Source organism: Hypanus sabinus, chromosome 2 (genome assembly GCF_030144855.1).
Source record: "Hypanus sabinus isolate sHypSab1 chromosome 2, sHypSab1.hap1, whole genome shotgun sequence".
NCBI lineage: Eukaryota > Metazoa > Chordata > Chondrichthyes > Myliobatiformes > Dasyatidae > Hypanus > Hypanus sabinus.
The window spans coordinates 87,955,432-88,243,789 of record NC_082707.1 but is presented as its reverse complement, the minus strand read 5'-3'; the positions used below and the strand labels follow the sequence as shown (position 1 = coordinate 88,243,789).

At 40.6% G+C, this 288,358-nt stretch overlaps 3 protein-coding genes, 1 long non-coding RNA gene and 3 pseudogenes across 5 annotated transcripts; 4 read left to right on the top strand and 3 right to left on the bottom strand.

The window, feature by feature from the left end:
- The first annotated feature begins 60,429 nt into the window (after window positions 1-60,429).
- LOC132403719 (alpha-1,4-N-acetylglucosaminyltransferase-like) lies at window positions 60,430-123,966 on the top strand. Its single transcript, XM_059987329.1, has 6 exons — window positions 60,430-60,617; window positions 71,807-71,982; window positions 72,694-72,855; window positions 113,780-113,863; window positions 113,981-114,249; window positions 123,364-123,966. Exons 1-6 carry the CDS (start codon window positions 60,430-60,432, stop codon window positions 123,964-123,966), a joined length of 1,482 nt encoding a protein of 493 aa, XP_059843312.1.
- A 9,260-nt stretch (window positions 123,967-133,226) lies between these two features.
- On the top strand, window positions 133,227-139,070 carry LOC132403713 (alpha-1,4-N-acetylglucosaminyltransferase-like; annotated as a pseudogene).
- A 9,452-nt stretch (window positions 139,071-148,522) lies between these two features.
- LOC132403708 (alpha-1,4-N-acetylglucosaminyltransferase-like) lies at window positions 148,523-179,630 on the top strand (annotated as a pseudogene).
- Window positions 179,631-187,588: 7,958 nt separating this feature from the next.
- Window positions 187,589-209,084, bottom strand: LOC132381040 (uncharacterized). The gene is made up of 3 exons (XR_009507903.1): window positions 209,020-209,084; window positions 208,270-208,365; window positions 187,589-188,051 (listed from the first exon to the last, which is right to left on the bottom strand). It is a non-coding gene; the product is annotated as an uncharacterized LOC132381040 (long non-coding RNA).
- Window positions 191,168-194,182, bottom strand: LOC132390614 (alpha-1,4-N-acetylglucosaminyltransferase-like; annotated as a pseudogene).
- scly (selenocysteine lyase) lies at window positions 209,049-257,363 on the top strand. The gene is made up of 13 exons (XM_059950144.1): window positions 209,049-209,178; window positions 213,679-213,812; window positions 225,105-225,214; window positions 227,661-227,761; window positions 231,354-231,540; window positions 236,733-236,860; window positions 239,479-239,640; window positions 240,756-240,862; window positions 245,954-245,990; window positions 247,246-247,329; window positions 252,667-252,769; window positions 253,286-253,361; window positions 256,330-257,363. The coding sequence occupies exons 2-13, from the start codon at window positions 213,730-213,732 to the stop codon at window positions 256,496-256,498; spliced, it is 1,347 nt and encodes a 448-aa protein (XP_059806127.1). The 5' UTR covers window positions 209,049-209,178; window positions 213,679-213,729; the 3' UTR covers window positions 256,499-257,363.
- Window positions 257,364-263,495: 6,132 nt separating this feature from the next.
- On the bottom strand, window positions 263,496-288,079 carry agxta (alanine--glyoxylate and serine--pyruvate aminotransferase a). Of its 2 annotated transcripts, none has more exons than XM_059950133.1 (11): window positions 287,984-288,079; window positions 281,445-281,637; window positions 273,683-273,747; window positions 272,778-272,878; window positions 269,693-269,763; window positions 268,633-268,717; window positions 266,766-266,861; window positions 266,256-266,325; window positions 265,342-265,437; window positions 264,681-264,809; window positions 263,496-264,261 (listed from the first exon to the last, which is right to left on the bottom strand). In XM_059950133.1, the coding sequence occupies exons 1-11, from the start codon at window positions 288,071-288,073 to the stop codon at window positions 264,160-264,162; spliced, it is 1,098 nt and encodes a 365-aa protein (XP_059806116.1). In that variant the 5' UTR covers window positions 288,074-288,079; the 3' UTR covers window positions 263,496-264,159. The 2 variants fall into 2 exon arrangements, with proteins under 2 accessions (XP_059806116.1, XP_059806106.1); XM_059950123.1 differs by lacking the exon at window positions 287,984-288,079 and adding an exon at window positions 287,262-287,785.
- Window positions 288,080-288,358: the final 279 nt, after the last annotated feature.

Below are 288,358 nucleotides of genomic sequence, written 5' to 3'. Positions count from 1 at the left end.
TTCTGAGTGAAGAGATTTCTCCTCATCTCAGTCCTGGAACTTCACCCCCTTATTTTAAGATTATGCCCCCTAGTCCTAGTTTCACCCATCATTGGGAACATTCTCCCCACATCCACCCAATCAAGCCCCTTCACAATCTTATATGTTTCAATAAGATCGCCTCTCATTCTTCGGAACTTCAACAGATTGACATTCGGAAGGAAACGGTGATGAGAAGACTGATGGGACTGAAGGCTGACAAATCCCCAGGTCCAGATGGTCTGCACCCTAGGGTACTAAAAGAGGTGGCTCAGGAAATTGAGGATGCATTGGTAGTCATCTTCCAATGTTCCTTAGATTCAGGATCAGTTCCTGAGGATTGGAGAATGGCTAATGTTATCCCACTTTTTAAGAAAGGAGGGAGGGAGAAAACAGAGAACTATCATCCTGTCAGCCTAACATCAGTAGTGGGGAAGATCCTAGAGTCCATTATTAAAGATGAAATAGTGGCATATCTAGATAGCAGTGATAGGATTGGGCCGAGCCAGCATGGATTTACCAAGGGCAAATCATGCTTGACTAATCTATTGGAGTTTTTTGAGGATGTAACCAGGAAGTTAGACAAGGGGGATCCAGTGGATGTAGTGTACCTTGAATTTCAGAAGGCATTTGATAAGGTCCCACATAGGAGATTGGTGGGTAAAATCAGAGCTCATGGCATTGAGGGCAAGATATTGACATGGATAGAAAACTGGTTGGCAGATAGAAAGCAAAGGGTAGTGGTGAGTGGGTGTTTCTCGGAATGGCAGGTGGTGACTAGTGGGGTGCCACAGGGCTCGGTATTGGGACGACAGCTGTTTACAATTTACGACAACGATTTAGATGAAGGCATTGAGAATAACATCAGCAAGTTTGCTGATGATACTAAGCTGGTTGCAGTGTGACATGTGATGAGGATGTTAGGAGAATTCAGGGTGACTTGGATAGGCTGGATGAGTGGGCAGATACGTGGCAGATGATTTTTAATGTGAATAAGTGTGAGGTTATCCACTTTGGGAGTATGACCAGGAAGGCAGATTATTATCTGGACAGTGTAGATTTAGGTAAGGGAGAAATACAAAGTGATCTAGGAGTCCTTGTTCATCAGTCACTGAGGATGAATGAGCAAGTGTAGCAAGCAGTGAAGAAGGCTAATGGAATTGAGTACAAGAGCAAGGAAATCCTTTTGCATTTGTACAGGGCCCTGGTGAGACCACACCTAGAGTATTGTGTACAGTTTTGGTCTCCACGGTTAAGGAAGGACATCCTGGCTGTAGAGGAAGTGCAGCGTAGATTCACGAGGTTAATTCCTGGGATGTCCAGACTGTCTTATGCAGAGAGGTTAGAGAGACTGGGCTTGTACACGCTGGAATTAAGGAGATTGACAGGGGATCTGATTGCAATATGTAAGATTATTAAGGGATTGTACAAGATAGAGGCAGGAAATATGTTCCAGATGCTGGGAGAGTCCAGTACCTGAGAGCATGGTTTATGAATAAGGGGTTGGTCATTTAGGACAGAGTTAAGGAAAAACTTCTTCTCCCAGAGAGTTGTGGGGGTGTGGAATGCACTGCCTCAGAAGGCAGTGGAGGCCAATTCTCTGGATGCTTTCAAGAAGGAGTTAGATAGGTATCTTATGGATAGGAGAATCAAGGGATATGGGGATAAGGCAGGAACTGGGTATTGATAGTAGATGGTCAGCCATGATCTCAGAATGGTGGTGCAGGCTCGAAGGGGCAAATGGTCTACTTCTGCACCTATTCTCTATTATCTATAAATAAATATCAAGAACATGAGATGAAGTGTCCTTGAAAATGGGTCCATATGACGTGGGACAGTTCAGTGATGGGGCGAATAAAGTTGAGTGAAGTTTTCCCATTTGTTTCAAGAAACTGATTGCTGGGGGGTAATAGCTGTTCCTGAACCTGATTGTGTGAGTACTGAGGCTCCTGTACCTTCTTCCTAAAGATAGCAGCAAGAAGAGAGCAGCTTTCTTTAACGATGCTCCATGTAGATGGGTTCCATGGTGCGGAGGGCTTTACCCGAGATGCATGGGACTGTATCCATTCCTTTTTGGAGGATTTTCCATTCAAGGCTTTTGGTGTTTCCAGACCAGGTTGTGATGCAATCAGTCAATATGGTCTCCACCACACCTTAATAGAAATTTGTCAGAGTTTTAAATGTCATGCCTGTGTTATTATGTGTGTACGTAATAAAGAACTTCATTTCCCATTGTGCAATGTGGGCTGTTCACACAGGAACTGGAAGTGACATTGGCGAGCTGGTCGCATGCACTCGTGTTAAGCTGAAATCATCACTGGAGTGTCCCGTAACTAAAATATGCATTGGTGTCTTCACCCATGCTGTTTGTTTTTATTAACAACAAATATAACATGGTGTCAGAAGTCAGATAAGTTATCTGGAACAAGCTTCCAGAAATGTGTAAAGGCAAATACAATTGCAATATTTAAAAGGTAATTGGACAGGTACTTGCTATATAAGCCCAAATGCAGGTAAATAGTATTAGTGTATCAGACAGTATGTCAGCATGAACAAGTTGAGATCAGATGGCTCTTGTGCTGTAATTTTATACAATTGCAATTTTATACAAATCTGTAATTTTATACAATTTCAGCCCTTCTGATAAGTGTTTAACAGTTTGTATTGGGTTTCTCCAGTGCAAAGCAGATTATATCATCAGAGGTATACTGAACTGCAAAAATAAAATGGAATTTCTACCTCACTTGGAAAGGTTGATTGGTTGTCTAAAGATATAAAAAGATTTAAAAATACAAGGTGTCCCACTGTGTGTGAAGAGGAAAGGCTATGATAGATGGACTGAACGTTGCACGTACTCTGTTTTGCTGAGAAGTATCTGACACCTGCTTCTCTCTATCCATTCCCACATCCTTTTTGCCTTATTTACTGGCGCATTTCCATTGCAATCCTGAACTGTTTTTCAGTAGTTCCTTCGACATAGAGGCCATTTTGCCTGACAGGGTCTGTTACCAGCTTACTGAAAAATCCTATTACCCCGAAACCTATTCTCACCACATCCCCATCAACTGTCCCAGACTCTACCACACACCAGACCCCAGGCACAATTTTCAGTGGCCAATTAATCTGCCAACCTGCGTAACTCTGGGCTCGAGGACGAAACTGGAAGGAAGACACATCAGCTGATATTGAGTGAGTTTGTTTACAGACAGGTCTTCTGTGTGTCTGTGATCACCTCCTTTATTCATGTCCTGTTTCTTCAGTTTATAAATATTGATCTCAATAAATAATGAACTAAGGTACTTAATCATCATATTGAGCTCCAGTAAACATTCTGACAAATGCAAACATCTCTAACCACTCCCTACTCGAATCTAATTTTCCAAACCTGCTGATCACAAACAATCCAGTGTTAAAGAAAAAGAAGGTAACATGTCTTAATGACAACCACTCAGCGGCTCTGAAATTTTTCAAGAGGCAGGTTGTGCTTGTGACACTTACCAGCTCCAGCCTCCCATGCAATGTCAACCCCTGTTAATCACCTATCAAATCAAATAAAATTCAGGTTTAATAATCATTCAATCATACACAAATACAGCCAAACAAAATGACATTCCTCTGGGGCCATGGTTCAAAATATACACAGCACATTCTAAATAATGAGCAAAAAAAGCCTAGTCACGTAAAGCAATTGAGGGTAAACTGTCCGCAGTGCTCATACACATGCAATCCAGCATGTCAATTCACTGATCAAACACTGGGGGTAGCACCAACAGGAGAGGCCAGCCCCCAACAGAGCATGGATGCTATGTTTCACCACCCCCGGTGACTCCTCTCCTGGACTGCAGCAACAGGCAAGCCCATGGCTTGAGGCCTAGTCCTCGCTATAGCCAAGACTACACAGCTCCCCCACTATCTGTGGCACCACCATACAAGGGAAACAGATCTGCAGCATCTTACATTATCATTGTCTAACGGGGTCTTGTGATGCAGTGAAAACATCCAAGACAATCACTAATAGTGCACGGTACACTGCCTTTGTGCATCAACTCTGATACCTTCAATGCTCTCCCGCAACTGGAAGCAACAAGGTCTGCTCCCAGTTCAGCACTCTGCCAATAAGCAGCTCACTAATGTGGTAGACATAAGAACATAAGAGATAGGAGCAGGAGTAGGCCAATCAGCCCCTCAAGCCTGCTCCGGCATTCAACAAGATCATGGCTAATCCAATCTTAACTCTAGTTTTCACCGAATCCCACAAGGCAACAGTGCCAACCAACAGGGCACCATGCCGCCCATTTTATTTTATTATTCATCCCGCCCAAACCCATGTGATCACCCAGGGGAAAAAAAACTGATTTGCCAATTGAGGAGAAAAATTCTGGAAAATTCCTCTCTGACCCATCCAGGCTATCGAAAACTGGTCCAGGGGATCACATGGCTGATCTAAACCTAGCCTCATGTCCACTTACCTGCTCGCTCACCGTATCCCCTAATGCCATTTTTATCCAGGAAAATGTCTATCTCCGTTTTGAATTTATTGAGTGTAGTAGCTTCCACAGCTCTCTGGGGCAGTAAATTCCACAGCTCCACTACCCTCTGAGTGAAGAGATTTCTCCTCATCTCAGTCCTGGAACAGCATCCCCTTATTTTAAGATTATGCCCCCTAGTCCTAGTTTCACCCATCATTGGGAACATTCTCCCCACATCCACCCAATCAAGCCCCTTCACTATCTTATATGTTTCAATAAGATCGCCTCTCATTGTTCGGAACTTCAATGAGTAGAGTCCCAATCTACTCAACCTCTCATCATACATCAACCCACCCATCCCCGGAATTAACCTAGTGAACCTTCTCTGCACTGCCTTGAGAGCCAGTATGTCCTTTCTTAAATATGGACACCAGAACTGCACGCAGTACTCCAGGTGTGGTCTCACCAATACCCGGTAAACTGCAGTAAGACCTCCCTGTTCTTATACTCCATCCCCCTAGCAATAAAAGCCAGCATTCCATTGGCCTTCTTGACCACCTGCTGCACTTGCATACTAACTTTTTGTGTTTCCTGCACCAGGACCCCCAGATCCCTTTGCACAGAAGCACTTTCCAGTTTCTCTCCATTTAGATAATAACTTGCTCTATTATTTTTCCTGCCAAAGTGCAAGACCTCACACTTGTCAGTATTATATTTCATCTGCCAAATGTCTGCCCAATCACTCAGCCTATCTGTGTCCCCTTGCAGGGTTTCAATGTCCCCATGCAGATCAGCATTGATTTGCTATTGTAAAGAGTCATGTAACAAAGAAAGAAAACATTTTTGGTTGGCTTCTGAGAGGCCATTGCATCCAAGTGTGCTGCCATCTTGCCCGAAGTCATCACTTCCATAGTGGATGCCATATCCCTGACCATATATTCATCCCTGGAACAGCAGGAGACAGGCACTTATGTCAGACTCCTATTTATTAACTATAGATCTGTCTTTAATTCTAAACAAATTAACCTTCAACCACCTACTCTAGGGTTTTGCATCTCCTCCTTCAAATGGATTCTTGACTTCCTCACCAGCAGACTACGATCAGTTAGGATAGGCAGCAAGACCTCCATGATAATTATCCTCAATACTGCTGCTGCACCAGTCTGTGTCCTCAGCCCCCAACTTCACCCACTGAACATTCTCAACACCATGACCAGATTCCCTGAGCTCTATCTCCATTTGTAAGTTTGTAGATGATAATAGTTCAGTGCACTGAATCTAAATAGCTGATAAAATATAGAAGATAGATAAAGAGCCTCGTGGCATGGTGTTCAGCCAACAACCTCTCCTTCAATGTCAACAAAATAAACAGAGTTAGTCGTTGACTTCAGAGAATAAGGCACAATACACTCTCCTGTGCTAACATGGAAATGTTTAAGAGTTTAACTTTTCCTTGATGTAAATTTTTTCCTGTCTCATGGTTGCTAAACTTACATTCTAAATAGTGGCTGTCACTTGTAAAATTTATAATTGTTTTAAGTAAACCTCTAACTAATTGCTTACTTGGTTTCTGGTCGTAAAGGGAAATCAGTACTCAGATCTTAAAGTAACTGACGAGCAGTAATCAACGTAAAGTTGCTGCTGTGTTTGATTCCTTGCTGGATTGTTTTGATTTTACCAGAACAGCCATGAAGTATGTTTGTCACTGCATACCTTGCAGAAAGACACTTCCTGTAGTACTTGCTGTTGTGTCCTGTATGCAAACATCCAAAACAGATGCTATTTGCTATTTCCCTTTTGGAAGGCAATCTCTCACTATGAGCTCTTTTCTGCAACTGACACAAATCCAATGTCTCACAGAACAGACAAACACTTCTGGCTGATGACTCTATTTCTCTTCCATTAGTTCCAGGTTCAGTTTGACCTTTATTTCTCACAGTAGTCACAGTGGTGTCAAAGATGCTGCTTTTAGCTCAGAGTTCTGTTTTGTTCACACTTTGGCTTATTCTATTGTTGTATCAATAAGCTTGTCAGTTGATTTTTCTTCTTCATAATAGTAATAATATTAATTGACATCCATTGTATAAAACAAGAGTGTTTCCATGCTGCAAGTTAATGTCCCAGTGAGCACTTTGAGCTGCTGGACATGATATAGGTTCAGAGAGCATCCTTCCTGAGAGTGAACACCTTGAGCTATCTCCAGGGAGTATAACTCAGGTTTCATAAACATTTGAGGAAAAATGCATCAACACTGAGATTGACTGTTTTTCTCTGTGCCTTATCAATTTCAGAACTTAAACCTTAGAACTGTCCTGCTAGAGCACTCGCAACACTTGAAACCCATAGCGCATTGACTTTTGCCACCTGTGCGTCAATTTATGCGTGCAACTTAAACTGCTCTTTCCTTTGCTGTAACTGTTCCTAGAGGTACAGCTCTTGCTCTTCCTGAACATATTTGTCCTTCAATACTTGCTGACTTGCAACTAATTCAGCTAAATGAACCTTGGTTTTAATGTGTGCAGACGACTACAGAAGATGTTCTACCTGCAGCAGAACTTGGAGCATTGACAAGTTCACTCATGTTACTTTCTCCTTCTTGCACCAATCGCAATTAACTCTTTGGTCACCCACAACACATATGCAGAATGCACCAGCAATATTTGATTCAATAAACGTAGTCAATAAATAAATTTTCTGTGCATCCACAGCGCTTACATCAAACTGAGCAAATAACCGTCAAATTCAAACATTGGTAACTGGAATATTTCAGCATTTCAATAAAACGAAGCAATGAACCCTCATGCAAACTGTTTCCAATGGCCCCGTGGCACTGATCATTCAAATAAGTGTTCAAACCACAAACACACAACATGAACCAATAAAAGCTCATTTACTCACCACAAGTTGCTCTGGCTTCCCAGAGTAATGATTACAATTTCACCACCAGGTCTGAGGCTGCAGGCTGGTGTTCATTTGGTATAGCCATTTATCTTGTTGAGAAAATGTAGCAGTTACTTGAAATGATCCAAAACTGCTCAGAGAATAAACACAGGAGTTGACACTGCATGATACTCTATCCACAATAACAAAGTTCCAAAGTTCAATCCTTTATTTAGAAACCAGCAAAGGTGAATAAACTTGTAGCGATAAAAATACAACATGACAAATACTGGTCCAATAATGATATGATAGTAGTCAAACATTTTTAATAGTGTAATACAGAAGGTAGCAGAACTAACTGATAGCAATCAACAAAAAGAAGTATCACCCTGGCTGCCTCTAACTCTCAACTGGACTAAATGGAACTAAAGACAAAGTGTGAATATGTCACTAATCTCATTTCCTACTATCGCACTCAAACCATGTGATAGATTACCAATAATAATCACGTAACACAAAATGCATTACAGACAGACAGAAAGTAGATACATGGTTGCCACATATTTTAGTGAGGGTACAAATGGCTATTTATATCTGATAGGGCTTTTGTTCATTTGCGTTTAGAACTTCACCATCAGCAACCCCAATAGCATCTCAAAGAATCAGCAATCACTTGTCCTGGCCCAGCTAGGTAGATACCGTGTTCACAAAAGCACACTTGCACCATTACTTCCTCACAAGGCTAACAATTTTAGCTGTGACTCTCAGAGTTTTTAATCTATCCTCCATGGAATGCATTCTGGTTGTACAACAGCTTGGTTTGTGTGGTAAGCCATGTATATCTGTCTAGACATGCCTGGACACGCCCCTCTGCTGACTGCTCCTGTGGCTCCTCCCACAGACTCCTGAATAAAAGCGATTGTGTCACTGTTCCTCCCGCTGTCCAGGACAGACATACAACATGGATGTCGATCCATTTTGTTGTTAATAAAAGCCTTTCCGTATTTACTCTACATCCACTCTTTTGGAGTAACTGATAGTGCATCAATTTTATTAACAATTTTAAGGCATGGAGCACATCCTGAGGCCCAACAAGTTGGACCTTGACCTGTAAACACCTGAGGCCAGCAACGCTTTTGAACTCTGGCTAGCCTACTTCAAATCATACCTGGAGGAGATTGAAGAGACCGAGTCTGCCGTGAAGCGCAGAGTTCTCCTCTCCAGCGTCAGTCCATGGGTCTACTCGATGATTAGAGACCAGCCGAGTTATGACGATGCGAGGAACATCCTCAGAAGACAATACCTGCGGCCTGTCAATACCGTCTATGCATGACATCGCTTAGCGACACAGCAGCAGTGGGCAGGAGAGTCGAGGGCTGAGTTTGTCTGGGCCCTACAGACACTCGTGGGGGCCTGCAATTGCCAGGGGCTAATGGCCGAACAGCATTTGGAGCTCCTAGTAAGAGATGCCTTCATCACGGGGATCAGGTCAGTGCATGTGCGCCAGTGGCTGCTGGAACACGCCAATCTTACTTTACGTTCGGCGATTGAGCTGGCCAAAACGCTGGAGGCCGCTCTGCACAACTCTGACACTCTCCAGGCACGCCATCTCCTGATTGCTTCATGGATGCCACAGACCCTGAAACCTGCCGGCGAATTGACCACGGCTGCTGCCAGTCATGGGTCCACGAAATATTACTTCTGCGGACTCGAGAAGCCCCCCAAGAAATGCTGCCTGGCTCGAGAAGCTACCTGCTCCAGCTGCGAAAAGAAGGGCCACTTCGCCAAGGCCTGTAAGTCCAAACCACGAGTGGGGTCGAGCAGCGCTGCATACAAGGCATGGGGGTCGCCATCTTGGCCATCACCCTCTTGCCTATGCAAGACAGGGGGCAACCATCTTGGTTGGCACCACCTCGAACAGCCTACCACCCACAGGTGCTTACCTGGCACCCCACTGCGCCAGACCAAGACAGCGATTTAACTCTGGCCTCCGTAACCCTTGACCAAAGCACTCCCCCCCAGCTCGCAAGGTCAATGATGGACATCCTGGTGGAGGGGCGCAGGTCAAGCTGCCTGTTTGACACGGGCAGCATGGAGAGTTTTATCCACCCGAACACGGTGCAGCGTTGCGGACTCGTCACATGGCCAGTAAGCCGGAGGGTCGTCATGGCTTCTGGGTTGCAGGTAACAGACATCTGGTGGGGGGGGGGGGGCGGGATTGTGTAGCGACGTTAGTGGTGCAGGGCACAGAGTTTCGGGTCTTTGCGCTACTGGTCATGCCTCAACTGTGCGCGCCTGTGCTATTGAACTCGACTTCCAGAGCCACCTGAAAAGTGTGACAATGGCATATGAGGGGCCCCTCCCACCAATCACTGTCAGAAATCCTCAGTTCTGTAGGAATTCGTCATATACCCCGCTACTGACCACACACGCACACCGACCCGCACATCCCACCCAACACCATGCCAACAGCCGCACTACGGACACCACTTGCGGCCTCTCCACCCTCAAGATCCCTCCCCCGCTGCTGTTCGGCAACCTGACGCCTGACTGTAAACCTGTGACAACTAAAAGCCGGAGGTACAACACGGGGGACAGAGACTTCATTCAGTCGGAGATGCAGCGGCTGCTCAGGGAGGGGATCATTGAGCCAAGCACAAGCCCTTGGAGGGCCCAGGTGGTTGTTGTTTGGAATGGGGAGAAAAATAGGATGGTCGTGGACTATAGCCAGACCATCAATAGGTTCACGCAGCTTAACGTGTACTCTCTACCCCGTATCGCGAATATGGCCAATCAGGTAGCTCAGTACAAGGTGTACTCGACAATAGACCTGAAATTCACTTACCATCAGCTCACCATCCACACGGAGGACCGCCCCTACACCGCCTTCGAGGCGGGCGGCAGGATTTATCACTTCCTGCGCGTCCCCTTCGGTGTCACGAATGGTGTCTCTGTCTTCCAGAGGGAAATGGACCGGATGGTGGACCAGTGCCAACTGAAGGCCGCATTCCCATATCTGGATAACATCACTGTCTGCGGTCACAACCAGCAAGACCACGACAACAACCTCCAAAAAATTTTCCAAGCGGCCAAAGCTTTTATCTTTACCTTTAACAAGGACAAGTGTGTGTTCAGAACCACCCGACTTGCTACCTTTGGGTGTGTCGTGGAGAAAGGAGTCATTGGCCCTGACCCCAACTGTATGCGCCCCCTGTTGGAACTCCATCTTCCCAACACCCTCAGAGCCCTCAAATGGTGCCTGGGCTTCTTTTCCTATTATGCCCAATGGGTCCCTCACTACACAGACAAGGCCCACCCCCGGCTGTCCACCGCATTTCTCCTCTCAGCCGAGGCCCGCGTGGCTTTCAGGCACATTAAAGGGGACATTGCCGAAGCAGCGATGCATGCAGTGGACAAGACCATTCCCTTCCAAGTAGAGAGTGACGCCTCCGACTTCACGTTGGCTGCTACCCTCAACCAGGCGGAAAGACCATTCTTTTCTCGTACCCTTCAAGACCCTGAAATTCAGCACTCCACGGCAGAGAAAGAAGCCCAGACCATAGTGAAAGCTATTAGGCACTGGAGGCACTATCTCGCTGGCAAAATGTTCACCCTGCTGACCGACCAGCGCTCAGTTACGTTCATGTTTAACAACCAACAGCGGGGCAAAATCAAAAATGATAAAATTTTGAAGTGGAGAATCGAACTCTCCACCTACAACTATGATATCCTGTACCGGCCTGGAAGGCTCAATGAGCCCCCTGATGCCCTATCATGGTGAGCTTGTGCTAGCGCCCAGCTTGACCAGCTATATGTCCTCCATGCAGATCTTTGCCACCCAGGGGTCACCTGGCTTTTCCAGTTCGTGAAAGCCTGGAGCCTACCTTACTCCCTTGAGGACATCAGGATGATGACCAGGGACTGCCAGTTCCGCACAGAGTGCAAACCGCACTTCTACTGTCCTGAAAAGGCACAACTAATCAAGGCCACCCGTCCCTTTGAACAACTGAGTGTCGACTTTAAGGGCCCCCTTCCCTCCACCAACCACAATGTCTACTTTCTTAACGTGATCAACGAGTACTCATGGTTCCCCTTCGCCATCTCCTGCCCCGATACCACTACTTCGTCAGTCATAAAAGCCCTGCACAAGCTCTTCACTCTGTTTGGATACCCAGGCTATATTCACAGTGACAGAGGGTCCTCGTTTATGAGTGATGAGCTGCGCCAATACCTGCTGGCTAGGGGTATTGCAACTAGTAGGACCATGAGCTATAATGCCCGGGGAATGGACAGGTGGAGAAGGAGAATGCCATGGTGTGGGAGGCCACACTCTTAGCCCTTAGGTCAAAGGGATTGCCGGTCTCTCACTGGCAGGAGGTCCTTCCGAAGGCGCTTCACTCCATCCACTCCCTGTTATGGACGTCCACCAATGCCACCCCTCACGAGCGACTCTTTTCTTTTCCCAGGAAGTCGACCACCGGGACCACCCTACCGGCTTGGCTGACGTCCCCAGGGCCAGTGCTGCTCTAGCAATAAATACTCCCCGATGGTCGAGAGAGTTCACCTACTTCATGCGAACCCCCAGTATGCCTATGTGGTCTTACCTGATGGGCGGGAGGACACGGTCTCCATCTGCGACCTGGTGCCCACAGGAGAACCAGACCCCTACCCCAAACACTCCACGGTGACTATGAACCCTTTACCCACCGATGTATATACCCACGAGACACCATGCACTCCAAGCCCTATACAGACACCACACGACACTCCGATACCGGGTGCGACGCACACACACAAAGGATTACCAACGCCCAATGTGCTGGCACTTCAAGTCAGGCCGGAGCCAGCACAACCACTGTCACCAGTGATACATAGGTCACAGCGAAGAACTAGACTGCCTGATAGACTTGACCTGTGAATATACTTGTTTTAAATATTGTCAGTCACTTCACCCCGTAGGACTCTCTTTTTGAAAAGGAGGGGTGAATGTGGTAAGCCATGTATATCTGTCTAGATGTGCCTGGACATGCCCCTCTGCTGACTGCTCCTGTGGCTCCTCCCACAAACCCCTGTATAAAGGCGATTGTGTCACTGCTCCTCCCACTGTCCAGGAGAGTCATGCAGAATGGACGTGGATCCATTTTGTTGTTAATATAAGCCTTTCCGTATTTACTCTACTTCCAGTCTTTTGGAGTAATTGATACTGCATCAGTATAGAAATGACTCTGCCCATGACTGCAAGAAATTGCAGCGAGTTAGCCCAGACTATCGTGAAAACCAACCTCCTCTCCACTGATTCTGTCTGAACTTGTCCTATTCTCCTATTGTGCCTTATTGTCTTGTTTATTATTTATTGTAATGCCTACACTGTTTTGTGCACTTTATGCAGTCCTGGGTAGGTCTAGTGTAGTTTTTTTCTGTGTTGTTTTTTTACGTAGTTCAGTCTAGTTTTTGTACTGTGTCATGTAACACCATGGTCCTGAAAAACGTTGTCTCATTTTTACTGTGTACTGTACCAGCAGTTATGGTCGAAATGACAATAACAGTGACCTGACTTGACTTGATTTCCTACTACCACAGGAAAGCATTGAGCATTACAAAGGACCCCTTCCAAACCAGTCATTCTCTCATCTCCCCTTGGGCAGGAGATACAAAAGCTCGAGAACATAATCACAGGTTCAAGGTCAGCTTCCATCCCACTATTTCATTTCATTTCATTTCAATATTGTGAAATGCAATTGATCTTGCAAGTAAGAAATCCAAACATATATAATTTACAATGGTCAGCATTTGTAACCGATAAGCCAATTCTGGATAAAAATAGCAGTTTTCTGTTCAGACTTCCGAATAGTGTGAGTGACAGGGGCCACACTGTTCTCCCTGTGCACAAGTAAATAAAAAGTGTTTAGAGTCGCAAGAGCCCGTGTGTTCTGGATTCAATTATTTTATCTTATTATCAGCGGCAACACTTACTTTGCACCTGAACTGGTGGGGGACTGATATTCCAGAAGGGAGGATTGCTAGAGTGCCTACAAGATGTCTGCAGACCAGCTCATCATTAAACCTACTAGGGGATCAGCTTTCTTTATTGGGTGTTGTGCAAAGAACCAGAATTGATTAGAGAGCTTAAGGTAAAAGATTCCTTGGGGCAGGTGGTCACAGAATGAATGAATTTACCTTGAAATTTAAAAAGGAGAAGCTAAAGTTAGGTGTATCAGTATTACAGTAGAGTTAAGGGAGTTACAGAGACGTGACAGAAGAGTTGGCCAGAATTGATTGGAAAAGAACATTAGCAGGGATAATGGTGGAGCAGCAATGGCTGGAATTTCTGAAAGTAATTCAGAAGACACAGGATATATACATCCCAAAGAGGAAGAAGTAGTCTAATGGTAGGATGACACAACCATGGCTAAGAAATGAAGTCAAGGCCAACATAAAAGCGAAAGAGAGGGTATATATCAGAGCAAAAATTAGTGGGAAGTTAGAGAATTGGGAAGCTTTTAAAAACCAACAGAAGGTAACAAAAAAGAAACTAAGAAGGTAAAAATGGAAGTAAGCTAGCCAATAATATTAAAGAGGATACCAAAGTTTCTTCAATACATGAAGTGTAAAAGAGAGGAGGAAATGGATATCAGACCATTGGAAAACAATGGTAGAGAGGTAGTAATGGGGGACAAGGAAATGGGAGACAAATCAGTCTTCACTGTGGAAGACCAGCAATACAGAAAAAGTTCCACATGTCAGGAGGGATGACGAGAGTGAAGTAACAATAACTAGAGAAAAGGTTCATGGGAAACTGGAAGGTCTGAAGGAGAATAAGTCACCTGGACCAGATGGTGTACACCCCAGGGTTCTGAAAGAGATGGCTAAAGAGATAATTATTGGAGACATTAGTAATTATCGCACAAGAACCAATAGATTTTAAAATGGTTCCGCAAGAATGGAAAATTGCAAATGTCACTCCACTCTTCAAGAAGGAAAAGGAGCTGAAGAAAGGCCAGTTAGTCTGGTCTCATTGGTTGGGAAGATATTGGAGTCGATTATTAAGGATGAAATCTTAGGGCACATAATAAAATTGGCTGAAGTCACCATGGTTTCCTTATGGGAAAATTATGCCTGACAAATCTGTTGTAATTCTTTGAAGAAATTACAAGTAGGATAGACAAAGGAGAATTGGCTGATGTTGTGTACTTGGATTTTCAGAAGGACTTTGACAAGATGCCACACATGATGCTGCTTAACAAGCAATGAGCCCATGATATTACAGGAAGGATTCTAGCATGGATAAAGCAGTGGATGATTCACAGTAGGCAAAGAGTGGGAATTAAAAGGAGCTTCAACTGGTTGGCTGCAGATGACCAGTGGTGTTCCACAAAGATCTGTGTTGGGACCAATTCTTTTTACATTATATGTCAGTAACTTGGATGATGGGATTGATCTTCATATCTTCATATTGTTTGTAAGCTTTGCAACAATGCCATCAATCCCATCCAAGTTAATCCAAGTTACTGACAGTTTCATTTACTTGGAACCAGCCTAATGCTTTACATTACACCCCAAGGTGGCGGCTTCAAAATATTTGGTGTAGGGATCCAGAATTTATAAAGTTTATTGGAGAACAGATGGACTACTATTTTGGAATTAATATGGACCAGACATCTACGGTTATAAGATGGGAAGCCTTTAAAGCTTTTCTAAGAGGTCAGATGATTAGCTTCACCAGCTTTAAGCAGAATTCTTTTACATTTGATATAGAACAGCTCAAGAAAAGAATAAAAGAGACCGAATCAGAAATTTTTCAAAATCCCTCTGAGCAGCTGTTTGCAGAAATTAACAAACTGAGAGCTAGATATAATGTATTGTCCATTGATAAGGTAACAAAAAGTTTGATGAGATTGAAGCAATCCTATTTTGAGCAGGGTGAAAAGGCTAGTAAACTCTTGGCCTGGCGTATCAAACAGATACAAAGAGAAAGGACAATAAACTCCCTATAATCAGATGAGGGGGTGACAACTGCTGACCCAAAAGAAATAAATAATATCTTTTTGAGATTTTACCAAAATTTGTATACATCAGAGTATTCGGATTTAACTCCACAAATACAAAAGAAATTTCTGGATTTGCTAGAATTTACACCCCTGGATGAAATGTCCTTGACCTCGCTGGAGTATAACTTAGAAGATAAAGAATTGTTTGAAGCAGTAAATAAAATGAAGGGAGGGAAAAGTCCTGGACCTGATGGCACTCTGATTGAAATATATAAAATATTTAAAACTAAATTAACACCACCTCTGCTTGATATGTATCAGGAGTCATTTGATACTGGATCCTCACCCCCCTCTCTTAATATGGCAGTAATTACACTACTACTAAAACCTGCAAAATCACCATCCCTATGTGGATCTTATAGACCAATTTTACTTCTGAAAAATGATCTCAAAATTCTTTGTAAATTATTAGCTAGGAGGCTGGAGCCACTCATGCCAAAGACGGCCCACCCTGACCAAAATGATTCTGTTAAGGGAAGACAGGGCTTCCACAACATCCGAAGAGTGTTTAATATACTCTATGAAAAGTCTGAAAGCTCTGATAGTGCTATTCTGTCACTGGATGCAGAGAAAGCTTTTGACAGAGTGGAATGGCAATACTTGTTTAAAGTTTTAGAAAGATTCGGTATAGGGGGGAAATTTTTATGATGGATACAGCTTCTTTATTCTAACCCACAGGCTGAAATTTTAACTAACGGGCTTTTTTGGGCACCTTTCAAACTCCAAAGGGGAATAAGACAGGGCTCTCCCCATCTCCCCTCCTGTTTATCCTGGCCATTGAGCCACTTGCTATGGCAATTGGAAAAGAGGCTACAATAGGAGGAATAACTATAGGAGATATAGAACATCGCATAGCCCTGTACGCGGATGACGTAATTTTGTTTTGTTCTAACTTGAAACAAACATTACCTGCCTTAACTGACCTGGTAAGTACTTTTGGTACTTTTGCAGGCTACAAAATAAACAACAATAAATCTGTAATATTATTCATGGATAAAGATGAGAGACTCAATCCCTCATTTCAAACTCCATTCGTGGTGTCAGTACAGGGTTTTACTTACTTGGGTGTTAAAATCATTCCTACTATTGATGAAATTATCCCAACTAATTATAATCCTCTCACAGACTCAGTTATTCAACTTATAACCAGATGGTCAAAATTGCCTGTATCTCTGATTGGACACATAAGCATCCTAAAAATGTCAATTTTACCAAAGTTCCTGTCCCTTTTTCAATCTATCCCACTTTCTCCTCCATCATTTTTCTTTTATTTATTAAAGAAAGTTTTTTCTAACTTAATCTGGAATGATAGATGTCCAAGACTCAGGCTTCCCCTATTATATTTGCCGTATGGTAGAAGCGGCCTACAGCTACCAAATGTTATATGGTATCTTTGGGCGGCCCAACTTAGAGCAGGAATGTTCTACTTTGTTAAGGATCACCCCCCTACTTGGTGCTCAATGGAATCCCAGTCGATCAATATCCCTCTAGATCTTTATTTGTATTCAGCAGATAAGAAAAACTGATTAAACAAACTAAAAATCCTTTTTTAAAAAATACAATGATGATTTGGCATGACGCTGTTGCAGATTTAGGAGAGAGATCACAGTTATCCCATTTTACCCCCATCTTTTGTAATGATGGCTTTAGGCCTGGCAGAGCAGACCCTGGTGTTAAAACTTAAGCGACCCGAGGCATAGTAAAGGTGGCTGATCTTTATAAGGGCGATACATTTATGTCACTTGAAGAACTCAAGGCCACATATGGAATTCCAACAAAACACTTTTTTAAATACCTTCAATTGCAAAGTTTTATTATGTCCAGGCAAGGCAACAGTTTGAAACTCCCTCCTTTATCTACCCTAGAAGACATCACTCTGAACTTATCTGAAGCTAGGGGACATGTTTATGTATTATACAATTTATTTGCATGCAAATGCAAAGAGTCATGGAACAACATACTTCAAGCATGGAGAATTGATTTGAATGAGAATCTATCTCAAAAAGAATGGTCAGAAGCTTGTCCCTTAGCTCAAACCCAATCAGTGAACACTCACTCTAAATTATTACAACATAAATGGATTACCAGACAGTACATTACTCCAGTCAAATTGCATCATTTTAACCCCAACATTCCAGACACTTGCATTAAATGTAACCATCAAAAGGGGTGTTTGTTTCATCGTATGTGGGAGTGCGCCCAGATAATCTGTTTCTGGAAGAAGGTTAGTCATTTGATTAGTCAGATTATTGGGAAAAAGGTGCCCCTCAATCCTAAATTATGTATTCTGAATATTTATCCAAATGACTTTGTAACCTCCAAAAATGTAAGGTCTCTGCTTAACATTTGTTCTTTGGAAGCTAAGTGCTGCATAGCCTATTCATGGAAGAAACCAACAACCAGTGGACTCTCACAATGGTTGAAAGGAATGACTTCTTATCTTGCTCTGGAAAAGATAAGCCACATTACAAAAAACAAACTTGACAAATTTCAAGAAAGATGGAACATTTTCTACAAGTTCCTGGAGAATGATGTTCAAGATGATGAAAGTAATGAGCTGAATTGACTGCCTTTTTTTCACAGTGGGATGGTTGCGTCTTTTTTTTGATATATATATATTTTTTTTCTTTCGTGTTCCTATTTTTTTTCTTCAACTTTGTTATATTTTCAACTTATGAATGATATATATTGTGTTTTTTTTCTTTTTATTCAATTAAAAACAATAAAGAGATGTTAAAAAAAAGAAATTAGGAGAGCCAGAAGGGGACATGAGATGGCCTTGGCAGGCAGGATTAATGAAAACCCCAAGACATTCTACAAGTATGTGAAGAGCAAGAGGATAAGATGTGAGAGAATAGGACCAATCAAGTATGACAGTGGAAAAGTGTGTATGGAAACAGAGGAGATGGCAGAGGTACTTAATGAACACTTTGCTTCAGTATTCACTATGGAAAAGGATCTTGGTGATTGTAGGAATGACTTGCAGTGGAATGAAATGCTTGAGCATGTAGATATTAAGGAAGAGGATGTCCTGAAGCTTTTGCAAAATATCAAGTTGGATAAGTCACCGGGACTGGATGAGATATACCCTAGGCTACTGAGGGAAGCAAGGAAGGAGATTACTGAGCCTCTGCAATGATCTTTGCATCATCAATGAGGACAGGAGAGATTCCAGAAGATTGGAGGGTTGCAGATGTTGTTCCCTTATTCAAGAAAGGGCATAGGGATAGACAAGGAAATTATAGGCCAGTGAGTCTTAATTCACTGGTTGGTAAGTTGATGGAACAGATCCTGAGAGGCAGGATTTATGAACATTTGGAGAGGCATAATATGATTAGGAATAGTCAGCATGGCTTTGCCAAAGGCAGGTCATGCTTTACAAATCTGATTGAATTTTTGAGGATGTGACTAAACACATTGATGAAGCTAGAGCCATAGATGTAGTGTATATGGATTTTAACAAGGCATTTGATAAAGTACCCCATGCAAGGCTTATTCAGAAAGTAAGGAGGCATTGGATCCAAAGGGACGTTGCTTTGTGGATCCAGAACTGACTTCCTCACAGGAGTCAAAGAGTGGTTGTAGACGGGTCATATTCTGCATGGAGGCCAGTGACCAGTGGTATGCCACAAGGATCTGTTCTGGAACCCCTACTCATTATGATTTTTATAAATGACCTGGATAAAGAAGTGGAGAGATGACATAAATTTGCTGATGACACAAATGTTGGGGGTGTTGTGGATAGTATGGAGGGCTGACAGAGATTACAGTGGGACATTGGAAGGATGCAAACTGGGCTGAGAAGTGGCAGATGGAGTTCAACCCAGTTAAGTGTGAGGTGGTTCATTTTGGTAGGTTAAATATGACAGAATATAACATTAATGGTAAGACCCTTGGCAGTGTGGAGGATCAGAGGAATCTTAGGGTCTGAGTCCATAGGACACTCAAAGCTGCTGCGCAGTTTAACTCTGTAGTTAAGAAGGCTTAGGGGGCATTGGTCTTCATCAATCGTGGAACTGAGTTTCGGAGCCGAGAGGTAGAGTTGCAGCTATATAGGACCCTGGTCAGACCCCACTTGGAGTACTGTGCTCAGTTCTGGTCGCCTCACTACAGGAAGGATGTGGAAACTACAGAAAGGGTGCAGAGGAGATTTACAAGGATGATGCTTGGATTGGGGAGCATGCCTTATGAGAATAGGCTGAGCGAACTTAAGCTTTTCTCCTTGGAAATATTCAAGATGAGAGGTGACCTGATAAAGGGGTACAAGATAATGAGAGGCATTGATCATGTGGATAGTCAGAGGCTTTTTCCAACGGCTGAAATGGCTAGCACAAGAGAGCATAGTTTTAAGGTGCTTGGAAGCAGGTACAGAGGAGATGTCAGGGGTAAGTTTTTTACGCAGAGAGTGGTGAATGCATGGAATGGGCTGCCGGCAAAGGTGGTGGAGGCAGAAATGATAGGGTCTTTTAAGAGACTCCTGGATGGATACATGGAGCTTAGAAAAATATAGGGCTATGGGTAACCCAAGGTACTTTCTACGGTAAGGACATGTTCTGCACAGCTTTCTGTGCCGAAGGGCCTGTATTGTGCTATAGGTTTCATATGTTTGTTTCTATATGTCAGGCAATTTGCTTTTTTTTGTGGCAGCAGCAGAACAGGACGATCCATATAATTGCTAGAGCATTGTGCATAAGTCTTAGGTACATACCTATAGCTACCGTGCTTATCTACGTGTGCATATAACTATGAATGTAGGATTATTTTGTGGAGTTGGCTGGTAATGTGGAGCTGATGCCATAGGTGGTGAGTTCACTGGAGTCAATTGCTCTCCTTCATTCAGACAAACCAATCTATTACATCATGAAACAATTCAGTGGCAACTTGAAGCAGAATCCGGAGCCTGGATCCCTTTGCTCTCCACAGTGCAGCATTCTCCCCTTACATCTTCTGAACTGCTTGAAGTCAGTTCTTTAAAAGGTGATATGATTGACCTAATTAACCTTTTGTAAATGCCATCATGCATATTGTGTGTCTGCAGAAATGATGAGAAATCCAACGCTTTCTACATTACATCTACATCTCTGTCACTGCACTGATTGCAGTGAAAATCTCAGCCATATTAACAAAGCTTGCTTACCTTTTTGTTGACTTTAAAAAACTGAACTTCCTAAGACCTTTTTTTTCTGTAAGCATTAATAAGATGCAATTGCTGATTACTGCAGCATTGAACTTTAATCAATTTTTTTATATTATTCTAGAATTCAGTTGTCATTCATGCATGATCAGAAACGGATTATCTCTTTTGATCTCTGGTGGATTCTCTATGAATGTCTGTCTTTCTCATTCACCTCCAATTTCCCTCATGGCTTAGTTCTCCTAATTAGAATTTTTTTTATTTAATCAGCCCATTACATCCTGGTCTGCATTTTCTCATCTTCTGGGCTCTTTTATTCATGGACTTAACATTCTATACTTTGTAGACAAACAAAAATTAACATGAAGTTCAGGGTACCATGAGAACAAACCTCTTTATTAAAAGCTGACATCATCAAGGGAGTCACCTGTTCTGGAACCAGTGCTCCCCAATCTGAAGTTTTCACTTTACATAGACTATTTCTTATCTACGTTCCCCCCCCCCAATCTGTAATTCTTCATTGAATATGTGATATATGAGCTATGAGAAGCTCTGATTATAACTTGCATGCCCAAAGGCAAATATTTGTCCAGGAGTGCAGAAATATTTGTTCAGCTGGCTCAGAACATGTTTATGAAAGTTTGCTTTATGCGACAGTTTATGGTTGGGCCAGTTTGAAGCTGTTATAGACATCTTTGGCCAGAGGCAGTCCCTGCGTATCCCTCTGCTACATGATCATCCAAGATAGAACCAAGAATACACTGTTCCTTACTATGTATTTGCTGTCTCCTCCTATATTCCCTGTTTCAGCTATGACTTAACTAAAATAATAGCTACGGCTGCTTATTTGCACTTGGCTTTCTGCTAGATCAGGACACCGGGAGTCTCTTGTTTCAGATCCAATTCTCCCTTACGATAGGTAACATCAGCATGGTTTACTTCTCACAGAACACGCACATCTTCCTCTTTACTGTGCCAAGCCCTTGTCTATTTCAACTAGCTTTTTAATTATTTCTTGATTGATAAGAAGGACTATTATACCTATTCTTTTAACAACAAAACATAACTAACAAATCTACTCTAATTGTACTACCACTAAGATAAGGGTAACAATTCCAAACCAAGGGCAGATATAGACATTTAATCTACATCACTTTTATGCTACTTTTATATTCCAAAAAAGCCCAGTCATATTTTATCTTCTTAAATCTTACGTATACTTCATTTTCCCTCTCCGGCTAAATTTTGTAGCTCTCAGATCATCCAAATGTTCCCTTACATTATCAACCTCGTCTTTACTCTTCAATTGAAAATGCCAATCCTGAACTTTATTTAAATGGTCTTTAAACTCTCACACATATCAGACATGAACATATGACTACAGCAGCCACCAATAATTGCTGCTGATTTATTCTGGGGTAAATTCCCCTCCTCCCTTAGATTCCTACAAGATCCAAATTTTATTGGTAATCAGATCTGTCACCTGGTCCAACTCATTTACCAATAAGGTCCAATAAGTTCTCTCCTCTGGATGGATTCTCCTCACATTGTTTCAAGAAACCCATTTGGATGCATTGTAGAAATCCCACCCTATCTAAGCTTCCTGTATTAAGGAGGTTCCAAACAACCCTGGGAAAGTTAAAGCCCCTCATTAGGACAATTCCCTTATTTCTACACCTCTCTATAGTCTGTCTACACAGCTAGACTTGGACAGATAAGGAGGATGTGCAAGGAAATGGCAGATGGAATACAGTGCAGGGTGGTTTATGGTTAAGCACTTTGCCCATAAGACTTAGGAGTAGAATAAGGCATTTTATTGTTGGTTTTCCCATTACATTTGACCCTCCTCCCCCCAAGTAAGGCTTCACCAGTGTTTTGTAAAGCCTCAACATTACATCCTTGCTTTTATATTCTAGTCCTCATGAAAGGAATGCTAACATTGCACTTGCCTTCCTCACCACAGACTCAACCTGAAATTAGCTTTTAGGGAATCCTGCACAAGGACTCCCAAGTCCCATTGCACATACTTTTTTTGTATTTCTCTCCATTTAGAAAATAGTCAATCCTTTAATTTCTTCTACCAAAGTGCATGGCCATACACTTCCCAAAACTGTATTCTTTGTGCCATTTCTTTGCCCATTATCCTAATCAGTCTAAGTCCTTCTGTAGCCTCTCTACTTCCTCAAAACTATCTGCCCCTCTACCCATCTTCATATTGTCTGCAAGCTTTGCAATAATGCCATCAATTCCATCATCCAAGTTACTGACATATAACGTAAAAAGAATTGGTCCCAACACAGACCCTTGTGGAACACCACTGGTCACCTGCAGCCAACCAGATGAGGCTCCCTTTAATTCCCACTCTTTGCCTACTGCGAATCATCCACTGCTTTATCCATGCTAGAATCCTTCCTGTAATACCAAGGGCTCATTGTTTGTTAAGCAGCCTCATGTGTGACATCTTGTCAAAGTCCTTCTGAAAATCCAAGTACACAACATCGACCAATTCTCCTTTGTCTATCCTGCTTGTTGTGAGCAGAACAGGAGAAAAGGCCACTGATGTGCATTCCTGTGGGAAGTAAGGATCCTGGAGCCTTATGAGGAGATGATAAATATTGTCATAGAGAGAATGGGAACACACCAAAGAAGAACACGTGGAAATCAGCCCCTATGTCTACTTTCCTAAGTGAGCGGTGGTCTGCTGCAATGACCTGGACGTTAAGTCCCAAACTCAATATTAACACAACAGCTTAAACAATTAGTAATGTCACACTACCTGACTGCCTCCTTAGAGCCTTAAGCAAAGCAAACCAGTTAGATGAGGTTTGTCAGGATTCTCAAGGTAAATGCATCATCAGTACTTAGCAAATGCCTCACAGCTCTGTTCTACACCAAACTCACAAATTTAACCTGAAAAGAGTGTAACATAATTATCCAAGCACTCACACATCCAATATCAATCAATGCAAGAACATCGACAGTTCTGAAGTCAAAAACATCTACGATGATCAACTTTATGAATATAAGATGTGACAACGATGAGATTCGGGGACAGTTTGTGGGTATGGCCTGTGGCCATTCCCCTCAATAGTGAATACTCCTTTTTGAGTACTGTTGGGGGGACCATTGAAGCAACTGTGGCCATGCCTCTGGCACCAAGTCTGACCTTGTGCCCCAGAAGGGTAGGGAACTGAAGAGGATGTCAGCAATAATAGAGGACTCTATATATAGGGGCACAGAAAGGCAATTCTGTGGACGCAAAAGAGAAACACAAGTGGGAGTTTTCCTCCCTGGTGTTATGTCCAGGATGTTTATGAATGCATGCACCATATCCTGGAAAGGGAGGGTGAGCAGCCAGAAGTCACAGTACATATTGGTACCAACGACATATGCAGAAAAATAGAGGAGATCCTGAAATCTGAATACAGGGAGTTAGGAAGGAAGCTGAGAAGCAGGTCCTCAAGCGTAGCCATCTCAGAATTGCTTCCTGTGCCATGCAATAGTGAGGATAGGAATACAATGAGGTGGCAGATAAATGTGTGGCTGAAAAATTGGATCAGGTGGCAGGGATTCAGATTTCTGGATAACTGGGACCTCTTCTGGGGCAGCTGAGACCTGTACAAAAGGGATAGGTTGCACTTGAATCCAAGGGAGACTAATATTCTTGCAGGCAAGTTTCCTAGAGCTGTTGGGAGTGGTTTAAACTAATGTGGCAGGTGGATGGACGAAGGACAAGTCAATGATAAGGTACAAATACAGACAGAGAAAAGAGTTAAATTGCACCACAGAGTCAAAATTCAAAAGGGTGAAGAATGCAGAACTGAAGGTACTGTATTTAAATGTGCATAGCATTTGGAATATGGTAGACGAACTAATGGCGCGATTAGTAATTAGTCAGTATGACATTAGTCACATCTGAAAGAAGGTCATATCATCAAAGGATATACTTTTTGACAAAAGGACAGGTAGAAAGACATGGCTCTGTTGGTAAGAGATGGAATTGCATCTTTAGAAAGAGGTGACAAAGAGAATGTTGAATCTTTGTGCAGTTACCCCTTAAGAAACTGCAGAGGTAAAAAAAATCATTATGGGAATCTTATATAGGCATCCAAATAGTAGCCAAGACATGGGGTTCAGATTGCAAAGGGAACTGGAAAAGGCATGTAATGAGAGTAATGACACAATTGCAATGAGGGACTTCAAAATGCAAGAGACTTGGAAGTATCAGGTTGGTGTCGGATAGCAAGACGAGAAATTTATTGAGTGCCTATGAGCTGGCTTTTTAGAGCAAATTATGCTTGAGCTTATGAGGAGAAAGGTTATCTTTGATTGGCTGTTGTGTAATAACCCAGATAGAACCATGGAATCATAGAAACATTACAGCACAGAAACAGGTCTTTTGGTCTTACTTGGCTGTGCCGAACCATTTTTCTGCCTAGTCCCACTGACCTGCACCTGGAACATATCCCTCCATACAACTCTCATCCATCTACCTGTCCAAGTTTTTCTTAACTGTTCGAAGTGAGCCTGCATTTACCACTTCATTTGGCAGCTCATTCCACACTCCCACCACTCTCTGTGTGAAGAAGCCCCCCTAATGTTCTCTTTAAACTTTTCCCCCTTCACCCTTAACCCATGTCCTCTGGTTTTTTTCTCCCCTAACCTCAGTGGAAAAAGCCCACTTGCATTCATTCTATCTATACTCATATTAATTTTATATGCCTCTATCAAGTCTCCCCTCATTCTTCTACGCTCCAGAGAATAAAGTCCTAACCTATTCAACCATTCTTTGTAACTCAGTTTCTCTAGTCCCGGCAACATCCTTGTAAACCTTCTTTGCACTCTTTCAACCTTATTAATATCCTTCCTGTAATTTGGTGACCAAAACTGCACACAATACTCCAAATTTGGCCTCACCAATGCCTTATACAACCTCACCATTACATTTCAACTATTATACTCAATACTTTGATTTATAAAGGCCAATGTACCAAAAGCTCTCATTACAATCCTATCTACCTGTGATGCCACTTTTAGGGAATTTTGTACCTGTATTCCCAGATCCCTCTGCTGTAATGCACTCCCCAGTGCCCTACCATTTACCTTGTATGTTCTACCTTGGTTTTCCCTTCCAAAATGCAATACCTCACAATTGTCTGTATTAAACTCCATCTGCCATTTTTTAGCCCATTTTTCCAGCAGGTCGAAATCCCTCTGCAAGCTTTGAAAACCTTCCTCACTATCCACTTCACCTCCAATCTTTGTATCATCAGCAAATTTGCTGATCCAATTTACCACATTATCATCCAGATCATTGATATAGATGACAAATAACAATGGACCCAGCACTGATCCCTGTGGCACATCACTAGTCACAGGCCTCCACTCAGAGAAGCAATCCTCCACTACCACTCTCTGACTTCTCCCATTGAGCCAATGTCTAATCCAATTTAATACCTCACCATGTATACCTAGTGACTGAATCTTCCTATCCTTCCATGCCGGACCTTGTCAAAGGCCTTACTGAAGTCCATGTAGACAACATCCACTGCCTTCCCTTCATCCACTTTCTGTGTAGCCTCCTCGAAAAACTCTAATAGATTTGTTAAACATGACCTACCACACACAAATCCATGTTGTCTCTCCCTAATAATATCTAAATACTTGTAGGTCCTATCTCTTAGTACTCCTTCCAATAATTTACCTACTACCCACTTCAAATTTACCGGCCTATAATTTCCCAGATTACTTTTAGAGCCTTTTTTGAACATGAGCTATCCTCCAATCCTCCGGCACCTCACCCGTCGATACCGACATTTTGAATATATCTGCCAAGGCCTTTGCAATTTCAACACTAGTCTCCTTCAAGGTCCGAGGGAATACCCTGTCAGGTCCTGGGGATTTATCTACTCTGATTTGCCTCAAGATAGCAAGCACCTCCTCCTCTTCAATCTGTATAGGTTCCATGACCTCACTACTTGTTTGCCTTATTTTCATTGACTCCATGCCAGTTTCCTTAGAAAATACAGATGCAAAAAAACAATTTAAGATCTCCCCCATTTCTTTTGGTTCAATACATAGCCGACCACTCTGATCTTCAAGAGGACCAACTTTATCCCTTACTATCCTTTTGCTCTTAATATACCTGCAGAAGCTCTTTGGATTATCCTTCACTTTGACTGGCAAACCTACCTCATGTCTTCTTTTAGCCCTCCTGATTTCTTTCTTTAGTATGTTTTTGCACTTTTTATACTCCTCAAGTACCTTATTTGTTCCCTGTTTCCTATACATGTCATACATTTCTCTTTTCTTCTTTATCAGAGTTCCGATATCCTTAGAGAACCAAGGTTCCTTATTCTTATCCACTTTGCCTTTAATCCTGACAGGAACATACAAACTCTGCACTCTCAAAATTTCTCCTTTGAAGGCCTCCCACTTACCAACAACATCCTTGCAGAGAACAACCTGTCCCAATCCATGCTTTTTAGATCTTTTCTCATTTCTTCAAATTTAGCCTTTTTCCAGTTTAGAACATCAACTCAAGGACCAGATCTATCCTTATCCATGATCAAGTTGAAACTTATGGTGTTATGATCACTGGAACTAAAGTGTTCCTCTACACACACTTCTGTCACCTGCCCTAACTCATTTCCTAATAGGAAATCTAATATTGCATCCTCTCTATTCGGTACCTCTATATATTGATTTAGAAAACTTTCCTGAACATATTTTTAAAACTCTAACCCATCTAGACATTTAACAGTATGGGAATCCCAAACAATATGTGGAAAATTGAAATCCCCTACTATTACAACTTTATGTTTCCTGCAGTTGTCTGCTATCTTTCTGCAGATTTGCTCCTCCACTTCTCTCTGACTATTGGGTGGTCTATAATACAACCCCATTAATGTGGTCATACCTTTCCTGTTTCTCATCTCCACCCATATGGCCTTGGTAGATGTATAAACTGTCCTGCCTGAGCACTGCTGTAACATTTTCCCTGACTAGAAATGCCACCCCCCCCCCCCACCCTTTGCATTAGTCTTCACTGGGAAGACACTGTCTGTGTGCAAGAGGTCCATGAGTGTCAGGGAGCAGGAGTGAGTGTCATTACTATTGCAAAGGAAAAGGTGCTTGGTAAACTCAAAGTTCTCAAGGTGAATTAGTCACCGGGACTAGATGGACTACATCCTAGAGTCCTGAGAGAAGTTGCTGAAGACATAACTGATGCATTAGTCATGATCTTTCAAGAATCGCTTGATCCTGGCACGGTTCCAGAGGACTGGAAAATTGCAAATGTCACTCCACACTTTAAGAAGGCAAAGGAAAGGAAATTTTAGGCTTATTAGCCTATCCTCAGTGATTGAGAAAGTGTTGGAATCTATTATTAAGGATGAGGTTTCGGGGCACTTGGGGACTAATGATAAATTAACTCAAAGTCAGCATGGTTTCTGTAAAGGAAATGTTGCCTAAAGATAAATCCAAGGAAGGCGATGGGCCCAGATGGCGTCCCAGGATGGGTTCTCTGGGCCTGTGCAAGTGAGCTAGCTGGAGTGTTTGCTGACATCTTCAATTGCTCCCTGCTTCAGTCTTAGATCCCCTCGTGTTTTAAGAAGGCAACGATAATCCCGGTGCCAAAGAAAAGCAAGGTGACATGCCTGAATGACTACCAACCTGCGGCTCTAACATCAATTGCTATAAAGTGCTTCAAGCGACTAGTTATGGCACACATCAACCATAACCTACCGGTCAACCTCAACACTTTGCAATTCGCCTACCGGAGCAACAGGTCAATGGCAGATGCCATCTCTCTGGCACTACATTCCTCCTTAGAACCTGGAGAATAAAGACGTATATGTAAGGCTCCTTTTCATTGACTGTAGCTCTGCCTTTAATACCATCATTCCAAATAAACTGATTCCTATCCTCCAGAACCTAGGTCTTAGCACTCAGATCTGCAGCTGGATCTTCAACTTCCTCACAGACAGGACCCAGGCTGTAAAAATAGGGGACAAGTTCTCCTCTACAATCTCTCTGAGCACCGGTGCCCCACATGGCTGTGTACTCAGCCCCCTGCTGTACTCATTGTACACCCATGATTGTGTAGCCAAGTTTCCATCAATCTCAATATATAAGTTTGCTGATGACACCACAATTGTTGGCCATATCTTAGGTAATGATTAGTCTGAGTACAGAGAGGAAATTAAGAACCTGGTGGCATGGTGTGAAGACAATAACCTATCCCTCAACATCAGCAAGACGAAGGAATTGGTTGTTGACTTCAGAAGGAGTAGCGGACTGCACAACCCCATCTACATCAGTGGTACACAGGTGGAACAGATCAAAAGCTTTAAGTTCCTCGGGGTGAATATCACAAATGACGTGACTTGGTCTAACCAAGCAGAATCCACTGCCTAGAAGGCCCACCAGCACCTTTACTTCCTGAGAAAGCTGAAGAAGTTTCTTCAAGGTAGTAACTGGCAGGGTGGAGAAAAGGAAGGCAGTGGGTGTCATTTACGTGGAATTTTAAAAGGCATTTGATAAGGTGCCACACATGAGGCTGCTTAACAAGGTAAAATCCTCTAATGTTACAGAAAAGATACTGGCATGGATAGACGAATGGCTGACAGGCAAGGGGTAGTGAGTGGGAATAAAGAGGGCCTTTTCAGATTGGCTGCCAGTGACTGATGTTGTACCTCTGGGGTCAGTATTGGGATCACTACTTTTCACATTGTTGATCAACGATTCGTATAATGGAATTGATGACTTTGTGGCAAAGTTTGCGGATGATACAAAGGTAGATGGAGGGGTAGGCAGTGCTGAGGAAGCAATGCAATTGCAGCAGGAGTTAGACAAGTTGGGAGAATGGGCAAAAAAGTGGCAGATAGAACACAGTGTTGAGACATGTATGATAAAAGGAAAAATAGTGCAGACTACTATCCAAATGGGGAGAAGTTTCAAACATCAGAGGTGCAGAGTGACTTAGGAGTCCTTGTGCAAGACACCCAGAAGGTTAATTTATGGGTTGAGTCTGTAGTAAAGAAGGCAAATACAATGTTGGCATTTACTTCAAGGGGAATAGAAAATAAAAGCAAGGATATCATGCGGAGGTTTTATAAGACACTGATCAGGCCACACTTGGAGTTTTGTCAACAGTCTTGGGCTCCATATCTCAGAAAGGATGTGTTGGCATTGGAGAGAGTCCAGAAGAGGTTCATGAGAATGATTCTGGCAATGAAGGGGTTGACATAGGAGGAGTGTTTGGTAGCTTTGGGCCTGTACTCACTAGAATTTAGAAGAATGTGAGGGGAATCACATTGAAACCTATTGAATGTTAAAGGGACTAGCTAAGGCAGATGTGGAGAGGATGATTCTTATGATGGGGATACCCAGAATCAGAGGGCACAGCCTCAAAATTGAGGGGTGACCTTTTAGAACAGACGTAAGGAGGGACTTTGTTTTAGCATGAAAGTAGAATATCTGTGGTATACTCTGCCACAGATTGCAGTGGAGGCCAGGTCCATGTGTACACTTAAATCAGAATTTGATAATTTCCTGATTGGTCAGAGCTTCAAAGGATATGGCAAGGAGGCAGGTGTACAGGGTTGAGTGGGATCTTAGGTCAGCCATGATAGAATGGCAGAGCAGGCTCAATGGGCTAAATGGTATAATTATGCACCTGTGTCATATGCTTTTATGGAGTTACTCCCCATTCCATCCCTGCTAAATGCTGGTAGAGGATGACAATGAATTAATGAACAAGTGTTCTTTGCAAGTGGAGCAAGTGCGACACATGCCCATTCATTCCTTCCTCACCACCATTCAAAACCCCAACCAGTCCTTACAGATGTGGTAATGCTTCACCTGTGAGGCTATCAGGGTCATCTAATTTACCCAGTGCTCCCAGTACCTCCTCCTCCACTTCAGGGAGACCTGACAAAGATTGAGGGGTCACTTTACCAAAACCTGCGATGACTATCAAGTAAAATCTCATCTTCCTTTGCTCTAAAGAGAAAAGCCCTAACTTGCTCAACCCCACTTCTCTAAAATCTCTCCAATCCAGACAGCTTCCTGGTAAAATTCTCTGAAGCCTATATAAAGTGTTTATGTCCTTTCTATAATGAGGCAACCAGAACTGAACACTATATTCCAAGTGTGGGCTAACCAAAGTTTTATGGAGCTGCAGCATTACAACATGGCTCTTGAACTCAATTCCCCAATTAATGAAGGCCACCACACCATATGTTTTCCTAACCACCCTGTTAAGTAGCATGTAAACTTTGAGGGATCTATAGCTGGAGACTCTAAAATCCCTCTGTTCCTCTACATTGCTAAAAATATTCTGTCTTCATATTCAATCTCCAAGGTGCATCACATCACACTTTTCTGGATTGAACTCTATCAGCCACTTCTCAACCGAGCTCTGCATCCTATGAATATCCCGTTGTAACCTCTAACAACCTTCTGCAGTATCTATAACACCACCAACCTTCATATCATCTGTAGAAAAATAGGTGGGTAAGAACAAATGAAATGAAATTGCTATCATAAAACTGAGACATGGGGAATCAGAAACAAGAGAAAATCTGCAAATGTTGGAAAAACCAAGCAACATAAATGAAATCTTGGAGAAACTCAGCAGGCCAGGCAGCATTGATGGAAACTGTCAATGTTGGGACAAAACCCTTCAGCAGAACTGGAGAAAAAAATCTGAGGAGTAGATTTTAAATGTGGGGGAGGAGAGACAGAACCATAGGGTGATAGGTAAAACAAAGAGGGGGATGATGAAGTAAAGAGCTGTAAGTTGATTAGTGAAATAGACAGAAGGCCATGGAAGAAAGAATGGAGGGGAGGAGCACCAGAGGGAGGTGGTAAGGAGACAATGTGAGAGAGGGAAAAGGGATGGAAAATGATGAAGGAGTGGGGAGGGGGGCATTAACAGAAGTTTGAGGAATTGATATTCATGCCATCAGGTTGGAGGCAACCCAAGTGGAATATAAGATGTTGTTCCTCCACCCTAAGTCTGGTCTCATCATGCCAGTGCAGGAGACCATGGATGGACATGTCGGAATGGGAATGCGAAGTGGAATTAAAATGGGTGGTCACTGAGGGATCCCATTTTTTCTTGCAGGCAGAGTGTAGTTGCTCAGATAGTAGTCTCCCAATCTATGTTGGGTCTCACTGATATACAGGAGGCCACATTGGGAGCACCGGACACCGGACACCCCAACAGACTAACAGATGAAGTGTCGCCTCACCTGAAAGGACTGTTTAGGGTCCTAAATGGAAGTGAGGGGGGAGGTGTAGGGGCAGGTGTAGCACTTGTTCTGCTTGCCAGGCGGAAGATCAGTGGGGAGGGACGAATGGACAAGGGGATCGCGTAGGGCAGGGGTCACCAACTCTTATTGCACCGCAGACTGGATTAATATTGACAATATTCTTGCCGTCCAGCCAACAGGGGGTTGGGGTGGGGTTGTTAATCATGACTGGAATATAGGTGATAAGTCAACTTTAAGTCACTTATAAGTGGCTAATACACTCAATTTTGTTTCTAAAAGGGTTTATCTTACAAATTTAATATTAAACATACAGCACATATTTTCCTCACATGAATATACAGATTTTTTAATTTTTTTTTAAATTTAATTTTATTGATAAGGGGAAAAAAACCCACTAACTAAACTGAAACAAAAAACAATTAAAAAAAAGAAAGGCAAAAAAAGGAAAGAAAAAGAAAGATTCGGCAGTCCAATTGAGGATAAAATTAGAAAAAAAAGGAGAGAGAGAAAAAAAAACACATCCTTCCAGTCATCTCCGAATCTTCATGGATAAGGATTTTTCCCAAAGAGAATAAAGAAAAATAAATAAATAAAAATAAATTAAACCATGTTAAAATATTGAATAAAGGGTAGCCAGACTTCTTCAAAATTAAAGGATGTATCAAATGTCCAGCTTCTAATTTTCTCCAAGCTTAGACATGACATAATAGAGGAGAGCCAATTGTTATGAGTAATGGACAGACCTGATGGTCAATGGGGTGCAGAGTTAACCATTCCCAACCCCCCCCCACCTGAGAACTATGAACTATTGCTGTTGTTATGCTGCTCATGAGAGAGAGATAAAGCCCAGGCAAGAACATTTGCTACAGATAAGAGGGGGAGAGAGACTGTTGATCTACTGTATAATGACTCTTCCTGGCTTATTTACCTTCTACTACAAGGACTGTACTTTGCTCATTAACATTCCTCAGGAGATAGCAGGAGTGGCCTGATTTGATGGACACGGTCATTCAGAGTTGATGGATAGCTGAGACCCCATGAGTGGGGATAAAAGACAGGTCTGGAGAGACACCCTTCAGACACACCAGTGGACACTGACTGCATGTTGGGAACCCACAGAAAGGTGGGGGCTTCGAAGACCGAACCAGGAGATCGATTAGTAAAGCTCACAGTGTTACAGCAGGGCCGGTGGGGACTTGTGGGTGTGTCCACTCATGCCAGAGTGACGAGTCCACCACAGAAAAACGGTCTAGCTGAAGACCAGAGGGGTCATAACTGAATGGCCACAACGACACGACGGATTAAGAAAGTCACAAAATGTTTGCCTGTCGCAGCAGTTGCTGTTACATCTCGCTCTCTCTCTCTCTCTCTCTCTCTCCCCAACAATTTCAAAACAACAACCATAACTACTTCAGCATTTATGAACTGAACTCTATACTTTCCTATGACAATTCATTTACCCCTAGACATCAGTGGAGCTTGTTTATTATTCATTATTATTATTCCTACACTTTTAGGTTTATTACTGCTAACTTATTTGATATGTATATTTGCATTTTTAATATTGTATTGTGTAGTTTACTAATAAGCACCTTTAGTTTGGTACCACCAGACTCCAAAGGATTCTCCTTTCTCTGCTGGTCCGACACCCAGTTACGGGATATGTTACTAATTGGGGGCTCCTCTGGGATTTGATCACCAAATCGAGGGGGGCCAGTGAATCGGGATAAAAGTCCTTTCTCTGATCTGGTTATGTGGATAACCAGACGGGAAACCAGCAGAGATGGAAATTGACAAATTTTTTAAAGACCCGACTTCGGGGGCATTAGAGGATGCCAAGAAGGTGGAATTGGTGAGCATTGCAAAACGATTAAAACTCTTGGGGGTTAAATCATCGATGAGCAAGTCAGATATACAGAGAGCAATAGCTGTGCATTAGATATCCGAGGATGTGTTCAGGTCGGATGTATTGGACCTGTTCCCTGAGAAGAAAACAATTGAGGGTGATCTTCAGATACAGATAGAAAGATTAAGGTTGGCTGTGGAGCAGGAGGAAAGGGAGGATGAGCTCCAGATAAAGGAGGTAGAAGCTGCAAGGCAGAAAGAAGAAGCTGATAGGCAGAGTGAAGAAGCTGATAGGCAGAGGGTAGACAGAGAGAGAGGCAGTTTGCCCTGGAAATGGAGAGGTTAAAGGCATCGCAGGGAAGAGACCGGGCAGCAAACCCAGATGAGGGGTTCAAGATTGGTCAGGAGATCCAGTTGGTACCTCCATTCGAGGAGATGGAAGTTGATAAGTTCTTCGTTCATTTTGAGTATGTGAATCAGAACTGGCCTAAGGGGAAATGGGCTGTTCTGTTACAGAGCGTACTTAGCGGGAAGGCTCAACAAGCGTATTTTGCATTGTCTATGGATGAGTCTAAGGATTACAAGGAAGTAAAAAGGGCTGTATTGAGGAGTTACGAGTTGGCGCCAGAGGCATACCGGCAGATGTTCCGGAACTTGAGAAAGCCGTAGAACCACATGTATTTAGAGTTTGCCCGTGAGATGCAAATGTGTTGTGAGCATTGGTGCACCTCAAAAGGGGTCATTGGAGATTATGATAAACTATTACAGTTAATACTGATGGAGCAGTTCAAAGGTTGTATCCCTGAGAGTATGAAGACGTACTTGGATGAGAAGGAGACAATGACTCTGTCTGCGACTGCCAAATTAGCAGACGAGTATGCCTTAACCCACAACACAATGTTTTCCCTAAATAAGAGCTACCAGAAAGGCAGTAGGGATGGCAGAGAAAGCCCACCGGCTAAGGCAGAGAATAAGCCGGGAGCTAGTGGAAAAGACAAGGAGGAGGAAAAACAGGCTGGCAGGAAGGTTCCCAACTTTACGTGTTATAATTGTGGGAAAGCTGGTCATATAGTATCTAAGTGCTTTGCTCTGAAGAATGAGACAGGAAAAGGGAAAACAGCAGTCCCGACTGGTTGCATTGAGTCGGTCAACAGATCGACGGGGAAGGCAAAGGTAGATAGAGCACAAGAGGGGCGTGAGAAGTTTATCTCAGAAGGGACGGTGTCTGTGAAGGAAGGAGAAACCCCAGTTCCAGAGTGGATCTGGAGAGATACTGGGGCTGATCAGTCATTGATTCTAAGGAAGGTGTTAGGCTTCGGTCCTGAGACTGAGACTGGGGAGGTTGTGTTAAGAGGTTTCGGAAAAGGGACCGAGGCTGTACCTTTGCACAGGATGTTTCTGAAATGTGACCTGGTATCTGGACCAGTCGAAATAGGGGTGTGGTCGAAACGACCGATGGACGGCGTGGACATCCTACTTGGTAATGATTTGGCAGGTGGTGATGTGTATTCAGCAGTGAAATTAACAAGTAAGCCTGTAAATGCTGAGGACCCACCATTAGATTCCAAGATTTATCCCGCATGTGCAATCACTTGCAGCATGTCTGGAAAGGCGGCTGAGAAAGTAGACAGTTTAAATGAATCCAGGGTTGATTTAGCGGAGGCATTTTTGCCGACCTTGAATGGAAATGAGTTACCAGAGGAGAAGGAAAATGATAGTGGGGTTAAGGAGAGTAAAGGAGAGGAGGTAGATCTACCATTAGCAAGGAGGGACTTTATAAAGGAACAGAGTCATGATGAGGAGCTCGTGGCATTGAAAGAATCAGCTCTTTCTGAAGTAGAGATCGATAAGGAACCAAGGGGGTACTATCTGAAGGAGGGAGTGTTAATGAGGAAGTGGAGGCCGACCACGGTGCCATTCAATGAGGACTGGGCGGTGGTACACCAGGCGATGGTTCCGAAGGTTTATCAGGATGAAATTTTGAATTTAGCTCACAAGGGATCTCTAGGTGGACACTTGGGAGTAAGGAAGACAGTAGATAGGGTTATAAAAGATTTTTATTGGCCAAATATGAGGAAGGATATTGTTGACTATTGTAAAAGTTGCCATACTTGTGAGGTGGTAGGAAAGTCAAATCAGGTTATACCTAAGGCACCTCTCAGACTGATACCCGCCTTTGGGGAGCCTTTTTCGCGAATCATCGTGGATTTTGTGGGTCCTTTGCGAGCGGGCAGTAGTATGTCATGATCATGATGTGTGCTGCTACTCAATTCTCTGAGACTGTGTCCCTGGGGAACATTAGGACTCCTGCGGCATTAAAAGCACTCATTAAATTTTTCACCATGGTAGGGTTACCTAGACAGATACAGTCAGGTCAGGGGAGTACCTTTATGTCCCGTGCATTTCAGCAAATGTTGACATGGATGGGAGTTAGACAAATTCTAGTCTCTGCATACCACCCAGAATCTCAAGGAGCGTTGGAAAGATTCCACGCAACTCTAAAGACTATGATTAAAACTTACTGTCAGGAAAACACTTATGACTGGGATGATGCATTGCCACTTCTGTTACTTGCAGTGAGGGACACGGTTCAGGAATCTCTGGGGTTCAGTCCATTTGAGCTTGTTTTTGGTTACAGGTCCAGAGGACCTTTAATCTTACTCAAAGAAAAATGGTCTAGTCGGAATGTGCAAGTCAATGTAATTGACTATGTTTTGAGGCTCCATGAAAGGCGCCATAAAGTTTACGAGTTTGCAAAGCAAAATCTTAAAGACTCCCAGACTAAAATTAAACAATGGTATGATAAACGAGCCCAAGAGCAAGAATTTCAAGTGGTCAATAAGGTTTTGGTCCTGTTCCCTGTAGTTACCAAACCCCTACGGTTTCAAGGGCCGTACAAAGTGATTAAGAAAATAGACTCTCTGCATAATGTGATTGAAACTCCTGTTAGGTGAAAGCCGGGCCAGTTGGTTCATGTTAATATGCTAAAGGGTTATCATGATGCGACCCCCACGGTGGTTGATGCTGTCACGAAGACCGATGAGGCAGAAAGGATTGATAAGGAGGGGTCCAAGCGTTTTGAAAAGATAAGCATAGTACGCACCAGACTAGAGAACTCTGTTATTTTGGCCAACTTTGCTAATAAAGTCAGTCACTTGGAGCCTGAACAAAGACAGCAGCTGACACAGCTAATTCACCAGCATGCAGATTTATGCCCAGATGTTCCCAAAAGGTGCAAAGTAACAGAGCATGATGTTATTGTTACCTCAACCCAGCCGATTAAACAATCCCCTTATCGGATGAATTTGGAAAAGAGCAAGCTAGTGGAAAAAGAAATTGAGCATATGTTAGCTGCTGGTATAATTTGTGAATCTTCCTCTGCATGGGCATCTCCAGGCGTGGTTGTACCAATGCCGGACGGTAGTATAAGATTCTGTACAGATTACAGAAAGGTGAATGCCATCACAAAATCAGATGCTTAGCCTATCCCCAGGGTGGATGATTGTATTGATAAAGTGGGTAAAGCGAGATACATCACTAAGATTGACCTGCTAAGGGATACTGGTGTGTTCCTTTGACTGACAGGGCTCGAGAAATTTCAGCCTTTGTCACACCATCAGGGTTTTATGAATACAATGTGTTGCCATTTGAAATGAAAAATGCTCCAGGGACATTTCAGAGAATGATTGACGCTGTGATTAAACAGTTAACAAACACAAAAGCTTACATTGACGACGTAGTAGTTTGGAGTAACACTTGGGAAGAGCACATTGAAGCTGGGGAGAAACTGTTTAAACGAATGTCTGCAGCCCACCTCACAGTGAACCTCGCAAAGAGTGAGTTTGGCCATGCCACGATCACGTACCTGGGGTATGTGGTAGGACAGGGGCAATTGGCTCCTCTGCAGGCTAAAGTACAGGCTATTTCCAGGGTTCCTGTCCCAACAAATAAGAGGACATTGAGAAGGTTTTTGGGCATGGTGGGGTACTATCAAAAATTTTGTAAGAACTTTGCGGACATTGCCCTCCCACTTACAAAGCTCCTACAGACTGAAGAAAAATTTGAGTGGAGCAGTCCTTGTCAGGAAGCTTTTGAGAAATTCAAAACCATATTGTGCCACCACCCTGTGTTAAAAGCTCCTGATCTCTTGAAATCTTTCTTCCTGGCGACTGATGCAAATGATGAGGCTGCAGGGGCAATCCTATTGCAGAAAGCAGGGGATGGAGTGGAACACCCAGTGCCATATTTCTCTCGAAAGCTCGATGTGCATCAGAGAAATTACTCCACTGTGGAGAAAGAGTTGTTGGCACTTATCTTGGCAATTCAGCATTTTTAGGTCTACATCTGTGCAGCACAGAGACCATTAATTGTTTATACTGATCACAACCCTTTGGCATTCTTGGCTAACATGAAAAATAAAAACAGGAGGTTATTAAGTTGGAGTCAGTTGTTACAGGAATTCGATATTAAAATACGATGTAAAGGGGAGTGACAATGCTGATTGTTCATCTAGATGTTAATTTGAAAGTGTATCTGTATAATTCTTGCAGTTAAGAACACTTCTGTATTTTGTCAAACTCTGTAATTCAGTAATATGCTTTATTAGTTAATTTTCACTCTGGTGAAAATTTCCAGAAGGATGGGGGTGTTATGAGTGATGAACAGACCTGATGGTCAATGGGGTGCAGAGTTAACCATTCCCAACCCCCCTCCTGAGAACTACGAACTATTGCTGTTGTTATTCTGCTCATGAGAGAGAGATAAAGCCCAGGCAAGAACATTTGCTACAGATAAGAGGGGGAGAGAGTCTGTTGATCTACTGTATTATGACTCTTCCTGGCTTATTTACCTTCTACTACAAGGACTGTACTTTGCTCATTAACATTCCTCAGGAGATAGTAGGAGTGGCCTGATTTGATGGACACAGTCATTCAGAGTTGATGGATAGATGAGACCCCGTGAGTGGGGATAAAAGACAGGTCTGGAGAGACACCCTTCAGACACACCAGTGGACACTGACTGAGTGTTGGGAACCCACAGAAAGTTGGGGGCTTCAAAGACCGAACCAGGAAATCGGTCAGTAAAGTTCACAGTGTTACAGCAGGGTAGGTGGGGACTTGTGTGTGTGTCCACTCATGCCAGTGTGACGAGTCCACCACAGAAGAATGGTCTAGCTGAAGACCAGAGGGGTCATAACTGAATGGCCACAACGACACGACGGATTAAGAAAGTCACAAAATGTTTGCCTGTCGCAGCAGTTGCTGTTACATCTCGCTCGCTCTCTCTCTCTCTCTCTCTCTCTCCAGCAATTTCAAAACAACAACCATAACTACTTCAGCATTTATGAACTGAACTCTATACTTTCCTATGACAATTCATTTACCCCTAGACATCAGTGGAGCTTGTTTATTATTCATTATTATTATTCCTACACTTTTAGGTTTATTACTGCTAACTTATTTGATATGTATATTTGCATTTTTAATATTGTATTGTGTAGTTTACTAATAAACACCTTTAGTTTGGTACCACCAGACTCCAAAGGATTCTCCTTTCTCTGCTGGTCCGACACCCAGTTACGGGATATGTTACTAATTGGGGGCTCCTCTGGGATTTGATCACCAAATCGAGGGGGGCCAGTGAATCGGGATAAAAGTCCCTTCTCTGATCTGGTTATGTGGATAACCAGACGGGAAACCAGCAGAGATGGAAATTGACAAATTTTTTAAAGACCCGACTTCGGGGGCATTAGAGGATGCCAAGAAGGTGGAATTGGTGAGCATTGCAAAACGATTAAAACTCTTGGGGGTTAAATCATCGATGAGCAAGTCAGATATACAGAGAGCAATAGCTGTGCATTAGATATCCGAGGATGTGTTCAGGTCGGATGTATTGGACCTGTTCCCTGAGAAGAAAACAATTGAGGGTGATCTTCAGATACAGATAGAAAGATTAAGGTTGGCTGTGGAGCAGGAGGAAAGGGAGGATGAGCTCCAGATAAAGGAGGTAGAAGCTGCAAGGCAGAAAGAAGAAGCTGATAGGCAGAGTGAAGAAGCTGATAGGCAGAGGGTAGACAGAGAGAGAGGCAGTTTGCCCTGGAAATGGAGAGGTTAAAGGCATCGCAGGGAAGAGACCGGGCAGCAAACCCAGATGAGGGGTTCAAGATTGGTCAGGAGATCCAGTTGGTACCTCCATTCGAGGAGATGGAAGTTGATAAGTTCTTCGTTCATTTTGAGTATGTGAATCAGAACTGGCCTAAGGGGAAATGGGCTGTTCTGTTACAGAGCGTACTTAGCGGGAAGGCTCAACAAGCGTATTTTGCATTGTCTATGGATGAGTCTAAGGATTACAAGGAAGTAAAAAGGGCTGTATTGAGGAGTTACGAGTTGGCGCCAGAGGCATACCGGCAGATGTTCCGGAACTTGAGAAAGCCGTAGAACCACATGTATTTAGAGTTTGCCCGTGAGATGCAAATGTGTTGTGAGCATTGGTGCACCTCAAAAGGGGTCATTGGAGATTATGATAAACTATTACAGTTAATACTGATGGAGCAGTTCAAAGGTTGTATCCCTGAGAGTATGAAGACGTACTTGGATGAGAAGGAGACAATGACTCTGTCTGCGACTGCCAAATTAGCAGACGAGTATGCCTTAACCCACAACACAATGTTTTCCCTAAATAAGAGCTACCAGAAAGGCAGTAGGGATGGCAGAGAAAGCCCACCGGCTAAGGCAGAGAATAAGCCGGGAGCTAGTGGAAAAGACAAGGAGGAGGAAAAACAGGCTGGCAGGAAGGTTCCCAACTTTACGTGTTATAATTGTGGGAAAGCTGGTCATATAGTATCTAAGTGCTTTGCTCTGAAGAATGAGACAGGAAAAGGGAAAACAGCAGTCCCGACTGGTTGCATTGAGTCGGTCAACAGATCGACGGGGAAGGCAAAGGTAGATAGAGCACAAGAGGGGCGTGAGAAGTTTATCTCAGAAGGGACGGTGTCTGTGAAGGAAGGAGAAACCCCAGTTCCAGAGTGGATCTGGAGAGATACTGGGGCTGATCAGTCATTGATTCTAAGGAAGGTGTTAGGCTTCGGTCCTGAGACTGAGACTGGGGAGGTTGTGTTAAGAGGTTTCGGAAAAGGGACCGAGGCTGTACCTTTGCACAGGATGTTTCTGAAATGTGACCTGGTATCTGGACCAGTCGAAATAGGGGTGCGGTCGAAACTACCGATGGACGGCGTGGACATCCTACTTGGTAATGATTTGGCAGGTGGTGATGTGTATTCAGCAGTGAAATTAACAAGTAAGCCTGTAAATGTTGAGGACCCACCATTAGATTCCAAGATTTATCCCGCATGTGCAATCACTTGCAGCATGTCTGGAAAGGCGGCTGAGAAAGTAGACAGTTTAAATGAATCCAGGGTTGATTTAGCGGAGGCATTTTTGCCGACCTTGAATGGAAATGAGTTACCAGAGGAGAAGGAAAAGGATAGTGGGGTTAAGGAGAGTAAAGGAGAGGAGGTAGATCTACCATTAGCAAGGAGGGACTTTATAAAGGAACAGAGTCATGATGAGGAGCTCGTGGCATTGAAAGAATCAGCTCTTTCTGAAGTAGAGATCGATAAGGAACCAAGGGGGTACTATCTGAAGGAGGGAGTGTTAATGAGGAAGTGGAGGCCGACCACGGTGCCATTCAATGAGGACTGGGCGGTGGTACACCAGGCGATGGTTCCGAAGGTTTATCAGGATGAAATTTTGAATTTAGCTCACAAGGGATCTCTAGGTGGACACTTGGGAGTAAGGAAGACAGTAGATAGGGTTATAAAAGATTTTTATTGGCCAAATATGAGGAAGGATATTGTTGACTATTGTAAAAGTTGCCATACTTGTGAGGTGGTAGGAAAGTCAAATCAGGTTATACCTAAGGCACCTCTCAGACTGATACCCGCCTTTGGGGAGCCTTTTTCGCGAATCATCGTGGATTTTGTGGGTCCTTTGCGAGCGGGCAGTAGTATGTCATGACCATGATGTGTGCTGCTACTCAATTCTCTGAGACTGTGTCCCTGGGGAACATTAGGACTCCTGCGGCATTAAAAGCACTCATTAAATTTTTCACCATGGTAGGGTTACCTAGACAGATACAGTCAGGTCAGGGGAGTACCTTTATGTCCCGTGCATTTCAGCAAATGTTGACATGGATGGGAGTTAGACAAATTCTAGTCTCTGCATACCACCCAGAATCTCAAGGAGCGTTGGAAAGATTCCACGCAACTCTAAAGACTATGATTAAAACTTACTGTCAGGAAAACACTTATGACTGGGATGATGCATTGCCACTTCTGTTACTTGCAGTGAGGGACACGGTTCAGGAATCTCTGGGGTTCAGTCCATTTGAGCTTGTTTCTGGTTACAGGTCCAGAGGACCTTTAATCTTACTCAAAGAAAAATGGTCTAGTCGGAATGTGCAAGTCAATGTAATTGACTATGTTTTGAGGCTCCATGAAAGGCGCCATAAAGTTTACGAGTTTGCAAAGCAAAATCTTAAAGACTCCCAGACTAAAATTAAACAATGGTATGATAAACGAGCCCAAGAGCAAGAATTTCAAGTGGTCAATAAGGTTTTGGTCCTGTTCCCTGTAGTTACCAAACCCCTACGGTTTCAAGGGCCGTACAAAGTGATTAAGAAAATAGACTCTCTGCATAATGTGATTGAAACTCCTGTTAGGTGAAAGCCGGGCCAGTTGGTTCATGTTAATATGCTAAAGGGTTATCATGATGCGACCCCCACGGTGGTTGATGCTGTCACGAAGACCGATGAGGCAGAAAGGATTGATAAGGAGGGGTCCAAGCGTTTTGAAAAGATAAGCATAGTACGCACCAGACTAGAGAACTCTGTTATTTTGGCCAACTTTGCTAATAAAGTCAGTCACTTGGAGCCTGAACAAAGACAGCAGCTGACACAGCTAATTCACCAGCATGCAGATTTATGCCCAGATGTTCCCAAAAGGTGCAAAGTAACAGAGCATGATGTTATTGTTACCTCAACCCAGCCGATTAAACAATCCCCTTATCGGATGAATTTGGAAAAGAGCAAGCTAGTGGAAAAAGAAATTGAGCATATGTTAGCTGCTGGTATAATTTGTGAATCTTCCTCTGCATGGGCATCTCCAGGCGTGGTTGTACCAATGCCGGACGGTAGTATAAGATTCTGTACAGATTACAGAAAGGTGAATGCCATCACAAAATCAGATGCTTAGCCTATCCCCAGGGTGGATGATTGTATTGATAAAGTGGGTAAAGCGAGATACATCACTAAGATTGACCTGCTAAGGGATACTGGTGTGTTCCTTTGACTGACAGGGCTCGAGAAATTTCAGCCTTTGTCACACCATCAGGGTTTTATGAATACAATGTGTTGCCATTTGAAATGAAAAATGCTCCAGGGACATTTCAGAGAATGATTGACGCTGTGATTAAACAGTTAACAAACACAAAAGCTTACATTGACGACGTAGTAGTTTGGAGTAACACTTGGGAAGAGCACATTGAAGCTGGGGAGAAACTGTTTAAACGAATGTCTGCAGCCCACCTCACAGTGAACCTCGCAAAGAGTGAGTTTGGCCATGCCACGATCACGTACCTGGGGTATGTGGTAGGACAGGGGCAATTGGCTCCTCTGCAGGCTAAAGTACAGGCTATTTCCAGGGTTCCTGTCCCAACAAATAAGAGGACATTGAGAAGGTTTTAGGGCATGGTGGGGTACTATCAAAAATTTTGTAAGAACTTTGCGGACATTGCCCTCCCACTTACAAAGCTCCTACAGACTGAAGAAAAATTTGAGTGGAGCAGTCCTTGTCAGGAAGCTTTTGAGAAATTCAAAACCATATTGTGCCACCACCCTGTGTTAAAAGCTCCTGATCTCTTGAAATCTTTCTTCCTGGCGACTGATGCAAATGATGAGGCTGCAGGGGCAATCCTATTGCAGAAAGCAGGGGATGGAGTGGAACACCCAGTGCCATATTTCTCTCGAAAGCTCGATGTGCATCAGAGAAATTACTCCACTGTGGAGAAAGAGTTGTTGGCACTTATCTTGGCAATTCAGCATTTTTAGGTCTACATCTGTGCAGCACAGAGACCATTAATTGTTTATACTGATCACAACCCTTTGGCATTCTTGGCTAACATGAAAAATAAAAACAGGAGGTTATTAAGTTGGAGTCAGTTGTTACAGGAATTCGATATTAAAATACGATGTAAAGGGGAGTGACAATGCTGATTGTTCATCTAGATGTTAATTTGAAAGTGTATCTGTATAATTCTTGCAGTTAAGAACACTTCTGTATTTTGTCAAACTCTGTAATTCAGTAATATGCTTTATTAGTTAATTTTCACTCTGGTGAAAATTTCCAGAAGGATGGGGGTGTTATGAGTGATGAACAGACCTGATGGTCAATGGGGTGCAGAGTTAACCATTCCCAACCCCCCTCCTGAGAACTACGAACTATTGCTGTTGTTATTCTGCTCATGAGAGAGAGATAAAGCCCAGGCAAGAACATTTGCTACAGATAAGAGGGGGAGAGAGTCTGTTGATCTACTGTATTATGACTCTTCCTGGCTTATTTACCTTCTACTACAAGGACTGTACTTTGCTCATTAACATTCCTCAGGAGATAGTAGGAGTGGCCTGATTTGATGGACACAGTCATTCAGAGTTGATGGATAGATGAGACCCCGTGAGTGGGGATAAAAGACAGGTCTGGAGAGACACCCTTCAGACACACCAGTGGACACTGACTGAGTGTTGGGAACCCACAGAAAGTTGGGGGCTTCAAAGACCGAACCAGGAAATCGGTCAGTAAAGTTCACAGTGTTACAGCAGGGTAGGTGGGGACTTGTGTGTGTGTCCACTCATGCCAGTGTGACGAGTCCACCACAGAAGAATGGTCTAGCTGAAGACCAGAGGGGTCATAACTGAATGGCCACAACGACACGACGGATTAAGAAAGTCACAAAATGTTTGCCTGTCGCAGCAGTTGCTGTTACATCTCGCTCGCTCTCTCTCTCTCTCTCTCTCTCTCCAACAATTTCAAAACAACAACCATAACTACTTCAGCATTTATGAACTGAACTCTATACTTTCCTATGACAATTCATTTACCCCTAGACATCAGTGGAGCTTGTTTATTATTCATTATTATTATTCCTACACTTTTAGGTTTATTACTGCTAACTTATTTGATATGTATATTTGCATTTTTAATATTGTATTGTGTAGTTTACTAATAAACACCTTTAGTTTGGTACCACCAGACTCCAAAGGATTCTCCTTTCTCTGCTGGTCCGACACCCAGTTACGGGATATGTTACTAATTGGGGGCTCCTCTGGGATTTGATCACCAAATCGAGGGGGGCCAGTGAATCGGGATAAAAGTCCCTTCTCTGATCTGGTTATGTGGATAACCAGACGGGAAACCAGCAGAGATGGAAATTGACAAATTTTTTAAAGACCCGACTTCGGGGGCATTAGAGGATGCCAAGAAGGTGGAATTGGTGAGCATTGCAAAACGATTAAAACTCTTGGGGGTTAAATCATCGATGAGCAAGTCAGATATACAGAGAGCAATAGCTGTGCATTAGATATCCGAGGATGTGTTCAGGTCGGATGTATTGGACCTGTTCCCTGAGAAGAAAACAATTGAGGGTGATCTTCAGATACAGATAGAAAGATTAAGGTTGGCTGTGGAGCAGGAGGAAAGGGAGGATGAGCTCCAGATAAAGGAGGTAGAAGCTGCAAGGCAGAAAGAAGAAGCTGATAGGCAGAGTGAAGAAGCTGATAGGCAGAGGGTAGACAGAGAGAGAGGCAGTTTGCCCTGGAAATGGAGAGGTTAAAGGCATCGCAGGGAAGAGACCGGGCAGCAAACCCAGATGAGGGGTTCAAGATTGGTCAGGAGATCCAGTTGGTACCTCCATTCGAGGAGATGGAAGTTGATAAGTTCTTCGTTCATTTTGAGTATGTGAATCAGAACTGGCCTAAGGGGAAATGGGCTGTTCTGTTACAGAGCGTACTTAGCGGGAAGGCTCAACAAGCGTATTTTGCATTGTCTATGGATGAGTCTAAGGATTACAAGGAAGTAAAAAGGGCTGTATTGAGGAGTTACGAGTTGGCGCCAGAGGCATACCGGCAGATGTTCCGGAACTTGAGAAAGCCGTAGAACCACATGTATTTAGAGTTTGCCCGTGAGATGCAAATGTGTTGTGAGCATTGGTGCACCTCAAAAGGGGTCATTGGAGATTATGATAAACTATTACAGTTAATACTGATGGAGCAGTTCAAAGGTTGTATCCCTGAGAGTATGAAGACGTACTTGGATGAGAAGGAGACAATGACTCTGTCTGCGACTGCCAAATTAGCAGACGAGTATGCCTTAACCCACAACACAATGTTTTCCCTAAATAAGAGCTACCAGAAAGGCAGTAGGGATGGCAGAGAAAGCCCACCGGCTAAGGCAGAGAATAAGCCGGGAGCTAGTGGAAAAGACAAGGAGGAGGAAAAACAGGCTGGCAGGAAGGTTCCCAACTTTATGTGTTATAATTGTGGGAAAGCTGGTCATATAGTATCTAAGTGCTTTGCTCTGAAGAATGAGACAGGAAAAGGGAAAACAGCAGTCCCGACTGGTTGCATTGAGTCGGTCAACAGATCGACGGGGAAGGCAAAGGTAGATAGAGCACAAGAGGGGCGTGAGAAGTTTATCTCAGAAGGGACGGTGTCTGTGAAGGAAGGAGAAACCCCAGTTCCAGAGTGGATCTGGAGAGATACTGGGGCTGATCAGTCATTGATTCTAAGGAAGGTGTTAGGCTTCGGTCCTGAGACTGAGACTGGGGAGGTTGTGTTAAGAGGTTTCGGAAAAGGGACCGAGGCTGTACCTTTGCACAGGATGTTTCTGAAATGTGACCTGGTATCTGGACCAGTCGAAATAGGGGTGCGGTCGAAACTACCGATGGACGGCGTGGACATCCTACTTGGTAATGATTTGGCAGGTGGTGATGTGTATTCAGCAGTGAAATTAACAAGTAAGCCTGTAAATGTTGAGGACCCACCATTAGATTCCAAGATTTATCCCGCATGTGCAATCACTTGCAGCATGTCTGGAAAGGCGGCTGAGAAAGTAGACAGTTTAAATGAATCCAGGGTTGATTTAGCGGAGGCATTTTTGCCGACCTTGAATGGAAATGAGTTACCAGAGGAGAAGGAAAAGGATAGTGGGGTTAAGGAGAGTAAAGGAGAGGAGGTAGATCTACCATTAGCAAGGAGGGACTTTATAAAGGAACAGAGTCATGATGAGGAGCTCGTGGCATTGAAAGAATCAGCTCTTTCTGAAGTAGAGATCGATAAGGAACCAAGGGGGTACTATCTGAAGGAGGGAGTGTTAATGAGGAAGTGGAGGCCGACCACGGTGCCATTCAATGAGGACTGGGCGGTGGTACACCAGGCGATGGTTCCGAAGGTTTATCAGGATGAAATTTTGAATTTAGCTCACAAGGGATCTCTAGGTGGACACTTGGGAGTAAGGAAGACAGTAGATAGGGTTATAAAAGATTTTTATTGGCCAAATATGAGGAAGGATATTGTTGACTATTGTAAAAGTTGCCATACTTGTGAGGTGGTAGGAAAGTCAAATCAGGTTATACCTAAGGCACCTCTCAGACTGATACCCGCCTTTGGGGAGCCTTTTTCGCGAATCATCGTGGATTTTGTGGGTCCTTTGCGAGCGGGCAGTAGTATGTCATGACCATGATGTGTGCTGCTACTCAATTCTCTGAGACTGTGTCCCTGGGGAACATTAGGACTCCTGCGGCATTAAAAGCACTCATTAAATTTTTCACCATGGTAGGGTTACCTAGACAGATACAGTCAGGTCAGGGGAGTACCTTTATGTCCCGTGCATTTCAGCAAATGTTGACATGGATGGGAGTTAGACAAATTCTAGTCTCTGCATACCACCCAGAATCTCAAGGAGCGTTGGAAAGATTCCACGCAACTCTAAAGACTATGATTAAAACTTACTGTCAGGAAAACACTTATGACTGGGATGATGCATTGCCACTTCTGTTACTTGCAGTGAGGGACACGGTTCAGGAATCTCTGGGGTTCAGTCCATTTGAGCTTGTTTTTGGTTACAGGTCCAGAGGACCTTTAATCTTACTCAAAGAAAAATGGTCTAGTCGGAATGTGCAAGTCAATGTAATTGACTATGTTTTGAGGCTCCATGAAAGGCGCCATAAAGTTTACGAGTTTGCAAAGCAAAATCTTAAAGACTCCCAGACTAAAATTAAACAATGGTATGATAAACGAGCCCAAGAGCAAGAATTTCAAGTGGTCAATAAGGTTTTGGTCCTGTTCCCTGTAGTTACCAAACCCCTACGGTTTCAAGGGCCGTACAAAGTGATTAAGAAAATAGACTCTCTGCATAATGTGATTGAAACTCCTGTTAGGTGAAAGCCGGGCCAGTTGGTTCATGTTAATATGCTAAAGGGTTATCATGATGCGACCCCCACGGTGGTTGATGCTGTCACGAAGACCGATGAGGCAGAAAGGATTGATAAGGAGTGGTCCAAGCGTTTTGAAAAGATAAGCATAGTACGCACCAGACTAGAGAACTCTGTTATTTTGGCCAACTTTGCTAATAAAGTCAGTCACTTGGAGCCTGAACAAAGACAGCAGCTGACACAGCTAATTCACCGGCATGCAGATTTATGCCCAGATGTTCCCAAAAGGTGCAAAGTAACAGAGCATGATGTTATTGTTACCTCAACCCAGCCGATTAAACAATCCCCTTATCGGATGAATTTGGAAAAGAGCAAGCTAGTGGAAAAAGAAATTGAGCATATGTTAGCTGCTGGTATAATTTGTGAATCTTCCTCTGCATGGGCATCTCCAGGCGTGGTTGTACCAATGCCGGACGGTAGTATAAGATTCTGTACAGATTACAGAAAGGTGAATGCCATCACAAAATCAGATGCTTAGCCTATCCCCAGGGTGGATGATTGTATTGATAAAGTGGGTAAAGCGAGATACATCACTAAGATTGACCTGCTAAGGGATACTGGTGTGTTCCTTTGACTGACAGGGCTCGAGAAATTTCAGCCTTTGTCACACCATCAGGGTTTTATGAATACAATGTGTTGCCATTTGAAATGAAAAATGCTCCAGGGACATTTCAGAGAATGATTGACGCTGTGATTAAACAGTTAACAAACACAAAAGCTTACATTGACGACGTAGTAGTTTGGAGTAACACTTGGGAAGAGCACATTGAAGCTGGGGAGAAACTGTTTAAACGAATGTCTGCAGCCCACCTCACAGTGAACCTCGCAAAGAGTGAGTTTGGCCATGCCACGATCACGTACCTGGGGTATGTGGTAGGACAGGGGCAATTGGCTCCTCTGCAGGCTAAAGTACAGGCTATTTCCAGGGTTCCTGTCCCAACAAATAAGAGGACATTGAGAAGGTTTTTGGGCATGGTGGGGTACTATCAAAAATTTTGTAAGAACTTTGCGGACATTGCCCTCCCACTTACAAAGCTCCTACAGACTGAAGAAAAATTTGAGTGGAGCAGTCCTTGTCAGGAAGCTTTTGAGAAATTCAAAACCATATTGTGCCACCACCCTGTGTTAAAAGCTCCTGATCTCTTGAAATCTTTCTTCCTGGCGACTGATGCAAATGATGAGGCTGCAGGGGCAATCCTATTGCAGAAAGCAGGGGATGGAGTGGAACACCCAGTGCCATATTTCTCTCGAAAGCTCGATGTGCATCAGAGAAATTACTCCACTGTGGAGAAAGAGTTGTTGGCACTTATCTTGGCAATTCAGCATTTTTAGGTCTACATCTGTGCAGCACAGAGACCATTAATTGTTTATACTGATCACAACCCTTTGGCATTCTTGGCTAACATGAAAAATAAAAACAGGAGGTTATTAAGTTGGAGTCAGTTGTTACAGGAATTCGATATTAAAATACGATGTAAAGGGGAGTGACAATGCTGATTGTTCATCTAGATGTTAATTTGAAAGTGTATCTGTATAATTCTTGCAGTTAAGAACACTTCTGTATTTTGTCAAACTCTGTAATTCAGTAATATGCTTTATTAGTTAATTTTCACTCTGGTGAAAATTTCCAGAAGGATGGGGGTGTTATGAGTGATGAACAGACCTGATGGTCAATGGGGTGCAGAGTTAACCATTCCCAACCCCCCTCCTGAGAACTACGAACTATTGCTGTTGTTATTCTGCTCATGAGAGAGAGATAAAGCCCAGGCAAGAACATTTGCTACAGATAAGAGGGGGAGAGAGTCTGTTGATCTACTGTATTATGACTCTTCCTGGCTTATTTACCTTCTACTACAAGGACTGTACTTTGCTCATTAACATTCCTCAGGAGATAGTAGGAGTGGCCTGATTTGATGGACACAGTCATTCAGAGTTGATGGATAGATGAGACCCTGTGAGTGGGGATAAAAGACAGGTCTGGAGAGACACCCTTCAGACACACCAGTGGACACTGACTGAGTGTTGGGAACCCACAGAAAGTTGGGGGCTTCAAAGACCGAACCAGGAAATCGGTCAGTAAAGTTCACAGTGTTACAGCAGGGTAGGTGGGGTCTTGTGTGTGTGTCCACTCATGCCAGTGTGACGAGTCCACCACAGAAGAATGGTCTAGCTGAAGACCAGAGGGGTCATAACTGAATGGCCACAACGACACGACGGATTAAGAAAGTCACAAAATGTTTGCCTGTCGCAGCAGTTGCTGTTACATCTCGCTCGCTCTCTCTCTCTCTCTCTCTCTCTCTCCAACAATTTCAAAACAACAACCATAACTACTTCAGCATTTATGAACTGAACTCTATACTTTCCTATGACAATTCATTTACCCCTAGACATCAGTGGAGCTTGTTTATTATTCATTATTATTATTCCTACACTTTTAGGTTTATTACTGCTAACTTATTTGATATGTATATTTGCATTTTTAATATTGTATTGTGTAGTTTACTAATAAACACCTTTAGTTTGGTACCACCAGACTCCAAAGGATTCTCCTTTCTCTGCTGGTCCGACACCCAGTTACGGGATATGTTACTAATTGGGGGCTCCTCTGGGATTTGATCACCAAATCGAGGGGGGCCAGTGAATCGGGATAAAAGTCCCTTCTCTGATCTGGTTATGTGGATAACCAGACGGGAAACCAGCAGAGATGGAAATTGACAAATTTTTTAAAGACCCGACTTCGGGGGCATTAGAGGATGCCAAGAAGGTGGAATTGGTGAGCATTGCAAAACGATTAAAACTCTTGGGGGTTAAATCATCGATGAGCAAGTCAGATATACAGAGAGCAATAGCTGTGCATTAGATATCCGAGGATGTGTTCAGGTCGGATGTATTGGACCTGTTCCCTGAGAAGAAAACAATTGAGGGTGATCTTCAGATACAGATAGAAAGATTAAGGTTGGCTGTGGAGCAGGAGGAAAGGGAGGATGAGCTCCAGATAAAGGAGGTAGAAGCTGCAAGGCAGAAAGAAGAAGCTGATAGGCAGAGTGAAGAAGCTGATAGGCAGAGGGTAGACAGAGAGAGAGGCAGTTTGCCCTGGAAATGGAGAGGTTAAAGGCATCGCAGGGAAGAGACCGGGCAGCAAACCCAGATGAGGGGTTCAAGATTGGTCAGGAGATCCAGTTGGTACCTCCATTCGAGGAGATGGAAGTTGATAAGTTCTTCGTTCATTTTGAGTATGTGAATCAGAACTGGCCTAAGGGGAAATGGGCTGTTCTGTTACAGAGCGTACTTAGCGGGAAGGCTCAACAAGCGTATTTTGCATTGTCTATGGATGAGTCTAAGGATTACAAGGAAGTAAAAAGGGCTGTATTGAGGAGTTACGAGTTGGCGCCAGAGGCATACCGGCAGATGTTCCGGAACTTGAGAAAGCCGTAGAACCACATGTATTTAGAGTTTGCCCGTGAGATGCAAATGTGTTGTGAGCATTGGTGCACCTCAAAAGGGGTCATTGGAGATTATGATAAACTATTACAGTTAATACTGATGGAGCAGTTCAAAGGTTGTATCCCTGAGAGTATGAAGACGTACTTGGATGAGAAGGAGACAATGACTCTGTCTGCGACTGCCAAATTAGCAGACGAGTATGCCTTAACCCACAACACAATGTTTTCCCTAAATAAGAGCTACCAGAAAGGCAGTAGGGATGGCAGAGAAAGCCCACCGGCTAAGGCAGAGAATAAGCCGGGAGCTAGTGGAAAAGACAAGGAGGAGGAAAAACAGGCTGGCAGGAAGGTTCCCAACTTTACGTGTTATAATTGTGGGAAAGCTGGTCATATAGTATCTAAGTGCTTTGCTCTGAAGAATGAGACAGGAAAAGGGAAAACAGCAGTCCCGACTGGTTGCATTGAGTCGGTCAACAGATCGACGGGGAAGGCAAAGGTAGATAGAGCACAAGAGGGGCGTGAGAAGTTTATCTCAGAAGGGACGGTGTCTGTGAAGGAAGGAGAAACCCCAGTTCCAGAGTGGATCTGGAGAGATACTGGGGCTGATCAGTCATTGATTCTAAGGAAGGTGTTAGGCTTCGGTCCTGAGACTGAGACTGGGGAGGTTGTGTTAAGAGGTTTCGGAAAAGGGACCGAGGCTGTACCTTTGCACAGGATGTTTCTGAAATGTGACCTGGTATCTGGACCAGTCGAAATAGGGGTGCGGTCGAAACTACCGATGGACGGCGTGGACATCCTACTTGGTAATGATTTGGCAGGTGGTGATGTGTATTCAGCAGTGAAATTAACAAGTAAGCCTGTAAATGTTGAGGACCCACCATTAGATTCCAAGATTTATCCCGCATGTGCAATCACTTGCAGCATGTCTGGAAAGGCGGCTGAGAAAGTAGACAGTTTAAATGAATCCAGGGTTGATTTAGCGGAGGCATTTTTGCCGACCTTGAATGGAAATGAGTTACCAGAGGAGAAGGAAAAGGATAGTGGGGTTAAGGAGAGTAAAGGAGAGGAGGTAGATCTACCATTAGCAAGGAGGGACTTTATAAAGGAACAGAGTCATGATGAGGAGCTCGTGGCATTGAAAGAATCAGCTCTTTCTGAAGTAGAGATCGATAAGGAACCAAGGGGGTACTATCTGAAGGAGGGAGTGTTAATGAGGAAGTGGAGGCCGACCACGGTGCCATTCAATGAGGACTGGGCGGTGGTACACCAGGCGATGGTTCCGAAGGTTTATCAGGATGAAATTTTGAATTTAGCTCGCAAGGGATCTCTAGGTGGACACTTGGGAGTAAGGAAGACAGTAGATAGGGTTATAAAAGATTTTTATTGGCCAAATATGAGGAAGGATATTGTTGACTATTGTAAAAGTTGCCATACTTGTGAGGTGGTAGGAAAGTCAAATCAGGTTATACCTAAGGCACCTCTCAGACTGATACCCGCCTTTGGGGAGCCTTTTTCGCGAATCATCGTGGATTTTGTGGGTCCTTTGCGAGCGGGCAGTAGTATGTCATGACCATGATGTGTGCTGCTACTCAATTCTCTGAGACTGTGTCCCTGGGGAACATTAGGACTCCTGCGGCATTAAAAGCACTCATTAAATTTTTCACCATGGTAGGGTTACCTAGACAGATACAGTCAGGTCAGGGGAGTACCTTTATGTCCCGTGCATTTCAGCAAATGTTGACATGGATGGGAGTTAGACAAATTCTAGTCTCTGCATACCACCCAGAATCTCAAGGAGCGTTGGAAAGATTCCACGCAACTCTAAAGACTATGATTAAAACTTACTGTCAGGAAAACACTTATGACTGGGATGATGCATTGCCACTTCTGTTACTTGCAGTGAGGGACACGGTTCAGGAATCTCTGGGGTTCAGTCCATTTGAGCTTGTTTTTGGTTACAGGTCCAGAGGACCTTTAATCTTACTCAAAGAAAAATGGTCTAGTCGGAATGTGCAAGTCAATGTAATTGACTATGTTTTGAGGCTCCATGAAAGGCGCCATAAAGTTTACGAGTTTGCAAAGCAAAATCTTAAAGACTCCCAGACTAAAATTAAACAATGGTATGATAAACGAGCCCAAGAGCAAGAATTTCAAGTGGTCAATAAGGTTTTGGTCCTGTTCCCTGTAGTTACCAAACCCCTACGGTTTCAAGGGCTGTACAAAGTGATTAAGAAAATAGACTCTCTGCATAATGTGATTGAAACTCCTGTTAGGTGAAAGCCGGGCCAGTTGGTTCATGTTAATATGCTAAAGGGTTATCATGATGCGACCCCCACGGTGGTTGATGCTGTCACGAAGACCGATGAGGCAGAAAGGATTGATAAGGAGTGGTCCAAGCGTTTTGAAAAGATAAGCATAGTACGCACCAGACTAGAGAACTCTGTTATTTTGGCCAACTTTGCTAATAAAGTCAGTCACTTGGAGCCTGAACAAAGACAGCAGCTGACACAGCTAATTCACCGGCATGCAGATTTATGCCCAGATGTTCCCAAAAGGTGCAAAGTAACAGAGCATGATGTTATTGTTACCTCAACCCAGCCGATTAAACAATCCCCTTATCGGATGAATTTGGAAAAGAGCAAGCTAGTGGAAAAAGAAATTGAGCATATGTTAGCTGCTGGTATAATTTGTGAATCTTCCTCTGCATGGGCATCTCCAGGCGTGGTTGTACCAATGCCGGACGGTAGTATAAGATTCTGTACAGATTACAGAAAGGTGAATGCCATCACAAAATCAGATGCTTAGCCTATCCCCAGGGTGGATGATTGTATTGATAAAGTGGGTAAAGCGAGATACATCACTAAGATTGACCTGCTAAGGGATACTGGTGTGTTCCTTTGACTGACAGGGCTCGAGAAATTTCAGCCTTTGTCACACCATCAGGGTTTTATGAATACAATGTGTTGCCATTTGAAATGAAAAATGCTCCAGGGACATTTCAGAGAATGATTGACGCTGTGATTAAACAGTTAACAAACACAAAAGCTTACATTGACGACGTAGTAGTTTGGAGTAACACTTGGGAAGAGCACATTGAAGCTGGGGAGAAACTGTTTAAATGAATGTCTGCAGCCCACCTCACAGTGAACCTCGCAAAGTGTGAGTTTGGCCATGCCACGATCACGTACCTGGGGTATGTGGTAGGACAGGGGCAATTGGCTCCTCTGCAGGCTAAAGTACAGGCTATTTCCAGGGTTCCTGTCCCAACAAATAAGAGGACATTGAGAAGGTTTTAGGGCATGGTGGGGTACTATCAAAAATTTTGTAAGAACTTTGCGGACATTGCCCTCCCACTTACAAAGCTCCTACAGACTGAAGAAAAATTTGAGTGGAGCAGTCCTTGTCAGGAAGCTTTTGAGAAATTCAAAACCATATTGTGCCACCACCCTGTGTTAAAAGCTCCTGATCTCTTGAAATCTTTCTTCCTGGCGACTGATGCAAATGATGAGGCTGCAGGGGCAATCCTATTGCAGAAAGCAGGGGATGGATTGGAACACCCAGTGCCATATTTCTCTCGAAAGCTCGATGTGCATCAGAGAAATTACTCCACTGTGGAGAAAGAGTTGTTGGCACTTATCTTGGCAATTCAGCATTTTTAGGTCTACATCTGTGCAGCACAGAGACCATTAATTGTTTATACTGATCACAACCCTTTGGCATTCTTGGCTAACATGAAAAATAAAAACAGGAGGTTATTAAGTTGGAGTCAGTTGTTACAGGAATTCGATATTAAAATACGATGTAAAGGGGAGTGACAATGCTGATTGTTCATCTAGATGTTAATTTGAAAGTGTATCTGTATAATTCTTGCAGTTAAGAACACTTCTGTATTTTGTCAAACTCTGTAATTCAGTAATATGCTTTATTAGTTAATTTTCACTCTGGTGAAAATTTCCAGAAGGATGGGGGTGTTATGAGTGATGAACAGACCTGATGGTCAATGGGGTGCAGAGTTAACCATTCCCAACCCCCCTCCTGAGAACTACGAACTATTGCTGTTGTTATTCTGCTCATGAGAGAGAGATAAAGCCCAGGCAAGAACATTTGCTACAGATAAGAGGGGGAGAGAGTCTGTTGATCTACTGTATTATGACTCTTCCTGGCTTATTTACCTTCTACTACAAGGACTGTACTTTGCTCATTAACATTCCTCAGGAGATAGTAGGAGTGGCCTGATTTGATGGACACAGTCATTCAGAGTTGATGGATAGATGAGACCCCGTGAGTGGGGATAAAAGACAGGTCTGGAGAGACACCCTTCAGACACACCAGTGGACACTGACTGAGTGTTGGGAACCCACAGAAAGTTGGGGGCTTCAAAGACCGAACCAGGAAATCGGTCAGTAAAGTTCACAGTGTTACAGCAGGGTAGGTGGGGTCTTGTGTGTGTGTCCACTCATGCCAGTGTGACGAGTCCACCACAGAAGAATGGTCTAGCTGAAGACCAGAGGGGTCATAACTGAATGGCCACAACGACACGACGGATTAAGAAAGTCACAAAATGTTTGCCTGTCGCAGCAGTTGCTGTTACATCTCGCTCGCTCTCTCTCTCTCTCTCTCTCTCTCCAACAATTTCAAAACAACAACCATAACTACTTCAGCATTTATGAACTGAACTCTATACTTTCCTATGACAATTCATTTACCCCTAGACATCAGTGGAGCTTGTTTATTATTCATTATTATTATTCCTACACTTTTAGGTTTATTACTGCTAACTTATTTGATATGTATATTTGCATTTTTAATATTGTATTGTGTAGTTTACTAATAAACACCTTTAGTTTGGTACCACCAGACTCCAAAGGATTCTCCTTTCTCTGCTGGTCCGACACCCAGTTACGGGATATGTTACTAATTGGGGGCTCCTCTGGGATTTGATCACCAAATCGAGGGGGGCCAGTGAATCGGGATAAAAGTCCCTTCTCTGATCTGGTTATGTGGATAACCAGACGGGAAACCAGCAGAGATGGAAATTGACAAATTTTTTAAAGACCCGACTTCGGGGGCATTAGAGGATGCCAAGAAGGTGGAATTGGTGAGCATTGCAAAACGATTAAAACTCTTGGGGGTTAAATCATCGATGAGCAAGTCAGATATACAGAGAGCAATAGCTGTGCATTAGATATCCGAGGATGTGTTCAGGTCGGATGTATTGGACCTGTTCCCTGAGAAGAAAACAATTGAGGGTGATCTTCAGATACAGATAGAAAGATTAAGGTTGGCTGTGGAGCAGGAGGAAAGGGAGGATGAGCTCCAGATAAAGGAGGTAGAAGCTGCAAGGCAGAAAGAAGAAGCTGATAGGCAGAGTGAAGAAGCTGATAGGCAGAGGGTAGACAGAGAGAGAGGCAGTTTGCCCTGGAAATGGAGAGGTTAAAGGCATCGCAGGGAAGAGACCGGGCAGCAAACCCAGATGAGGGGTTCAAGATTGGTCAGGAGATCCAGTTGGTACCTCCATTCGAGGAGATGGAAGTTGATAAGTTCTTCGTTCATTTTGAGTATGTGAATCAGAACTGGCCTAAGGGGAAATGGGCTGTTCTGTTACAGAGCGTACTTAGCGGGAAGGCTCAACAAGCGTATTTTGCATTGTCTATGGATGAGTCTAAGGATTACAAGGAAGTAAAAAGGGCTGTATTGAGGAGTTACGAGTTGGCGCCAGAGGCATACCGGCAGATGTTCCGGAACTTGAGAAAGCCGTAGAACCACATGTATTTAGAGTTTGCCCGTGAGATGCAAATGTGTTGTGAGCATTGGTGCACCTCAAAAGGGGTCATTGGAGATTATGATAAACTATTACAGTTAATACTGATGGAGCAGTTCAAAGGTTGTATCCCTGAGAGTATGAAGACGTACTTGGATGAGAAGGAGACAATGACTCTGTCTGCGACTGCCAAATTAGCAGACGAGTATGCCTTAACCCACAACACAATGTTTTCCCTAAATAAGAGCTACCAGAAAGGCAGTAGGGATGGCAGAGAAAGCCCACCGGCTAAGGCAGAGAATAAGCCGGGAGCTAGTGGAAAAGACAAGGAGGAGGAAAAACAGGCTGGCAGGAAGGTTCCCAACTTTACGTGTTATAATTGTGGGAAAGCTGGTCATATAGTATCTAAGTGCTTTGCTCTGAAGAATGAGACAGGAAAAGGGAAAACAGCAGTCCCGACTGGTTGCATTGAGTCGGTCAACAGATCGACGGGGAAGGCAAAGGTAGATAGAGCACAAGAGGGGCGTGAGAAGTTTATCTCAGAAGGGACGGTGTCTGTGAAGGAAGGAGAAACCCCAGTTCCAGAGTGGATCTGGAGAGATACTGGGGCTGATCAGTCATTGATTCTAAGGAAGGTGTTAGGCTTCGGTCCTGAGACTGAGACTGGGGAGGTTGTGTTAAGAGGTTTCGGAAAAGGGACCGAGGCTGTACCTTTGCACAGGATGTTTCTGAAATGTGACCTGGTATCTGGACCAGTCGAAATAGGGGTGCGGTCGAAACTACCGATGGACGGCGTGGACATCCTACTTGGTAATGATTTGGCAGGTGGTGATGTGTATTCAGCAGTGAAATTAACAAGTAAGCCTGTAAATGTTGAGGACCCACCATTAGATTCCAAGATTTATCCCGCATGTGCAATCACTTGCAGCATGTCTGGAAAGGCGGCTGAGAAAGTAGACAGTTTAAATGAATCCAGGGTTGATTTAGCGGAGGCATTTTTGCCGACCTTGAATGGAAATGAGTTACCAGAGGAGAAGGAAAAGGATAGTGGGGTTAAGGAGAGTAAAGGAGAGGAGGTAGATCTACCATTAGCAAGGAGGGACTTTATAAAGGAACAGAGTCATGATGAGGAGCTCGTGGCATTGAAAGAATCAGCTCTTTCTGAAGTAGAGATCGATAAGGAACCAAGGGGGTACTATCTGAAGGAGGGAGTGTTAATGAGGAAGTGGAGGCCGACCACGGTGCCATTCAATGAGGACTGGGCGGTGGTACACCAGGCGATGGTTCCGAAGGTTTATCAGGATGAAATTTTGAATTTAGCTCACAAGGGATCTCTAGGTGGACACTTGGGAGTAAGGAAGACAGTAGATAGGGTTATAAAAGATTTTTATTGGCCAAATATGAGGAAGGATATTGTTGACTATTGTAAAAGTTGCCATACTTGTGAGGTGGTAGGAAAGTCAAATCAGGTTATACCTAAGGCACCTCTCAGACTGATACCCGCCTTTGGGGAGCCTTTTTCGCGAATCATCGTGGATTTTGTGGGTCCTTTGCGAGCGGGCAGTAGTATGTCATGACCATGATGTGTGCTGCTACTCAATTCTCTGAGACTGTGTCCCTGGGGAACATTAGGACTCCTGCGGCATTAAAAGCACTCATTAAATTTTTCACCATGGTAGGGTTACCTAGACAGATACAGTCAGGTCAGGGGAGTACCTTTATGTCCCGTGCATTTCAGCAAATGTTGACATGGATGGGAGTTAGACAAATTCTAGTCTCTGCATACCACCCAGAATCTCAAGGAGCGTTGGAAAGATTCCACGCAACTCTAAAGACTATGATTAAAACTTACTGTCAGGAAAACACTTATGACTGGGATGATGCATTGCCACTTCTGTTACTTGCAGTGAGGGACACGGTTCAGGAATCTCTGGGGTTCAGTCCATTTGAGCTTGTTTCTGGTTACAGGTCCAGAGGACCTTTAATCTTACTCAAAGAAAAATGGTCTAGTCGGAATGTGCAAGTCAATGTAATTGACTATGTTTTGAGGCTCCATGAAAGGCGCCATAAAGTTTACGAGTTTGCAAAGCAAAATCTTAAAGACTCCCAGACTAAAATTAAACAATGGTATGATAAACGAGCCCAAGAGCAAGAATTTCAAGTGGTCAATAAGGTTTTGGTCCTGTTCCCTGTAGTTACCAAACCCCTACGGTTTCAAGGGCCGTACAAAGTGATTAAGAAAATAGACTCTCTGCATAATGTGATTGAAACTCCTGTTAGGTGAAAGCCGGGCCAGTTGGTTCATGTTAATATGCTAAAGGGTTATCATGATGCGACCCCCACGGTGGTTGATGCTGTCACGAAGACCGATGAGGCAGAAAGGATTGATAAGGAGGGGTCCAAGCGTTTTGAAAAGATAAGCATAGTACGCACCAGACTAGAGAACTCTGTTATTTTGGCCAACTTTGCTAATAAAGTCAGTCACTTGGAGCCTGAACAAAGACAGCAGCTGACACAGCTAATTCACCAGCATGCAGATTTATGCCCAGATGTTCCCAAAAGGTGCAAAGTAACAGAGCATGATGTTATTGTTACCTCAACCCAGCCGATTAAACAATCCCCTTATCGGATGAATTTGGAAAAGAGCAAGCTAGTGGAAAAAGAAATTGAGCATATGTTAGCTGCTGGTATAATTTGTGAATCTTCCTCTGCATGGGCATCTCCAGGCGTGGTTGTACCAATGCCGGACGGTAGTATAAGATTCTGTACAGATTACAGAAAGGTGAATGCCATCACAAAATCAGATGCTTAGCCTATCCCCAGGGTGGATGATTGTATTGATAAAGTGGGTAAAGCGAGATACATCACTAAGATTGACCTGCTAAGGGATACTGGTGTGTTCCTTTGACTGACAGGGCTCGAGAAATTTCAGCCTTTGTCACACCATCAGGGTTTTATGAATACAATGTGTTGCCATTTGAAATGAAAAATGCTCCAGGGACATTTCAGAGAATGATTGACGCTGTGATTAAACAGTTAACAAACACAAAAGCTTACATTGACGACGTAGTAGTTTGGAGTAACACTTGGGAAGAGCACATTGAAGCTGGGGAGAAACTGTTTAAACGAATGTCTGCAGCCCACCTCACAGTGAACCTCGCAAAGAGTGAGTTTGGCCATGCCACGATCACGTACCTGGGGTATGTGGTAGGACAGGGGCAATTGGCTCCTCTGCAGGCTAAAGTACAGGCTATTTCCAGGGTTCCTGTCCCAACAAATAAGAGGACATTGAGAAGGTTTTTGGGCATGGTGGGGTACTATCAAAAATTTTGTAAGAACTTTGCGGACATTGCCCTCCCACTTACAAAGCTCCTACAGACTGAAGAAAAATTTGAGTGGAGCAGTCCTTGTCAGGAAGCTTTTGAGAAATTCAAAACCATATTGTGCCACCACCCTGTGTTAAAAGCTCCTGATCTCTTGAAATCTTTCTTCCTGGCGACTGATGCAAATGATGAGGCTGCAGGGGCAATCCTATTACAGAAAGCAGGGGATGGAGTGGAACACCCAGTGCCATATTTCTCTCGAAAGCTCGATGTGCATCAGAGAAATTACTCCACTGTGGAGAAAGAGTTGTTGGCACTTATCTTGGCAATTCAGCATTTTTAGGTCTACATCTGTGCAGCACAGAGACCATTAATTGTTTATACTGATCACAACCCTTTGGTATTCTTGGCTAACATGAAAAATAAAAACAGGAGGTTATTAAGTTGGAGTCAGTTGTTACAGGAATTCGATATTAAAATACGATGTAAAGGGGAGTGACAATGCTGATTGTTCATCTAGATGTTAATTTGAAAGTGTATCTGTATAATTCTTGCAGTTAAGAACACTTCTGTATTTTGTCAAACTCTGTAATTCAGTAATATGCTTTATTAGTTAATTTTCACTCTGGTGAAAATTTCCAGAAGGATGGGGGTGTTATGAGTGATGAACAGACCTGATGGTCAATGGGGTGCAGAGTTAACCATTCCCAACCCCCCTCCTGAGAACTACGAACTATTGCTGTTGTTATTCTGCTCATGAGAGAGAGATAAAGCCCAGGCAAGAACATTTGCTACAGATAAGAGGGGGAGAGAGTCTGTTGATCTACTGTATTATGACTCTTCCTGGCTTATTTACCTTCTACTACAAGGACTGTACTTTGCTCATTAACATTCCTCAGGAGATAGTAGGAGTGGCCTGATTTGATGGACACAGTCATTCAGAGTTGATGGATAGATGAGACCCCGTGAGTGGGGATAAAAGACAGGTCTGGAGAGACACCCTTCAGACACACCAGTGGACACTGACTGAGTGTTGGGAACCCACAGAAAGGTGGGGGCTTCAAAGACCGAACCAGGAAATCGGTCAGTAAAGTTCACAGTGTTACAGCAGGGTAGGTGGGGACTTGTGTGTGTGTCCACTCATGCCAGTGTGACGAGTCCACCACAGAAGAATGGTCTAGCTGAAGACCAGAGGGGTCATAACTGAATGGCCACAACGACACGACGGATTAAGAAAGTCACAAAATGTTTGCCTGTCGCAGCAGTTGCTGTTACATCTCGCTCGCTCTCTCTCTCTCTCTCTCTCTCTCCAACAATTTCAAAACAACAACCATAACTACTTCAGCATTTATGAACTGAACTCTATACTTTCCTATGACAATTCATTTACCCCTAGACATCAGTGGAGCTTGTTTATTATTCATTATTATTATTCCTACACTTTTAGGTTTATTACTGCTAACTTATTTGATATGTATATTTGCATTTTTAATATTGTATTGTGTAGTTTACTAATAAACACCTTTAGTTTGGTACCACCAGACTCCAAAGGATTCTCCTTTCTCTGCTGGTCAGACTCCCAGTTATGGGGTACGTAACACAATAGAGAACAGTAGGTGGGTTAGATTCTTTCCAGTGCAGCAAAATAGCTCTCCTGGCCAGTAAAGTTGAAAAAGCTATCACATGTTGGGCAAAAGCAGACACTTTGCTTGTTTCCTCTGGAATAATCCCAAAAATTGCTATAAGTGAATTAGGTTCAACATCCATATCTATAACTTTAGATAATATTCCAAACACATCCCTCCAAAAATTATTTAAACTTACACATGACCAAATCATCTGAGTTAGAGTAGCCATTTCTGCATTACATCTGTCACAAATAGGGCTTATATTCAGAAAAATATGCACCAATTTATCTTTGGACATATGGGCCCTATGTACTATCTTAAACTGAATTAGGATATGGCGTGCGCAGATAGATGAATTATTGACTAAATGATAAATTTTACTCCATTGATTAACTGAAAGTGAATGTTGAAGTTCTACTTCCCAGGTACGTTGAACCATATCATCAGGTGACATGCGAGCATTCATTAACTGTTTATAAATGATAGCTATTAATCAGTTTTTGAAAAGGTTTAAACTGAAAAATAACATTAGCCAAATTTGAAGAGCAGGCCAAGGGGTAATTTGGTAAAAAAAATCACGTAAAAAATTCCTAACCTGTAAATACCTGAAAAAATGTGTATTAGAGATATCAGATTTATACATTAACTGTGAAAAAGACATTAAACAGTCTTGTAAAAACAAATCTAAAAATGTTTTTATTCCCTTAATTTTCCATGTTAAAAAAGCCTTATCCAAAGTTGATGGTTTAAAAAAGAAATTAGAATAAATATTACTAGAAAGTAAAAAATCATTTAATTCAAAAAATCTACAAAATTGAACCAACTTTTTAAAGTATGTTTAACAATAGGGTTGAGAGCTTGTCTACTTATTCTGGAGAGCGAAGACGGAAGAGGAGCTCCTAATAAAGAAGCTAACGAAAACCCCGTTACTGAATTTTCCTCCAGCTGTAACCATGAAGGGCGATCTTGATCATCTATATCATAAATCCAAACAGTAATAGAGTGAATATTAATTGCCCAATAATAAAATCTAAAGTTTGGTAAAGCCAGTCCTCCATCTTTTTTTGATTTTTGCAATAAAAGTTTATTCACTCTAGGGCTTTTATTATTCCAAACAAAAGATAAAATCAAAGAATCTATTTTATTAAACGTTTGATGAAGATGTGGTATAAGCATTTCATAAAAGGTCTTGTAAAATTCTACCACATAACCATCAGGTCCCGGAGCTTTACCTAATTGCATAGAGGATATAGCCTTGGCTAACTCCTCTTGTTTAATAGGTGCATCTAACATATCGGCATCTTGAATCAAAATTTGGGGTATGTTTAACCTTTGCAAAAATTTATTCATAGTCATAGTACTATCAGAGAATTCAGATTTACACATTCAACAACGGAGTTTAACATAAGTGTATCTAAAAAAAGTAATCAATTCGAGAGTATTTATGATGGATGTGTGAGAAAAAAGAGAAATTTTTATCATTGTGGTGTTTATATCTCCAAATATCAATAAGTCCATATTCTAATAAAAAAGCTTTAATACAAGCTGGCGCTTTATTTGGAAGCGACAGATCGGTTGATGACCTGTCAATCGCCAGATTAAACAACAATTAAAGTCACCACCCATAATCAGCTTATATTCATTGAGATTCGGTAACTCTGAAAAAAGTTTCTTAAAAAAAATCAGAATTATCTACATTAGGTGCGTATACACACCAGAGCTACCTTTTGCTCGCATAATAAACCAGTAACAATTAAATATCTTCCAATCAAATCAGTAGTAGTATTAAGGTGTACAAAAGGGATTTTGGGGCTAACAAATATAGAAACTCCTCTCATTTTACTGTTTTATTTTTTCATTTCGGCAAAGATTTCGGGTGGATAATCGACTATACGAATTTGTGTTGAAATGAAGAATAATTTCCATTTCTTTCTGGCTTCTCGAAGAATAGCTTCTTTAGTTGTATAATAATGCAAAGGAAGTACAACTGCTCGGGGACGTAATTCAGCTGAACACTGAGAAATTGGAATTCTGTGAGCTCTGGTAATTAAGGGGCTAGATTCAAGGGTCTCATTGAAAAGTGAGTATCGCATATCTGAAAAGTATTTTAACAGATCGCCAGCTTCAGTATTTTCAGGCAGTCCCAGAATACGCAGATTCCTCCGACGCCCTCTATCAAAATCAACCATTCTTTTCTTTGTTTTAGATAGTTCCGAGGTAGTTTCATTGATTTTCTTTTCCATTGAAGATATCTTCATTCCTTGATCTTTAATAGTTTGCTTGAATAGATCATGCTCAGTCTGGATTCAGGTTGTAGCCTGCTGAAGTGTTTGAAGTTGAGAGTCCAAGTTTTTCAGAGTCTTGTATCGTAGAAATAGCTTTTTCAAACTTCCCGTTTGAACCAGCCAGCTTATCAATTTTAATATTAAGTGATCCAAATTCCGACTTCATGTCTTATATTGAAGAAAATATTCCCGCTAGTGTAACAGGTTCCTCCATCTTCTTGGTTTGTTCCGTTTGCTCCATTTCAGGGAAAGTCTTGCCGCTTCTCAGCTCAATACCAGAACGACTTTTTTCGGCCATTGTAATTAAGTCGTAATTCCTTCAGTAAAAATAATAAATCCTTCAGGAGAAGTAATACGTCATCAAAACTAAAAGGGATCTGTTGGTGGGATATAAAATATATTTAAAGAGAGAGAGAGCCGCTAGGAATGCGACCTACTCCATGTGCTACAAGGTGGAGATTATAGAGATAAGTCAATTATAACTCACTTATAAGTCAATAGCATCATAACATTTTAAGTAACATTTGGATATTAAATACAGTGCATAATTTCCTCATATGAGCATATAAAATCATTGCAACATACCAGTGAGAGGACAAAGCCCCTGTACCGGGGCCACAGCAGTCGCAGTCCGGAGAGAGTGACCGACCAAGCGAGGAGTGCAACAGGGCGCATGTCCGCCTCCCCCACACCCGTAGATAGGTAGGATCTATCAGCCTACAAAAGTTTAGCTCGAGGGATGACTTTCAGTAGATCGCAGTGAGGTAGCTGCTCTGCTACTTAGGAAACCCTGAGCCCAAATTAGGTCAGCTGCAAATATTTTAACATTGGGTTCCCCACAAACATTTGGTGTGCTAAACAGGTTTGGAGGTGGCACTCCAGGCCAGTATCAACTGCACTTCTCGCTGGCCGTGTGAGGCGGCCAGTTACCCAAGGCCAACCACTGATTCCTGGCGCTAGGGTATCACTGCGTTTAGGTGACTGATGACCTCGTGTGTGTTCAAGTTCAACAGTGAGCGTGACAGAGAAGGAGGAAAGGTGCAGCTGACTCATATTGTTTCATATCGCCAAATCATATTGTTCCCTTGTGGCCCGGTAGTACATGCTTTGCAGCCCAGTACCAATCCACAGCCTGGTGGTTGGAGACCACTGGCATAGGGATCAATCCCTATAGAAAGCAGAAAGGTGTGGGGAGGGAAAGATGTGCTTGGTGGTGGGATCCCATTGGTGGTGGCAGAAGTTTCGGAGAATTATGTGCAGGATGCAGAGACTGGTGGGATGGTAGGTGAGGACAAGAGGAACACAGAGTGTGGTAAGATCAGACTTATGTGAAATGGAAGAGGTGCGGTTGAGGGCAGAGTTCAATGAACATGGCTGCAAAAGTTGATAAGGCAGTAAAGAAGACGTAAGGCATGCTTACGTATCTTCATTGGCAGGTGCTACATAGTCATGCTGGACCATAAATTGTAATCATACCTCACCTGGAGTATTGTGTACACATCTGCTTACTCCATTATAGGAAGGATGTGGAGATTGTAGAAAAGGCTCCGAAAAGGTTGACAGGATGCTTGCTGGATGACAGGGAATTAGATGCCTTTATACTATATAAGGAGAGGTCAGACAATCTGCGTTGTTTTCCTGAAAATATTGAGGCTAGGTGGAGATCTGGTAGGGGTTTTTTTAACTTATGAGAGATATAGCGAGGGTAGAAGTCAGAAACTCTCCCGGAGTGGTAGAAATTTCAAACATCAGAGGACGTACTTTTAAAGTTAATTAGGGAGAATTTAGGGGGATGTGAGGGCAAGTTGTTTACATAGAGAGTGGGAGGTATCTGGAAGGGGTTGCCAAGGATAGTAATGAAATCAGCAATTCAATTGAGTTGAAGAAGATTTTGGATAAGTAGAGAACATGAAAGGAATGGAAGGATAAGGATGATAAACAGGATGAGTCATTTCCTTTACCTGAATCTTCCTAGTCATGTCTATCTTATTTCACAACACCAAATCCAGAAATTTCTGTTCCCTATTGGTCTCTACCACGAGCTGCTCTGAAAAGCCATCCCACAAGTTTGTTTTCCTGTGTTCTACTACACTCCTGATTGTGCTGTAGGTTTTCTATTACTAATCTACTTGTGTACTGAAGTTCCTTATGATCACTGTGACATTGCTTTCCTATATGTCTTTTCTGTCTCCTGGGGTATGAGGTCCTCTACATCCAAATTTCTAATTGGAAGCCTGTGCATAATTTCCAGTCAGAGGATTTCAGTCAAGATGCCAGAACGGTGTGTTGCCTCCCTGGTGTCAGGTCACACAGGGGCTACAGAACATTCTGAAAAAAGAGGGAGAGCACCTGGGAGCTGTGATCCCTTTCGGTACCAATGACATAGGCAGGAGTATGGGGTCCGGCAAAATGATTTTGGGAGGCTAGGTAAAAAGATAAATAGCAGGGTTGTAAGCTCAGGGTTACTAGATACATAGAAAACCTGTAGCACAATATAGGCCCTTCTGCCCACAAAGCTGTGTCAAACATGTCCTTACCTGAGAAATTACCTAGGGTTACCCAGAGCCCTTACTTTTCTGAGCTCCATATACCTGTCCGGGAGTCTCTTAAAAGACACAATCATATCTGCCTCCACCACCATCGCCGGCAGCCCATTCCACACACTCACCACTCTCTGTGTAAAAAACTTACCCCTGATATCTCCTCTGTACCTATTTCCAAGCACCTTAAAACTGTGCCCTCTCATGCTTGCCATTTCAACCCTGGGAAAAAGCCTCTGACTATCCACACAATCAATTCCTCTCATCATCTTATACACCTCTGTCAGGTCACCTCTCTTCCTCTATCGCTCCAAGGAAAAAAGGCCAAGTTCATTCAACCTATTCTCATAAGGCATGCTCCCCAATCCAGGCAACATCCTTGTAAATCTCCTTTGCACCCTTTCTATGATTTCAGATACTTCAGATAGAGTGAGGAGACCAGAACTGAGCACAGTACTCCAAGTAGAGTCTGACCAGGGTCCTATATAGCTGCAACATTACCTCTTGACTTCTAAACTCATCCCATGATTGATGAAGGCTAATGCACCACATGCTTTCTTAATCACAGAGTCAACCTGCGCAGCAGCTTTGGGTGTCCTATGCAATATGCTGGTGAAATGGTAAATAGATTCATAGTGCCATTAAATATGTCATAAAAGAGTGGTACAAGAGAAAAGACTTTACATTTATGAATCATTGGTCTCCCTTCCTGAGTAGTGGGTAAGTTAAGGGAATATAATCCAATTCTCAAAGAGAGATCAGAAGTGGAGAAAGTGAACAATTTCAAGTTCCTGGTGTCATTATCGCTGAGGATCTAATTTGGTTCCAACATAATGATGCAGCTATAAAGAAAGCAAGACAGTGGCTGTATTTCATTAGGAGTTTGAAGAGATTTGGTTTGTCCCCTAAAAAACTCAAAAAATTCTATGTGAAGAGCTAACCGACAGGCTGCATCAGTGACTGGTATGAGGGGTGGCTACAGCACAGGATTGAAAGAAGCTACAGAAAGTTATAAAATTAGTCAGCTCTACCACGAGTACTAGCCTCCGTAGTATCCAGGACATCTTCAAGGAGTGGTACCTCAGAAAGTTAGTGTCCATCATTAAGGACCATCACCCAGGACATGCCCTCTTCTCATTGTTACCATCAGGAAGGAGGTACAGAAGCCTGAAGGCACACACTCAGCAATTCAGGAACAGCTTTGTCCCCTCTGTTATCCAATTCCTAAATGGACATTGAACCCATGAACACTACTTCACTTTTTTTTAATTATTTCTGTTTTTGTACTATTTTTAATTTGACTATTTAATATAAATATATACATACTGTAATTGATTTACTTATTTATTTTTATACTTTACCATACATTGCATTATACTGCTACTGCTAAGTTAACAAATGCTGGTGATATTAAACCATCTGAGATTCTGCCACAACAGTTGTATCATCATTGGAAAATTTATAGATAGTGTTTGACCTGTGTCTAGCCTCACAGTCATGGGTGTAGACAGAGTAGTGCAGCAGGCAAAGCACTCATCTTTGGGGTGAACTGATGATGATCGACAGTGAAGAGAAGACATTAATTCCAATCCGCTCCAACTATGGTCTCCCAACGAGGAATCAAGGATTCAGTTGTAGACAGAAGTAAATGGTTCCAGGTTTTGAAGTTTGTTGATTAGTGCTGAGGAGGTGATGCTGTTGAAAACTGAGCTGTAATCAATAAACAGCAGCTCAATGTAGGTATTACTGTTGTCCAGGTGTCCAAAGCTGAATGGAGAGCCAATGAGATTGCACCTGCTGTAGAACCATTGTGGCATGAGTCAAACTGCAGTGGGTCCAGGTCCTTGCTTAGACAAGAGTAAATTCCAGCAATGATCAACCTCTCAAATCACTTTATCACACTGGACGTGAGTTCCAGTGGGTGATAGTCACTGGGTTACCTCACCCTGCTCTTCTTGGGCATTGGCATGATTAGCACCCTTTTGAAGCAGGTGGGAAACTCCAACTGTAGCAGTGAGAGGTTGAGAAGGCCCTTGAACAGTCCCACCAGATGGTTGGCACAAGTTTTCAGTGCCATACCAGATACACCATAGGGGTTGACACCTTACGAAAAAGATGTTCTGACATTGGCCTATGAAATAGCTATCACAAGGTCGCCAGATGTTCCAGGGATTCTCACAGGAGTAGTTTTGTTCTCCCTTTGTAAGCATGCATAGAAGGCACTGTTTCATCTGGAAGTGAAGCAACGCATCATTTATGATGTTATCTTTCGTCTTGTCAGAAGTAATGGCCTGCAAACCCAACTAGAGCTGATGTGCATCTAATTTTGTTTAACTTAACTTGGAATTTCTTTTTCACTCTTAAGATTACCTTCCATGTACTGTATCTGGATTTCTGGTAGGTTTCTACTGACTTCACTTAAAGTGTATCCTTTAAGAGAGTAACTAAAGAGACAAATGATCATAACAAATTGCAGGAATACACCATTCAGCCCCTTATTCTCAATGGGATCATGGCTGACTTTAACTAATCTTATTCTCCTGTACAATCCCCTTGCTAAGGATGTGTCAATCTAACAAACTCTCTTGAACATGTTCAGAACAGAGCTTCCACAGCTCTCTTGAATAGGTAATTCTAAAGATCTACCATCACCCGGCTGAAAATTTTCATTTCTTTCCTTTTCAGGGTGGCTGGATTCTATTGGAGCCTGTGATCTACAGATGCATTCAAGCTATGGTTCTTCATGGCAGTTTGTTCTTGGTCTTGGAGCTCAACATGCGGTTGCATTTTTGATATCTCCAGGAGCTGCCTGGAAGATGTTTGCCTGTGGGGTGCGGTTCTACAGCCCTGAGGATGAATCAGTCCAATGCCGACTAAAGTGTCACGGAAGATCGGAACATTGAGACAGCAGATGTGGCTGTCGGAGGCCTCTGCACTTGAGTGATCTCTCTGTCTCTCTCCCTGTCTCGATCGGGACTGGAGATCTGCTGGTACTTTTGGGTGAGCTCAAATAAACGATGCTGCGGACTGCAACATTGAAAGAGTGAGCTGTTGGTCACCCCTCTCACTGTGGAAGGGGTGATATCCTTCTCCCCCTTGTTAGTAAGGGAGAGAGCCAGAGGCATGTGAAGTGCTGAGCTATGAACTATGGTTTTTGATTGACTCTAGATCAAGGCCTTTCTGGGGACCTTGCTATTGCTTGAATGGAGGATGGTGGGGCTGCCTGCTGGTACTGGGGGGGGGGGGTTAGTGAGGAGGGTTAGGCTTTGCTGCTGCTTGTTCATGGGGAGGGGTAGACTTTGGGGTTCTGATATTTTACTGTCATTCATTGTTTGGGGTTTCCTTCTATTTCATGGATGTCTGTGAAGTGTAAGAATTCCAGGTTGTACACTGTATACTTTCTCTGATATGAAATGGAACCATTGAACCATTGAAACTTCCTGACCTCCTGAATGACCAAATCATTGTTGGGTGACTTTGACCCTTGGCTCAATTTGTCCTCACAGAGGAATCATCAATAATGTAGAAGACTTGTTAAGCAACTTGAGAACAATATCTGTATCAAAGACATCATCTTTAATTCTTCTGACTTCTTGAGAACATAATCTGGTTAGTTATTGTGCTCATTCTCAACCTCTCATGTGTGGAATACGTCCAATTAATTTCACAGTGAGCAGAAGGCCAGTGACATGTAGGCGATATATCATCCGTCAGTGAGGCAGAACCACATTTACAGGGGGCAAAAAATATTTTAGTAGATTTTAGTGTTTTGGATAATCCACTAATGGACAGTGGTATTAATAATGATTTTAATAGTTTTAGTAGGAAAAGGGTCTCAAACTTGTAAGTTTTAGTTGAGGTCCAAATCCTTCTTTCCGCAGGTGTTGTGTATCAGAATATCAATATCAGAAGTTTTAAGATTTTAGAATTAGTTGCTGGTATTTTAATTAAAGATAGAGGTAAAGCCCTAAAGGTTCTGAACAAAAAGAAATAATTAAGAAGAATAATCAGAACTCAAACACGAACAGATGATAAGCTGAAGGGAAAGGTATTTTTAATATTGTGCCAGAGAAATGTAAGTGAACGGCAAGAGAACTGATCAGGGATCTGACAGAGATTGGCTGTGCCATCAGGACTGAAGACTTAGAAAGGTATTTTATGCCTATTTTTGCAAAACCAAACAATAAGGCAGACTTGAGGGGCTTTAGTCCTTGTGTTGAGCAGACTTCAGATTTTAACCTGTTACATGCCATTACTTCCATACGGGTTGTTGTGGGTATTGATGGTTTTCAACGGGATGCTGCAGCCAGCCTCATTGCTTTATATTGGCTGAGGTTCAGAAGGTGGACACCAATGATTTGGCTATGATGTTTTCCTCCTGGACTAAAATGGATAGAGTACCCACCTGAATGAAATAGAGCAAGATTGTGTGACTCAGTGAAAAATTAAAATCTGTCAAAAACTAGCATCCTGTAATGATTCCTTTAAGTTTATCCTTGAAGATTCTGGCCAAGCTTAGGAGGAGACAATGGTGCCTAATGGCAACTCCTTTGCTTGCATCTTTGGAACCAGCTCTATTTCCATCTTTAATATCTCTATTTTTTCCCTTTCAGGGTTCTTTCTTTTGAAGTCACTGACCTAGAGTTAAATGCTGAATACGGTTCTTTGCAGGAATGGGAACTGCTCTCGGGGTTTCATGACTGGCCATTATTTGGCACACCAAGGGCTTGGCCTAAGAGCTTCACTCACCTTCCAAGATTTCATGGCTCTGGAGATGGGGGAATCGGAGGTCGGTGTCTAAGCAGGAGATTGGTGTGTTGTGGAAGATAGAAGATCAAAGGCTGTGTGCCCAGAGACCTGAAATATTTGGGCACAGAGCTCAGAAAAAGTGACACAACAGACTTTTAATGTCAGAAACCAGCGGAGTCTCAAGATGGCGCTTATGGAGTGAAGCGGTTTTAGGCTTCGCTCCAATCCTTTTACTTTTTTTTTTAACCTACAAGCACCCCCTAATTGATCTGTTTATACCTAATCTAAAGGGGTTCAGATGTATGAAACCTTTTTCAATTGTTTGGGTCATTTTCAACTCATTGAAATGTCTAAAGCAAAGGAATTGGAACAGAGGAAAGAACCGGTAACTTTGGAAGCAATTGCAAAACTTATGGACGACAGACTTGAAAATCTGGAGAATAAATTAACCTTAAAGCTTCCTACGTTCAATGAAATTTTAAAGACATGACGCAAAACTTCAAACACTTACGCTGGATTCACAAAAACAACAAGCAAGTATTTTAGTTCTTGAAGATGCCGCTCGCCAGAGAGATGGCACAATTGAAACTCTGCAACAACAGCAAGCTTTGACTTCTCAACTGCTGGATTGTAATAAATCTAAAATCACTGATCTTGAAAACCGCTCTCGAAGACTACATCTCCAGACATTTGGGATTCTGGAAAAATTTGAGAATGGTGATCTGACTATTTTTCTCCAAATTTTTAATAGTTGTCTTCGGCTCAGAAGTACTGGATACCCCTCCAATAATTGACTGTGCACATCGCATTTCTCGTTTTCAATCAGCTTCAAGTTTGAAACCACGACAAGTAATTCTCCGGATCCATTATCCTCATACCAAAGAACGTTTGATTTGGGCTGCCCGGAAAAAGAGTATGATCAGCTTTCAAGATTTTAAATTCTGTACTCTGGAAGACTATAGTTCTGAAGTTTTAAGGGCAAGAATGGCTTTTAAATAGATTATGTTGAAATTCATCAGGAAGGCTACAAGCAAGTGCTGTTATTTCCAGCACAATTGAGAGTTACTCTCAAAGATGGGACTTATCGGCTGTTCAAATCTCCAGCGGATGCTCAACGATTCCTTGAAGAATAACACTTTATTGTTTCTACAGGTTGACTAATGTAATAATTAGTTTATAGATTTGGATCTTTTATAAAATGATGTTTTTTTTTACATGATGGTTTACACGTATTTCTTACACACGGTAAAAGTCCATTTTTGGTTTATTCTGAGTTTGTTCTTTTTTATATTATTATTCTGTAAGTTTTGAAAGTAACTCATTAGGGTTTTCTTTTAAGTTCATATACACTTTTTAATATTTTTGACGTTTAAATATTAAGATTTTTTTTAAATAAAAAACTTTTCTAAGATGTTGTTTCTTTTCCCCAAAAGACCATAGTTCTTGGATACATCACATCCGTTTTGATGTGTCTGAATAAGTTTAAGGACTTTCTTTTAAAACACTAATACAATATTATCCATTTATGGGTTTTATCATTTTATTTTTTTTAAATCCTTTTGTTTTATATATATAATACTAATTTTATACTTTAATCTTTGTTATACTAACCCTTTCTTATAATATGGGTGGCTTGTATCTTTTATTTAACTTTTTTGTTTGAGTTGCTGTCTTGAGACATGGGGGTAAATTTAGTATTAGATCGCTTGCTTGCCTCTTTTTGGCTTTTTCCTGGGGTTTTGAGGGTGGAGGGAGGGGGATTTTTCTTTTTGCTTGCTTCACACTTAGTTTTACTTCATGAGCTGATTCGAAACTACAAAAATGGTTGCAGTGTCATGACTTCCGGTTCCTCTTTGAACTTACTTCCCTCTTCCGGATTTATGAGTTCATCTTTTTTTTAACCTTATGTGTTAATTGTAATAAACATTGGCAATATGGATAAGATTATTAATTTTGTTTCTTGGAATACTAATGGTTTAAATCATCTGATCAAATGGAAAAAATATTCAAAATATTCCACAGAATGAATGCTAATATTATCTTTGTACAAGAGACTCATGTGAGGAAGGTGAATAGTCAACGTTTTTTTTAGGTTTTGGAAAGGCCAACAGTATCACTCAAATTCCCAAGCCAAAGTAAGAGGTGTTTCCATTTTTATAGATTCTTCAATTTCCTTTATACACTATGAAACAATTTCAGACCCACAAGGTAGATTTTTGCTTATTACTGTTCTACTTTTTAATCAAAAATTTGCTTTAGTTAATGTTTATGCTCCAAACACTGACTGTACTGAATTTTTTAAGTGTCATTTACATCCTTTCCTAATTTGAATCATTATTTGCTGATAATAGGTGGGGATTTTAACTATTGTTTAAACCCTTCGATGGATAGATCTAAGCCCACCCAAGCTCTTCTGAATAAATCAGCCTTTCTTATTAATTCCTTTATGATTGATTCTGGAATTTCTGAAATTTGGGGTTTTTTACACCCCAATGACACAGAGTTTTCATACTTTTCTCATGTTTATCATAATTATTCAAAAATTGATTACTTTTTTTATTTATCACCATTTACTTACAGATGTTATTGATTGTAAATATGACTCCATTACCATTTCTGACCATGCACTTTTGAAGCTATCTATTAAGACAATGGACTCATCTACTAATGCTAAATCTTGGAGGTTCAACTCTATTTTATTGCAGGACTTAGACTTTCTTAATTTCATTAAACAACAAATTGATTTGTTTTTCTCAACAAATTCTACAGCAGAGATCTCTAGTGGAATTTTTTGGGACACTTTTAAAGCATTTATTCGTGGACAGATTATTTCATACTCTGCTGGAGTTAGGAAATGAACTAATTCTAAAATATTAACATTGTTTTGATAAAATCAAAGCAATTGATAAGATTTATTCAGTGACCCCCAGCAAAGAACTTTATAAAGAAAGAGTTGAACTTCAAATGGAGCATAATTTGTTATTATTCTCTTCAATTGAAAATCAGTTAATTAAATTTAGATTTCATATGAGTTAAATTGTCTTTTCCTAAACCTCACTTTTATTATCCGTAATTATTTGGATGGAGGTTCAGAGTTTTCGGCACTACTGTATGTATCTAACATTATGCAATGGCCCATGTTGGTTAGTGTTTTTTTTCTTCTCTTTTTTTGTTTTTTTTTTGTCTTTTTGTTTCTTTTGTTCATAAATACAATGAGTTTGGGAGGCTATATCTATTAATTATTATATATTTGAATGTCTACTTAAACTATCAACTATGTACTCTCAAACACTTTGTATTCATGTTTCATTTATGTTTGCTTAAAAATTAATAAAAATATTTAAAAAGAAAGAAAGTAAAACTAGAACCCAGTAGTTTTATGTACATGGAGATAAGTCTGGCAAATTATTGGCTAATCATTTGAAAACTGCTTTGGTTAAACGACAAATTACTAGGATTCATAAACGAGATGGCACAGTGACAATCGACCATAAAGAGATAAATAAAGCCTTTCAAGATTTTTATAATTCTTTATATCAATCAGAATTTGTTGAGGATTCTTCTATAATAGATGAATTTTTAAGAAAGTTGAATATCACAAAATTAACAACAGAGGATAGTGTATTCCTAGATGCATCTATTACGGAAACTGAAATAAAAGAGGCTACTTTTTCAATGAATTCTGGTAAAGCTCCTGGTCCAGATGGTTATACTGCAGAACTTTTAAAATCCTTTTCCTCTATACTCTCTCCTTGGCTTTGTAAAATTTTTAAAGATGCGTTAACTATAGGTAAATTGCCACAATCTTTTTATGAAGCCTCTATTTCTTTAATTCTTAAAAAAGATAAAAACCCCACTGAATGTGCATCCTATCAGGCTATGTCCTTGCTGAATAAAGATTTTAAGATTTTTAGTAAAATTTTGGCCACCAGATTAGAAAATATATTACCTCGAATTTTTTCGGAAGATCAGACTGGATTTATTAAAAACCGCTACTCATCTTTTAACATTAGAAAATTAATTAATATTATTTATACTCCTTCACCCAAATTACCAGAATGTGTCATTTCCTTAGATGCTGAAAAAGCATTTGACAGAGTTGAATGGCCATATTTATTTAATACATTGCAGCATTTTAATTTTAGTTTGAAATTTATATCATGGATTAAATTAATATACTATAAACCCTTGGCTTCGGTCTTTACCAATAATCAAAGATCTTTTTTCAGTTATTCTGTGGTACAAGGCAAGGCTGTCCTTTAAGTCCTTTACTATTTGACATTGTTTTGGAACCTTTAGCTATAGCCATTCGTGAATGACCTAATATTTTGGGTATTACTCGTGGGGAAGGGACGTAATAAATTATCATTATATGCTGATGATTTGTTACTATACATATCTGACCCTGAGAGATCTATTCCTGTTATTTCATCCTTGCTTGCTCAGTTTAGTAACTTTTCTGGTTACAATTTGAATCTTAATAAGAGCAAATTATTTCCATTAAATATGCAAGTTCCAATTTATAAACTTTTACCATTTAAAGTTGTCACAGATTATTTTACTTATTTGGGTATTAAAATTACCAAAAAACATAAAGATTTATTTAAAATTAATTTTTTGCCTTTATTTGACCAAATTAAGCAACTTGCTACCAGGTGGTCTCCATTATCTTTGTCATTGGTTGGTCGAATTAATGCTATTAAGATGATGGTATTACCCAAATTCTTATATTTATTTCAAGCATTACTAATTTTTATTCCTAAATCTTTTTTTGATATTATTGACTCCAAAATATCTTCCTATCTGTGGCAGAATAAAACTCCTAGACTAAGCAAAAAACATTTACAGAAGTCTAAGAAGGAGGGCGGTTTGGCTTTGCCAAACCTGAGATTTTACTATTGGGTAGTTAATATACGATATTTAATATTTTGGACACAAGAATTGACTATAGCAGCATGCCCACAATGGGTAAATTTGGAATGTAAATCTGTACAAGACTTTTCATTGTTTTCAATTTTAGGATTTTCACTTCTTTTTTCTTTATCTAAATTGAATAAACAAATAACTAATCCTATAGTTAAACATTCATTGCGAATATGGTTTCAATTTCGTAAATGTTTTGGCTTGAATAAGTTTATCTTATCAAGCCCTATAATATTTAACTTTTTTTTTCTGCCCTCTTTTCTGGATCAAGCCTTTGTTTTATGTGTTTTATGATCACATGTTTTCATGATCTATTTTAGATAATAGTTTTATGTCCTTTGAACAGCTATCTAATAAATATAATTTACCCAAAACTCATTTTTTTAGATATTTGCAAGTTAGAAATTTTTTGAATAATGAGTTACAGTTGTTACGTATCCCGTAACTGGATAACTTACCAGCAAAGACAGAGAGGTCCGTTGAAGTCTGATGTCGCTATTTTCAAAAGTTTTTATTTATAAAGGGACACAAAAGTAAGGTTAATACAAACATTCAGATAATGCACGTCACCAATACTCAATCTAAAGCGCGGGTATAGTAATAATCATCACTAAGAAGTAATCTTGGCTGTTGTCTAGGGGATAATATTTTTGTCCATTGGAAATATAAAAGTCACTCAGAAGTCTGCAGACTTTAGCCTTTCGGGGAATCGCTGAGTTTCACGTGTTTTAGAGGGATCAGTGAAAAACGAAAAAAAAACTTGCCTGGGTCTTTATGAAGCCACTCCGTAAAATCAGGGGAACGTTGTTTCCCCGTTGTTAGTTCGAAGTCCTTCTCGGTAGTATCAGCCACCCGCTCCCCAGGCAAAGGAGTTAGGAGTGCACGTGGCATTGAGTGGTTTCCAGCCACGGGAGCACTGAGCGAGGGTGTCCTTCTGGTGCGTTGCTGGGTTACTGCCTCCTGCAGTCCGCTTTTATCTTTACTTGCAGAGTTGTAGATGTCCATCAAAGTAGGGGGATGCAATCTCCACCCCCACATTGCCCGAGGGTGTCCATATCCATGGTAGCTGTCACGTAGCAGGGACATGCACGTCACACAGGTGCCTCTAAGAACAATGGCCAAAACCGTTGCATTGTCTCTCACTTCCGAGACCCGAATTAATAGTGCTCTTGCGGTTCTCCGGAAGGAGGGGGCTGCTCCCGCTCCTTCGGCCCCTCAGAGCTGTGGTACATTTATAACACAGTCTTTTCCGAAATTATGTCCTTCAGACATTACGGAGAAATTTTTAGCTCTGAATCCTTGTCAGAAGGGTTTAGTAGCCATCATTTATAATATCATCATGAAAATACAGCCAGAAGTATCAGAAAAAATTAAGAAGGAATGGGAAAAAGAACTTCATTGTCTTATACCCACTGAGCAGTGGGAAAAAATTTTACAATTAGTCAATTCTTCTTCTATTTGTGCTAAACATGCTCTAATACAATTTAAGGCTGTACATAGAGCTCATATGTCTAAGGATAAACTTGCTTGATTTTATTCTTATATTAATCCAACCTGCGACAGATGTCATTTCGAAGTTGCTTCATTGACCCACATGTTTTGGTCTTGCCCTTGTTTGCAAAATTACTGGAAAGATATTTTCGGTATTATTTCAACAGTTCTGAATATCAATTTCCAACCTTATCCTATTACTGCAATTTTCGGTTTACCAATGGCGGATAATAGTCGTTTATCCCCTTCAGCTCGACGGATGATTGCATTTGTTACATTAATGGCTAGAAGATCTATTCTATTGAATTGGAAAGAAATTAATCCTCCAACTACATTTCAGTGGTTTTCTCAAACTATCTCTTGTTTGAGCTTAGAAAAAGTTAGAAGTGTTGTCTTTGATCCTTCAGTTACATTTGAAGAAACTTGGAGACCATGTATTCATCATTTTCATATGAGTTAAATTGTCTTTTCCTAAACCTCACTTTTATTATCCGTCGTTATCTGGATGGAGGTACAGAGTTATTGGCACTACTGTATATATTTGACATAATGCAATGGCCCATGTTGGTTAGTTTTTTTTTCTCTTTTTTTGTTTTTTTTTACTTCTTTTGTTCGTAATTACCATGAGTTTGGGAGGTTATTATATATTGATTATCATCTATTTGAATGTTTATTTAAACTATTAACTAATTAATCTCAAACTCACTGTATTCATGTTTCATTAATGTTTGTTTAAAAATTAATAAAAAGATTTAAAAAGAAAAGAAACCAGCAAGTTGCATATTATGTCTCCTTTCTCACTGTGAAAAGGAGACATCACTTTCTCCCTTATTAGAGAGAACGAGAGAGTGTCTGTGGCACATCGAATGCCAGGTAAATGAGCAATTTTTGGAGTACTGCAAGTCTGTGTCTTTGCTGTTGCTTTGCTCATGCTTGAGTGCTCGGTGGTGGGTGCCGATGCTTTTTTTTCCAGTGGAGGGATGGGAGCTGAGGGGTACTTTGGGGTTCTAACATTTAACTGTTATATATTCATTGGGGTACTCCTCTGTTATCGTGGAAGGTTGCAAAGAAAAAGTATTTCAGGATATATATCGTATACATTTCTCTGACATTAAATGTACCTTTGACCTTTGAAGGGTTTGATGGACACAGTTGTCCTTCACTGTCATCAGAAGGGATTCATTCCAGCAACATCCATCTTTAATGAAAATATTGTTATTTTCAGCAATTTAATGAAGTGGACAAAGAGGAACCAGTAGCGTCCAGCTGCAGTTTTTATTAACCTTCTGAAGGCTTTTGATTCCATCAGCCATAGCTTTATCATTAAAGCTTTGGGCCAGATGGGGGTTGGTGCCATTTTGTGGGCCTCATCCAAGACCTAAATACAGGCTCCAGCATTCTTGTTGAGAATAGCAAGGGACTGACCCATCCTTATTCTAAGGTGAGTAAATCAAGGAGACCCACTTTCCTTGATATTATTTAGCATAGTTTTGGACATTCTTTTATGTTCGCTGGATAGGGATGGGTCCAGATCTATCTACTGAAAATATGGCATGTACAGCCCCAGCCTTTGCTGATGATGATGCACTTCCAAGAGATTATCACAAGGGCTTGGTCAGGATCTTCAAAATCATGGAAAATTGTATGAAGACTAGTGTTGAGGTTAATCTCAACAAGACTGATGCATTTTATATGGAACTCAAGGTAAAAACATCCCTATTTAGTACTGTCAATAATCATTTTTAATGGAGATGAGATATCATATATTAGTCCATGTCAAATAGAAAAGTATTTTGGTGCTAGGATCGAACCATGGATTGGGTGTTCCAGACAAGACTAGATAAATAACCTCAAGGGATGGGGTATGAATATCTCAAGCACATGGCTCAAATCTATCCAAATGTTTGGTATTTCTCAAACACAGTCTATCTGTGATTATCAAAATGAAAAACGTGAGATGCAGGAAATCTGAAATAAAAGAGATAACGCTGGAAGTCTTCATCAGGTTTGTCAGCTTCTGTGGAGAGAGACACAGAGTTAGTACTTCCAATCAACGACCTTTCATTGCTATGGCAAAACAGACAAAAAACTGTAGGAACCAGAGTGTCAGGCAGCATCTATGGAGAGGAGTAAGTGGTCTTACATCACCATTTTCTGTTTTCTCATTCACAAATCCTGTTTCTGTTTTCCCATTTTCTATTTTCACATTCCCAATTCTTGTCCAATTCTGTTGATTGGAAATGTTGTCTGAGCTGCTAGCAACACCTTATGTATATTGCATCTGGGTAGCCTCCAACACAATGGCATGAAAATCATTTTCTACTTCTGGTAAAAAAAATCCCTCCTCCTCTCCTCTTCTTCTATTCTCCACTCTGTCCTCTTTCCTCCCCTCAGCTGCTAATCACAACCTCCTTCCTTTCCTCCTGTGATCCACTCTCCTATCCTATCAGATTCCTTCCTTTCCAGCCCTTTATCATTGCTACCGACCTACTTTCACCTATCATCTAGCTAGCCTCATTCCCCTCCCCACACCTTTTTATTCTGGTATCCTCCACCCTTCCTATCCAGTCCTGAAAGAGCCTTGGGATGAAACATTGATTGTTTATTCACTTCCATAGATACTGCCTGACCTGCTGAGTCCTTCAGCATTTTGTGTGAGTTGCTTTGTTCCTGCTTTTCATTTGCCACCATTAGCTGGCTTTCCCTCACCTGAGTTACAAGCAGAGCACACTGGGTGCATCAAATATGCAAGCGAGATTTATACTTCAGATATAAAGTCAAACAACACCCGGAACATCATTTTATTCACACAGACCGGCATGAGTGAATCCCACTTAAAACAGGTAGGTGCCAATGAATTTTAATATGTTTTCTCTGAATTATGTTGGGATTTCTTTTCATTTTGGGAAAATGTGTTTTAATTTTCATGAACTTGATCTCTTCGGATAACATCAGCCAGTGAGCAAACTGGGGATAGATTCAAATTTGAACAATTATCTGATTGGTTTTTACAACGTTCGGCAACGAAAAACATTTTGACAATCAGGAATACTCAAATATCAATTTTGAGTGTGGATGTCCAGACATAGCATAAACAAAAAGCACAAAAAACATGTCATTAAGAAAAAGATCTTTAGTATATTAATATGACTCAGATATAGCTTTGGTTTTGTTTTGTTTTCTTTCACCGTGTTTCTCATTAAAAGTATTAAAGAAATTAGAACAATCAGGATTATTGAAGTAATATTGATGCTTCACTGAATTGGATCATTAATTTCTGGTTTCCACTCTACTTGTACTGCCAGACCCACGTTCCCCTGGTACGTTAAGATTTATTTCAGATTTTCATCATCTCTTTTATCTCTCAAGCACCAAACACACTCTGCACAGTTAACAAGCCAGTGCAGGTTGGGAGTAGTATTCATGTTTCCCTTAGTAATAGAACATAGAACATAGAATAGTACAGCATGTTACAGGCCCTTCAGCCCACTATGTTGTGAGTTTTGAGTTCTTCTCCCTCTGTTACCAACTCCACACCTACTTCCTTTGCCATCAGTATATTCTGTATACAATTTTTCCTTCCTCCAGGAACTTCATTCCATTCCTTTTGTCCTCTTATTCTTTATTTATCTTTACTGTCTTTCCCCCTCCCCATCCTCTCTCCTCTCCTTCTATTCACACGTCCTCACAGAGATCCACTGTGATTCACCAGCCACCAACACCCTGTCAGCTCACACCACCATGGTCCATGTAGCTCTGTCTCTGTTGGTCTGCACCCTTGATGCACCATCAGTAACTCTCAGAGATGTGAGGCAAGAGATAGGCTTTTATTAGTTTGAAGAAAGCACTGTCTGCAGCAAGAGACCATCGCAAAACATCCTGGAGACTGAGGGAGGAGCAATGCCTCCAATCACCTTTATACAGGGGTCTGTGGGAGGAGCCACACAAGCTGTCAGCAGGGGGGCGTGTCCAGACAGGTATATGTAGTTCACCACAACCTTATCACTGTCACTCACTTTGTCCTCTCCACCCCTCACTCGGCTCAGCAACTGGAAACATCTCTAGTTTTGATCTTCTCTGATTTCAATGAATCTTCACTGAATTAGATCATTAATTTCTCATTTCCACTCTACTCGTACTGCCTGACCCATGTTCCCCTGGTACTTTAAGATTTATTTCAGATTTTCATCATCCGCACTCTTTTGCCTTTCAAGCACCAAACACACTCTGCACAGTTAACAAGCCGTTTCTTGCCAGTGCAGGTTGAGAGTAGTACTCAAGTACTCACCAGCATATTCCCATGTTTTGCCTTGGGCATGATGGGGGGAGACCCATCAAAACGGCATCAAAACAGCAAATCTTCAGCAGAATTGTCCCTTCAGCTGTGGCTCAGCTGGAATTTTGTGTGATATTTTCAGAGCAGTGCTTTTTGTGAAAGAGGTTGTCTTTAAGATAAAGGCTTTGATGATTCCTTCCTTCCCAGCCTTTTATCTTTGCTACCGACCCAGTTTCACCTATCACCTTTTAGCTAGACTCATTCTTCTTCCCACACCTCTTTATTCTGCTATCTTCCACCCTGCCTTGCCAGTCCTGAAAGGGTCTTGGGATGAAACATCAACTGTTTATTCATTTCCATAGATACTGCCTGACCTGCTGAGTCCTTCAGCATTTTGTGTGAGTTGCTTCATTTCTGCTTTTCATTTTCCACCAATAGCTGGCTTTCCCTCACCTGAGTTACAAGCAGAGCACACTGGGTGTGTCAAATATGCAAACAAGATTTATACTTTGGATATAAAGTCAAACAACACCCGGAACATCCTTTTATTCACACAGAGCGGCATGAGTGAATCCCACTTAAAACAGGTAGGTGCCAATGAATTTTAATATGTTTTCTCTGAATTATGTTGGGATTTCTTTTTCATTTTGGGAAAATGTGTTTTAATTTTCATGAACTTGATCTCTTCGGATACCATCAGCCAGTGAGCAAACTGGGGATAGATTCAAATTTGAGCAATTAGCTGATCTGTTTTTACAATGCTTGGCAAAGAAAACATTTTGACAATCAGGGATACTCTAATGTCAATTTTGAGTGTTGATGTCCAGACATCACAAAAACAAAAAGCACAAAAAACATGTCATTAAGAAAAAGATGTTTAGTATATTAATATGACTCAGATATAGCTTTGGTTTTGTTTTGTTTTCTTTCACCGTGTTTCTCATTAAAAGTATTAAAGAAATTAGAACAATCAGGATTATTGAAGTAATGTTCATGCTTCACTGAATTGGATCATTAATTTCTGGTTTCCACTCTACTTGTACTGCCAGACCCACGTTCCCCTGGTACGTTAAGATTTATTTCAGATTTTCATCATCTCTTTTATCTCTCAAGCACCAAACACACTCTGCACAGTTAACAAGCCAGTGCAGGTTGGGAGTGGTATTCATGTTTCCCTTAGTAATAGAACATAGAACATAGAATAGTACAGCACGTTACAGGCCCTTCAGCCCACTATGTTGTGAGTTTTGAGTTCCTCTCCCTCTGTACCCAACTCCACACCTACTTCCTTTGCCATCAGTATATTCTGTATACAATTTTTCCTTCCTCCAGAACCTTCATTCCATTCCTTCTGGTCTCTTATTCTTTATAGATCTATTTAATACTGACTACCAATGTGAAATAGTTACTCTATCTGACAAAACCCTCTCCAAATTCAAAGTTAACCATTGAGTGGAGTAACATTTCCACTCAGAGGACAAGGGCTGAGCTGATGGAGACCTTCAAAAGATGAAACTAAGATGCACAAGACCAATCCCAAATTCATCATCAATTCTACTGGTCTTTTTGCACTTTTGATAACATTGAATTTACAGAAGCTGGTCGGTAGCTCTTAGAATTCACCACACACTTCCCCTGGGCCACTACCCGACACAAAGCATTTGGCCGTGTTCACTGATCTCATTTCTTGAAATCTTTCCTCCACAGCATCATGACTCCCCAACTGTGCCCAGCTCAGTACATTGTAGTTTCCAGTCCTAAAAAATTAGTTCGAAAACAGAAACTTGGTGCCATCCTTTGTTTGATCATATTATAGTCTGCAAGGTGCAACACTGAATTAAACTTGCAGCTGAACAGTTTTCCAGTTGTGGCTGAGCTGGGCATTTCTGATGAAAGGTCATCAGTCCATAACATTAACTCAGGTTCCTCTCTCTACACTGCTGCCGTACACACAGGGTATTTCCAACATTCTCCTTCCTGTCAGATTTCCAGTAACTGTAGTGTTCTGTGTCTCCTGATTCCTGCACAGTCTTTCCCCCTCCCCATCCTCTCTCCTCTCCTTCTATTCACACGTCCTCACAGAGATCCACTGTGATTCACCAGCCACCAACACCCTGTCAGCTCACACCACCATGGTCCATGTAGCTCTGTCTCTGTTGGTCTGCACCCTTGATGCACCATCAATAACTCTCAGAGATGTGAGGCAAGAGATAGGCTTTTATTAGTTTGAAGAAAGCACTGTCTGCAGCAAGAGACCATTGCAAAACATCCTGGAGACTGAGGGAGGAGCAATGCCTCCAATCACCTTTATACAGGGGTCTGTGGGAGGAGCCACACAAGCTGTCAGCAGGGGGGCGTGTCCAGACAGGTATATGTAGTTCACCACAACCTTATCACTGTCACTCACTTTGTCCTCTCCACCCCTCACTCGGCTCAGCAACTGGAAACATCTCTAGTTTTGATCTTCTCTGATTTCAATGAATCTTCACTGAATTAGATCATTAATTTCTCATTTCCACTCTACTCGTACTGCCTGACCCATGTTCCCCTGGTACTTTAAGATTTATTTCAGATTTTCATCATCCGCACTCTTTTGCCTTTCAAGCACCAAACACACTCTGCACAGTTAACAAGCCGTTTCTTGCCAGTGCAGGTTGAGAGTAGTACTCAAGTACTCACCAGCATATTCCCATGTTTTGCCTTGGGCATGATGGGGGGAGACCCATCAAAACGGCATCAAAACAGCAAATCTTCAGCAGAATTGTCCCTTCAGCTGTGGCTCAGCTGGAATTTTGTGTGATATTTTCAGAGCAGTGCTTTTTGTGAAAGAGGTTGTCTTTAAGATAAAGGCTTTGATGATTCCTTCCTTCCCAGCCTTTTATCTTTGCTACCGACCCAGTTTCACCTATCACCTTTTAGCTAGACTCATTCTTCTTCCCACACCTCTTTATTCTGCTATCTTCCACCCTGCCTTGCCAGTCCTGAAAGGGTCTTGGGATGAAACATCAACTGTTTATTCATTTCCATAGATACTGCCTGACCTGCTGAGTCCTTCAGCATTTTGTGTGAGTTGCTTCATTTCTGCTTTTCATTTTCCACCAATAGCTGGCTTTCCCTCACCTGAGTTACAAGCAGAGCACACTGGGTGTGTCAAATATGCAAACAAGATTTATACTTTGGATATAAAGTCAAACAACACCCGGAACATCCTTTTATTCACACAGAGCGGCATGAGTGAATCCCACTTAAAACAGGTAGGTGCCAATGAATTTTAATATGTTTTCTCTGAATTATGTTGGGATTTCTTTTTCATTTTGGGAAAATGTGTTTTAATTTTCATGAACTTGATCTCTTCGGATACCATCAGCCAGTGAGCAAACTGGGGATAGATTCAAATTTGAGCAATTAGCTGATCTGTTTTTACAATGCTTGGCAAAGAAAACATTTTGACAATCAGGGATACTCTAATGTCAATTTTGAGTGTTGATGTCCAGACATCACAAAAACAAAAAGCACAAAAAACATGTCATTAAGAAAAAGATGTTTAGTATATTAATATGACTCAGATATAGCTTTGGTTTTGTTTTGTTTTCTTTCACCGTGTTTCTCATTAAAAGTATTAAAGAAATTAGAACAATCAGGATTATTGAAGTAATGTTCATGCTTCACTGAATTGGATCATTAATTTCTGGTTTCCACTCTACTTGTACTGCCAGACCCACGTTCCCCTGGTACGTTAAGATTTATTTCAGATTTTCATCATCTCTTTTATCTCTCAAGCACCAAACACACTCTGCACAGTTAACAAGCCAGTGCAGGTTGGGAGTGGTATTCATGTTTCCCTTAGTAATAGAACATAGAACATAGAATAGTACAGCACGTTACAGGCCCTTCAGCCCACTATGTTGTGAGTTTTGAGTTCCTCTCCCTCTGTACCCAACTCCACACCTACTTCCTTTGCCATCAGTATATTCTGTATACAATTTTTCCTTCCTCCAGAACCTTCATTCCATTCCTTCTGGTCTCTTATTCTTTATAGATCTATTTAATACTGACTACCAATGTGAAATAGTTACTCTATCTGACAAAACCCTCTCCAAATTCAAAGTTAACCATTGAGTGGAGTAACATTTCCACTCAGAGGACAAGGGCTGAGCTGATGGAGACCTTCAAAAGATGAAACTAAGATGCACAAGACCAATCCCAAATTCATCATCAATTCTACTGGTCTTTTTGCACTTTTGATAACATTGAATTTACAGAAGCTGGTCGGTAGCTCTTAGAATTCACCACACACCTCCCCTGGGCCACTACCCGACACAAAGCATTTGGCCGTGTTCACTGATCTCATTTCTTGAAATCTTTCCTCCACAGCATCATGACTCCCCAACTGTGCCCAGCTCAGTACATTGTAGTTTCCAGTCCTAAAAAATTAGTTCGAAAACAGAAACTTGGTGCCATCCTTTGTTTGATCATATTATAGTCTGCAAGGTGCAACACTGAATTAAACTTGCAGCTGAACAGTTTTCCAGTTGTGGCTGAGCTGGGCATTTCTGATGAAAGGTCATCAGTCCATAACATTAACTCAGGTTCCTCTCTCTACACTGCTGCCGTACACACAGGGTATTTCCAACATTCTCCTTCCTGTCAGATTTCCAGTAACTGTAGTGTTCTGTGTCTCCTGATTCCTGCACAGTCTTTCCCCCTCCCCATCCTCTCTCCTCTCCTTCTATTCACACGTCCTCACAGAGATCCACTGTGATTCACCAGCCACCAACACCCTGTCAGCTCACACCACCATGGTCCATGTAGCTCTGTCTCTGTTGGTCTGCACCCTATCACTGTCACTCACTTTGCCTCTCCACCCCTCACTCGGCTCTGCAACTTGAAACATCTCTGTTTTTGATCTTCTCTGAGTTCAATGAAGCTGCATTGAATTGGATCATTAATTTCTGGTTTCCACTCTATTGTACTGCCTGACCCATGTTCCCCTGGTATGTTAAGATTTGTTTCAGATTTTCATCATTCACACTCTTTCACCTTTCAATCATACTCTGCACAGTTAACAAGCCGTTTCTTGCCAGTGCAGGTTGAGAGTGGTACTCAAGTTCTCACCAGCATATTCCCATGTTTTGCCTTGGGCATGATGGGGGGAGACCCAATGTCAGCCATTTGTGGCATCAAGACAGCAAATCTTCAGCAGAATTGTCCCTTATGCTGTGGCTCAGCTGGAATTTGTGATATATTTTCAGTGCAGTGCTAGTTGTGAAAGAGACTGTCTTTAAGATAAAGGCTTTGGTGTTGTCTTAGAAAAGTTGAAATAAGAAGGTATTTCCTCTGCACGTGGACTGCTAGCAGGATCAAGAGATTAGAGTTCAAGAGGAGATGGCAATTAGTGACTGTTGAAATCTCTGCCAGTGAGGTCAGCGGGAGACGCTCATGGAGTGAGTACCATTTTAGATTCGCTCCATAACCTTTACTTTTTTTAACCTTTGATCACCCTTATTCAACTTATTTTTACCTACACCAAAAGATTCTTGCTATTTTTTTGGACTTATTGTTAAGAGTTTATTGTGAATTTTTGAAATTATGTACTCAGAAATGGCTCTTAGATCTAAAGGACGAGAACCTGGGTGGAACCCGAACGGTAATGGAAAGAAGCAAGCTCATCCACAACGCACTGAATTAACTTATGAATTGTTATTGGAGGTTTTGGATAAAAAATTTTGATGAACAACAACAAATTTTTAAACAATATATAAAGGCTTTTCAAGATTATATGGATAAGACGGATTCAGTAATTAACCAGCAGCAGGTTTTTATCACATCTCTGCAAGAAGACGCTCGGAAACGAGATTTGATAATTGAAAAATTGCAACAGGATTTACTTTCAACCACTAAACTGGTGGAAACACTTAAAGCCAACAGTGTCGACTTTGAGAATCGGTCCAGAAGCAGAATCTATGTATAATTGGTCTCCCGGATGGCATAGAACAAGGGGACCTCTCGAAGTACTTTGCTCAACTTTTAAAGGTTATTTCCAGATAGTCCCCCGTTTCTTGATCATGCTCATAGAATTATGCGTCGATCACCGAGTGCTTCAGCTAAACCCTCGGTTGTAATTGTCCGGTTTCATTACGTACATGATAAAGAGCAACTTATTCGTGTGGCTCGGCAGGTAGGAATGGTTAAATTTCAGGATCACAATTCCCGCTTAGTAGAAGATTTTAGCCTTGAAGTAATGAAGGCAGGGCTTCTTTGTAAACCTCTAATGTCTGAATGTTATGAGAAAAATCTAAAACCTGCGCTCTTATACCCTGCGAAGCTCAGAATCTCGCCGCCGAACACTCCACGCCGGGTTTTTCTTTCTATATCTGAAGCGAGAAGTTTTCTAAATGAGAACTTCCCTATTGCTACAGTCTCTCATTCCTAATAAATGAGGGATTTTGATCGTGTAAGATGGTTTTTGATTCCTCAAACCAGATTTTGTTTCTGGCTATTGGTGTAGGTTTACTCTATACTTTATATTCAAGTTAAAGTGTTCTTTCGTCATATTAGTTGGTTTGTTTTATACACTTTAACCATTATACTATATTGCTGACTATTATTTTTGTTCCTTCGAAGCTGTATTTTTAACCCTTCGAAGGTGAATTTGTTTTACTAAGATGGTTTTTTGGAAAAATATTTTTGGTGTTTTTTTAAGATGTCGTTATTTTTTTCTCTCTCGTCTTCTTCCTACAATGCATCGCTTATCACAGTTTAAATATTTTTTGGTTTGTTTGGGTTATAACCCGATTTATAAGTTTTTAGTGATTATATTCTTTTTGTTTTTTTACAACCAAGTATATTAAGAAGTTTGGTTTTAGTATAGTGATCATAATTTTTAAAGTTTGGGTGGATTTTATATATATATATATATATCCTTTATATACAGAGTGGTCTTCCGCTGATATGGGGGTAGAATTAGTTTCATTTTTTCCTTTTCCCAGCCTATTTTTGGCTGTTGTTTTTTTTCTCCTTCTTGAGTGGTTGGGAGGTGATCTTTTTTCTAACTCTATATTTCCTTTACCAGTTTGTTTTAGTTTTTTCATTTGGGCTGTTTTTGAACTACAAATATGTCTACGATGTCGTCACTTCCAGGTCCGCTCTTTATTTTTGTTCCTCTTCCGGGTGCATGAGTTTATAATTTGGTTAACCCTTTTTTCTACCAACGGGTTGATTTTAGAAATATGGCTCAGACCATTAATTTTGTGTCTTGGAATACTAATGGTTTAAACCATCCGATTAAATGAAAGAAGATTTTCAAAGTATTCCAAGGACTTAATGCTCATAACATTTTTGTACAAGAAACTCATGTGAGGAAGGAGGACAATTGTCGCTTTTTTAGGTTTTGGCAGGGTCAACAGTACCATTCGAATTCGAATGCCGAAGTAAAGTGAGTTTCAATTTTTATTGACTCCTCTATTGCATTTGTCCAACATGATATCTTTTCGGATCCGAATGGTAGATTTTTGTTAATTACGGGCTTACTTTGCAATAAAAAGGTTGCTATGGTTAATGTTTATGCTCCAAATGTGGATTGTACTGATTTTTTTAAATCCTTATTTACTTCTTTGCCTAATCTAAATGAATATAAGTTGATAATGGGTGGTGATTTTAATTGTTGTTTAAATCCTTTGATGGACAAATCTATATCTACTCAGACTTTACCCAATAAGTCAGCCACTTGTATCAACTCTTTCATGACTGATAATGGAGTTTTTGATATTTGGAGATTTTGGCATCCTAAGGATAAGGAGTTTTCTTTTTTCTCACATGTTTATCATTCTTATTCAAGAATTGATTTTTTTTTATTGACTCTTGTTTGATTCCTTCGGTAAATGGTTGTGATTATGATATTATAGCTATTTCTGACCATGCTCCATTAAAACTTTCTATTAAATTTATGGATATAGTTCCTAATGCTGGACAATGGTGATTTGACTCTACCTTATTGCAAGATCCAGACTTTATTAAATTTATGAATGAACAGATTGACTTCTTCTGAGGGATCTTTTTTCACGCTTTTGCTTTTTATTTTTTTGCTTTTAGTTTATGGGCTGACTTTAAACTATTAATATTGTTGAGGTGTCATGTTCTCCGGTTGCTCCTGAATCAATTTTCCTCCTTCCTGAATTGTGGGTTATGTGTCTTTCTAACCTTTTATGATACACACAATTAATATTGGTATGATGGATAAATCTGTTAACTTTATCTCCTGGAATACTAATGGTTTAAATCATCCGATTAAACGTAAAAAAATATTTAAAGTATTCCATAGACTGAATGCTAATATTATTTTTGCACAGGAGACCCATATCAGGAGGGAGGATAATCAACGTTTTTTTAGGTTCTGGAAGGGTCAACAATATCACTCGAATTGTACCGCTAAAATTAGGGGTGTGTCTATTTTTATAGATCCCTCAATATCGTTTACACATCATGAAATTATCTCTGACCCACAGGGTAGATTTTTGTTGATAACTGGCTTACTTTTCCATCGGAAAGTTGTTCTAGTTAATATTTATGCTCCAAACTTTGACTGCCCTGAATTTTTTAAATGTTTATTTACTTCCCTTCCTAATCTAAATGAATATATGTTGATAATGGGTGGAGATTTTAATTGTTGTTTGAATCCTTCGATGGATAGATCTAAACCTATTCGTACTCTTCCGAACAGATCAGCCCTACTTATTAATTCATTTATGGTTGACTCGGGAATTACAGAAATATGGCGGTTTTTGAACCCTAAAGATAAAGAATTTTCATTTTTTTTCACATGTATATCATAGCTATTCTAGAATTGACTATTTTCTTATTGATCATCGGTTATTAACGGATGTTATTGATTGTAAATATGATTCTATTACTATTTCGGATCATGCACCTTTGAAGTTATCTATTAAGATTTCGGACTATTCCAATAATATCAGATCTTGGAGGCTTAATGCTACTTTGCTTCAAGACCCAGAATTTATTACTTATATAAAACAGCAAATTGACTTGTTCTTCTCAACAAACTGTACTGAAGAAATCGACAGAGGAATACTTTGGGACTCTTTTAAGGCTTTTATTCGTGGACAAATTATCTCATATTCTGCTGGTAAAAGAAAACAAAGATATTTAGATATTGCTTTACTAGTGGATAAAATCAAGGAAATTGATAAGATTTATTCCGTGACTCCTACCAAAGAACTTTATAAGAAGAGAGTTGAGCTTCAAATGGAACATAGTTTACTATTATCTTCTTCAATTGAAAATCAATTAATTAGGACCAGGGCTCAATTTTATATTCATAGTGATCATACTGGTAAACTGTTAGCTAATCAATTAAATGCTATCTCGACTAAGCGACAAATTATTAAAATTCGCAAACAAGACGGTAATTTAACTACTGATCATAAAGAAATTAATAATACCTTTCAAGATTTTTATAAATCTTTATATCATTCAGAATTTGATGGTGACCAGTCCATGATAGATAATTTTTTTAACAATTTGAATATTCCTAAACTGATTGATGAAGACCATGGCCTGTTAGATGCTCCTATTTCTATGGTGGAAATAGGAGAGGCTATCTCATCAATGAATTCAGGGAAAGCTCCTGGTCCTGATGGTTATATAGTAGAATTTTTTAAAACTTTTTCTTCTTTGCTCTCTCCTTGGTTATGTGAAATTTTTAATGATGCGTTTGCTAAGAAGAGATTACCTCAATCTTTTTATGAAGCTAATATTTCTCTAATTCTTAAAACAGATAAAGATCCTACTTTATGTACATCTTATCGTCCTATATCACTATTAAATGTAGATTCTAAGATTCTTACAAAAATTTTAGCTATTAGATTAGAAAAAGTACTATCTCAGATTATTTCAGAAGATCAAACTGGTTTTATGAGGAATCGGTATTCCTTTTTTAATGTTAGAAAATTGATTAATATAATTCATACTTCACCACCCACAATCCCAGAATGTGTTATTTCATTAGATGCTGAAAAAGCTTTTGATAGAGTTGAATGGATATATTTATTTAATACATTGAGAAATTTTAATTTTAGTCCTAACTTTATATCATGGATTAAATTAATATATCATAAACCTGTTGCTTCTGTTTTTACAAATAACTATAGATCCTCTTTTTTTCAATTATCTCGTGGTACGAGACAAGGCTGTCCCTTAAGTCCTTTATTATTTAATATTGCATTAGAACCTTTAGCTATTGCTATTCGTGAATCTCCTAATATTTTTGGTATTACCTGTAATGAGAAGTTATACAAATTATCACTTTATGCTGATGATTTGCTGTTATATATTTCTGACCCTGATAGGTCTATTCCCGCTATTTTATCCTTGTTGGTTCAATTTGGTACTTTTTCTGGTTATAAACTAAATTTAGATAAGAGTGAATTATTTCCTTTAAATGCACAAACTTTATTGAGTGATAGGATACCATTTAAAGTTGTTACTGATAACTTTACCTATTTAGGTATAAAAATTACCAAGAAATATAAAGATTTATTCAGACTGAATTTTTTACCTATGCTTCATCAAATTCATCAACTTACTACAAGATGGTCTCCTTTGTTTTTATCACTAATTGGTCGGATTAATGCTATTAAAATGATGATTTTACCGAAATTTTTATACTTATTTCAAGCCCTACCAGTTTTTATTTCTAAATCTTTTTTTGATAACATTGATTCAAAAATTTCCTCATTTGTGTGGCAAAATAAAAACCCTAGGTAAAGTAAAAAGCAATTACAAAAATCAAAAAAAGATGGTGGTTTAGCTTTCCCCAATTTTAGATTTTATTATTGGGCAAATAATATTCGTAATTTAATGTATTGGAAACTAGATTTGGATTCACCACTGTGCCCACAGTGGGTAAATTTGGAATGTAATGAGGTAAAGGGATATTCTCTATTCTCTGTTCTTGGTTCTTGTCTTCCTGCGGATTTAGTTAAATTTAATAAACAAATATCTAATCCTGTTATTAAACATACATTACGAATTTGGTTTCAATTTCTTAAGTTTTTTACTTTGAAAAACTTTGTTCTTGATAGCCCTATCTTACTTAATTTCTTTTTCAAACCTTCTTGGACAGATCAAGCTTTTAACATATGGAAAAGGAAAGGTATAAAATGTTTTCGTGATCTCTTTTTTGAAGATACTTTGATGTCATTTGATCAACTTTCCAACAAATTTGAATTACCTAAATCTAATTTTTTCAGATATTTACAAATTAGAAATTTCTTACATAAAGTTTTACCATCTTTTCCTAATTCAACTTTGGTGGACTTTACAGATTTGATTTTTACCTTAAATCCTTGTCAGAAGGGATTAGTAGCTTTTATTTATAATATGATTATGAAGATACAACCAGAAATATCAGTTAGAATTAAACAAGAATGGGAAAAAGAACTTCGATATAATATATCAACAGATAAATGGGAAAAAATTTTGCAAATGGTTAATTCTTCTTCTATATGTGCTAAACATGCTTTAATACAATTTAAAATTGTACATAGAGCTCATATGTCTAAAGATAAACTTGCTCGATTCTATTCTCATATTAACCCTCAATGTGACAGATGTCATTCAGAAGTGGCCTCATTTACCCATATGTTCTGGTCATGTCCCACTTTACATAATTACTGGAAGGACATATTTACTACTATTTCCTCAATTTGGAATATAGATTTACAACCTCATTTTATTACTGCAATTTTTGGCATACCAAATGAAGATGGTAATCAGTTTTCCCCTTCAATCAGACGAATGATTGCTTTTGTAACATTAATGGCCAGAAGGTCTATATTACAAAATTGGAAAGAAGTAAATCCTCCTACCACGTTTCAATGGCTTTCTCAAACTATTTCTTATCTGAGCCTGGAAAAAATTAGAAGCACTATTTTTGACTCATCAATTAAATTTGAAGAAACTTGGAGACCGTTTATTCGACATTTTCATATGAATTAATTTGGCCTTTTCCAGACCTTCTTTCTGCTTATTAATGTTCAGGTATGGAGTTCTGGAGTTTGTTGACACTATCATATACTTGTAAACTATTATTATTGCCCATGTTAGTTTAGTTTTAGAGTTTTATTTTTCTTAATATATACTTTTTTCACATATTTTCAATATTTTTTTTCTTTTTTAATGGTTATTTTTTTTCATATATAATCATATGGACTTGATTGATTAAGGTATTTTCTTCTGTTGATGTTTAATAGATATTGTTATCTTATTATCAATGTGATTTCAAGTCTATTGTATTCATAATTTACTCATTATTATGTTATGTTTTTTTTGTGTATATGTGAAAATCAATAAAAAGATTGAAAAAGAAAGAAAGAAGAGACTTCTTTTCAACTAATTCCATGGAAGATATTTCTTACGGAACACTTTGGGACACTTTTAAAGCATATATACGTGGACAGATGATCTCTTACTCTGTTGGTCTGAGAAAACACATAAAGAAGGAAGCTCTTTTATTGGTTGATAAAATTAAAGAGATTGACAAGAAATATTTGATTACTCCTAGTAAGGAGCTTTACAAGCAAAGGGTTGAACTTCAAACAGAATATAGTTTATTACTTACATCTTCGATTGAAAATCAACTGATGAAGTCCAGATCTCATTTTTATATACATAGTGATAACTCGGGTAAACTGTTAGCTAGTCAATTGAAGAATGCTTTGGTTAAACGTCAAATTACTAAGATCCATCAGCAAAATGGAAATTTGACAGTTAACCATGATGAGATAAATAAATCATTTCAAGATTTTTATACTTCCCTATATCATTCTGAATTTCCTCAGGATTGTGGTACCATGTGTGATTTTCTTGGGAAATTGAATTTCCCAAAATTATCACCAGATGATCTTTCAATATTGGAAACTCCTATGACTGATGCAGAAATCAAAGGGGTTATTTCCTCCATGAATTCCAGGAAAGCACCTGGTCCGGATGGGTATACAGCAGAATTTTTAAAATGTTTTTCCACTACTCTCTCTCCTTGGTTATATAAGTTTTTTGAAGAAGCAATTAGATTGGGCAATTTGCCACAATCTTTTTATAGAGCTTCCATCTCTTTAATATTGAAGAAAGATAAAGACCCTACTGATTGCGCATCCTATAGACCAATATCCTTATTGAATGTAGATTCCAAGATTTTTTCCAAGTTACTTGCATTCAGGTTGGAGAAGGTATTACCCCAAATTATCTCAGAAGATCAAACCGGTTTTATTAAAAATCATTATTCTTTTTTTAATGTTAGGAGGTTATTGAATATTGTGTATACTCCTTTACATAATATTTCAAAATATGTTATTTCATTAGATGCAGAGAAAGCATTTGACAGAGTTGAATCGCCATACTTATTTATTGTGTTGGAGAAGTTTAATTTTAGTCCAACATTTATTTCCTGGATTAAACTGATTTATCATACTCCACTAGCCTTGGTGTTTACTAATAATCAAAGATCTCCCTTTTTTCTTTTATTTCAGGGCACTAGACAAGGCTGTCCTCTTAGCCCACTATTATTTGATACTGCTTTAGAACCCTTGGCAATTGCTATCAGAGAATCACAGGAAATTCTTGGTATTAATCGTGGGACAGATACTCATAAGTTATCTTTGTATGCAGATGATTTATTATTATTTATTTCTAATCCTGAGAAATCTATTCCTGTAGTTTTATCATTGTTGGCTCAATTTAGTGATTTTTCTGTGTATAAATTAAATCTTAATAAGAGTGAATTGTTTCCTTTAAATAGACAGGTCCCAATTTATGGAAACTTGCCTTTTAAATTAGTTAATGACTCTTTTATTTACTTAGGGATTAAAATCACAAAAAACCATAAAGACTTATTTAAGGTTAATTTTGTACCCTTAATTGATCAGATTAAATGCTTGTTTACTAAGTGGTCACCAATATCTTTATCTCTGATTGGTAGGATTAATGCTATTAAGATGGTTATTTTACCTAAGTTTTTATATATTTTTCAATTGGTACCAATTTTTATTCCGAAATCCTTTTTTTTACTAATGTTGATTCAAAACTTTCCTCATATATATGGCAGAATAATATGGCAGGTTAGGTAAAATATACTTACAGAAGGCAAAGAAGGAAGGTGGATTAGCATTGCCTAATTTTAGATTTTATTATTGGGCAGATAATATTAGATATTTGATATGTTTGTTGAAAGATTGGGATGGTTCTTTTAGCCCTCATTGGGTGAGCCTGGAAATTAAATTGGTACCAGGTTTTCCACTGGGTTCTATTTTGGGGACTTCTCTCCCTTTTGCTCTTTCTAAATTGCTGAAATGAATTGACAAACTGATAGTTAAACATACTTTACATATATGGTTTCAATTTCGGAAATTTTTTTGGTTTGTCTCTGTTTGTTTCAAATATTCCTATTGTATCCAATTGTTTTTTTCCACCCTTCAATTATAGACCAAGCTTATTTGGCTTGGAAGACTAAGGGATTACTACGATTTTCTGATTTATTTTTGGATAATTGTTTTATGTGTTTTGAGCAATTATCTAATAAATATAATTTGCCTAGATTTCATTTTTTTAGATATTTACAGATTAGGAATTTTTTAAATACTATGCTTCCTACTTTTCCAAATTTTGTGTCTTCAGGTATTTTGGAGAGTTTGTTTGAATTAAACCCCTTTCAAAAAGGGCTTATATCAAAACTTTATAATATAATTATGAAGATACATTCAGAGCCCCTTTATAAGACAAAAAATGATTGGGAAAGAGATCTTAACCTTATTATTCCTATTGAGAATTGGGATAGAATTCTTCAATTAGTTAATACATCATCTCTATGTGCCAAACGTTCATTAATACAGTTTAAGGTCGTACATAGGGCCCATATGTCCAAGGATAATTTGACTCATTTTTATTCCTATATAAATCCTATCTGTGATAGATGTCAATCTGAAATAGCGTCTTTAACTCATATGTTCTGGTCGTGTTCGCTTTTGAAAAAATATTGGAAAGATATTTTTGATATTATCTCTGCGGTATTGAACATTGATTTACAACCCCATCCTATTACCGCAATTTTTGGTTTACCAATGATGGACTCATTTCATTTATTTTCTTCCGCCTGTCGAATGATTGCGTTTCTTACACTAATGACTAGAAGATCTATTTTGTTGAATTGGAAGGAAATTAATCCTCCTACTGTATTTCATTGGTTTTCTCAAACTATGTTATGTTTAAATTTAGAAAAAATTAGAAGCGGTGTATTTGATACTTCTATTAAATTTGACAAGATATGGAGAGCATTTATTCAATATTTTCATATGATATAATATGACCCTGTTCCAAGCCTATTTGATTTTCCAGTTTCACTTCTATATATGTTGAGAGGATTGGAGTTGACGACACTGATGATTTTGTATTTTTGTGAGATATTATAAACAGCCCTTTTTTTCCAGTTTTTCTTTTTCTCTTTTTCCTTTTTTGTTTTTTTTTCTTTATTAGTTATTGGATTATTAGATTAGATTTTTTGCATATTTTTTTTCTTTTTCTTTTTTCTGTTTTTTTTTTAATTATATATTATGATATACCTAGATTTGCCTTGTTTATTTATATATTGTATCGTTCATGATTTGGGAGTACTCATTTATACTGTAATCATTGCTTATGTATTCTTTCATGTGCAGTTGAAATGTGTATGTTTGTAATCCCATTATCTATGTATCAAATGTATTTTGTTGATATTAATAACAATAATAAAAAGATTGAAAAAGAAAGAAATCTCTGCCAGTGATGATTTGTGATGGTATGGTTGTGTCATGATCCAGTGGATGTGTTAGGACATGTCTGACAGCTGACACTTGCCCTCTGAAAACTGGCAAATAGTGCTCTGAAGTGCAATTTTGATAGATAAATAAACACATAGATAGATACTTTGTTGATCCCCAAGGAGATTACAGTGTCACAGCAGTATTACAAGTGCACAGATATACAAATGTTAGAAGAGAAATAAGGAAGTATAAAAAATAAGTTACATCAAACAGTCTAACAGCAGGGGTAATGACTTCCCCTGCTATAGTCTGACTCATTATAGAGCCTGAACACCAAGGGTCAAAATGACCTTAGGTAGCACTCTTTGGAGCAGCACACTTGTCTTAATCTCTAACTAAAAGTGCCCCTCTGTTCAGCCAAGGTGGCATGCAGAGTGTGGGAAACATTGTCCAGAAGTTCTAGGATTTTCCATAGGGTCCTTTGTTCTACCAAAGCCTTCAGTGTCTCCAGTTTGAATCTGAGAACAGAGCCAGCCTTCGTAATCAGTTTATTGAGCCTGCTGACATTACTCGTGTTGTTGACATTGCTCCAGCATGCCACCATCCAGAAGATTGTCTGAGCAACAACAGACTGGTAGAACATGTGAAGGATAAGCTGGCATGCCCCAAAGGACCTCAGTCTTCTCAGGAAGTAGAGGGAACACTGGCCATACTCCGATTGGAATACTTTACCTTTCTCCCGATGGTCGCATTCCCAAAAAATCCATTCTCCACAGAGGTTGAACAAATCCGGCAAGCCAGCAGAGCTGTGCCTTACGCCCCGTTTAATACATGCCCATGGTGATAGTTCATTTTCTACCCTGACAGCCACTTTCTGTTTCCAATACAAGTTCCTTATCACCTTCACATTCTCCCATCCTAGATCGTACCTATTCAGCACCTCTATTACTTTCTTGTGTCTTACCTTATCAAAAGCCTTTTCATAGTCAATAAAGCATAAGTAGATGGTCTTTTGTGCCTCAATGCATCTCTCCATGATGTTTCTCATTGCAAATATTCCTTCCTTTGTTCCTGAGCCTTTACAAAAACCAAACTGCGTTTCTCCAATTTCATCGCTGATTGTACCTTTTATTCTGCCGAATACTATTTTCAACAGTAGTTTGACGCAGTGAGACATTGCGCTTATCATCCCGTGGTTGTTGCATTTTATCATCCTTGGCTTTTTTGGTAAGGTGTGTTACGAAACCCCGTAACTGGGTCACTTGCCAGCAAAGATAGAGAGGTTCGTTGAAGTCTGATGGTACTATTTTTAACAGTATTTATTGATAAACAGGCACAAAAGTAAGATTAATGCAAACATACAGATAATATATGTCGTCAATACTAAATCTAAAAGCGCGGGTATAATAATAATCAATAAGAAATAGCTCTATCATTGTCCAGGGGATAATGTATTGTCCGATGGAAATATGAAAGTCACTGTTAGTTCGTTCAAGCTGCAGCGTTTTGTGTTTAAGAGAGAGATGGGTTAAACTTGCCCAGGTCTGTTATGATGCCAATCCTTTGAGTCGTGGGGAGTTGGTTTTGGCTAAAAGCCATTTTCTGTGGTACAAGCCACCAGTTCTGGGCAAACAGAACCAAACGCACATGGCCTCCTTCCAATGGCTTCCGCTATTACGGAATCGCTAGCGTTTCTTCTGGTGCGTCTGAGGGGCTGTTCCCACAGACCCTCTTTTATCCTGACTCACAGGATCTCAGATGTCAATCAGGTTGGGGGGTGATGCAATCCCTCCCTCAACCAGCCCACTTTGTCTGAGGGCTACCACGTAGCACAGTATGGCAATACACAAGTTCGGCTTCAAGAGACAATGGCCGTGTCCCGTAGCTTTATATTGCCGGGGAACGTGACATTCCATACGTCTCTCTCTCTCATTTCCTGGGTCTCCTGACCCAAATCAATAGTGATCTTGCAATTCTCACAAAGGAGGGGTCTACAGGCGTAACAGGTGATAAATACAAATTTGAGAAAGTCCTCCGGAAGCTTTCCTGCCGTATAAATGCTGTTTAATATTGCTAAAAGGTTCATCTTTCCGTTCGGACCAAGTGATTTCAAAATTTCAGTGGAAATCTTATCTTCACTGGCCCCCTTTCTGACTTTTAGACTCGTAATCGCAATTTCCATCTCTTTCTTTATCAATCTTGTTATTGAATTTTTTGAAAACCGATACATAACAGTCATAATAGTACAAAGGGAGTGAGATTACATTGGTGACAGTTAGCATATAATAGACCTCCCAAACCCTAAATATAAACATGATACCAGAAAAAAAAAGATGGAAAAAAACCCAAATAGAAAAAAGACAAAAACAAAATATACTAAACACAACTACACCTAAACAAAAAGAAAGCAAGCTGGGCTATTCTATTACATCAAATAAAATCATTAGTGTCATCAACTCCACTCCTCTACTCAAATTAATAAATAATATAAAGGAATCAGAAAAGGTCAAATTACATTCTGTGAAAGTATTGAATAAAAGGCCTCCAAGTTTCTTCAAATTTAACAGAGGAATCAAAGATACCACTTCTAATTTTTTCTAAATTTAAACAGGATATGGTTTGAGAAAACCATTGAGATGTGGTTGGAGGATTTATCTCTTTCCAATTTAATAAAATAGATCTTCTAGCTATTACAGTAGCAAATGCAATCATCCGCCGAGCTGAAGAGGGCAGATCAATCATTGATAAGCCAAGAATTGCAGTAATAGGGTGAGGTTCTAAATCAATATGAAAATCTGTAGAGAATGTATCAAAAATATCTTTCCAAAATTGTTCCAAAAGAGGACAAGACCAAAACATATGTCAGAGAGACTACCTCAGATTGACATCTAACACAAATTGGATTTATATGTGAGTAAAAACAAGCTAATTTATCTTTAGTCATATGAGCCCCATGTACCACTTTAAATTGAATTAACGGATGTCTAGCACACATAAAAGAAAAATTAACTAATTGAAAATTTTTTCCCATTTCTCTAAAGGTAAAGAAAGTTGAAGTTCCTTCTCCCATTCATTTTTAATTTTATTGAATACATCTGGTGTATACACCCTATCCTCGTTATATGCGGGTGATACTATCCTTACAGTCGACGCATAATGTGAATGATTATTTAAATAGAGAAAATAGGGATGTGTTCCAGAGGGCTTCCTAAATATGTTTTATCTGTAATTTATTCACATTTTCATACCAATACAACACAAAAACAGTACCACAAGGCAAAATTTATATTATATTTCATCAATTTAAGGTATTATTCAATGTAGTAAGTCATAGAAAGTTAACATACTAGGGTGTACAGTACTGCCCAACAGTGACAGGTGTGTCTGCTCCAGGAGATGAGTGGTTGTTGTGGTGTCAGGCACCTTTACATGGATAAGGTGGACGTCGAGCACAGCAAGGGGTGAAGGAAGACTCACAGAACGGCAGCGGGAGATGACACCGATTTGAAGAAAGTGGTGAGGGTTGTTTGCTTGGCAGCATTTTGTTTTTCAGCATAAATTTGTTTGTAGGGGAGAAAGGTTGACGACAGGGAACGACTGAAATGCTGACTCTGTTCTAGACTTGGGTCCATGTCCATCCCCATTTGTGCCAAGTGTTCCGACTTCCACCATTCCCTCACCGTTGGTAAACTCCTGGGATTTTCAAAATCGTCTGTTGCTTGCAGCATCTGAGAGATAGTTCGCTGTAAAAAAAACCTGAATGTGGATCGCATCTTGGTCGAGTGGTTGAATCAGCAATGTTGTGTTAGGCGGCAGAAAATGTACTGTTATATTATGATGAATGCTGCCCAAATGTTTAGGATGGGCTGGCACATTGTCAAGCAACAGAAGAACTTTAAAGGCAAAATTTGGTTCCCAGTAGTAGTCTCCCAGAGCTGTGTTACTTTTACCTGATGCCACGCTGTTTATAATTTCCACCTTATTTTCAAATGTTAAAGAGGTTCTCCGTCGCTTGGCTGACGGCCCAGGACATAAACTCAAATGCTTAGGAGGCATACTTAAATATTTCAAACACAAAATCACTGCACCATAGGGAAAACCAATACCTCTTCTTCTTCAGATAGCTGAAACAGGCAAAACTCCTGCAAAAGCTGTTGCTTAACTTCCACAGGAGCACAATTGAAACCATCCTGACCAACAGCGCCACAGTGTGGTATGCCAGCCGCACAGTCACTGAGCAACAAGACCTGCATCGCGTGGTGAAGGCGGCCCAGCAAATTGTCAGGATGGAGCTCCCAGGACTGGACACCATCTATTCCAGCAGACTCAGGAGGAAAGCAATCAGCATAATCAGAGACACCATACACCACGGCCACTCCCTGTTTGATCCGCTTCAGTCCAGCAAAAGGTTCAGGACACTAAAAACCAGAACAAATACACTGAGGAACAGCTTCTACCCCAGAGCTGTGGCCACCATCACACCACTCCCACAGAACAATGACTGAAACTGTGAGCACACACATGCACACACAAGAACTCAAATACTTGCACTAATGCCACTTTATGCATTACTGTGACATTCTGGAGCTGCTGTAACTTATTTTTTGCTACTTATCTATTTAATTCTGTTTTTCTATTACTGTCTTATTTTTATCTATCACTTTGTTTGATTGCCTGAGAGGAAGCCAAACAGAGTTTCATTGTACCTATGTATAATGACAATAAAGATCATTCAATTCAATTCAAAAGTTTAAGAGTGCAAGATCGCACATCCACACCTTGCCAAAACCAATGCAAGACTGGTGGGAGTGAGACTGTGAGGCACGTGAACCTGACTTGTTATTGGCGGGAAAGCGGCGCTTTTCATTCCAACAGTGATACTGTGAGGCGTGTGCACGTGACTTGTCTTGGTGGGAAAGCATAGCTCCTCGCACAACTATGAGTTTTAGACGCATATAGGGAGGCGTTGGTAGAAATAGGTTCCCGCATAACTGTGAATCCACACAGTATGACGACACATATAACAAGGATAGGGTGTATTCATAATCATATCATAGACGATTGCAATTAAACCCTTTTGATAGGGGTTTAAGCCTAAATTTTTTTCCAAGATATCAGTTGGATATGAAATCGCAAAAGTAGGTAACATTGTATTTAAAAGATCTCTAATCTGTAAGTATCTAAAAAATGGGATCTGGGCAAATTATATTTATTAGATAATTGTTCGAAAGACATAAAACAATTATCCAAAAATAAATCACGAAGACATGTTATACCCTTTGTTTTCCAAATCAAAAAGGCTTGATCCATGAGAGAGGGTTGAAAGAAAAAATTAGATATAATAGAACTTGATAAAAATAAATCTATTCAAGCCAAAAATTTACGAAACTGAACCATATCCGAAGTGTATGTTTAATTATTGGATTAACCATTTGTTTATTCAATTTAGAAAAAAACAAGGGAAGTGAAGTCCCTAAAATGGAAGTCAATGAAAATCCTTGTACAGAATTACATTCAAGATTAAACCATTGTGGACTGACGTTAATATCCACATCTTGCATCCAAAATATTAAATAACCAATATTATTTGCCCAAAAATAAAATCTTAAATTCAGCAGCGTCAGGCCACCATTTTTTTGGATTTCTGCAAGTATTTTTTATTTAGCCTAGTATTTTTATTTTGCCATATATATGACGTAATTTAAAAATCAATAGTATCAAAAAAAGATTTAGGAATAAAGTTTGGTGCCATTTGGAAAAGATGTAAAAATTTAGGTAAGATAATCATTTTAATAGCATTGCTTTGACTAATCAATGATATAGACAGTAAGGACCATTTAGTAAATGATTGTTTAACCTGGTCTATTAAAGGTAAAAAATTGACATTAAATAAATCCTTATGTTTTTTTAGTAATCTTAACCCCTAAATAAGTAAAATGATCCGTAACCAATCTAAATGGTAGTCTATATTTGGAACATGCATATTTAAAGGAAAAAGTTCACTCTTATTAAGATTCAGTTTATAACTAGAAAAGTTACTAAACTGAGAGAATAATGATAGGACAGCAGAAATGGATTTCTCAGGATTCAAAGTATATAACAACAGATCATCTGCATATAATGATAACTTGTGTGTCACATTTCCACGGGAAATGCCAAATATAGAAGGTGAGTCACAAATAGCAATAGCTAATGGTTCCAGGGCAATATCAGATAACAATGGGCTAAGAGGACAATCTTGCCTAGTGCCTTGAAACAGCTGAAAAAGATTGTATATTATTGGTAAGTACTGAAGCTGTAGGGGCATAATATATCAATTTAACCCAGGATATAAATTGTGGGCTAAAATTAAATTTCTCAAGTGTACTAAATAAGTATGGCCATACAACTCTATCAAATGCTTTCTTGGCATCCAATGAGATAACACATTCTGGAGTTCAAACTGAGGGAGTATAAACTATATTCATTAATCTCCCAATATTAAAGAATGAATAACAGCTTTTAATAAATCCAGTCTGATCAACTGAAATAATTCGAGGCAACAGTTGTCACTGTTTTTGAAAAAATTTTAGAGTCTACATTCAATAAGGATATAGGCCTATATGATGCACGTTCAGTAGGATCATCTTTTTTAAGGATTGAAGAGATAGAGGCACTGTAAAAAGATAGTGGTAATTTACCTATAAGTTAATGCATCCTTAAAGATTTTACATAGCCATGGAGAAAGTATAGTAGAAAAGGATTTTAAAAATTCTACTGTATAACTATCTGGGCCAGGGGCTTTACCTGAGTTCATCAAAGAAATAACATCTTTTATTTCTTGTTCTGTAATAGGAGCATCTAATACTAAACGCTCATTAGGTGATAATTTCAGAACATTCAATTTCCTTAAGAATTCATGCATTATAGTAGGGTCATCAGGAGATTTTGATTGATATAAGGAGGTATAATTCTTGAAATGATTTGTTTATCTCATCATGATCAACCATCAAAGTTCCATCTTGTTTACGATTTTTAATAATCTGACGTTTAACTGAAGCAGATTTCAATTGACTCATCAACAGTTTACCAGATTTATCACCATGAATATAAAACAGACTCCTAGACTTAATTAATTGAATTTCAGTCGAGGATGTTAAAAGTAAACTATGCTCCATTTGAAGTTCGACCCTTTTTTTATAAAGCTCCTGACTAGGAGCAATAGAGTATATCTTATCAATTGCTTTAATCTTATCAACCAACATACAAATCTCATTATTGATTTGTTTTTTTTCAGTCCAGCAGAATATGAGATAATCTGTCCATGGATATATGCTTTAAAAGTGTCCCATAGTACCCTACTAGAAATTTCATCCCTTGAGTTTGTTGAAAAGAAAAAATCAATCTGTTTCTTGACGAAATTCACAAAGTCCAAGTCATGTAATAATACAGAATTAAATTGTCATTGGCCAAAACTAGAAGGCATATCCATTTGTTTAATAAAAAGTTTCAGTGGTGCATGGTCAGAAATGACAATGAAATCATAATTACAGTCAGTAACAGAGGGAATTAGACGAAAGTCAATAAAAAAAAGTAGTCAATTCGAGAATAACTATGATAAACATGAAAAAAGAATGAAAACTCTTTTTCCTTTGGATGTAGAAACCTCCTGATTTCTGAAATTCCATAATCAAGCATAACGGAATTAATAAAGGTGGCAGATTTATTTGGAAGCACCTGATTAGACTTAGATCTATACATTGAAGGACTTAAACAGCAATTAAAATCTCCTCCCATTATCAGCATATAGTCATTTAAATTGAGAAAGGATAGGAATAAGTGTTTAAAAAATCAGGATAATCAGAATTTGGAACATAAACATTAACTATTGCCACTTTTTCATTACAGAATAGGCCAGTAATTACCAAAAATCTACCATTTGAATCTGAAATTGTTTTGTAATGAACAAATGAAATAGACAAATCTATAAAAATAGAAACACCTCTCACTTCAGCCTGGGAATTCAAATGGTATTGTTAGTCTTTCCAAAACTTGAAAAAATGCTGATTATCCTCTTTCCTCACATGAGTTTCTCGTACAAAAATGATCTGGGCATTCATTCTTTGGAATACCTTGAAATTTTTTTCCCGTTTAATCAGATGATTTAAATCATTTGTGTTACACGAAACAAAATTAATAATCTTATCCATCATAATAAGACCAGTAATATGGTATGTAAAGGGTTAACCAGAATACAAACTCATGAACTCAGAAGAGGAAAAAAGATTTAAAGAGGAACCGTAAGTTACGACATATTGGACATTTTAGTAGTTTCAAAATAGCCCAGGAGAAAAAAAATCTAATCTAAAAAGAAAGAAATCCTCTCCCCCCCCACCCAAAAAGACCCGGAAATAGGCCAGAGATTAGCCAAAAGATAAGCTAAGACTAAATCTACCCCCATCTCCCCTGATGACAGCCCAAAAGATGAAAGTTTGTAAAGAAAAACTACCCATAATTCAACAAGTATATGACAAATATTATCAAAAAAAGCAAGAAAAAAACACTACCACTATTTTTAGAAAAGGTTTAAATCATGGAACAGAGTACCAAGATACTAGTATTGCAGAAAAAAAAGAGAAAGCAAGCACCAGTTTATGTTGTTAATTATTATTTTCATGCATGAACAATTGAAGATGACACAGCAGGAAAATAAGGTCTTATGGGAAGAACAAAGCAGAACGTCCTTAAAATGTAAAAAACAAGAAAATTTAACTCCGTTCAAGAAAAAAAGAAACTGAACACCAAAACATTTACTAAATAATTTTAAAAAATAAAGAAGAGCATAATCCCAAAAAGGAACAGCAAAGTTAATCTAGAAATACTAAAAATATACAAACCAAAAAAAAGAACCCACACATAAACAGTTGAAAATGACGCGCAAGAAAATAAGATCTTATGGGAAAAAGAAAGCAAAACGCATCTTGAAATGTAAAAATAAAGGGAGCGAATGTATCTCCATTCCAAAAGAAAGAAATCAAACACCAAAACATCTACTAAATAGTTTCAAAAAAATAAAAAGAAACAGAATCCCAAAAGAGAACAGAAAAATTGATCTAAAAATAGTTAAAAAATGGCTACAGTACAAACCAGCAAAGGGAACCCTCACATTCTAACTGGCCTGATCAATAAGCTGGTAAATAGCTTAGAGATTTAAGTAAAAACCAAAAGAAAAATGGAATCCAAGTCAGGCTGTAGTAGAGGAAGTTTGCTGGTCGAGAAATTTTTGAGCTTCATTTAATGTGTTGAAGAGACAACGCGAATTATCAGAGAGAACGATCCTCAAATAAGCAGGGAAAAGCAGAGCTGGTCTGGAACACATACAATTTTTTTTTTCCCTTCAGAACCTTGGAGCTAAATTCTTCAATGAAGCAAACATGCCTTTCCACCGAGCAAAGTGAATCAGACGTCCCTTGATATGAACATAATGGAGACAAATGATCATTGGTCATGGATGAGTAGATTTTGGACGTAATGAGCAATGGACACAGTGGATTAATGGAGGGTCATCCAGGACTTCTTTGCCAAACACGTCGAATAAAAATTGAGAAAAGAGCTTAATAGGATCACCCTCCTCAACATCTTCAGGAAGCCCGATTATCCGTAGATTCTGTTTTCGAGATCAATTTTCAAGGTCGATAACTTTAGATTTATAATGATCCAGTTGTTGAGACATTGAAGCTAAATTTTGTTCCAAAATTGCGATTTTTTGGTCTCTGCTGAGTCCCCTCGTCAAGTTCTGAAATTGTTGCTTGCTGCAGTTCAACTTCACGTTTAAGCAATCTAAAATTATCCTCAATCATCTTTAAAACTCCTTCAAACACAGCAAGTTTTTGAGTAAGTTTATCATCTATAAGTTTCCATATTGCTTCAACAGTTAATGGAGCCTGCTTAGATTGTTTAGAATCACCATCTCTTTTTCCATTAGGATCCGAATCTCCTGTTGGCGCTCATGGAGTGAGATCTAATCTGGCTTCACTCTGTTCCCTTTACTTTTATTACCTATAGCCACCCTTATTTACTCTCTTTGATACCTATACCAAAAGGTTTATGCTATAGATATGCTTTTGGACCTTGACTTTAATTCGTTGGAAATGAATACCAGATCACGAGAAGCAAAAAGCGGGAAAGATTCAGATTGCAATTTCTATCTCTGATATCAATATTTTAGGTTGATTATTCATTCAATTTAATTCTGGTAAATTTTCAATCCTGTTATCTTCAAATAATTCCGAGATATACTCAACCCATCTGTCCATGATCTCTTCTTTATCAAGGCATGGATTACTGCTACCATCTTCGATACACCCAGCTGATGGCACAGTCCTCCTTAATTTTGTCATATCCTTTACCCTCTATAATCATGACTTCATTCATACTGCTCCATTTCTTCGCACTGTTCATTCATCCAATTCACTTTCGCTTCCTGCATTTTGTTGGAATCAAGCAGTAGCATTTCTTATCCTGTTTTACCTTCCTTCTTTCTTCAGTTAACTTTCTCAGCTTATCGGTGAACCAAGGGTTACGTTTTTTGCTCTTTTTCTGATAACCCAAAGTCTTTACCACAACGTTGTTTTAAACTCTTCCCGGATGTTCTCCACTGTTATGTTACTGTCCTCGTCATTTAAGACTGAAAATATATTCTCCCTTTCAACCAAATATTCAATCTTTTTTGTTTCATCTGTACTGAGCAAATCAAAGTCTATTTTGTTTGATGGTTTGGCCTTTCTCAGCTTCTTCAAATGCACACCTGCGTCCAATATCACAGGATTGTGATCTGTATAACAGTCAGCACCAGGATATGTTTTGACCTGCTTCACTCCATTCCTCAACCGATTGGATACAAAAATGTAGTAAATTTGGATTTTACTGAACCATCAGGACTGGTCCCTGTGTACAGTCTTTATTTTGGCAAACTGTACCAGGTGTTTGCAATCATTCGTTTGTTAGATTTTGCAAATTCAACCAGTCCTTCTCTGTGATTTTTTCTTTCCTCAAGCCCAAAGAGTCCTACAGTTAGAACTTCTCTTCTGCTGCCAACTTTGCCATTAAAATTATCAACAATCATAGTTACCTTGTTGTTTTTAGTCTTTTTCATGAGCTTTTCAACTTCTCCATAGACCATATCGACTTCATCATCGTCATGGTCCATGGTTGGCATATAGCCCCGTATGACATGAATGTCAAATGGTTTAGCCTTTAATCATCGTCACTGTTTTGTTAATGGATACACTGCCTTTGATAGTTCTTGCTGTTTGCTTGTCTACCAAAATTCCAACTCCATGCCGACGTTCACTTCCTCCTGAACGGATCAGTTGGTATCCATCATCCCTTTTGAGCCATCCTCCCTCTACCCATCTCATTTCACATAGTCCAAGTAAGTTTATCTTCAGCCCTTTCATTTCCATAATCACATTTTCTAGTTTACCTCATGTAAGAAGATATTTGATATTCCACGTAGCTAACCTGACATCAGGTTTTTGGTTGATGACGAACCTGGTAGCCTCATTCCTACTGTTGCCAGATGCAACTCCATTACTGTTATTCGTGGCTCCAGTAAAGTCGTTGTTTTGATCCTTTATTAAGACTGACATACTGGGAAATCGTGCACTTTACAGGTTACAGCAGTGGTTTGCCTTTGTCTTCTGCTGCATGAAATTAAAGAGATTGCCACCTCTCTTCTTGGTAGATAATCTGCTTGCAAAGCAACCATCATCTCCAAGGTCGTAGTTCTTCCGCATTCTCCACCAGTCTGCTGTTGGGTCCGCCGTTGGCCATTGCTCGAAACCTCGAACAAGAGACCCTTACCAGGTGCTACCAACCAGGCCAGCCGGACCTGGCGTGTTTCACCGCACCGCGCTCTGGGCCGGGTGTTGTGGCAGCCGGCGAATGTGGCTGGGTCACTGGGGATGGAGCAGCACAGCCTGGGCCTCACCTTGAAGTGGCAGCGCCAGTGGCGCTTGTCCAACTACACCTACGGTAGATCTGCAGGTGCTGCCTGGCCTGCTGTGTTCCACCAGCATTTTGTGTGTGTTGCTATCAATGAAATGATTGGTTTAGCTGCAATTCAGTTGTGGAGGTGTAATTACTTTGATGTTTACAACTGGTATATTTCATTGGAAGAACAGAATACAGGAATGTAAGAAATGTCTGAAATTGTTTAGAAAGGTGAGGAGTGTAGGAATATGGTCAGGTTCACATTGAGAGTTATCAACGTAGATGGTGCCAGTGTTGAGGGCTTGTTATTTGCAACTGATCTGTCTGGAGGAGGGCAAATATAATGAAGACTCAGTGCAACTTTTAGGTTATCAAAAGTACAAAAAGACCAGTAGCTTTGATGATGATTTTGGGATTTTTTTTTGCATTTTACTTTCATCCATCGAAGCCCATCATCGGCTCAACCCTCATCCTCTGAGTAGAAATGTATCACCATGTATATCAGTGCAAATATATATGGAGACTCAGTGGGCTGAATGTCATATTTCCACATGCACAATTCTACAACCCTGTAATGGCCAGAACTGATGCAAGTGGGAAATGTCATTCATCCAAAATCACTGTTTAGTCCCAAGGCTCAAATATGACCTTGGCTTTCCTTGGGTTCTCTCTTTAACAGCTTTGTTTCTCTCTCTGATTTGCCCTACCCCTCAACTCAACTCACTACAGTCATTTCTTCCTTCATCTGAGATGTCAAAATTCACAGCTGTTTACAAATTGAAATAACCTTTCGAGAGTTTGTTACCTTGTGTTAGCACTGACTCCCATTCCCCCACCCCTGTCACTGCTCCCAGTCTCCCTTTTTGCTCCAACTTCACTACCCTCTGATCTTTCACTTTTTCTAGTGTTTAACATTTCCCAGAGTTCTCAGCTTCATTTTCCAAAGCTCCTCATATCAATAAACTCCAAGACTTACATGGTGTTGAGTTCCTCTCCCTCTGCACCCAACTCCACACCTACTTCTTTTGCTACCAGTGTTTACTATATTCCGTATACAATTTTTCCTTCCTCCAGAACCTTCATTCTATTCCTTCTGGCCTCTTATTCTTTATAGATCTATTTAATACTGACCACCAATGTGAAATAGTTACTCTTTCTGACTAAACCCTCTCTGAATTCAATGTTAACCAATGAGCAGAGTAACATTTCTACTCAGAGGACGAGGGTTGAGCCGATGATGGGCTTTGATGGATGAAAGTAAGATGCAAAAAAAATCCCAAAATCATCATCGAAGCTACTGGTCCTTTTGTACTTTTGATAACCTAAAAGTTACAGAAGCTGAATGGCAGACTGAGACATCACCACACACCTCCTTTGGACCACTTGGCCATTGTCACTGATCTCATTTCTTGAGATCTTTCCTCCACAGCGTCATGACACCCCAACTGTGAACAGTTCAACATATTGTATTTTGCAATGAAGCAGAAAACTTAGCTCAAAAAACAGAAACATCAATCATACAATCTTCTGATTAATCATATTATACTCTGCAAGATGCAACATGATTATTGCTGAACAGTTTTCCAGTTGTGGCAGAGCTGGGCATTTCTGATGAAAGGTCATTAGTCCATAACATTAACTTAGGTTCCTGCAGTCAGATTTCCAGTAACTGTGGTGTTCTGTGTCTCCTCGTTCCTGCACTGTCTTTCCCCCTCCCCATCCTCCCTCCTCTCCTTTTATTCACACGTCCTCACAGAGATCCACTGTGATTCACCAGCCACCAATACCCTCGCAGCTCACACCACCATGGTCCATGTAGCTCTGTCTCTGTTGGTCTGCACCCTATCACTGTCACTAACTTTGTCCTTTCTACCCCTCACTAGGCTCTGCAACTTGAAACATCTCTGATTTTAATCTTCTCTGAGTTTAATGAAGTGTCATTGAATTGAATGATTAATTTCTGGTTCCCACTCTACTTGTACTGCCTAACACATGTTCCCATGGTACATTAAGATTTATTTCAGATTTTCATCATCTACACTCTTGCCTTTCAAGCACCAAACATACTCTGCACAAATTACAAGCCATTTTTTGCCAGTGCAGGTTGGGAGTGTTACTCGAGTTCTCACCAGCATAATGTCATGTTTTGCGTTGGTAATCCCATGGGATGATGGATAGAGACCCAATGTCAGTCATTTGTGGCATCATGATGGCAAATCTTCAGCAGAATTGTTTCTTATACCGTGGCTCAGTTGGAATTTTGTGTGATATTTTCAATGCAGTGGTAGCTGTGAGAAAGGGTTGTCTTTAAGACACAGGCTTTCGTGTCATCTTAGAAAAGTTGAAATAACAAGGTATTTCCACTGCATGTGGACTGTCAGCATGATCAACAGATTAGAAATCAAGAGGGGATGGTAATTAGTGATTGTAGAAATCTCTTCTAGTGATGCATCCAGTATCTGGGAGCAGTTCAAGAAAAAATCCACAATGTCGTTGCACTCATCACGGTTAATGCACTGACAGAATCAGAGATCAGATTTGCAATCTTGGAATGGACAAAGCTACACATAGACAACACACAGAAACACAGACATGCACAGACACAGGCATACACAAACACACACACACAGAAAGAGGGAGAGAGAGAGAGAGAGAGAAAGGAGAAATTGGAGATCGAGAAATAGAGAGAGACCGAGAGAGAAGAGTCCATTGTGATTGTGAGCAAAGGATTGATGATTTGGTTGTGTTGTGAACCAATGGATGAGTAATGTCTGAGAGCTGACACTTGGCCTCTGCAAATTAGCCAACAGTTCACGGAAGTGGAACTGTGGTACCTTGTCAGCAAAAGGATGAGGTCATTGGTGTTCTTTGTGAGATGAAGTCTGCAGTTTCTGGAAGGGGTAGGTCAGACTGAGAGAGGAAGGGTCAATATCTTGGTCCCATTTATTTTCTTGTGGAAAGTTGTTTCTATTCTCCAAACCACGCACCCCACCTCTACACTTTTTAAAACTTAAATCTGATTTTTTTCTCTCATTGTGTTTCTGACAAAGGGTTTTCAACCTGGACCTTCTGCTCTGTTTCCACAGTTGCTGTGTGACCTGCCGAGTGTTTCTGGCATTGTCTATTTTTATGTTGCAAATCATGTTTCTGATAACTTTCATAATAATTTTGTTATTGGGTCCATAACTTCAGAACAGTAAATACTGAACATACATTATTTTCCAGTTTCTTTTTAGTGTGTTTTGTTAAGGAATAATTGCTGGCATTCATAATAGGATTCATTTGTGTTCCCTTTTTATACATCTAAATATATTTAAGTTCATGTGGTCAGCGTTGAAAACAAAACATGCATCTTTGTTTTGCAGGAACATTTGACAAAACATCTCAGCTTCACGCCATGATATCCAGGCAGAAAGGATATTTCTTTGTCTTACTACTTGCAGCTGCAGGTGTGTTGTACAAATGCTGGGAGATGGAAGGTCATTATTCCATTAAAAGTTACATTTTTAGAATATCCCAGGTAAAAAACAATCCTGGGGCAAATGTTTCTGATCTTGCATCCCCAGACAAGAAACCCGGGATTATGTTTGTGGAGTCGACTGACAACGTAGAGCCGACACCATTAGTGGTGTGTTCAGTGGAGTCTGCTGCTCTCCGAAACCCAGACAAACCAATCTATTACTTCATGAAGGGATTCAGTGGCAACTTGAGCCAGTATCCACAGCCTGAGTACAAAGGCATCCCATTGCTCTCCTCAGTGAGGAATGTCACCATTCTACCCTTGAATCTCACTGAACTGTTTGAAGACACTCCATTGAAAAGCTGGTATCAAAAGGTAATCAACAGAAATATCTGATTTTGTTTGGTAAACTCAGTGTTTGACTCAAATTAACTTGTTTTTAAATTAATGTAGAGTATTGGTAGGACTGATGGGAAATAAATATCCAGGGCAGAAGTACTGAATGCAGTGAAAGGCAATGCCACATCGACAAACATTGCTTCGCCTATTCTTTACTCTTAAACCAGTGTTGTTTCTGAGAGCATTTTACTGCAGGCCAGATGTTGGAGGCAAGGCAGACACGCTAATGGTCACCAAAGGGAAAGGAACATGGTGTATTTTGAGACAAGGCAGTGCTGTACAGAGAAAGGGGGGGGGGAAATAATTGACTAAAAATTCAAACTGAATACTCTGGGTCTCAACTACAGACTGAGCAGAGATATCTGTACAACAGTCACCTGCCTAACCTGGCTTTGAATTCTCCAGTGTGGAAAGCACAGGAATCCTGATGCTAAAATCAGTAGAATAATATGATGTTTGACTTGGAAGAGGTAATTGGGCACCTGGAAAATAGATAAATAACCTCTGCAAATAATGACTTCCCTTCTCACATGACCAAGAAGCAGAAATCTCTCCTCTATGTACATGCAAAGGTGCTGTGAGATGAAAAATGATTACTGGTGGGAATAGGCGTGAGAGGATAGTAACAGAGTAGATAAGAAAGAGAAGTGATATGTGGAAGCCAATAAGTGATAGATGGTGAATAGATGTGACCTGTGGGGCAGATGTGGGTAAAGGACCCAGTGTGTAGGTGATGGGCAGATGAAGGAGGAGAGGGAGTGGAAATTAACTGGGTGATATTGAGATGGAGAATGGGATATGATTAGGAAAAAAGTTGGTGTGTGTGTGAGAGGACCTGAGTAGGTCCTGAGTAGAGAGAGGGTGATGGGGCCAAGCAAGTTAATTGATCTTGTTTAACTTACACCTTTCAATTTCCTTTCTTACTCAGTTTTTAACTAGGATTTTAAAATCAAGGCAAGCAGTACAATTACAAACTGAATAATTAATAACAAAAATAACATTGGCCTTCAGGGATCAACCCTCGAAGATAACCCATCAGTGGTGGGAAGTAACGTCCATCTGCCTTAGCCAATTGGTATAATTCTCCCAAATGTCAACTATTTCCACCTCCTTCCTTAACAGGTCATTAACAATTACACATAATTCTTCAATTATCTCGGGTGATCCTTTCTGAAAATCTTCTAAGTCATTCCACTTTATCTCATAAAAAGATTTTGCCGACAGCAACACATCCTTTCCTCAATGAGCTTAATGCATTTGCAGAACATTTTGCTGAGGTTGGGTGTGTTAAAAGCTTTAAGTTTCTAGAAATGAACATCTCCAATAGCCTGTCCTGCCCAACCGCACTATGGCCAAGAGAGCTCAGCTATGTCTAAATGAAGAGGCTGTTAAATTTTTCACACCCCTGTCAACCGTTATGAATTTCTACTGATGCACCACAGAAAACATTCTGTCTAGATGCATAATGGCTTCATATGGAAACAGCTTTACATGTGACTGCAAGGAACTGCAGGGTGTTGTGGACACAGCTCAGCACATTATGAAAACCAACCTCCCTTCCATGGACATTGCCTATACTTCTCACTGTCTCAGTAAAGTAGCTAGTATAATCAAAGCAGCCAACTCAATATTCACCATTCTACCCTCTCTCCTCATGAAGAAGGCATAAACCATGAAAGCTTGAACCACTAGGCTCAGTGCTAACTTCTATCTACTGCAATAAGACAATTAGAAGTTTCTTGCATATGATAAGCCAGAGTCTTGACCTCACAACCTGCCTCGTTATGATCTTGCTCATTGTAATTTCCCAGTACAGCACTTCCTCTGTAGCTTTTACACCTTATTCTGTGTTGATATTCTTTTACCTTGATATACCTCAATTTCCCAAGCTATGGGTAAATAGCCCTACTGCCTTGTGGGCAGCCTCGGGAGCATCAAAGACTACAGGTGTAAAACAGCCAAGCTGGTGCCAAACGTATTGCTTCATAAGCTTTCCTTTGGACTAAATTGGTGAGGCTGAGGGGGAGATTTTGACGACTGGGCATCTCAGAATCTCCATACCTTCTGCCCAGGCTTTTGATGATGATCATCATTACCCGTTGTTTGAGACAGATGGATGCCAACGAACACAGATCAATATAATGTTTTCACCTTTATGCACAGTATGCAAGGCAGCTTTTTCTCCCTTTGTGGTAGATGTCACAAATAAAAACAAATTCCAGTACCATTACCAATTAAACGTAATGATGCAGGAAAGAAGTTTCATTGAATGTGGGACTTTAGGCTCCTGAACTTTTTCTATAGCTGATTGGTGAATGGTGTTCAGCCAGTATTATATGGTATCACCTGCTGTCGACTCTCGACACTCTTGTGGTTCCCATTTTACTTTCCTCTTAAGGTAGGCCTTACTTTCCTCTAGTGGTCTTAATGCAGGTGGGAACCTCAGATTGGAGCAGGGAGAGGGTCTAAATGAAAATCAGGTTTATTATCACTGACATACGTTGTGAAGTTTGTTTTGTGGCAGCAGTACAGTGCAAGATATCTGATGGCAGAGGGAATCAAGATATTCCAAATGCACTGATTTTGGGTCCTCAGGCTCTTGTACCTCGTTTATCCCTGATGGTAATAATGAGGAAAAGTAGCATGTCCCAGATGGTGAGGGTCCTTAGTGGACTTACAACTGGCTGTGTGATAGCAAGCAAAGGGCAGAAGTGGAGGATTGTCTCTCTGAGTAGTTGTGTATGAAAAGGATCGCTTCTGGGACTTCTGCTGAATAACATCAATGACTTTGATGTGACTATCGGATCAACAGTATGAGTCGTAAGTTTGGAGTGTTCAGTGATGTCAGTGATACTGAGGGGGATTGTCTGAGCTACAGCAAGTTGTAGATCAGTTGGAAAGCTGGCAGAGTGACTGCAGTTGGAATTCAGTCCTACAACATTCAAGTGATGCACTTAAAGATAAACATTAGATTTGCTTGTCACATTGAAACATACAGTGAAATCATTGTGTCAATTCAAATTGACAAGATTTGTGTAGGGGGACACCTACAAAGCTTGCTATTGTTGCGTACCCCGTAACTGGGTCACTTACCAGCAAAGATAGAGAGGTTCGTTGAAGTCTGATGGTACTATTTTTAACAGTATTTATTGATAAAAATACACAAAAATAATATCAATGCAAACATACAGATAATATACGTCATCAATACTAAATCTAAAAGCGTGGGTATAATAATAATCAATAAGAAATAGCTCTATCGTTGTCTAGTGGATAATGTATTGTCTGATGGAAATGTAAAAGTCACTTCAGTTCATTCAGGCTGCAGCTTTTGGTTGGAGAGAAAGACAGATTTTTAGAACTTGCCCGTTTTCCTTTTTATGACGTTGATCCTTCGAAATGTCGTTGGTGTCCTTTTCCTTTTAGCTAAGCCATTCTTCTGTGGTCAGTCCCGCCAACCCCAGGCAACGGGAAAGGACGCACGCAGGCTGTCACTATTAAATGCTATCACGGGATTTCTAGCGTTTCTCCTGGTGCGTCTAAAGGGATTGTTCCCCAGACCCTCTTTAATCCTTACTCACGGGGTCTCAGATGTCAATCAGGTTGGGATGGTGCCATCCCTCAACCCAGCCCACTTTGGTCATTCCCTGAGGGCTTCAAATAAATAGTACAGTACTCAATACACAATTCCATCTCCAAGTGACAATGGCCGTTTCCCGTGGCTTTGTATCGCTGAGGGGCCAGGACATTCCAAACCCCTTGTGGATTCTGCGTGTCTTTCTCTCATTTCCTGGGTCTACTGACCTGAATTAATAGCGATCTTGCGATTCTCAAAAAGGAGGGGGCTACTTTGTACCCTTCGGCCCCTCAGAGTTGGGGCACAGGCGTAACACCCCCTTTCTTCAATGCATTTTTACCATCGGTAAAACTGAAGTAATATGGAGTCTTACAGGATTTTATAATCTAACACAATACAAAAGATTTTTTTTAACAGAGTAATACAGTTATACATTCAATTCAACATCTAAACAGTTAACCATTACATTGTCACTTCCTTTAATATCTTAACATCTTGTACCTTACTAAAGTATTGTAGCATCAGACTCCAATTTAATAACCACCTATTTTTTTTTATTTTCTTTCCTTCAGCAAACAAAAACTAAAGAGTTGTGACCTTAGCTTACGTGTATACTACAAAAGTTCATGCAAAATACTAATCTGTATGTTCCTTTCAAACTTAACAGTCAAGCTTCCATGGGGGGTTGTCTTTATTATTCACATGCTTTGTTGAAGTCCCTTAAGACTGGCTTCTGCTATTTAAAAATGGTGTCCCATTAACCCTCGCCTCTTTTCCAGTTAATTCCCACGTGGTGAGCTTGTGCACCCTGGCGAAATAGGCTTTCGCCCGCTCCTTTCATAGGAGTTATTTTATCTACGATGTGTTCCAAACTTAGACCATTTTCCGAATTTCCACACAATTCTTTAATTTTAAGAAGTTGCTAGTTGCTAGTTTTCTCTTCAGGACCCTTCAGGCTATTAGTTCTCAATGCCAGCGATCCCTCTTTGTTCAAACAGCATTTCAAATTCTGCGGTTTCACACCACACTCTGGAATAACAATAGCGTGTGGGGCCCCTTTACCTTCCAACTCAACCTGTAATTGATTTGCAGGCAACGTGTTACCAAGCCATTGTCTCTGTAGCCTGGTTGCTGCGTCTGACATCAACCCGGACTTTAAATTTTCTTCAGTCAATTTGGAAACTACACATTTCCCTTTTCCTTCAATAATAATATTCACCTCACCACCTGTTATCTCCTCACTAACTTTTAATACACCTTTGAGCACAAACACCTGGGAACTCTCACTTCCCACTATTACCAAGGTTAACCCTTTTCTTCACTGAACCAAGTCCATCTGACCCACAAGGACTGCATTCCTTTTCAACTGAATCAAATACCTCAGACTTTTCTGAGCTCCATTACTAGGTTCAGTACCACGTGCATCCACATCTTGGACACACTCAAACGGGACATTTGCCTCTTCCAGGCTTTCAACACCAGTACCCTGTTCAAATTCTAAATTCCCCTGATCCTCCCAGCTACTTTCTGGGCAATTCCCTTCCGGAGTAAACTCAACCCTGTGGGCTGAAACAACCTCATCTGCCAACCCAGCAGACTTCTTCAAGGTAAGGGCATCCTTTTCATCTAGGACTGCCCTCACTTCATTATCGGGAATACCTTTAGAATTTTCAACTTCTTCAAACAGTTCTGCCAAACCAGACAGATCATCCATGTCCAACCCTGGACCTTTTAACAGCTTTATCTGTTTCTCATCTTTATTTCGTGCCTCTATAAATTTTCTCCTCGCTAAGGGAAGATCTACCTCCTTTCCCTTACTCTCTTTCACTTTACTACTCTTCGTTTTACCACCCTCTAAACCCTCGTGGTCTCGGCCAAATCGATGCTGGCCGGATTTAAACTGCTCTCGTTCTCAGCTGCCCTTCTCGACATGCTGCGAGTGATCACGCATGCAGGATAGATCTTGGAATCTAGGGCTGGGGTCTCAACCCTCACAGGCTTGTTTATCAGCTTCACAGCTTCACCCATTTTACCACCCGCTAAGTCGTTACCAAGAAGGACGTCCACGCCTTCCCCTGGTAGTTCCGACAGTAGCCCCAATTCCATTGGTCCAGATACCAGCTCACAATTCAGAAAGACCCTATGCAAGGGCACCACTTCGGTCCCTTTTCCTATTCCTCTCAAGGCTACCTCTCCCATCTGAGGACCAAAATCTAGCACCTTACTGCTAATCAATGACAGCTCCACTCCCATGTCTCTCCAGATCTGCACTGGAACTGGTAGGTCTCCCTCTCTCACAGACACAGTTCCTTCTGAATGAAACGTCTCATGCCCCTCCTGTACTCCATCTACCTGGGGCTCTCTCATTGATTTTCTGATCGACGCAATACAGCCTATAGGTATAGCTGCTCTCCCTTTTCCTGGCTCCTTCCTCGGAGCGGGGCACTTAGATGCAATATGACCCACCTTTCCACAACTAAGACAGGTCAAACTAGGGAATCTCCTGGCTTCTTGCCTCTCCTCCTCAATTTTACCACTAGCTCCCGGCTGAGCTTCTCCCTTAGCCGGCGGGCTTTCTCTACCATTCCCACGGTCTCTCTGGTAACTTTTATTCGAGGAAAACTTTGCCTTGTGGGTTAGGGGATATTCATCTGCGAACCTAGCAAATTCAGAGATGGACTTATTCGGCTTCTCATTCAAATACATCCGGATATCCTCTGAAACATAACCTTTAAATTCCTCAATCAGAAATAACTCCCTGAGACGCCAAAAATCCTCTTCCACTATTTCTGCTGCACACCAACGATTCAAGAGCACACCCTTCTCATAGGCAAACTCGGTATACGTCTGATTCCACCCTTTCTTTAAATTTCTGAACTTTTGTCTATACGCTTCAGGTACCAATTCATAAGTCCGAAGAATGGCCTCTTTTACTTTGGCATAATTCTCCGCCTCTTCCTTCTCCATGGACAACGCCACATATGCCCGTTGTGCCTTCCCTTTTAACACACTTTGTAACAGCGCCACCCACTGCTCTTTGGGCCACTTCTGATTCACTGCCACCTTTTCAAAAAGCAAGAAATAACTAGCAACATCCGTCTCCTCGAACGGAGGTACTAACTTCAACTCCCGACTAACATTAAACCGCTCCTCTCGGTCTGACCCTTGAGCTCTTCACTCTTGCCTTAACTTCTCCATATCCAAGTCATGTTGCCTCTGTTTCTCTGCCTCCTCATACTCTCTCTACTTCTCGGCTCTCTCCTTTTCTTTCTCAGCTCTCTCCCTCTCTTTCTCAGCTGCTTCCAGCTGTTTTAATTGAATTTCATGCTCTCTTTGCTACTCAGCTCTGTCCTGCTCTTTTTTCACCTCTAACTCCTTTAGCTGGAGCTCATGCTCCCGTTTCACCTCTAACTCCTTTAGCTGGAGGGCATGCTCCCTTTGTTTGTTGGCCCTTTCTTTCTCTCTCTCAGTTCTTTCTTTCTCCTTCTCAGCTGCTTCCAGCTGCTTTAACTTAATTGCATGTTCCAACCTTAATTTCTCCAACTCTAACTGAGCCGTCCCACTAGCTGGTACCTTTCAGGGATATTTTCCAATACCTCAGCCAAAAACACATTCTTCACAATATAATACTGAGTTATGGCCCTTCGCACATCCTGGTTTTTCATTGACAACCTCACCTCTGCGAGGTTTAGTCCTTTCGCAATATTTATCAAGTCTGATTTGGTGGCCACATCTAGTGCCTCCAGAGTTGGGTTTTCTATAAATTCAACCATGTCCATCTTTGCTGGTTTCCCATCTGGCTACCCGCGTACCAGATCCAAGTTTGGACTTACAAGCCCGATTCACTGGCCTCCCAATTTGGTATCAAATCCCGAGACGAGAACGAGACGAGAACAAGTTGTTACATACCTCGTAACTGGGTCACTTTTCAGCAAAGATAGAGAGGTCCGTTGAAGTCTGATGGTACTATTTTTAACAGTATTTATTGATAAAAATACACAAAAATAATATTAATGCAAACACACAGATAATATAAGTCGTCAATACTAAATCTAAAAGTGCGGGTATAATAATAATCAATAAGAAATAGCTCTATCGTTGTCTAGGGGGTAATGTATTGTCCGATGGAAATATAAAAGTCACTTCAGTTCATTCAGGCTGCAGATTTTGGTTGGAGAGAGAGACGAATTTTTAGAACTTGCCCGTTTTCCTTTTCATGATGTCGATCCTTTGAAATGTCGTTGGTGTCCTTTTACTTTTAGCTAAGCCGTTCTTCCATGGTCAGTCCCGCCAACCCCAGGCAACGGGAAAGGACGCACGCAGGCTCCACCGGCTGTCACTATTAAACACTATCACAGGATTTCTAGCGTTTCTCCTGGTGCGTCTAAAGGGGTTGTTCCCTAGACCCTCTTTAATCCTTACTCACGGGGTCTCAGATGTCAATTAGGTTGGGATGGTGCCATCCCTCAACCCAGCCCACTTTGGTCATTCCCTAACGGCTTCAAATAAATAGTACAGTACTCAGTACATAATTCCGTCTCCAAGAGACAATGGCTGTTTCCCGTGGCTTTGTATCGCTGAGGGGCCAGGACATTCCAAACCCCTTGTGGATTCTGCATGTCTTTCTCTCATTTCCTGGGTCTCCTGACCTGAATTAATAGCGATCTTGCGATTCTCAAAAAGGAGGGGGCTACTTTGTACCCTTCAGCCCCTCAGAGTTGGGGCACAGTCGTAACACTATGCTCTGGGACCAAAATACCATGCTCACAACTCATTGACCCTAGCCGTCAATTATCATGGGGAGAGCATACAAATTTCTTACAGACAGCGATGGGATTTAAACTCCAACTGATGATTGCAGGAAGCTCACCCTTGAGTGGCTAAAGACAACAGCTGTATTGCTTCATGGCTTTCACTTTAGCCTTGTGCCTCAGGTGACTTTGTTTGTACTTTCCAACTCAGACTGGTTCAAGTCTGTCCAATTACATTAATCAAACACAGGGTCCAGACAACTCGATCACAGGCTCTTTGCAGTTTCCTTCTGCAATTCTGCCATTTTACATAATAAATGACTTCATATCTGAGAATGGACTCAGGTTTTGCAGGTTATTAACATAAACTCATTGTGTCATGGTGATTTGCTCTGTTTAAGCCCTCTCTGAGAAAGAACCAGTTTACCACATTTCACAAAATTGTGGCTGCAAGAACAGTCTCACAAAATGGCTGCCTCCCTTTGTGCAACCAGATGGCAAGAACAAAGACATCTTCTCTGTCTGTTTCCAGAATCATTGCCTTATTTCTGTCCACTGATTTGCAGATCTTTCTGGCCAACTGTCTTATACAAAGTTATACTGTTATACTGTCTTATACAAAGTTATGACAGAAATAATATTTCATTTATAACAAACAACTGTCTTTAGCATCAGGAAGAGAAAAGGAGATAGAAAATTATGTTTTGCAAGAAAGGAAATTAAGATAATAAATGAAACTTTTCCTTGTCATTTATTCTACAGGTAAATCCAGAAAAGGAGAAATATTTAACTCATGTACTTGCTGATGGCTGCAGATTAGCATTGATCTGGAAATATGGAGGAATCTACCTGGATACTGACATTATATCACTGAGGTCTATGCCGTTAACTAACTTTACATGTCCAGAGAACACAGGAACAGTCAGTAATGGGGCACTCGGTTTCCATTATAAGCACCATACTTTTTTGTGGAATTGCATGGAAGACTTTGTGGATCATTACAATGGGGATATTTGGGGTCAACAAGGTCCTCGACTGATCACCCGTGTGCTGAAGAGATGGTGCAATATTAATGAACTAGGCACCTTCATTGGCAAGGAATGCAATGGCATCTCTATATGGATCACAAATCGTTTCTATCCAGTCCCATATCCAGCATGGGAGAGGTACTTTGCTCCCTGGAAAAAGGAGCATGTAGAACAGGCCTTTTCAGATACATATGGAGCACATGTCTGGAACTTTATGAATAAACACAAGAAAAGAAAAGTTGTTGCTGGAAGTGGATCATTAATGGAACATTTTTTCCAGCTGCATTGTCCAAATACATACAAAACTTTGATTCAATCCAGCAATAGTACATCCTGATTCAGGACCTGATATTGTACAATGAGTGACATAATTTACTTGACAGATCTTCCAAATAGCAATTTGCATGCAGTGTATGAAAATAATGGGAAATTCAAAGTTCTCTGCACCACCTGGTCAGGGGTACTGAGTGCAGTGAAAGAATCAGCCACATTGATAAGGATTACTTACATTTTATTGACCTATTTGAAAATCAGTGTGAATTTTTGTTGGCCAACTGTTTTTTACTGTAGGTTGTAACTTTTGATTAATATAACTTTTAACTTTAATTTTTAACATTTTTCTAGAACTTAATTGCCATACAAGCATTGATCTTCTCCTCTGGCCTCTGGTGGATCATCCAGTGCTCTTTGTCTTCCTTGTTCATCTTCACATTTCCTCAAGGCTGAGTTGAATCGGGATATCTTTTCCAATCCTGTTTTCGTCATGGTAAATCTCCCATCCACCCTCCCTGAAGCTTTCATATCCTTTCGATAACACGGCAAACAGGAATGAACACAATACTCCAAGTGTTGGCTATACAGACTTTTATAGACCTGCAACATTACCTCCCAGCTTTTGAAATCAATCCCTGAATAATGAAGGCCAACACACCAGACGCCTTCTCAACAACACGATCAACATGTGCTGTAACTTTGAGGGATCTATGGACATGGGCCCCGAGTTCCTTTTGTTCATCATTACTGTTAGGAATCATGTCATTAATCCTGTATTCTGCCTTTTCAAGTTTGACTTTCCAAAATGAATCAATTCACACAGCTGTCAGTAATGACTGGTGGTATGTAAGAGTTGGCTTTGGAACTGCTACTTTTCTATTAATGTGTTGATCAACTGGATTATGTAAATGAAGGGTTTGTTGCCAAGTTTGTGACACAGGTTCTGTTGAAGAAGCAGAAGCCTTGGATAGATTGAGGAGAATGGTCAAAGAAGTGACAGATGGAATACGGTGAAGGGAAGTGCAGACTTGTTAGGCTTGTAGCGTCATCTGGAAATTCACTAACCCACACTTTCACATCCTTACCCAAGTCATTCATAAAAATCACCAAGATCCCCATGGAACACACTGGGCAGATTGTGCTCTATCAACCACTGCCCTTCCCATTCTGTGCACAAGCCAATTTTCAATCAACACAGTCAGGTTTCTCTGGAGCCATTACTTCTGATTTTCTGAATTAGCCTGCCATGGAACACCTTGTCAGGGTCCTTTCTAAAATCTACATACATCACATCCATGCTCTACCTTCATTAATGTTTGTCACATCCTCAAATAATTCATTCAAGCTTGTGAGGCGCATACAAACTTTATACTCTCAAATGTCATTTCCGAAGGCCTCCCACTTAACAAGTACACATTTGCCAGAAAACAGCCTGTCTCAATCCTTACTTGCCAGATCCTTTCTGATATCATCAAAACTGGCTTTTCAACAATTTAGAAATCTCACCCACTAATCAGAACTATCTTTTTCCATTGTTACTTTGATCATTATGATCACTGGATGTAAAATGTTTCCCTACACAAACTTCTGTCACCTGCCCTGTCTCATCCTTTATAGTGGATCAAGTATCACCCACTCTCTCATTGGGATTTCTACATACTAGTTAAGGAAACTTTCTGAACACATTTGATACACTCTATCCCATCTAGTCATTTTACTGTATGGGGAACCCAGTCAATACATGGTAAGATAGAATCTATCCTGACAGTGCACTGCCATGATATTTTCCCTGACTATTAACACCACCTCTCTTCCTTTAATCCACCCGACCACTCCCTGACACACCCAGAGCAACAAAATTCTGGAATATTGAGCTGCCAATCATATCCGTCCTGAACCAAATCTCACTAATGACTTCAATATCATAATTCCATGTGTTGATCCATACTCTGGGATCTTTTGCCTTTCCTACAAAATGTCTTCCATTGAAATATATGCAGCTCAGGACATTCGTTGCACCATGCTCAACCTTTTGATGTCTGAGTTTTCCTGACGTTTTAACAACATGTGTCTCCATAACCTCTCAAATATCTCTTCTGGCACTCTGGTTCCATCCATCCATGGAGCACTATCAAACTTTCCTGCTTGGATGTTAGTCCCCTCCAGTTCTGGAGCAGTTTGTTTCTTCTTACATGACCCACCTTCCCTGGAAGAGAGTCCAATTATCCAAAAATCTCATGCCATCCCTTTAACGCCAATTGCTTAGACATGTGTCAAGTTGTATAATCTTCCTATTTCTGGCCTCAGTATCACATGGCACAGGAGGCATTCCTGAAATCACAACACTGGAGGTCCTGCCCCTTAACTTAGCACCTAACTCCTTGAACTCACTCTGCAGAAATTCTTCACTCCTCCTACCTACTGTATGTCATTGATCCCTTCATGGAGCACGAGCTCTAGCTGGTCACCTTCCCATTTAAGAATGCTGAGGACTCGATCTGAGATGTCCTGAACCATAGCACCCAGAAAGCAATATACCATTGGGGAATTTCATTCTTTCCACAGAACATCCTTCTATTTCTCTAGCTACTGAATCCCCATCACCACAGCTCACCTATTCTCACCACTTTCGTTGTGAGTCACAAAACCTGACAGTGTCAGAGACGTGACTGCTGTGACTTTCCTATGCTAGGTCATCCCCCACCTGTTGGTATATCTCAGGGGTCGGCAACCCACGGCTCCGGAGCCGCATGTGCTTCTTTCATCTCTGTGCTGCGGCTCCCTGTGGCTTTGGAAAATAAATGATGAGTATTTAATTAAAATGTATTTTATGTTAGTTTGTTAGTTATTGAAATGTAATTCTAAATTTGAAGATTATGGTGATCTTGTACAATCTAAATAAAACGTGTTTTTGTCGCTATTAATATACGTCACCACTGCCAATGCCTGACACCCGCCAGTGCGCGATTTCTTTAATTTTTTGATCCAAATTAGGCTAACTATGGAGAATTCTAATAAAAGAAAAGTGACTGAAGAAAACAGAACGTTTAATGATACGTGGACAGATTCATTTGCTTTCACTGTTGACGAGACTGGTTTACCGGTATGCTTAATATGCAATGAGAAACTAGCAAACAACAAAAAGTCAAAAGTCGCAAGACATTTCCAGAATAAACACGCAGCCTGTGCTCAAAAATATCCAGATGGAGATGAGAGAAAAAAAGCCATTTCGGAACTGATGCGGAAGGTTGATCTGAGCAAAAATCATTTCAAGAAGTGGATGAAGTCTGGAAAATCAACTACATATGTTAGTTTTGTTGCCACTCAGGAAATAGTCAGGCACGGGAAGCAGTTTACGGATGGTGAATATATAAAAGAATCTTTCATTAAGATTTCAGAACATCTATTCACGGACTTTAAAAACAAGAGTGAAAATGTGCAGAAAATCAGGGATATGCCCCTCTCTGCAAAGACTGTCAAAGACAGAACCATAAAAATGGCAGAAGACATCAAAAGACAGCAAATTAAAGACATCAATTCAGCTGTGGCCTACTCGATTGCCTGTGACGAGTCTAAAGACAAAGGTGATATTGAACAAATAGCGCTGTTCTGCCGGTATGTAAACTCTGCCGGGCCACAGGAAGAAATGATTGAGTTGATACCTCCAAAAGGCCAAACGTGGGGGGAGGACATCTGTGAGGCTGTCTTGAATTGTTTAAGAGCCAAAGGAATAAAGACCACCCACCTGGTGTCAGTAGCTACTGATGGGGCACCAAGTATGACAAGTATGATTTGTGGCTTTACTGCAAAAGTCGCTGGACAGAAAGCTGCTGACTTTTCACTGCATCTTGCACCAAGAGGCACTGTGTGCTCAAACATTTCCTCTGGAATGCACAGAAGTAATGGATGTTGTCATTCAAATTGTCAATAAAATAATGGCAAAAAGTTTAAATCACCATCAATTCCGTTTGTTACTGGACGAGCTGGAAAGCGCATATTCTGATCTCCCGCTGCACAACAAAGTCCGGTGGTTGTCCAGAGGGGAGGTGCAGAAACACTTTGTCGCGTGTCTGGAAGAAGTGAAAACTTTTCTGGGCAGCAAAGGGCTCACCTTTCCTGAGCTGGAACAGCCAGAGTGGCTGGAAAAGCTACACTTCATGGTAGAAATGACAGCACACCTGAACACGCTGAACACAGCTCTTCAGGGGAAAGGACGCACAGCCCTGCACGTGTTGGAGGATGTTTTGGCATTCAAGCGCAAGTTGACAGTGCTTGCCAGAGATTTACAGAAAGGCACATTATCTCACTTCCCCAATTTGTGAGAGTTCAAACAAGCTCACGACATGATAAATTTGGAGTATTTACATTTTGCAATCATCGCAATGCAAACATCGTTTGGGAAACGCTTCTCTGAGTTCAGAGAGGAAAAAAACACATTATCCTTCCCGGTCACTCCCCTAAGCATCGATCCATCCCTACTGAATACGACTGCATTGGCAGGTGTGAGTCAACCTGATCTTGAGATAGAACTGGCCGACATAGCCGACAAAGACATATGGGTGTCCAAGTTTCGACACTTGACAGCAGACCTTGAAGATATTGCCAGTCAGAAGGCCGTTCTTACTCAGAATCACAAATGGAGTGATATTGAAAGCCTTCCCAAACCGGACAAACTTGCGTTCGAAACATGGAATGCTATCCCCAACATTTATGTAAACATTAAAAAGTATACACTTGGAGTCCTGTCGATCTTTGGATCCACATATGTATGTGAGCAGGTGTTCTCCAACATGAACTTTATTAAAAACAAACATCGCGCACGCCTCACAGATGACAGCTTGCGATCCTGTGTAAAGATGAAGGTGACGTCATACAGCCCTGATGTGCAGACGCTGTGCGCTGAGGTCCAGGAGCAGAAATCCCATTAACCAAGTATGATAAATATTTTACTTGCCTATTATTTTACGTATATTCATATTTTTTCATAGTTCAGTGATATAGTCCTTTTATTTTTCAGGTTGACAGCTGGCTGACGTTATTTTTGGTTTGCTGCTGGCAGACAATTTAAGTTCAGCGTTTTTCATAAATACAAGAAGGACTCAAATAGACATTGCGTATTTTACTTAAAAGTAACCTTCAACCCATCATCTTTTTTTCGGAGTTCAAAATGTTTTTGTTGCATGCAGAAATGTAATTTTGTTTTCTCTGCAGGAGGTCATCGATTTCATAAATGCAACACATTATAGATTGTTTATACATAGCATAAAGGCAAAAAAAACTTTGTATGCAGTGTTATTTCATTTTAAATGTCAAACGGGTTTTGTGGCTCCCAGTGTTTTCTTTTCTGTGGGAAATGGGTCCAAATGGCTCTTTCAGTGGTAAAGGTTGCCAACCCCTGGTATATCTGTTGTTAAGGGGAATGGCTACAGGAGTATTCTGCATTGGCTGTTTAATCCCGTTCCCACTTCCTGACTGTAACACAGATTCCTGTGTCCTGCACCTTCAATGTAACTACCTCTCTATATCTCGCATCTATCACCCCTTCAGCATCCTGAATGATCCGGAGTTCACCACTTCTAGCTCCAACTCCTATAAGTGGAGTGTTAGAAACTACAGTTAGATGCATTTCCTGCAGCTATGGCTGTCAGGGACACTATACATTACCCTGCTTCCCACAACTCATAAAAGTGGCATTCAACTATCCTGACTGGGATCTCAACTGTAACAAACGAGCAAATATAAAGAAGTCAAAACAATAAATAAACTTTGGGGAAAAAGAACTAGATGCAGCCTTTCACTTACTCTGACTAAAGCCTCTCCTTGATGAGCCCTCGAAGGCCTAAAACCTCAAAACCCCACTCAAACACTGTCCACTCCAGTGATGACCTCTCCATTTCCCCTGCCTTATTCTCATTTGTTCCTGCCAATTAATCCCAATCAGTGATTGCCCATTGCTCAAAACATCAACCTGTGGCAATCGCTGCCTTATGCACTCATACACAGATGCTATATACATGATTAATTCAGTTTTGCTCGGTCCACCCATAGTTCATAAGCCTTGCTCGACAAATGTGATCTGTGTTCTATCCACCCTCTGCCCTCCTCCCATCATTTGTAGGATTGGTAGAATAGCAACCTAGAGTGTTGCTCAGCTTATCAACTTTATTCTCAGGGGAAAATGGAGCATGGCTGGGTCTAATTTGTTAATTTCTGGAGTGGTACATTCTGTTAGCAAGAGGTGCAGATGAGTGTTTCATATCATACACCTTAATCTACAATCAAAGTCTCCATGTCTCTCCAGTTGCTTCTTTTAAACAAACCTGTTAGAGCTATAAATAAACTCTCAAATGTTGTTTCTAAAGGGGACCCAATCATTTCCAATCAATCCCCTGGCCCATTACCCAGTCTCCAAAACAGGGAATGTTGGCACATTTTCATTCAGAAATTGGTGTTCTCTGTAATCTGTTGTTCTCTCTCTTTTTTCAACAATTCTCATAATTCTAGCAGGTTTAAGAACCAAACCCACTAAAAAGCAAGTCAAGATCACCTAAACACTAGTCCCCCCACCTACACGATATCCATATCCCTCTATTTTCCTTATATCCATTGCCTATCCAAATGTCTCTTAAAAGCCTTTAATGTATTTGCCTCTACCATTGTACCAGGCATCTGCCACTCACATCCCCTTTCAACCTACCCCCTCTCAGCTTCAGTGCAGACCATTTGGTATTAGAGCATTTCTGCCATGGGAAACAGATACTCCCTGTCTACTCTATTAATGCCTCTCACAATCTTAAAAACCTCTATCTGATCTGCCCTCAGGCTCTGGCATTCCAGAGAAAAGAATTCAAGTTTATCCAGTCTCTCAGGACAGCATGTGCCCTCTAATCCAGGAAGCATCCTGGTAAATCTCTTCTGCACTCTCACCAGAGACTCAACATTCTCCCTATAGTGGGGCAACTGGAACTGTACGCAATACCATCTTGAGTCACTTAAACAGCTTTCCACTCAGCCCCCACACAAACACACTGGTGATGAGTGTACCATTCTGTGCACAAGAATGGCTGTGCTTTCTCCCTGTGATGGTGTAGTTTCATTTGGGTGCTCTAGATTCCTCTTTCATCAAGATGATTTGCTGGAATGGTAACCAAACACTGAATTGTCCCGTAGTGTGTGTGAGTGGTAGTATCTGGGGAGTGGGGGTGGGGCGGTTGGGACTTACGGAAATCATTCTCCACATTCTATCAACTGATTAACAATAACTAAATAAAACTTCTTTTGTCAGTCAGGAATGATGGGTCCATTCAACAAAATAGATCTTCTAGCCATTAATGTAAGAAATGCAATCATTCGACAAGCAGAAGAAGATAAATGGATTGAGTCCATCATTGGTAAACCAAAAATTGCAGTAATAGGATGAGGTTGTAAATCAATGTTCAATACCGTGGAAATAATATCGAAAATGTCTTTCCAATATTTTTTCAAAAGTGGACATGACCAAAACATATGAGTTAAAGACACTATCTCAGAATGACATCTGTCACATATAGGATTTAAATGGGAATAAAAATGAGCCAATTGATCCTTGGACGTATGAGCCCTTGGACATTAATCCCCCTACCGTATTTCAGTGGCTTTCTCAAACTCCATGTCTAAATTTGGAGAAAATTAGAAGTGTTGTATTTGACCCTTCTATTAATTTTGAAAAGACATGGAGACTATTTATTCAATATTTTCATATGATGCAATTTGACCCTGTTCAAATCCTATTCATTTTTTCAGTTTTGATTATACATATGTTGAGCTGATTGGCGTTGGTGACACCGATGATTTTGTACTTTTTTAATAGTTACTATAAATAGCCCATTATCTATTTTTTTTTTCCTTTTCTTTTTTTTCTCCTTATTAGTGTTAGGTTGTTAGATTAGTTTTTCTTAGGGTTAATTTTTTTTCTTTTTCTCTTTTCTGTTTTTTTTAAAATATATGATATATCTAGTTTTGTTCTGTTTATATGATATTTGTATCATTCATGATTTGGGAAGATTTAACTATATTGTAATTATTGCTTGTGTATCCTTTCATGTTCAGTGTAACTTTGTAAGATTGTAATCCCACTATCTATGTATTAATCTTATTTTGTTGATATTAATAATAATAAAGAGATTGAAAAAGAAAGGAATGATGGGTCCAATTAAGTCTCAGGATCCAAGTGGCTGTTCCATATTTACTTTGGAACTAATGGCATTATAATCACTAGATGCAAAGTATTTCCCTGTACAAACTTCTGTCACCTACTCTGTAGCAGATCAAGTATTGCACACTCTCTCATTGGGATTTCTACATTTTAATTGAACACATTTGACAAACTTTATCTCATCTACTCCTTTTATAGTATGGGAGCCCCAGTCAGTATGTGGAAAGTTAGAATCACCGACGATAACAAACTTATGTTTTGTGCAACAGTCTGCAATCTCTGCATACTTGTTCCTCAAAATCCCACAGACTTTTGGGATGTCTATAAAATTGCCCCAGTAATGTGGTCATACCTTTCTTATTTCTCAGTTCCCCCCATAAAACCTCACTAGTCAAGTTCTCCAGTCTGTCCTGACAGAGACCTGCCATGACATTTTCTCTTACTAGTAACAACACCCCTCCTCCTTTAATCCCACCTCCTCTGTTTCATCTATAACAATGGAATCGGAAACCCGGAATATTGAACTGGCACTAGTTAGAGACAAGATAGTCTGTGGAATGTTCCTAACTCATTTTCCCATCCTAATTCTTATCCAGTTTCCTGTGCCAAGCACCTTGTGTATAACTACCTCTCTATGTGGCCCATCTATCACCGCTTCAGCCTCCCAAAAGATCTGTAGTTCACCCAATTCCAGCTCCGACTCCGTAACACAGATTTTTAGAAGCTGCAGCTGGATACACTTCATACAATTATCATAGTCAGGGACACTGGAGATCTCCCTGCTTTCCCAGATCCCACAAGATGAGCATTCATCAACCTGCCTGGCATCTCTACTGTCTTAACTGAGCAGATATAAAGAAGGGAAGGAAAAATAACTTTACCTAGAGCTTCTATTTTTGCCTTCTCTGACTAAAGCCTCTCTTCACTGAAGCCTCAAAGATTTCTCTAACTCTATCCAGTCCAAAGACGACTGCTCCTGCATTCTTTTAATTTGCTCTTGCTAATTAGTGCCAAATACTGATTGGTCACTGGTCAGAGCTCAAATAAGCTGCTGGGATCCACTGCTGCCATTTTCTACTTGGTCAGTGGACCTGAGTGAAATCCCCTCCTTTCAAATTTCTGACGTACGAATGGTCACTGGTCAGAATTCCCAAATGCCAAATGGTCGTTGGTCAGAGCTCCAAGATGTAGGAAGCATATCAATTGTCAAAGAGGCTGAACCAGACAGGGGACAACAAATACTTTTGTTGATTTTAGTGTTTTGCATAATTCATCTATGGACAATGGTGGGGATAAAAATTATTTTAATAGTGTTATTGGGGAAAGCATCCATCTTTTGACATGTAATTGGAGAAGGTGCTTTGGACATCTATGACAGCTTTCAAACGATGGACAGCCTTTATATTGGACATTCCGATGACAAAATTTAAGGAGTATTTTGTCTCAAGTAGAAACATCACATTTGAATGAGGTAAATTATTTTCCTGTGAACAGAAGCAAGGTGTCGACTTTGACAAATACTTAGCTGAGCTTCACACACTGAAAGAGTCCCGTGAGTTTGGAGAGTTGAGAGACTCACTAGTTAGAGACAAAATAGTCTGTGGAATCACAGATGATGTTCTCAGAGAAAGCTTGCTCTATGAAAAAGATTTGATGCTAGAAAAAACCATGAGTATGTATAAGGCAGTGGAGACCATAAGCACAAGCTAAGGAACTACACAGTGCAGATAAAATAGTGCAAGATGTGAAAACAGAGGAGCATAGTACAATGCATTTCAGTTGGAACTTATGCAAAGACCCACTGATCACATGGATGTAGTCCAAAGCTCCATTATCAGGCACATGGAGTACATTATGGTCACACAGCAGGAACAAGAACAGAAATAAGAAATAGGATCTTGGCAGAAGGATATGAAAGAAATGAACTTGTAAATCAGAGTTCTCAAAAAGACACCAGTATTAATGCTGCAAGTAAAAGCAAGACAATTGTAGTAACAAATAGCAGCCCAAAAGGGAATTATTAAGCCACTACAGAGATGGATTGACAGTGATTGAGTAACTGGGCGATTGTATACTCCCGTTACAATTGAAGGTTATGTTAGTATCTTTGTTAGTCAGCATTATTGTGTCTTGCAGTTTTTTTCAGGTCTTGTGTTGTTTTCTTTGAAGGGGAAAGATGTGTTATTTAAAGTGTGTGTAAACTCTTTATTATGAGTTTCAAATCCCAGTGTGCAATACACATTGGTTCACCCAAACTAGATGTGACACTGGTGAATGGGTGACACTCACTCTTGGTGGGCTGGAGTGTCCAGAGTAAAATGTGGTTGAGGTGAAGCCATTCTGTAAATATACAATGTGTTAGTTTTTTTAGCCACACAAGTTTGTCTTTATTAAGAACAAACATAACAATAATCCCCAATATTTCAGATGCATTGTGACTTTGTGGCACTGCTCATCAAGACACATCAACTAGATGCATTATAAACTAGTTTGCCCTCATATTCTATCTTTTCCCTTCTTACACCTCTTTTGATGGATTTAAAATCTTCCCAATCATCCAATTTCCCACTCACTTTTGCTAACTTATATGCTCTTTCCTTGGTTTTTATGCAGTCCTTAACTTCCTGGTCAGCCATAGTTGGCTGCCCTTGTCAATTGAGAACTCCTTCTGTGGGACATATCTATCCTGCACCTTGTGAACTATTCAAAACTTTCAGCCATCTCTGCTCTGCCATCATCCCCACCAGTATCCTCCTTCAATCCACTCGGGCAAGCTCCTCTGTTATGCCTCTGTAATTCCCTTTATTCTATGGTGATACTGATACATGTGACTTATGCTTCTACCTCTCAAACTGCAATATGAATTCAATCATATTATGATCACTATCTTCTAAGGGTTGCTTTCCCCTATAAGGTCTGTGTTATTACACAACACCCAATCTAAGATAGCCTTTCCCCAAGTAGGCTCAAGCACACACTGCTCTAAAAAGCCACTTGTTGGCATTCAACAAATTCCCTCTCTTGCAATCTGACACCAACCTGATTTTCTAAATCCCCTTCCATATTGAAGCCCACCATTACAATTGTGTCATTACACTTATTACACACCTTTTCCAGCTACTTTTGCAATCTCAACCTCACACCTTGGCTACCATTGGAGTCCCATATATGATTCCCATAATGTTCTTTTTTAACCTTTGCATTGTCTTAACTCCATCCACAATGATTCAACATTCTCTGACCCTATGTCACCTCTTTTTAAAGTTGTAATTCCATCTCTTACCATCAGAGCCACACCACCACCTATACTTTCCTGGCCATCCTTTTGATACAGACAATATCCTTTGATGTTTAGCTCCCAATTGCAGCTTCCTTTCAGCCACAACTCGGTGATGCCCACAATGTCATACGGACTGTTCTCTAATTGTGCCACAAGTTCATCCACCTTATTTCAAATGCTACACAATTTAAATACTGCACCTTCCATCCTGCATGCTTTATGCTTTTGAATTTTGCCTCTGTGTTACAAATTAACTGATTGTTCTGTCTGCATTTGTAATCAATCACTTGCTTGTCCTTCCTTACATTCATATTACATTGTCTACTTGTAAACCTGCTGGCTCACCTTCAGCTTTATCATCCTGTTTCCCATACCCCTACCATATTAGTTTAAACCACTCATAACAGCTCTAGTCAACCTGCCGCATAGATATTGGTCCCTCTAGGATTCAAGTGCAACTTGTCCTTTTTTTTTTAAGCGGACACACCTTCCCCAGAAGAGATCCCAATTATCCAAAAATACAAATCAATGCCTCATGCTCCAATTCTTCAGCCAAGCATTTATCTGCCTCCTCATTCTATTCCTATCCTCACTGTCACAGGACACAGGCAGCAATCCCAAGATCACTGCCCTAACGTCCTGCTTCTGAGCTTCAGCAGGTCTGGCAGCTTCTGTGGAGTGTGACTGTTGAGTTAGTGTTTCAGATCAATGACCTTTCATCACTCTGGCAACACACACAAAATGCTGCAGGAACAAGCATGTCAAGCAGTCACCTGTTCCAGTTCCGACACCTCCCTCCCCTTTCCAATCTCTCAGCCTCTCTCTCTCCAGAGACAGTATATCTACTGATAACTTTTATCAACACACTGATTCCACAGCTACCTGGACTATACATGTTCCCATCTTGTCACTTGTAAAAGTGCCATCTCCTTCTCTCAGTTCCTCCGTTTTCACTGCATCTGTTGTCAGCATGTGCTTTTTCATTCCTGATCTGATGAGATGTCCTCCTTCTTCAAAAAAAGTGGTGTTCCTTCCTCCACCACCAATGCAGCCCTCAACTGCATCTCTTCCATTTTCCACATGTCTGTCTTCATCCCATCCTCCAGCCACCCAACCAGGGACTAGGTTCCTCTTGTCCTCACCTGTCACCCCACTACCCTCCACATCCAGCACACAATCCTCTATAACTTCCGCCATCTCAGACAGGATCTCACCACCAAGCACATCTTTTCCACTTACCCCTCTCTCCCATGCTTTCGGCTTTTTGCAGAGATCACTTCTTACGTGACTCCCTTCTCCATTTGTCCCTTCTCACTGATCACACTCCTGGTAACTCCTCTTGGCAAATGCCACACTTGTGCCTACACCTCCTCCCTAGTTGTCATTCAGAATCCAAACTTCCCTTCCAATAGTTCAATAATTCTGTTTAAGGTCAGAGAAATGCACACAATGTACATCCCGAAATTATTTTCTTCAGACATCCCCAAAAACAGAAGAGTGCCCCAAAGAATCAATGACAGTTAAAACATTAGAACCCCAAAGCACCCCTACTCCCCCACACACAAACTGCAGCAAAGCAACGCCTTTCACCACCCCCACCCACTTCAACAAAAGAACATCAGTGCCCTCCACCCACAAAACATGCAATAGCAAAGATCCCAGTAAGACCATGATCTGCAGTACAACAAAAAACAATTGTTCACCTGATCATTCAACATTCCACAAGATCTTTCTCTCCCTAATAAGGGAGAAACAGGTGTCCCCATTTCACAGCGAGACAGGAGACGCAACAAAGTAACTTGGTGATTTATGGTGTTAAAGGTGAGTTGTGCTGTTTCCACCCCCCCCCCCCCCCCACCCCGCCAACCCCCCGAGTTCTATGACTGGAGAATCGGCACCAATCTCTCACCGACCGATGAGAGAAAGAGAGAGAGAGCCAATCAAGTCTCTGACAGCTAATCCACTGCTCCTTATGTTCCATTCTCTCCCGCAACACTTCAGCTGGCAGCACCAGCTTAGAATCAGCCTGTCCACAGGGCTGTGAAATCTGAAGAATCAATCGTCTTTTAGGCCACATCCTTAGGATATCAAAATCTGGCCCATCGTAGAGCCTTGAGGGCAAGTCCTATCCACTCAAAAAAATGGAAGTCAGAGTGTAAATCCACATTTGGCTCTTCAAGGGAACCCCATGCACCCTCTGAGTCTGTTGGGGTCATCTACTGTGTCTGGTGCTCCCAGTGTGGCCTGCAGCATATCGGTGACACCCGATGTAGATTGGGAGACTGCTTTGCCGAGCGTTTACAGCCATGCTAGTCCATGGCCTCCTCTACTGGTGTGATGAGGCCAGACTTAGGTTGGAGAAGCAACACCATGTATTCCATCTGGGTGGCCTCCAACCTGATAGCATGAACATAGATTTCTCGAAGTTCCAGTAATTACCACACAACCCAACCCTCTCCTTCACCATTCTGCATTCCCATTTTCATCTTTCAACTTATCTCCGTATTTGTCTATCTGACCATCACCTCATTCTTCTCCAGACCTTTATCTCTTTCACCAATTAACTTCTCAGCTCTTTACATATCCAACTACATCAGTCAAACACGGGGTCCAGATAACCCAATCATGGGCTGTTTGCAGTTTCCTCCTGAAATTGTGTCATTTTACATAACAAATAATTTCGTATCTGAGAAGGGACTCAGGTTTTGCAGATCATTAGCAGAAATTCCTTGTGTCAATGTTCATTTGCTCTGCTTAAGCTCTCCTTGAGAATGAACCAGTTTACCAAACGGTTCACAAAATAGTGGCTGCAAGGATAATCTCACAAAATGGCCTCCTCTCTTTGTACAACCACTTGGCAAGAACAAAGACTTCTTCTCTGTCTGGTTCCACAATCTTTGCCTCATTTCTATTCACTGATCTATAGATCTTTCAGGCCAACAGTAACCTTATGGTCTTATAAAAAGTTAATACAGATAATATTTCACTTATCATAAAGAACCGTCTGCAACATCAAGAAAGAGACAGAAATTATATTTAGCAAGAAAGGAAATTAAGATAATGAATGAAAATTTCCTTGTCATTTATTCTACAGGTAAATCCAAAAAAGGAGAAATATTGAACTCATGTACTTGCTGATGGCTGCAGGTTAGCATTGATCTGGAAATATGGAGGAATCTACCTGGATACTGACATTATATCCCTGAGGTCTATACCATTTGCAAACTTTACATGTCCAGAGAGCACAGAAATTCTCAATAATGCGGCACTAGGTTTCAATAATAAAAAAGATACCTTTTTGTGGAATTGCATGAAAGATTTTGTGACCCATTACAATGGAGATATTTGGGGTCAACAGGGTCCTCAACTGATCACCCGTGTGCTGAAGAGATGGTGCAATACTAGTAAATTACCCACCTTCATTGGCAAGAAATGCAATGGCATCTCTATATGGATCACAAATCGTTTCTATCCGGTCCCATTTCCAGCATGGGAGAGGTACTTTGTTCCCTGGAAAAAAGAGCATATAGAACGGGCCTTTTCAGATTCATATGGAGCACATATCTGGAATGTTATGAATAAACACAAAAGAAAATTTGCTGCTGGAAGTGGATCATTACTTGAACATTTTTTCCAGTTGCATTGTCCAACTACGTACAAAAATTTAATTCAATCCAGCAATAGTAGATCCTGATTTCAAACCTGATATTGTACAATGAGCAACATAATTAACTTGACAGATTGTCCTCATTTGACCGAATAGCAGTTTGCATGTGGTGTGTGAAAATAATGGGCAATTCAAAGTTCTCTATACCATCTGGTCAGAGATACTGAGTGCAGTGAAAGTCTCAATGACATTGATAAAGATTACTTATGCTGTATTTTGTTGACCTATTTGAAAACCAGTGTGAGTTTCTGTAGGACATCTGATTATCTGTTAAAATCAATTAATCTTTGATTAATGTAATTTCTAACTTTAATTTTTAACATTATTGTAGAATTTAGTTGCTATACAAGAATCGATCATCTCCTGTGGCCTCTGGTGGATCGTCCAGTAATATCTGTCTTACTTATTCACCTCCATGTTTCCTCAAGGCCTGGTTGGATCAGGGTATCACATTGTATCTTACCTTGTTGATTTTGAACATAGAACATCGAAATAAAACAATAGAGCACAATTTAGGCCATTTGGCCCTAATGTTGTTCAAATCATTTAACCTACTGAAAGAACAATTTAACCCTTCCCTCCAACATAGTCCTTCATTTTTCTTTCCTCCATGTGCTTCTCTTAAATGTCCTTTTTTTTAAACTTTTTTTATTGCATTTTTAAGTAGTTACAAAATGAAGTATGGAAAAACAATGTATATAACCCTTCCCCCCCTCCCCTTATCCCCTCCCCCCTAACTGCCCTATAGAAAAAAAAGAAAGAAAGATTGCCTGGTTGTTGGAAGATCTCCACATGCTCCATGGAATTCGTAATAACTTTAATATGCATATTTATTTCTTTCCCCAAATAACCAATTGTTTCATCTTCAGAACATTTATAGATTTAATCCTGTCTTTTGTAAATAAGGGCTCCAAATTTTCAGAAATGTTTCATATTTATCTCTTAAATTATAAGTAATTTTTTCTAATGGAATACAACCATAAATTTCTTTCTTCCAAGAATCTATACTTAAATATGTATCCGATTTCCAAGTAACTGCAATAGCTTTTTTGGCTACTGCCAGTGCAATTTTTATAAATTCTTTCTGGTATTTATTTAGTTTGAATTTTGGTTTTATCCCTTCAATATCACCTAATAAGAGTAATATTGGATTATGAGGAAATTGTGTTCCTGTAATTTGTTCCAGTAAAAGTCTTAAATTTGTCCAAAAAGGTTGAATTTTAGAACAAGACCATGTAGAATGTAAAAAAGTACCAGTTTCCTGGTTACATCGGAAACACTGATCCGATAAGTTTGGATTTAATTTATTTATTTTTTGTGGTGTAATATATAATTGATGTAGAAAATTATACTAATCTTAACCAAACATTTATTGTATTTGTCATGCTATCAAGACATAGTCTTGACCAATTTGTTTCTTCAATTTTAATATTCAAATCACTTTCCCATTTTTGTCTTGACTTATGAAATCCTTGTTTAATTGCCTGTTTTTGAATCAAATTATACATTCAAGATACAAATTTTTAAATATTTCTTTTTTGAATTAAAATTTCTATTTCATTAGGATTCGGCAATAACATTGTTTGACCTAATTTTTCTCTTAAATAAGCCCTTAATTGAAAGTAGCAAAATAAAGTATTATTTGATACTTTGTATTTATTCTTTAATTGATCAAATGACATTAATATACCTCCTTCAAAACAATTCCCTATATATCTAATCCCTTTTTGAATCCAATTATATAAAAGTTGATTGTCCATTGTGAAAGGAATAAGTCTATTTTGAATTAAAGATCTCTTTGCTAATAAAGATTTTTTTGTCTCATCATCAACATTTATCTTATTCCATAAATCAATCAAATGTTTTCATATAGGAGATTCTTTCTTTTCCCGTATCCATTTAGATTCCCATTTGTATATAAAATCTTCTGGTACGTTTTCTCCTATTTTATCTAGTTCTATTCTAACCCATGCTGGTTTATCTTTCTCGAAAAAAGATGCAATAAATCTAAGTTGATTTGCTTTATAATAATTCTTAAAATTTGGAAGTTGTAATCCTCCTAGATCAAATTTCCATGTCAATTTTTCCAACGATATTCTTGAAATCTTACCTTTCCAGAGAAATTTCCTCACATATTTGTTTAACTCTTGAAAAAACTTTTGGGGTAATTGTATTGGTAATGATTGAAATAAATATTGTAGTCTAGGGAATATATTCATTTTTATAGTATTTAATCTACCTACTAATGTTATTGGTAATGCCATCCATTTATCAAGATCTTCCTGAATTTTTTTCAAAAGTGGTAAATAATTTAATTTGTATAAGTTTTTTATGTCATTATCAACTCTTATACCTAAATATTTTATACCATTTGCTGGCCACCTAAATTGAGTTATTAATCGACATTGATTATAATCTCCTTTAGTAAGAGGTAAAATTTCACTTTTATACCAATTTATCTTATAACCTGATATTTTCCCATATTCTTCTAATCTATAGGATAATTTGCGTAGTGAATGTAGTGGATCTGTTAAATAAAGTAGAACATCATCAGCAAATAAGTTAATCTTGTATTCTTCCTGATTAACTCTGAAACAATATCTGGATCCATTCTAATTAATTCAGCTAGTGGTTCTATTGCCAACACAAACAAAGCAGGTGATAATGGGCAACCTTGCCTAGTTGATCTTGTTAACTGAAATGATGTTGAAATTTGACCATTTATCACTACTTTAGCTTTGGGATTAGTATTTAAGGTTTTAATCCATTTTATAAATGATGTTCCTAATCCATATTTTTCCAATACCTTAAATAAAAAATCCCATTCCAATCTATCAAATGCTTTTTCTGCATCTAAAGCAACTGCCACACTCATTTCCTCCCTCTTTTGTGCTAAATGGATTATACTAAATAATCGGGTTGTGGCGGCTCATTTCCTAGCGTATGCGAACCGACTCACAATTAGATAGCCTACGGGGGTTTGCGAGCACAGAGCTTTGGAGCCTCTTCGCCATGGGGGGCCGGTTGACAGAGGCTTAAAAGTGAGGCTGAAGTTTTCGAATAAAGTTTTTCCTTCGACTGCAGTTACCGACTCCGTGTCGTAATTTTAGCGCTGTTTGTAGCACACCGCTACAATTGGTGACCCCGACGGTCCAAACGATTTTTGGACCAGAAATGACCGACGCCGCCTCTGTTCATGCGGTTTCGTTGAAACTGCCGGGTTTCTGGACACAGCGCCCGGACCTATGGTTCCAGCAAGCCGAAGCCCAATTCCACGTTCGCCGGATCACCTCAGAAGACACCCGCTACTACTACGTGGTGGGCTCCCTCGACCAGGACACAGCGGCCCAGGTCGCGGAGTTCGTACAGTCGCCCCCGGCAGACGGCAAGTACACGGAATTCAAAGCCCTGCTCCTCAGGACTTTCGGACTCTCACGGCGCGAGCGGGCTGCCCGTTTACTGCACCTGGATGGCTTGGGCGACAGACCTCCATCGGCTTTAATGAACGAGATGTTGTCTCTGGCCGAGGGACACACAGGCCTCATGTTTGAGCAGGCATTCCTGGAGCAGCTGCCCGAGGACATACGCCTGCTGCTGTCCGACGCGGATTTCAGTGACCCCCGGAAGGTGGCAGCCCGGGCGGACTTGCTGTGGAACGCCAAAAAGGTGAGCGTGGCGTCCATCGCACAGATCACCCAGCCACGCTCCCGGCAGCAAACCAGTCCAGGCCCGGCCGCAGAGCCCACTAACCCCCGGCCCAATGACCACTGGTGCTTCTACCACCAGCGGTGGGGCGCAGAAGCCCGCCGTTGTCGCCCGCCCTGCAAGTTCCCGGGAAACGCCAGGGCCAGCCGCCGCTGATGGCTACGGCGGCTGGCCATCGGGATAGCCTCCTGTATGTGTGGGATAGCAGGTCGGGACGCCGCTTTTTGGTCGATACTGGGGCTGAGGTCAGCGTTTTACCTCCGACAAGTTGCGACACTCGCAGCAGGGCACCGGGTCCCCCCCTGAGGGCCGTGAATGGCAGCACAGTAAGGACCTATGGCACCCGTCAGGTGCAGCTACAGTTCGGCCCCAGCCAGTTCACGTGGGACTTCACACTGGCCGCCGTAGCCCAACCGCTTCTGGGTGCGGATTTTTTGCGAGCTCACAGCCTGCTGGTTGACCTGCCCAGGAAGAGACTGGTACACGCCGAGACCTTTCAGACGTTCTCCCTGGGCGCGGCCCAGTTGCCAGCCCCTCACCTCGGCTCCATCACGCTGTCCGACAACGACTTCACCAGGGTCCTGGCGGAGTTCCCATCGGTTCTGGCACCGCAGTTCACAGCGGCCATGCCCAGGCACGGCGTACAGCACCACATCCCGACACAGGGACCACCCCTCCATGCCCGTGCTCGGCGGCTTCCCCCGGACAAGCTCCGACTGGCGAAGGAGGAGTTCCAGAGAATGGAGGAATTGGGGATCATCCGGCGGTCCGACAGCCCCTGGGCTTCCCCCCTGCACATGGTGCCCAAAGCGACGGGGGGCTGGAGACCGTGCGGCGACTACCGCAGGCTGAACGAGGCTACCACACCGGACCGCTACCCTGTGCCGCACATTCAGGACTTTGCGGCAAACCTGCACGGCGCCCGGATCTTCTCCAAGGTCGACCTTGTCCGAGGGTACCATCAAATCCCGATGCATCCTGACGACGTCCCCAAGACGGCTCTCATCACCCCGTTTGGCCTCTTCGAGTTCCTCCGCATGCCGTTCGGCCTGAAGAATGCCGCACAGACGTTCCAGCGGTTAATGGACGCGGTGGGACGGGACCTGGACTTCGCGTTCATCTATTTGGATGACATCCTCATAGCCAGCGGCAGTCGTCAGGAGCATCTGTCCCACCTCCGTCAACTCTGCGCCCGACTGAGTGAGTACGGTCTTACAATCAACCCTGCCAAATGCCAGTTCGGACTTGATACCATTGACTTCCTGGGCCACAGGATTACTAAAGACGGGGCAACCCCTCTGCCCGCTAAGGTAGATGCGGTCCGCCACTTCCCCCGACCCACCACGGTCAAAGGCCTTCAGGAATTCGTAGGTATGGTCAATTTCTACCGCCGCTTCCTCCCTTCAGCTGCCCGGATCATGCGCCCCCTGTTCGCCCTGATGTCGGGTCCGAGCAAGGACATTACCTGGGACGAGGAGTCCGCCGCCGCTTTCGTTCAAACGAAGGAAGCTTTGGCTGACGCCGCAATGCTAGTACATCCCAGAATGGACACCCCTACCGCCCTCACAGTGGACGCATCAAACACGGCAGTCGGTGGGGTGCTGGAGCAGCTCATCGCAGGTCGCTGGCAACCCCTGGCGTTTTTCAGCAAACACCTGCGGCCACCCGAGCTCAAGTACAGTGCTTTTGACCGGGAACTGTTGGCGCTCTACCTGGCAATCCGGCATTTCAGGTACTTCCTAGAAGGTCGGCCCTTCACCGCGTTCACGGACCACAAACCGCTTACCTTTGCGTTTACGAAAGCATCCGACCCCTGGTCATCCCGCCAGCAACGCCACCTGTCCTACATCTCTGAATACACAACGGATGTCCGGCACGTCTCGGGTAAGGACAATGTCGTGGCGGATGCGCTCTCTCGCCCTACCGTTCATGCCCTTTCCCAAGGGGTAGACTTTGAGGCACTGGCAGAGGCACAGCAGGTAGATGAGGAGATTCCGAGTTACAGGACTGCAGTCTCTGGTTTGCAGCTCCAGGACTTCCCCGTGGGCCCAGGTGAGAGGACCCTACTCTGTGACGTCGCCACCAACCAGCCCCGTCCGGTCGTCCCCGCAGCCTGGCGGCGACGTGTTTTCGACTCCATTCATAACTTGGCGCATCCCTCCATCCGGACAACTGTCCGGATGGTTTCCAGCAGGTTCGTTTGGCACGGACTCCGCAAACAGGTCAGTGAATGGGCCAGGACGTGCATGCACTGCCAGACGGCCAAGGTTCAGCGGCACACCAAAGCCCCACCGCAGCAGTTCCATCCCGCCCACCGGCGTTTCGACCACATTCATGTGGATATCTTGGGCCCCCTGCCAGTGTCGCGCGGAGCGCGTTACCTCCTGACTATCGTGGACCGGTTCACAAGATGGCCAGAGGCGGTCCCGCTCAACGACACCACCTCCGAATCTTGCGCCCGAGCCCTGATCGCCACCTGGATATCCCGCTTTGGTGTACCAGCCCACATTACCTCCGACAGAGGCGCCCAGTTCACCTCCAGCCTGTGGTCAGCTATGGCCAGCCTTTTGGGGACTCAGCTGCACCACACCACTGCCTACCACCCACAGTCGAACGGGCTAGTGGAGCGTTTCCACCGTCACCTGAAGTCGGCCCTCATGGCCCGCCTGCGAGGAGCCAACTGGGCGGACGAGCTTCCCTGGGTCCTTCTCGGCATCCGCACAGCGCCCAAGGACGACCTGCACGCCTCGTCGGCCGAGTTGGTATACGGCGCGCCCCTGGCCGTCCCCGGGGAGTTCCTACCAGCCCCGAGGGGGCAAGAGGAAGAACCCGCTGCAGTCCTGGGCAGACTTCGCGAGAAGCTCGGTAACCTGGCCCCCATACCCACTTCACAGCATGGGCGGCACCCGACCTGCGTACCCAAAGACCTACGGAACTGTAAGTTTGTGTTTGTACGAAGGGGCGGGCATCGGCCACCGCTGCAGCGGCCATACGAGGGGCCGTTTACGGTGCTCCGGAACAACGGGTCCACGTTCGTGCTGGACGTTGGGGGGAAGGAGGAGGTTTTCACGGTGGACCGCCTCAAGCCAGCCCATGTGGACCTGGCGCAACCGGCCGAGTTTCCGGCGCCTCGGCGCAGAGGCCGACCTCCCAAGCAGGTTCTGGCCCAGGCTGTGGACATTGGGGGGTGTATCGCCGGTTCTGGGGGGGGGTTATGTGGCGGCTCATTTCCTAGTGTATGCGAACCGACTCACAATTAGATAGCCTACGGGGGTTTGCGAGCACAGAGCTTTGGAGCCTCTTCGCCATGGGGGGCCGGTTGACAGAGGCTTAAAAGTGAGGCTGAAGTTTTCGAATAAAGTTTTTCCTTCGACTGCAGTTACCGACTCCGTGTCGTAATTTTAGCGCTGTTTGTAGCACACCGCTACAGGGTTACATTATCTGCCGATTGTCTATTTTTGATAAATCCTGTTTGATCCATATGCACTAATTTTGGTAAGCATTTAGATAATCTATTAGATAAGATTTTTGCTATTATTTTATAATCGGTGTTTAATAAAGAAATAGGTCTATATGATGCTGGTTTTAAAAGGTCTCTATCTTTTTTTGGCAATACTATTAAAATAGCTGTTGAAAAAGATTCTGGAAGTTTATGCGTTCTTTCCGCTTGATATATTAACTCCATAAAAGGAGGAATTAATAAATCTTTAAACTTTTTATAAAATTCAGGTGGAAAACCATCTTCTCCTGGAGATTTATTACTTTGAAGTGATCCCAAAGCTTCCTTCAATGTAAAAGGCGTATCTAATCCCTTCTGTTCTTCTGTATTTAATTTTGGAAGAGTTATTTGTGATAAAAATTCTTCTATCTTAACATCGTCATTCTTTGATTCTGATTTATACAACTCAGAATAAAAATTCTTAAAAGCCTCATTAATTTCTAGAGGCTTATAAGTAATTTCATTCACTTTTGTTCGAATTGCATTTACTGCTTTGGAAATCTGATCTGTTTTTAACTGCCATGCAAGAACTTTATGTGATCTTTCACCTAGTTCATAATATCTCTGTTTAGTTCTCATAATTACTTTTTCTGTTCGATATGTCTGGAGTGTATTATATTTTAACTTCTTATTTCTTAAATGTCCTTAATGTATCTGCCTCCACCACCACATTTGGCAGTGAGTTCAATGTATCTGCCACTTTCTATATAGAAAACCTGCCTTTGACTTTCCCCCAAATACTTTCCTCACAATATATTAAAGTCATGGCCCCTTGTATTGGCCATGTCCACCCTGAGCAAAAGTCTCTGGATGTCTACCTGATTGATACCACTTATCTTGTCCAACTCTATCAAGTCACCTCTCATTCTCCACCTGTCCAAATAAAAAAGCTCCAACTCATTCATCCTGTCCTCATAAGACATCTTTTCCAATCCTGGTATTATTGTGGTAAATCTCCCCTTCACCATCCCTGAAGCTTTCATATCTTTCTGATAGAGGCAAATGGGAAGGAACACAATACTCCAATAGCAAAATAGACCTTTACAGACCTGCAACATTACCTCCAGGCTTTTGAAATTAATGCACCATCAATAACTCACTCTGAGACGTAAAGGCGAGATATTGGCTTTTATTGACTGGAAGAAGGAACAAGCAGTGAGTGACCACCATACTACATCCTGGAGACTGAGAGGCCGGGCTCAGGCCTCAATCGCCTTTATACAGGGGTCTGAGGGAGGAGCCACAGGAGCAGTCAGCAGGGGGCGTGTCCAGACAGGTATATGTAGTTCACCACAGAAATCAACCCCTGAATAATGAAGACCAACACACCAGACGCCTTCTCAATCACACTATCACCTGGTGCTGCAACTTTGAGGGGTCTATGGACATGGGCCCCAAGTTCCTTTTGTTCATCCTTACTGTTAGGAATCCTGCCATTAATCCTGTATTCTGCCTTTTCAAGTTTGTCCTTCCAAAACGAATCAATTCACACAGTTGAATGTAAGAGTTGGCTTTGGAACTGCTACTTTTCAATTAACGTGTTGATCAACTGGATTAAGTAAATGAAGGGTTTTTTGCCAAGTTTGTGCCAGGAAGCTGTTGAAGAAGCAGAAGCCTTGGATAGGTTGAAGAGAATGGACAAAGAAGTGTCAGGCGGTTAACGGTGAAGGGAAGTGCGGACTTGATGAGCTGATGGAGTCATCTGGAAATTCACTAACCCAACAAACTCATTCGTAAGGCCAGTGATGTTGTGGGGGTGGAACTGGACTCTCTGAAGGTGGTGTCTGAAAAGAGGATGCTGTCCAAGTTGCATGCCATCTTGGACAATGTCTCCCATCCACTCCATAATGTTCTGGTTAGGCACAGGATTACGTTCAGCCAGAGATTCATTCCACCAAGATGTAACACTGAGCATCATAGGAAGTCATACCTGCCTGTGGCCATCAAACTTTACAACTCCTCCCTCAGAGTGTCAGACACCCTGAGCCAATAGGCTGGTTCTGGACTTATTTCCACTTGGAATAATTTACCTATTATTATTTAATTATTTATGGTTTTATATTGCCATATTTCTACAATATTCTTGATTGTTGTGACTGTAACGAAACCCAGTTTCCCTCGGGATGTCAGGAACGGGGGCCAGATGGACCCAAACGCAGGACGCAGACACTGAAGTACTAGGGGAAGGACAGGATGGGGATGCCATGGCATTTAAGGGTTAACGCAGGCAGGGCTGGATCCAAGAGTTCAGACGGGGCAGGCAGGCAGATTCCTCATGGCAGGCCGCAGGGATCCCGGGCAGGGCCGCTTCCCAGGCGGAAAACACCGCGGCCTGGGCCAGTCGCGGACGCCTGGGCAGGTGAGGGGCACAACCCTTGGGCAAATAGAGGAGGAAAGGGTAGGAGTCCCTCGGGCGGGCCACATGGATCCCAGGCAGGGCTGCCTCCCAGGCGGAAAACACCGCGGCCTGGGCCAGTCGCGGATGCCTGGCCAGGTGAGGGACACAACCCTTGGGCAAAGAGAGGAGGAAAGGGTAGGAGTCCCTCGGGCGGGCCACATGAATCCCGGGCAGGGCCGCCTCCCAGGTGGAAAACCCGGAGGCCTGGGCCAGTCGCGGACAACTGGGCAGGTGCAGGGCACAACCCTTAGGGAGCAATAGGTGGAAGGGGCAGAACCCCCGACGGGCAGCAGCAATCCGGCCAGATCCGCCCAACGGAGGCAACAAGTAGGAGGGGGCAGAACCCCCACCGGGCAGCGGTAGTCTGGCCGGATCTGCCCGACGGAGGAAACGGGTAGGAAGCTGGGTCCAGGGTAAGCAGCAAAACTACAGTGATCCACCGGGTACATTGGTAAATTGGGAAAGGCACCGAAAGCGTGGCAGCGCAAGCAAGGTGAATAAGGCTGAAGAGCAGGACCAGCGCACAGGAGAGAAGCAGAAGAACAAGACCAACCAGATAGAGCATATACAGAACAGTCCGGCAACCAGGGCAGAGCAGGATTCCGAGCAGGGCAGCAACCAGAGTAGGACAGAATACAGAACAAAATGACCACCCACCTGGTCGGGCTCTCCCTCTCCCTCCCTCTCCCTCTCTCTCTCTCTCTCTCTCCCCCTCTCTCCCTCTCTCCCTCTCTCTCTCTCTCCCTCTCTCCCTCTCTCTCCCTCTCTCTCTCCCTCTCTCCCCCTCTCCCTCTCTCCCTCTCTCTCCCTCTCTCTCTCCCTCTCTCCCCCTCTCCCTCTCTCCCCCTCTCCCCCTCTCTCTCCCTCTCTCTCCCTCTCTCCCTCCCTCTCTCTCTCCCTCTCTCCCCCTCTCCCTCCCTCTCTCTCCCTCTCTCTCTCCCTCTCTCCCCCTCTCCCTCTCTCCCCCTCTCCCCCTCTCTCTCCCTCTCTCTCCCTCTCTCCCTCCCTCTCTCTCTCCCTCTCTCTCCCTCTCTCCCTCCCTCTCTCTCTCCCTCTCTCCCCCCCCCCATCTTGTTTTACGGCGGTTGGCACCCAGCTTAATGGTGCATTACCACCTCCTTCTGTTCCAGAGTATGCGATGGACTCACATTCTAAATCCCTTCACCCAATCGCACACATACACATACCCCAACCTACACTTTATCCTCCCCATCCTAGTACCCTATTTCTGTTTATCCATCATATCCTATAAAAAGCCCCTGTACCCCTTAAGCTAAAAATACCCTGACCTGTGTTCTCTCACCCATGCCCAGCAACCCTTTTAATGTGAATTCCTGCACCCCCAATTCCCTTAGATTAATTCTCATCATCTCTCTCTGTATCCCATACTTCCTGCAACTCAGAACTACATGTTCTACTGACTCCTCTTCCTGACATTCCTCACACAATCCTGTCTGGTGTTACCCTATCAATTCCAGTGTTTGGTTTAGTGCACAGTGCTCCAGCCTTAATCTAGTCCACACAATTTCCTCTCTTCTGTATCTACTTCCTACCCTAGTATCTGCAACACTTTTTTGTATTTGATATAAATGCCTCCCTTTCCCCTCCCTGTCCCATCTTTCTTGCCACATTTGGTTAATTTTCTCCCAGATTACACACTTAACCTCTGCTTTACTGATACTAATGTGCATTTCTATATTTTCTTTCTTTATTGCCCTTTTTGCCAACTCATCCACCCTTTCATTGCCCTTCACCCCTACATGAGCTGGAACCAATAGAAATTTAACCTGACCTCCCTGATTTGCAACTCTTGTGACTGACTGAAGGACTTCATGAAGTACATCTTGCCGGCTGTTTGAGTGAGAAGACCTTAACTTGCTAGAACTGACGATGAATCTGAGCATATCAATGCTTTGACTTGTCTAGCTTTCTCCACCCAACGCAAAGCAACCAACACTGCCAACATCTCCACTGTATACACCGCTAACTTATCAGATGTTCTGTTGATTGCAATTGCTTTTGCTGGTAGAGCCACCCAAACCCTGTCACTTCTGTCTCAGGTTCCTTAGCACCATCTGTATAGACCTGAGTATAATCACTATACTTCTCCATCACATGACAGTTAAATGCACTTACCAAATCAGTTTTATACTTTCCTTTCCTTTTTACCTCTAACAAATGACAGTCTACGTCAGGCCATACCAGCTTCCATGGAGCTACAATCGGATAAACTACTGAAGGACTTATCCTTAGATCAAACACTCCACATGATCTAGCAATATCATTCCCTACCTGACTAAAGTTTTCCCTCTGAAACCTCCCATTTCCCCAGGACTCCTGCAACACTCCTTTAGCAGGGTGAGAATCATTGTGTCCCTGCAAATTAACCCAGTAGTTTGCCATCAATTGCATCCTTCTTAATTCCAAAGGCATTACTCCCATTTCTACCTGCAGGGCTGATACTGGTGATGTTTTAAAAGCCCCACTGCACACTCTCAAAACCTGAGCCTGAATCACATCCAGTTTCCTGACAAGAGCCCTAGCTGCTGATCCATATGCTACACTTCCATAATCCAACACAGATCTTACTAAAGCCACATACATTCTCTTTAATGCTGAACAACTTGCTCCCCATTCCCTACCAGTCAAACATCTCATCACGTTTATTACTTTTTTACATTTCTCCTCAACTTTCCTGATATGGTCTGCCCATGTTAATCGTGAATCAAATATAACTCCCAGAAATTTAAATTATCCAGCCCTTTCTAATTCAATCCCATACATCCTTAACTTCTTCCCTACTTCAATTCTTTTCCTAGTGAAAAATACAGTTTGAGTTTTTTACCACTGAAAATCTACATCCCCAATCATAACCCCACTCTACCACTTCATCAATTGCTCCTTGTAGTTTCCTGATTATATGCTCCGTGTTCCTGCCTCTTTTCCACAAGGCCCCATCATCCGCAAACAGTGACCTACCTATATCCACTGGTACCTTTGTGAAGACACCATTGATCATAATGATGAAAAGTAACGAACTAATCACACTGCCCTGAGGTGTGCCATTTCCCACTGTGTACTGATAATTCTGATCCAATCCGAACTTGAATTTTTCTACCAAACAAAAAATCTTTAATCCAATTAAAAACTCTCCCCCCAACCCCCATCTTGTGCAGCTTAATTAATAATCCTTCCTTCCACATCATATCATAAGCTTTTTCAATGTCAAAAAGCACTGCAGCTACTGATTCTTTATTTGCCTGGGCCTTTCTTATTTCAGTCTCTAACCTTATCACTGAGTCCATGGAATTCCTTCCCTTCCTAAAACCAATCTGAAAACTTGCCAGCAATCCTCTCTTCTCAAGATCATACGATAACCTTTCTGTTATCATCCTTTCCATTACCTTACACATATATTTGATGTTAGTGCTATTGGCCTATAGCTAGTGGGTTTTGACGGATCCTTGCCAGGTTTCCTTATTGGAATTACTACTGCTTCTTTCCATGCACTTGGCAATCTTCCCTCCTCCCACACTGTTATAAAAATGCAGTAACTTCAAGAACGCTCCTTCTCCTAGATTTTTTAGCATAACGTAGCATATTAGATATTTCCCTGGGGAGGTTGGTCTCGATCTCTTTATTGCTCTCACCATTTCTGCCAAAGGAAATGGATCATCAATTATATCATTTGTTTCTTTCCTCCTGTTTAACACACCTGGGTATTGACTCATTGTTCTTTCCCTTCTCCTTCTCCCTTCTTCAGACAGATTTTCTGAACTATGTATCTTTACAAATGACTTGGCCATGATCTCAACCTTATCCCTGTTGGAGACTGCTGTTTCCTCCTCAGATATCATTACTGGATACTCCCAATCCCTTCTATCTCCCCCCATCCTCTTAATCATTCCCCATACCTCTCCCACAGGCATTGTTCTTCCTATTTTCTTGCAAAAACTCCTCCAACTTACCCCTTTAGCTTGACGTATAGTTCTTCTCACCACTGCCTGTGCCTTCTTATATTGTATCAAATGCTGCATATTATGGGTTCTTTTAACTAGCCTGAATGCTCTATTTCTGTTATATATATATATATATATAAAAAACGGCCTGACAACGTTCCTCTGTCCACCATGGCACTATTTTTCTATTCATCCTATTTTGACTCCTGGGTATAGATCCTTCTGCTGCCATAATAATTGCTGAAGTCACTTGACTGTTTAATTAATCTATATCTCCAGAAATGTCAATCTTTGTCAATGCTTCTTCACTTAACTTCTGGAATTTACCCCAATCTGCTTTTCCAAACACCCACTTTGGGACTCCCTCACCTGGTCTTATTTCAACTCTTTCACCCACTGAACATAAAACTGGGTAGTGATCTCTGCCTACGGTTGAAGCAGTCCAAACTCCCCAGTTACTGATGTCAGCCAAGACATTAGACACTAACATAATATCTAATACCGACTCAGTTCCTGTTGTTATGTTTATCCTTGTTCCTCTACCATCATTCATACACACCAAATCCCTTTCTTCCATCAAATCTTCAATTAACATTCCATTTGAATCTGTAATTGGATCCCCCCCCCCCCATATTGTGCTGTGAGCATTGAAATCTGCACACCACACTACTTTATGTCTATTTTGTCCTTGTATCCTTAGTAGACTGTCCAAATCCAACCTTTTACATGGATTGTAGTAGTTAATTATAACCACTCCCTCCCCTCTCTCCCATATTTCCACCACAATGTATTCCTGATCGTCTCCTTTTTCCAGTACTCTATACTGTATACCTTGCTTGATTAACATAGCACAACCTCCTCCTCCCCCTAGATTTCTATCTTTCCTTATCATTGTATACCCATGTACCACAAAGTCTAAAGCTGGTTTTAACCAAGTTTCCTGAATACACACTACATCCGGTTTTACAACCATTTCCTTAATAAAGTCCTTAAATTCCTGGCCATTGGCCAGTAAACTCCTCGCATTCCATTGCAAAAGAATCACTATAATGAGTACTAACCAACTTATGACTCTTCCTGGCTTGACTGATTAGTGAGGTTCTCCCTCACTTCTTCCCAAGTCAGTCCTACTAACCCTAAATGGTTTACTGTTGCTTTGACCACCCGCTGAATTTTGTCACTTTTCAACTTTACCTCTGCCGTACTATTAATGACTCCTGCAATTAATGTTACTAGAGCTTTTTTTTCCCCACATAAATCCTGTCATTTACTCTTCACTGCATCTCTTGCATCCCTATTGCTCTCTGGTCATTAGGAGCATTATTCTGTTCTCTTGACATTCTTACAGCTTCTGCATAAATGATCTTTCTTTTCACTCTTATTTCTTTTATTTTATTCTCCCGTCTCATAACCTCACACCCAGTATACGCCACATTATGAGCTCCTCCACAATTATAACATTTTGATTGCACTCCTGTTCCGCACTTTCCATATTCATGATTATCCCCACATCTAGCACACCTCCTCTGCCTTTTTTTAGCTATGTGTCCAAACCTTTGACAATTATAGCACCTCAATGGCTTTGGCATATATACCCTTACTGGGTAACTAATGAAACCCAGGAACACTTTCCTTGGAACTCTTTCTTCTTCAAATTCAATCAATACTGTTTCACTTTCCTTTTTCATTCCCTCCTTTGTTGTTTTCAGTCTTAGAACATTAATTACTTTTCCCCCTTTGATATTCCTCTTCAACTCCTCCATGTTTCTACTCATTGGTACACCCGTGATCACTCCTTTACAACCACCATTTCATGCTCCCACCCTCTCTGTGTATTCCACCTTGCATTTTCCTATCTCTTTTAGCTTGAGTGCTTTCTCAAGTTGTTCCTCATTCGCACATCTTACCAATAGATTGCCATCATTAAGGATTTTTGCAAATAGTTTCCCCTATCTTACTTGCCAGAGTTGTTAGCATAAACAGGTTAATTTTCTTCATGTGTCCTTGCACCTTCTCATTAAACTTAATTATGACAACCCCTTCTCTCTGAACTTGTTCATCTTCCTCACTTTCAGAACTCTCTCCATTGTCATTTCTTATTCTTTTATTCCCTTTGTCTCAGTTTTCATTCATCCATCCCCTCACTATCTCCTTATTCCTTTTATTTCTCCCTTCACAATAATCCATTTCTCCCCAGCTGCCGACCTCTGATCCCAAATCCCTACCCCACTCCTTCTCCATTCTCTTTCCCTCAGCCCCTCCTTTCACCTTGTCTGCCATTACCAGACCCAAGCAACCCCCTCCCAGCAATTCCCACTCCTTCCTCTCAACATTCCAAACCACTTTCACACATGCACCAACTGACTTCCACTTCCACTTCCACTTCCACTTCCACTTCCCCTTCCCCTTCCCCCTAATAAACACCTGCAGCCGAATTGGCCACAAGTGTGCCTCCTTGATCTTAACAGGCTCAAAGGGGCCGGGAGGGACAGCTGCAAGACCTGGAGTCCAGAGCTCTCGGACCGGATGGAGACCCAGAACACGGATTCCGGACAAGACCAGACCAGACCCTGACACGGGATCAACAAAGTCTGTCTGTCTGTCTGTTTGAAGCCCGTGATCTGCTTCATGCCCGACTACACATCATTTATGTTATTCTTCTGGAGCTTGTACTCCAGATTCCTCTTGTAGGATTCTTTGCACTCCCTTGGCCTTACCCTCAGTTCACTCTGTATTCACCTCAGTATTTGTCTATCTCCAGACCTGAAGGCTTTCTTCTTCATAATCGAAAGTTCCTTCAGGCCACTGGAGATCCAATGCTTGTTATTGGGGAAGCCACGTACAGACCTGGCTGGAAAGATGGTTTTCTCACAAAATTTGAGATAGTCTGTGATACAATGAGTCATTTTGTTCATGTACTCCCTGTCTGGCTCACATAACACATCTCAGACTGTCCTCTCAAAGCATTCCTGCAGAGCCTCATTAATATCAAGTCCACCTCCTTACAATCCTTGTTGACACAGACTGTCACTTCGACATAGCTTTGGTTTTGTTTGGGATGGCTTTCACAGTGTTTCTCATTAAAAGAATTGAAGAAATTAGAAAAATTTGTGCAACTAAGCAGGTTTTGGAAATATCAACACTTGTTTCCTCACTGATAACAAAATGTCCTGGAAACTAATGCAGTGCAGGATTTCAGCAGGCCAGGCAGCATCAATGCAAAAGAGTAAACAGTCAACATTTTGGGCTGACCACCTTAATCAAGATGAATGGTCATTATAAAGTGTCTTGGCCCAAATCGTCAACTGTTTAATTTTTTCCATAGATGCTGCCTGGCCTGCTGAGTTCCTCCAGCATTTTGTGTGAGTTGCTTTGTTTATGATTTTCATTTTCCACCATTAGCTGGTTTCACCTCTCTGGATTTATAGACAGAACACACTGGGTGTGTCACCCACAAATTACAATAATGCGATATAAACAAGATGAAATCTTCATGTAAAAATTCAAACAATTCCTGGAACATCCTTTCATTCACACAAATTAGCATGAATAAATCACATTTAAGACAGGTTGGTGCCAATGAATTTTAATATGTTTTATTTGTAAAGATGTTGGGATTTGTTTCAATTTTGGGAAAATCTGTTTCATTTTTCAACAACAATCTCTTATGATCCCATCAACCAGTGAGCAATCTGTGGATAGATTCAAACTTGAATGATTATCTGATCTGTTTTCAATTTTCAGTGTTGATGCCCAGACACAGAGAAAACAAAAAACACAAAAATTACTTTATTAAGAAAAACAAGCTCAGTAAATTATTATTAATTAAAAAAAATTCAGGAAGCAGATCTGAACTACAAGTTGAACTGTGAGCAACCAAAAGGCAAATGAGAAGGGATGTGTATCGCTGGAAAACTGGCTTGTTCTTTCTATTGGAGAAAATAAGCCAATGCTCTGAAAATGTAGTTACTGGTCAATAGAAGGGCAGAATGAGGTTCCTGAAACAAATTTTGTCCTTCCTACTCATGAAAGGAGAGAATGTCAGCTGTCCTCACTGCATTCATCACCACCACAGTCAAAGAATGGGAGGTCCCATTTCCTCACTACCAGAAAACTGAAGGTGAAATTGTTGATGTGAAATATTTCATGTTTTCACAATTTTGTTGTCCACTTTGATCTGATGACTTTTACTTTGTAAAATTCCCAAAGTTCTCTATTTTATGACCATTCTTGATCACAAGTAGTCCGTGGATAATAACAGTGCAAATTTAAATTAAAACCAGCTTTGATTAATTTGTTGAAGTGCAAACAAAGCGTGCAAAGCAGAGAGTGGATGAGGGATACAGCCTGTTCAAACCTGCACACTCCAAGCTTCCATGCAAATTATTCAAAGGCCAAACAATATTTACTTGCGACACTGATCCTTTTCAGTCCCATGTACAAGAACATCACTGGTGTCAGCGCCAAAGCAGATTCTTCTCTGAAATTGTTGTGTTCACTTTAGAGCCACTAAGGCTGAAATGTATCTCATCAGAACATAAGGCCATGCATTCTCTTGACATCCTTTTTTTTCTATATTGTGTTTCCTTTGGAATTATATGGTGGTTCTCTTCTCACTTTAGGAAAATATATTCTGTCACATCCATGCCTTTTTCATACTGGAGAGGGAGCCATAGAAAAATATAACTTAGACATCACTGGTTTTGTTTGGTATTGCTCCCAGTGTTTCTCATTTAAAGCATTAAAGAAATTAGAATGGTCAGGAGTCCTGAAATTATATTGATCTATGTTGAAAAAGAGTAATAGCAAAAAAAAAATTCATGCAACTAAGCAGGTTTTAGAACTATGGACACAGGTTTCCTCAATAGTAAAAATACTGTGCTGGAAACTAATGAAGTGCAGGATTTCAGCAGGCCGGGCAGCATCAATGGAAAAGAGTAAACAGTCGCTGTTTCAGGCCGAGCTTCTTTATCAAGATGAAGGGTCATTATGAAGGGTCTTGGCTCGAAATGTCAACTGTTCAGTCTTTTCCACAGATACTGCCTGGCCTGCTGAGCTCCTCCATCATTTTGCATGTGTTGCTTGGATTTCCAGCACTGGCAGATTTTCTCTCATTTGTGCAGTGCAGTATTTTCTGCTTTCCCTATTTTACTGTCCAGTTTGACTTGATGAGGGTCCCTCTGCCAGATTCTGCGAGTTTTCCAATTTATTTCCACTCTTTATCACATGTCCATTGCAGTTGAAGCCAGCAATGAAAGCAGATTTCCTGGGTTACTTGCATTTCTTCTTTGGGAGTAGTATCTGTTATGGTCTGGTCTGAAGTCCGCATTCCAGTTCACAGTCCGGTCCACGGACTCCAGACTCCAGGTTCTCCGGCTGTCCCTTGTTTCGGTTGAACTTAATCATAAGCACCTGATGCTCATCTTGGGGCTGGGTAGATAAGTGGCCCTGGGATTGAGTGTGTTGTCATTGGTGTCAAGGTTCCCTGGGAGCATGTGGTTGGTGGAAGGCTAGAATGGGCACTTGCCATCCTTAGGCCACATTGGAGATCTATTGCTTCTTGGAGCCTTGCTGTCAGTAGTCAGAGTTGTCACTGTAGTATGGATTCAGCAGTTTCCTGGGCCAGCTAGGTGATAGTCAGCCACTCTGAGCTAGGTAGGGATCTGGTTGTTTCTGCAGCAAGCCAAGGTTACTGGCTGTAATGGCTACTTGGAGCAACCCTGATGCAGAAATGTTTGATGTTTGTCTTTCCTGTCCTTACCCCATGGGGTAAGTCAGGCTGTTCTGCTGTTATGTCATTACTAGATGGATGGACCTGCCCCACCTTGGTGTGGAGTGAAAGTTGAGTCCTGGCTTGTTAAAGGATAAGTCTTGGCTCTGTTTATTTGCTGTCCAGTGTCATGTTAGTGTATTGTTAAAGATGAGTCCTGGCTCTAATTCATTTCCTAGTCTGCCTCCAACCTCTAGCCCCCAGGCCCAAGACCCCAGGCCTTGTCATGTCTTTGCATGGTTTGAGGTCTGAGCCTGAGTCATGACCCAGATTCTGAGTCCTTGTCCAGTCTCAGGCTTGGAGTCCATGCCCAAGCTCCTTGTTCCCAGTCCCTCATCCTGGTCCTGCTTCCCTAGCCTCGTCTGTGACCTGTCCTGTCCTTTAGTTTTGTCCTGCCCTGCTCCTAGTACTTCAGTGTCTGTGTTCTGCATTTGGGTCCATTCCCAATGCCCTGCTTCTGACAGAATCAGATTTGAAATTTCCTGCAGGTAAACTTGATTTGAATAATGAAATGTTTGAAAAGTGATTATTATTTTCACCTGATCTGTCTGGAGGAGAGCAAATGTGATAAGGTGAATAGGGATTGGAGGGGGAAGTGCAATATGGGAGTGTTGAGACAGAATTTACAATTGTTACTGAAAATGCCTGGCAAGTCGAACAGCATCTGTGGTGTGAGAAGCTGAGATCACTTGGACATCATGGTGGCAAATCTATTAGACCAGCTGTCTCACAATGTTGGTGAATGAACATTGGGTGTTTGTGTGGAGTTTGCATGCTCTCTCTGAATTTGTGAATCTTCCATGGCTGCTCCATTTTCTTCCACATTCCATGAAACCTATGGGTTGTTTGGTTAATTGGCTGCAATTAATTGCTCCAAGTGTCTAAGTGAGTGGTGGTAATTGACAGGAATATGAGGGGTGAGGGAATAGGATTTCAATAGTTTATCAAGCACCCATTTCCACTGATTCTTGTCGGTGTTGACGTGGTGGGCTATAGGACATGTTTCCAACTGTATAACTCCCTACTGGCCAGAAAGATACTAGTGGAAAAGGCCTCTCTCTGCAGCAGCTTCCTCATTCTGTCAAAGTTGTCCTGGCCCACAATTCCACTTCCTCTATTAGCACATTCAGTGATTCCTTTCTTCCTTCAACTTTGTCATCAAAATTCACAACAGTTCAGGAATCCCAATACACTTCAGGCCGTTCATCCTGTTGTGTTTACACTGGCAGAATATCACCACTGGAGTTCTTAGTTTCATTTTCCAGTGTTCCTCAAACTTCAAGACTTGCATAGTGTTGAATCCTCCTACCACTACACTGAACAGAGCACTTATTTCTTAACCAACAGTACTTCAACATACTGTATACATTTTAAAACCTCCAGCATCTTTATTCCATTCCTTCTGGCATTATCCTTTGCAGATCTGTTCAATACTGACCACCGATGTAAAATTGTTATACTCTCTGACTAAACCCCCTCTAATTCAATGTTAAACACTGAGCAGACTAACATTTCTGCTCTGAAGATGAGTGTTGAGCTGATGGAAGGCTTTGCAAAAAACCAATCCCAACATCATCATCAAACCTGCTGTTACACCTGGTCTTTGTATTGTTTGGTGATATTACTTTGATCTCACAGAAGCTGAATGGTAGCTCTGACACATCACCACACACTTCCTCTGGCCCATTACACCAGCATGAAGCAAAATTACAAAATGTAACAAAATAAAAACATTGTTACATTTTGTAATTTTGCTTAGTGCTGATGTAGAGTCTTGAGCTGGTTAATCCTGAAAATTCAGTTCATCCATGGAATAAATGATGGGAGAGAGATATTTGTAATCCAAGGTAAAGCATAGAGAGAAGGCAATTGTATTGACATCTGATGGTCTGTGTCCTTGTTTTAAAGGTAGACAAGCTGCAAGTCAGTCAGTGAACAACATCATCGTCCTGCTCACTGAAGAACACTTTTAAAGTGACAGTCCATAGTAAACAAAACCTGTGGGTTCACAACACTTCACCCCAAAAAAGAAAATTTTGACCTAGTAGAGCAAAATTTTAACTGCAAACTACAATATATAAACCAATACAGGTGCAACTACTACATAACATATTGCAAAAGTATATAAAATAAACAGATTCTACTCCATACATTGCAAGCTTAACATCTGGAAAGACAATCTTCAATTATATTGTCCTTGCCTTTAATGTAAATTATTGTAATATCCTATTGCAAAATTAGACTCCAGTTTATCCATCTTCTGTTTTTATCTTTCATCTTACTCAAAAATACCAATGGATTTTGATCTGTATAATCCACAAGTGATTGCTGTGCAGGGCAAACATTAACATCAAAATGCTGCAAAGCTAAGGTAAGTGACAATAATTCTTTTTTTATGGTAGAATAATTTCTTTGATACTCATTGAATTTCCTTGAAAAGTAAGCTACAGGATGCTCAGCCTCATCACAATCATCCCTTTGTAGTAACACTGCATCCACAGCTGTAGCGAAGGGCTTTGTAAAATCAGGCTCTGAGCACAGGTTGATGACATAAAATAGCTTTCAATTGATCAAATGCCTCCTGACAAAGTTTTCCAAACAAACGTTTCTCCCTTCTTCAGGAGATTTGTTAAAGGAAGTGCAATATCAGCAAAGTTCTTACAAAACTTACAATGATATCCAACCATTCCCAGAACCCTTCTAAGAACTTTTTTACCTGTTGGAATGGGAACTTCAGAAATTGCCTGGACTTTTGCCCGAACAGGAGCTAATTCACCTTGACCCACCACATAACCAAGATAGGTCACAGTGGCATGGCCAAATTCACTCCCAGCTAAGTTAACTGTAAGGTTGGCCTCAGTCTTTCAAACAACTTTTCCACTGCAGAGATATGTACTTCCCACGTGTCACGTCTTCTGACTAAATTATCAATATAGGTATCTGCATGTTGTAATCTTTGAATTACAGAATTAATCATTCTCTGGAATGTTCCTGGAGCATTTTTAATTCCAAAATGGCAAAACATTGTATTCATACAATCCAGAAGGTGTCACAAATGCAGAAATTTATTTACCTCTATCTGTCAATGGAACACACCAATAATCTTTTAACAGATCAACCTTCATCAGAAACTTAGCTTTTACAACTTTATCAATGCAATCATCCACTCTAGGGATAGGATAAGCAACTGTTTTAGTTATTGCATTTACCTTCCTATAATCATTGCAAAACCTAATACTACCATTGGGTTTAGGTACTATAACACAAGGTGAGCTCCATATCGATGTTGAAGGTCTGATAATCACTTTTCAGCATATCTTCATTCTCTTGTTCAGCCAATTTACAATCTTCTATGTCCATACGATATGGGTGTTGTTTAATCCGTTTGGCTTGACCATTACCTATGTCATGTACTACGACCGTAGTTTGCCTGGGAACGTTGGGAAATGTTTAAACTTCAGAATTAACTCCTTCAGCTGTTGTTGCTTTGACTGCAGATGAGCCAACTTGTTTGGCTTATGAAAAGTCTCAGACGAGTCAAATGTTTGACTGCCAGGGTTGCCAGATTCATATGTTTTGACAACAACACTCACAGATATAACTAATACAGCATGGAAACAGACCATCTCGACCCTTCTAGTCCATACCAAACGCTTACTCTCACCTAGTCCCACTGGCCCGCACTTAGCCGATAACCCTCCATTCCTTTCCTGTCCATATACCTATCCAAGTTTACTTTAAATGACAATACCAAACCTGCCTCTACCACTTCTACTGGAAGCTCATTCCACACAGCTACCACTCTCTGAGTAAAGTAAAGAAAGTTCCCCTCGTGTTACCCTTAAACTTTTGCCCCCCAACTCTCAACTCATGTCCTCTTGTTTGAATCTCCCATACCCTCAATGGAAAAGGCCTATTAACGTCAACTCTATCTATCCCCCTCATAGTTTTAAATACCTCTATCAAGTCCCCCTTCAACCTTCTACACTCCAAAGAAAAAAGACCTAACTTGTTCAACCTTTCCCTGTATCTTAGGAGCTGAAACCCAGGTAACATTCTAGTAAATCTCCTCTGTACTTTCTCTATTTTGTTGACAGCTTTCCTATAACTCAGTGACTAGAACTGTACACAATACTCCAAATTTGGCCTCACCAATGCCTTGTACAATTTTAACATATATTCAATGCTCTGATTTATAAAGGTCAGCATACCAAAAGCTTTCTTCACCACCCTATCCACATGAGATTCCTCCTTCAGGGAACTATGCACCATTATTCCTAGATCACTCAGTTCTACTGCATTCCTCAATGACCTACCATTTACCATGTATGTCCTATTTTGATTATTCCTACCAAAATGTAGCACCTCACACTTATCAGCATTAAACTCCATCTGCCATCGCTCAGCCCACTCTTCTAACTGGCCTAAATCTCTCTACAAGCTTTGAAAACTTACTTCATTATCCACAATGCCACCTATCTTAGTATCATCTGCATACTTACTAATCCAATTTACCACCCCATCACCCAGATCATTAATGTATATGACAAACAACATTGGACCCAGTACAGATCCCTGAGGCACACCACTAGTCACCGGCCTCCAACCTGACAAACAGTTATCCACCACTACTCTCTGGGTGGAGGCGGTAAAGTAGCTGTCTGCTTACATAAAAAAGCATCTCCAGCAGTTTCTATAGAAAATGTCCAATAAAAGTTATAACTAATTGAATAATAGTTTATAGTTTTCATAGCTGTTTTTTCCCAAAGTGTATTACCAGAAATAACCATATAACCATAGAACAATTACAGCACGGAAACAGGCCATCTCGACCCTTCTAGTCCATGCCAAATGCTTACTCTCACCTAGTCCCACTGACCTGCACTCAGCCCATAACCCTCCATTCCTTTCCTGTCCATACACCTATCTGATTTTTTTTAATGACAAAATTGAACCTGCCTCTACCACTTCTACTGCAAGCTCGTTCCACACAGCTACCACTCACTGAGTAAAGAAGTTCTCCTCCGTGTTACCCCTAAACTTTTGCCCCTTAACTCTCAACTCATGTCCTCTTGTTTGAATCTCCCTACCCTCAATGGAAAAAGCCTATCCACGTCAACTCTATCTATCCCCCTCAAATTTTAAATACATCTATCAAGTCCCCCCTCAACCTTCTACACTCCATAGAATAAAGACCTAACTTGTTCAACCTTTCCCTGTAACTTAGGTGCTGAAACCCAGGTAACATTCTAGTAAATCTCTTCTGTACTCTCTCTATTTTGTTGACATCTTTCCTATTATTGATAGGATAATTGATAGATGGTGCCTGCTTGTCAAACTAAGGCTTTAGCATATTTATATGCACCACCTGTGTTGATTTGCGATGATCAGGTTTGTTGACGACATAAATTAAATCATTAATTTTAGAGATTATCCAGAATGGTCCATGGTATTTTGCTGCAAATATGTTTGTCAATATCAGAGATAAAACAAGCACCTTATCTCCTACTTGGAAATTCCTTTCACAAGCTTGTTTATCAAAATAACGCTTCATTTTGTCTTGTTCTTTTTGCCCTTCATTTCCCTCTCCACTTTCTCTACAACTGTTTCAATTCTAATTTATCCCAGTTCAGACAAAAGTTCATCAACATGAAACATAGTAAATCATTTCCCTTTGCACACAGATGCTACCTAACCTGCTCGTTAATTCCAATATTTACTGCTTTTCCATCAGATTTCACCCAGGTGCACTTAAAGTGTATTCCTTTCAGAGAATAATTCATTCAACATAAGATCATAACTAATTACAGGAAAAGGCCATTCAGTCCCTCATTCTCAAAGGTATCATGGCATCACTCCCCATACTACATTGACAACTGCTTTGGTGCTGCTTCCTGCACCCATGCCAAGCTTGTTGACTTCATCAACCTTGTCTCTAACTTCCATCCTGTCCTCAAGTTTACCTAGTCTATTTCTGACACCTCCCTCCCCTTTCTCGATCTCTCTATCTCTGTCTCTGGAGACAGCTTATCTACTGATGGTTATTATAAACTCTCTGACTCTCAGAGTACCTGGACTATACCTCTTCCCACCCAGTTACTGGTAAAAATGCCTTCCCCTTATTTCAATTCCTCAGTCTCTGCTGCATCTACATCAGTTCCTACTGATGTACAGGAGGCCACACTGGGAGCATCGGATACAGTAGATGACCCCAACAGACTCTCAGGCGAAGTGTCGCCTCACCTGGAAGGACTGTTTGGGGTCTTGAATGGTCGTAAGGGAGGTCTTGTAGGGGTAGGTGTATAACCTGGTCTGTTTGCAAGGATAAGTGTGAGGAGAGAGATCAGTGGAGAGGGTCAAATGGACAAGAGAATCATGCAGGGAGCAATCCCTACAGAAAACAAAGTGGCAGTAGGTGGGAAGGGAAGGATGTGCTAGGTGGACCCGTTGGAGATGGCAGACTTTACAGAGATTTGTGCTGGAAATGGAGGCTGGAGGGGTGGTAGACAACATCCACTGACCACTCTCATTAATCTAACTCGTCATCTGGACAAAAATCTCTCAAGTTGGTAAGACATGACCTTCCCTGCACCAAGCCATGCTGGCTCTCTCTAATTAGACATTGTTTCCAAATGCTCACATTTCCTATCCATAAGAATTTTCTCCAGCAACTTAACTACAACTGACTTGAGACTCGCCAGCCCATAGTTCCCAGGATTTTCCTTTGATCCCTCCTTAATTAGCAGCACAAAATTAGCCACTTGCCAGTCCTCTGGGACTTTGCCTGTGGCTAGAGACAACATGAAGATACCAATCTAGGTCTCAGTGCCCCTGTTTGCAAAATTATTGGAAAGATATTTTGATATTATTTCAACAATTCTGAATATCAAATTGCAACCGCATCCCATTACTGCAATTTCCAGTTTACCAATGGTGGATAATAGTTGCTTATCCCCCTCAGCTCGACAGATGATTGCATTTGTTACATTAATGGCTAGAAGATCTATCCTATTGAACTGGAAAGAAATTAATCCTCCAACTATATTTCAGTGGTTTTCTCAAACTATTTCTTGTTTGAGTTTAGAAAAAATTAGAAGTGTTGTCTTTGACCCTTCAGTTAAATTTGAAGAAACTTGGAGAACATTTAGTCAACATTTTCATATGAGCTAAACTGACTTTTCCTAAACCTTACTCTTATCATCCTTAATTATTTGGATGGAGGTGTGGAGTTATTGACGCTACTGAGTATAATTGATATAATGCATTGGCCCATGTTGGTTAGGTTTTCATTTTTTTGGGAGGTTTTTCTTATTTTCTCTATTTTTTGTAACCACTATGAGTTTGGGAGGTTATTATATATGGATTAACATCTATTTGTATTTATACCTTAACCTATTAACTATGTACTCTCAAGCTCTTTGTATTCATGTTTCATTTATGTTTGTTTAAAATCAATAAAAAGTTTTAAAAAGAAAGAAAGGTCTTAGTAATCTCATCTCTTGCCTCCTTCAATAAACTGGGGAAATCCCATCAGGTCCTTGAGAGGAAAACAGGAAATGTACAGAGCATTAAATAAAAGAATAAAAAGTACTGGAAAACTCATCAGGTCAAGCATCAGCTTTGGAAAGAGAAACAGATAATGCTTCAGGTCTAGCATCCTTCGTTAAAACTGCTTAAGTGAAATAGGTTAGTGAAAGTAGCAGGAAGAGATGGAAAGTGCAAGTGCTCGAACAATATATTCACTCTTTCATAGAGTGAAATAAAATGGTTGTTTAGGGGTATTTGAACTCCTTTGTCTGTGTAATGTTGAAGCCTGGAGAGTGGAGGCAGGAGGTGTGTCTTAGAGCTGCGAGGGCCGTCTGTATACGTGGTTGTCTGAGAGGGAGGAAATGGGCTTGTTTTCTCTGGTGTTGCTTTCTTGCTTGGTATGTTCTGTTTTATTGTGTTCTGTGTTGTTCTGTCAGACATTGTGGCCATGTCATATTGTTGCTGGAATTTCAAATAAATCGAGGAAGCAGCTCACACTCTCACCTGAGCTTCAGGTTGAACTGCGCGTAACCAAGGAAGACAGTTGAGAGAGGAGGAGTTTCACTGGAGAATTTATTTGTGCTTTGCAGGCCAATAGCTGGAGATTGTAAGATAACATAATCCCTGTTCCATACTTCTCCATTTCCAGGAATGAGAACACCATTGGCGTCAGTGCTAAAGCAGATCCGTATCTGAAATTGTTGAGCTCGCTTCTGAGTCACAAAGGCTGAAATGGGCCTCATCAGAAAATGAGAGACCATGCCTTCCCTTGACCTCTTTTCCTATTGTGTCTCCTCTGTGGTTATGTGATGGTTTTCTCGTCATTTCAGGAAAATGCATTTTATCTGTCACATCTGAGCTTTCTTTCAAATCTGTAGAAAAGTACAATTCGTCCAACCTGACTTCACAGTGCTACATGCTGAAGTATTGAAGAAATTTGAATGTTCAAGAGCCCTGAAATAAAACTGTTATGTGTCAACAAAGAGTAATATATATTAAAAAATCATGCAGTTAAAAATGTTCACAGCATGTTGTTGTGATTTACATTAAACAAGAATGAAAACTGAATTTGACCCTGAAAACAAACTTTGCTTGAAACAATTGTACTTTGTTTTCACTGTTGTACTGCCGAGTTTGAGCCACCGGTAAATCCTGTGGCAAATTCCATGAGGTCTCCATTTTTCTCTCTGTTCTAGGTCACACCTGGATCACAGAAGAAGCCAGCGTTGATATGTCAGTTAAACCTGGTGCCTGGTTTGTTTGCATTTTATCTGTGGAGAGATCACAAGTTGCTGATTCCAGTGGATAACCATCATTAGAAGAGAGAAATGTGGAAACGAGAAATGTTTGAAATTGTAGAGAATAAGGAGGAGTGCGGGAATGTGTTCTGGTGGAGATCGAGAATAGAATGACATAGATGGTCCCAGTGGTGAGGGCTTGGTATTTGCAAATGTTTAGGCTGAATGAGGGCAAAAATGATGAGATGAATGGGGACAGGAAAGGGAAACACAACACTGGACTGATGAGACAAAATTCATAATTATAAACACGAGAAAGTCCGCAGCTGCTAGAAATCCAAAGCAACGTATGTAAAATGCTGAGAAACTCAGTGGGTCAGGCTATATCTACAGAAATGAATAATCTGTTGATGTTTCAGGCCAAGACCCCTTTTCAGGACTGAAAAGGAATGGGGAAGATGCCAAAATAAAAAGGGCCGGGGAGGGGAAGGTTACAGGTAAGGCCAGTGGGTAGGAAAGGTAAATGGCTGGAGAAAAAGGAATCTAATAGGAGAGGAGAGTGGACAATTGGAAAAAGGGAAGGAAGAGGGGAAGTGATAGGCAAGCAAGAAGAGGAAAGGCCACAGAAGGGAATAGAAGAAGGGAAAGAGGGAATTTTTTGTTACCTGAAGGAGAAATGAAAATTCATGCCATTAGGTTGGAGGCTACTCTCCTGTGGGGCATAGCTTATTCTCTTTGTCAAAAGCTGCTTCCACCATGATTGGATGGTTTAGAAACAGCAGCTGCTTTTCCCATTGGTTGGCCACCTGGTGTCAAGTTTCAAATATCTCCAATATAAATTAGCATGTGGGACAGGCTTGCTCTCTTCTTTGTTTAAGGCAAGAGGTGCACGTAATCATTGGGAAGATGTGCTCTGCGTGCACTTTTAACTAAGTATGTTTGTTGAATATTCAGCTTTGTAATTTCTGTAACTTGGGGAAACATGAATGTTTGGTCAAAGTTTCACTGCTTAGAAATAAATGATTATTATACTTATTGCAGTCAGTGTTTTCTGTCCTGCCAGTCCCGCAGACCTGATTCAATGCTACATTCTTTGAACAGAAATGCATTTCTTTAAAAGGCTATTCAAAAGAGAAGACCCTCCCATATGAGAGACGCAGAGTCCCAGGGTGGACAGGTAATAATGCAGGCTTTGGAAATCTCGCTAACTTACTGATGGGTTATGGAATGCAGGTGGATTGGTCAGAAGAGTTAGATTTTGCCAGGGTTGAAATGGGACATCACATTCTTCCCATATTTTTATCATTGGGTTTTCTCAGGAGGAAGGATAGCAGCAGGATGCTCTCTGGCTCCTTACAGGGATTGTAAGGCACCAGTATAAAATGAGAACATCTCTAAGGAATGAGGTCAAGGACCTCATCATTATTGATGGCCCAGACTTAAGCTACAAAGTTAGAGGCTAAGAACATAGAGATAGCTTGTCAGCTAATGAAGCTACAACACTTTGACACTGCATGCCAAGCTGGTTGGCAGTTTGACCTTGTTAAGGTTCGATCTTTAATGAGGCAGGGTGATGATCCTATTCTGGGGCTGGGGATGGGGATTTCTGGCTAGAAGGTGAGGATGGGGAAGAGCAGATAGAGTGAAGTTCTGGAACTCCCTTTCAAAATGATCATGCTCTCCCATGCGTCCCTGAAAGAGTAATGGCCAGGCCAGTTATTGTGTGCTCCCACACCTGTCGTGTGGAGCATGGGACCGTGGCTTCTTCCTCTCAGTAGGGGTAGTGGTGGAGAATCAGCAATATGTGGGGATGGTGCAATGGTCCCTTCGAGACAACAGAGATAAAGGAGTTCTCTGCGAAAAAATTAGTGAATTTGGAGAAGTCTGGGGAGTCTCTGGCCGCATGGTTATTGAGGATATGGGATGAAGGAAGTACCAGAGTGAGCCTATCAAACAGAGAGATAGGTGCTTTAGTGAGTTTCTCATCTCAGAATAATGCATCACCATGGTATTGAGTAACAGCAGCAGTTAATTTCAGTATCTTTCTCTTAATGGAAGGAATTTACAAACCCCAGCAGAACAGAGTACAGTAGAGCGGGGCACTAAAGTCCTATGCCAGTGGGTTCTTAGTTCAGAATTATACCACAATAGTGGTAACCCGCCAGAGGATATGGAATTAAATTTTGGAATGATAGGACATGTGATGAATGAATAGTGATGTCTTTAATAGCACCGGCTGTTGGTCGTCCTATTGCATGGTTTAGAGTAGGTAGAAGAGGGTGCATGAAACCTGGTAAGGAAGTTGGATAAACAGACAGGAAGTGGGAAATCCTGCATGTCCCATAATTAAATGTTTTTAGCTTTGCTCAAAGCTGGGAGCTCCCGATGCAATAGATGACCCCAGAAGATTTACAAGTGAATTGTTGACTCACCTGGAAGGACTTTTGAGGCCCTGAATGGAGCTGAGGGAGGAGGCAAATCGGCAGGTGTAGCACTTGGGTAAGTGACAGGAGGTAAATTAGTGGGAAGGGATGAATGGACATGGGAATTACAGAGGGAGTGATCACTGCAGAAAGCAGAGAGGGGGTGAGTGGATGTAAAGGTGTGTTTAGTGTTGATGAACAATCCACAATTGTTACTGGAAATGCCCTGCAAGTTAAACAGCAGATGTGAAGGGAGAAGTTGAGATCACAAATATAACCGTTGCTGTCTCACAATTCCAATGAATGTACTTTGTCTGTGCAGAGTCTGCATACTCTTACTGTGAATTTGTGAATTTCCTTCGGTGCTCCATTTTCTTCCACATTCCCCAAAGCTTGCATGTTCTTTGGTTAGTTAGCCATGATAAATTGCCCCAAGTGTGGAAATAAGTGGTAGAATTTGTGGGGTGTATCCACAAGTGATGGGTTTTGATATTCCTACAGCTGCTGAGGTCACCAGAGAACCTGCCTGGTAGAGGAACACTTTGTTCTAGTATGGACATGGGACATGGGAGTTGGTTCTGGTCCAGATGTGGGAAAGGCAGAATTAGTGGCTGAGATTGTCAGGGCAGCAGGAAAGGAGGATTGTGAAATTCTGGGAGTGGGACTGACGTGGCTGAAGACTGCAGAAGTGTGTTGGTGAGAACATTAATGGCTGTCCTGTTATGTACCCATGGGTGTCTTGTACCTGTCACAGAACCATGATGTAATTTAAGTTATCCTGGACATAAGGTAATGGTCTTGTGATGGGGGAGTGATGTCATTTTCCCGCCAGTGAGAGGTCATGTGATAGTTTTTTCAACCGGGTATAAAAGGAGAACCCCACCCTGTGACGTGGGCAGTTCGTGGCTGATTTTGCCACTGACTCCACGCTGCTGTGTATTCTGATGTTTTGATGCAGTTTCATTTAAGAGTGGAGTTTTACTTTCTGTTTTAAGTCTTAAAGGTTATTGCCAGCAGTTTGGCTATATTACTGCCAGTCCAGTCATTGGAGAGTGAAGATTTGAAGTTCGGGAAGTTACAGATCAAGGAAAGTTGATTTCGACGGTAAAGCAGGTTCGACCTTGTTTGATCCTCATTCGGAAGGAATTCGTCAGCTATGCCCATGATAACTCCTGTTCTGCCAGAAAAATAGAGGGTTCGGTAAAGTTTCACCAAAGAAAGGTCAGTGCCTTTAAGCCGTTTTGTTTCCTTCGATTGTAAATCCTCCGGGGAATAACATACTTCGGCTGGAATCAGCAGTAACTCCATGAAAGAGAATTTACATCATTTTAAATCTCTCCTTTAACAGACTGTGAAATCATTTTGGACTTTTGCATTACTGCTTTAAGAACTGTTCGAGCTGCCATATCGCAGCTGACTTCCGGTTACATTAGTCGTTTGTTTACTTGTGGGTTTTTACTGTGTTTAATAAATGTTTTATTTGTTATTAAAAAAAACTGCCTCAATTATATATTCATTGTTGCTGATTTGTAACAGTCTGCTGACACGGGCTGGCCACCTCAAGAAGGCAAATTGCAGACATCTGACTCATTTTGTCAGTGGTGAGCTGCTGAACAGTTGCTGTGAATGATTACATTTGTTCCTCCAGCTGAGTCTGGGCTCTTTAAACTGAGATTATCCATCACATTGCTTCAGTAAGTTTTCACAGAACTCATTCAATTGCCTGTAACTTTCCCACTACCTGGCCAATGAATCTCAGAGTCAACTTCAGCTGTCCTCTCTATGCTGGGTTCATTTTGTCTGGTTGTGACCTGCTGTCAGAGTGTTTAGATATGGCCCAAGGGCAGAGAAAGAGAAACTGAAGTGGGTCAACTGTTCACTGACTTTAATGAGAATTGTTGTAGAATTGTTAGGCCAACAGGGCAGTTAACTGAAACTCTCAAACTGAAAGTAAAATGTCAACACCGCAGCTGATAGCAATAGTAAATGAATACCACTGCACTCCAGCATCAGTGGAAATGGTAGTTCACTTTCCCAGACAAGAAAGATGGTAAGCAGTGAGCATAACATTACTGTGCTTTTGTTTGTCTCAACAAGAGTACAACATAAAGAAGAGAGTTAACTATTACAATAATGAAACAGTAACTAGCTGGAACATGCCTATTCAAAACTGCAATTGCCAAACCTGTTGCACAGCCATGTAGATCCCACAACAGAGTTGGAGGTACTAACAGGCTTACCTCTATCTGTACAACTTTGACTCTCTCCTGGTGAACACAGAAAAAGAGGTTAGTGATGTTCCTAATAAGTGGAGCTGTTAGAATAATATGGATTGAGGGAAAGTCTAATGATTACTATAGCATTCTCTGGAAGGAGTGTTGTACAGTGTGGGATTGTGGGGGAGTGACATTTCACCTTCTCCCTTAGATTGCTGATTAGAGTGACTTTGTGTGATGGCTGCAGTCACTGCAAACTGGGATCACCTGCCGAAGGAACTTCAGTTTCCGGGATTCTCCACCTTGTAGCATATGGAGCAGGTCGCATTCCTAGCGGCTCTCTCTCTTTTAATATATTTTATATCCCACCAACAGATCCCTTTTAGTTTTGATGATTTACTACTTCTACTGAAGGATTTATTATTTTTACTGAAGGATTCATGACTTAATTACAATGGCAGAAAAAAAGTCGTTCTGGTATTGAATTGCGTAGCAGCAAGACTTTCCCTGAAATGGAACAAACGGAACAAACCAAGAAGTTGGAGGAACCTGTTACACTAGCGGGAATATCTTCTTCAACACAAGACATGAAGTCGGAATTCGGATCGCTTAATATTAAAATTGATAAGCTGGCCGGTTCAAACGGGAAGCACGAAAAAGCTATTTCTACGATACAAGACTCTGGAAACCTTGGATTCTGAACTTCAAACACTTCAGCAGACTACAACCCAAATCCAGACTGAGCATGATCTATTCAAGCAAACTATTAAAGATCAAGGAATGAAGATATCTTCAATGGAAAAGAAAATCAATGAAACTACCTCAGAACTATCTAAAATGAAGAAAAGAATGGTTGATTTTGATAGAGGGCGTCGGAGGAATCTGCGTATTCTGGGACTGCCTGAAAATACTGAAGCTGGCGATCTGTTAAAATACTTTTCAGATATGCTATACTCACTTTTCAATGAGACCCTCGAAACTAGCCCCTTAATTACCAGAGCTCACAGAATTACATTTTTTCGGCGTTCAGCCGAATTATGTCCTCGAGCAGTTGTACTTTCTTTGCATTATTACACAACAAAAGAAGCTATTCTTCGAGAAGCCAGAAAGAAATGGAAATTATTCTTTGATTCAACACAAATTGGTATAGTCGAAGATTATCCACCCGAAATCTTTGCCGAAAGGAAGAAATATTGAGAACTTATGAGTGAGATGTATAAATTAAATTTAAATCCCTCCATTCTCTTTCCAGCAAAGTTGATAATTTTTCCCGAAAAATCTCAATCATTGAGAATCTACTCTCCTCAGGAGGGATGGGAGTATATTAAAAACCTTAAATTTAAGCCTACTGAATAAAATATTATAGTTATTCCGATTACTCAAGAGGCAATTTTGAAGTACCTGCTGTATGATTTGTTCATGGAGCTTTTGCGTTAAGTACATGTTATACCTTTTCATTCTCTGGTATGGGACGTTGTCGATTTAATTTTTTCTTTATCTTATTAATAATTAGTACATATATAACTGTCTTGTAGGGAACCTTTATAATATTGTACTTCAGTGGTCTGTGTTGTGTATTAACCTTATTTCTTTTATTTGCTACAATACTTAAGCTTTAGGTCTGTTATATGTATGTATATGTGTATATATGTATGCATATATGTACACACACACACACTGATATATGTGTGTGTATATAGATACATATATATATATATATATATATATATATATATATATATTATACACATTTACTTTTTCGAGAGAAAGAATATTGTTTATAACATTATTTGCCCGGATTTATTCCTTCTTTTGAATATATGTTTAAGCTACTTTAGCTGATTCTAAGATGGCCATTGTTGATTATGTTTTTATTAATGTTACACATAACATTATAGTAGTTGAATTCTGTTTGTGCCTTTTATTATGGCTATTTTCTGTGGGATTTTTGCTTTTTTTATTATATGGAGCTGCAAGATGGAGAACAGGGTCAAAGGTTATTAGTTAGCATGGGACCAGCCTATCGGTTCCTTCATTTCTTTCCATTGGGTGGGGGGAGGGGGGGGTCTATTAGAGTAGGTTCTTTTCTTGATTCAGCAGTTCTTTTGATGGATTTCTCTTTCGTAAATGCGTCACTCTTTCTGGTTGTACCCGCGCCTTTTGGTTTAATCTGTACTTGCGTAACATTTCTTTTATACAATATTAAACTCAATTTTAAACATAGATGTTAATAAAACCAATATAATATCTTGGAATTTGAATGGTGTCAATCATCCCATTAAGCGTAAAAAGATTTTTAAGAAATTAAAAACACTTAATGCTGATATTGTTCTTGCACAAGAAAATCATATACAAAAACAGGATGAGGACAGGTTTTTCCACTTCTGGAAAGAGCCTTTATTTTGTTTGCTGTTGGACAGTAAAATAAGAGGCGTTTCTATATTTCTTAGCCCCAAAATCCCTTTTGTACACCTTAATACTACTACTGATTCGATTGGAAGATATTTAATTGTAACTGGTTTATTATGCGAGCAAAAGGTAGCTCTGGTGTGTATACGCACCTAATGTAGATCATTCTGATTTTTTTTAAGAAACTTTTTTCAGAGTTACTGAATCTCAATGAATATAAGCTGATCATGGGTGGTTACTTTAATTGTTGTTTAATCCGGTGATTGACAGGTCATCAACCAATCCGTCGCTTCCAAATAAAGCGGCAGCTTGTATTAACTGTTTTTTATTAGAATATGGCCTTGTCGACACCCCAAAAAGATTTCTCTTTTTTCTCACACGTCCATCATAAATATTCTCAAATTGATTACCTTTTTTTAGATACACGTTTGTTAAACTCCGTTGTTGAATGTGCGTACGACATCATTGCTCTTCCAGATCATGCGCCTTTAAAGTTAACCCTTAAGCTTTAGGATAGATTTTTGAAAATCTCACACTGGAGATTGAACCCCCTATTGTTACAGGATCCAGCTTTTGTTAATTTGATCAAGGAGCAAATGTCTATATTTTTTTAATTTAATACAACTGAAGGAATGTCAAATCTGGTTATATGGGACACCTTGAAATCTTTTCTTAGGGGACAGATAATCTCATATTCAGCAGCCTTGAGAAAGAAAACTAAAGCGGAATTGTCAGTGCTTATTAATAAAATTAAACAGATAGATAAAGCATATTCAGTTAAACCTACTGAAGACTTATATGAAGAAAGGGTCGAACTTCAATCACAGCATGATTTACTTCTGACTTTTCCCATTGAACAGCAAATTTTTAAATCTAAAAGTTGATTTAATATGCATGGGGAAAAATCTGTTAAACTTTTAGCGGGTAAGTTAAAGGCTGGGATGGGTCAGAAGACAGATTTTAAAAATTTGCCAACCAGATAGAACAGAAACTTTAGATCCTTATGAAATTAATAAGATATTTATGGACTTTTATTCTAATCTTTATGAATCTGAATTCTCTGATAGTACTATGAGTATGAATAAATTTTTGCAAAGGTTAAACATACCCCAAATTTTGATTCAAGATGTTGATATGTTAGATGCACCTATTAAACAAGAGGAGATAGCCAAGGCTATATCCGCTATGAAATTAGGTAAAGCTATGGGACCTGATGGTTATACGGTAGGATTTTACAAAACCTTTCATGAAATGCTTATACCACATCTTCATCAAATGTTTACCGACTCTACATCCTCTGGGAACCTTCCTAAAACTTTTTATGAAGCACTAATTTCATTGATTCCAAAAAAAGGAAAAGACCCACTGGAATGTGTATCCTATAGACCGATTTCTTTACTGAATGTAGTTATTAAAATTCTCTCTAAGATTCTAGCAAATAGGCTTGAGACTATCTTGCCTAATGTTATCTCAAACGATCAAACAGGAATTATTAAAAATAGGTATTCACATTTTAATATTTGAAGATTATTAAATATCATTTATTCCCCCTCAGCCAAAGAATCGGAATGTATTGTATCTTTGGATGCAGAGAAAGCCTTTGATAGGGTGGAGTGGCCTTATCTATTTCAGGTTTTGAAGAGGTTCAGTTTTGGTTTAGGATTTATTTCCTGGATTAAATTGATTTTTTTCATGCCCCGGTAGCTGCGGTTTTAACTAATAATCAAGAAGTCTCCTTACTTTATATTATATATAGGTACCCGTCAGGGTTGTCCCCTTAGTCTTTTATTATTTAATTTGGCTTTAGAACCACTTGCTATTGCTATTAGGGATTCTAATTCTGAGTAGGGTATTAGGAGGGGATAAATTACATAAAATTTCATTATACGTGGATGATTTATTAGTTTACATTTCAAATCCTAAGAAATCTATTCCTTCTATGTTATCTATATTTATGGAATTTGGTACCTTTTCTGGATATAAACTTAATTACATAAAAGTGAATTATTTCCTATTAATAATTATTCTGATTATTATGATCAAATACCTTTTAATATTGTCAAAAACCATTTTACTTACCTTGGTATCAAAGTTACAAAAAAATTTAAAGACCTATATAGGTATAATTTCTTCCCTTTAGTTGAATATACTCAGCAGGTGCTTTCTAAATGGTCACTTATGTCAATGTCATCGATAGATCAAATAAATGCTATAAAATGGTTATTCTACCAAAATTTTTATATATATTTCAAGCATTTCCCTCTTTTGTTCCAAAAACATTTTTGATAAAACAGATTCTTTGATTTTATCTTATGTTTGGAATAATAAAAGTTCTAGAGTGAATAAACTTTTATTGCAAAAATCAAAAAACGATGGAGGACTGGCTTTATCAAACTTTAGATTTTATCATTGGACAATTAATATTTGTTACTACTTTTTGGATTTATGATATAGACGACTAAGATCGGCCTCCATGGTTACAGTTGGAGGAAAATTCAGTAACGGGGTTTACGTTAGCTTCTTTATTAGGAGCTGTTCATCCATTTTTGCTCTCCAGAATAGGTAGACAAGCTCTCAACACTATTGTTAAACATACTTTAAAAATTTGGTTTCAATTTCATAGATTTTTTGAATTAAATGATTTTTTGCCTTCCAGTAATATTTATTCTAATTTCTTTTTTAAACCATCAACTTTGGATAAGGCTTTTTTAACATGGAAAATTAAGGGAATAAAAACTTTTTTAGATTTGTTTTTACAAGACTGTTTAATGTCTTTTTCACAGTTAATGGATAAATATGATATCTCTAATACACATTTTTTCAAGTATTTACAGGTTAGGAATTTCTTATGTGATTTTTTACTGAATTACCCCTCGGTCTGCTCTTTAAATTTGGCTTATATTATTTTTCAGTTTAAACCTTTTCAAAATGATTAATAACTATCAGTTATAAACAGTTAATGAATGCTCGCATGTCGCCTAATGATAGGGTTCAACGTATCTGGGAAGTAGAACAACATTCACTTTCAGATAATCAATGGAGTAAAAATTTATTATTTAGTCAATAATTCATCTATCTGCACATGCCATACCTTAATTCAGTTTAAGATGGTACATAGGGCCATCTAGTCAATTTGATAAAGATTAATTGGCGCATATTTTTCCGAATATAAGCCCTATTTGTGACAGATGTAACGCAGAAATGGCTACTCTAACTCATGTGTTTTGGTCATGTGTAAGTTTAAATAATTTTTGGAGGGATGTGTTTGGAATATTATCTAAAGTTATAGATATGGATGTTCAACTTAATCCACTTACAACAATTTTTGGGATTATTCCAGAGGAGGCAAGCAAAGTGTCTGCTTCCGCCCAACATGTGATAGCTTTTTCAACTTTACTGGCTCGGAGAGCTATTTTGCTGCACTGGAAAGAATCTAACCAACCTACTGTTTTCTATTGGCTCTCCTCCATTATGCCATGTCTAAACTTGGAGAAAATTAGAAGCCGGACATTTGATACATCCTTTAATTTTGAACAAATCTTGTGACCTTTTATTCAATATTTTCACATGATTTAATTTATTTTTATTTATTTATTTTTCTTTATTCTCTTTGGGGAAAATCCTTATCCATGAAGGTTCGGAGATGACTGGAAGGATGTGTTTTTTCTCTTTCTTTATTTTTTTTTCTAATTTTATCCTCAATTGGACTGCCCAATCTTTCTTTTTCTTTTCTTTTTCTTTCTTTTTTTTCCTGTTTTTTTGTTTCAGTTTAGTTAGTGGCTTTTTTTTCTTACCAATAAAATTTCCAATCTTTTTATGATTGTTATGAGGAGTTGTAGTTTTTTTTTACCATTGTATATATAACAGCATAATATTTTATTTGATTTTGATATTATATACTTTTTGTTTTTACTGCTGCTGTTTATGTCTTTTATATTATCTACTTGTAAAACTCCTCTTCCGATTTGTATATTCTTTATTTGGAAATCAATAAAAAGTATTGAAAAATGAAAAATAAACGTTAGTTTCAGGAAGAGGCATAAGGACTGGAGAAGCAGAAACAAGAGAAAATATGCAGATGCTGGAAATACAAGTAATACACACAAAATGCTGGAAGAACCCAGCTTCTATGGAAAAGAGTGAACAGTTGATGTTTCAGGCCAAGATCTAAAACATCGACTGTTTACTCCTTTCTATGGATGTTGCCTGGCCTGCTGAGTTCCTCCAGCACTTTGTGTGTAGGACAGGAGAAAAGATCTGTCAAAAATGGAAATTAAAATAATGATTTAAAGTTTACTTTGCTCTTTATATGACAGATAAATCCAGAAATAGAGATGTATTGGACCCATGTGCTTGCTGGTGGCTGCAGGTTAACTGGAAATACGGGGGCATCTGCCTGGGCACAGACATTATCACTGAAGGCAATGCGATTTGATAGCTTCACCTGTCCACAGAGCATAAAACTTGTCAGTAAAGTGGCAATGGGTTTCTATCACAATCACTATCCTTGTTGTGGAATTGCATGGAAGATTTTGTTGCCAACTACACTGGACATCTTTGGGGTCAACAAGGTCCTAAACTGCTCACCCATGTGCTGAAAGAGTGGTGCAATACTGAGAAACCAAACTCCTTCACTGGGAGGAAGTGCAGCAGCATCTTTTAATAGATCACAAATCAATTCTACCCAATCATCTTCTGAAAATGGAGAAAGGAGGATATAAAATGGACCTTCTCAACTATGCATGGTGCCCATGTCTGGAACTTTATGAATATCAGTGATTTAATAAAAATAAAATAAAAAAAGTTGCTGCTGGAAGTGGATCATTAATTGAACATTTTTTTCTAGTTGCATTGTCCAATTACAAACAAAAACTTAATTCAATCCAGCAATAGCTTCCACAGATTTGCCACTGTCTGGTTAAAGAACTTCCTCCTGATCTCCATTCTAAAAGGACACCTGGCGATTTTGAGGCTGTACCCTCTGGTCTTAAATACTTAAATAATTCCACCATCAGAAACATGCTTTTCACATCCACTCCATCAAGGTCTTTCACCATTTGATGGGTTTCAATTAGGTCACCCCTCATTCTTTAAATTTCTGTGAATATGGGCCCAGAGCCATCAAACACTGTTCATATGACAAAGTTGTTTAATCCTGGAATCATTTTCATTAACCTCTTTGAATGCTCTCAAGTTTCAGCACATCCTTCCAAAGATAAGGAGCCCAAAACGGCACAAAATACTCCAAGTGTATATAACACAAACATTCAGTTCGACCTTCACTAATCCGGCACCATTGGGACCTGAGGAGTGTCCGATTAATGAAAATGTCAAATTACAGAAGGATCACATTAAGCAATAGCTAACTGTCTCATCATACCTTTAAAATGACATGTATATCAGTACAAGTGAGATAATAAAGAAACAAATATTAAATGAGTAGCAAGTGAAATTTTAATAAAGTAATATACTATACAGGCACAGATAAAATAAAGGGTACAGGTAAATGTACAGGAATTAACTTATACGGGAAAGTTGAGGACTTCTACTTCTAAAGTGAGACATTTAATATAACTTCAGGCAAAATTACATGTCTGTAAGTGTGGGGTTGTCAGGATCATCAACATCTTGAAAAATGGGTGAAGCATCAGGAACTAGTGCTGAAACTGGCACAACATTGTACACCTGTTTGGGGCTTAAGTTTTCATTGGAGACTAACTTGGTGATCTCATCAACAAACTCTACTACTGCTTCCTTGTCTGCTGAATGTTGTTGACCACACAGTGCATGGTACTGTAAGCCATGACACTGCTTGAATTGTTGAAGCCAGCCTTCACTATAGTCACACTCATAATCTAGTTTGAGTTCCTCATGAAACACTTTTGCTTGTTCCTTCACCGTATCTCCAGATAGTTCAACACCTTCACTTACACAAAGATTAAACCATGTTATCAACACTTTATCTAGTTCCGAACTTCTTCCGTCTTTCATTGTTTTTCTTACGCACATCTGTTTCTTTGAGCCACTATCAGCAAAAAACTGCAGCAGTTTTTTTTCTGTTTCTTTATATCGTATACTGTGGAATATAGGCATCCATTAGTCTGGATGGATGGACCATGGATTTGCGCCTTGAAAAGTTTCCAGAGCGCAGGCCTGGGCAGGGTTATATGGGAGACTGGCAGTTGCCCAGGCTGCAAGTCTCCCCTCTCCATGTCACCGATGTTGTCCAAGGGAAGGGCAAAGGCCAATACAGCTTGGTACCAGAGTTATTGCAGAGCAATGTGTGGTTATGAGCCTTACTTTAGGACACAACATGTTGCCTTAGCTGAGGCTCGAACTAGCAACTTTCAGATCACTAGACCAATGCCTTAACCACTTAGCCACATTCCCCAATGCCAACACTCATCAAACCCCACAATGTAGAAGAATCAATGTTGTAACATTCACACAAGCTTTTCACCGATACACCACTGTCCAGTTTTTTCAAGAGTTCAACCTTATAATAATAGGGCCCCTGCCCCTCCCTCTTCAGTCCTGACGAAGGGTCTCGGTCCAAAACATTGACTGCTCGTTTCCAGGAATGCTGCCCGACCTGCTGAGTTCCTCCAGCTTGTTGTACATGTTCCTTCGACCCCAGCATCTGCAGTGTGCTTTGTGTCAACCTTATCTTTAATGGGTAATGTGCAGTGTTTTTGCTTCACAGCATGAGGTGAATTTCCTTTACTCACTGGAGCTGTAATTGGGGATAAAAAAAAGAGCAAATGATATTAATAAATGCAGGAAAACAAGCAGGAATTGCCTGTCTGAGCTTACAAGAGCGCGCCAACGTGTGAACAGATCTAGTGCAACTAAAGCAATGCACAGCAGATTGGTACGGTGGCCTGGGAAATTTTAAATTACAGCCGCGCAGAAAATTTGAAATCGATGGTGGATTATCGAAGGAACCGGATTACAGGTAGTCAGATTAGTGAAGGTTGACTCTAATCTTAATTATTCACTAGATAAACAAAAGGAACATCTTCCTTTGAAGGCTTATAGGCAAGAGGAAAAAACATGGAATAGTGACAGAAAGGGATACACTGGGACCATATTTCACATTAAACAACCCAATATTTTATGCCCATTCATTTCCCATCCACCAAAAACTAAAGACCTTATGAAGACAATGCTCCCAACAGTCTACTAATGTTGCCATTATTGGATGACCATTGTTATGTCCTTTTGCACGAACCCAATAAACCATTGCCAATCTATGGAGACCGCTCAGACCCCTTCTTTTCCAGTCCTGATGAAGAGTTTTGGTCCAAAATATTAACTGTTTATTCTTTTCCATAGTTCCTCTAGCGTTGTGTGTGTTGTTTTGGATTTCCAGCATCTGCAGATTTTCTCATGTTAATATACACTGTCATATGGTTTTGCTAATAATTCTGCTTTTTCCAGAGTCAGTAAGTACAGCTGACTCCTCACCATGCAAAACCAATAACACATCAAATTTTGTAACTCCCCACATTTTTTGTATCATACCCCAAACTTCCCCTACTTGGATCTCTTTTCTAATATCATAGCACATTCTCCAATACATTTTCTTTGCCTTTCTCACTACTTCTCCAACAATGGCCACCAATGGCTTGAGCTATTTTATATTGTATGAAAGATAAATAGGAGTAACACAACCTAACTTTCCTAGAACCATTATTCCACATCGTCATAGCTCTTTTACATTCATCCAACCACCAGGGATCAGCTCCCTTTTTATTATCTCCCAATGATCTGGGAATTGATTAATTTGATATTAAGTTATGTATAGAGCCAAAAAAATATATTATTCAACTCAGTATATCCTCCAAAACCAAATTATCAGGAAATCTACTTCCACCCACAGTAACTCATCAGATACATCCAAATTTGCCTTTTTTAATTTCCATCTGGAGGTATGCAAACCTTTTCTCTGATATACATGTATTCCCATCGTATTCTGCACTGTTGTAACATTATATACTTCCCAGTTACACACACTTGTTCTATCCTCAGATACCAGCATAAGGTCTATAATGGAAAATGTTATTCAATGTATTTATTCTTGTACTCCTACCATCATTCAAATGCATCAAACACTTTTCTTTCAGAAAGTCTTCCACCAATGTTCCATTCACATTTGTGTTACTACAGCCCCACTTAATATAATGAACATAAAAATTCCCACATTATATGAGATTATTTTTCCCATTTTTACCCACACCTTCCAATAAATCAGGTTATAAACACTTATTATCTGTACTTCATCATTCTTCCCCAAATTTCAATCACAGTTGATTCATAAATAACTCCAATTTCCATCCCTTTATGTGATCCAGCAAACCAACATCAGCCAAATACGGCCCATTAGATCTGCAGATGCTGGAAATCCAAAGCAACACACACAAAATCTTGACAAATTATGTCCTGCTGAAGTATCTCATCCCAAAACACCAACTATTCTCATTCCAAAATTTACTCTCTTCCATTGATGCTGCCACACTTGCTGAGTTCCTCCAGCATTTATGTGTGTTCCAATAGGAAGAAACATAATAATCCTTTTTGACTGAGTTCAACAGGGAGATGTAATTTTATAGCTTTTTCTCTTTGTGAGGTAAAATTCATTAAAATATGATGCAAATGGAAAGCAAATAGGATAAGAACAAGGGAGTCTAATCAATTGATGCGTGCAGTCATGACTAGTCATTTGGAAAACACTGCAGATGCTGGAACACACTATCTAAAGAACTGGTGAAGCCAGCTACTCTTGCATCATTTAAGAAACATCTGGACAGTACTGGAATTGCCAAGGCATAGTAAGCTATAAATAAAGTGCTGGATGATGAGATTAATAGGGCAGGGCTTCAGATTTCTGGATCATTGGGACCTCTTTTGGGGTAGGAGTGACCTGTACAAAAAGGACGGGTTGCACTTGAATCCCAGGGGGACCAATATCCTGGCAGGGAGGTTTGCTAAGGCTACTAGAGAGAGTTTAAACTTGAATCACTGGGGGTGGGAACCAAACTGAAGAGACGGAGAAAGAGGCAGTTGACTCACAAATCAAGAAAATTTGTAGACAGTGTGAGGGGGAAGATAGGCAGGTGATAGAGAAAGGATACATTCAGACTGACGATTTAAGATGTGTCTATTTTAATGCAAGGAGTATTATGAACAAAGTGGATGAGTTTAGAGCGTGGATCAGTACTTGGAACTATGATGTTGTGGCCATTACAGAGAATTGGATGGTTCAGGAGCAGGAATGGCTAATTAGAGTGCCAGGCTTTGGATGTTTCAGAAATGACAGGGAGGGAGGCAAAAGAGGTGGTGGCATGGCACTGCTGATCAAAAATAGTGTCAGTGCTGTAGAAAAGGACGAAATCATGGAGGGATTATCTACTGAGTTTCTGTGGGTTGAAACTAGGAACAGGAAGGGGTCAATAACTTTATAGACCACCCAACAGGGACATCGAGGAGTAGATAGGGAGACAGATTCTGGAAAGATGCATTAATAACTGGGCTGTCGTGATGGGAGATTTTAATTTCCCCAATGTTGATTGACATCTCCCTAGAGCACGGTGTTTAGATGGGATGGAGTTTGTTAGGTAGATAACAAAATGTAGATAAGCCTACAAGAGGAGAGGCTGTACTTGATCTGGTATTGGGAAATGAACCTGGTCAGATGTCAGGTCTCTCAGTGGGAGAGTTTAAGAATAAAATTAAGAGAGCCAGAAGGGGCCATGAGAAGGCCACAGCAAGCAGGATTAAGGAAAACCTCAAGGAATTCTACAAGTAATTAAAAAGCAAGAGGATAAGACATGTGAGAAGAGGGCCAAATAAGTGTGACAGTGGAAAAGTGTGTATGGAACCAGAGGAGATAGTGGAGGTACTTAATGAATAGTTTGCTTCAGTATTCACTACAGAAAAGGACCTTGGCAATTGTAGGGATGACTTACAGTGGACTGAAAAACTTGAGCATATAGACATTAAGCAGGAGGATGTGCTGAGCTTTTGGAAGGCATCAACTTGAATAAGTCACCGGGCCTGGATGAGACATACCCCATTCTGCTGTGGGAGGCTAGAGAGGAGATTGCTGAGCCTCTGGCAATGATCTTTGCATCATCAATGGGGACAGGAGAGGTCCAGAGGATTGGAGGGTTGCAGATGTTGTTCCCTTTTTTAAAAAAGGGAGTAGAGATAGTCCAGGAAATTATAGACCAGTGAGTCTTACTTCAGTGGTTGGTACACTGATGGAGAAGACCGTGAGAGGCAGGATTTATGAACATTTGGAGAGGTATAATATGATAAGGAATAATCAGCATGGCTTTGTCAAAGGCAGGTCATGCCTTACGAGTCTGATTGAATTTTTTGAGGATGTGACTAAACAAATTGATGAAGGCAGAGCTGTAGATGTAGTGTATACAGATTTCAGCAAGGCATTTGATAAGATACTCCATCCAAGGCTTATTGAGAAAGTAAGGAGGCATGGGATCCAAGGGGACCTTGCTTTGTGGATCCAGAACTTGCCCACAGAAGGCAAAGAGTAGTTGTAGTTGGGTCATATTCTGCATGGAGGCCAGTGAGCAGTGGTGTGCCTCAGGGATCTGTTCTGGGACCCTTACTCTTTGTGATTTATATAAATGACCTGGATGAGGAAGTGGAGGATGGGTTAGTAAATTTGCTGATGACACAAAGGTTGGGGGTGTTGTGGATAGTGTGGAGAGCTGTCAGAGGTTACAGAGGAACTTTGATAGGATGCAAAAATGGGCTGAGAAGTAGCAGATGGAGTTCAACCCAGATAAGTGTGAGTTGGTTCATTTTGGTAGGTCAAATATGACAACAGGATATAGTATTACTGGTAAGACGCTTGGCAGTGTGGAGGATCAGAGGGATCTTGGAGTCTGAGACCATAGTTCACTCAAGGCTGCATCGCAGGTTGACTCTGTGGTTAAGAAAGCATATGGTGGATTGGCCTTCATCAACCATGGGATTGTGTTCAAGAGACGAGAGGTAATGTTACAGCTGTATGGGACCCTAGTCAGATCCCACGGAGTACTGTACTCAGTTCTGGTTGCCTCACTATAGGAAGGATGTGGAAGCCATAGAAAGGCTGCAGTGCAGAGTTACAAGGATGTTGCCTGGATTGGGGAGCATGCCTTATGAGAATAGTGAGTGAACTCGGCCTTTTATCCTTGGAGCGACGGAGGATGAGAGGTGACCTGATAGAGGTGTATAAGATGATGAGAGGCATTGATCGCATAGATAGTCAGAGGCTTTTTCCCAGGGCTGAAATGACTAACACGAGAGGGCACAGTTTTAAGGTGCTTGGAAGTAGGTACAGAGGAGATGTCAGGGGTAAATTGTTTACGCAGAGAGTGGTGAGTGTGTGGAATGGGCTGCCTGTGGCGGTGCTGCAGGCAGATAAGATAGTGTCTTTTAAGGGACTGCTGTATAGGTACATGGAGTTTAGAGAAATGGAGGGCTATGGGTAACCCTATGTAAATTCTAAAGTAAGTACTTGTCCAGCACAGCATTGTGGGCTGAAGGGCCTGTATTGTGTTGTAGGGTTTCTATTTTTCTACTGCAGACAGCTAACACATTGATTACTGCGAACATGGAAAACTGAAAGACTGTAACTCGAATTCTAATTTTAAATCAAGCACAGTTAATTTACTATTCATAACAAAGTAATCGGATTTATTTACATTTGGATTTTTCACAAGATTGTATACTCTCACATTAAACATTCCATCGTGACAAGATCACTCTTAATTAGAGAATTCCTCATAATTGGATCACAAACAAATTCTATCTCTTTACTTGAAAAGGTTTAAAATTGCCCATTCTGCAGCTGTTTCCTTGGCAGACTACTCCAGAAAACTGCTCTCACTTCAATTAATTTATATTCATTCACTTGCTTGGTGCGCCTTCCTGTGTTCGCATGGTGCAAGAACAAACTTGACCAAGACTACTCAGGGACTTGGACTATATATTTTTCACTATTTTTGTGACTGTACGTTTTCTTATATTGTAACCATATGTTACTATGTGCAATGTGCTGTTTTACACCTTGACTCAGAAAGTAACACTGGTTTGTTTGGCAATATTCAGCTATGATTGAATGGTAATTAATTAAGCTTGAAACTTATATTCCAAGTTACTTTTACCCAGTGGATTTGCTTAGCAGTGATTACTATATTACCACATCTTATTAATTCACAAAATAGCATGCTCTTTTTATTGCTTGATTAAATGACCCCAGCCTAGCTCCTCTCTCTACCACAATCTATTCTCACGAGTTCATGTGAATGCAAAGCTTCAACAAACAGGGTCTTAACAAAAAGGTTAGAACTTGGGTTAGTATCAGAGGACGTATTCAAATGAAGGAAAAATCTTGTGTTGAAATGGTCAATAGGATCACAGTTATTTGATTAAATGTGCTCCCAAAAAAAAGTGCAGGAGTTCTGGATATGGAAATCCAATTCATTACCCTCGCAAAACTCCAGCCCACAACCTAATATTGAAACCATCAGACTCAATTTTCCCCACCCTGAGACATCACACAGACCCCAACAGTGTTGAAATAAAAGGCCTTTGTTTGTGCTCAGAGGTGCAAAGCTCATTCTATCTCATGCAGTTTTCTGGTGCCCCCGACAGTGAAGCTTCTTGGTTTGGAATTTGCGGACCAAACCGAACAGTACCCATCACTGCTTTAATGCAGATGTTGAGACACCTTGTCAATTCTTCCCAAATTGTTGTTATTCCCCCTGGCTATTTATTGATCCATTTCAATTCCCTTTCACCTAAACCATCCCACTGGTTTTCATGTCCCTCTGGTAAACAACCCCAGTATCACTGTCTATTGACACTTACCCAAGTTGCCTTCCATTTGGTAAGACCTCAGTCCGTTTTGTTTCACCATGCCTCCATCTGTGGCCAGATTGGGTGCAGGGAGAAGAGCAGATGATGAAGCCTCAGTTTAGATGTTGTTGTTCTGAGTTAGGTTGAGATGAGACATGGGTGATGAATTTAATGCTGTGAGATGAATTTCCTTCTCCTGTGTTTTGTATGTCAGAAACCTTAAGTGTTCACACTGTGCTGAAGGCATTAGTTTTCAGTTCCCAAGGCTGGCGCCCTCTCAAACCTTTTTTTTTTTGCCTCTTTTGCAATGGTTACTCCAGTCCTTTACTAAATTGTCCTGAAACTGAACCAAATTCCTTAGCATCAGCAGTGTCTGGACTGCTGTGATTGGAATTCCACGAACAGCAAGGTGTGCAATTTAATTGGAAACAGAGCATCAATGTTAGTTGAATGAGAATGGCGGTGGAACCAACAGAGTTTATGGTAAGGTCAGGTCTCAGCAGAGTCATTGTGGGAGGCAGAGGGGATTGGCATCTTGCGTCAGAGACCAGAAACCAGCAGAATCGACTTTTGCGAGTAGCAGCTCAGAATCTGAGACACAAGTGAGGCCGATTCCACAGTCAAAGGCTGAATCTCAGCTAATATGGTTTAAGAAGCAAGCTGAAGCCCAAGGGGAGCAGGTGAGGGGTCACTGTAGGCTGGATAGCAGTGAAGTACAAAGATAAATAATTCACATGCCCTGGCTCAGCTCTGAGGTGATAAAAACCCAGATATCCCAAGAGCATCCAAAGGTGAACTTTCCTGGTTAAACAGAACCCAGATTTCCATTCCCAATCATAGCCCAACAGCATCAAAAAGGGTATTGCATTTTAAATGAAGCCATCAAAAGTTCCTTTATATGAAATTCATTGTGGGTACGACAAGGGTAATTCATGACCGAAGTTACCAGTCAATTGTTCTCCATTTTGTGTTAGAAGAGTCCCACCTAATGCTGAAAGGAAACATTTTATTAGCAACAGTAACATCTGGGGGGCAAAATCTGACCACCTTTTGTATAACAAATCAATTTTTGTACAAAGTGCTGTGCAGGAAGCAGAATTTGTAACATATATCATAGCAACTTCTCCCAATGAAGGCAATTTCTTCAGAAAAGTGCAATGAATGATTAGGCATAATACGATTAAGAATAGTCAGCACGGCTTTGTGGAAGGCAAGTCGTGCATTACAAGCCTGGTTGAATTTTTTAAGGATGTGACTAAACACATTGCTTCAGTAAGGCATTTGACAAGGTACCCTGTGCAAGGCTTATTGAGAAAGTAAGTAGGCATGGGATCCAAGGGGACATTGCTTTATGGATCCAGAGCTGGCTTGCCCACAGAAGGCAAAGTGTAGTTGTAGACAGGTCATATTCTGCACGAAGGTCAATCACCAATGGTGTGCCTCAGGGATCTGTTCTGGGACTCTTACTCTTTGTGACTTTTATAAATGACCTGGATGAAGAAGTGAAGGGATGAGTTAGTAAATTTGCCGATGACACAAAGGTTAGAGGTGTTGTGGATAGTGTGGAGGGCTGTCAGAGGTTACAGCGGGACTTTGATAGGATGCAAAAATGGGCTGAGAAGTGGCAGATGAAGTTCAACTCAGATAAGTGTGAGGTGGTTCATTATGGTAGGTCAAATATGATGACAGAATATAGTATTAATGGTAAGATTCTTGGAGTGTGGAGGATCAAAGGGATCTTGGGGTCTGAGTCCATTGGACACTCAAGGATGCTGCGTAGGTTGACTCTGTGTTTAAGAAAGCATACGGTGCATTGGCCTTCACCAAGTTTAGGAGCCGAGAGGTAATGTTGGACCCCACTTGGAGTACTGTGCTCAGTTCTGGTCACCTCTCTATAGAAAGGATGTGGAAAGGGTGCAGAGATTGACAAGGATATTGCCTGCATTGGGGAGCATGCCTTATGAGAATCAGAGTAAACTCAGCCTCTTTTCCTTGGAGCGATGGGGGATGAGAGGTAACCTGATAGAGGTGTATAAGATGATAAGAGGCATTGATCAGGTGGATAGGCAGAGGCTTTTTCCCAGGGCGGAAATGGCTAGGATGAGAGGGCACAGTTTTAAAGTGGTTGGACATAGGTACAGAGGAGATATCAGAGGTAAGTTTTTTTTACACAAATAGTGGTTAGTGCATGGAATGGGCTGCCAGTGACAGTGGTGGACGTGGATACAATAGGGTCTTTTAAGAGACTTCTGGCAGGTTAATCGATCTCAGAAAAATTGAGGGCTATGGATAAGCCTAGGTAAATTCTCAGGTAAGGACATGTTCAGCACAGCTTTGTGGGCCGAAGAGCCTGTATTGTGCTGTAGGTTTTCTATGTTTCTATGAATGGATGATTGTGGACAAGTTCAATCTCAGTCACTGACTGCAGTAACAAGGGCATGTTTTATCATCTGAGTGGAATCATGTCGCAATTCAATGGATTTTTAATTAGCACTCTTACGTTCTTCTTTCCATGCCTATCTCAATCCTTCTAATTACCCCCAACAGTTTCAACATGAGCCTTTTTATGTTATTGTTAGGCTATTTTTTAAGCAATTTTGCCTGAAATTTGTAAAAACTTTTAAAAGGTGGGGCGAGCACCTTTGACTTTCTCAGCTCTTCTGTTACTCAATAAGATCATGGCTAATTTGTTATCTCAAGATGTGACCTCATTACCAACACATAAAGCATTAACTCTCTCTAGTATGACAAAATCCTGATCTCTCAATTGACCTTGTCGTGACCTTTGCACCTTATTTGTCTACCTGCATTGCTCTTCCTCTGTAACTGTGACACTGTATTCTGCATTGTTATTGTTTACTGCTTTGTACTATAAATTGAATGATCTAGTTGGATGGCACACAGACAAAGCTTCTCACCGTATCTCAGTACACGTGACAATAATAAACCAATTACCAATTTTGTATTCAATTCACCTAGCCACTGAATGCTTTTGTTTCTTGCTAGCAGAATTATGCACAAAGACATGATTTTCCATTAAAAGCTTCTGCATGCCATGTTGCCACTTCCAAGAGTGTAATTTGTTAAAGCTTAAGATTTGCAGTAATTAATCCACTGTTAGTCTATGCGTAAGAGATGCTTACCTTGGGTGATTGTGGATTTTAATTATTAAATTTAAACTGAGTAGCAATGAACAAGAGCACATAAGACACTGTTATTGTCAAACAAAAGAGGATAACTTCACTCAACTTCACTTGCCCCAACATTGAAATGTACCCACAACCAATGGACTCAATTTCAAGGATGCTTCATCTCATGTTCACAATATTAATTGCTTATTAATTGATATTATTGTTTCTTAATTTTTTGCATTTGCAGTTTGCTGTCTTCTACACTCTTGTTGAACACCCTAGTTGGGTGGTCTTTCATTGATTCTCTTGCAGTTACTATTCTATAGATCTGTTGAGTATGCTCACAAGAAAATGAATCTCTGGGTTGTATATGGTGACATACATGTACTGTTTTAATAAAAATTTACTTTGAACTTTGAAATAAAGAGAGCTTCTGTGTGACAACCACTGATGGACAATCACACCTGGAGACGGGAAACTAGTCTTAAGCAAGCTGTACTCCAGTGAGTTCTCTGACTTTATGTCCTCTTTCATTTCAATCAATTTCCCACATCATGAAGTTAAATGTTATCTTTCTTTTGTCAGCATTTTCTTTAGCGTTTATAATTTTCTTTGCATGTGAACAATTTCTTTATTTTGATATCTTTATTTTTCTTCCAGGGAAAGCAACAAAGTGCCCTGGTAATCTCAAAAGTTTCCTCTAACCTTAATACATTTTTACAGAAAGGTCTGCCAAATGCTGCTGCTTTCCTGTTCTGCAGTGAGTTAACTGTGGAACAGCCACTGCATGGTGACTGCCAACTGCCCTCACTGCTCTGGTGTGTCACACAAACTTGAAGTTGAAAATTGGTGTTTGATTACAATTGAGGGTGAAATGAAATAGACAATATACATCTTTCGATATTGGAAAATTTGTATCTTACTTTTGTCATACATTGTAAAATTTCAGATTCTAAATTATTTAAGTATTACTGGACTAAACGATATTTTTATATGTAGTTGGACAATATACCTGGAAAAAGTGTTCGATTGGTGCCCCACTTCCAGCAACAGTTTATTTCTTAGCAGAATTCATAAAATTCCAGACATGTGCTCCATATGCAATTGAGAAAGTGTGTTCTATATCCTCCTTTTCCCAGTGAGCATAGGACCTTCCCCATGCAACATATGGGATTGGGTAGAACCATTCTGTGATCCATAAAGAGATGCCATTGCATTCTCTTCCAGTGAAGGTAGCTGGATCATCAACATTGCACCATTTCTTCAGAAAATGAGTAATCAGACAAGGACCTTGTTGACCTGAATCCCTCCAGCATAATTGGTCACAAAATCTTTCAAGCATGCCCAATAAAACCAATTATGACTGTTATAAGATCCCAATGCTGCATTATTGAAATTTCCTGCTCCTTCTAGACAGACAAAGTCAGCAAATGGTAGAGACTTCAATGGTATAATGTCAGTATCCAGGTAGATGCCCCCATATTTCCAGAGCAATGCTAATCTGCAGCCATCAGCAAGTACCTGGGTCCAAAACCTTTCCATCTCTAGATTTACTTGTGGTAGAATAGACAAAGTTTAATTCATTATCTTAATTTCAATTTTTTTCTAATTTTCCATGTTCTAGTCCACTGTGTCTCCTCCAAGAGTGAAGGACAGTTCATCCAGAGAACCCTGCTTGTAGTGGTTACAGTCATCACACAAAGGCGCTACAACCAGTACTCTAAGGGAGCATGTGAAATGTTCACTCCACACAACCCCAGACTGCAGAATGTGCACTTTGCTTCCACCGAACCATGTCAAACACCCTCAGACTAGTCCCTCAATCCTTGTTAATCTGGTAGCTCCTGTAGGAACTACCAGGGGCTGCCAGATAGGAAACAACTGTGAACACACTCCTACCAGATGTGACGTAGAGTGAGGATACATTGGGAAAAGTATGTAGAGATGGAAAATCTCCTATAGGCACTTTTGCTGCTTGTAGTGACTTCTCTTCCTAAAGTGTCAATGTCATACAGCAAAGAAACGAGCCACCCAGCCCACCACATCCTTGTCAACTATTATGTTCATATCTACATTAGTCACATTTTCTAACATTTAGTCTGTTGTGTCTAGGTACATGTTAAATACTGTTCACACATGGTTTAATTCTGACTTCAACCACATTCTGAGTGAAAAAGAATCCTTTCTCAGATCCACACTAAACCTCCCCTAATTTGTATATGGGTGGCAGAATGAAATGGGTTGGAGAAGGATTAGTGTAAGCCAACCCTTCGGATAGCTGATGCAGTCAACGTGGCCTGAAGGAATTGCTTGCATGTTAACTCTCTCTATGACTCTATGGGCACTGTCACTGCAAAGCTTTGCCTGGGATTTCCCAGTCATTATCTGAAAGGCTTCTCCTGAGAAATTCTTGGCAGTGAGACTGACAGCCCCTCCAGAGAATACCACATTTCATTGCCACCTGCTGGCATATTCCTTTTGTGCACCTGGCCTTTCACATTCTCACCAACTGCCTGCACCTACCATCACATTCGAGCCTTCCCTGCTTGCTTCTGCCACATCATCCAGAAATAGGGAACACCTCATTTCCCAGCTATAGCAATCCATACGGAGCAGATGCAGAAAGGAGGGCAACATACACTTCCCAAATACAAAAAGGTTATTTAGATGCCACAACTTCATAACATTGATCAGGTGAACATTTTTCTGGTTATTACATACACATCACATACTAAAGGAGGCACGATCTCAGCAGTTTGGGTACAGCTCCATATTCTGAAGAGGGCTCAGAAGACCACAATAATGTAGTTAATCACTGCCTGACAGTCCAGAAACCCACCACCCCTTCTAAGTATGCATTACCTCTTTGGCTTAATAGTGTCTGCTGGAAGAACTGCAGATTTCAAGGAATCAGTGAGAGTTGTAATGCATTGCAAACCTTGACACATGGCTTAGGAAATTCTGACTGCAAGAAGAAAAGCCGGAATAGGCTATTGTTTCCTCAGTCAAACAGTAATATTGTGATTTAACTTTCAGTCTCACTCTTCTTCATTAGCATAATATCTATTAACTCTTCTCATAGCAAAATATCCAGAGATCTGTCATGGCTGACCTCCCAAGCATACTTCACAGCCTCTTAGGCAGAGGATTTAAAAAAAAATCACAATGCTCTGAGTAAAAAAAACTCTTTATGGTCATGGAGCCATAGAGTCATATAATCACCATAAACACCTGTTCTCTCACTACTGATTCACCACATCAGTGCACATTAACCCTACCTGTGCCTCTCATAATTTTATACACCTTTATAAGAACGGTCTTCATACTCCTATGCTTCGATGAAAGAAGTGTTAACCTGTTCATCTCCCTTGGTAACTCAATCCCTCAAGTCCCAGCATATTGGCATATCTTTTATAGTAAAAACGAACACAAAATTCCATCTGCAGCCTCACATAATCCAAAGCATAACTTTGATACTCAGTTCTCTGACTGGTGAAATCCAGTATGCTAAAAGCTTTCTTCAATAGTTTACTGTGCTGCAATTTTCAGGGAAGCAGGTACTTGTACTCCCAGATCACTCTGTTCAACATCACCCCCAGGGCAGTACAATTCATTATCAACATTCTACCCTTTTTTTACCTGACCAAATTGCACCATTTATCTGAACCAAACTCATTTAATTGGTCCATTTACAGAACTGATTCAGACCCCTCTGCAAATCCTGATAACCGACTTCACTGTCAAGGACACCAGCCATTTTAGTGTCAGCTGCAAATTAACTAACTATACCCTGTACATTCTTATCTATTTCATTGATATAGATAACAAATAGTGATGGGCCTAAATCCCTGGAGAACACCTCTAGTCTTGGGGCTCCTGAGAAACAACTTTCCAAATCACCCAGCAGAATGGTAAACCTGTTACTTTGAGAAAGTGATTCTCTGGTTCCAGACACCTGAGACAATGGAAACATCATCTTGGCATCTACCATGTTAAGTCCAAGAATTTAATAGGTTCAAGGGGTTAACTCTCATTCATCTAAGCTCAAGAAAATTTGCATTGATTCTGCTTTATCTCTGCTCTAAATCATGACCTTCAACGTATTTAGAGTTTGCCCATGAAATGCACATGTACTTTGAGCATCGGTGTGCCTCAAAAGGGGCCAGTGAGGATTTGGACAAATTAAAACAGTTGATAATGATTGAGCAGTCTAAAAGCTGCATCTCTGAGGGTATGTGGACGTACTTGGACGAGAAGGAGGCAGAAACTCTGTCTGCGACTGCCAAGTTATCAGACGATTATGCCTTAACACTCAGGGTAAAATTTCCTCCAAGTAAGAGCTACCAGAGAGGTAGTAGGGATGGTAGAGAAAGCCCACCGGCTAAGTCAGAGAATAAGCCGGGGACTAGTGGAAAGGGTAAGGAGGAGGAAAAGCAGACTGGAAGGAAGTTTCCCAGCTTTACGTGTTATAATTGTGGGAAAGCTGGCCGCATAGCATCTAAGTGTCTAGCTCCAAAGAAAGAGACAGGGGAGGGAAAGGCGCCAATCCTGACTGCCTGCATTAAGCCAGCTGAAGTGCCGCTAAAGGAGGGGGAGTCAAGCTGAGTTCAGGAAGGATGTGAGAAATTTCTTTTGAATGAGTTGGTATCTGTGAAGGAGGGGTCAACCTCAGTGCCAGTGAGAATCTGGAGAGACGCTGGGACTTTCAGTCCTTAATCCTAAACAATGTGTTGGAATTCAGTGCTGAAACCGAGACCGGGACGTGGTGATAGAAGGGGTTGGAAAAGGGACCGAGATAGTACCATTGCATAAGGTACTTTTGAAGTGTGACTTAGTGTCCAGACCAGTCACGATGGGGGTGCGGTCTGCACTCCCGATACGTGATGTGGATGTCTTACTCGGGAATGACCTGGCGGGGGGGGGGGGGGGGGGGATGTGATCCCAACAGTTCAGCTCACGAGTAAGGCTGTAAGTGCTGAGGACCCGCCCACAGATTCAGAAGTTTATCCCATTTGCGCAGTAACCTGGAGCACGGCGAGAAGGGCTGCTTAGACAAACCCTAATTTAGCTGAGACAAACATTGATTTAGCCGAGGTGTTTTTACTGTCCCTGTATCAGAAGGGGTTAGAGGACAGTGAAGTTAAGGAGAGTAAGGGGGTCGAGGCAGATTTATCGTTGTCAAGGAAAGACTTTGTGAAGGCACAGAGCAAAGATGAGAAACGGCTGTGGCAGCTGGAAGGTCCAGTGTTGGACACTAGTGATTTGTACAGCTTGAAAGAGCTGTTTGCAGTTGGAGAATTTAAGGAGTGTGTTCCCGATAATGTAAGGGCATTCTGAGATAAAAAGGATGCTGCTACCTTGGGGGAGTCTGCTGGGTTAGCAGACGAGGTTGTTTTAACCCACAAGGTTGAGTTTACTCCGGATGGGAGTTGCCCAGAGAGTAGCTGGGAGGTTCAGGGGAACTTGGAATTTGATACTGGAACTGGTATTGAAAGCCGAGAAGAGGCAGATGTCCCATTTGCCTTTGTTCAGGTTGTTGAGGTACTTGTAGATTCACAGGGTACTGAACCTTGTGTTGAGACTCAGGAAAGGTCTGAGGTGTCTGAATGGGTTAAAAAGGAATGCAGTCCTTTTATGTCAGATAGACTTGGTTCAGTGAGTAAGGGGTTAACCCTGGTGCCAGTGGAAAGTGAGGATTCTCAGTCACTTGTGTTAGACGGTATTCTAAAAGTTAGTGATGAGATGAAAGCTGGTGATGTGAAAATTATTGAAGATAAAGAGAAAAGTGTTACTGGACTTTTGAATAAAGTAAATTTAAAGTCTGGATTGGTTTTAGAAGCATTGACCATGATGAAGGGATGGTGGGTAGGTAGCAAGGTGCCTGCTAATCTGTTACAGTTTGTTTTGAAATTTAAAGATAAGCAATTTAGTGATGTTGTTCAAGTATGTGATTTGGAGAGGCAAAACTTGAAGTGTTGTTTTGCCCAAGAGAGATCACCTGCAGATATTAAACTGGAAACTAATAGACTTAAAGATCTTGAAGATAAAATTAATGACTACCTTAAAATTAATGAGTTGTTTGGAAGTTCAGAAAATGGGCTTAGTCTGGAAAACATTGGTGATAAGCTAGCACCTGTGCAGGGGGTCTGTTAAAGCCTTATCCAAGCTGGTAAGCAAGCTGATCCCATGAGGGTTAAGTGCTCTGCTTTGAAGTGGAAAAGAGACAATGGTTGACCCAAACACCACTTTGAATAATAGGATCTGGTTCTGCAGGAATTTGACTTTTTTTTGTGACAAAGCTTGTGAGAGATAAGGACAATATCATGGTAGATTGACTGGTTGAATGTTAACTTTAAAAGTGAAATAGAGATTAGTACTTGTATACGCTTCTGTAATGTACTACATGATAATCACACATTTATTAGTTTAAACTCTGTAATATACACCTAAGTTAAAAACTATTCCACTGGAAAAAGAATTACTGTCACTTATTCCAGCATAACAGCATTTTGAGGTTTACATTTGTCCAGCACAGAAGCCATTGATAGTTTATACTAATCACAATCCATTGGTATTTTTGACTAACATGAAGGATAAGAATAGGCGACTGCTAAGTTGGAGTCTGATGTTACAAGAATTTGATATAAAGATACAACATGTAAAGGGGACTGATAATGTAATTGCTGATTGTTAGATTTGAAATTATATTTGTGATGCTCTTTTGGTTAATGGCTACTTATGTATTATATTAGACTCTGTAATGTACCTTACAACTGAATTTTTCCCACCATAAAAATTCTTTTAAGGGTGGGGGTGTGATGTGTGATGAGCAAACCAGGCTGAGATGGGGTCCAGAGTTGACCTCCCGTGAACCATGCTGCTAACAAGAGAGAGAGAGAGAAGAAGGGGGGGGGGGGGCGAGGCATCCTGCTGCAGATGCAGATAATGAGAGAGAGAGAGAGAGAGAGAGAGAGTAATTTTGTATTATGGCTTCTTCTCTAATTGTTTACTTTGCTCCAAGGATGTTTTCTTTTGCCTGCTCATGTGGATTCCTGCTGAGAAAGCAAGGCTGTACCGGGTGATGGACAGCTGATGGATGGCTGATACCCTGTCAGGGGAGATAAAAAGGCAAGTCTGCTGAGGCACAAACAGACTCACCACAGGACACTGGAAGAGCATTATGCACCCACATGAATGTGGGGTTTGGAGGATCGATTAGGGGGAATCAATCAGAGGCTCACAGTGTGTGAAGGCAGACCGGTGGGGGCTTGTGTGTATGTCCACCCTCCCCTGAGTGACAGGCTCACCATTGAAGAACAGTCTGGCCTGGTACGGAGGGGTCACAGTCAGTGACCACAATAGGACAAGAAGACAACAGAAGGTTTGCCTGCAACTGCATCATCTCTCTCTCTCTCTCTCCCTCTCTCCCCATCTTCTCCCCCCCCCCAAACGGTACAACAGCAACTGCCTCGACTTAAATTAAACTGATCTGAACTCTGCACCATCATAAGACTATTCATTTACCTCTAGACTTCGATAGAGCTTGGTTTTGATTCCTATTTCCACACTTCTGTATATATCATTGCTAACCCGTTTTATTTATATTTGCATTTCATAGTATTGTTTTACTTAGCTTACTAATAAACACTTTTAGTTACAGTAATACCAGACTCCAATGTATTATTCCATTTCTGCTGGTTTGGTAACCTGGTCACGGGGTACGTGACACTCTACTCAAACCAGATTCCAGAACTGAACTGATTACTTACCATACCACTGTAAGACTGCATCACCTAATCACTTGAGCTGGGGAAGCTTGGGAACCTTATTTACTCACCTATATATATGCATAAACTTTGCTAACCTGTTCGCCTTATCTTGTTTTATATTACTTTATTCATGTAGTTCCTAATAAAATAGAGTTTATAACAGAAGATTCAGACTCCAGGTATGTCCATTTCTGCTGGTTCTTTTTGACCCGTTAACAGGTATATAACAAATTGGGGGCTCGTCTGGGATATGAGCAAATTGGGAGCTCCTCCAGAAGATGAATAAAAATTAGTGGGAGCCATTCTAAAAATTTTTGGGAGTTTGATTGATGAGTTGATTTGATTGGGGAAATTCCCTTTCAATTTGTATGAGTGGATTAACAGCAGAAATGGAGTTTGAGGTTAGTAAGTTTGTGGCAGAACCAACCCCGGAGGTGTTGGAAGATGCTAAGAGGGATGTACTGTTTGAAATTACTCATAAGTTAGAGGTTAAAGTGACCACTCACATGAGGAAAGCTCAGCTACAGCTGTTAATAGCACAGCATTGAAGAGGAGCTGTTGGAAATGTTTGCTGAAGGTAAAGTACTTACTAAGGCTGTGGTTCAGGTCCAGGTAGCAAAACTGAAGTATGAGTATGAGTTGAAATTAAAACAGCTGGAGGCTGATGAAGCAGAAAAGCAGAGGTTACATGAGGGTAGAGGAGGCTGATGAAGCAGAAAAGCAGAGGTTACATGAGGGTAGAGAGGCAGGAAAACAAGTGTCCGGTAGGGGTAATGAACTGGTAGTAACATTTTAATATCAGCCAAGAAATTAAGTTAGTACCACCCTTTAATGAAGCTGAAGTCGACCGCTATTTCCTACACTTCAAAAAGGTGGCCAGACTCGGAAATGGTGGCGGGATGAGTGGGCTGTCAAGTTGCAAAGTGTGTTGAAGGGTAAGGCTCAGCAGGCGCATTCTGGCCTGACCCTTGAACAGTCAAGGAATTAAGATACAGCGAAAGATGCAGTGCTTAAAGTCCATGAGTTGGTTCCGGAGGCATATAGACAAAAGTTCAGGGACTTGAGGAAGTCCGGGAGCCAAACTTAAGTGGAGTTTGCCCATGAAAAACAGGTGTACTTCAGTCACTGGTATACTTTGGAAGGGGTAACTGAGGGTTTGGACAGCTTGAAAGAGCTGGTTGTGATTGAAGACTTTAAGAAGTGTGTTCCTGATGATGTAAGGGCATACCAAGATGAAAAAGATGCCACTACCTTGCAGGAGTCTGCTAGGTTAGCAAACGAGGTTGTTTTAACCCACAAGGTTGAGTTTACTCAGGATGGGAGTTTCCGACAGAGTAGCTGGGAGGATCAGGGGAACCTGGAATTTGAAACTGGGACTGGTATTGAAAGCTTCGAAGAAGCAGCTGTTTAGATTGCCTGTGTTCAGGTTGTTGAAGCACCTGTGAACTTCCAAGGTGTTGAAACTCAGTTAAGGTCTGAGGTGTCTGACTCAGTTGAAAAGGAATGCATTCTTTTTGAGCCAGATGGACTTGGTTCAGTGAATAAAGGGTTAACCTTGGTGCCAGTGGAAATTGAGGATTCTCAGTCACTTGTGTCAGACAGTGTTCTAAAAGTTGGTGATGAGGTGAAAGCTGGTGATATGAATTTTATTGAAAGTATTGAGAAAGGTGCTGTTTCTGGATTTTTAAATAAACTTGGGAAGTTTTGCGACCTTTGACCCTGCTTGCAGGACAATGGCCTGTTAAAGAAGTGTGTGAAACTGTTGAATTCTGTTTTCATAGTAAAAAGTAAACAGCTGCAAGGTCATGGAATTGTTTTTCACCATTGCGATGTGAAAAGATTGTTTTGGTTTTGCGAGGCCACCTGTCTGCATGACTATGGAGACGAGTCGAGCTAAAAGTTGCAGAAACAGGACAGATAGATTATTTGGAAATGTTCATAATGTAAACATGGTCTTTGTAAGCTTAGTGATGGTACTGAGTTTGGTAAACATGAGGTTGGCACTTATCCAGGGTGAAATTTATTCAGCAGTACAGCTAACAAGCAAGCTTGTGGCTGATGACCCACGCACAGATACTGATGAGAACCTCACTCATGCAATGACCCGAAGCATGTCTAAAAGGGCCGCTGATGCATTTAGCAAAGACAGGGATTTAATTTATGAGAATTTCTCAGAGACTTTTCTACCTTCCTTGTTACATCAGGATCTTGGTAGTAAGGATGAGAAAGGTCTGACCTTGACCAGGGATGAATTTATAGTAGAACAAAGTCGAGATTCTGAAATTGCTGCATTAAAGGAGACAGCTCTCACAGAAGAGGAGGTTCAGAGAGAGTCAGTAGGATATTATCTTAAGGATGGGGTGTTAGTGAGGAAGTGGAGATCACCTACTGTGCCTGCAAGTGAGGACTGGGCCATTGAACATCGAGTTGTGGTCCTGAAAGTTTACAGGGCTGAGATTTTAAACATGTCTCACATAGTATACCTTCAGGTGGACACTTTGGAGTGAGGAAGATAGTAAACAGGATTATGAAGGAATTCTACTGGTCTAATTTAAGAAAGGATGTTATGAACTTTTGCAAGTCTGTGGTAAAAGTCCTTATAAAATTTTTCACACTGGTGGGTCTACCTGAAGAAATCCAATCTGACCAGGGCAGTAACTTTACTGCGAAAACATTCGAGGGGATAATTAAAGAATTGGGAGCTAAGCACATTGTGCCTCCTTTGACCCTACTCAGAGAGCAATGGTCAAATCAGAATGTAAGTATGAGCGTGCTTAGTTATGTTTTGGAATTCAGAGACAGACTTAACAAGGCTTGTGACCTTGCAAAGCAGAATTTACAGCGCTCTCAGATAAACATGAAACATGGGGGAGAAAGGGTCTTGAAGCTGCTCCCTCTCCTTACCAACCCCCTTCAAGTGAAATTTAGTGGACTATATGAAATAATTAAGAAAATTGATAATTTGAATTGTTATTAGAACATTAGATAGGATCAAGGGTTATCATGACCTCGAACCTGCACCTGTGATACTGTTATGACAATGGAGGAGATTGTGGTGTCTGGTACTGGGATACCAGATCACTGTGATGAACTCCTTGTAATTTCCACAAGACTCAGAAATTCTGATGTTTTGAAAAATCTTGATGGAAAGACTCAACATTTGCAGTCCAGGCAGCGAAAACAACTGAAGAGCTTAACAAGTATAAAGGTTTATTCTCTGACATTTCAAGACTGTGTACAGCTGCGATGCATGATGTAATTGTAGACGAAGTTGATCCCATTAAGCAGCAACTTACAGAATGAACCAATACAAAAATAAAATGGCTGAACCAGAAATTGAATACATGCTAACAGCTGGCATAATTAGGCCAACCACTTCAGACTGGGCGTCACCGTGCGTGATTGTCCCTACATCAGATGGGGGTATGAGATTCTGTACTGATTACAGGAAGGTTAATGCAGTAACTAAGACAGATGCTTATCGCATCCCAAGAGTGGATGATTGTATTGATAGAGTGGGGAAGGCTAAATACTTTACAAAGATTGACCTGTTGAAAGGTTACTGTGTGTTCCTTTAACAGAAAGGGCTAAAGAAATATCTGCATTTGTGACACCATCTGGATGTATGAGTACAATGTTTTACCCCTTGGGATGAAAAATGCTCCAGGGACATTCCAAAGGATGATGAATTCAGTTATTCAAGGTTTAGAAAATACAGGGGCTTATATTGATGAGTTGGTTGTATGGTATAACACCTGGGAGGAGCACATCTCAGCTTTAGAGAAACTGCTTGAATGGCTGTCAAAGGCAAATCTCACTGTACACATTGCTAAAAGAGAATTTGGCCATGCCACTGTCACGTATCTTGGCTATGTAGTAGGCCAGGTCCAACTGGCACCTGTGTAGGCCAAGGTTCAGGCTATTGCTGAGGTTCCCATTCCGACGGGCAAGAAAGCATTGCGGAGATTTTTGGGAATGGTCGGGTATTACTGTAAGTTTTGTAAGAACTTCGCAGACATCGCTCACCCCCTAACAAAACTCCTAAGGAAAAGTGAAAGGTTTGTGTGGAATGACCTCTGCCAGGAGGTACTTGACTGCTTGAAAACCATCCTGTGTTATCACCCTGTGCTCAAAGCACCTGATTTCAATAAACCATTTTCAATCGCGGTAGACGCTAGTGATGAAGCTGCCGGGGCAGTATTGTTGCAAAAGGATGATGATGAAATTGAACATCCAGTAGATTGTTTCTCAAAGAAATTTAATGCACATCAGAAAAATTACTCCATTGTTGAAAAAGAACTGCTAGCACTCATTTTGGTGTAACCCCCTGGGTTGCCTCAGGCTCGCTCAGCTCATTCTCGTCTAGGGGGAGCAGCCTTCGGCCCCGCCAAACTGGGTAATCAGCTGGTGTGGATGCTGTGTGATGTCCCCGCCTCGCTCAAAAACAGACAGTACACCATATGCGATTAAATGAGTACAATTTATAAAGGTTACTATAACTAAGTGATTAATAACGATACAGTATATATGAAGAAAAAAATAAAGAAAAGGCACAAAACTTATCAAAGTCCAAACCACTTCGTGCACAACTGTTGGAGCTCAATTACTGAAGTCTTTTGGCCACCATTCGATCCCCTCCGAACTCCTCGACTCGCAGCTTAGGACCATCCGAAGTGGTCAACCAAGTACATCTAGCTTCATCCCCTCTCCTCAGAGTACCTCCTGGCCTCGGACCCCTGCTTGGGGTCCGTTCCTCGCCCAGTTTACAGCATCGCGTCCTCTCTCTCTCACCCCCTCGCGCCGATCTCCCCAAAAGCCCGCCAACAATAGCTTACAGACTCAGAAGAAAGAACAACATTAATCCCAATTGGTTTACAAAGGAATACAATTCCCGTTATCAGTAAATTTTAACCCAAATAAGCCTCCAGCACTCTCTCGCAACAAAGAAGCATTCCTGCTTTTAACAAAACAAAGAAGCCATTTTGATTACATACACAGTAACAAAGAAAAAGAAGAAATCCCCTTTACATTGGCATTGCAACATTTCAATGTCTACATATGTCCTGCGCAGAAACCACTTGTGGTTTACACGGACCATAATCCATTAGTGTTTCTGGGTAAAATGATGGATAAGAATAGAAAGTTACTTAACTGGAGTCTGATCTTGCAAGAATATGACATGGAAGTAAAATACATGAAAGGTACTGACAATATTATAGCAGTGTTTGTCTAGGTGCTAAGTTTAAGTTTGCAATGCTTTGCTATGTTAACTGATAATTACGCATGTATTGCTTTAAGCTGTGTAATCGATAGTAAAGACAAAAATGTTGCTGTTTCATCAAAATTTTTCCTAAAAGAAGAGAGGTGTGGTGAGATCTGAAGGATTATTCTAAAGTGGACTGTTCCTTTAAACGAGACAGAGAGGGAGTGAACAGCTTGTGTGCTATTTCTGGGAGAGAGAGCAACAGAAAGTCTGAATTGCCTTGGAAACTGAAAGGCGGAGCTATATGATGGACAGCTCCTGTTCTGCACTTGAAGATATATGCAAGGTCAGTCGACTTCTTAATCAGACACACCAGAGACACACAGGAAGCACACAACTCCAGAGGCAAGGAGGACACTGGTGAGCATTGTGTGCCCACAACAAGGGTGGGGATGTTGCTCACAGTGTGGACAAAGGAGTAACCGGTGGAATGCTGTTGGTGTCTTCAGCCCTGGCTTGGGTTGATAGCATTACCGTGGAAATGGTCCCCTTTTCTGTGATCACAAGTTGGTGACTTTTAAATAAGTTTTGGGAGCAGGAGGACGACGTGGAGGATTGACGTCGGCATCGGCATTGGAAGAGAAACCAACACTAACTCTCTCTCTCCAACTCTACTCAAACCAGATTCCAGAACTGATCTGATTACTTACCATACCACCGTAACACTGTATCACCTAATCAGCTGAGCTGGCAAAGCTTGGGAACCTTATTTACTCACCTATATATATGCATATAGTTTGCTAACCTGTTTACCTTACCTTGTTTTATATTACTTTATTCATATAGTTACTAATAAAATAGAGTTTATAACGGAAGACTCAGACTCCAGGTGTGTTCATTTCTGCTGGTTCTTTTTAACCTGTTATGGGCTACATAACACTATTGTAGCACAGCTAAAGTTATACAGCGCTTTGAATGGCCAGCAATCATATTTGGGCAGAAAATGTGATCAGCTTCAGCAATCCAAATCAGCTTTCACAAGGGACGTCGTCAGTCTGTGTGCGTACTTCATGTCTAAATATGCACTGCAACCAGTAGTTGCAGTTCAAATTATGTATGTTGTGACATTAATGCCGAGTAGCTGTACCCCAACACTGGAGAACAAAACCTCTGAAATTCAATCACACAGAACTGAATGTGAATTATTGTTATGTACGTGGGTTTTGACCGAAGAAAAGATGGATAGAGTTGCTTAGCACTTTCATGCAAGGGTGTTTATCTGGTGCATCAAGAATCAAACTTACAAATATTAGTGAAATTAGCAAAATGAAAACTAACAATATTTATAAGATACTTAGCAGAAAACAATTATAGCTACATACTATGTCCAGTATGGCAGGTCGATTTCTCTCTCCCTGCTACTCAGAGTGGTCTGCCCATTTGCTTTTTAGGCACCAGGCCATAGCTTCTTTAATTACCCACAGAGTTAACTTATAACTACATATGAATTAGAACACAACACATTTACGCATCCCCATTACTAATGAAATGGAATATTCCACCATGTACGGCAGGAAAGGCACCATAAAGCCAAACTCTTTAGGAGCCTTTAGTAGAATATACCAGGGGGAAGATATTGAAGTGCACACACTCAGTACGATGACAGCAGAATGACAAGGGTCTGTGTGTCAAAGACCACTCTCTGTCACAATCTGCATCCAATCTCACAGCAGTCACATTAAAGAATTGTTATAGCAGAGAAGGAGGCTATGCATGATCCCCAGCCCAAGAGGTTTAATTGGACCTTGCTAGACATGCTCGGAAACTTGGAAATCGACAAGAAGAACAAGTGGAGTCCACATATTGGACATCTGGTCCACTGCTACAACTGTACACGAAATGAAGCTACTGGATACTTGCCATATTATCTGATATTTGGGCGTGAGGTGATGTTGCCCATCGACCTTTGTTTTGGGACTGACTAGGAAGACCTACCACTGAAAACTTCTCTGAAGTATAGGGTGATATGAGAAGGGAGCTGAGAAAGGCTTATGAATTAGCTGGGGTCGCAGCTGCCAAGCAGAATCGAGGAAATAAGAGGAGGTATGATCAAAAGGTTAAGTTCTCCTAACTCATGCTGGGAGACTGAGTCCTCATAGGAATTTGGGGCTACCTGGGAAGCACAAGTTGGCTGTCCACTGAGCGTCTACGCATTATATAGTTGAGAGTCAGATGCCAAGCATACCAGTTTTCCAGGTGAAACCAGAGGATAGGAACGGGCCTGTCAAGATTCTCCATCGGAACCACCTTCTGCCTCTGGGACAAGAGGTGCGAGTTGACCCAGAGCCCGACCTGGAGCGTACCCCTAGTAAGAGGACGCTGCAGTGACACGGAGTGACTGAAGGACCAATAGCAAGAGAAGTTAGACTGCCCCCCTGCCCCTGAATGGGATACGGAGTTTGAGGATGAGGAAATGGGGGTGTGGTATATGCTGCCTTTTGCTAACTCCCCATTCATTGAGGAAGGGATTCCCAACCCCTCTCACGTTGTGTCAGGTGAAATTGGGAGGGACTATCTGTAGACAGACAGGGTTTCAGTGGGATCATGAAGGGATGAAGTGCGGCTCAGCCAAGTGGCAGAGGCATTTGAGTTGAAGGAGAGCATGAGTGGTAGACCGGGAGAGGCCTCGCCAGGTAGACCAGATGTATCCCACGGAATGTCTGAACCTGAAGAAGTAGACGATGGGCTAAGGAGGTCTCAAAGAATCAGCAGACTCCGAGGTAGGCTGGCCTATGTAGCACTGGGGGGTGGGGGGGAACAGTGTGTGGCACCTATGGCCTTGGTGAGCTATGTCAAGCCATTTACACCTGGGTTGGACTTTGAGCTTTGTATGAAGGGATGGAAAATTATCTCAATGTCATGAAGACATGACTAATTTTGGTGGGGTGAGAGTGTAACACCCTGGGAAAGGCTTCACTGCTAACGTAATGGTCTTTCTGCAGAAGCAGTGTTTGGGTTATGGTCAGAGATAATGGGTGCTTTGGAACGTGAGCTGTCCAATGAAGGGAGTGTTTTTTTGGGTTGTGTGCCTGACACTGGTGTGAGCTGGGTCTTTTGTTTGGTGGGAAATGAAGGGAGAAGATGCCAGAGAGAAGAGGTCATAGAACTCAACCCAGAGCAGGGCCATGATTCGATGAAGCCCGGGGAGATCGAAGGAGGATCGGCCAAGGGGAAACCATGAGCTCCAACTTGTGCATGTTAGACTGTTTCATTCAAATGGGCCCCTTTCTTTCTTTTCCATTTTAAGTCCACGTCCCATTCCCATTCTGATATGTCTATCCATGGCCTCCTCTATTGTCAAAATGAATCCAAACTCAGATTGGAGGAACAACACCTTAAATACTGGCTGGGTAGCCTCCAACCTGATGGCATGGACATTGACTTCTCTAACTTCCGTTAATGCCCCTCCTCCCCTTCTTACCCCATCCCTGACATATTTAGTTGTTTGCCTGTTCTCTATCTACCTCTGGTGCTCCACCCCCCCCCCCCCCCCGCCGCTTTCTTTCTCCTGAGGCCTCTTGTCCCATGATCCTTTCCCTTCTCCAGCTCTGTATCACTTTCGCCAATCACCTTTCCCGCTCTTAGCTTCATCCCACCCCCTCCGGTCTTCTCCTATCATTTCACATTTCCCCCTCCCTCCACTACTTTCAAATCTCTTACTATCTTTCCTTTCTGTTAATCCTGATGAAGGGTCTCGGCCCAAAACGTCAACAGTGCTTCTCCCTATAGATGCTGCCTAGCCTGCTGTGTTCCACCAGCATATTGTGTGTGATGTTTGAATTTCCAGCATCTGCAGATTTCCTCGTGTTTTCCCTTTCCTTTCTTGCTTTTTCTTTACTAACCCTTGTCTAATTAGGTATTATAAAGCTAAATCATTTAATTGTATGCAATGTCCTGTCTGTTATATCATGGTATTTATTTGTAACAGGGTAACGAATCATGCAGCATCCACACAAACAGGGTTTTGGGGTGGGCTTGCATCTCAATCCCACACGTTTGGAGGGGCTGGAGATTGTCTTCCCTAGACCTATGCAGCTGACGGAACCAGAGTGCTTCACTGAGAATCTTGGTCAAGAAAAATATTTCCTCTTCCTTGTCAACCACAGCTAATTGTGATTACACTTGAATTTTTAAAAAATGTTTCACCCCTACCTAATCATTAAATCTTCCCCAAATTTCTCTGATTTTATTTAAAAATTATTCTTGAATATCGCTTATGCCAGATAAAATGAGTCTGAGCCTACATAGTAAAATTACAGTGAAACAGAGAAAGCAGTGAGAATAAACAACATCTTCACAACAGAGAAAGCGTGGCCTTAATGAGAGGGCAGGATCAGATAAAATAATTAGGCCTTAATGACGCAGACCACTATGTTAGAAACCATGATGTCTGCCAGGGTTAAACTGCTGAAAATTCCAGCCCTGTTTCCACATCAACCTGTCCTGCCATTAAAAGTATACAGTCCCATTACATTTGATCTCCCAAAATGCAGCACTTCACATTTGGACAAGTTAGACTTCACCCACTATATCCTTTGCCAGTCTTCTATGTTATTCACAAAACCATCAATCTACTTATCATCAGTAAAGACTATTTATTTCCATAGATGACGTCTGACTTGCTCAGTTCCTCCAGTATTTTGTGTGTGTTGCTTATGTACAGCAGAGGTCCCAGTACAGTATAGATCCCTGCGGAATACCACTATGTACAGACCTCTAGCTAGAATAAATGCCATCGAACATCACTATCTATCTTTCATGAGCAAGCCAATGCTGAATCCAATATGCTAATACACTGTGTTTTCTGGATGAACCTCCCATGAGGGACCTTATCAAAAGCCTTACACCACATAGACAATATCCACAGCTATACCTTCATCACCTCCTTGGAAAATTCAATCAAGTTAGTAAAACATGACTTGCCTCACACAAAGCTATGCTAACAGTCAATAACTAGACTATGATTTTCCAAATGTTCATAAATCCTATCCCTAAGAATTCACCTCACACCCTCAGGAACTTCCCTGCTACTAAAATAAGACTCACCGGTCTCTTGTTTACAGGAATATTCCTATTTTCCTTCTTGAATAATGGAACAACGTTAATTACTTGCCAGTCCTCTGAAACCTCGCCTGCTGCTTGCTATAGGGAACAAAAAAAAATATTGGTCAAGGCCCAATACAACCACTTTATCTTGAAATTCCTTAGAAAATTAGCACACTCCACACTGAACATCTGTCCTCCATGTCCTTCTCCTTGGTAAATACTGATCCAAAGTACTCATTTAGGACCTCACCCACATTCTCTGCCTCAAAGTACATATGTCTGCCTTTATCCCTGAGTGGTCCTTCCCTGCCCCAGTTATCACCTTGATCTTCATGTATGTATGAAATGCCTTTGGGTCCTCTTTAATATTACTTGCCAAAAACTTTTTATGACCCCTCTGGGCTGACTGAATTCTCTTCTTGTGTTCTTTTCTAGCTTCTTTATAATCTTCGAGAGACTCCATTTGATTTTAAATTCTTAACCCTTACATACATTTCCTTTTTCATCGTGACCAAATTCACCACAAAGTTCCATTGCCTTGTCACATTGTCCTTTCTTCTTACAGGAATATACCTGTCCTGTACCCCGAGCAGTTTGTCTTTAAACCACACTCCATATGTCAGATGTAGACTACTCCAAAAATAACTGTTCCCACTTAGCTCCTGTATAATATTCTTTTATTTAATTAAAGTTGAAGTGACACCAATTAAAGGAACATGAACTCTCCGCGTTTCCCTTCGCTCGTCTCACCGGCGGGCATGGAGTGCCGGCGCCAGGACCAGCGGAGCGGCTCCATCCTCGCCCCCGCCCTGGCCGCTTCCGACCCGGGAGGCGAGCGCGCTTGCGCCCTGCTGGAGAGGCGGGCCGCACAGAGCAGGAAAGGCCGCGGATCAAACCGGACAGTAACGAGTGAGTACACCGAACAGGCTGGGCCCCCAGTGAACTGCCGTGCGTGTGTATTTACAGTTGACAGGCCTTGCCCCTGGGCACGGGTACTGGTTGTGATGGTGACGGGCTGTGGCTAGGCAGGCTTCCCGGACCGGTACCGGGCCTCCTCCGAACATCCTTTAAACTCCTGGTGTGCACCTTTAACTGAATTCTCAGCTCTGTTAACCAAAGGGGAAAAAAACACTTAATTTGTCACTTCGAAAACTGCAACTTTACACTGTAATCTGTAAAGTGTTTATAGTTCAAAGGCTTGATCCATACGAGGAGGTAAAATATCAGCAGTGTTTTAGCGTCAATATACAGTGGATTGCGATTAATTGGGGCAAGAGCTTATTTGGGACAAAGAACAAACACAAATTGAGAAAATAGACAGGATTCGCTTCGTTTGTTTGAGACACTCAAACATTTGTTGCAGGAGACGGTCAGTAATGTGCACTTCCGTGCTTCCAGCAAATGGTTATGTATGCTTGTGTTAAGTCACCATTTGGGCCGAAGGACGCTGATTCAAAAAACAGCGATTTTTAAAAAAAATATTTTGCTTTTATTTTCACTTTAAAACAAATTTGAGACCCTTGCCAAGATGCCACGAAAAGATCTGACACCAGCCATAAAAATTACCCTAATGGACCATCCGCCTAACACCGCTTATCAGCTGGCAGAGATAACTGGAGTGATGAACTCTACTTCCGCAAGGTTTACTGTGAGAAGAATGAGCATTACGCAGGGATAACAGGAAACATCTCAACGGTGAAAGCGTGATAATCCGGATGTTGAAGAGGCCATCAATTAGTGGGTTTCCATTGTAATTGGAGGAGGTGTGGAAATCACCGGACCAATATTTAAAAAAACGTCGGAGAAGCTAGCCAAGAAGCTGGGTCACGAAGATTTTAAAGCAAGGTTGGCTCGAAGGAAACAACCATACAGTAAATTCAAGAAAGGTAGTGCTGGTAGTGTAAACATGGAAATCTACAGAACTCCCCAACTAGCTTCAAACATTTTGTGCCCGATAATATCTGCAATACCGATGAAATAGGTCTTTTGTATCGTGTCTGGCAGGGCTTGTTCTCTTTGCTACAAACAAGCACCACTTATCAGGTTCAAAGAAAGCAATAACTGTTGTGTGTTTAATTATGTAAGGAAATGATAAAAGAAAGACATAGTTTATTATTGGGAAAAAGCATTACATCTCCATGCTTTAAGGGGCTAAGAGTTGATTTTCAGTATCTGCAGACTTTCCAGGACAAAACAGCCAAATTGATTGGCACCCTGACAAACACATTCACTCTTTTTGTTTCTTATTTAAAATTTTGTTTTTGGGCTGCCAGAATAAGAAGGTCACCATGAGATCCAACAGGGAATTGAGAACTTTTTTGCCCAACAACAGTGGAAAATGTGGAACAGGAAATGCTTGAACCAAATTTAACTGATGCATTTAAGGGGGGGGGGGGGATGGACTAACATGAGAAAGAAAGTAGTTATTATGCAGCAAACACCAGGAAATCTGCAGATGCTGAAAATTCAAACAACACACAAAATGCTGGTGGAACACAGCAAGCCAGGCAGCATCTATAGGGAGAAGCGCTGTCGACATTTCGGGCCAAGACCCTTCGTTAGGACTAACTGAAAGGAAAGATACTAAGAGATTTGAAAGTAGGTGGGGGAGGGGGAAATGCGAAATGATAGAAGACTGGAGGGGGTGGGATGAAGCTAAGAGCTGGAAAGGTGATTGGCGAAAGTGATACAGAGCTGGAGAAGGGAAAGGTTCATGGGACGGGAGCCCTAGGGAGAAAGAAAGGGGGAGGGTATTTGCCTCCAACTTTCACCCTGCCCTCAAATTTACCTGCGTCCGGTGCTCCCGGTGTGGCCTTTTATATATTGGTGAGACCTGACGCAGACTGGGAGACCGTTTCGCTGAACACCTACGCTCTGTCTGCCAGAGAAAGCCACACATTTTAATTCCACATCCCATTCCCATTCTGATATGTCTATCCATGGCCTCCTCTACTGTCAAGATGAATCCAAACTCAGGTTGGAGGAACAACACCTTATATAACGGCTGGGTAGCCTCCAACCTGATGGCATGAACATTGACTTCTCTAACTTCCGTTAATGTCCCTCCTCCCCTTCTTACCCCATCCCTGACATATTTAGTTGTTTGTTTTTTTCCCTCTCTCTGCCCATCACTCTGCCTGTTCTCCATCTCCCTCTGGTACTCCCCTCTCCCTTTCTTTCTCCCTAGGCCTCCCATCCCATGATCCTTTCCCTTCTTGAGCTCTGTATCACTTTTGCCAATCACCTTTCCAGCTCTTAGCTTCATCCCACCCCCTCCGGTCTTCTACTATCATTTCGCATTTCCCTCTCCCCCCACTACTTTCAAATCTCTTACTATCTTTCCTTTCGGTTAGTCCTGATGAAGGGTCTCGGCCCGAAACGTCGACAGCGCTTTTCCCTATAGATGCTGCTGGCCTGCTGTGTTTCACCAGCATTTTGTGTGTGTTGTTTAAAGTAGTTATTATAGTAGGTTTACATAGAAAAGATGAGAGGAAGCTTGAATGGAGTTCTGCCACTGGCAGAGACCGGTTGTGTTGAATGAACTGTATTTGTACAATGAATGTTACAAATGGCGAATGGAACTGAGCACCTGTCATTATGGAATCTCACAACATAGAAACAGGTCCTTAGGCTTACTGCATGAGAATAGGATACATGAAAACAATTTTCTGTTTTTGGTTTTGTCGCTATCCTGTACTGGGTCACTTAAAGAAGCAGTTAATTCTGGAATACAAATCTTCAGCCAAGAACATTGTCACAGTTCATTGACTTTGCTGTATCCAGTTCATATACAGGATTCCCCCGCTATTCGAAGGTAGAGCGTACCTATGAAATGGTTCGTAAGCCGGAATGTCGTAAAGTAAAGAAGCAATTACCATTTATTTATATGTGAAAAATTTGTGACTGTTCGCAGACCTAAAAAATAACCTACCAAATCATGCCAAGTAACACACAAAACCTAAAATAACAGTAACATATAGTAAAAGCAGGAAAGGTCTGATAAATACACAGCCTATATAAAGTAGGAATACTTTTCTGCAATTATTGCAGCACTGTTCACCGTAGCAGAAATCTCTTGGCAGAAGCACTCTTTCCAGTAACCTTTAAGCTATGAAGCTGCCAAATCGTACCAAATAACACATAAAAATACACAGCCTATATAAAGTAGAAATAATGTACATCCAGTATAGTTTCACTTACTGGAATCGGGAAGACAGTGAGCACACTGATGGTGGTGCGTTAGGCTGAGTCGTCGGAGGTTGGGGTGGTGGGAGGTAGAGGAGACTGGGGTGTCATCTCATCGTCGTCTGTTTCCATCAGGGCAGGCAGGTCACCTTCTTCTATGACTGCCTGCCTCAATGTCGAAGGTCGAGTTTCGTCGTCTGCTGTGGCTGATGTGGAAGGCTTGAAAAACAACAGGATGCTTGACTGCTTAGCCTCGTGCATTTTTAAGCATTCAAATCATCCTGCAAACCTGCCCTAAACCTACATACCCTTTCAGAATTAAAGTCGTACTTTTCTGCAATCATTGCAGCATTGTCAATCGCAGCGAAAATCTCACGCAATTGCTTCACGTTCAGTTCCTGAACGACTTCACTTTCAGGCAGTTCGCTACTGTGTTTGGTTTCAATTGTTATCCTTTCCTCTTCATTAGCTCTTCATCTGTCAGTGCTTGGTCAGGGGATGCCAAAACCTCTTCAACATCATCTTCGTCAACTTCTACAAACCCTGAGCCAAACTCACTATTTCCTTACTTCGTTCACCACAATCAAAACGCTTTATTATGTCTAGTTTTACGCTAAGTGTAACACCCTTACGAGCTCTTTTAGGCTTTTCCAATACCTCAGAACTCATCTTGCTAACGGATGCACAAAATAAATCGACATAAAGCACAGATGCTCACCAGCATGTGTTTAAGCAATGCCGGCTAGAATGCAGTTCCGGGGGAGGAGCTTGGCTGCAAACAGTAAAAACACCTACTGTTAGCGAAAACAGGTAACTAATGCAGGTCTTTTGTAACAGCGAGGTGTCGTAAATCGAATGTTCGAAAAACAGGGAACACCTGTACTGATTTATGACATTGCAAGTGATTTATTGAATTTATTGAAGATTGGTACCTGTGATGATGTGGTTGACAAGAAGTGAGCAAGACAAATGATTAACTTGCTACTACTGTCTAATTTCACATGCTTCAACTTTGCTTTTTGCAACAATATTCTGGGCATTGTCATTATATGTGGAGGCAGCTAATGAAACCTTTTACTAGCTGTTCACTGGACATGCTGAGCTCAGAAGTTTCTATCAAAATCTGTGTTGATGGTATCAGTTACCTTTTCAGCATTTTATCATTTTGTTTGTAAATAATTCACTTTGGTTTATGGATTTGACTTTTTTGCATGTGTTTTGCAGCAATTTAAGTTATCTATGAAGTGCTAAGCGATGCAATGAAATGCATGCATCATGCTAACAGATGTACCATCATCTAGTAAAGATTGTCAGAAGACAGCAGGAATGCAGAAAATACGTAACTCCTCATCTGAATAGTAAGTATGATCATAGGGAAATATTGTGAGGGATTGCTATGTGATCAGGCAAAAGGAACGTAGTGAAATCTGATTACTATACTATATATCTGCAATGGAAGTTCAAATATTACAGCATAGGATCTGGTCCTACAGCCCACAGTGTTTGTGTCAGCATAACGCCTAGTTAAACAAATCTCTTCTCCCTTCATGATCCATTCCCTTACATTCCTTGTATATTCATAAAGTGGCTTAACGATCGTATCTGCTTTCATCCTGCTCTGGCAGCACGTTCTAAGCACCTACAAGATTCTGTATTTTAAAAAAAAGACAGTATGTCTCCTTTGAGCTTTTTACCTCTTAGCTGAAAGTTCTGCCTTTTAGTATTTAACAGTTTTTCCCTGGGAAAAGATTCTGTTTGTCTATCTGTGCGTCTCGTAAATTTAGAAACATCTATCAGGTCTTCCCTCAATCTCCAGTGTTCCAAACAATCCAATTTTGACCAACTTCTTGTAGCTAAAATCCTCTAACCCAGGCGACATCTTGGCCTAGCAAATCTCTTCTTAATTGTCTCCAAAGTTTTCATGTCCTTCCTGTATTGGGGGCTACCAACACACATGCAATACTCCAAGGGTGGCCTAAACAATGTTTCATACAACTGCAGCATGACTTCCTGCCTTGTATAGACTATGCCCCTAGTGATGAAGGCAATCATGCCATACACCTCCTTTACCATTCTTTGCTACTTACAGGGAAGTGTGGAATTAATAATAAAATCATAAGAATTAGGAGCAGAAGTAGGCCATTCAGCCCATCCAGTCTGCTCCGCCATTCCGTCATGAGCTGATCCACTTCAACTAGTCATTCCAGTCCCCTGCTTTCACCCATACCCTTTGATGCCCTGGCAAATCAAGAACCTATCTATCTCTGCCTTAAATACTCCCAGTGACTTGGCCTCCACAGCTGCTGGTGGCAACAAATTCCACAGATTTACCACCCTCTGACTAAAGTAATTTCTGTGCGTCTCCGTTCTAAAAGGGCGACCTTCAATCCTGAAGTAGTGCCCTCTTGTCCTACCCCTACGGGGAAATAATGTTGCCATATTGTATCTGTTCAGGCCTTTTAACATTTGGAATGTTTCTATGAGATTCCCCCCTCACTCTCCTGAACTCCAGGGAATACAACCCAAGAGGTGCCAGACTTTCCTCATACGGTAACCCTCTCATTCCTGGAATCATTCTCGTGAATCTTCTCTGAACCTTCTGCAATGTCTGTGTATCCTTTCTAAAATAATGATCCCAAAACTGCACACAATACTCCAAATGTGGTCTTACAAGTGCCTTATAGAGCCTCAATATCACATCCTGGCTCTTATATTCTATACTTCTAGAAATGAATGCCAACATTGCATTTGCCTTCTTCACAACTGACTCAGTCTGCAGGTTAACCTTTAGGGTATCTTGCACAAGGACTCCCAAGTCTCTTTGCATCTCTGCATTTTGAATTCTCTCCCCATCTAAATAATAGTCTGCCTGTCTATTTCTTCCACCAAGGTGCATGACCATACACTTTCCAACATGTTATTTCATCTGCCACTTCTTTGTCCATTTGCTCATTCCCCTAAACTATCTAAGTCTCTCTGCAGGCTCTCTGTTTCCTCAGCACTACTCGCTTCTCCACCTATCTGTATCATCGGCAAATTTAGCCACAAATCCCTTAATACCGTAGTCCAAATCATTGACGTACATCATAAAAAGTAACGGTCCACTGACCCCCGTGGAACTCCACTGATAACCAGCAGCCAGGCAGAATAGGAGCCCTTTATTCCCACTGTCTGTTTTCTGCCAACCGGCTAATGCTCCACCCGCACTAGTAACTTCCTTGTAATTCCACAGGCATCTTGCTAAGCAGCGTCATGCTGGCAATGGCCTATTTTGTCATGTGCCTCCAGGTATACCATAATCTTATCCCTAACAATCGATTCCAACAACTTCCCAGCCTCTGATGTCAGACTAACAGGTCTATCTGCTCCCTCCACCCTTCTTAAATAGCAGAGAAACGTTTGCAATTTTCCAGTCATCCGGTACAATGCCAGAATCTATCAATTCTTGAAAAATCGTTAATGCCTCCGCAATCTCTCCAGCTACTTCCTTCAGAACCCAAGGGTGCATTCCCTCAGGTCCAGGAGATTTATCCACACTCAGACCATTAAACTTCCCGAGCACCTTCTCAGTCGTAACTTTCATTGCATTAACCTCACTTCCCTGACACTCTTGAATGTCCAGTATACTGCAGACGTCTTCCACTGTGAAGACTGATGCAAAATACACATTCAGTTCCTCTACGATCTCTCATTACAATATCTCCAGTGTCATTTTGTATTGGTCCTATATCTACCCTCGACTCTCTTTTACCCTTTATATACTTAAAAAAGCTTTAAATATTTCCATTGATATTAGTCGCCAGCTTCCTCTCAAAATTCATCTTTTCCTTCTGAATGACCTTCTTAGTTTCCTTCTGCAAGTTCTTAAAAGCTTCTGAATCCTCTATCTTCTTGTTTCCTTGTATGCCCTCTCTTTTGCTTTTCTTTCTTTCTCAATCTTTTTATTATAATTAATAATATGAACAAAATACAAATGATATATTGATAAAGGGATTACAAACATACAAAATCCCATTACACATAAAAAAATACATAAGCAATGGTTACAGTATAAATGAGTTTACCAAAACATGAACCATACAGTATATGTATTAACATGGTAAATCTAGATATTTCATAATATATAATATAAAAAACAGAAAAAAGAAAAAAATATTATGCAAATTAACTAACCTACTAATCTAATAGCTAATAAAGAAGAAAAAAGAAGCAAAAAAGAAAGAAAAAAAAACTAGAAAAAGAGAAAAAAAAGGGCTGTTTATAATATCTCACAAGAATATATAATCATCAATGTCATCAACTCCGATCCTCTCAACATATATAAAATTAAAACTGGAAAATCAAATAGGCTTGAAACAGGGTCATAATACATCATATGAAAATATTGAATAAATGGTCTCCATATCTTTTCAAATTTAATAGAAGTATCAAATACACCACTTCTAATTTTTTCTAAATTTAAACATAACATAGACTGAGAGAACCAATTAAATACAGTGGGAGGATTAATTTCCTTCCAATTCAACAGTATAGACTCTTGGAAGAAAGAAATCTATGGCTGTATTCCATTAGAAAAAATTACTTATAATTTAAGAGATAAATATGAAACATTTCTGAAAATTTGGAGCCCTTATTTACAAAAGACAGGATTAAATATATAGATGCTCTGAAGATGAAACAATTGGTTATTAGGGGAAAGAAATAAATATACATATTAAAGTTATTACGAATTCCATGGAGCATGTGGAGATCTTCCAACAACCAGGCATTCTTTCTTCTTTCTTTCTTTTTCTATAGGGCAGTCAGGGGGGAGGGGTTAAGGGGAGGGGGTAAGGGTTATATACATTGTTTTTTCATACTTCACTTTGTAACTACTTAAAAATGCAATAAAAAAAGTTTTAAAAAAAACAAACAATATAGATCTTCTAGCCATCAGAGTTAGAAAAGCAATCATTCAGCAGGCGGAAGAAGATAAATGCAGTGAGTCCATCATTGGTAAACCAAAAATTGCGGTAATAGGATGAGGTTGTAAATCAATATTCAAAACCGCAGAGATAATATCAAAAATATCTTTCCAATATTTTTTCAAAAGCGGACATGACCAAAACATATGAGTTAAAGATGCAGTTTCAAATTGACATCTATCACAAATAAGATTTATATAAGAATAAAAATGAGCTAATTTATCCTTGGACATATGGGCCCTATGTACAACCTTAAATGGTATTAATGAATGTTTGGCACATATCGAAGAGGTATTAACTAATTGAAGAATTCTATCCCAATTCTCAATAGGAATAATAAGATTAAGCTCTCTTTCCCAATCATTTTTGGATTTATAAAGGGGCTCTGAATGTATCTTCATAATTATATTATAAAGTTTTGATATAAGCCCTTTTTGAAAAGGGTTTAATTCAAACAAACTCTCCAAAATATGGAAACATGGCAATGGAAACATGGCATATGGCACAAAATATGGAATATGGCACAACATTTGGAAACGTAGGAAGTACAGTACTTAAAAAATGCCTAATCTGTAAATATCTAAAAAAATGAAATCTAGGCAAATTATATTTATTAGATAATTGCTCAAAAGACATAAAACAATTGTCCAAAAACAAATCAGAAAATCTTAGTAATCCCTTAGTTTTCCAAGCCGAATAAGCTTGATCTATAATAGAAGGGTAGAAAAAGCAATTAGGTACAAATAGGACTATTTAAAACGAATTGAGTCAACCCAAAAAATTTCCAAAATTGAAACCACATACGTAAAGTATGTTTAACTATCGGGTTGTCAATTCGTTTCGGCAATTTAGAAAGAGCAAAAGGGAGAGAAGTCCCTAAAATAGAACCCAGAGCATAACCTGGTACCGATTTAATTTCTAAACTCACCCAATGAGGGCCAAAGGATCCACCCCAGTCTTTCAACCAACATAACAAATATCTAATATTAACTGCCAAATAATAAAATCTGAAATTAGATAATGCTAACCCACCTTCCTTCTTTGTCTTCTGTAAATATATTTTACCTAACCTGGGATTTTTATTCTGCCATATATATGAGGAAATTTTTGAATCAACATCAGTAAAAAAAGATTTCGGAATAAAAATTGGTACTACTTGAAAAATATATAAAAATTTAGGTAAAATAACCATCTTAATCGCATTAATCTTGCCTATTAGAGATAAAGATAATGGTGACCACTTAGTAAACAAGCCTTTAATCTGATCAATTAAGGGTAAAAAATTAAACCTAAACAAATCTTTATGGTTTTTTGTGATTTTAATCCCTAAGTAAATAAAAGAGTCATTAACTAATTTAAAAGGTGAATTTCCATATATTGGGACCTGTCTATTCAAAGGAAACAATTCACTCTTATTAAGATTTAACTTATACCCAGAAAACTCACTAAATTGAGCCAACAATGATAGAACTGCTGGAATAGATTTCTCAGGATTAGAAATGAATAATAATAAATCATCTGCATACAGAGATAACTTATGAATGTCTGTCCCACGATTAATACCCAAAATATCCTGTGATTCTCTGATGGCAATTGCCAAAGGTTCTAAAGCAATGTTAAATAGTAATGGGCTAAGAGGACATCCTTGTCTAGTGCCCCGAAATAAACGAGAAAAGGGAGTTCTTTGATTATTAGTAAACTCTGAGGCTACTGGAGTGTGATAAATCAGTTTAATCCAAGAAATGAATGTCGGACTAAAATTAAACTTCTCCAACACATTAAATAAGTAAGGCCATTCAACTCTATCAAATGCTTTCTCCGCATCTAATGAAATCACGCATTCTGAAGTGCAATGTAGAGTATAAACAATATTCAGTAATCTAACGTTGAAAAAAGAATAGCGATTTTTAATAAAACCGGTTTGATCTTTTGAAATAATTTGGGGCAATACCTTCTCCAACCTGGATGCCAGTAACTTGGAAAAAATCTTGGAGTCTACATTCAATAAAGATACTGGTCTATAGGATGCACAGTCAGTAGGGTCTTTATCTTTCTTCAATATTAAAGAAATGGAAGCTCTATAAAATGATTGTGGCAAATTCCCCAATCTAATTGCTTCCTCAAAAACCCTACATAACCAAGGAGAAAGAGTAGTGGAAAAACATTTTAAAAATTCTACTGTATACCCATCTGGACCTGGTGCTTTCCCAGAATTCATTGAGGAAATAACCCCTTTGATTTCTGCGTCCGTAATAGGAGTATCTAATATTGAAAGATCATCGGATGATAATCTTGGGAAATTTAATTTCCCAAGAAAATCACACATGGTATTACGATCCTGAGGGAATTCAGATTGATACAGGGAGGTATAAAATTCTTGAAATGGCTTATTTATCTCATCATGGTTAACTGACAAATCCCCATTCTGCTGACGAATCTTAGTGATTTGACATTTAACCAAAGCATTCTTCAACTGACTAGCTAACAGTTCACCTGATTTATCACTATGTATATAAAAATCAGATCTGGTTTTCATTAATTGATTTTCAATCGGAGATGTAAGTAATAAACTATGTTCCATTTGAAGTTCAACCCTTTGTTTGTAAAGCTCCTTACTCGGAGTGATCGAATATTTCTTATCAATCTCTTTAATTTTATCAACCAATAACAGAGTTTCCTTCTTAATGCGTTTTCTCAAACCAACGGATAAGAGATAATCTGTCCACGTATATACACTTTAAAAGTGTCCCAAAGTGTTACGCAAGAATTATCATCCGTGGAATTAGTTGAAAAGAAGAAATCGATCTGTTCCTTCATAAATTTAATAAAGTCCGGATCTTGCTGTAAGGTAGAGTCAAATCGCCATTGTCTAGCATTAGAAACTGTATCCGTAAATTTAATAGAAAGTTTTAATGGAGCATGGTCAGAGATAGCTATAATATCGTAATTACAACCGATTACCGATGGAATAAAACAAGAGTCAATAAAAGAATAATCAATTCTCGAATAAGAATGATAAACATGTGAGAAAAAAGAAAACTCTGTCATTAGGATGTCGAAATTTCCAAACATCAAAAACCCCATTATCAGTCAAAAAGGAGTTAATACAAGTGGCCGACTTATTGGGTAAAGTCTGAATAGATAAAGATTTATCCATCAAAGGATTTAAACAACAATTAAAGTCACCACCCATTATTAACATATTCATTTAGATTGGGTAAAGAAGTAAATAAGGACTTAAAAAAATCAGGACAATCCACATTTGGAGCATAAACATTAACCAAAGCAACCTTTTTATTACAAAGTAAACCCGTAATTAACAAAAATCTACCATTGGGATCCGAAAAGATATCGTGTTGAACAAATGCAATAGAGGAGTCAATAAAAATTGAAACTCCTTTTACTTTGGCATTCGAATTCGAATGGTACTGTTGACCCCGCCAAGACCTAAAAAAGCGATATTTGTCCTCCTTCCTCACATGAATTTCTTGTACAAAAATGATATGAGCATTAAGTCTTTGGAATACTTTGAAAATCTTCTTTCGTTTAATCAGATGGTTTAAACCATTAGTATTCCAAGACACAAAATTAATGGTCTGAGCCATAATTCTAAAATCAACCCTTTGGTATAGAAAGGGTTAACCAAATTATAAACTCATGCACCCGGAAGAGGAACAAAAATAAAGAGCGGACCCGGAAGTGACGACAATGCAGACATATTTGAAGTTCAAAAACAGCCCAAATGAAAAAACTAAATCAAACTGGTGAAAAAAAATAGAATTAGAAAACAAACTAAACCCCACCCCTACAAGAAAAAGATGCGAAAACGCCAAAATATGGCTAGAAAAAGGAAAATATGAGATTAACTCTACCCCCATGTCAGCGGAAGACCACTCCGTATATAAAGGATATATATTAAAAAAAACCACCCCGACTTTAAAAATTAAAGTCACCATATTAAAAACCATACTTCTTAATATAGTTAGTTGTAAAAAAAAAGAATATAGTCACTAAAAGCTTATAAATCGGGCTATAGCCCAGACAAAACAAAACATATTTAAGCTATGATAAGCGATGCATTGTAGGAAGAAGACGAGAGAAAAATAACGCTATCTTAAACAAAACCAAAAATATTTTTCAAAAAACCACCATCTTAATAAAAAAGAATTCACCATCGAAGGGTTAAAAATATACCTTCAAAGGAACAAAAATAATAGTCAAAAATGTAGTATAATGGTTAAAGTGTATAAAACAGAGCAATTAATATGATGAAAACACACTTTAACTTAAATATAAAGTATAGGATAAACCTACACCAATAACCAGAGGCTAAATCTGGTTTAAGAAATCGAGAACCATCTTACACAATCAGAATCATTCAATTATTAGAAACTGGTGTCTGTAGCAGTAGGGAAGTTCTCCTCCAGATAACTTCTCGCTTCGGATGTTGAAAAGAAAATCTGGCGTGGAGCATTTGGCGGAGAGATTCTAAGCTTCGCAGGGTATAAGAGCGCAGGTTTTAGATTTTTCTCATAACATTCAGACATCAGCGGTTTAAAAAGAAGCCTTTTTTTCATAACTTCAGGACTAAAATCTTCAACCAAACGGAAATAGTGATCTTGAAATTTAACCATTCCTGCCCGCCGAGCTGCACGAATAAGTTGTTCTTTGTCGTGTACATAATGAAACCGGATAATTACAACCGAAGGTTTAGCTGTAGCACTCGATGATCGACGCCGAATTCTATGTGCGCAATCCAATAATGGAGGATTATTTGGGAAAATCGACGGAAACGCTTCTTTTAATAGTTGAGCAAAATATTTTGAAGGGTCATCTTTTTCTAAGCCGTCTGGGAGACCAAGTATACGTAGGTTCTGTCTTCTGGACCGATTCTCAAAGTCGACACTCTTGGCTTTGAGTGTTTCCACCAGTTTAGTGGTCGAAATTAAATTCTGTTGCAGTTTTTCAATAGTCAAATCTCGTTTCCGAGCGTTTTCTTGCAGAGATGCGATAAGAACTTGCTGCTGGTTAATTACTGAATCCGTCTTAACCATATAATCTTGAAAAGCCTTTATATCTTGTTTAAAAATTTGTTGTAGTTCATCAAATTTTTTATCCAAAACCTCCATAAACAATTCATAAGTTAATTGAGTGTGTTGCGGATGAGCTTGCTTCTTTCCATTACCATTCAGATTGCGCCCAGGTTCTCGTTCTTTAGATCTAAGAGACATTTCTGTTTGCATATCTTCAGAAATTCACAATAAACTCTTAACAATAAGTTCAAAAAATAGCAAAAAACTTTTGGTGTAGGTAAAAATAAGTTGGATAAAGGTGATCAAAGGTTAAAAAAAGTAAAGGTTATGGAGCGAGTCTAAAACAGTACTCACTCCATGAGCGTCTCCCGCTGACTCCTCTTTTGCTTTTACTTTGGCTCTGACTTCACTTGTCAGCCACGGTAGTGTCCTTCTTCCCTTTGAAAATTTCTTCTTATTTGGAATATATCTGTCTTGCACTTCCCTTATTTTTTGCAGAAACTCCAGCCATTGCTGCTCTGCTGTCCTTCCTGCAAATGTCCTTTTCCCGTCAACTTCAGCCAGTTCCCCTCTCATGCCATTTTAATTTCCTTTATTCCACTGAAATACCAGCACATTAGATTTTATTTTTTTCCCGCTCAAATTTCAAAGTGAACTCGATCATATTGTGTTCACTGTTTCCTAAGAGTTTCTTAACCTTAAGCTCTCCTATCACCTCTGGATCATTACACAACACCCAATCCAACACAGCCTATCTCCTAGTGTGCTCAACAACAAGCTTTTCTAAAAAGCCATCCCTTTGACATTCTACAATTTTTTTTCTCTTGAGGTCCAGTACTGGCCTGGTTTTCCCAATCCACTTTCATGTTAAAATCCCCAACAATTATCATGACATTGCCTTTCTGACATGCCTTTTCTATCTCCTGCTGTAATTTGTAATCCACATCCCAGCTGCTGTGTAGACGCCTGTCTACAAATGACATTAGGGTTCTTTTACCCTTGCCATTTCTTAACTCAACCCATACAGACTCTACACCTTCCAATGCTATGTCATCTCTTTCCAATGATTTAATATTATTTCTTATACACAGAGCCACACCACCCCCCTCTGCCAACTAACCTATCTTTCCGATACACCATATATCCTTAGACATTCAGCTCCCAATGGCCGCCATCCTTTAGCCAAGTTTCAGAGATGGCCACAATGTCATACTTGCCAATCTGTAGCTGAATTTCAAGATCGTCCACTTTATTTCTTATGCTACGTGCATTCAAATACAACATTCTCAGTCCACACACGAGGAAATCTGCAGATGCTGGAAATTCAAACAACACACACAAAATGCTGGTGGAACTCAGCAGGCTAGGCAGCATCTATAGGGAGAAGCGATGTCGAAGTTTCGGGCCGAGACCCTTCGTCAGACTCTCAGTCCGCTATTTGTTGCTTTCTTTTTTAACTGCACCACGTCTCTATTGCCCTGTAACTCATGCCACTGGCTTTGATTAAGCCTTATCTCCTGCCTGTTCTTGCTATAATCTGTTGCACACTATCTAATAGATAATGCTACTTACCAATAATGAAATAATGTTTTCAAAGTCCTAATTTGTTTATCTTTTAAATTTTTTTCCAACCAAAAGAGGGATATCCTATTTACTCACCTCTAAAAATGTCTTACTGACTTCTTCCAATTTGACATCCAAGCTAAAGAGGTTACCGAAAAATTGTGGATTGAAGTAACAGGCTACAGGATCTGCCAGCCACGCATCCAACTGCTTGCACTTGAATTGTGTGCTTTAACTCTTTATCAAGAAACCAAACCAGTCAAAAGTAAGTTCAGGTTCTAGAAAGTGCACAACGATTTGACAGCAACTGTGAAACTTCCTAAAACGATCCCTCACCAGACCACTCTCCTGCTTCTCTGCTTTTACTTTGTCTTCTTTCCAACCAAGAGTTATGCCGCTCCATTTACCATCTTAAAAATTCTTGCTGACTTCCTATAATTTGCTGACTACTCTCCATGTATTGCAACACCAAATTTGTGTCACCTATGCCATCCACTTTTTAGGCTTGAATAAAACCAGATTTACTACTGGGCCAGTCGCAGCTATGAAATATCCCTATTTAATTGGATTGAAACCTCTTCCCTAGAATGATTTGGAATTTTAGTCAAGAGATAGTTATTAGTGTACCTCTGTTGGATTTATACTGAAGTGCAAGGAATGAAAGCATAAAATACGAGTTCAATAAATGAGTCCACTTTATGAGGAAGAGAGCTTCACCTCCTAAGTCTAGGATAGACCTGGATCTAGGCTACAAGCCTGAAAGATAGTAATCAAACCATGGCCCCATGCAGCCACTTTCACCAGTAACTATCCAAGCTCGTGATAAATCTTAGATATTAGATTAGATTAGATCAGATTAGATTCAACTTTATTGTCATTGTGCCGAATACAGATACAAAGCCAATGAAATGCAGTTAGCATCTAAGCAGAAATGCAAAGAATAGTGTTATTTACAAAATAACTGTGAATAAGAAGTAAGTGTTACAGCATACAAATATAAAAGGTATGAACAGTCATTTCTTTTTGCCATTAAGTCCCATGAGTTGAAGGATGTGGAATAGTTGAAATAATATTTTTGCTTTTAAAACAGTATTTACATGGATTATAATGCAACTACGCCTATGGAGAGTGAAGTAATCCAGACTATTACTGAAGCCATGCACGAGGCCTGGGGAAATCCCAGCAGTTCATATGCTGCAGGTATGTTGTGCATACAAACACACCTATGTGACCTCTGACAGGATGTATCAGATCACACATATTCAAAACATAAAATGCTGGAGATGTTAGGCATCCATGGCAAGAGAAATAGGGTTTCTGCTTTGAAATTGAATAATCCATGTTTTGATGATCTCTTGAAGCAGATTGTAGTTCATTTTCCCAAGCTTTCAAGTATATGAAATCTATCTGATGGGAGTTTTGGAGGTAACACAGATTAGCTTAAAGCATGGATCAGCATGTAGAATTATGATATTGTAGCCATCAGTGAGACTTGATGCTGGAGGAGCAGCCCTGGCAGCTCACTGTTCCAGAGTTCCATTGTTTAGGTATGATCAAGGGGAAAATAATAAAAGCAGAGGTGCCATTACTTGCCGCAGAAAATGTCACAGCAATGCTCAGACAAGACAGACTTGAGAGCTTTTCTACTATAGCTACTGGGTGGAACTGAAGAATAAGAAAGGGGTTTATCATGTTGATGGTATTATATTGTAGAACACATAATAGAAGGATCTGAAGGAGCAAATTTGTAGAGAGTTAGCAGACAGTTGCAAGAAAAATAAGATTGTGATATGAAGTAATTTTAACTTTCCACATATTGGCTGAGACTCTCCGACTAAATGTTTGTCAAATGTGTTCAGGCAAGTTTCCTTAAAATATAGAAGGAATGAGACGAGGCAGATAACAAGTCTGTATAGGGGAACACATTGGATCTAGTGATCATAATTAGTTTCAAATAATTATGCAGAAGGATGACCTGGGGTTGAGATTCAAAATTGGAGAAGGGCAAATTTTGATGGCATCAGAAAGGATCTGGTGGGTGTGGATTGGGATAGGTTGTATTCTAGCAAAGAGATGTTGGTAAGTGGGAAACCTTCACAAGCAAAGTATTGAGAGTACAGAGTGTGTATGTTCCTATTGGAGTAAAATACAAGGCTAACAAGTTTAGTGAATCTTGGTTTTCGAGAGATTGAGATCGTGATTAAGAACAAAAAAGAAGTACATAGCAGGTATAGGCAGCAAGGAATGAATGATGTGCTTGAGGAGTATAAGAAATGCAAGAGGGAAATCAGGAGAACTAAAATAAGGCACTAAGTTGTTCTGGCATGCAAGGCGAAGGAGAATCCAAAGGGTTTCTGCAGATACTTCTAAGAGCAGAAGGATAGCGAGGGACAAAATTGGTCCCCTGAAGATCAGGGAGGTCATCTATGCATGAGATAGGAGAAATCTTAAATGGATTTTTTGCGGCTCTCTACTCGGGAAATGGGCACAGAGTCTATAAACTAAGGGAAGATAGTAGTGAGGTTATGTACTGTATCTGGATTACAGAGAAGATGCTTGCTGTTTTGAGGCAAAATAGGGTGGATTTGTCCCCAGTCCCTGGCTTGGTGTCCCCTCTTACCTTGTGGGATGCTGGTACAGAAATTGCAGGAGCCTTGGTAGAGGTGTGTAAAATATCCTTGGCAATGGGTGAGATGCCAGAGGACTGAAGCATAGCTAATGTTCTGTTTCTGTGCTGTGGTGCTCTTTGACTCAATATAATATAGTAGAATTAGGCAGCCCATCAGCCCTTTATGTTCAGACGTTTTAGTCTGATTTTGATGTACATTGCCTTTTCCATAAATAAACTAATATATTTTAAAACTCTAGGAACATGTTCTGAAAAACTATTCCAATGGTACATAACTGATTGGAATTTATACATATTTGATTCATATAATTGATTTTTTTTGTATACTATTATCGATTGTGCAAATGCTATTACTTACTTTGAAAACCATAGGACTGCCATATTCCCTTTTACTTTGCATGGTATAAGAAGTTCAAGGCAGTGACCTGAATAAAGCAGTCTTGAAGTGCAAAATATTCTGTCACCATCAATAATTTCCATCAAGATTATCTTGAACTTCCTCATAATTTTGATGGAAACTATTATATTATTTCTAATAAAATGGGTACCGGTGAAATTTGACTTGTCCTTTCAGTAACTTTTAACTGAAGGAAAGAGCTTTTCATAAAAGTGTACATGTACAAGATTTTTGATGCACAGAATACCCTATGAGACCCTGACTTCTTGCTAGATGTGATATTGCAGTTACTGACCTCAACACTGAATTAAGAACTTCTCATAGATGCTCTTCACAAATCATCTTCTTTAAACAACGGTTAACTCTAGAAAGCCCACTGTAGCATAAGATGTTTTTCTTTTTCTGAGAACTCCTTCATTAAAATAGATGGTTCCTTTTTATTCCTGGCCATTTTACTTTCTCATTCCACTGTTGTCATTGAAGCTGGAAAACACATTAAGAAAACAGAAATTTTTGAAGTTGTTGGTTAACATTTTGTGCTATTTAAACTTGCAAATCAGAATATATTCTACTTTAAAAAATTAAAGACAAGTTCATGCAACAATTTTTCTTGTTACTAGGTAAGAAAGCCAAAGAATGGATAGTTTGGTCAAGAGAAACCATAGCTCAGATGGTTGGAGGTCGCCCACAAGATATAATTTTTACTTCTGGTGGAACTGAGGTAAGAATGGTCTTATATACCAACATATTGTAAATGCATTCAGAGACCCACACTCTCAAATGCCACTCAAAGATACATCATTGCATCTCTGCCATCTCTCACACCCCATCTCAAACAGCAAACACCCATCTTATCCCCACCAAGCAGAGAACAAATTCCATGGCTGTTGTACAAGGCATGGATATATCATAAATATCTAATCTGCATATGGTTGCAACACAGATGGATGTGGCATCTGAGTAATTGATAATTGTGCTTAATTATAAATCCACTCTGTGGTGGGTTTAGTCCATTTGATGTTGTGTTGAAAGTTCTTTCAAACAAGGCTTTCTCTGAATAGAGAACTTTTCAAATAGGAATGCAGTGGATTCCTGTTAATTGGGACACATCGGAACCAGTACATTTTAGCTCAAGTAAGCGGCTGCTCCAATTAGGCAAAGGTTCATGGCAAGAGCCAAAAAGGTATAACAAAGATAAACTACTGTTTAACTGAGTAACAAATTTAAATGAAATACGGAACAAATTAGATAGTGGCGAGGTATGGGGTATCCAGGGAGTGGTAGCACTTCTGGTGAAGGAGCTTGTCATGTCCATTCCATGGATGCCCATTCACTTTTAATCCCCATCAGACTCTCAGCTGTCACCTCTAGCTCAAAACTTTGAGAGTGGCCACACTGCTTCAACAGGCAGGCTAAACCAGGTGAGGATAGCCAGCACCATACACCAGTGAAATAGGGAGATGCCTGTTCTAGAATGCAAAGTCAGCTCCGGCAGACTGAGTGGATGAAACTTACAGTGAGATCCAACGGCCAGGAAGCTGGCTGTGCAACGATCTGTGGAAAGCAAAGGTCATGACGAAGTATAGAAGAAGTCACGGTCACCTTCTGCAGCCAAGGGAGACCTCAGTTGTGATGTTTGTTTGTGCTACTGGACCCAGACTTCCGAGGTCAGGAGAATGAAACTGTCCCAGTTCAACGGCTTTTCCACTGTAAAAAGCTTCACTCACAAGTTTCCTGTCATTGTCGAGCACGATGGACAGCCACCCACATTTATTGACAGAAGAATTTATTCAATGTACACGATCGACTAAATGAACAAAATCAGCACAGACACCTAGTGCAGATAAGTGAACTGCCTTCATGCAATGCTTTCGACAATTGCATCATCCAAATCTTCATCTTCATTTTAACATTCAAGATGATTGTCAATACCTTCATATTCTTTGTAGTTCCTAACTTGTTGAAGTAGTGAAATCTTTTCATTTTCACTCCTAGCCTTTTCTGGCATCTCCAAACCTAAAAGCTTGAACCCACAGTGAGCAAAATAGTTCTGAATTGTCTTACTGCTGCTTTCTCATCAACTAATAGCAACAAAAGAGATACTTAATGAATACTTTGCTTCAGTGTTCACCAGTGAAAAGGACTGTGGCAATTGTAGTCATGACTTAAAGCAGACTGAAATGCTTGAGTGTATAGGCATTAAGAAAGAGGATGTGCTGGAGCTTTTGAAAGGTATTAAGTTAGCTAAGTCACCAGGGCTGGACGCGATGTACCCCAGGTTGTTGTGGAAAACAAGGAAGGAGATTGCTGAGCCTCTGGTGATGATCTTTGCATCATGAATAGGGACGGAAGAAGTACCAGAAGATTGGAAGGCTGCAAACATTGTTTGCTTGTTCAAGAAAGGAAGTAGAGATAACCCAGGAGATTATAGACCAGTGAGTCTGACTTCACTGGTGGATAAGTTGTCAGAGAAGATCCTGAGAGGCAGAGTTTATGAGCATTTGGAGGAACATAATTTGATTAGGGATAGTCAGCATGGCTTTATCAAGGGCAAGTCACGCCTTACAAACCTGATTGAATTGTTTGAGGATGTAACAAAACACATTGATGAAGGTAGAGCAGCGGATGTATTGTATATGGATTTCAGTAAGGCATTTGATAAGATTCCCCATGTGAGGCTCATTCAGAAAGTAATGAGGCATGGGATTCAACAAGACCTTGCTTTGTTGATTCAGAATTGGCTTGACCACAGAAGGCAAAGGGTGGTTGTGGATGGTTCATATTCTGCATGGAGAACAGTGACCAGTGTGTTCCATGGGGATCTGTTCTGGGACCCCTCCTCTTTGTGATCTTAATGAATGACCTGGATGAACAAGTAGAAAGGTGTATTAGTAAGTTTGCTGATGATACAAAAGTTGGAGGTATTGTGGATAGTCTGGAGGGTTGTCAGTGATTACAGCGGGACATTGATAGGCAGAACTGGGCTGAGAAGTGGCAGATAGAGTTCAACTCAGATAATTGTTAAGTGGTTCATTTCGGTAGGTCAAATTTAAAGATAGTATATAATATTAATGGTAAAACTTTTGGCAGTGTAGAAGATTAGTGAGATCTTGGGGTCCGTGTCCATAAGTCACTCAAAGGTGCTGCACAGGTTGACAGTGCTTTTAAGAAGGTGTATGGTATGTTGGCCTTCATCAACCGTGGGATTGAGTTCAAGAGCCATGAAGTAATGTTACAGATATATAAGACCTTGGTTAGACCTCACTTGGAGTACTGTGTTCAGTTCTGGTTACCTCATTACAGGAGGGATGCGGATCCTATAGAGAGGGTGCAGAGAAGATTTACAAGGATGTTGCATGGATTGGAGAGCATACCTTATGAGAATAAGATGAGTGAACTTGGCCTTTTCTCTTGGGAGCGATGAAGAATGAGAGGTGACCAGATAGAAGTATTTAAGATGATGAGAAGCATTAATTGTGTGGATAGACAGAGGTTTTTTCCCAGGGCTGAAATGGCTAACACGAGGGCACATAGCTTTAAGGTGCTTGGAAGTAGGTACAGAGGAGATGTCAGAGATATTGTTTTTCACACAGTGAGTGGTGGGTGCGTGGAATGTACTGCCAGTGAAACTGGTGGAGACGGATACGATAGGGTCTTTTAAGAGACTCTTCGATAGGTACATGGAGTTTAGAAATATAGAGGGCTATGCAGTTGGGAAATTCTAGGCAGAATCTGGAGTAGGTTACATGGTCAGCACAACATTGTGGGCTGAAGGGCCTGTAGTATGCTGTAAATTTTCTGTGTTCTGCGTTCTAAAAATCACTGCTTTTTGAACACAAACACACACAACTGAAGCCATTTAAAAGTTGTTTGCTCTAAGCATAGTGTAGTGTCTTAAGGCCTCACAAGTATACACAACTGATGATAGTTAAAACATTTCTTTACAACAGTCTCCTGTCCCAATTAAACAGCATAGTGTCCCAAATAAACTGAAGGATTCCCAGCTATTTTCTTGATTCATTTTTTATTCTTTAAGAATTGTCCCAAGTAATCAGCTGCTCTGATTAACCAATGGCCAAATTAACTGGAATCCACTGTATTTATAAAATAGTGCACAATGTGTGTATATATTATCACTTACATTATACCTAACATTGCATGCCACAAAGTGATGAAAAAATACGAGATGTTGAAATTAATACCCTTGTTTTCTATGCATTGGCTCCTCAAAAGATTGATAAGAATTTGAAACACCCAAACTTCAAGTCAGCAACTAGTCTCAACTAAAGTTCCAAAATGTTTGTGTTTTCCAGGCTAATAATCTAGTATTTCATACAGCAGTCAAGTACTTCTTGGATCATCAGCACCAGTTGGTACAGAATGGTGGGGGAGTGGAGCTTGGAGAGATTATTCAGTCATTACCTCACATTATTACATCAAATATTGAACATGACTCTGTGCAACTGGTGGTGGAAAATCTGGTCAAGGAGGGAAAAGCAAGTGAGACTTTATTGATGGTCCTTTTTTTTTTGAAGTACAATTTAGCTTCTCTCTTTAAAGTGCTAACTGATGGAAAGTTTGTGAATATTACATAATATGCAAGGCTGCAAAAAGCACTAAACAGTTAATGTAGCTGCTGTATTGTGATACTACATTGCCATTTGGTTTGACTCATTCTTTATTATTTTGTTAAAAACAAATTATCTGTGACGATATCCTCCCATGTCCAAAACAAAATTGACTGTCCACTGGAGGAACTTGTTGTCTCTCTAGGGTGGACAACCATTTAGATATGATTTTTTTCTTGGTATAATGTAACCCTTATCACCTAAAGATTTAGGACAAATTACATGATAAACCTTGGCAAGTTCAATCCTTTACATGCACCTGAAGTCCCCAAATTTGTTGATACAAGAGAATCTGCAGATGCTGAAAATTGGGAGCAACATCAGGCAGTAGCTTTAGAGAGAAATGTCTCACCTGCTGGAAGAACTCAGCGGATGAGAAATTTCCCTTTGTAGATGCTGCCTGGCCTGCTGAATCTTTCCAGCACTTTGTGTGTTTCCCCGAATTTATTGGCAGATTGTGGGATCTAGAGATTTTTCGATCTGCAGGTTATTTTAGGAGGTCAAGAATGTGTGAAAACTTGTTGGTCTATGATTGTTTAATTTTAAAGTTTAAAGCAAGGAACAGTTACAGAGCATGTGAAGCTAAAGAAAAGAACCTCAGGAAAAGACAAAGACAAGATAGCAATTTTTGTGGAGACTGATACTTGTATACTGAAATAAAGGCAGATTCCTGAGATAAGCGCAGGGCCACTTAGAAGAGGCATAGCATTATGTCTTGTGTTAACACTTAGCCAATGAAAAATGAAATGGGGATAAACTTATGTAACTGCTATACTGGTTTGCTACCAATAGGTGGAGACAAATCCATGTTGTAAAACATACAGGTTAAAATATGTTAGTGAAACTACAATTTCAATCTTGTTTAAAGCTAATTAATTCAGCTAATACATTATTAAAAGCATAAAAATACCAATTCCAACACAACCTAGTAACTGCAATATTCTGATGGCAGTGCAAACTTGCTGAGACTTTTCTTTGCATTTAATGCTAGGGAGTTTGCACTGGCTTAGACCTGGTATGGGATCCTTCAGCTGTTTTCAACAAAAGGTTTTATAGTTGTAAGGAGCAGAATTAAGATATTAGATTTTTTAATTATTGGTGTTCATTCCCTAGGACCTTGAGGGAAGTTAGTGTAGAAATAGCAGGGGCTCTGACAGAAATATTTCAAATGTCATTAGAAACGGGGATGGTTCCAGAGGATTGGTGTATTGCTCATGTGGTTCCATTGTTTAAAAAGGGTTTTAAGACTAAACCTAGCAATTATTGGCCTGTGAGTTTGACATCAGTGGTGGGTAAATTAATGGAAAGTATTCTTAGAGATGGTATATATAATTATCTGGATAGACAGGGTCTGATTAGGAGTAGTCAACATGGATTTGTGCGTGGAAGGTCATGTTTGAAGAATGTTGTTGATTTTTCTGAAGAGGTTACTAGGAAAGTTGACGAGGGTAAAGCAGTGGATGTTGTCTATATGGACTTCAGTAAGGCCTTTGACAAGGTTCCACATGGAAGGTTAGTTAGGAAAGTTTAGTCATTAGGTATTAATATTGAAGTAGTGAAATGGATTCAACAGTGGCTGGATGGGAGATGCCAGAGAGTAGTGGCGGATAACTGTTTGTCAGATTGGAGGCCGGTGACTAGTGGTGTGCCTCAGGGATCTGTACTGGATCCAATATTGTTTGTTATATACATTAATGATCCGGATGATGGGGTGGTAAATTGGATTAGTAAGTATGCAGATGATACTAAGATAGGTGGCGTTGTGGATAATGAAGTAGGTTTTCAAAGCTTGCAGAGAGATTTAGGCCAGTTAGAAGAGTGGGCTGAGCGATGGCAGATGGAACTTAATGCTGATAAGTGTGAGGTGCTACATTTTGGTAGGAATAATCAAAATAGGACATCCATGGTAAATGGTAGGTCATTGAGGAATGCAGTAGAACTGAGTGATCTAGGAATAATGGTGCATAGTTCCCTGAAGGTGGAATCTCATGTGGATAGGGTGGTGAAGAAAGCTTTTGGTATGCTAGCCTTTATAAATCAGAGCATTGAGTATAGGAGTTGGGATGTAATGTTAAAATTGTACAAGGCATTGGTGAGGTCAAATTTGGAGTATTGTGTACAGTTCTAGTCACTGAGTTATAGGAAAGCTGTCAACAAAATAGAAAAAGTACAGAGGAGATTTACTAGAATGTTACCTGGGTTTCAGCACCTGAGTTAAAGAGAAAGGTTGAACAAGTTAGGTCTTTATTCTTTGGAGCATAGAAGGTTGAGGGGGGCTCGATAGAGGTATTTAAAATTATGAGGGGGATAGAGTTGATGTGGATAGGCTTTTTCCATTGAGGGTAGGGGAGATTCAAACAAGAGGACATGAGTTGAGAGTTTAGGGGTAACACGAGGGGGAACTTCTTTACTCAGAGAGTGGTAGCCGTGTGGAACAAGCTTCCAGTAGAAGTGGTAGAGGCAGGTTCGATTTTGTCATTTAAAAAAAAAATTGGATAGGTATATGGACAGGAAAGGAATGGAGGGTTATGGGCTGAGTGCAGGTCGGTGGAACTAGGTGAGAGTGAGCGTTTGGCACGGACTAGAAGGACCGAGATGGCCTATTTCCATGCTGTAATTGTTATATGGTTATTTCTGGTAATATACTTTGGAAAAAAACAGTTATGAAACCTTTAAACTATTAATTAATTAGTTATAGTTTTTATTGGAAATTTTCTATGGAAACTGCTGGAGATGCTTTTTTATGTAAGCAGACAGCTACTTTACCCCCCTCCTGCCAAATTCCTCAGGATAAACATCTGTGGAGGCTGGAAAAATGAAGTTCTTCCAAAAACATTGAATTGGTTAAAAAAAAATGATTTGCTCCCATGCCACTCAAAAGTTAGTTTTGGCCCGTTTTTTGCTGACTACCTATATAACATATCATTATTTGCCATGTGTTGGACCCCTGCTTGTAAGATAATGGAGTCTCTTAATATTGGCCTGTTGATTATGCAAAGCAAATTTCTGTGCCCAGTTCAATGATCTGCAATGGTCTGAGAGTTTGTTGCCAACACTGTTAATGCAATAGCTCTAAGATGTGCTATATGCCTATAATGTTAAAGGTCAACAAACTTCATAAAGGAATGCAGTTTAGATAGGTTGAATTGACAATTGAAACTTTCAGGCCACCCTATTATAATGAAGTACCTATCCATTACTAATCTTATTCACCAGCACCTCATCCTCAGCTTAATATGCCTTGGCAATTTATGTGCTTGGCCAGATAGGTACTACTTAAATGTGTAAGTACCTGCCTCTACCATCTCAGGTAGTGTGTTCCAGATTTCATGCACCTTCTGGTGAAAAAAATATATTCTTCAGATCCCTTCTAAGTTTACACCTCACCCTTAACCTATATCCAGTGGCTATAGACATCTCTGCCTTGAAGATTTTTTTTATTGTCTATTTAAGCCTCTCAAAATTTTGTACACCACTGTTGGCTTCCCCCCCCCCCCCACCCCCCCGACTCCTCTGCCCACAGGAAGAAGGCAAACCACGCTTTTCAAGTATGTTGTCAAAAATGAAATATTCCATCCCAGGTTGCATTTCATCTGCACCCTTTCCAGTGTAGATTCAGAGACTGGCAGTAGGCAGAAGCTCCTGCTGGTTGGTTTGGCTTCCCATCATAGCGGCTGAACTTTCATATATTCAAAGCTATTGTGGCTGGTGCATTATGTGCTATCCAGGTCATCACCCAATGAGTTGCATCTCATATGCATCCTTTTCATCTGCAATCACAGCCTTCCTATAGGTATTTACCAGAATAACTTGCATCTACCCAGGAAAAAAAATGGTTGCTAAGATTGCAAGACCCACTAAAAGGGTCAAAAATCTTCCAATTGCTTACAGGTGAAATATGTTGGAAGTTTTTTTAATATAGTAGATATTAGGTAATTGAGCCATCGGTTAATCGGGCAGGGCAGCTGCTTATTTGGGACATTGGGACAACTCTTAAAGAACATAAGCAAATTGAAAAGTAGCAGGACATGTAATAGCATTGCAGTAAGCGTGACGTTGTTACTGCTTGGAGCATTCTTGAATTCGGAGTTCAATTCCATTCAGTAAAGAGTCTCTGTACTCCGTGGAGTATTTGGGTTTTCCCTTGGTGCTCTGGTGTCCTCCCATAGTCCAAAGATGTATCAGGTGTGTTAACTGATCATTGTAAATTGTCCTCTGATTAGGTTAGGGCTAATCAGGGTTGTGGGGTTGCTGGGCAGCGTGGCTTAAAGGGCTGGAAGGGCCCACTCCACGATGTATCACTGAATACATAAGTAGACAAACAAACTTTTAAAGAACAAAAACTAATCAAGAAAATAGCCAAGATTCCCTTTGTTTATTTGCGACACTGCTGCTTAATTGGGGCATGCGACTGTTACTGAATTGTTTCTAACTAGTTTCAGTTGTGTGTGTTTCTATTCAAAAAGCAGTGCTATTGTCACTGACGGTTGGTAAGGAATAAGCAGTAAGTCAATTCAGAATTGTTTTGTTCACTGTGGTTTCAAGCATTCGATCTTGGAAATGCCAGAAACAGCCAGGAGTGAAAATGAACCAATTTCACTTCTTCATCATTAGGAACTACAAAAAATTTGAAGGTATTGACAGTCATCTTCAATGTTACAGTTAAAATGAAGATTTGGAGGTTGCAAACATCGACAGCATTGTGTGAGGGCAGTTCATTATCTGCACTAGGTTTCTTATGCTGATTATGTTCATGTACTGTCAAAAGAACACAGCACAGATGAATTCCTCCATTGATAAGTATTAGGAACTAATATATAGGTTTATAGTACTGTAGTAGTACTGGTAGTTTTATCACCTGTAATTCATTTATTACATAGTTTATTACTCAGTTAACCTTTTTTTAATACCTTTTTAACTATTTCCTTGAAAATTTGGCTTAATGGGGCAGCCACTTAAATGTACTGGTCCCGGTGTGACCCAATTAACCAGAATCCACTGTATAGTGAAACATTAAGATCATTAAATATATGAAGGGAAAATGATTATATTTCTCCTTTGCAGAAGCTACATTTTTGCCTGTTTCCAAAGAAACTGGATGTATCCAAGTTGATGATGTGATTGCTGCTATTGGGCCAAGCACTTGCCTTATTTCTATTATGCTCGCTAATAATGAAACAGGAGTTCTCATGGTAATTACTTTCTTAATTTTAGTTTGGGAATGTTGATCTCACTGGGAAACATAGCTTTTATTATCCACAACAGTCCTGAGGTTAGGGTGATGGGCTGCATTCCTGAACCATTAATAGAGTTTGTATTGCTTAGTCTGCCTCTATAGAGGATACTAAACAGACCACAAAGTTCATGCAGCAACAAGCTGCTGAAGTACAGGTTTCCTCCTTGAAGGAACTTTGCTAACAGGTTGGCTATTATGACCTAAAACAGAAGAGTGGAAAAGCAAATTGTGCAGAAGGTATGGAGAGTCTGCAGAGAAATATAGATAGGTTAAGTGAGTGGGCAAGGGTCTAGCAGATGGAATATAATGTTAGTAATTGTGAGGTCATCCACTTTGGAAATTGGAAGAGCAGCTTATTACTTAAAAGCTAAAAAGAAATGCAGCATACTGCTTTGCTGAGAGTCTTGAGAGTGCTCATGCATGAATCACAAAAGGTTGGTTTGCAGGTGCAGCAAGTTATTAAGAAACCAAATGAGATGTTGGCATTGTAGAGGGATTGAATTTAAGAGCAGGGAAGTTATGCTGCAACTATACAGGGTACTGGTGAGGCCCAACTTGAAGTACTGCATGCAGTTCTGGTCCCCTTACTTGAAGAAGAATATAGTGGCTTTGGAGGCGATACAGAGGATGTTCACCAGGTTGATTCCAGAGATGAGGGAATTAGACTATGAGGAGAGATTGAATTGCCTGGGACTGTACTCACTGGAATTCAGAAGAATCAGAGAAGATATCATGGAAACACACAAAGTTATGAAAGGTATAGATAAGATAGAGGCAGGAAAGTTATTTCCACTGATAGGTGAGACTGGCACCAGGAGACATACTCAAGATTCAAGGTAGTAGATTTAAGATGGAGATGAGGAGGAGCTGCTTTTCCCAGAGAGTGGTGAATCTGCGGAACTCTCTGCCCAATGAACCAGTGGAGGCTACCTCAGTAAAAATATTTAAGACAGGGTTTGCATAGTAGGGGAATTAAGGGTTATGAGAAAAGGCAGGTAGGTGGAGATGAATTCATGGGCAAATTAGCCATGATCTTATTGAATGGCGGAGCAGGCTCGACAGGCCAGATGGCCGACTCCTGCTCCTATTTCTTTTGTTCTAAGAGGTTGGGTAGCTTCGGGTATGTAGTACCCAAATGAGAAACAGTCAATGACTTATTATTTCTAAGTTTTCGAAAATCTGATGACATGGATTCTAAATTGTGCATGTAGATGATGAATGGAGCTAACAAGCAGGGAAGACTAAATGATGGAATATTCATGACTTGTTAAGTAGAATTGTGTGACTCCGACTCTACATAACAGGTCAGGCTGCAAGCAATAAGGGATTGTCTGGGTGTGGTACAGAAGAGATTACAGATGTTTTTGATTTGCTAGGATTTCAGTATTTCTGACTTTATTTTAGATTTGCGGCATCTGTAAGATTTGATCTTTGTTATAGCAGCCTGACAATTTTATTATTGCTTTTATTGCTGTACTTCAGGTCAAAAATTCCTGTGCTGTTGCCTGTCTTGCTGTCATTCTATATTCAATTATTGGAAAATTTATATTTCACATAAAAGCAGAGAATGCTGGAAATACAGTAGACAAAGTACCGTTGACAGTGAAGAAAGTTATCTAAGGTCAATACACACACACACAACTACCCCTCCCCCCCACCAGGGGAAGTGTTTTAACAACATAAAGAGCAAGTATTTTAACAACATATAAAAGACGGTTGAACAGGTAAACAGGTACATGGATAGGAAAGGTTTAGAAGGATATGGGGAAAAACATGCACAAATGGGACTAGCTTGGATAGGCATCTTGGTTGGCACAAACCAATTGAGTCAAAGGGCCCATTCCTTATTGTGTGACTATGACTCTACACAACAGCTTATGCAGCATGCAAGAAGAGAGAAAGAGCTGGATTTCCAGTCTGTGATCTATCAGAATTAGGAAAGTCTGTTTTCTCACATGTGCCTTCAGATTTAATTTGTCTTCTTTAACCTAAAATATTTACTGTTTATTTCAGTGTTTACTTATCTGCAGTTTTCAAACTTTTTCCCACCCTCTGTTCCAATTTATACATCTTACTTTTACTCTTGCCTTTTCCTGCTCCTTCACCAGTCTACCCTGTCTTGCCAACCCATCTCCCATCTCATTCACCTCCTGGCCAGTCTCTCACAACAGCTTCACTTCCCAACCTGTCTCCTCTCCTCTGTCAATTCCTTATGTCTCCTTCCCTCTCGCAATTGACAACCTGTCCCATCTACCCTCTCCCCTCCACTGCAGTTACCCCTGACCCGTTACCTCCTAACCTATATCCCCCTCCTGTAATGACAACTCCACCCTCTTCCTCCCCTCACTTTCTTCCCTATCTGGGGCAAAACAGTATGCTTTGGGCCATCAAAAACGTCACTTTTCTTTGGTTGTTTAATGGCACTGATTTAAAAACTTCATTTAACTCATGTTTTATTGTTTAGTAACCTAGTGTTTTCTGCTCTGCACAGCAGCACTTTCCTGAAATTATTCTTAGCAGAAGTCATTTAAGATTCTGGCCTTGATTTTATTTTTGTGTCACCTTTGGTTTCAGCCAGTTGCAGAGCTCTGTCAACGAGTTAAGATAATAAATCACCAGAGAGGCAAGGTAACACCCAAGATTCTGCTACATACAGATGCAGCCCAGGCACTTGGCAAACTGCCAGTTGATGTGCAAGATCTCGGTGTGGACTACCTTACAATCGTAGGACACAAGGTAAAATGCCATTCTTGAAGACTAGTGGAAATTTTAAAAACTGCGCAAGCTGGAAATGTAAAACAAATTGCTGGAAGTGCTCAGTGGGGTCAGGCTCAGTCTGAGAGAAGGGAAACAAAGTTAACTTTTCAGATCAGAGACTGCTTTGTCAGAATTGAAAAGCAGGCAAAAGAAACTTCGGAAGTTGCAGGGAGACAAGCTGTCTATGCTTGGTGATCTGTCTGAGCTCATTTACCATTCAATCACATCGTGGATGTTCTCTATCTTAGCTATTTACCTTTTCTTTATATCTCAAAAATACTATCCATATTTCAAAGAAAAGAATTGCAAATTTTCACTATCATTTTGTACAATAAAAATTCTGAGTGAATGTGAAAGATGTTGGGAATAGGTGGGTGCAGTGTGATGGCTCTTTGAGCTGATAACCAGATTTCTTGTACTTGATTAACAGAATTACTACCTGAACTGGTAGTACCTGAACTAATGTTGGCATCATTGCAACTTTGCATGGGATTGATATCATCTGCTGCTTAGGCTACACATACAGTATGTACTACCCAATTTGCCATGTCAAATGAAACACTAAAAACATGTATTTGCAATCCAAATTGGGAGCTGTTCCACACATATAATTCCAAATAAAAGGCTGCTATGCCACCATTTTCACAGTCCCATTATATAGGCATCCGTTAGTCTCATGAGACCATGGATTTGCGCCTTGGAAGATTTCCTGGGCAGGGTTGTATGGGAGACCGGCAGTTGCCCAAGCTGCAAGCCTTCGCCTCTCCACACCACCAATGTTGTCCAAGGGAAGGGCAATAGGACCCAAGCAGCTTGGCACCAGTGTCGTCGCAGAGCAATGTGTTGTAAGTGTCTTGCTCAAGGACACGACATGCTGCCTCAGCTGAGGCTCGAACCAGTGACCTTCAGATCACTAGTCTGATGCCTTATCCACTAGGCCACGGTCCCATTATGTAAAGTAAAATGGCATATTCTGAGTGGTTACAGATGAGTTGTACCATAAATCAAAGTATTCCGAGCGCATAATGTGCGAAGCATGCACAGTTAAGTTTTGTTTCTTTGTTGAAGATTGGTTTTCCCGTTGTCTCCTATAGTTTTATGGCCCTCGGATTGGAGCCCTGTATGTTCGAGGGCCAGGCACAAGCTCGCCAGTGAACGCCATGTTCTTTGGCGGAGGCCAAGAAAGGAAGTTCAGGCCAGGGTAAGTTCATGGGAAAAGTTTAGTGATACTTGTTCCTTTTCCAATTGTATAATTTATCTGTTAAGTTTTACCTATAGACTTATCAAGCATTATCAAGGATGCATCTCACCCTAACCATGGACTTTTTACTCTCCTCCCATCTGGTAGGCACTACAGGAGCCTCTGCTCCCACACCGGCAGGCACAGGAAGAGCTTCTTCCCTGAGGCTGTGACCGTGCTGAACCTCACAACACAGCACTAAGCAGTATTGCACCCATATTGTACTGTCTCAGTGCTTTTATATTTGTGTGCTGTAGCACTTACTTTTTATTTGTAGTTATTTTGTAAATAACACTATTCTTTGCATTTCTGGTTAGATGCTAACTGCATTTCATTGACTTTGTATCTGTACTCGACACAATGACAATAAAGTTGAATCTAATCTAATCTAATAAGGTGCAAAATACCAGATTTCCAGATTCTTCAAGAGCAGATAGCTTGCTGCCTGTTTTAATTTTATTTATGACAGAGTTGGAAACTCTCAGTAATGTATATACACAAAGAATGTTGTAGAAATAGAAAGAAAGCTCAGATTATTTATTCAATATTTGACTTTGGTTTATTGTCTATCATCCACCGGTTGAGGTCAAATAAGCCATTCATTGCTCACTTAAATTCTGGAAAAGCCTCTGGGAAGGACAGAATCCCCACTGAGATTTTCAAGTTAATAGGTCCAGTTGCACTAAGGGTATTTTATGCCATTCTGATGAGTATCTGAGAAGATGAAGACATGCCCAATGAATTCCAAGATGTTCTGATCATTACTGTCTTCAAGAACAAAGGTAGCAAGACTGAATACAGTAACTAACGCAGCACCTTGCCCACGTTATTTTCAACTGCCTAATCACCACCATATCAAGGGTGAATCTGCCCAAGGCACAGTGTGGGTTCTGCCCTGGAAGAAGCACCATCGATATGATGTTCACTTTCCATCAGGTTCAAGAAAATTGTATCAAGCAGAACTTGAACTTGTATGTTGTCTTCGTAGATTTAACCAAGGCCTTTGATAAGGTTAACAAGGAAGTGTTGTGGACAATCTTGTGAAAGTTGGGATGCCCACACAAGTTCATCAGTCTTATTTGGCTCTTCCTTGATGATATGACTGGCTTTGCCTTTTCAAATGGGGAAGAGTCAGAGCTGTTCAATATCCCAAATGGTGTGAAGCAAGGGTTTGTGCTGGCCGCTCATGCTGTTCAACCTCTTTCTCACATGTGCACTCAAACACTTGGTCTGGGACCATGAACACGGGGTGTGCTTACAGTACAGACTTGACAGTTCATTGTTTGATCTGCATCACCTAAAATCCAAATATAATAGAGTTAAAAGAGTCATCCTTGAAGCATTGTATGCGGACAACTATAGCCCACACAGAGTCTGATCTGCAACTGGTTATTAACAGATTTGCAGAAGCCTCATGTCTCTTTGACTCACTATCACTCTGGACAAAACAAAGACCTTGTTTTGGCCTGTTCCAGGATCCGCTACTGTTGCCATCTTCCACCACTATTGAAGGCACAGCACTGAGGATTGCAAAAGAATTTAAATACTTTGACAGTGTCAACTCCAGCACCTGCAATCATATGTGCTTAGCCAGCACAATGTTCAGATGTCCATTAAGATCAACTTGTACAAAGCTGTTGTCCTCAATCATCTCCTGTATGGTTGTGAAACATGGATCATATACAGAAGTTGGTATACTTCCTCATGCACAGCCTGAGATCCATGTTAGGTAACATTACTGAGAGGTAATGTTGCAGCTATATAGGAACCTGGTCAGACCCCACTTGCTGTGCTCAATTCTGGTCACCTCACTACAGGAAGGACTTGGAAACCATAGAAAGGGTGCAGAGAATGTTGCCTGGATTGGGGAGCATGCCTTATGAGAATAGGTTGAGTGAACTCGGCCTTTCCTCCTTGGAGCAAAGGAGGATGAGAGGTGACCTGATAGAGGTGTACAAGATAATGAGAAGCATTGATCATGTGGATATTCAGAGGCTTTTTCCCAGGGCTGAAATGGCTAGCATAAGAGGACATAGTTTTAAGGTACTTGGAAGTAAGTACAGAGGAGATGTCGGGGTAAGTTTTTTACACAGAGAGTGGTGAGTGCGTGGAATGGGCTGCCGGCAGCAGTGGTGGAGGCAGAAACAATAGGGTCTTTTAAGAGACTCCTGGATGGCTACATGGAGGTTAGAAAAATAGAGGGCTATGGGTAAAGCCTAAGTAGCTCTAAGATTCTAAGCATGTTCAGCACAGCTTTGTGGGCCAAAGGGCCTGTATTGTGCTGTAGGTTTTCTATGTGTCAATGTATCCACTATCATGACCATATCACAAATCTAGAAGTCCTCAACAGAGTAAAGACTACTGGTTTTTGAAGCCATAATCCTGAAAGCATAACTTCACTGGACCAGGCATGTGCATAAACATGAAGGACTCCAGACTCCCTAAGCAGCTACTCTGTGGCCAGTTATCACGGGGCAGCAGAAACCATGGTGGACCTCATATGCGATATACAAACTGTAAAAGCTGGTGTTACTTATAGTGGGCTTGCTCACTGGCATATGGAACCTAGGGCATGCCTTGGTTAAATTTGTTCACAGCAACTTAGAAGATAGACCTGGAGACCTCCTGGCAGAAGAGGAAACCAGAAGCAACAGCTGTGCCTACAGAATCAGGACAACTCGCTTGTCTCCACTGTGCCGTTGTCTATGCTGTTCAAGAATTGCCCTCTACAGTCACCTCCAAACACACATCAGATGAGATGCACAAACACAATAGCCATCATCAACATCAACAAACAATCAACTCTGTTTTCTACTGAATAATGTTAAGCATTTGAAGTATCTTCTGCACATGAGAGGTTGGACTGCACTTGTTGATTGCACTTCCCGGGACAGTCACAGAAGCGTCAGCCTGCGTAGTGCCTTGAAGGTTTAATTAGAACATAGATCATAGAACAGGAGCAGATATCTTGACACAATATTGTGCTGAACTAATTAAATTAAAAATCAAAAGTCCAACTAAAGTAATCCCTTCTTCCTACAAAATGGTATAAGATTATTGTATGGTTCCTTTAGTAAAATAAAATGGATTCTTGACCTAACAATCCACTTTGTTATGATTTATTGTTTATCTGCAATTTCTCTGTGGCTGTTAAACTTTATTTTGAATTTTGCTTTACCTTATTCTACGTCAATGCACCGTGTAATGATTTGATCTTTGTCGACAGTATGAAAGACAAGCTTTTCACTGCATCTTGGTACAAATGACAATAATAAACCAATTCAAATTCCATTTCCAATTTCTCATTCCAACACATGTCCTCTAATCCAGGCAACATCCTGGTAAACCTCTTCTTCATCGTCTTCAAAGCCTCAATTTCCTTCCTGTAATGGGGGTGACTCAGAACTGGACACAGAACTCCAGGTGCAACCTAACTGGAGTTTTATAAAGCTGCAACATAACTTCCTATTCCATGTGCCTTCTTTACCACCTTATCAATCTATGTAGCTGCATTCACAGAGCTATGGATTTGGACTCCCAAGATTTCTCTGCATATCAACACCGTTAAGGATCTTGCTATTAACAGTGTACTGTCATATTACTTTTGATTTTGCAAAGTGCAGCACTTCACGTTTAGCCAGGTTAAAGTATCATCTTCCATTTCACCACCCATATCTGCAACTCATCTATATCCTGGTGTATCCTTTGGCAGTTTTCTATTCTATTCCAAACACCATGAAGCATCGTATCATTTGCAAACTTACTAACACATCCATCTATATTTTCCTCCAGATTATTTATATGTATATACCACAATAACAGCAAAGGTGCCAGTATAGATCTCTGTGGAGCACCGTGAGTTGCAGGCCACCAATTAGAATAAGTCCCATTAATCCCTACCCTATGTCTTTTATTAGTAAACCAACTCTGAATCCAAACAGCCAATTCTCCATGGTTCCTGTACAGCCTGATCTTCTGCATGAACCTCCCTTGAGGGATCTTGTCAAAGGCCTTACTAAAATCCATGTGTCCACAGCTCTGTCTTCATCAATCACCTTTATTGCCTTGAAAAAGCACGTTAGATGTGACTTGTTCTACACAAAGCCATGCTTACTGTCATAATTGAGCCATGGTTTTTCAAATCCCTAAAAATCCTATTCTGGAAATGTACTTTACGTGTAGTAACAAAATGGAACCTGTATTGTACCAGCGTGCTTTGCCAATTGTGTTTGTGCAACATTACAACCAATGAGTATATACAAACTGCAGAAAAACAAGTGGATTCAGTTACTAAGTGAATGCCATGTACAGTAACTAAGCAGACTTACAGAATGCAGCCTGTCCTTGAACTGGTGCATTTGTGTATAAATGAGTGACTATGCTGTTTGTTCTCTTGAAGCCACCACCGGCTCTTATGCAGCAGTGCCTTCCTTTACGGCAAGTAAAATAAACACACTTGTGATTGATTCACTCTGAATTAATTGTTGTTTGTTATAAGACGTAGCTATCCAGTAAATTCCCTACCAGTTTTCCAGGGCCTTTCCTGTGGCTAGAGAGGACATGAAGATATTGGTGAAGGCCCTACCACTCTCATTTCTTACCTCTCTCAATAACCTGGGATATTTCCCGCCAGGATCTGAGGACCTATCCACTTTAATGTTCTTTAAGAGACCCTGCACTAACTATTTTTCTATATTGAAATGCCTTAGCAAATTAGCTGTTCCATATTAGCTCTTCTTTCCCCCTGCCCAACCCCGCAATCCTCCATCTTCTTGCTAAACACTAATGCAAGGTACCCATTTAAGATCTAACCCACATTTTCCCCTTCCAAGTATATGTTTCCTCCTTTCTGTTATTACTTGCTCCCTAGTTATCCCTTTGGTCTTGATGTATATCATTTCTAATTAAATAAGTATAGGACTGACTAGGAATTCCCATCATTTCACTTCAGATTGGTTTCAAATCAATTGCATGCATTTTAAAGGATGGTAATGATACATTAATTTTCCATCTAATTTTATAGTCACAATTTGTATTTCCATTACCTTTCAGTACAGAGAACACGCCAATGATCGCAGGACTTGGGAAGGTAATTAACATATCAAGGCTTGTTCTGATTGTATGAAATAGAATAGGCAGCCAGTATCCAATTTAGTTTCAAGGTTTGAATTTATGATGGGGATTGAAAATCTAGTGTAATTTTTGCAGAACCTGTATGATCACAGCTGGCTTTTCTTTGAGTTACACTAAACTAGCTTTTGCCAGTTACAAATAATGTTCTTTGCAATGGGAGCTTTAAACTTAATTTATAGGAGTCAGATCAAGCGCCAGTTTGCCCAAGAAAATGCTTCCTGGTTTGGGATAGAACAATGTCAAATCAAGTCCTATTAAATGGTCTGAGTGACAATGAGTTATTAGGCTGACTTAAAAAAAAATGAAACTTTAGCTGCACAAATCTGAAGTGAAACAAAATACTGGAGAAATTCAGTAGGAAAGGCAGCATCTGTGGGAAGATTCAGCTAGATCTTTCATCAAAACGGGGACATTTTAGAGAAAAAAAGCTGTAGAGAAGGCAGTAGGATAAAGACAGAGATTGGGAGAACCAAGAGAGCCTTTTGACACCAATTGATTGCCTGGATGATGGTGAAGATGACTTCTTGATGGCAGCTAAACAATCTGGAGGAATTGTAAACAAAAGGAGAATATCCCATTTTCCCTCGGGATCAATAAAGTATGTCTGTCTGTGAATAGGAGAGAAAGAAACCGACAAAATTGTGCAGGAAATGTGAGGTACGGTACAGCAGTTGCTGAAAAAGAGAATGATGTGAAACCTTAGCAACAAGGCGGTATTTGTGGAGGGAGAGAGAGAAACTGAGTTATACGAGAGTGCTTTGATACTGAATGTCAAAAAATTGCTAATTTTGGAAATTTGAAACAAAACACCAGAAAACTTAAGCAGAACAGACATCATTTAAAATCATTCGGGTCATCCACCCTGGCTTCAGAACTCATACCTAAACATATCCCAGTACCACTTCAGATTCTAACCAAATATCTACAGACTTCCCTGCTATCATAAAACGATCTGAAATATAAAATTTTCTCTTTCCATAGTCACTAAATCACCAACGTTTTTCCAGTATTTTCTGTTTTTATTTCATATTTCCAACATTGCGGATTTTTGCTTTTAGTTTATGTAAATTATAAAATCTGTAAATCTTATGCTCCTGTATATGGAAACTGCTTACATTATAATAACTCTTGCTCTGCTATTTAAATGGGCACTTGTAACTAACAGAGAAAAGTAACATGATAAAGCTCACTTTCCTGACCTGTTTCCCCAGGCTGCCGAACTGGTTGTTAAGAACCTGGAGGTGTATGCCAGTCACATGAACGAAATAAGAGATTACCTGGAAGCAAACCTGATAGTATGTATAACTATTTAGTAATGGAAGATCAATTTGGATGATTAATGTGAGATGTTATTTGATTAGTATAGCATGCTTGGGAATCATTGTTCTTTTCACAAAACTAAACCAATGGATAATTTTATTCTCTCATCATGTGCAGAACTATTGTAGAAAATAGAAACATAGAAAACCTACAACACAATACAGGCCCTTCGGCCCACAGAGCTGTGCCAAACATGTCCTTTCCTTAGAAATTACCTAGGGTTAATCATAGCCCTCTATTTTCTAAGCTCCATGTACCTATCCAGGAGTCTCTTAAAAGACCCTATCGTATCTGCCTCCACCACCACTATTGGCAGCCCATTCCACGCTCTCACCACTCTCTGTGTAAAAAAAAACTTAACCCTGACATCTCCTCTGTACCTGCTTCCAAGCACCTTAAAACTGTGCCATTTCAGCCCTGGGAAAAAGCCTCGGACTATCCACACAATCGGTACCTCTCATCATCTTATACACCCCTGACAAGTTACCTCTCATCTTCCATCACTCCAAGGAGAAAAGGCCAAGTTCTCTCAACCTATCTGTAACTTGGGTGTTTGTGGTACCCTGTGTTCTCTGTGACCGAGTTCAAGACTGAAAATTACTATTAAATATTATAAGACTATTTTATTAAATTTTTAAATACTGTAACATGGGTTCTGTAAAAACATAAGTATCTATCCTCAAACTGTTAGACAGTTGTTCAGATTGCTGTGAGATGTGGACCTTGCTTTCAACACACAAAATCCACCCAAGCTCTAAATAAGTCCATTATTATACTGTTTTTTTCACAGTTCCAGAATCCATGATAATGGGTCCACGATGGGGGCCTGGTATTCTCTGAACGCCACAGATAATTAAAAACATGGCCATCTCAGATGACGTGGGTTAATTGATCTATTCATTATCTATTCACTCTGTCTTTCAAGTGCTTGACCATCCCCAAGTCTTTGTGATTGGTAATCCAACTGTAGTCTTGTTATGAGGAAGCAGGTTCATGGGTTTGGTAAGTGTGGCAGAAGGCACTGATTACGAATAAGCACGTTAACCTTTATTTACAGAAAGACAGTAAAACATTTGTCCAAACATCTGAGTCACCTTAAATTTACAACACTAACATTCGGTTAGACTTCAAACTCAACAGGTACTAAGCTAAGTGTGCATGTGGACTCTCCTATATCTGCAGCATACTTTCCCAGTGCTTCTTCAGCACTGGTTGCAACCTTTGTGAAGAGCAGCCCCTGGAAACAAAGGAAAGCTTGCGAGCCTTTTGCACGTTCTATTCTTACACCCTTGAGGCTTCCAAAAGCAGCTTTGGAGCAGAGAGTAACCTAATCCTTAACATTACAGGTCTCACTCCTGCTGCCTCATTTGATCTCCTGCAATTGCACTATCTTGTCTAGAATAACTGCTTACACCCACTCCTACATCATGGACCTTCCACCATCCTATGGTAGGAGCTACAAGTTCCTTGTTAACTGTCTTAACCCATAGAACTAGAGTGGAAACTGTCATCTTAATCCCAGAATATTCCTTATCTCTGGCATAATCACACCTTATCCACAGTTCCTTTTTGCAATTTTCAAGTGTGATAGATCTCTTCCATTTCGCAGGCAAACTGAATTTAAAATGGTCTTGTAGACCTCACAATCTCCAAGTGAAGCAGGCTGTTTGATGGAATTTGTTGTGACTGATCAACAATTCCATTATCATAATGCCATCATCAATAATAAAATAAATTAAAGGAGCCCAGAACATAGGCATACTTACAACTCAAGGATTGTTTGTTATTGTGCGTTTGCATAAGGAAAACAGCTTGGGCCCCTGTCACCTGCACTGTTCTTAAGTCTGAACAGAAAACTGCTATTTTTATATAGTATTGGAATATCAGTTATGGATATTGATTATTGTAAATTATATATTTTTGAATTCCTTACTGACAAGATCAGTCATCATTCACAATAGAGGTGTTAAAGTTCATCGAAACTTTGAGCTGACAGCCGATGATATTTTGAAGTTAGTGCCTTAGTTGTTGGGTATGTTTCACATCCTTCTGTTATCTCGCCTGTCTCCAGCACCTGCTATTGTATAAAGCGGCACTATGTTTTAGGAAGATCTCTCGGGATAAGTCACACTAAAGAGGCCTCACTCATTTGGCTTGAGTACACACTGCCACAATCTAATTGGTCTGTAGTAAGCAGAGGTGTCTCTGGTGGTTTCACTTCAAAGGTCTCGCTGTGACTACAACTGTCCCAGGCTATCTTTGCCTTACTACAACTTCCACAATAGTATTAAATGACCACCAAAATCACAGATGATAAACTCAATAAGTTTCACTTTCTATCCAGTTCCTTATAAATTGCAATTATGATGAGGTGTGAAATGAATAATCAAGAATGAAGTGATGACTGGAAGATTGTAAGTGATAAAGGTTAACTGTAATCCTGTGCCCTGCAGAACTGGACTACAAAACTGGTAGTAAGTAGTGTGGTGGAGAGACTTCCTGCTCCAGCTTGTTAATTAGTGACTGCTATTGGAAAGGTAAATTTAGGTGGAAAACAGTATTGGCAACATGCACCACCAGAAGTCACAGCAACAAAGCAATTATGTTGGGTGCAGTTCAAAGAGGTGGCTGGAATCTACTGAAAGATATCATCTTGAAATTACTACTGCCGGTCAGATTTAGGTTAATATATTAGTAAATCCAGTGCTTCATAATTGATGTTCTGGTTATTTTTGTATAATTAAAACAGACTTCTTGTCTAAAACAGACCAGAACAGTCTAAAACAGACTTTAGGTATACTTCCCTAAAGACTAGTGCCTGTATCCTAATTTACATTGTCTTTTTCATCCATTGCCACTTCAATTCTCAGTTGAGCAAAACCCCTAAATTAGTTCTTATGCCCCACCTTCACCCCAATGCTCCCGTCCCGTCCTGATGTAGAATCTCAACCTGAAAAATCAATTATCCCTTTGCCTCCCCAAATGCTGCCTGACCCTCCAAGTTTCTCTCGTAGTTTGTTTCTTTTTGCTTCAGATTCCAACATCTGCAGTCTCTTATGTTTCCTTGTTGCCCCTGTTTCTGATAGTGGGAGAGTCATGGACAAGGTGACACAGCTACACAATAAGTCATTTCCTGAGGTGTGTAGATATTTCTTTTCTCAGAGCTTAGTAAATCTCTGGAATTCTCTCCCCGAAGGTGGTGTTGGCTGGGTTATTAGATGAATTTAAGGTAGAGCTTACTAACTATTTGAAAGACTGGGAGCTGGCGGTCATATTGAAAGGTGGAGCAAATTGGAGCGACCTGATAGCCTACTTCTGCACCTGTTGTCTTATGTTTTTGCGTGTGAAATATCTGCACCCCACATTCTTGGACACATGCATATCCCTGACTTGCACTGGCCCTCAACTGATGGCTCTGCTTTCCACTGCCCTGTCCCTCAGCTCGGTGTTCCCATACTCAGACTTCTGTCTTTCTGTGACACTACCTGACAATGTTCTAGGTACTCTGGTATCATATTAGCCTTTATGAAGCTCTGGTGACTGCACTGGGGTGCATTATTAGGCTACAGGTGTTTTTGAAATTCAGACTATTGTATTTGCATTTATTGGTAAATTTTTTTCCTTTGGTTGAATGGTTTTTACTTAAATACATTCTATTTTGTGCTAGGTTCATCTCACTTAGTAAATTCTCTTTTTATTTTGTATTCTCTAAATCATTTCTTTCACATTACACAATTCATTAATTCTCTGCCTTTGATTTGTGTTTCCTTCTAATGTCCATGTTTTAAAATATTTATCCAGTTTTATAGTCCTGGCTGTTCAGTCAAATTGTTGGTCTCTATGCTGACTGATTTCATTTATAGGAATAATTATTTTCGGTCATCTCTGTAACTAAAGATTTTTATAGTCTGTGCAGCATCTTATTAAGAGAACACACACAAAATGCTGGTGGAACACAGCAGGCTGGGCAGCATCTATAGGGAGAAGCGATGTCGACGTTTCAGGCCAAGACCCTTCGTCAGGACTAACCGAAAGGAAATATAGTAAGAGATTTGAAAGTAGAGGGGGGAGGGGGAAATGCAAAATGATAGGAGTAGACCGGAGGGGGTGGGATGAAGCTAAGAGCTGGAAAGGTGATTGGCAAAAGTGATACAGAGCTGGAGAAGGGAAAGGATCATGGGACGGGAGGCCTCAGGAGAAGGAAAGGAGGATGTGGGGAAGCACCAGAGGGAAATGGAGGACAGGCAAACAACTAAATATGTCAGGGATGGGGTAAGAAGGGGAGGAGGGGCATTAACGGAAGTTAGAGAAGTCAATGTTCATGCCATTAGGTTGGAGGCTACCCAGCTGATATATAAGGTGTTGTTCCTCCAACCTGAGTTTGGATTCATTTTGACAATAGAGGAGGCCATGGACAGACATATCAGAATGGGAATGGGACGTGGAATTAAAATGTGTGGCCACTGGGAGATCCTGCTTTTTCTGGCGGACCGAGCGTAGGTGTTCAGCGAAACGGTCTCCCAGTCTTAACACCTTATATACCGGCTAGGTAGCCTCCAACCTGATGGCATGGACATTGACTTCTCTAACTTCCATTAATGCCCCTCCTCCCCTTCTTACCCCATCCCTGACATATTTAGTTGTTTGCCTGTTCTCCATCTCCCTCTGGTGCTCCCCCCCACCCTCCTTTCTTTCTCCTGAGGCCTCCCGTCCCATGATCCTTTCCCTTCCACAGCTCTGTATCACTTTCGCCAATCACCTTTCCAGCTCTTAGCTTCATCCCACCCCCTCCGGTCTTCTCCTATCATTTCGCATTTCCCCCTCCCCCCTCTACTTTCAAATCTCTTACTATCTTTCCTTTCGGTTAGTCTTGACGAAGGGTCTCAGCCCGAAACATCAACATCGCTTCTCCCTATAGATGCTGCCTACCCTGCTGCGTTCCACCAGCATATTGTGTGTGTTGTTTGAATTTCCAGCATCTGCAGATTTCCTCGTGTTTGATCTTATTAAGAGGACAGGTTTAGATGTTTATCCAGCCTGACCTTGTCACTTACAGACAATGTAAGCTGATGGTCAGCCCATATCCAATTCTTATTAATTACAATGAGATACCAATTATAACAAGATGGGCCAGTTCACTAGACCTTGTGCATTGTAGCTATGTGAACTTTGGTCAGTGGAAATAAAATAGGAAATGATTCCCTACAATTGTGTAAAAGTTGGAATTATATTGAGTATCTTATTGTATTGTCGACAGTACGTACAGTAAAATCTGACCATATGACTAACTTGTTTTTCTATTCCTACCCCAGGCTACCTTTGGAAAGGAAAAGCTTCATTTCAACAGCCATTTCCAGGAATCAGACAGGCTACCAAATACCTGCAATGTGTCAATTCTCGGGCCTAACCATCAAGGTGTGTCAAAAATATATGATAGTCAAGCATAAAATTGTATCCGTTGTTTACCACCACATTTGCTTTTTATATAGTATGATTTATTAGTTTCACTTTGCATAAAGCATATTTTCTTTTTCCATTCCTCCCACAAGTGAATAACTTTGCTAATACTTAGTCTTTAGCTTAGTGGTCAGTGCCTCTGTGCAAGAACTTTAACATGCTGCTTAGCTCCCTTCTCTCCTCCCCAACAAAGCTTTACTAGGATATGTTAGACTTTTATCTACATAAGTCATTCAAAAAGATTTTAAATAGTGTTGTATCTGGTATTGCTTTCTGCGGAATCCAATTGGTGACAATCTGAAAATCTAGTTTTATCCATGCTATTGCAGTTCTTTATTCAATCTTCTTTTCGAAGTGTTCAATAACCACCAATTCTACGACTTTTATTTTATATAACACCCATAGATTTGCTGTTAATTATGCTTGTTAATTAACGGTTAATAAAACAGAAATGGAAATTGTGTTTTGTCCCAGGTTGGAAGGTGCTACAGCACTGCCAAAGGCTTCTAGCGAGCGTGGGAGCTGCTTGTCATTCTGAAAATGTCAGTAGGTAAGAAGATGCTTTTCATAGATTCTGGAAAGGATGGAAGAATAGTTTTACATATTCCTGCATTGCCCATTCGTGTGGCTTCTGGGGAAATTTTGCTTATTCTCTAATCCTCTGAAGTCGGTAGGAAGAATGCTGTATGGTCTGATGAAGCCAAAATTGAGCTTTTTGGCCATCAGACTAAACACAGTTTGGCGTAAGCCAAATACTGCACATCATCAAAAACACACAATCCTTATCATGAAAGATGTTGATGGCCGTATTGTGCATGGGGATGCTTGAATGCAGCAGGCCCTGGAAGGTTTGTGAAGGTAGAGGGTAAAGTTAATGCAGCAAAATTCAGGAAAATCCTGGAGGAAAACCTGATGCAGTCTGGAAGAGAACAGCAACCTGGGAGAAGATTTGTTTTCCAGTAAGACAATGACCACAAGCATAAAGCCAAAGTCACACAGGAATGGCTTAAAAACAGCAGAGTTAATGTCCTGGAGTGGTCAAGTCGGATTCCAGATCTCAATCCAATGGAGAATTTGTGGCTAGACTTGAAAAAGATCTTGATGCAATCTGACAGAGCTTGAGCAGTTTTGAAAAGAAGAATGGGGAAAAATTGCAGTGTCCAGATTTGCAAAGCTGCTGGAGACATCTTTTTCCACTTTGACACGAAAGAGTCTTTTTCTGTTAATCACTATCAAAAAAGCCAAATTAAATCCATTGTGATTCAATGTTGTAAAACAATAAAACATGAATACTTCCGGGGGGTGAATACTTTCATAGGTACTCTACACTTAGCAATCTGTATCCTGCTCTAAAGATAATGGTTTGCACATCCACGTTGCTCTGAAATAACCATAAAACATTCAATGGTATAGCTTATCTAAAGTGCTATAACTTCCAAGAATGTGCCTCAGTATCGGTTTGCCCCTGGCTCTGAGTAAGATGCCTGGCACACCATAGACATGTTCACAGTTGAAGCCTACACCAGGAAAAGGGATATATTGCTGTTTTTTCAGATGGGATATAAGGTTTAGTTCCATTTTCCTTCCCACCATCTGATAGGAAATTTGGACATTTGTCAAATATATATAATGGACTTCAAAAAAAAAAAGAGGTAACAACAATATCTTCCTCTGAAGGAAAAGGAAAACACTCTCATAAAAACATCGGTTGTCACCTGGCCGCAGTAAGGTAGAGGTAAGTCGGCCAGACTACTACAGCAACCCACTTTATCTGCAGGTTCAATGGTGAGGTTAGGATTGGTGCAGAGAGAGTGAAGGGCAGTGTATTCAGAAGGAGTGAGAGTAATATTGGACGGAGGAGTGTTAAAGTCGGGAGTGTTGATGTCTTATCAGCAGTTAGCAATAAAGAGTTCCTGAGCAGGAAGAAAACCAGAGTGTCCAGGAAGAGGAGGAGGGTTGAAGACAGGAGAAGGGGTGAACAGTGCGGGCTAGAAACTTCTGAAGAAGGATCTCGGCTGAAATGTTAACTGTTTACCTTTTTCATAGATGCTGTTTGGCATCTCTCATCGTTTTGTCTGTATTCCTTTGGATCTTCAGCATTTGCAGATTTTCTGGTGTTTCTGATTCCATTAAAATGCAGAATCAGGTTTATTATCACTGGCATGTGTCGTGAAATTTGTTAACTTAGCATCAGTTCAATGCAATACATAATACAGAAGAAGAAAAAATAATAAAATATAGTCATAATAAATAACTACGTAAATTAATTACGTATATTGAATAGATTAGAATCTGCAAAAAACAGAAATAATATATATTTAAAAAGTGAGGTAATGTTCACGGGTTCAGTGTCCATTTGGGAATCGGATGGCAGACAGGAAGAAGCTGTTCCTGAATCGCTGAGTGTGTGCCTTCAAGCTTCTGTACCTCCTACCTGATGGTAACAGTGAGAAAAGGCATGCCATGGGTGCTGGAGGTCCTTAATAATGGACGCTGCCTTTCTGAGACACCATTCCTTGAAGATGTCCTGGGTACTCTGTAGGCTAGTATCCAAGATGGAGTAGACTAAATTTACAACCCTCTGCAGCTCCTTCAACTCCCACGCAGTAGATCTTCCCCCACCCCCCATACCAGACAGTGATGCAGCCTGTCAGAATGCTCTCCATGGTACATCTATAGAAGTCTTTGTGTTTTTTGACATACCAAATCTCTTCAAACTCCTAATGAAGTATAGTCGCTTGCCTTCTTTATAACTACATGGATATGTTGGGACCAGGTTAGGTCCTCAGAGATCTTGACACCCAGGAACCTGAAACTGCTCACTCTCTCCACTTCTGAACCCTCTATGAGGATTGGTATGTGTTCTTTCGTCTTACCCTTCTGAAGTCCAAAATCAGCTCTTTCGTCTTACTGACGTTGAGTGCCAGGTTGTTGCTGCGACACCACTCCACTAGTTGGCATATCTCACTCCTGTATGCCCTCTCGTCTCCTCCTGAGATTCTACCAACAATAGTTGTATCATCAGCATATTTATAGATAGTATTTATGCTATGCCTAGCCATGCAGTCACAGGTATAGAGAGAGTAGAGCAGTGGGCAGTGCATTGCTTTTAGAAAGCAAACAGTGTATGCTCAGTATTGAAGTTGTGAATGTATAGTGTTTTGCTTAATTTTGAATTAGAGTGTGTAGACTAGCACGCTATTGTTATAAACCACTAACGAACAAAGGTTTCAAGATTGTCATGGACAACTTAATCTTTTAATCTTAATCCCAGTTAGTAATTTTTTACACAAAGTCACTGTGATAATTGATAATAGTATTCTTGGTTTGTGGTATTCTTGGCTGCTTAACCGTCAAAATTTTCAACAGGTTCCATTTGGAATCAGAAAATATGCATACAAACTTCCCTTTTGGTATTTGGAAGTGATGCTGAGCCCATGATATATGGGTGAGGGATTGTTGTGCTTATGGCTCTCAGCCTATCACTACTCCTGTAATAAATTGTCTTGTTCTTTCAGGCCCTCGCACATACTACTGAACAGTGGCATTCCATATGGTGTGGCAGAGAACGCCATTCGATTAAGTGTCGGTCGAGCAACTTCGAAAGCAGATGTAGATGCCATTATAGAAGACCTGCAGCAAGCAGTTAAAGAAATTGAATCGTGTGCTGCTCAGACCAGACAGTAGCACTTGGAAAGGAACTGGTTACTGCCATGGAAAAGTAAAAATACACAATGGAATCATAGAGCTTTACCTTTCAAAAGAGAAAGACCTAAACATTCCAACAAGTTACACCAGTTCTTTTGTAGTGAGACTAAAATTGGTCAAATATTGCAAAAGATTTTGAGGAATTTTTAATTGATTGAGACTACAGCTCATCCCGGTTACTACTAAAGAGTGGTATATGGATCTGTGTTTGGTCATTTTCATCAATATACACTTGGATTAATGATGTCATAGAGGAGGCATTGTGTTTATTGTGATTAAACACAATTTTAGCAAAATTTGGAAAACAGTTCTTGGCAAGTGGATAATACATCAAGGAATTTTTAAGTGTCAATTTTTTAAATGTTTCCCTGGCTAGTGACAGATTTTATGTTTTAAATTTATAATTTCCTGAATAGAAATGTAAAAAACATCTTTTAAAAATATTAGCACAATTTTGAATTGTGTCCCAGTAACTAACTGGGTTTAAAGATGAAACACACAAAAAGGTGTTTCCAAGCTGCACAGCAGAAGGATACTGGTGCACTGTGCATAAGGGAGCAGGTGCATTCAGTTCCTGCACAAGTACTTCCTGATGTCTCAGCCACCTAACAATGAGCAATGGAGACTAGGGCCAGGGTAATACATTGGAAGTAACACAGACTTGTACCAGAAAATAAAAAGCAGATGTATACTTGATGCCAAAAAAATGATATGTAGGAATAAGATGGTAATATGTGCTACATATATCATAAAGATTTTTAAAATTGAGTGATTTTAACAGTTATTTTTAAAGTTAATAAAATGTCTTTTTAATAAAAAATTATTAAAAAGTTTTTAAATGTCTTCTCTAAAGGAGTTATGTTTTTGTAGAAATAACCTCAGGGTATCTTAAGCAACACACACAAAATGCTGGAGGAACTCAGCAAGCCAGGCAGCATCTATGGAAATAAGTACAGTCGCCATTTTGGGCAGAAACCCTTCGGCAGGCCTACCAAACCCTACACCACCCAAAGAGGTCTATGCATTCCAGGTATACAGATCTGTCTGACTGTTTTTAACTATCAGTGATGAACAGCAAGTATTAGGAGTGTAAATCCTAATTCTTTCATCTTGCCTCTTGCTTGTGGCTGCAACATGGTTCATGGAAACCAGTGTTGGCTGATTTCTAGTGAAGACTGGACATGATCACGGAGGACAACACAACACTCAGATGGTCTGGACCCAGAAAGCCCATTCTTGGACTACAGCCTCTAAAGCCACAGTAGGTAACAAGGATGCTGATGGCACTGAGGTGATGGCATCTTGTACTGTTTTTGACAAGATACTAGATCTACACTCCATGCATGAGCAGATTATCCCAAGCTAGTGCCGCAATGAATTGTCCTTGTAGTGGTTTGTTGGGGTGGCATGACACAAAACCTTTTTAACCACACATATCCAGATCCCTTCAAACTCACACTGTCATGGAAAACGGAGGTTGCTTAGCAGGTGACAATCCATCCACTTCAGGTGATAGTTTATCCACCTTGTTATTGGATGGTTTCTCTTGCAGTGGAAGATGTGACACTGGCCATCAAATTCTGTATGTTAGTTGGGTCCACACTCATTGAAATGAAGATCACCACCTCTTTTTAATTGCAGCCATTTTTTTATGAGTATGGCACTGTTAATTCCAGCAATCATCCCGTACCATTTAGTTCAATGTTACGGAATTCTTTCTCTAACCTTTTTATACTGTCTATCTCCCTTCTTTCTTTCCAGTCCAGATGGAGGATCTTGAACTGAAACATTTTTCATTGCCCTCCATGTATACTGTCTGGCCCACTGAGTTCCTACTACTCTTTCGGATGTTGCCCTTGCTGTAACCTTTCTGCCAGAAATAAAAACCATAAGACGCAGGAGTAGAACTCTGACTGAGTTCATTTTAGTGAAGTGCAGACAATGTTATATACATTGGGAGTTCACTATACAGTAATTGTGTTGGTAGCTGTATACAGTTGCAAGAAAAAACTTTGTGAACCCTTTGCTATTTCCTAGTTTTCTGCATTAATTACTCATAAAATGTGGTCTGATCTTCATCTAAGACAAACACAGTATGCTTAAACTAACAACGCACAATTAACTTCATTGAGCACATTGTTTAATCATTCACAGTCCAGACTGGAAAAAAGTATGTGACCCCTTGTATTTAATAACTGGTAGAACCTCCTTTAGCAGCAATAACCTGCACCAAACATTAGCAGCTGACCAGACGGGGAATTTTTGACCATTCCTCCATACAAAACTATTTCAGTTTATCAATATTTCTGGGATACCTTGCATGAATAGCCCTCTTGAGGTCATGCCACAACATCTTAAATGGGTTAAAGTCTTGTCTCTGAGTTGGCGATTCCTAAACACATTTTCTTCTACCGCTACCTTGACATTCTCCTGTAAAATGTCTTGATACAATGTTGAATTAATTGTTCCCTCAATGGGCCATCCAGGCCCTGAGGCAACAAAGCAGCCTCAACCATGACGCCCCTTCCACCATGCTTCACAATTGGGATGAGGTTTTGGTGTTGGTGTGCAGTGTCCTTTTTCCTCCAATCATAGTGGTATGCATTTCTGCCAAAAAGTTCAACCTTTGTCTCCTCTGTCCACAGAACATTGTCCCAGAAATGTTGTGGAACATCCAGGTGTTCTTTTGCAAACTTGAGACATGCAGCAAAAATTTTTTTGGAGAGGTGGTGGTTCCTTCCGTGATGTCCTTCCATGAACACCATTCTTGTTCAGTGTTTTTTTTATATAGTAGACACATGAACAGATGTGTGGCGCATGGCCAAGTGGTTAGGGTGTTCAACTAGCAACCTAAAGGTCATGAGTTCGAGCCCAGCCGAGGCAGCGTGTGTAAGGACATTGAGTAAGGCACTTAACCACACAATGTCCCAGTCTACCCAGCTGAAAAATAGGAACTGGCAAAAAAATTGCTGGGAGTCAATCTCGCGATAGACTGGCGTCCTATCCGGGGGAGAGTCTCGTACTCTCTGTTGCTTCACGCCACAGAAACCAGCATAAGCACCGGCCACAAAGGCTCAGGACAGGACTTTTTTTTGACATGAACAAATACTTTAGCAAGATCTAGAGATTTCTGCAGGTCTTTCACTGTGAGCACCTTCAGCATTCATTGATTGGAACACCTGACTCCAAATAGCTTTTGTAGAAGGCATTATCACAGAGGTTCACATACTTTTTTGATTGTGATTAAGGCTCTAGTGCTTTCCCACCATAAATGATGAATAAACTCATCTCGACCTTCCAGCCAGGTACAGGTATCAATTGCAGTGGCATGCAGAAGTTTGGGCATACCTGGTCAAAATTCCTTTTACTGTGAATAGTTAAGTGAGTAGAAAATGAACTGATCTCTAAAGCTCATAAAGTTAAAGATGAAACAGTCTTTTCAACATTTTAAGCAAGATTAGTTTATTATATTTGTTTTGTACAATTTTAGAATGAGACAAAGGAAAGGAGCAGTATGCAAAAGTTGGGCACCCCAAGAGATTTGAGCTCTCAGATAACTTTTACCAAGGTCTCAGACTTTAATTAGCTTGTTGGGGATATGGCTTGTTCACAGTAATCATTTGTAAAGGCCAGGTGATGCAAATTTTAATGCTTTATAAATACCCTGACTCCTCAAACCTTGACCCAATAATCAGCAGCCATGGGCTCCTCTAAGCAGTTGCCTAGCACTCTGAAAATTAAAATAAAGAAGGAGAAGACTATAAGAAGATAGAAAGCATTTTCAGGTGGCCATTTCCCCAGTCCATAATTTAATTAAGAAATGGCAGTTAAGGAACAGTGGAGGTCAAGTTGAGGTCTGGAAGACCAAGAAAATTTTGCAAGAGAACTGCTCGTAGGATTGCTAGAAAGGCAAATCAAAACCCCCATTTGACTGCAAAAGACCTTCAGGAAGATTTAGCAGACTCTGGAGTGGTGGTGCACTTTTCTACTGTGCAGCGACACCTGCACAAATATGACCTTCATGAAAGAGTCATCAGAAGAAAACCGCACCCTCACCACAAAATTCAGCATCAGAAGTTTGCAAAGGAACATCTAAACAATCCTGATGCATTTTCGAAATAGTGGACTGATGAAGTTAAAATAGAACTTTTTGGCAGCAATGAGCAAAGGTATGTTTGGAGAAAAAAGGGTGCAGAATTTCATGAAAAGAATACCTCTCCAACTGTTAAGGATGGGGGGTGGAATGATTATGCTTTGGGCATGTGTTGCAGCCAGTGGCACGGGGAACATTTCACTGGTAGAGGGAAGAATGAATTCAATTAAATACCAGCAATTTCTGGAAGCAAACATCACACCATCTGTAAAAAAGCTGAAGATGAAAAGAGGATGGCTTCTACAACAGGATAATGATCCTAAACACACCTCAAAATATACAATGGACTACCTCAAGAGGTGCAAGCTAAAGGTTTTGCCATGGCCCTCACAGTCCCCCGACCTAAACATCATTGAAAATCTGTGGATAGACCTCAAAAGAGCAGTGCATGCAAGATGGCCCAAGAATCTCACGGAATGTCAAGGGAGAATGGGCAAAAATCCCCCAAACAAGAATGGAATGACTCTTAGCTGGCTACAGAAAGCGTTTACAAGCTGTGATACTTGTCAAAGGGGGTGTTACTAAGTACTGACCATGCAGCGTGCCCAAACTTCTGCTTCGGGCCATAGAACCATAACCATACAATATTACAGTGCAGAAATAGGCCTTTTAGCCCTTCTTTTTTCAGCCTAATCCCACTGACCTGCACCTGGACCATATCCCTCCATACACCTCTCATCCATGTACCTGTCCAAGTTTTTCTTAAATGTTGAAAGTGAGCCCACATTTACCACTTAATCTGGCAGCTCATTCCACACTCCCACCACTCTCTGCATGAAGAAGCCCCCCCAATGTTCCCTTTAAACTTTTCCCCCTTCACCCTTAACCCATGTCCTCTGTTTTTTTTCTCCCCTAGCCACAGTGGAAATAGCCTGCTTGCACTCACTCTGTCTATACCCATCATAATTTTATATTCCTCTATCAAATCACCCCTCATTCTCCTATGCTCCAGAGAATAAAGTCCTAACCTATTCAACCTTTCTCTGTAACTCAGCATCTCAAGTCCCAGCAACATCCTTGCAAACCTTCTCTGCACTCTAATATCCTTCCTGTAATTCAGTGACCAAAACTGCGCACAATACTCCAAATTCGGCCTCACCAATGCCTTATACAACTTCACCATAACATTCCAACTCTTATACTCAATATTTTGATTTATAAACGCCAATGTACCAAAATCTCTCTTTACTACCCTATCTACCTATGACGCCTCTTTTAGGGAATTTTGTATCTGTATTGGCAGATCCCTCTGTTCTACTGCACTCCTCAGTGCCCTACCATTTACCCTGTATGTTCTACTTTGGTTTTTCCTTCCAAAGTGCAATACCTCACACTTGTCTGTATTAAACTTCATCTGCCATTTTTCAACCCATTTTTCCAGCTGGTCCAAATCCCTCTGCAAACTTTGAAAACCTTCCTCACTGACAACTACACCTCTAATCTTTGTATCATCAGCAAATTTGCTGATCCAATTTACCACATTATCATCCAGATCATTGATACAGATGAGAAATAGCGATGGACCCAGCACTGATCCCTGTGGCACACCACTAGTCACAGGCCTCCAGTCAGAGAAGCAAACTTCCACTACAACTCTCTGACTTCTCCCTTTGAGTCAATGTCTAATCCAATTTACTACCTAACCATGTATACCTAGTGACTGAATTGTCCTAACTAACCACTCATGCAGGACCTTGTCAAAGGCCTTACTGAAGTCCAAGCACCCTGCACTTAATGATGAACCCATTGAGTTTTGTGTGGAAAAAGCGTGAGCAAGCGGGACAGAAGCAAGTGCTGAGAGCCACGTAAACTAAATTGCGGAATAGACTGGACATAAGGAATCTCCTTCAAGTATCACTGTATTCCGGTCGTGTTTAACACCTGTCCCTCCCACCCCCCAATCGGCCAGTTCACAAGAATATTGTCAATATTAAACCAGTCCACAGTGTAAAAAGAGGTTGTTAACCCCTGTTTTAAGGGACTCCTGGATGGCTACATGGAGCTCAGAAAAATAGAGAGCTATGGAAAACCCTAGTAATTTCCAAGGTAAGGACATGTTTGGTACAGCTTTGTGGGCCAAAGGGCCTGTATTGTGCTGTAGGTTTTCCGTGTTTCTATGTTTGTATTATTTTGATGAGAACTGTTTTTCTACCCCAATTACTTTTCCAGTAGTTAATCTATCATAGATTAAATATGGCTACCTAGTAAAAAAACAGAATTCTTGAAATAAAACCAGCATCTGTATAATTAGGCAAAATCTGCAATGAGAGAAAGACATAAATGTTTAATTTAGTTTAGTAATTTAGTTTTCTTCTGATGTTTACTCTGATGAAAGGTCACCAACATGGAATATTTGCTATTTCTCTCTCCACTGATGCTGCTTGACCAAGGGGGTATTCATGGTGGGTTTTTATTTAAAATTTCCAGAACCACAACATTATTCTTTATCGTGAGGTGAAATTTAAACATGTGGCTGAAGTTAACCCAGAACCAAGTCAAACCTTCTTGATAGAACTCTGCAGATACAGAGCTGATTAGCCGTTGGTCCTATTTATGACAATATATACTGATATAACTGTAAAAAGAGATGTTGGATATGTATTCTATCATTCTACATAGGTAGTATTTAGACAATTTAATGTCAAGTTAAGAACTTTGTAACTATTTCCTTGGAGCATGGAATATCAGACTAGCTTAGAGAGCATGTTTTGGAGGATGGATAGGTAAATGATGTATCTTTGGCTTCAATTGTTTAAATGTATGTTTACTAGTTAAATATACAAGCAAAACCACAAAACAGAAATTGAAATCAAGAGGCAGACAATAGCAGAATGATTTTTATTCATTAAGTGTCTTTCACTTGTTTCATTCTTTTAAATAAGCATATTGGATTGCTGCAATTCTCAACAATGCCATGACCAAAGTGAGGTCTGTTACCTTCACAATAACTCCAGCTATCAATGTGATCACTTTCCTTCACCTACTTCATTCACATAACCCAGGCACCACCTGGTCTGACTGGAAAGGCGGGGCTGTTGGAATAATTCCTTCCTTAATTTATATCATACATAACAGCATTGGGTGTACCTTTGTACCCTTTTTCTCTGACACCCAGACCCATTAGGGGCTGAAGGCCATTATTCTGGGGCAAGGAAAACTGTGATTACATTCCTCATTATGTTTAGCTTTGCAAAGTTCAAAAACAAATAAAGTTTAATGATGTCCATGAAGATACCAACCCTCCAAGTCCAGACAAATTCTTCTCCAAATTCAGAATAGATTTGATTCATTGATTTTCTTCATTAATTGTTTAGAACATCTTGGATTCCATGAAACAAGCTGTTAGCATTTAAAGATCTAAAGTCACTGATGGGCTTTGCTACAGTAGGAGCAAAGTTTTGTTTTATCATTTTTATGTACTTCAGTAAATAGATTTTTCTTCAGTCGCCTGGTTAACAGGACTTGGAAATGTCCAGTGCTTCTGACCTTAGCTTTTCTTGCAATTCTGAAGGGCATCCTTCAGAGCTTGGAGCACAAGATCTGCATTAGCTTTTGTACTATTGACGCCCATTAATCCAATCCGTAAAACCTAAAGACCAGAAAAAGGATTTCTTCAGTTGTGGATCATTTAGAAACATTAGAGTAAATCTTAATTTCAAGCAGAGAATCAGGCTACATTAGGAAGAAGAACCTCCATTATGAAAGCGATCTCTGCCCATTTTCAGCCTGCTGCTGGTCTAACTGGAACTCCTTATACCTCGAATTTTGGAGAAATAAGCTTTCAAATACCGTAAGATATCTTTGTTTGTCTTAGACTTTAGTGTCTCCATTAAATGATATGAACCTTTATTAATTAAATTTTCCCCTCCCACTACAAGTGTAGATGAACAGTAGATACAATGAAAATGTTTTTGCTAAAAATACACAAATAAAATTACACAATTCACTTAAAAATATGCATGACTTTTCTGTGCAATAGGTCACCTTCCTACACCATTTTTCACATACCATGCCAATAGTGGGCCCCAGTCCTCCAGTGATCTCGATCTGGTATTTCTTCATAATAAAGTCAGTGATATCTTTCCATTCGTAACCATCTGGAACTGCAATAGTTGTTACTGTAGGAAGTCTTAGAGCCTGAAGAATGAAAACAGTTTAGTGATTTTTCTTCCAAACTTTCTTAAATTTATCCTCTTGGGAGTGCTAATTTCATGGGGTTTTATTACTGATGCCTACAGGGACAAAATGTACTTCGTATGATTTTTTTTTAAAGCGTCCAATCTCCTTACAACTAGAAATTAAAACACTCTACGTCGTTGAGTCAGTCACGTCTACTTTACTTAAAGTCAATTCAAAATTTGACCATCAAATATCTTGCACCTACTTGAAACTACATGAACCATAGAGAAGTGGATGATAAAAAAAATCCTCCACAGGACCAGCTGCATTATTTCCCCAAATCATTTGCTTCACAGCCCATCTCCTTTGACTCACAACTTTCCAACAATGAAGCATCTATAAAAGTTATCATTAACAGTATACTTGATCCCCGCTGCATGATTCTACCATTAACTTATGAGGGGATTGACAATACAAATACAACCCTTCCAATAATGGCAAATGTGAAATATTACACTGCAGATGGTTGATTTCAAAGTGAAATGCTTACCTTGTCTTTGACAAAGAGTTTCAAACCAAGGTCCTGTATGCCTTTGTGTAAGTACTCGGCATTTTCTTGGTGAAGTTTCCAGTGTTTTTCAAGGCCCTGTAGAAGGATTACCACCATTAATTCATAGAAAGTCAAAACTAAAATATGATGACCTCTCACTCCCAGTATTTCCTGTCAGAGTCAAGTGTGTACAGGTAGGTTGTGAGGGTAACAGAGAGAAAAGAAAATGAATTGGAAGGAATGGCCAAGTTATCAGAACTCAGGGAAGAGAGGCAGGCTTGGAGCAAACTGCAGGACTTAGTACAACACGGGAACAAGCTCTTCAGCCCACAATGCTGTGCTGAGCTAATTAAACTAATGACTCCTAATTAACATCATCCCTTTCTGCTGGCACATGATCTATATCCCTCCATTCTCTGCATATTCATGTGCCTATCCCTCAGCAGCTTAAATACCTCTGTCTCTGCCACATTTCTGGCAGTGCATTTCAGCTACCCACCACACTATTTTAAAAAATAACCTGCGGTTCTCCTTTAAACAGGCTGACTCATCTTAAAAGCAGACCCTTTAGTATTAGACATTCCTCCCTGGAAAAAGAATACTGGTTGTCTAACTATGCCTCTCAGAATTTTATGAACTTCTTTCAAAAGTAGACGGCGACAGGTAGAACAACAGAGTACAGTCAGGTAGATATTAACCCAAAACAGGAATGATTGACCTAGCACAGAATGATCCTGGGAAAGAAGCATGCACAGTACTATAAGTTTTTGACAAGCTTTTGACACCTGTGTTTGTTTTTAATAATATACAGAAATATATCAACAGGCTCACATTATGAATATCTTTTATGTTGTTGTGTGTGAGCAACATGGGGAAAAAGAATCCATTGCAAATTTCATTAACACAAAACCCACCTCTTCTGCAAGAATTGCAAGTGCCTCTCTCAATGCAAAAAGACAGGTGATGGGGGTTGTGTGATGGTATCTGTGGAAATAAAATGCAGCACTACTATATTTCCAGTACAGTGAGATCATTAAGTGCCTCCTAATCATCTTCCCTTCTAGCAAGGCTCACAGAAGCAATTTCCATCATTGTTTTGAATCAAATATAAATTCTCTCTCTTTTCCCAGAATGAATAACTGAGTAACGAGAGAGAATTTATATTTGATTTTAAAAAATGATGGAAATTGGTTAATCTGTTTAATTCAGTTATTCATTCTATTTCCCGTCTGGTCACTCTCCCCCCCAGACACTCCATCCCTCTCCGCTAACCCCACCCCCAGACGCCCTATCCCTCTCCTTCCCAGACACTCAGCTCTACTCCTTCAGTGTGTGTCAAATCCTCTTCCCACTGGAATTCCATGATCAGGTATCCCCCATATCTTAAATATTAGCTATAATGAAAGAACAGAATTCTTTCACACTTTCTCGGACTCCCATCGCAGCCCCAGAGGTTTGAGAGCCAACTCATGTCGAGGTAAAGTGAAGTAGGTTTCGTCTTCCGATTGAATATTTTCTGGCTGTAAACAAAACACAAGGCCACTTTTAAAAATGGATACAGAATATATGTAAAGATGTATTAATTGATGTTCTGTGTGCTTGTGATGATTGGGACCAAATATACACTTCTGGTTGTTGTCATATGTCCGAAGTGTGGCTAGCTATTAAATGGTCATATGTAGAAATGTTTCAGCAGGTGGGGGTCTGATTAGCAAAGAAGGAAGTAATCTGGAATGTTGTCATTCAGTTTATTTTTCAGATGCAGTGAATGGCCAAGGGAAATTATGGCAATTAAGATATGAAAGTAACATTTCGTTGAAATGTCATCTAACAAAGCATGTTTAAGAATTTGTACCAGGTGACAGGTACTAAGCTTTGACATCATGGGTGGTAACTCATTTCAGAAATAAAAGCAATGCATGATTAAGTCAGAGAATTGTGAGAAAAACGCACCGTTGGAGAGGTATGGGTTTTAGGGTTCCTGAAATTATTCTCATAGAAGTACGGAACTGTGTATTGATGATGTTTGTGTGAGCACTTCTTTCCCAGGTGTGTGCACAATGTTCTGTGATTGAGAAACAGTGCTAGACCAGATGTTGATAGGACTGACTGGTCAGCACCCCATTTGGTTTCTGCTATCTCCCTGATCATGACTATTCTAGATTTCAGTTTCTCTGCAACATTTTGAAGGTGGATCTTGTATGAGAGAGTTGGATCTAATGTGACTGACTTCTAAGTACTTTGGATGTGGACGTTTGCCATTCAGTTTGATATTAAGTTTAAGTTTGGTTAGTCAGTTGTCCAGTTGAAATATGGAAGTTACTGTTTTGTTGACATTCATTTTTAGGTACCACTTTGGGAAATAGTTGGATAGGAAGTTGATATCTTAGGTAAGGTTTTTTTTTAATGGATTTGACATAATTTGATTGGAAGGCTTTGGCCCAATCCAAATTTAGCAGATTTGGTTTCAGGGAGGTCACTGAGGTACAGATTGAATAAGGTTGGAGCCAGAACTGACCCTTGGGGGATGCCATTGCAAAATTTCATAATGCGACTGGTGTCACTTCCTAGGCATGCGAAGAAAGAACAGGTCCCTCTCAGTCTGTAGCAGAGACATAGGATCTTTTTACTAGGGATGATTCGGGCTAGTTTTAATATTAAGCCTTGCTTTCAAACGGTGTCGTGTGCAGCAGATAAATCGATTAAAAATTGCTCCAGTTTACATTTTGAGTTCAAAGCCTGATTCAATGTATGATGTGAGTGTGTGAACTTGTTCACTAGTATTGTGGTATTGTCTGAAGCCAGCTTGTTCGATTAGTATGTAAGGATCTATCAGAGGAAATATTCTGGATAAAATATGTCTGTATTTTATCAAGAAGTTTGTAGGTACAGCGGAGGACAGAAATTGGGCAGTAACTTATGGGATCATCTGTAGGCTTTCCTGGTTCAGGTATCACAATGAATTCGGCACATTTCCAAATGTCAGGGTATTTTCCTTTTGGTTATGTCATCAGTGAAAGTGCTGGTTAGCCACTTTATACTCTCTTCTCCGAGATGCATTATTAAGTGATGGGGGATAAATATGGTCTTTGGAACAACTCTCCTATTCCTCAAAAGATTATATCTTTGTGGCAGCTTGTGGTCTACCAAAAGCAGGGATAGGGTGTAAAGTCAGTCTGCATTCGTGTGAATGGTTATAATCATGGGTTGCAGATTGGAGGCAGGCCTCTTACTGTTTCCGGAGATCATTGAAGTAGCAGAGCATATGAGGGAAAAAAAGCAATTACAAACCAGGCTTTGTCATTAAAAGAGATTGGTGCTGTTCCAGGGGGACAGTTGAGGACTTTCTGTGATCCAGAGTAAAGGATGTCAATGCCTGAATAGAGAAAGATGGTCACATCAGTGTAGAATAACAGGCTAGGTATTCAACAGAATGTGCAATGCCAATAAACTATGGTGTTTTGCTGTTGACTAATTTATAGGGAGGGCCAGGAAATTGAGGAGATATGGGAAGCATCAAAATTGCTATTTACTCACTTGAGTAGGATTGTTGATCCAATTACCATTCAATATGCACGTAATTATACATGCTAAACCATTTCTACACAAATCAGACACAATCTCTAAATTCACCAAAGACATCACTGTTTTTGGCAGGATCTTAGGTGGTGACAAGGAGGTGTACAGGAGTGAGGTAGACTGGCTAGTTGAGTGATGTCACAACAACAACCATGCACTCAACATCAGCAGCACCAAGGAACTGATGGTGGATTTCAAGGACGGGAAACACTTAATCTCTCTGAGAGGTCACCAAAGGGAAGGATGAGCAGCTTCCTAGGCATCATCATCCAAGAGGGACTGAAAGTTTGACCTGAAATGTTTATCTGCAGTGCCATGGGATCATAAATTCAGAAACAAGTCCTTTGTCCAATTGAATCTGTGCCAAACATCAACTACTTATTTTATTCTAATCTTACACTTTACACATTTTATTCTTCCCACATTCCTGCACACTGGAGGGTAAAACTTTACTGACTTGTATTTCTTTGGGGTGAGGGGAAAGAAGTGGAGCACCAGGAGAAACCCCCAGAGTAACAGGGATCATTTGTAAACTTCACACAGGCAGAGCCAGAAGTCAGCATTGAACCAAAGTGTGTCTGGCGTTATGAGGTCACAGCTCCACCAACTGCATGACTGAGACATTCTTTTACCTCTCCTCATGGATGCTGTTTTATCTGCTGAGAATTTACAGCCTTCTCCATTTTCACTTTATATTATAAATGAAATGATGAAGGAAGGCAGAACATTTAAATAGCTCACTTTTGTGAACAATGTTGGGTCTGATACATACCCTGCTTATCCATGTAGAGAGGTGCTCCACCAAGAGAAGCAACAGAGTCGACCAGCAGCAAACAATTGTGTCTGGAAAGAAATAAAACAACACTTGAGATGGATGAAGAGGAGATGTTTAAGCATCATTGTACTAGCTAGAGTCAAACAGCTAGAAATAGGCCATTCAGCCATCATGCCTGTTATTTGCTATGCTAATCTATATTGAGTACATAGTCTTTTGTGTCTCGGTCATTAAGTACTTGTCTGAATGCTTCACAAACACCATCAGAGTATCTGCCTCCATCTTCTCTATTGGCTGCACATTCCTAACAATAAACACCCTCTGTGTGAAAAATCTGCTTCAGACTCTCTAAACCCTCTCAATTTAAGTACATGCCCTCTTGTCCCAGATGATGAGAAAGAGATATTTACTATCTACCCTATCTATCCACCCTATAATCTTATATACCATTATCAGGCGACTACACACCCCAGCAACTGATTGTTTAAAAAGGCATAATATTCTTAACAATACTGATCTATGCCCACTATAGAAAAGCTTTTCCAAAGGGTATACACATGGCCAGATTTTGCTCTAGCAACATCTATAAGTTTGCAAATGACACCACTGCAGTCAGCCCAACCTCATATAACAATGAGACAGATTACAGGAAGGAGATAGAGAACCTAGTGACATGGTGTCATTGCAGCAATTTTTCCTTCAACGTCAGCAAAGCAAAAGTGTTGGTTATTGACTTCAGGGAGCAGGGTATGTGCACACGCTCCTGTCAATATCAATGCCTCTGAGGTTTAGATGGTTGAGAGGTTTACGTTCCTGGGAGTGAACCTCGCCATTAGCTGATCCTGGTCCAACCACGTAGATGTCATGGCCAAGAAAAAGGCAAGAGCATTCCAGTTCCTCAGGAGACTTAAAAAAGTTTGCATGCTTTGTTGAGCCTCACCAATTTTTAAAGATGCACCAGAGAAAGCATCCTTTCGGAATGCATCATGGCTTGATAAGGCAACTGCTTTGACCATGATGGCAAGAAAGTGGTGGTCACAATTCAGCACATCACTAAGACCAGCATCCCCTCCAAAGATACTGTGTATACTTCTTGTTATCTCTGTAGAACAACCAACACACTCAAAGACACTTCTTACCACAGATATTTTCACTTCTCCCCTTTCCATCAGACAAAAGATACAGAAGTCTGAACCAGGAACCACTAGGCTCAAGGAGAGCTTCTATCCTGCTGTAGTAAGGCCTTAGAATGGATCTCTTGTATATTAAGATAGACTCTTGCCCTCACAATCTACCTGGTCTTGGCCTTGCACCATATTGTCTGCCTGCACTGCAATTTTCCTGTAATTGTAACACTATATTAGTAAGTTTACCGATGACACAAAGGCTGGGGGTGTTCTGGATAGTCTGGAGGGTTGTCAGAGGTTACGGCACGACATAGATAGAATGCAGAACTGGGCTGTGAAGTGACAAATGGACTTCAACCCAGATAAGTGTGAAGTCTTTCATTTTGGTAGGTCAAATTTGAAGACATAATATAATATTAATGGTAAGACTCTTGGCAGTGTGGAGGATCTGAGAAATCTTGGGGTCCATATCCATAGGACATTCAAGGCTGCTGCATAGATTGGCAGTGTTGTTAAGAAGGCAGTTGGTGTATTAGCATTCATCAACCATGGGATTCAGTCCGAGAACCATGAGGTAATGTTAAAGCTATACAAGACCTTGGCCAGACCCCATTCGGAACACTGTCTTCAGTTCCGGTCACCTCACTACAGGAAGGATGTGGATACTATAGATAGCATGCAGGGGAGATTTACAAGGATGTTGCCTGGATTGGAGGAGATACCTTATGAGAATAGGTTAAATGAACTTGGCCTTTTCTCCTTGGAGCGACAGAGGATGAGAGGTGACCTGATAGAGGTGATAAGATGATAAGGGTCATTGACTGTGTGGATAGCCAGAGCCTTCTTCCCAGGGCTGAAATTGCTAACACAAGGGGCATAGTTTTAAGATGCTTAGGGGATGTCAGGGGTAAGTTTTTCACACAGAGACTGGTGGGTGCATGAAATACACTGTTGGCGGCAGCGGTAGAAGCAAATATGATAGTTTTTTTAAGAGCCTCTTAGATAGATACATGGAGCTTAGAAAAATAGAGGGCTATGTGCTAGAGAAATTCTAGACAGTTTCTAGAGTAGATTACATGGTTGGCACCACATTGTGGGCCGAAGGGCCGGTAATGTTCTATAGATTTCTGTTATATTATGCATTCTGTTATTGTTTTTCCCTTGTACTACCTTAATGTACTGAAATAGTGAAATGATCTGCATGAATGGCAGGCAAAGCAAGATGTTTCACTCTCCCTCAGTACACTAAAGATTCAAGTACATTTATTATCAAAGAATGTATAAATTATACAACCTTGAGATTTGTCTGTTTACAGACTACCACAAAGTAAGAAACACAATAGAACATAATTTAAAAGAACTAAAGACCAACACCCGATGTGCAGAGAAAGAGGTGTTTAAATAATGCACAAATCATGCAAACAATAGAAGCAATCACAGCATTCTGAACCAAATTGAGTCCGTAGATCTGAATCTCTCATGCAGGCCAGAGAAGGCCTAAAGCCTCGGTCTCAGTTCATTATAGCAGCAGGGCAAATCGCCAGAAAGCTTGCATACATGAAGCACAGCAGCTGGGGCAGTCTCACAGACTCAGTGTCATGGAGAGAGAAGTGAACATCACAGGACAGCGAGCATAATAAATCTATCTATTTGATGTTCACTAGATGCATGTATTGAAAAATCCTGTTCATTTTATTAGGCAAACACTTAATAATTCTAGCCTAAATTTCCATCATCAATTTCCCATTTGAATTTGAAGTGCCTTCCTATATGATTGAAATTATTAGATCCAATTATTCCAGATGAATCAACAACTATGGGTTGCTATGAGGATAAATTAAATAGCCCTCAGTAGTATTAGGGTGCTTTCAACATTTAAAATCAAAATGAAAACAAGGGGAAAATGGTGAAGATTAAATAAATCCATTGTCATTGTGTGATTGGTGTGCACTCACTTGTGACAGAGAGGTCCTATCCCATCCATCTGCTGAACCACGCCTGAGGAGGACTCTCCATGTGTGATGAAAAACAGAACAGGTTTATGCTGTACCAGAGCCTGCAGAATAAAGCAGATCATTTGTATGCTGCCAACACATGGCCAAAATCAATAGTGATTAGTATAACCCCAAAGCTAGTTTCAAAAAGCATTGCTTCTGCCTCCTTTACAACCCGGTATTGATTAACATCATTCTATTACCACTGGTTGGATTCAGTTTGGAACAGAGTTCACCACTTGACCAATAGGATTATTTGCCTCTCAGGCTAATATCTATTGATTGATCACGGTACTTCTCTCAATGTCTTTAAATGTCTGCAAAAGGATTTAATTTTATTACTCCCCAACTAATGTGGCTATTATCATTTGTGAAGCTTGGTGTAATGAGGCGGATGTAACTCAGTACCTCTCCATAACAACAGAACCCTTGTCCATAAATTGTGTTACCATTCAGTAGGAGGAATATTGCAAGAGGAATCTGGTCTGAATGCATGTTGAAATAAAGTGCAAACATTTCACTACATTGCTCAGGTGTAGATGTACATGAATGTTCACTAGGTTTCTGTTCCTTTGTGTTTGAGCTGGGAACATTCATTAAAACAATTAATTCTGGTAGTCAGCCATTACGTTTCTCCATAATCTGACTAACCATGAGAATATTTACAAGCAGAGTTCTCTATGATTTGGGGGGGGGGGTGGAGAATTTATCAACAGACTAAACAATTGTTTTCTGCTTGATCATTGACAAATTGTTATTTAAATTTCCATTGCTGAAGCCCAAGCACAAACAGATCTGGATGCCATAACTGTGCATATGCATTTTCATGGCCGGTTGTGCACGCTTACAGAAAGAAAGTTACAAACCTGCTCAATTTCTTGCAAGTTGAAACATTCCCCTGGAGGCTTTACAAATCTCTTGACATCTCCACCTTAAATACAAAGTGAAAGGAGAATGTCACAGTTACAAGATAACACTCCCAGCCTCTACGGAGCATAGTGTATTCAATGATAGAATTTTCAAAGGATGACCTTACCATGGCCAATATTAACTTTTTAACCTTACATAGCCAAAGGCTCAGTCTATGGTACAGTAATGTCTATCTCTATGTGTGTTTATAATTGGCAAAGGTCCTAAGTACCTCACCATGTACAGTGAAAATAATCTTGACCCTGCTCTGTGAAGAAATATTAGACTTGCTGACCATTGATTAGGCTTGTCTTCAGAGAAAAGCAGAAGGTTGAAGAAAGGATTTTGGAACTTAAGACTGAGGAAACTACTATTATTTTTGCAAAGCATGGCCTGCGAACACACAGAATAATCCTGTAGGCTGGGGGAGTACCTAAGAGTGCTATAACAATCAGTTAAAGTCAAGGTCAAGTCCAGTTACTTCTGCATAGCAGTATATAAAGTAGATGACTACTTACTTGAGGCACCTTGCTAACTTCAGAAATATCAGTATTAATCTTCCTCATTGCAGAGCCTGGACTGGAAGTTCAGGCAGCAGCTCATTTCCCACTCCCAGGGATGTGGACTTCGCAGACTGAGCCAACATTGAATTGCCCTTCTCTAGTTCTTGAGAAGGTGGTGATGAGTTACTTTCTTGAACCACTGTAGTCCTTGAGGTATGGGTATATACACAATGTTGCTAAATGAGGGAGTTCCAGGATTTTGTCCCAGTGACAGTTTTTCCAAGCCAGAAATCTGTACGGCTTGGAAGACAACTTCCAGGTGGTGATGTTCCCACGTTTTGCTGCCCACATCCTTCCAGCTGCTTGATGTGTGGGTTTGGAAGGTACTATCCTAAGAGACTTTGTAAGACTTGCAGAGGTGCTCTGGTTAACCTCCAACCACCACAACTATCCTCCCTTGTGCTAAGTATGATTCAATCCAGAGTGCCTTGATTTCATTAGGGGTTTGAGCAGATTTGGTATGTCACCAAAGACACTCACAAATTTCTACAGATGTACCATGGAGAGCATTCTAACTGGCTGCATCACCATCTGGTAAGGAGGTGAGGCTGGGGGTACTGCACAGGATCAAAATAAGCTGCAGAGTTGTAAACTTAGTCAGTTCCACGATGGGCATTAACCTCCATAGTATCCAGGACATCTTCAAGCAGTGATGCCTTAAAATGGTAGTGTCCATCATTAAGGACCCCCGTCACCCAGGAAATACCTTGTTCTCATTGCTACCATAAGGAAGGAGGTACAGAAGCATGAAGGCACACATGTAACAATTCAAGAACAGCGTCTTCCCCTCGGCCATCCAAGTTCTAAATGGACACTGAACCCATGAACTCTATCTCACTACTTTTTTTATTTCTATTTTTTGCACTACTTATTTAATTTAACTACTTTTTATATATGAGGGGTGATTGATAAGTTTGTGGCCTACAGTAGAAGGAGTCAGTTTTTGAAAACCTAGCACATTTATTTTTCCACATAGTCCCCTCCTACATTTACACACTTAGTCCTGCAGTCATGGAGCACACAGATCCCTTCTTTGTAGAAGTCGGCCTCCTGGACCTCTAGAAGTGGTCCACAGCAGGGGTGATTGATAAGTTCGTGGCCCAAGGTGGATGGAGTTGAGTTATTAACTTCAAACTTCCTGCATAATCATTCAGAGAGTTGAACTGAACATGCATGTAACAAGAGCTCTATAACTCATCTTCTACCTTAGGCCATGAACTTATCAATCACCCCTGCTGTGGAGCACTTCTGGAGGTCCAAGACGCCGACTTCTACAAAGAAGGATCCGTATGCTCCACGACTGCTGGACTAAGTGTGTAAATGCAGGAAAAATAAATGTGCTAGGTTTTCTAAAATTGACTCCTTCTACCTTAGGCCACGAACTTATCAATCACCCCTTGTGTGTGTGTACTGTAACTCACAGCTATTTTCTCAATGATAGTGTATTGCATTGTCCTGATACTGAGACAACAGATTTCACAACATGTGCTGGTGATATTAAACCTGATTATGATTCTGATTCTGCTCCGGTGAAGGGTTACCCCTGATGCAGTTTTACCCTGCTCAATCAAATGCTGCCCTGATGTCAAGGGCAGTTACTCTCACTACACCTTCAGAGTTCAGCCCTTTAGTCCATGTTTCAACTAAGGAGCTGTAATGAGGCCAGGAGATTTTGTGGCAGAAACCAAACTGAGCTTCTGTGACCAGATTGTCGATAGCCAAGTGCTGACTGACATCATCCTTTTCATCATTTTGCTAATAATCAAGAGCAAACTAATGTTGTGGTAATTTTTGGGTTGGTTTTGTCCTCCTTTTTGTGGACAGAACATACCTGGGCATTTTTTTTCTCATAACTGGGTTTATGAATTCTGGGGTAATGCAACAACATGGCCAAGGGTGCAGAAGGTTCTGAAACACAAGTCTTCAGTATAATTATCAGAAGGTTGTCAGGGAACACTGTGTTTATTGTGCCCAACGCCTTTAGTCATTTCTTGGAAACATGAGCAGTAAATCAAATTGACTGAAGACTGGTATCTTTCTTGCTGGGGGGCTACTGGAGGGGGCTGAGGTGAATCATCCACTTGGCATTATAATGAAGGTTCTTGCAAATGGTTCAGCTTTCTCTTTTGCACTAATGTACTGCCTCCCTCACTCAATGAAAATGGTGTTATTTGTGGAGCCTGTGCCTCTGCTGAGCTGCTTAATTGTTCACCAGCGTTTGTGACTGGATGTGGCAGTATTGCACAGCTTAGATCTGATCCAATGGTTATGGTATAACTTAGCATACTGTTTATGGTGTTTGACATGCCAGTAGTTCTGCCTTGTAGTTCCTGGCATGCCAAGTCCTGCCAGGTTGATTCCTCATTCTAAAGTGTGCCTGGTGTATCAGGAAATGTAGAGGAGGTTCAACCCAGAAGCAAAGCAACAGAGACAATTTAGCAGTAGATACTTTACCAATAGACGGCAAAATAACAAGACAGGGCAGGCCACAAAGCAAGAGAGAACAGAAACTAAGCACAGGCAGCAACAAAGTACACTTTAGGCAAGGAGAATTAAGGCCAGGAGCAACTGGTTGAAGCTGGCTGGTTTGATGAGTGAACAAGGGCTATGGATGAGAACTGGGGTTAAATAAGCTACAGGTGATGAGTCTGGAACAAGCAGCAGATGCATCCAGTTGTCTGGGAATTACTTGCATGTGCAGGCCTGACATTGTACTGCTCCTGGCATAGCCTCTTGTTCTCTGCATATCCTCTGCTCTACCATTACCATCAAACAAGGGATGTTCCTCCTAATGAAGCAGTGGAAGCTACCTCAGTAAATATTTTTAAGACAAGGTTGGATATATTTTTGCATAGTAGGGGAATTAAGGATTATGGGGAAAAGGCAGGTGGGTGAAGGTGAGTCCATGGCCAGATCTGCCATGATCTTATTGAATGGCGGAGCAGGCTCAACAGGCTAGATGGCCTACTCCTGCTCTGATTTCATATGTTCTAATGTCCTTATGACATCAGAGATTGTGGTTAAGTACAATTCTGAAGCAATTCATGGATGCCCAGCTCTTATTTGCTGGGTTTGTTTACCTTCTTTCCCATTTAGTTATATGGTAGTGCCACATGACACAATTGAGTGTATTTTCACTGTCCCAGACTCTCACATTATGTCATTCCATCTCCACTTCAATCTCCTCCCATCTTCTTTCTGCTGATTCAGCTTGATGCAGCACTCAGAGTTTTGCCTTTTCCTCACTCCAACAATATGGAATGAATTATCTCTGCACATCATGTTTGTCAAACATTAATGCTATTGCTTTTGCGGACATCTTATATTCTTTCTTCCTCCTGACACAAGCTTAGCCACATGCTCTTATCTTTCTCTTGCTTGATCTTCCTTTCCCAAATGCACAAAGTACAGCAGCTCACAACTGGGCTACTATCCAACAACATGAAAACTATCTCCTCACTGTGAGGTGCACAGAACAGAAAACTGCGAGTCTGAGAAGCAGATTAAGTATAAGGACCATCATGCGAAGTGGTGGCTCTTGAAATATGGAAAGTGATCCACAATGTCCATAGCTTCATTTTGAACCACGTGGTACATTGGGGGCAGTTTATCAGAAGAGCTTATCATGCAGATATTGGTTGCAAAGCCCCTTCCCTCAGGGCTTGGCTTTCAATCATGAGCACATGCAAGTGTTCTCCGAACACCGAACGCTAAAGCTCAGTTACTACATCTAGGTGCAGTAAAAGCCCCCAAAGCTTAATACTGTAGGAGCTCCAGGAAGAAAGACTTGTTGAACTTTTGAGTACTGGTGAATTAGTTCAGTATTTTGCATCATAGTCAAACTGAGAACATAGATATTACACTGGCAATAAGGATGAGATATGATTTTGCAGGAATGGTGGTGCTGGAGGTAGTGCAGTTGTCTCACCACTACAGCCTGCCTGGTTCAATCTGGTGCTATTGGAATAGACAGAGGCAAAATGTGCACATTCTTTCTTTGACTACATAGGTTTTCCCTGGGCAATCTTGTTTCCTTCATGGCTCAAGGTGTACTGTCTTTTAGGTTAAATGGCTGCTGCAATTTGCCTCCCTGTAGGTAGTTGGTGAGATAATCAGACAGTGCTCTTGGGTATGTGTAAGGTGCAGGGATGAATGCAATGTGGCAAATCATCTCCTTCTGTCATAAGTCAATGTAAATGCCCATTGCATAAATAAAGGCCCAAGTCCGATGGTAACATCAGTGGAGATATTTGAACTTTTTAACACTGTAGACATGAATTATTCACTGCCAGGTATAAACTAAATTGGACTGTAAGTAAAGAGACCTCAGTGGACATTTTCAAGCTCACTGAAAGGGCAATAACAAGGCATGTGGAATACTGTGAGCTTGTGGCGACCCACTTCCCAGCGCACTCGAACTGGCTCACAAAGTGGTGCACACCGGCATTGAGGCCAGTCCCAAAAAGGGCGCCAAGTCTGCTTCACCAGCAAGAGGAAAAGCCCGCGTGCGGGACGGGACTGTGAACACCACCCCCTACAGTATTCCCGCCCAGGGAGGGCGGGATCAGGAAGACTTTAAAGCGAGGCCGCGAGGTTTGAATAAATCTCTTTTGCAACTGCAGCTCATCGACTACGTGTCGTTATTTCAGCACTGTGTGTAGCACACCGCTACAAGCTCATCCAATTGAGGTACACAAAACAAAGAATCAAGGCACTTGTTAAATGGTGAGAGATTGGGTCAGGCTCATACTCAAGGAACCTGACTATCTATTTTCACAGAACTCCTGGAGGGAGTTTGATTGCAGTGATGAGGAAGCCATACTTACATACAGCTTGGAGTACTGTATGCTGTTTTGGACTCCTTATCTAAGAAAGTGAGTACTTGTCATAGTGGAAGTGCAATGAAAATTCACTAGATTTGTTCCAGGATTGAGAGGTTTAATGAATGAGATTGACTGAATGGACTGGGACCCTTTTGTCAAGAGTTGGAAAAATGAGAAGAGATCTGATCAAAACTTAAAGCAAAATTTTTTAAAGGTCTTCTCAATCTAGACACAAGGATGTTGTTTTCTCTAACGAGGATAAGGAGGTAACCATTTTAGAATAAGTAGTAAGCTATCTAAGACTGAGATGAGAACTTTCTTTACTCAGCGGACTCTGGAAGCTTGATCATTGTGTTCATTCAACAGATCAATAGCATTTAGAATATTAAGAGAATTAACAGGTGTATCTATATATATATATATATATATATCTCATAGAGAGAGAGAGAGTCAGTCTATCTTTCCCTCTCCTCAGTCCTTGATAGATAAAGGATTGGTGAAAGGAAAAAGAGAAAATAAAAAGAACTAATATATTAAGGTTAGAAGACTATTACTGATCACAATCAATTCTGAGTCCTTTACTATTCAAACTTTAGATGAAAGCCTTGGTGTAACGTGTCCATGTTTGCTGTTGGTACAAAACCACTGTGCGGTAGAAAATAAGAGATCTTGAAGGAAGAAAGTAAAACAAAATTTTTCAATGAAGATAAACTAGTTAATTGTATACCGAGGAGCCTTGGTGTGTTTGTTCATGGAACACAAAAGCAAACATGCAGGAACAGCAAACATTTGGGAATGCAAATGGTATGTTGCAAGGGGCTAGAGTGCAGAAGGTTGTCTTTATACCATTGCACAGGGTTTTAGCAACACTGCACACTGGGGTATATGTGCAGTTTTAATCGTGATACCTAATGTACTGAGATCAGAGAAGTGTGAGTTTACAAAATTGAACTCTGGGATGAGGAGGCTTTAATCAGAATCTCCCTATTATCACTGGATTTAGGACTTTCTAAAAAAAGAGGTGTAAGTGCATTGTGAGGTAAAGATTATGAAAGGTGAAATACAAAGGCACTGCTTCTTCAAATCAGAAAAATATACAACTGCAGGATAAGGGATCAGCCATTTAAGACTTGTATGAGGAACATTTATTTGAAACTTTTCATTTTCACATTTCTCTCTATTTGCTCCCTAACATCTTTCATTAATCCCTAGCAACACTGATTGCACTCTATCCCATGGTCCCTACAAAATAAAAGCTGTTCTTTGCATTTTCCCAGTTCTGATAAAAGGCCTTTAGACCTGAAATATAAACATCTTTCCACAGATGCTACCTTTCTTGCAACACGATCATCAAACCCTAAACCCTCCCTGAACCACACAAAACATAACAGAGCATTAATCCCCAAACCCCCAGCCCCAAAGAAAAAAACAAGAAAGAACGGACAACACAGAATATAAAACCCGTAAGACTAAAAAAGTCCATTGTCCATAGTTCAATCCATAAACATCTTCTGACATCATCGGAAGATTGAGACACTACTCAAATGTAGAGGTCTATAGTTAGAAATATTGCTTTTGACAGATTCACAGTTCTGAGTAAGCAAAGGGCATGAACTCCACGGTGGTAAGGTAACTGTGTACTTGTGAAGGAGCAGTGTCCTGATGAGTGTGAAATGAGGCCTCCACTGCTGTTTCAGGTGGAGGGAAAAGGTACAGTGGCCCTAATTTGTATAGGATGCACCAATGGCCAATATTCATCCTCTTACCAACAACAGAAAGTGATCTAAAATCTGCTGTGAGAGGCAAGCCATCTGCTTTCAACAATGACCACTGATCAACATGTGGACTTACCCCAGTGGCAACTTTGAATGGTGAATTTCCGCTATGGTAAAGCAGATTACGTAGGTCTGAATGAGTCATCTCCACCCCTTGAAACTAGGTCCTACTTAGCAGTAGCTCAGTGGGATTGTGGAGGAGTGAATGGGGGGGGGGGGTGTAATAGGAAAGTTTCTCCAAGTAATGACTTTGCCACACTATTTATCTACGTATATAACATCACCTAGTATTTGCTCTGATAAGTTTTTCCTTAAAATTCAAAACTTTGATAGTGCATTAGCTTTGTAGCCAGCAGAGACCTGCCATTATCTTTTGTAATCAAACCTTACTTAGCTCAAGAACCTTCAGAAAGAAGGAAAAACTTTATTTATATTATTCATTTTCATTTTCAAATTCAAAATCAAATTCATTTGCTATGGGTGATAGATGATTTTTCCTTATATGGGAGAAATAATTAAGGTTGAATGCACACATAATGTTGTGAATAAAGAACGTACCAATTCTCTCAGCAATGTCTGCTGCCCTCTCACCCCATACGCCATGAATTGCAATCAGCACCACCTCTCCTGGCTCCACTACGTTAGCTAAGGCTGCTTCCATAGCTGCATGCCCAGAGCCACTGATTGCCAAAGTCAGGTTGTTTGTGGTTTGAAAGGCATATTGTATCCCTGCCTTAATCTCATCCATAATCTGTAACAAGAGATGGAAAGAGTGAAACACCACACAGGGAAACTCATTACTGTCATCTGTACCCAGATACAGTAAAAATCTCTTGCATACTGTCTATACAGATCAAATTATTACACAATGCCTTGAGCTAGAATAGGTCAAAACATTAGCAATACAGAATAAAGTGTAAAAGCTACCTAAAGGGTGCAATGCAGGTAAACAGAAAAGGACAAGATCATAGTGAGGTAAATTGTGAGGTCAAGAGTCCATCTTATTGTACAAGTGGTCAGTTAAAGAGTCTGATAACAGTGGGATAGAAACTGTCCTTGTACCTCGGTTCCTGTCCCTCCCCTCCCCATTCACTCCTCTACTATTCCATTGACCAAACTCAGATGAGTATTTTTATATAACCTGAAAATGTTTAAAATTGGACAATTTAAAATCTGACAAATACTCTTAGGAAGAACAGGAAATTCTAGCATTCCAAGAATAAGGTCTTAGGAACATACAGAAATTTAACCAGGGGAATACGTTTCCCCGACCTCAACCTCAGGGTTAGTGGTTTGCAAAGAAACTATTTCAATATTCATGTTTATTGGATAGGTGGATGAAGTGAAGACTATGATTTGAATTATTGGCACATGCCAAGAGTAAATGCCATTTGACCATGTTATAGTCAATGTATTATCCTTCTCCTGTTTCTCTGTCACATAGCACTACGGACCCTGAAGCACCAAAAACAGACTGAATAATTCAATCATATTGATTCGAGTAAGTGTTCTCTCATCTTGCATTTACAAAATAACTGTTCATTGCTGCCTTCTTTGTATCTACCTTAATTATCTTAATCAGATCCTGTGGCAGTTTTATATTCACAGCCATTGATTCTTGATCTCTTGGTAAATCTTATTACATTTTGTAACTTCAAAACACTAAACTAATTCAAAGGAAGACAAGGGAGTTTGAAATATAAGTCTCACGTCATCTTTACTTTAAGCTAGGTGCATACGTAGCACGTAAGAGTGTGATGATGCATACAATTCACATATTTATACATATGACAAATAATGAATTATTTAAATGAACAAGAATGCTTAGTCAACCAATACATATACAAGATTACTGAAATATTAAATGCACAACAAATGTCTCATATCGGTAGCCTTTTGTTCCGCACATCCCCACAAGTGGAAAGATTCGAGACAGCGGTGGAAAACCTATGGCACACATCCCAAGGTGACACACACTAACATTTTGTTGTGATGCAACATGCAGCGCTGTTCCTCAATTCTTTACATCCCTTCCATAATAAAAAGACATGTAATAATTCTTGTTTTCCTGCCAAATGAAGCGGCAAACAATTTTTTTACAACATCTCATGCTGGCTTGGTGTCAGCTAGATAATTGCAAAAACGCATAATGTTGAATGACACATTTTGAAGGCTTCACAGTATTTAGATAGTAAACAGTTACAGTAACAATACTATTTGGAAATGATGTTATCCTTCAATTGTCTTTTTAAAAGTTTAATACTAATAATTTTTAAAAGATTTTCTAAAATAATTCATTTATTTCAATCTCTCTCTGTTATTCTTTTATTTATTTATTTATTATTTTGACATACAGTCTGGAACAGGCTCTTCCACCTCACTGAGCTGTGCTGCCCAGCAGCCTAGCAGAAACCCATGCGGTTACAGGGAGAACGTAGAGACTCCTTACAGACAGCGTCAGAATTGAACTCTGACACATCGAGCTATAATAGCATCATGTTAATACTATGCTAAAATGGCATCTTTGTAAAATAATGAGTACACATAGATAAGCAACAAGACTCATCCTATTCCTTAAAAAGTCCATAATCATTGTTACTACTTAATTAATCATTTCTTATCTCTGCTCAAAATTACCACAATATGCAAAAGAATTTTTTAGAAGTTTATCACCAATTCGGACACACAGTCAAAAAGATTCACCACCTCTGTTCCACAATAAAATTTGGACATGCTGATTGAATGGTTCTTTTTTGACTGAACTATATATCTTACAGTTTGATATTTTTCAGAATGGAATATGATTTAGTTCATTTCCAAGTCAAATTGTGTCATCCGAAATACTTGATAATTAGACTCAGGTCTGACTTACCCTTGCCTACCTGATATGATTTCTGCATCAGAGCATATGGGATGGCTTTATTTATGATGGAATGGGCCTTTTTGAGCACTGCAGGTGAAATTAGACCAAGTCATCAAGAGAGGAACCACTGATGATTATTCCAATGCCAATTCAGTTTGTCCGGCAGAAAGTTGGATTGAGACCCCACTAGCTGCTGTATTTATCTTGGATCCACCTCACTGCCTTCTCCTCCACCAATGGTATCTGAACATGCTGTAGACCTCAGTCCATAACTATTATACAGCTAAGATTGTCAGTGGCCCCAACCTCAACACCCTATCCCAGCCAGCAAGCACCTTTTCCCCACCAAGTTCCTGACAACCCTTCACCTCCAGCTTCAGATCTGACCTTGCTTGTAGATGTCATCCTGAATTACCTGGACCCAACCTTATTTGCTAGTAATCCCAATTACCCTTTCAGCTCCAAACTTGCTTGCAGTTACCTATTAGCCCTATCCATGGCCTAATATCTAACTGTTAACCTAGTCCTCACCTCAATAACCCCAGCTGTATTAGCCCTTTCTTTTCCGAACCAGTATATTACATTGCAAGAACATTGAACTCCCATTCAGTCACATCTCAAGGCCCCTGGAACCACTAAAATTCTGTGTCTGATCCATAGCAGCATTGGTCATAGTATACCTTTGTTATATCCGTCTAGTGCACAAACCTGGGGGATTTTGAGGGCTCCGTTGTGTGTAAATTTCGATCTTTATCGGATCACATTTCAATCTTCTCACTACATGGTGAAAGACACTTAGAACTTACTTCTGTTTAGGATGGGCATTACCTTGCATTTGTGTTCCCATCCTGTAACTATTGCTTTTGCTCTCTGCATTACCTATAAATCATTTCAGAAGTATGACGGGCGGACACAGTGCTTCAAGTAACATCTAACCAGGTACAGCGGAGAAGAAGCTCCAAGAACTCAGTGACTCAGGCAGTGTCAGTGGAGGAGAATGGACAGTTCATAGTTCAGGTCAAAACCCTTCATTTCGACTGATCTAGCCAAGATCTGAAAAATTTAACTTCTGAACTTTGTAGTTCTAGCATTCACTCACATTACTGACCTTTGTTGCTATTTTCTGTTCCTTTTCACTGTAGGTGATCTCCTTATTCCTCCAACCAACAGAATGTGTTGAAACTCATTTCAAAGTTCAAAGTACATTTATTATCAAAATATGTACACGTTATACAATCTTGAGATTCGCCTCCTTACAGGCAGCCACAAAACAAAGAAATCCAGAAGAACCCATTAAAAAAGAAGACTGCCAAACACCCAGTGCTATTTACAGGCCTATTCTGAAATACTTCATTATATGAACTATATTTTGTCACCTATATATTATCTGTCACTGGAAGGTGAATTCTGTTGTTAATTAACTGACCTTTAAAAACTGAGTTTAAACTGTAAAGTTCCATTCACAGCAGTATAAATCCACTTTTTCATACAAATGCTGGGTAGCTTATTCTGCACACTCCTAACATAGTTTCCAGTTTCTCAGTACCAATCCAAATGTCTGTACACCTGTCAGTTCCTCCAGTTGAACTCTGTCTTTGTGTGTGTTTCCCCCTAGCTGTCAGTCTTTGGTTTTGTATTGCCATGTGCTCCTGTCCCCACCAGCCCCTGTATCACTGAGTACTCCATCTCTCATCTGTTTCTCATTATTATCTGTATTGCTGCCAGCCGTGTCTCATTGTGCTCCATTTATCATCTGCCTCTCTGTTTATTGCCCAGTGTATTTCAGCTGTTTGTTGCCAGATTGTGCCTGTGAGTTTTCCTGAGCCTTTCCAGCATTTGTGTCTGTACTCTGTATATTGACCCTGCCTGTTTCCTGATTCTGGTTTTTGGACTTCTCTGGATATTTTGATCTCTGCCTGTACTTCGACGCTGACTTTGTTTGCACCTTGGGATTTGTTACTCAATTAATATCACTGTGTGCACAGTACTGGTCCTGTGATTGGATCCCTGCTCCAGTGCCCTGACAACACCATTGGAGTGATCTAGTTGGCGGAGAAAAAGTTGCATTTCTTTAGGAGGCTTTGAGAACATCCTGATTTTTGGTCCTTTCCATAATAGAGATCAGAATGGACGATCTGTTTTAGTAGGCACACTAACAATGTGACCAACTGAACAGATCTGATTAACTGGAATGTCAGTGCTTCAAATATTGGCCTAGGAGGAGATGTTGAAATTGGCCCTACTAGTAGCTTTAGAGGAGATGTGGCTCCAGGAAGTGGGAAGTGATCGTGGTTTCTGGGTTTCACTGTGAACCTTTATTCTGGGCCAGTTGTGTTGTACAATGGGAACAGATTGGTAGAAGTCCTTTGTCCTGTAGATGTTAATTGTCAAACACATCAACTCTTCTGTAGGCATTGTCTAGAATGAAATCTTTGACTATAGATGCCTAAGTATTATCAGTAACTACAATCTGTGTATTTAATTTTCTACATTGATGCAGAAATATGATAGCAAATACACACAAAGATGCACAGGTTAGAAGCATAGATGTATAAGCATGAATAGTTGCCTTAAAGTGGAGTCAGAGGTAGGCAGGGCAGCAAAGAAAGCTTTTTGCATGCTGGTCTTCATCAGTCAAGGTACTGAATATAGAAGTTGAGATTATTTTGTGTTTGTACAGGAGGTCTGGTGAGGTCAGGGATTTAGGGAGTTGAGATAGGTTAAAGTCTGAGCCTTTACTCCTTAGTGTATAGGAGACTGAGGGCTGATGATATATGGGTATATAAAATTATAAGGAGAATAGGTAGTATGAGCAGTATTTTTCCCCAAGATCAGCGAATCAAAAACTAGAGGACATAGTTTTAAGGTTAGAAATAAATTGAAAAGTTTAGTAAGAATTTAAGGGACAATTTTTTTTTTGTTTACATAGTGCATGGTAGATATATGAAAACATTTGCCAGAGGAGGTGATTGAGGCAGAAACATTGATGTGTTTAAGGGGTTTATGGATAGGTACATGGATGACAAGAGTTGAGAGGGATATGGGCCACATGCTGGGAAGTGGAATTAGCTTAAATACACATCTTGGCCAGCACAGATAATTATCAGCTGAAGGGCTTTCATCTCATGTTGTATGAATCTATGACTCTAAAGATATTACAACTTCAAAAGGTCCCCCATCGATGGGTCCATGTGGTCTGATTCATGAGTTAATTCAGTGAACGATATTTCTGACAACAAGGCAGGTTACAAGATGAATCAACAAGATTGTTTGCCTGTTGGCTCTTTGTTCTTCATACAATGCATCAAATTATTGTAAGACCAGATCAATGAACACAAATAAATGTATCAATACTGGTAACACACAAAGTGCTGGAGAAACAGAGCAGACCAGGCAGCATCTGTGTATCTAAACTATTCACAAAAATTTGCATTGTATAGCAGTTTATCACAGTTTCAAGCAAATACTTGTTTTCAGAAGGTGTACAAAACAAACAGAAATAAAAAATTTACCTGAAACATCTCAGTGTGCATGTGTCCAATCAGTTGCATACCCCCAGCCTTCCGGACCCGATCAGAAATATTGGATGGCCCTGGTCCCAGCATGAGTTTTTTGGGGACAACCAGAGGTTTAAAGAGGGTTGATGGTGGAGGCACTGTAAGTTCAGCATAGGCAGACATGCTGTGGCTGAACAACCTGTACTGGGAGCCCAGTTGTGCAAGGGGACTAGAGCTCCGCTTTGCCTGAGCTAGGAGACCACAGGTTGTCAACCGATTCACGATGGAACTCCGAAGTACAGCCCCTGTCATTGCTGAAAACATCACACAACAGCACAGTCAGCAGTCACCCCTACAATTGGGCCTTTGATACTTTTCTGCTGTTTTGGAAATGAGAATAAAGGTGTGTGACCTCACAAGCAGTGACCAGTTAACCTTAACCGTCCAATTTACACAGAAGCTTTTTAAATACTTTCCAATCTACTCTGTCTCCCAGTTCCTGCAAGCTTGAAAAGAAATCTAAAAAGGAAATGGAACTGATCTGATCACACAAAAAAAGGACCAACTAAACCCCTTGTCAATAAATAACTCAAACTGAAAGAAAACATTCTGATTAATGGTTACTTGTTCCAACAAATACATTGTTAGTTAATAAATTAGCCCAGCCTCTAAGAGAGATGCTATCTATAATCCCAGTCTGAAGATTATGGTTGCAAAATCAGAAATGGTTGATTTACCAAAGCGTGTACTTTTATGGAGGTTTGAAGGTAACATGCGTCTTCCTGTGAGTGAAATGACCAGCTGTTTATTTGTCTCATGCTGATCATCAACAGGTATATGGAGGCGGTGGCCCGAAGACTGGTGCTGACTGGCTGTAGCGCACATGGGATGAGTCAGGTAGATGGACCGGTGCCAGGCTGGTTTAGCAGGGACATCGTTCCAGTAAAAAAGTATTTATTTTTGTATAAATTGACATGTTTTTGGGAAATTCCCATAATTATCTATAATCACGCTGAAACTCCACAGGTACAAACTGCAGATATGAATATTTAAGGGAATCCCTCTTGTTTCTCATTGTAAGTTGCAGCAAAAGTATTACCTCCAAATGTTTG

Coding starts and splice junctions, on each gene's coding strand:
- scly (XM_059950144.1), top strand. CDS start 213,730: ATGCTAACAGATGTACCATCATCTAGTAAAGATTGTCAGAAGACAGCA. Junction 240,863..245,953: donor GAAAGGAAGTTCAGGCCAGG/GTAAGTTCATGG, acceptor ATTACCTTTCAG/TACAGAGAACACGCCAATGA. Junction 245,991..247,245: donor TGATCGCAGGACTTGGGAAG/GTAATTAACATA, acceptor CTGTTTCCCCAG/GCTGCCGAACTGGTTGTTAA.
- LOC132403719 (XM_059987329.1), top strand. CDS start 60,430: ATGATTGACGCTGTGATTAAACAGTTAACAAACACAAAAGCTTACATT. Junction 71,983..72,693: donor TGGAGATGGGGGAATCGGAG/GTCGGTGTCTAA, acceptor AATTTTTAATAG/TTGTCTTCGGCTCAGAAGTA. Junction 113,864..113,980: donor CTTACTACTTGCAGCTGCAG/GTGTGTTGTACA, acceptor TTGCATCCCCAG/ACAAGAAACCCGGGATTATG.
- agxta (XM_059950123.1), bottom strand. CDS start 287,570: ATGTTTTCAGCAATGACAGGGGCTGTACTTCGGAGTTCCATCGTGAAT. Junction 281,638..287,261: donor TGCACACTGAGATGTTTCAG/GTAAATTTTTTA, acceptor CTCTTGTTACAG/ATTATGGATGAGATTAAGGC. Junction 273,748..281,444: donor AGACATTGCTGAGAGAATTG/GTACGTTCTTTA, acceptor TTTGTATTTAAG/GTGGAGATGTCAAGAGATTT.